Source organism: Lepidochelys kempii, chromosome 3 (genome assembly GCF_965140265.1).
Source record: "Lepidochelys kempii isolate rLepKem1 chromosome 3, rLepKem1.hap2, whole genome shotgun sequence".
NCBI classification, from domain to species: domain Eukaryota; kingdom Metazoa; phylum Chordata; order Testudines; family Cheloniidae; genus Lepidochelys; species Lepidochelys kempii.
In genome coordinates this window covers 178,631,399-178,919,756 of record NC_133258.1, presented here as the reverse complement: position 1 = coordinate 178,919,756, position 288,358 = coordinate 178,631,399, and the positions used below count along the sequence as shown (strand labels likewise).

The 288,358-nt window shown below is 42.5% G+C and overlaps 1 protein-coding gene across 5 annotated transcripts; it reads left to right on the top strand.

Annotated features, from left to right (window-relative positions):
* The first annotated feature begins 49,752 nt into the window (after positions 1-49,752).
* SPTBN1 (spectrin beta, non-erythrocytic 1) lies at positions 49,753-264,245 on the top strand. Of its 5 annotated transcripts, none has more exons than XM_073339156.1 (36): positions 49,753-49,969; positions 113,285-113,481; positions 182,516-182,667; positions 186,552-186,725; positions 188,163-188,254; positions 190,344-190,424; positions 191,320-191,435; positions 192,617-192,729; positions 193,355-193,542; positions 194,478-194,595; positions 196,364-196,522; positions 197,023-197,325; positions 198,413-198,566; positions 199,212-200,082; positions 200,198-200,335; positions 200,986-201,742; positions 201,950-202,152; positions 215,200-215,290; positions 220,600-220,746; positions 222,529-222,792; positions 224,398-224,622; positions 224,809-224,898; positions 225,241-225,519; positions 227,294-227,424; positions 229,388-229,592; positions 229,982-230,356; positions 234,158-234,402; positions 237,978-238,116; positions 240,299-240,383; positions 245,739-245,935; positions 246,494-246,603; positions 248,104-248,167; positions 255,314-255,552; positions 256,979-257,152; positions 261,551-261,593; positions 262,953-264,245. In XM_073339156.1, exons 2-36 carry the CDS (start codon positions 113,334-113,336, stop codon positions 263,166-263,168), a joined length of 7,086 nt encoding a protein of 2,361 aa, XP_073195257.1. In that variant the 5' UTR covers positions 49,753-49,969; positions 113,285-113,333; the 3' UTR covers positions 263,169-264,245. The 5 variants fall into 5 exon arrangements, with proteins under 5 accessions (XP_073195257.1, XP_073195258.1, XP_073195259.1 ...); XM_073339157.1 differs by having other exon boundaries at positions 49,753-50,030; XM_073339158.1 differs by lacking the exon at positions 49,753-49,969 and adding an exon at positions 50,610-50,690.
* The last annotated feature ends 24,113 nt before the right edge of the window (positions 264,246-288,358 follow it).

The following is a 288,358-nucleotide window of genomic DNA, read 5'->3' as shown; positions in this document are numbered from 1 at the left end:
TTGCTTTACCTGTAAAGGGTTAAAAAGTCTGACTGCATGCATAGGTAAAAGGAAGTGAGTGGGTACCTGGCCAAAAGAGCTAATCGGAAGGCTAGAACTTTTTAAAATTGAAACAAAACTCCCCTTTAGTCTGTCTGTGGTTGCTCTCTCCAGAAAGGAGACCCAGAGCAGCAGTGCTGTAAGAAACTTGTGCCAGGTATGAAAAATGATCAAATCATACCTAGAAACCACTCATTTGAAACCACAGATATGTAAGTAGATCAGGAAATGTCTAGGAAGACGCGATTAGGTTTATCTCTTTTTATTTCTTGTGGACTCCTCTGTGCTAACCCCAGGTGCTTTTGTTTTGCTTGTAACCTTTAAGCTGGAAAGTTGTTTTGATGCTTAATCCTTATGATTAAATCTTTTTTTTAAATCTAGCAATAGTCTGAGTTCTTAGATGTATTTTCTTTCTTTTTGTTTTTAATAAAATTTACATTTTTTTTTAAGAACAGGATTGGATTTTGTGTCCTAAGAGGTTTGTGCACATTGTTTAATTAACTGGTGGCAACAGCTGATTTTCTTTGTTTTCTTTCTCAGCTCTTCACCTTCGGGGAGGGAGGAAGGGGCTTGAGGTTACTCTACAGGAAGGAATTCCCAAGTGCTCTTTCCTGGGTTCTCAAAGGGGTGGGGTGGGGGTTACACTTGGGTGGTGGCAGCCACTAGCAATCCAAAGTCAGAGAAAAGCTGTATCCTTGGAAGTTTAATATGAGCCTGGAGTGGCCAGTATTAATTTTTAGAATCCTTGCAGGCCCCCATCTTCTGCACTCAAAGTGTCAGAGGAGAATCAGCCTTGACAGCATGTGTGGATAAAGCCATGGGGAAAATGGTAACTGAGAGATGGGTTTCATACTTAGAGAGAATTAGATTCAGCATGCAGAGTATGTTGAGGAGGAGCGTGATCATATTGTAAAGATAGCAATGGAAGCAAACACACACACACAAAAAGAAAACTAAGGAATTTATTATAGTAGCTTTTCTGGATATTCAAAAGCTTATGTATGATATGAAAAGAGGACTTAGGAATAAAAGGAAGAATGTATAGGTGGATAAGGGATTCCTTAAGTAAAAGAATTATGTAGGTCAGAATAAGGAAAGCCTACAACAGTGTTTATATACACTTATAAAGGGAACCCCAAAGGGAAGTGTCTTCAGTACTACCTTATTCAGGGTCATGATAAATGATTTTCCAAAGGATGATGAATGCAGGAATGGGGATCACTTTATTTGCGGATGACTGTGTCATATGGGCCAAAACACAAATGCTGAAATAGCTGCTAAAAGAGTATCATAGAAGATTAGGGTTGGAAGAGACCTCAGGAGGTCATCCAGTCCGAGCCCCTGCTCAAAGCAGGACTAACACCAACTAAATCATCCTAGCCAGGGCTTTGTCAAACTGGGCCTTAAAAACCTCTAAGGATGGAGAGTCTACCACCTCCCTAGGTAACCCATTCCAGTGCTTCACCACCCTCCTAGTGAAATAGTGTTTCCTAATATTTAACAGGTTTCAGAGTAACAGCCGTGTTAGTCTGTATTCGCAAAAAGAAAAGGAGTACTTGTGGCACCTTAGAGACTAACCAATTTATTAGAGCATAAGCTGCTCTAATAAATTGGTTAGTCTCTAAGGTGCCATAAGTACTCCTTTTCTTTTTGCTAATATTTAACCTCCCCCACTGCAACTTGAGACCATTGCTCCTTGTTCTGTTATCTGCCACCACTGAGAACAGCCTCTCTCCATCCTCTTTGGAACCCCCCTTCAGTTAGTTGAAGGCTACTATCAAATCCCCCCTCACTCTTCTCTTTTGCAGACTAAACAAGCCCAGTTCCCTCAGCCTCTCCTGGTAAGTCATGGGCCCCAGCCCCATAATCATTTTTGTTGCCCTCTGCTGGACTCGCTCCAATATGTCAATGTCCCTTCTGTAGTGGGGGGACCAAAACTGGATACAATACTCCAGGGGTGGCCTCACCTGTGCCAAATAGAGGGTAGTAATCACTTCCCTCAATCTGCTGGCAATGCTCCTACAAATACAGCCCAATATGCCGTTGGCCTTCTTGGCAACAAGGACACACTGCTGACTCATATCCAGCTTCTCATCCACTGTAATCCCCAGGTCCTTTTCTGCAGAACTGCTGCTTAGCCAGTCGGTCCCCAGCCTGTAGGAAGGGATTCTTCCTTCCTAAGTGCAGCACTCTGCAATTGTCCTTGTTGAACCTCATCAGATTTCTTTTGGCCCAGTCTTCCAATTTGTCTAAGTCACTCTGGACCTTATCCCTACCCTCCAGCGTATCTACCTCTCTCTCAATTTTAGTGTCATCTGCGAACTTGCTGAGGGTGCAATTCATCTCATCATCCAGATAATTAATAAAGATGTTGAACAAAACTGGCCCCAGGACCAACCCCTGGGGTACTCTGCTTGATACCGGCTACCAACTGACATCAAGCCATTGATCACTACCCGCTGAGCCCAACAATCTAGCCAGCTTTCTATCAACCTTATAGTCCATTCATCCATTCCATACTTCTTTAACTTTCTGGCAAGAATACTGTGAAGCTCTAAGGAGTTGTGTGTAATGAGGAAAATTAGGGGCTTTAAAGTCTCAATTGACAAAACTAAGGGAATGATGTTCACAAAAAAGAAAATTTTAAAAAAATTATAAATTGTATCCAAATGGACTGCAAATAAGTAGTTAAAAGCTTCAAATGTTTAGGTGTTTGACATTTGGAAGAATCACACTGAAAATATTAGAGAAAAGAAAAGACAGAATGAACTTACTTTAAAATGACAGGTTTCAGAGTAGCAGCCGTGTTAGTCTGTAGTCACAAAAAGAAAATGAAGGACGATGAAGTGAGCTGTAGCTCACGAAAGCTTATGCTCAAATAAATTGGTTAGTCGCTAAGGTGCCACAAGTCCTCCTTTTCTTTTTACTTTAAAAGTATTTCTAGAACTCCTTGGGGTATGGCTAAGAAAGCAGTGGTAATGCTATACAGAAGATTAACAAGACCAGTTATTGAGTATGGTGGCCAGGCTTTCAGTTGTCAATCAAAAACAAATTTGAGAAAGCTTGACTCAATCCACACACAGTTGTTGTGAATTGGATGTGATGCCTTCATCGGGGCTTTGGAGCAGAGCGTGGAGCTGGAGCGTGGAGCAGCTCTGGAGCAGTGGAGCTACAGGTTTTTGTGCGGCTCCAAAGCCCTGGCCTTCCTCGTAATACTTGCTGTGTATACTGCAGATAACTGCAGGTGAAATGCCTTTTTAGACTTAACCTTTTGGGTTAAAGACACTTGAAACAGTGAAGATGGAAATACTAAGCTAACATATAATGAATGCTGGGAATTAAGTGCTCAACATGTAGCACCAAAAACGCAAAATGCCTCATGTAAGGAGGGTTAAACATGGACAAAGGATCTTAGTGGGGAAAGAAAACCTAAGAGGTTAAAATCCATACCTTTGGAAAAATGCATCATCATTGGAAAAATATACCGTCTGAGGTAGACATGGAATTGTATAATGAAATTAAAAGAAGAAAAGGAGTATTTAAAAGTGCAAGATATAGCAAACCAATATGTTTGTGATAAGTGGGAATGCCAAATGTATACCGACAGCTCCAAAGATGTAAGAACAGGAAGAGTGGGAACATCATTTTGTGTTCCTTTGCTTGGAATCAAGAAAGGTGTAAGGCTATCAAATTCTGTAGCCATTTTGATGGCTGAATTGGCAGGGATAATGCTGGCATTTAATTGGGTCACAGATGTGCACCCAGCCGCTGTGGTCATCCTGTTTGATTCCTTATCAGGACTGCTTGCAATCAGAAATGGCACTTCAGATAGCAGACATGATATACTTAATGACATATTACCGATAACAGAATAGATGCAGCTGGTCATAATCACAGTAATAACATGGATCCCAGTGTACGTAGCAGTAATACGCAATGAGTTGGGAGATAAAGTGGCAAAAAATGCTGTGAAAGCAAGTTGATTTAGAAATCCCTTTAAGTAAACTGTAGCTTAAATTAAAAATTTAAATTAAAAATCAGTATAGAGGAATGGCAGGAACTATGGGCAAAAGAAATGAAGAGGAAAAGATTCCATGAAATTGCTGATATACTCCACACCCTCAGCGAGAGAGTGAAGTGGTTCTACTTAGAATTTTTACTGTCCATTGTGGCTTAAATAGTAATTTGTTTCTAATAAACATAAAGATGGGTTATGTGAGACACGCAAGGTCCAGGAAACAGTTGATCATTTCCTGTAGGAGTGTAAAGAGTGTTCCATTGAAAGGGGATATTTATGAAAAAAATGTAGAGGCCTTAAAGTATCAGAATTTTCACTGCAACAGCTAGTAAGAGCATCAGGACAATGGGGCACTAGGGGGAAAAAACAATATAGCAATTCTTTCAGAATACTGGGAGAGGAAAAAGGCTTAATTCTTGAATTAGCTGTGGTGTCCAGTGCTTGGTGGGCATAGACTCAGCAAGTGAGTCTGTTTCTCCAGAAAACGCAAAAAGAAGAAGAAAAGGAGTACTTGTGGCACCGCGCATCCGATGAAGTGAGCTGTAGCTCACGAAAGCTCACGCTCAAATAAATTGGTTAGTCGCTAAGGTGCCACAAGTTCTCCTTTTCTTTTTGCGAATACCGACTAACACGGCTGTTACTCTGAAACCTGTCAAAAAAGAAGAAGGCAACTCCTGTAGGGCCCCGAGTCAGCAGGGAAGAAGCTTAGAACAGGAAAGGAAGCTTCAGAGAATAGAGTGAGCAAGAGAAGCTTTCCAGGTAGGGAGGCCTGGGAGACACCCTGGCTATGCAGGGGAGGGTTGGGAGGAGAAGTTGAGGAGAGAGGTAGGAAGTGGCCTGGCCCAGGGAAAACCACAGCATAGGGAGAAGAGCAGACCTAGCTGTTCAGTACAGGGCCCTGGGCTGGAACTCAGACTAGAGGGTAGGACTGGGTTCCCCTACCAACTCCAGGGAAGGGGGATTACAAGCCCATTGTAAAGGTTGTCTAGCCCAGAAAGGGGGCAGCAGACTGAACCAAAGGCTGGCTGAGGAAGAGCCCCAGAGAGGGCGGAAGGATTTTTGTTTCTGTCAAAGACATTTTTGGACTTCTAGTTTGGGACACTGGGATTAAAGATGGTGATGCAGCCAGTGGGCTGGTTATCAAGCAGATAACTGCCACAGCACCAGAGCAGCCGTCAGCGTGGGATGTTAGCCCATCAAGAGAGCTGCGATGCCACACCTGCCCATGAGGGAGCACCAAGCAGTTAGTGAACTCACCCAGTCTTCAATAAAATTCTTTAGTACCTACAACTGTTTCATGCCTTTGGTGTAAGAAGAAAAGGAGGACTTGTGGCACCTTAGAGACTCACAAATTTATTTGAGCATAAGCTTTCGTGAGCTACAGCTCACTTCATCGGATGCATGCAGTGGAAAATACAGCAGGGGAATTTTATATACACAGAGAACATGAACCAATGGGTGAACCTTGGAGTTCACTGGACCCCAGGGATCCCACACTCTGCTCTGTATGAGGCAACACTGAGCTTCAATATAACCTTAGAAACAGAATAGTCAAAGTAAGATTGTAGTATGGAATAAACAACTTATTCCACAGTATGAGGTTTCCTGTATGCTGTCACTCCAGCAACCTTACAGTTTGGACATTCCTAATGGCTCTATAGCTATAATCCTCCAGCAGGGATGGTTCATAACAGCCCCATTAAAGCCCACGGTTTTCATTGCCATGTCATTTTAGGGTATACTACTGAAATATAAACTTAAACATGTCAGTACTTTGTACAGCATTAGCAATTTTTCATGACTTATATGTCATTATTTAGACTTACAGTTCACTTTCAATAAGTCTCTCCATACATAGTTTATGTAATAACTTAATTTTAAATATGAAATTAGCCTTCATGAATTAGGAGACCCCTCATTTGCCAATCTCTGTGTCATGAGGACTCAAATTGGGATTTTTGAAAGCATCTAAATGAGTTAGAAGCACCAATTCTATTGAAAGGCAATGGGACTTGTGCTCTTAAGTCATAGGTATTTTTGAAAAATCTTAGCCACAATCTAACACATGAAGACAGATGCTGTATTGAAAACTAGTCTGTGGTGTTTCCTTAAGTCAAACTCCAATATGATAGGCCAGATCCTCAACCCAGCTAAATTTGCTTTGTGGTTCTCCAGTGTCACAAACCAGACCTAATAGTGGAGTAAGTATCCAGCAGAGGATTTCTCCTTCAGCGGAGAGAAAAGATCTATGTCTAGGAACCCAACAATGATCTCTGCATGGCAATTCAACACTGCCACAATCAACATTATCATCATCACTGTACCCCAGAGTGTACTAGCTGCAAATAAAAATATGGGAGAGGCCGCTGCCCTATAGAATTTACAATCTGAACAAACAGCATATAACCAGAAGAGTAGGAGGAGATGGGAGGCCATGCAAGGTACATTTTTAGGCATGTCTACCAGTTTATTTTACTCTTCTTTGCTCTGCCTGTTGAGCCCACAATCACACAGCTCATTTTGATTTCCCTTACTGCTCTTGACTGCTTGTCTGGTGTGAGTGTTGCTGCAGCTTTCCTTTGCTTTTCATCTCTGGCCAAGCCATTTTGAACTCTCAGTTATTATTTCACTGGCTTTAACGTCTCATGTGTTGATTTTTTTCAATAACAAAGGAAAAGTTAAAAGTGCTGCAGTTGTGCTTAACATGGATTATTGCCAAGAATCTCATGTTCTAGTGGCCATAAGAGTCCCTTTGGGCCTTAAAATCTATGAATCTAAAAGCCCCTTTTATCAGGAAAACTGGTAGCTCTGTCCTTCCCCATCTATTTCTTTTTTAAAAGGTCAAAAGACAAGGAGCAATTGAAGGTGATTCCCTTCTGTTGTTCTAACCATGTTAAAAATGAAGTGAAAGCTTCCAAGAATCACAGCCCTTCATTAGGCCACAAAAAACAGAGCAAAGTACAGCAGGAGATACAGTAGCAGGGAGTTCATTGAGACCACATAATTAAACCCAGAGATATAGGAGATCAAAGAGGAGTTGGGTAAATTAAAGAAAACCACCACACACATGGAATGGATTCATCTCTTGACCCGCTTTCTGTGGATTAGAATGGCAGTCAGATTAAAGATGAATATGGTTTTGGGTAGCTCTGTGAAGTGGGGCACAGGGCCTCTCACCTCTGGTTTGAAGTCAGCCAATGACAATAAAGACTGAAAGTAGTTGCAATCTGACTGGTTGGTGAAATGAGTTGGTGGCTTCAATCCCATTTCTTTCCTAGGGCCTGATCCAGTGCCCATTGAAGTAAATTCACAAGGAGGCCATAGGTGCTGCCATTCATGCTGCACTTCAGCCCCCTAACTTCTAGGCACCCTGCTGCCTAGCAGAATTCACAGTGCTAAGAGTGGCACCCAGGCTCCCTGTACAATGTATGGTGAAATTTAGGTGCCCATAAATGAGATTCACAAAAGCCAGCGGGCTGAACAGGGAGCCACCTAAGCTAGCCAGTACAAAATGCTGAGGAGAGGGGTGTGACCTAAGCTCCCCCCCACCAAGGAGTTAGATGCCTAAATCCAGCCCAGAGGGAGTCACCTATCTCCACCTGGGATTCACAGCAGAGAACCCACTCCTGGAGTTAGGTGCCTAAGACCCATCAGCCCTTTACTCAGGAAAAACCAAGGAGGAGGAAGAGTCTCCCATACCCTGGGTGACTGCTCTAATTCAGGGGTCTCAAACTCAATTTATCTTAGGGCCAGGGCCAGTCCTCAAATCCTCCCAGCGGGCCAATAATGTCACTGAAGATGGTGGTCAGAAAAGAAAACGTTTATATTGTATTTTTTATTTCAAATTTCTTAGAAATAATAAAACTGTCATACAACTTTATACGATTCTTCACCTGCCAGAGAGTTTTAGTGTTTGCCAGACACCTGGCAACGCTTCAGTTCTGTCAGTTGGTTGACGTTTGGCCTCAGTGACTGAGCAGTTGAAACCTTCAGGACTGCAGCAAGGTGGGCATCAGAGAGTTGTGTTCAGTCCACTTTCCCACACTCCACGCTCCGCTGACAGCAGGACCTTGCGGGGCTGGGCCTCCTTGGGCACAAAAGCGGCTGAGGAGGAGGCCTCATGCTGCCCTGGCTGACTTTGCCTGGTGACTAGTGACACGGCTGCCATGGCTGACTCTGCCGGGCAACTAATGATGCTGCTCCATGGCTGACTCTGCCCGGTGACTAGTGATGGTATCTCTGTCCCTCTCCCGCAGCCAACGGGAGCTGTGGGGGGCGGCAACTGCAGCAGACAGAGCCGGCAGTGTGGCTGCATCTCTCCTGCCTGCTCCCCTCCTGCCCCTCCCCTTCCCCCCTCAGCTGGCAGCCACGAGGGCTGGATGAAAGGAACTTTTTAAAAAGTTTCCATGGGCTGCAGTGTGGAGTTTCTTGGGCCGCAGATGGCCCGCGGGCTGGGACTTTGAGACCCCTGCTCTAATTGCTGAGCCATTGGATATAAAGGGGATGGTGGTACCACCACCACCAGCATTTGGGCAGGGCAATCTGGTAGGCATACTGTGAGGCAGACTCTGAGCATGCCTACCAGCCCATGTCTTACAGGTGAGATAGGTGATGGAATGTATAGTTTGTGAATCCGCTGAGGCTTAGGAGGTGAGCTACGTGCTAAGCTGCTCAGCACTGTTAGGACTTAGGTGGCCAAAACTGGCCTCCTATTTAGAGTGAGATACTTTGCAAGGCATGGTGAGAGCTGGTCTCCCCCAGAGCTTACATGCCACATCTAGAAGTCTCATATTCCAATGTTTGGGGTTTCCCAAAAATGCTAATTCAGTTAGAGGCATTTCAGCAGCAGCCCTAACACATGAGGCAAATAAACAGAGTTCAGAGGAAAATGCATACTAAACTATGTTGCTGTAAATTTTTCTGCATCCTTACTCTACAATCCAAGTTGCTGAATCATCCAGATGAGTTCACAGGGTAGACGTATGTCCATAGTAATTGCATGCTTATGCTTAGCCTTGTTAAGCTCTGTGCCAGTTCAAAAGTCAGTGGCAGTAATGGAACCTGTAACAAAGTGAGATGATTATTTACTCATTTACATATCAATACCCCAAATGCCCTTCAGTTCACAGTTCTGTCATAGGCAGTGCTGATTGTGTCTGAGAACAGAGGGAAAGATCTAAACATGTATGTCTACGCACTCAGCTTTTTTTGAGCCAATTAAAAAAAATCATAGCCCCTTGAATTACCCATAGCACTTGAAAGCCACATCACCACACCTGTAGAAGCTTCAGATGCACTGAACCCTCTGAAGACCTTGCTGCCTCATCACTTTCTTCCCAGCCTCTACATACAATGTGCCCCTTTTCTTCTTTAAAGCAAGAACAGTAAAAACATAAATATGATCAACAATGGTACAAAGTGCCCTCAGCAGTATGGCTTCTGTCTCCACACAAAGCTTTTCTATGTCTCTTGATCTGAGTACAATTACTCTGTGTGTGTAAAATTCAGGAGCATGCTGCATATGAAACTATATTAGTAACTAGCAGAGACACCCATGTAAGTAATGGGAATGTTAAGAATGGGAAAATATTATGAAATTAATATAATGAGTCAATTGCAAAACATTGCAAATCTAAGGAAATTAACTTCCACATGACACTTGGCATGACCTTCAATTCCTAATGGTTTAGGAGGCCCTCCTGTCTGACCAATCATACTAACATTCAGAGCCCTCAGAATATATAGGATAGTGTTATTCAGCCTTTAAAAGCTAGACAGGCACTTCACTTCACTATTGAACAGAGTTTCAGAAATAATCATTCTGCAATGTCCTGAAACTACTTAGTAGGTCAGTGATGTAACATTGCATAAGCACTGTCATAAATATAAAGGGAAGGGTAATCACCTTTCTGTATACAATGCTATAAAATCCCTCCTAGCCAGAGGCAAAACTCTTTCACCTGTAAAGGGTTAAGAAGCTAAGGTAACCTTGCTGGCACCTGACCCAAATGACCAATGAGAGGACAAGATACTTTCAAAGCTGGAGGGGGGGAAACAAAGGGTTTGTCTGTCTGTGTGTTGCTTTTGCTGGGAACAGATCAGGAATGCAGCCTCAGAACTTCTGTTAAGTTAATAAGTAATGTAGCTAGAAATACATTAGATTTCCTTTTGTTTAATGGCTGGTAAAGTAAGCTGTGCTGGATGGAATGCATATTCCTGTTTTTGTGTCTTTTTGTAACTTAAGGTTTTGCTTAGAGGGATTATCTATGTTTTGAATCTGACTACCCTTTAAGGTATTTACCATCCTGATTTTACAGAGGTGATTCTTTTACCTTTTCTTTCATTAAAATTCTTCCTTTAAGAAACTGATTTTTCATTGCTCTTAAGATCCAAGGGTTTGGGTCTGTGTTCACCTGTACAAATTGGTGGGGATTCTTATCAAGCCTTCCCTAGGAAAGGGGGTGTAGGGCTTGGGGAGATATTTTGCGGGAAGACGTCTCCAAGTGGGCTCTTTCCCTGTTCTTTGTTTTAAAACTCTTGGTGGTAGCAGCATAGGGTTCAAGGACAAGGCAAAGTTTGTACCTTGGGGAAGTTTTTAACTTAAAATGGTAAGAATAAGCTTAGGGGGTCTTTCATGCAGGTCCCCACATCTGTACCCTAGACTTCAGAGTGGGGAAGAACCTTGACAAGCACGACTCAGTCTTCACATATTGATACAGTATCACACTGCAATAGCAGGACATTTCATTGGGATTATTTTGGAGAGCTCTACCACTTTACTGGCCACACTATCACTTCTCTTGCCTTCCTGGCTGCTTGGAGCCACTATAATCCCCCTCAGTACCTCCAGTCAGATTCCTTAGCACTTTCTGCATGGTCATGGCTATAGGGTGTGTGCTCCTGCACCACCCTAAATGTAAAGAGCCGAGACCAGACCTATGGATTCCACAAGAGCATCCATCATACAGGGCCCTGAAGAACCACATACAACTCTACATCCATAGGGAGAGGATCACTCTTAAAGGATACTCAACGTTGCCTTTGCACGCAAGACACTTCTTTTAACTTGTGAATGTACAGCCCTACTCTAAGTCTTTGGGTAATTCCTGCACTAACCATGAAACCATATATATGTCAGTTCCTAGAGAGACCATAATTATCTCAGCTGGTGATCCTGGGTTATGTCATTTTACAGTCTTTGGTTTCTGTTATAACTTAAAGAATAATTCATCCTTTCCCATTAGATAACTCTTAAATGTTAACTGCTGGTTTATTAGATTGCTTAGAATTGTTTGCACAGCTGAGCTATGTATCTCAACGGAAGTAAAATAAATACTCTTTCCCTAGGAGAAGTCAGTGACAACCTTTTAGCCCTAGTGATCGGTTTGCTTTGGTTTATATCATTTTAACACTTTCAAGGTTGTTTTCACAAAAAGGGCTAGACACTTGCTTTTTAAAAGGAAAGCTGAGGTTGTTCTTTATATTTCTAATTTATTCAATTCAAGGGTGCCAGTGCTGTCTCTTAATGCCAGGCAGAGGGAATGGGGATCAATAGAAATCAGGGGCTTCTTTTGCTTTTTTACATAAAAATTCATGATACAAAGGATGCAATAAACTAAAGCAGCTGGAAAACCTTTAATCTACAGGGAGGGCATGTTAACGAATGAGACCACGAACAGTTTCAGTTGCTAAAAAATTATATTCTAGACAGTGCAGGTAACTACACCTGTAGATAACTACACTTGCCCAGTGCTTTCCAATTATAAATCCCTCTTTTTAATTGCTCACAACATTCACAAATTTTTAACTGTTCATGCTGAAATTTCCCATGCTGGCTTGCTGTCCAAGGCTGAATTATTTTTTATTTATTCTTAAATATTTTCAGCTAAACCAGTTCAGCCAATTTTCAGAACAAACACTGTGAAAAAATAAGTTCATGTTAAAAAATCCTTACAACCATTTCATTCAGAAGCTCTAGCCTCTCTATGCTTTGGAACAGGGACTTGGAATTTTCCAGGGGGGGCTGACCTGATGTCACAGATGTAATTTTTGCCATCCCTCTGTAAATCTACCCAAATTTGGCCCTGATAAGCCTCCAAAAATTGCAGTTCAAATTTGCTCAATAGAGACTTGTTAGAGTTTGGCAACTAAATTCTCCAGAGATTCTTTGTGCCCTGAATGTGCTCCAGCCCAGGCTGCAGGGGCTGAGCAGAACCTTCCGTGCAATTACTGCCAGGGCTGCTATGGAGCCAAGCACAGGATTTCAGAGCAGGAAGACCATCTCTCCTATACTCTTAATGCTCCCTCTGCTGGCACCCAGGCAGTGAGGAGGAAAAGGAGAAAGCAGCCTGATTTGAAAGCACAGTGGTGATAAAGTGGGCCTGAGGATGGGGATAATGAAGGGAACAGGACCAGCCCTAGACCAAATTGCGTCCAGGTGAGAAGCATCTTCGGTGCCCCCTCCATTTGTTGAACTTTTGAATACCTTACTTTTTATTGCATTTGGAGCCCATTTCACTAATTTCATGCATAATTTGCATGCATGATTTATCCCTGTCATATAAAACAATAAATTTGCATGCTAGGATCTGTAAATCTGTATTTATTCATGCTATATACAAACAAATAAAAAAATATTTCCTTTAAACTTATACAAACTTTTTAATTTTAAAGATAACTGAAATGTACTAACATAAAGAAATTGAACTGTGCACCAATTTATCCGAAAAGCCCCAGAAAGTCAAATTATTTTTTGCAAGGAAGAGGGTAACTGAGATCAGACACTCAAGCATGTTCCTCCAAAGCTGGTTTCTACATTAATGATGAGCTGGTTTTCTGCACCTATGCATTTGTTCAGCTTGACCTTGGACTTGACCTCCATCCATTTGGGTAGGCAGTAAAATGGATATGTGATTTTTTTTTTTTGTTGCAGAACATCTGCTAAGTTATGCCAGTAATTGTACCCAGAAAGCACAAGCAACGATTTGGCATTCTTGTAAAATATTTTGCAACAAAAACAGAACACTTTGTTGGTTGATTTTGAGTAAACTAGCCAAAGCCAATTCAGTTTCTCACCATCCTCAAGCACTCTTTCACAGGGTGACTTTGAAAAGTGGAGCTTCTGTTCATTTACAGGAAACATCATATCCTCAATTTTGTCCAGCGAACTGAAATTTGTCTGACCAATATCGGCAGAGTTTAGGATCACCGGCCATAAAGCAAGATCTGATGTATCTATTTGTGGTGTGCAACTTTTCTCACTGCTGTTTCTGTCATCATGTGAGGCTGATTTTTCTTTATCGTTTCTCTCCTTTTCATTTGACTCACATTCTTCTTTATCATCACTCTCCTTTACAACACTTTAGCAAAGCTTTTGACACGGTCTCCCACAATATTCTTGTCAGCAAGTTAAAGAAATATGGGCTGGAGGAATGCACTATAAGGTGGGTAGAAAGTTGGCTAGATTGTCGGGCTCAACAGGTAGTGATCAATGGCTCCATGTCTAGTTGGCAGCCGGTGTCAAGTGGAGTGCCCCAGGGGTCGGTCCTGGGGCCGGTTTAGTTCAATATCTTCATAAATGATCTGGAGGATGGTGTGGATTGCACTCTCAGCAAATTTGCGGATGATACTAAACTGGGAGGAGTGGTAGATACGCTGGAGGGCAGGGATAGGATACAGAGGGACCTAGACAAATTGGAGGATTGGGCCAAAAGAAATCTGATGAGGTTCAATAAGGATAAGTGCAGGGTCCTGCACTTAGGACGGAAGAACCCAATGCACAACTACAGACTAGGGACCGAATGGCTAGGCAGCAGTTCTGCGGAAAAGGACCTAGGGGTGACAGTGGACGAGAAGCTGGATATGAGTCAGCAGCGTGCCCTTGTTGCCAAGAAGGCCAATGGCATTTTGGGATGTATAAGTAGGGGCATAGCGAGCAGATCGAGGGACGTGATCGTCCCCCTCTATTCGACATTGATGAGGCCTCATCTGGAGTACTGTGTCCAGCTTTGGGCCCCACACTACAAGAAGGATGTGGATAAATTGGAAAGAGTCCAGCGAAGGGCAACAAAAATGATTAGGGGTCTGGAACACATGAGTTATGAGGAGAGGCTGAGGGAACTGGGATTGTTTAGTCTGCAGAAGAGAAGAATGAGGGGGGATTTGATAGCTGCTTTCAACTACCTGAGAGGTGGTTCCAGAGAGGATGGTTCTAGACTATTCTCAGTGGTAGAAGAGGACAGGACAAGGAGTAATGGTCTCAAGTTGCAGTGGGGGAGGTTTAGGTTGGATATTAGGAAAAACTTTTTCACTAGGAGGGTGGTGAAACACTGGAATGCGTTGCCTAGGGAGGTGGTGGAATCTCCTTCCTTAGAAGTTTTTAAGGTCAGGCTTGACAAAGCCTGGCTGGGATGATTTAATTGGGGATTGGTCCTGCTTTTGAGCAGGGGGTTGGACTAGATGACCTCCTGAGGTCCCTTCCAACCCTGATATTCTATGATTCTATGAAAACTGGACGATTCTACATCGCTTTCCTAACGTTTCCATTCCTTATCTTCAGGTAAATCTGCTAATTCCTTAGTAATAGGATTTCCATCATTTATGTTTTGCTCCTCAATTTCTTCTGCACTGGGACAATCGCTACTGCCTAAAGCCTGGTCTGTGTATTCTGTTTCAGATAGTTTCCCATCAAATTTGCCCCTTACTGAAAACTGGATTGCTACTGAGCTTTTTGCTTCCTATTCTGAGCTCCTGAAAGCTTCTTTGGGGGCATCTTTTATTTTCTGTGGGGGAAAACAGACAGTATTAGGGAGAGGAAAAGTCTATGTGCTGCAGTTTTAGAAAGTCATCAAACATTATGTGTTAAGCATGGCAAAAGAATAAACAGTATTTCTTTTATGTTGTGTAGATAGGGGTTCAATAGATATCTCTGGTGTCTCATTAAAGATGTCCTTTATCAGTCGCTACTTACACTCTTCAGGTCTTAAAACACAAGTACACTTTCACAATTACACAATAAAACAAGGTTCACGATATCACAGCTGGGCTCTCACTTCACTTCACTTCATTCTTATAGCTCATTGACTGACTGGCAATGCGCTGCCCCTTATATACCTGTGAGGCCATGGCTGACAACATTCTAGGAGGTTTGAGGAAAATGTAGTGCTCAGAAAAAATCTGAAGGTTCCACGAGGTTCTACAATGGTCCAGAACATTCTAGGAGGTTAGTGAAAAATGAATCCACATACGTAATACCTGAAACATTTTACTTCAAACATTCTATTTTCCCTTTTGACGCTAACAATAAAAACAGCACCCCAAACCCAGCACCCCCCCAAGCCTGGCACCACAGGTGGTCGCCTGGATCGCCTGCCCCTAAATCAGCCCTGGAGGGGAAGATTGTGTCCAGAACTTGGTAGGACTGGGAGATAGGGCCGTGGAACCAAGCTGGGATGAAGGTGGGGAAATGGGATGTGGATCCAAGGGGATGCTGGGCCGTGGAGCTGAAGGGGTGTGCATGGGAGAGCCTGTGATTGGGACAAGGACCCAGTTAGGGGTGAGGGGAGAGACTGGGACAGGCTGGAGGGGCTAGGCAAAAGGGTCAGGTTTGGCTGTGGCAGGAACAGAAGGGTCTGTGAGGACTAGATACATCTCCTCAGAACCCAAAATAGAATCCAGGATTCCTGAGTTTCAACATTGATCTGCTGGCAGCAAACAACTGTGAAATCCACTGGAAAATGTGTGCCTCATCCCCCGCCCTGTCTAGTGGCTGATCCACACAGAGGATAACAGCCCATTACTGCTATGAATTACTCTATTACCACAGGTGGCCACCACTTGTATATTTCCATAAGTGCTGAGCACTCACAACTGCAAATGAAATCAACTGGAGCTATGCTTTGACCATAAAACATGCTATCAAAATGCTAAGTACTCTGAAAAATCAGGCCTTGGAATCTCAAATTGGGCACCTGAGATTAGTGGACATCTTTGACAATTTTGGCCTTAAGGGCTCTGGGCTTCAGTTCTCATCTGTAAAATGGTGATAATACCATCACCTAATCTCACAGGGTTGTTGTGAAGAGAAAGTAGTTACTGTCTGTGATGCACTCAGATACCATAAGGACAGGTTTCAGAGTAGCAGCCGTGTTAGTCTGTATTCGCAAAAAGAAAAGGAGTACTTGTGGCACCTTGGAGACCATAAACACCCAGGAGGAAATTAATATTGCTTTATTCAGTGCAGGGTTTGTATGGTATGCAATAAATAGGCCTAGGGCCACACACTGAATGAGGACAATAAAAAGAAATATTGAATAACTACCAATTCACTGAATGAGGCTGGGATCCTGAATGAAGCTGAATGAGGCTGGGGCAAAAACTAGTCCCCCTGCCCCGGCTGTTACCCAGCTCTGTCTCTTGTCCCCTCTGCATTCAAATCTCCACACTGCCTGTGCCCGATAGGGGGATCACAGAGAGCACAGCAGAAAGTAAATAAAAGCAGGCTCCTGAATTCAAATAGAAATATAACAAAAGGAGAAGCTGTAACTCATCTTAGCAAGGCAGGTGTGTGTCTGAGAGAGTGGGAGGAAAAGCTTCTAAAGTGGAGTCATGAAACAGGAGAAAATGGAGATGAAATCATTTAAAATGAGATTGGGAAAGCCCTGGAAAATATGCTGTAGGAGACAATCATGTATTGGCTGGGGGAGGGGTTGCACAACTGGACATAATAGACAAACATTTCAGCAGGCATCTCCAAATGCAGTGGCAAAATGTGTAGGTACTTCCATTTGCCTATGCTTTGTGCTTGCAAATTTAGGTTTTTGGGTGTGCAGATTGTGGCAACTGTAATTTTGTGGCAAAAATAATTTTGCAGACACATTTGCTGACCCCTACTAAAAATTTCCTGTTTGGTTCTTGTCCAGTGCTTTTCTAGCATCTGTAGGCTGCTGATGTTATTCTATAATCCTGATCAGATGCTTTCTAAAAAGGTTTATATAATTCAGAGACACATAGGTCCCAGTTCTGCTCTCAGTTACACCAGTGTAGTTAAATGTTGTTACCCCAGGTTGACAGCAGTATAAAATGAGATCAGACTCTGGCCTGAACAGTGACCAACTTCTGCTCCCATCCCCACAGACTGAGCCCCCTCCCACTGCAGTCAGGCAACAGGCGGATCGTCCTGGGATTCTAATCCAGATGGTGATCTCTAACCTGGCTCTTGATATGGCATACAGAGGAAGAACTGTTCCCTGTTTATAGAAACTGTAAATGCATTTTTCCAAAAGGAGCCCCTCCTTAGTCTCCTTTTCTCTTTTCATCTCTTTCTCAGTCAGTGCTACACCAAGACCACCTCAGTCAGGCAGAGAAACTGCTCCTGAGAAAAGAAAAGAAAAGAAAAGAAAAGAAAAGAAAAGAAGTACTTTTGGCTGTAGCTCATGAAAGCTTACACTCAAATAAATGTGTTAGTCTCTAAGGTGCCACAAGTCCTCCTTTTCTTTTTGCGGATACAAACTAACATAGCAGCTACTCAGAAACCTGAGAAAAGAAAGAATCCTCCCCTCTGCTTACAGCAGCTGCCCCCTGAATGACAAGCACTGTCTGTTCTGGAAGCTGCAAGAAGCCAGTGGCCCGGACCAGTGCACAGAGGTGCCTGGCACCTGAAAACCAAGTCCCTCCCTGTCTCCGTCTTCCTCCTTTTGGTTATGGCTTGTGCAGGGGGCAGGGAAGAGCAAGCAGGAGATGACGAAAGGTACATTTCTTCCAGTTCACATCCTCTTCAGGGATTTTAGTTCATAAAACCAGATGATGTGTTTGTTTTGGAAAGATGTCAGCTGTTTACAGCTCATCTTCCGTTCGGGGTGGAGGCCCAAAGCCCCATAGGAACTGCAGACAGACAGACAGACGATGATCTGGAGGCAGATTTGGTGTCCCCTAGTTACAATCAAGCCTACTGTATTCTAGTGTCAGAGAGCCCTGGGAAAAAGCTGTGTGCCTGCAATCACATGCAGCTGTCGTGCTCTGCTTCCTCCCTGTGCACACAAGGACCTACACACTCCTGTTTTGAAAACAGGCCTTGTAACACTTTCAGATCAATCCTGTAAGAATCTCTGTAAAAACCAGGATCTCTATTTGTTCCTTTGCCAACACAAACTGGAGTCCTTTTCTGGCCCCTAAAGTAAAATTTCAACAGGATTCTCTTCATAAAAATACATTGACTAGAACAGAGGCTTTATGATTACAAGTTAGGCTCAGAGGGTGGTGAATTTTATGAGCAGCATTAAAACAAAAAGGGCATATTAGCCACCTTTATGGGATTTTGTTCTTGAACAAATGGTTTGACACCCAAGAAACATAACCTAGGAGGGTTGGTTTGCATAGATTAGAATAAAGGTCCAATACAATTTTGTTTTGTTTTAAAAATAAAACTCTACCAGTCTAAAAAGACTAGGCGATGTCACTATTTAAACAAAAGCTGGATGGATATTCTCAATAGGCCTGAATCTCCACTGCCTTTCAAATGGGGTAGTCATGTATGGGTCTGAATCTCCACTCATGTAAATCAGCATAATTTCACTGACTTCAGTGGAGCTCTGCAAGTTTATACCAGCTGAGGATCTGGCCCTTATATATTTGCACATTGGTTGTAAATGCCATCGTTCTGATTTGGTGGTGTACTACACCCACTTTGCACTGTGCATGGATGTAAATAACTTGACAAGGAGCAGGGCAGTGGAGAATCAGGTCCACTATGTTTATATAAATAAATAACAATAATTTTCTGGACAGGCTCACAAGAGGTCAGCTAATGAAAAGTCGCTGAAAGATGGAGGGATATCACCTGAGATAATTCGTCGCCTTTTTAAGCTACTTTTGAACCCAGATCTATCAGTTATTTCTATGTATGTATGTATTCTCTTTTTCATCCCAGTAAACTCAGTGAATTTACCAAATTCCAGCTGTGTGGACTGTGTTTTCAATGTGAAGTTGTAGTTCTTTGAGGATAATTTCTATGACATAAGTCCAAAGCTAACCAAGTACACAGTTCTTTAAAAAATCTGCAATAGCAACTTTCATTAACTCCCCATGCATCATACCTAGCACTACAAAAATCACATTCCTTTTGAGTTATGGATAAGGTGTTAATATTCTTGGCTGAGTGGAAACCCAGCAAATACCTTTGACATCTACATTGGCTGAGTTTCTTGTTGGAGTTGCCAAGCATTCTTTGTATGTCAAACTCCAGGATTTATATGCTGGGAAACACACAATATTTTGAGGTTGTAGAATTAACGAGTTTTGCAAGGCAAGCTTCCCCACCCTAATGTGATACTGTGCTTCAACCCTGACATGGAGGGCTCAGCTGGAAGTTGAATGGCTAATTGGATTTTTATGTCCACTTTGCTAACAAGTGTGTCAAGCATTTGTGATGGTGGATTTCTTTGAGGTTTTTTTTCTCCATATTAGATGCTTGGTTAAAAAATGTGGTTTTCAAAAGCACTAAACTATTAAATAGCACAAGAAACTTTACATCTTAAACTAGAACACTCCCCATTTCTCTTCCCTTCAGCAACTCAAATCAAAATTCCATTTATTTTAGTAACCTAACTCAGGGGTGGGGACTTGTGACATGGTCACTTGACCACTCAGAACTATACTAAAGCCACCAGCGCAATGTTGCCAACCCCAAATGTTAAAAAATCCCCTCAAAAATGAGACTGACTTTAAAACTATGGGATTTTTAAAAATAAAATAAAATTGGGGGGAGGGGCTCTCTTTAATTGCCTTTTAGTTTTTGAGTCTCCAGAGAGCACTTGGGACACATTTTCAAGCATTGCTTTGCAACCATGAAGAACAGACCCTAAAAATAAATAAGAAAAAGCTGAGCTTCTTGCATAATCACACTTCTCCAATAGCTGGAGTTTTAAGAAAAATATTGAAAATCTCAAAACTCAGGTAGTGCTGTCCCAAAAGGATGGGTAGATGGCCTGAACTCTTACTGCCTGGAAAATGACTGAGGACTCATGCTTTATGCATGGTAGCATGTTCCCTGCTGGTGTGGAGGAAGTCAACACCAACCAGGAGTGGCAGTTGGGGTTGGTTTGTTTTTTTGGTTGATTGGTTGGGGTTTTTTTGGGGGGGGGAAGGGGTGTTACTAAAATACTTTTTAAAAATTAGACAGATGGAAAATTTAATTATGATAACATGCTCAGGAGATTATATTTTGTTGGAAAACTACAGTGCAAGGCTTGCAGATATTGATAGGGTCCCATTCATTTAAGTATAAATACCCTGTGGCAGGCTTCAGGAAACAGTCTGCATGAAAGCGAGCAGTGCAGACCCAGTTGCAGATGCTGTGGCTTGAGGAAGATGTAAGCCTTTTCCAGGAATGCCATTATTTCAGAAAACACTTTCTTCCAAGCAGTTCAGAGATTTAGAGTTTTCAAAACATTGCTCATATCAGAGGAAAAAGACAGCATTTCATTACCTGACATTCCCCAGGTGTCTTTTGTATCCCGCTGCGGTGGGGATTTCCTACAAAGTATGAAATTCATGAAAATACATATTTAGATCATGGAAAATAACACACACACAGTCCTTTATTTGTTTGGAGGGGAGCCCTTAGTTTATTGTGCTAATAGGTATATAGGCATTCTTTCAAACACTGCAGTCTTTACGCACACATAAATACTCATTTTGGAATGGGTGCTCTGTGCACAGTTACGTCTGACCCCTGTGAGAGCACACAAGTGGGGGAGGGCTCAAGAAGATTGAGCCCATTGTTCCTCCCCTTCACAAAGATAGCTCCCTGTTAGCGTAATGACACACTCCCTGGGTCATGAGCAGGGCTTTGAACCTGGGACCTTCTGCACCAAAAGCACAGGTCTCAACCAAAGGGATAGGATACAGAGGGACCTAGACAAATTAGAGGATTGGGCCAAAAGAAATCTGATGGGGTTCAACAAGGACAAGTGCAGAGTCCTGCACTTAGGAAGGAAGAATTCCATGCACTGCTACAGACTAGGGACCAAATGGCTAGGCAGCAGTTCTGCAGAAAAGGACCTAGGGGTTAGAGTGGATGAGAAGCTGGTTATGAGTCAACAGTGTGCCCTTGTTGCCAAGAAGGCTAACAGCTTCTTTTGGGCTGTATAAGTAGGAACATTGCCAGCAGATCATTCCCCTCTATTCAGCACTGGTGATGCCTCATCTGCAGTACTGTGTCCAGTTTTAGGCCCCACACTACCAGAAGGATGTGGAAAAATTGGAAAGAGTCCAGCGAAGGGCAACAAAAATGATTAGGGAGCTGGAGCACATGACTTACAAGGAGAGGCTGAGAGAAGTGGGACTGTTTAGTCTTCAGAAGAGAAGAATGAGGGGGGATTTGATAGCTGCTTTCAACTACCTGAAGGGGGGTTCCAAAGAGGATGGATCTAGACTATTCTCAGTGGTAGCAGATGACAGAACAAGGAGCAATGGTCTCAAGTTGCAGTGGGGAGGTTTAGGTTGGATATTAGGAAAAAAACTATTTCACTAGGAGGTTGGTGAGGCACTGGAATGAGTTACCTAGGGAGGTGGTAGAATCTCCATCCTTAGAGGTTTTTAAGGCCCGGCTTGACAAAGCCCTGGCTGGGATGATTTAGTTGGGGATTGGTCCTGCTTTGAGCAGGGGGTTGGATTAGATGACTTCCTGAGGTCCCTTCCAACCCTGATATTCTATGATTCTATTAAAAGAGCTAAGGGAGTAACAGCTATTAGCAGGCAGCAATGGTCTGTTGCTCTCTATGTGAACTATCTCTGAGAGGAAAATGTGACATACCTTTGTCTAGTGTGTTATACTAGTGTCCTCTGGGTATTAGCCACCCTAATACGTGGGTAGGGAATACGGGGAAAGAAAGAGGACCATGGCCTTCTCCCTGCTCTACACTGCTAGCATCCAACAGGGCGATGTGCTTTCCCTGCCATTTGGGGTGCTCCAGATGTCATTGTGCCTCCCAGAGCTCTCTGTGCCTCTAAATGTCCCCCAATATAGGCTGTGCCTTAAAAGGCATGCTGGCCCTTAACGTGCACAGGAGTTACTAATGCTGATCAACATTCATTTCATGCAGAGAACTTCTAATGAAGCCAAGGAGAATCTGGCATGAGACAGGACTGAGGAGGAATAGCATGTAAATAGCCTTAGGAAATGTTGTATTTTTTGAGTGGTTGCTATGTGACTACTTTTCAAAGCGAACTGTCTCAACTTTTTATAGTCCTCCCCCTCCCATCCAGCTAAGAACGCCATTGTGAGCTAATCTCTCATATCTGTAAGGGAAGAATATGATTCTTTTTTAATTTCTGGAAGAAACAAAATCACTGAAGATATGCCAAGATTCAGACAAGAGTGGAATTTTTTAATAGCTGTTATAAACCTCTTAAAATAGGGGTTTATTGTGGACCAGACAGACTCTTAGTGGCATTGCCAGTTATCACTAAAGTGTATGTAAGACAAAGGAGATAATTTTTCTGACCTTTTTTTTTTTTAAATGAAGAACAGCTTATTCTCTGACATCAGCTATGGAGTTGAAACGGAGGGAACCATTCTTGCCATACACTTCTCTGAATTGGGCTGAAGATCTGACTGCAGTCATTATTGAAGTGGAATTTAAAAACACAATGTACTAATACATCTCTACCTTGAAAAAACAGAATTGAAATATTAAGAGGAAAGTCTTCATTTTTAGCTGGATGTGACCCCACCCTGTATGTATCATTGTTTATTTGTAAGCTTGTTTCCTTTTTTTCTTATCGGAATCTTTCAGCTGTAAATTAAAATAAAGACCCAAGCTATGACGCAGTTACAGGGCTCTTGACTAAGTGATGTGAGGAGTTCTTCATGCAGAGCTTTGAAGCAGGTTTCATTAGATTAATAGCTGGATAATTAGTGGGGGAAACAAAAGATTGCTGTGGTTTTGTGGGATAGTTTACTCTTGGTGTAACTCCACTGAAGACAGTGGAATTAGACCAGGGATGAAGTAGGCCCAGTTTACAGTAAATAATTTTTATATATTGAATTGTTATAGCACCCTTCACGCGTTGGACTCGAAAGTGATGTACAAATGACGAACAACCCCATGCTCCCCTTGAGCAGAGATGATTCTGTACTCATGGTTTGTGGCTGGGATGGATGTAGGCATTAGGACGGCTTCCTTTCCCCTAACCCCATAGACATCCTCTTTTTGTGAATCCAGGGGGTTTAAGATGTACAGATTTGGAGGTAGCGGGGAGGGCAAAGGCTAGGGGCAGGAGGGTGCAAGCTGGGAGCTTGGCCAAGCTCTGCCAGATATCACAGCCAAGCATATGGGCCTAAGAAGGATACATTACTGAAGTCTACAGTTTGTGCCTTCTGGAGTTTGTAACTCTCCCACACCCACCAAGCTAATAAATGAGTTGAGGGGGATTCTGAGGCTAACCAGCTCTCGGGGAGCCATAATCTGTCTGGCTCCTGAAGAATCTGTGCTGTGCCGGGTAGTAAAAGTGAGTGGCTGGCTGGCAAAAGAGCTTCTACTGTGAAACCTGTCTTGCAGCTAGTCTCCTGGGATATGTATGGTTCTCGGATCTCTGTACATTTGAAGCTTGGAACCTTCAGCTTCTGTGAGTGGGATCAAACTCCTGCACCTGACAAGAGACTTTGCAGGCTACAACTCACTGAGTGCCCACTCCCCGATGTGTGTAACAGGCTAGCAGTGTTTGTCTTATACATTGCACTTCAGTAGCAGGTGTTCAAAAGGATAAATGGGTTCTGCTTACTCACTGAAGCAGTGGCCTGATTACTCCACTTGGATATATGGTAAGTGGGGTAACTTGTGGGGGTGGAGAGGATCTAGGGTGTGGGCAGTGCAATTTTGAGCAAGGTACTCTACGAGCAGCCAAGTGTGGAAGAGAAGATTACAGCTAAACATTGTTATCTTATTGTTGAATTCTTGATTAATAAAGGCAAACCCCAGCAAAGGGTCAAGTTTGTATTTATCTAGGGCAGTGGTTCCCAGACTTGTTCTGCCGCTTGTGCAGGGAAAGCCCCTGGCGGGCTGGGCCGGTTTGTTTACCTGCCGCGTCTGTAGGTTTGGCCAGTCGCAGCTCCCACTGGCTGCGGTTCGCTGTGCCCGGCCAATGGGGGCTGCAGGAAGTGGCGCAGGCCGCATTGGCTGGGCACAGCGAACCACGGCCAGTGGGAGCTGCGATCAGCCAAAGCTGCAGACGCAGCAGCTAAACAAACCAGTCCAGCCCGCCAGGGGCTTTCCCTGCACAAGTGGCGTCCCAAGTTTGGGAAACACTGATCTAGTGCACAGGAATCTGCTTACAACACAGCACAATGGAAACACAACCATGCAATCTGGTTTCAGGTGACACACTTCCTGCTGAAGCAAAAACAAAGAAGCCCAGAACAGGTCAGTTGCAAGCTGCAGCTATACAGAGGAGTAGTAAATTTTGTTACCTCATTTCTGTGCATAACTCCTGTTCATGATAAAGGATTTATCTTGACACCTGTTTGCTCATCAGTAAGATACTGCAAAGGCCATCCTCACAGAGCTCTGTGCCTCCAGACTGGCTGCCGAACACTTGCAGCCTCTTCTGGCCATCCACCAGCATAAGTCCTGCAGAAGTATCCTGCACAGGCTGTACTGCTGACTTCTCTTCATATGAGGTTAGTTGATAGCAATGACGTGATAAACTATTAATGTATCCCAAAAATTCCATGGGATTATTATGGAGGACAATGCCACAGCTGCAGAAGTGAAAGAAGCACTGCAGTCCTATGACTAAGGCTATGTCTACACTACGAAATTAGGTCGATTTTATAGAAGTCGATTTGTAGAAATCGATTTTATACAGTTGATTGTGTATGTTCCCACTAAGCACATTAAGTCAGTGGAGTGCGTCCCCACTACCGTGGCTAGCATTGACTCACGGAGCGGTGCACTGTGGGAAGCTATCACACAGTTCCCGCAGTCTCTGCTGCCCATTGGAATTATGGGTTACGCTCCCAATGCCTGATGGGGCAAAAACATTGTCGCGGGTGGTTTTGGGTACATGTCGTCTGTCTCCCCTCCTGCCCTCCCTCCATGAAAGCAATTGCAGACAATCATTTTGTGCCTGTTTTCCTGGGTTACCCGTGCAGACACCATAGCACAGCAAGCATGGAGCCTGCTCAGCTCACCGCTGCTGTTGCGAGCATTGTAAACACCTCGTGCATTATCCTGCAGTAAGTATGTGCAGAACCTGGCTAAGAGACGGCAGCACGAGGACAATTGTGAAGAGGTCATGCATACAGACGTTCCTGAAAGCACAGATGTGGCAACTGGGACATCATGACAGCATTGGGGCTGGTTGATACAGTGGAATGCCAATTCTGGGCCTGGCAAACAAGCACAGACTGGTGGGACTGCATAGTCTTGCAGGTATGGGATGATTCACAGTGGCTGCGAAACATTCGCATGCGTAAGGGCACTTTTCTTGAACTCTGTGAGTTGCCTTCCCCCGCCCTGAAGCACAGGAATACCAAGATGAGAGCTGCCCTGACAGTTGAGAAGCGAGTGGCAATAGCCATGTGGAAACTTGCAACGCCTGACTGCTACCGGTCAGTCGGGCATCAATTTGGAGTGGGCAAATCTACTGTGGGACTGCTGTGATTCAAGTAGCCAATGCAATCACTGATGTTCTGCTATCAAGAGTAGTGACTCTGGGAAATGTGCAGGTCATAGTGGATGGCTTTGCTGCAATGGGGTTCCCTAACTGTGGTGGGGCAACAGACGGGACGCATATCCCTATCTTGCCAACCAGTACATAAACCGCAAGGGGTACTTCTCAATGGTGCTGCAAGCACTGGTGGATCACAAGGGACATTTCACTGACATCAATGTGGGATGGCTGGGACAGATGCATGATGCTCGCATCTTTAGGAACTCCGAGCTGTTTGAGCAGCTGCAAGAAGGGACTTACTTCCCAGACCAGAAAATTACTGTTGGGGATGTTGCAATGCCAATAGTTATCCTTGGAGACCCAGCCTACCCCTTGCTCCCATGGCTCATGAAGCCATACAGAGGCACCGTGGACAGTAGCAGTTCAACTATAGACTGAGCAAATGCAGAATGGTGGTGAAAGTGCCTTTGGACGTTTAAAAGCTTGCTGGCGCTGTTTGTTGAATACGTTAGACCTCAGCACAACCAACATTCCCATTGTTATTGCTGCTTGCTGTGTGCTCCATAATATCTGTGAGAGTTAGGGGGAGACATCTATGGCGGGGTGGGAGGTTGAGGCAAATGGCCTGGCTGCCAATTTTGAACAGACACCAGGGCGATCAGAAGAGCACAGCTAGGTGTGCTGCGCATCAGAGAGGCTTTGAAAACCAGTTTCATGTCTGGCCACGTTACGGTGTGACTGTTGTGTGTGTTTCTCCTTGATGCAAACCCGCCCCCTTTGTTCATTTTAATTCCCTGTAAGCCAACCACTCTCCCCCCTTCGATCACAGCTGGCAAAGGAAATAAAGTCAGTATTATTTTGAAACTATGCATTCTTTCTTTATTAATTAAAAAAAAAGAGATAGATAATTGATGAGGTAGCCCGGGTGGGGTGGGGAAGGGAAGGACGGAAGGACAAGGGCACACTGCTTATTGCAGCCACACTACAAATCAAAACTGTTTGAATGACAGCCTTCTGTTGCTTTGGTCATCCTCTGGAGTGGAGTGGCTGGGTGCCCGGAGCCTCCCCCACCGCGTTCTTGGGCATTTTGGGGCAAGGAGAATATGGAACTTGGGGAGGAGGGCAGGCGGTTGTATAGTGGATGCAGCGGTGGTCTGTGCTCTTGTTGGCTTTCCTGCAGCTCCACAAGATGCCTGAGCATGTCCATTTGCTCTCCCATTAGCCTCAGCATCGCCTCCTGCCTCTGCTCTTCGCGCTCACTTAATGCTTTCCTGGACTCTGCCACTGAGTGCTTCCATGCATTCAGCTGTGCCCTATCAGTGCGGGAGGACTGCATGAGCTCTGAAAACATGTCATCGCGAGTGCGTTTTTTTCACCTTCTAATCTGAGATAAACTCAGGGACGGAGATGATATGGGGAGCATAGAAACATTTGCATCTGCAGGGGGATAAAAAGGGAGAGTAAAATTTAAGATGATACATTTCTGAGAACAAAAGGGAGACTCTTTCACAGTGAATCAAACAATTCACAGCAGACAGCACATATGCTTTAGGTACAAGGTCGCATTTTGCCTTTTATATTGAGCGCCTGCTGCTATGGTGACACATCACACACATCTACGCAAGAGAATTTGGTTTCCAGGCAGCCATGGTAAGCCAAAGGGTACACGGGGTTGACTTCTAATGCCTTCATAACATGTGGGAATGTTTTCAAACTGCAGCATCCTCCTTTCCCATAGCAAGCAACGCCGGTTGGGTTTCCCATTTAAAAGGAGGGGCTGCAGTTTTCGGGTGGATGTGCAGCACACACCTTCCCCCACCCCTCTGCATGGCTATTTGGGATGATCCCTTCACCCCTCCCCCTGCCACATAGCTATGCGATGATCCCTTTTAGCCAAGTGCAAACAGCCCAGCATGAACGGGGTCCTTTTACTGTTCCCTTACAAAAAGTCCCCTATTTCAACCAGGTGACCATGAATGATATCACTCTCCTGAGGCTAACACAGAAAGATAAAGACCGAATATTGCTTGAATGTGACCAAAACCCAGGACCATTCGCTGCCATGCTTTGTGCTGCAATGATTCCAGACTGCTTGCTACTGGCTTGGCATGGTAAAGTGTCCTACCATGGAGGACGAAATAAGGCAGCCCTCCCCAGAAACCTTCTGCAAAGGCTTTCAGAGTACCTCCAGGAAAGTTTCATGGAGATGTCCCTTGAGAATTCCCACTCCATCCCCAGACAAGTTAATAGACTTTTCCAGTAGCTGTACTGGCCATGAATGCATCCCAAGTTTTCAGGGCAAATCAAACATTTAACACTATTGCTTTTAAACCCTGTAGTGTAGTTATGAATGTGCACTCACCAGAGCTGCCTTCTCTGCCTTCAGGGTCGGGGATCCTGCCTTGGGAGGGTATTGGCTCCAGGGTGATGAAAAGGTCCTGGCTGCCAGGGAGAACGGATTCACCGCTTGCTTGCTGCGCATTCTCCTTCTCCTCCTCCTCTTCTTCATCCACAAAATCCTCCTCCGTGTTGCGTGAGACTGCCCCCCTTGCAGGTGTCCATGGACAGTGGTGGGGAGTGGTAGGGTCCCCCACTAAAATGCCATGCAGCTGATCATAGAAGCGGTGTGTATGGGGCTCTGACTCCTTTGTCTTTTGGTAGGCTTGCCTTAGCTCCTTGACTTTCACACAGCACTGCTGTGTGTCCCTGTTGTAGCCTCTGTCTATCATGCCCCGTGTGATTTTTGGCATGTATATTAGCATTTCTTCTTTTTGATCGGAGTTCTGCCTGCACAGATTCTTCTCCCCCTACAGCGATCAGATCCCGTATCTCCCTTTCGGTCCATGCTGGAGCTCGTTTGCGATTCTGGGGGGACTGCATGGTCACCTGTGCTGCTGAGCTCACCATGCTGACCAAACAGGAAATGAAATTCAAAAGTTCCCGGGGCTTTTCCTGTGTACCTGGCTAGTGCATCGGAGTTCAAAGTGCTGTCCAGAGCAGTCACATTGGAGCACTCTGGGATAGCTCCCGGAGGCCAATAACGTCGATTTGTGTCCACACTACCCCAAATTCGACCCAGCAAGGTCGATTTTAGTGCTACTCCCCTTGCTGGGGAGGAGTACAGAAGTCGATTTTAAGAGCCCTTTAGGTCGACGGAACGGGGTTGCTTGTGTAGACGCATTCATTATAAAATCGACCTAATGCGGCTAAATTTGACCTTACCCTGTAGTGTAGACCAGGGCTAAGAGAGAATCTGGTGTACCATTAGAATCATGCATCAGAGTATGTCGATATCCACACAGAGCAAAGAGGACCTCAGGTTTGAAAACATCATCCAACGATTCATGTACAGTGAACACCATGGAATTCCATCGATCTACTTGGAGAATATAAAGGGCTGAGTCACCCCGGAAAGGAAGTGAATCTATGATTCCTGGGACTCTAGACTGAGTGACCATGAAGGTCTTTCATAGATTTTAAGGTGATACGGAACCATTATGATCATCTAGTCTGGCCTCCTGCGTAACATAGGCCATACAACCTCATCCAGTAATTTCTGCATCAACTCCATAACTTCTGTTTGAGCTATAGTGTATCTTTTAGAAAGACATCCAGTCTTGATTTAAAGACTTCAGGTGATGGAGCATCTACCACATCCCTAACTAAAAAGAAAAGGAGTACTTGTGGCACCTTAGAGACTAACAAATTTCTTTGAGCATTAGTCTCTAAGATGCCACAAGTACTCCTTTTCTTTTTGCGGATACAGACTAACACGGCTGTTACTCTGATCCCTAACTAAGTTGTTCTAATGGTTAATTACCTCACTATTAAATATTTGCACCTTATTTCTAGTCTGAATTTATTTAGCTTCAGCTTCCAAACACGGGATCTCATTAGGCCTTTTTGTGATAGATTAAAGAGTTTTCTACTATCAGAAATGTCTTCCCTCTGTAGATACTTGTAGACTGGAGCAAGTCACCTCTTTATCTTCTCTTAGATAAATGAAATAGATTGATCTTCTTAAGTCTCTCACTGTAAGGCATGCTTTCCAGATCTCAAAATCATTTTTCTAAGTCTTTTCAGAGCCCTTTCCAATTTTGCAACATCCTTTTTGAAATGTGGACACCAGAACTGGACCCAGTATTCCAATGATAGTCTCATTCATGTCATATACAGAAGTAATACCATCTCCTTATACTGAAAAAGATGTGGAGAGTGAGGGACGGAACTGAACCTGATTCTTTCCTTTGTTAATTTGCAAGTGCTGACAAGGTTTGTGAAAATACTGTGATTTGTGATACATTGTGATTTTCCTACCTAAAATAATGGGGACAAATTTTCTGCTGTACAGTTCAGCACAGCTCCATTGATTCCACTGCTTATGGCAGTGATTATTTAGCCCAGGGGCAGTGTTCCCCCTAATTTTTCCCACCCATGTGCAGAATGAATTTTGTTATGTGCACCAATATGGAGGTGATATGTGACACATCACCTCCATATTGGTGCACATGATAAAATCCATGTGTGGGGGTGGAGCCGAGGGGTTCAGAGTGTGGGAGGAGGCTCAGGGCTGGGGCAGAGGGTTGGGGTGCAGGGGGGTGAGGACTCCAGCTGGAGATGTGGGCTCCGGGGTAGTGCCGGGGATGAAGAGCTCAGGGGTAGGGCAAAGGGTTTCGGTGTGTGTGTGGGGGGTGAGGGCTCTGGCTGAGGGTGCGGACTCTGGGGTGGAGCTGGGGATGAGGGGATTGGGGTGCAGTGAGGCTCCCCAGGGCTACAGTGGGGATAGAGGACTTCCCCCAGCTCTCTCTCAGTGCAGCAGCACCTGGGCTGGGGGGGGAAGGCACCTCTCCCCTGGCCGCAGTAGGTCCAGGCCGCGGTGGGTCAGGGCCAGGGGAGGGGCACCTGTCACCTTGAGGAATGGTCCCTGGGTGGCCTTTGTTATGTGGGAACATTCTGCAAATAAGGCCTCATGTACCAATAGACACAACAGGTTTTCCCCTTGTTGATTTTACACCAGTTAATACCCATCACATTTTGCACTCTCACAACTGTCTGATTTACATGCACGGATGCACGTTACCCATCGTTTGCACACCCGGACATGAACTGGATGCACCATAATTAGAGAGATCACTTTAAGACTATCACAGATTCTGAAGTTTATTCCAATTGCTTTGCAAGCACTGGTGCTCATAAAACAGTTCATTCCAATCAGAGAAGCATCTAACGTGGCTTCATAAGCCAATTTGTTCAAGACAGTGAGTATCAGACATACATGTCAGACATACGCATTGCTCACCTTTGGGAAGAACAGGCAAGCTCACTGTAGGGAGGGCACACACCGTCTGACCAAATCACAGACCATCATCTTCCCTGTGGGTAACTGAGGGATTTGAAAGGTTTATATATTATTGACATCGCTACCACTGTCATCCTATCTTCCTGACAGTAGAGCCTAGTGATGATGTGAATCACGAGCCTTGGAAAATGGCAGAAGTGAGGCACTTCTAGCTACACAAAGGAAACTTTTCTCATCCCTGCTGGATCTGGTCCTCACTATGGAATTGCTTTTCCTGGCAATCACTGGGCTAGATTGTGGCTTGGCATGCATGACCACAGGAAGGAGTTAAGTTGCCATAAAGCAACCCCTTACTCCGTTGTGCTAGCTATCCAAACTGCAGGTAGCAGTGTAGGGAGTAAAGCAGCTGCTGCATTCCCCCAATGTTCAATCGGAAAGGAGAGGACAGGATGGGGTGAGTGGGCAGAGTGCCCCGCCTCAAAAGTGTTTGCTACTGTAGTTTACTGGTGCTCCAGGGGAAGTATGCTGCACCAATACAGACCAGGTATAAACCTAGTGCAGACTTCTTCCTCCTAGAGGCAAGGGAGACCTTGAACAAGACAGACTGTGACTCCCAGAATCACAGTCTGTCTCCTGATCTGCTCCCGGTCAGTGCAACAATGTGCTGCCACTTGCTCAGGGCTCATGGCAAGACCATGACTGAGCCCATAGTGAGTGCAAAGGGATCTATTTCGAGATAGCCAGGTTGCTGTTGAAAAATATCGATTTTGAGGAGCTAACCACTGGCATGGGTTAGGTGCCGCACACTGCATTTGTTTTAGCATTTTGGCTAACCCTAAAATATACCCTTTCTAACTGGACAGAGTGTTGCAGACAGAGTTACTTCATTCAGCAGAAGCAGAGCCTTGAAAACTTGTAGCGGTAGAGTGCAAACACATGAGGCTGAAACCTGTTTTGCCTGAGTTTTGATTATAAGCCCTCATGTGTTCCATGCTGGTTTCCTCCCTCCTTTTTAAGAAATGGCAATGAGTGAATTGAATTTTGGTTAAAGATGCTGGCCTGACAGCCTTGAAGACTGAAGTTCAGAATATGCTGTGGCAGTCCAAACTTCCCCTTCTACTTCGGCAACGTGCCTCAGTCCTACTCTGAAGGGAGCACTCTAGGAGCAGAAGACTAGCTCTGTCACTGGCCTCCCTGCTCAGACTGCCTATAATGCTACTAATTAATGCCAATAGTGATGGTGCACATTGTGACATGTACACTTGGTTGCTAGGAACTGATCTGTGGCCATGAGCCTATTTCACACAACCAACCAACTAGTAACAGCTTCCATCTACTTCTCACTTAAGCCAGGTTAGGAATCTTTTTCCTAGAGGTGCAAGGCTTTGGAGCCCATTACCAATCTCCTAAGCCTTCTAATTGCTGAAACATAATAGTGATCTCAAGCAAAAGAAATACAGAATACACACTAGTACTTATCATGAGCTTATTAAAGTATATTTTTATTGTTGGCTTACACTGCACTCATAAGAGTAACAAATATAAGGCATCTGCATGCCCAAAAGCATAATGTACAGCTATGCATCAGGTAGTCACCCTTCCTATTATTCATGAATTTATTTTTCCTTTTGGGTCACATGTCTGGAATAAGATAAGGCTAGTACATTTTCAAGTGATAATAAATAAATACAGAATTATATAGAACAAAAAAGAACAACAAATCCTGAGGACAAATCCCAACAAACAACATTCTCAAGGGACTTCCCTTTGTCACCATTTTTAACATTTAGGGTCTTTTACTGTTCCATTTTATACTGTATTGCCTGTATGTATGTTTTCCCCTTGACTGTTCAGCTGTATATTCCAAAAGAGAAGTCCATACTGAATAAGATTCCTGGGATTTAACCGGAAATGCATAGATCGCTTTCCCCATGATCACTGTGGGCCTGATCCAAAGCCCAGTGAAGTCAGTGGGAATCTTCTAATAGGTTTTAGATCAGGCCCTATGTGCCATACATATTAGAATTGCGTGTGCTGGGAACATAGAAAATTCTATTCCACTATTTTCCTATTTGAAAAGGGGACACAGTCTGCACCAGGTTCCTTTTTTAAATTGTTTTTACAAAGTATATCCTAAGTACAATTTCCTCTGATGTAAACATAGCTGGTGTTTGTTTCAATATTCTTTTAACAATGTTTATAATGCTGGGGGCAGAACCATAATATGTTCCCATGAACTCTTTCTTTTACTCTCTTCAGCAATCTTTGGCCAGATTCTGATCTCAGATACTTCTGGAGTAATACCACTGAAGTGAAGTCAATAGATTTACTTCAGATTTGCATGGGTGTAACTGGGTTAAGAACTGGGCCCCTAAAGGTCACTAGTCTCCATGGAGAGGACAAGGTTGGGTATATGGGAATTTCTACATGATCTTGTATTAGACTGTTATAGGGTGTGTTTGCATACATATAAATAATTTCTTACATATAGTGCTATATATTTTTAGTCATTCCTTTAATTCTAACTGCATATTTTACATTTCCCCACATCAGGAAACATCTTTTACTTAACTCATTGTTTTGGTTTTATTCAATATTGGATCAAACCCCTAGATCTAATCACCCCCAATCTATAAGAAATGTCTATGAATGGAGACCATCACAAAAGCAATATCCATTTTAAATAATTATATGTAATCGCCAAGTGAGTTTCAGACACTTGATATACAAGTGAAATCCACAAATGCTCCCCCATCATCCCGCACACCTGATTTCCCATCTTGAAATACTGGTGTCAGATTCTTTCATCATGTACAAATGCCACTTTTCTATTCTAAGCTTCCATTTACTGGAGATAATTGAACCATTCTACTGCATTGATCTGTAAAGTGCTTTGCGGTATCTTCAGTATGACAGGAGGCAAAATCAAATTCTGGTCTATAAACTACTAAAAAGTTCATCTCTTTGGTGAGAGAATCATCATTCTCTAATCTCAGTTTTCTTGCCAGTGTCTTCCACATGGTAACACAGAGGGGCTGGAAGGATTTTTGGGACTGGAAAAATCAGCAAAGACTAAGGTGGCTGAGAACCCCCAATTGACAAGATATCTCTTTCCCTCCAATCCTATCTCCTTTTAAATATTTCCTGATAAACATCTCGATCCATTCCTGAGAGCAGATGCCTTTAAAAAAAATTCCAGGATTGTATTGATTGCAAAGTGAGGAAGGCTTCTGCGGTTTATTGTGAAACCCAAACTCTTGCGTATTGCTTTTACCACAGAGGTTTCCTGATGGATTTGGAACTGATCCTTGCAGAGGCCTAGCATTCAGCATGGTCTTAGCCAGACAAATAAGGACACAGATGCAGCTAGCTCTCCTACCAGCAGTTACTGGTTAGAGAAATTTCAAAAGAAAACATGTAACATATGTCATGTAGGTGAGATGTCAGAATCTGGTTTGCTAGATCAATGGAGGATTTTCCATTGGCCATTGTTATTATGGACTCTGAGACACAAGGCCCGATTCACTGCTTCATTACACAATTTTTACACAAGTAAGACACCATGGATTTCAATGGGTATAACGCAAGGGTGGGCAAACTATGGCCTGGGGGCCACATCCGGCCCTTCAGTTGTTTTAATTCAGCCCTCAAGCTCCTGCCAGGAAGTGGGGTCCATGGCTTGCTCCGCTCTGGCGCTCCAGCCAGGGAGCAGGGTCGGGGTCTTGCCCCACTCTGCACGGCTCCCAGAAGCAGCAGCATGTCCTCCCTACAGCTTCTAAGCATAGGGGCAGCCAGGGGGCTCTGCACGCTGCCCCTGCCCCAAGTGCCGCCCCCGCAGTCCCATTGGCCGGGAACCACAGCCAATGGGAGCTGAAGGGGTGGCGCCTGCAGACAGGGTAGTGCGGATGTAAGCAGTGTCAGGATGAGCTCCACCCTGACATCTGGTGGTGAGGTGTGGCAAGTTGTGGAAAAGAACTTCAGGGGCCGATCTCATTTGCATAGGCACACCCACCACGCCTAGAATGAGACCATAGCTGCCCAAATGGTCACTTTGGCTGCTGTGGGATCCCCAGTGTCTCTGTTATTGGGGCAGGAAGAATAAATTGTTATTACCCTGATTATGGGAACTGTGCTTGGAACTGTAGGTGGCCTTTTGTTATGATGGAGGGATTCACCATCAACTAAGTAGCACTCGCTAGGCAAGGGTCATGGGTTCCAAAACTGTGTGAATGGAGAGAGGCTGGGGACAAGTAGTAATACTTGATGGCATGGGCCCCTTGGTGAGGGCCTTACATGCTAATTGCACTTCCTCCTCTCTCCACTGTGGAATATCAGAGCTAATTTTGATTTCATTAGAAGTCTAGTTATAGGCTGCTGAGCTCACTTTGGGCTGACAGTGCACCAGCACTGGGGCTCCCCTACTACAAGCTGAATTCACCTAAGAGCTGAAATCACTGAGTGTTGTGTTAAGTAGTGGGGGAGCCTGAAGATATATTGTGGAGCAGTTTGTGGGACGGCTGGTGAAGCAGTTCGATGCGGAGCAGTGTGTGGATGGCAGGAGCTGCTTGTGGGCTGTGGAGCTGAGCGAAGGAGTTCGTGGGGCGGCTGGCGGAGCGCAGCTGAGCGAAGGAGTTCGTGGGGTGGCTGGCGGAGCGGAGCGCAGCTGAGCGAAGGAGTTTGTGGGGCGGCTGGCGGAGCGGAGCGCCGCTATGGAGCTATGGGGCGGTCAGCTTCAGATCATGTAAGGTGCCTCTTACCCCCATCCCATTTCCACCCAGGTTGGGAGGTAAAGCTCTGCAGATAAACTTTCGAACTCTGGGGCTGCCCTGACCAGGGACAGAGACTTTTGGGGCATTGGACTTTTGGGACTTTGGGTGATTTGGGGTTGCTGGACTCAAGAACCAAAGGGAAAAGGGCATGCCCCAATTTGCCTGGGGTGGGTTTTTTTTGCTCATGGGTTGTGTTATGAATCCTGTTGGTGGTGTTTCCCCAACATAATGCCACATTGCTTCTCTCTGTTATTAAAAGGCTTTTGCTACACTCAGACTATGTGCTTGCGAGAGGGGAAGTATTGCCTCTTGGAGGCGCCCAGCGGGGGTGGTATATATTGGTCCCAGGTCACTGGGTGGGGGCTCGAGCCGGTTTGCATTGTGTTATTGGAATGGAACCCCTAGATATTGAACCCGGCCCTTGTTGCTGCCAACTCTGGCAGGCAGAAGGGTTACACGCAGAACTGCCTGGCTGCACCTCTGGGTAGGAGCTGGAGGGAGGACATGCAGCTGTTTCTGGGAGTTGCTTGAGGTAAGTGCTGCCTGGAGCCTGCCCCCCCAACTCTTCTCACGCCCCGGCCCTGATCCCCCTCCCACCCTCCAAACTCCTCAGTCCCAACCCCGAGCACCCTCCTGAACCCCCAACCCCTCATCCCCAGCCCCACCCCAGAGCCTGCCCCCCTCCACAGCTGGACCCCTCCCGCCCCCCCAACCTCCAATTTCATGAGCATTCATGGCCCGCCATACAATTTGTATACTCATATGTGGCCCTTGGGCCAAAAAGTTTGTCCACCCCAGGTATAAAAGAATGGTGAACCAGGCCTATAGCCTTCAAAACGGAAAGGAATCCTCCAGGCATTCTGTATAAAGCAGCCTTCCAGCAAGTGATTATCTACTGTGTGTTTCTTGCTTGGTTGTTGATGCTTTTCCTTTTTCAGAGGACAAGTGTATTGGGCTAGAGAGTTCTGAATTGAGCTAGACTGTGGAGGGGCAGATCCCCAGCCACATCAGGAAGGCGTTAAAGGAGAACGATCAGCCCCAGCCCAGCACACCTATGAGGCCTGTTGAACTTGGAGGTGGGCAGGTTCTTAGGAGGAAGGATCCCTGCTCAGTGCAGGGTAGCACTCTGAAGAAGCAGACTGCAACTGAGAGCTCTCTAGTTCCCAGCTCCTGGAAGGTGTTGTTGACTGACGAAACAGCTTGAGAGCCTTGTCTGCCCAGGCCTTCTCAGAAAGAAGGAGGGCTGGTATTTTTTTTTCTTTCTTGTGTGGCTTCCTGAAGGCCCAGCATTCTGCTGTTTATGAGTAGTGGCAGCATATTGATGCTGTCAACCCCAAGACAAGAGCAGTGCCTACCCTCTCCTCAAGAGGGTGCTAGAAAGGTATATTATAGGAGGTTTTTGTAAAGCCATATGTTCCCAAAGGTAGGAATAGAGCACTGTGGCCTGGTACTGTCATTTTGAAAGGTAAGTGTTTGGAGCAGTATCTGCAGAAATTAACCCCACAATTAAGACTTAATTATGCAATACAACATCTCACTTAATCTTGTAATGATGCTATGTTGTGATGAAAGAGTTCCTAACAGATGGCTTCAATTCTCCAAGCTCTGATGCATTGTTAATTTCAGAATGCTACAGGAATTTAAAAGCAAATGTCTCCCTACCTTGGCAAGTCTGATAAAGCAGTAGCAATCTGTCCTCAAACTATGGCAGGCAGGATTTGTGACAAATCAATTTGTGTATTCCCATGCAAACATGCCCACGCACAAAGTGCTGCCAAATGCACAAAGGACTAAAGTGTGACTTGGACTTTACCCCCATGCCAGGGAGTAAGAACTGTTTACCCCTGCTTGGGATACCCAGACCTGGGATCCAGACACACAGGAGTAAATTGGGCTATTGCCCACTTATGCCTTTCCCTGGAACAGGTGGATGGAGAGGATCAGCAAATGAGTGGACTGTATATTTGACAGTGTCTCTTTTAAGTACCATAAGAGAAATGCATGTTGAAGTGAGGCAATTTTGGAGATAAAATGAGAAAAAATAAAAAAAGGAAAAACACTCAAAAGGGACCAAAGGGTATATTTTTAAAATCCCTTGTCCCCCTGACACCTTATTTGAGTTGCCTTAAGCTTTGCAGAAAAATTCTACCCTATGATGAGCTGGGACATCTGGATTTTCAGATCCACTAGTGTATGTGTCGGGGTTGGCGCTTCAAAATGCATAATGGGATGTTAGGGCTTATCTACAAGGGGACATCCAGGAAAATTAATCTGAATTAACTAAGGGAGTGAATTTGAACCAGATTAGTTAAACCACATTAAATTCCTGTGTGAACACCCGCATTCAGAATTAACATGGCCTTAATCGGGTTTATTTTAAAATCAAGGCTATGTTCATTCTGAATGAGGGTGTGCAGATTGGGATTTAATATGGTTTAACTAATCAGGTTCAAATTCACACCTTTAGTCAATTTGGATTAATTTTCCTGGATGGCCCCTGGCATGATGTTTGTTTCAAGCTTCATTTATGGAAGGATTAGCTTCTCTCCTTTATGCCAGAGTTTCTGAAACTGTGGTCCATGTGATGATATGTGGAGCACTTGCTGGTGGTTTGCAAAAAACTAGCTGGACACATGGTCCTGGCTCGCCCCCTTTTTCCTGGTTGCTGAACTGTATTCCAAGGAAGCTAAAAACAAATTGTGTACACTGGTAACATTTTTTCATGTTAGCAAATACTGTATGTACAACAGTGATATTGGGTAAAACTTTCAAAAGTGTCAGTGACTTATGAACCCAAGTCCCATTTTCAAAAGTGACTTAGGAATCAAAGTCCCATTCACTTGTATGTTGACCTAAGTGCTTAAGTCACTTTTGGAAATGGATTCCTAAGCCACATAAGCACCTTTCTGAAAACTGTACTTGTTATGGGATTGCAAATGGGAGGGGAGGTTGGTCACTAGACAATCTTTGTATTAAAATATGGCTCTGTGGTGTATTGAAAACTATTAAAGCTACCAGTTTAAGGGCCATGCTGTAGAGAAGCATGTGATTTGCATCTTCAGCAGTCAGTCTGTAAACTCTGTAGCAAGATGGAGTGAGTTGTGCCTTCGGTAGAAGACTACTCTCTCTCTCTCTATTTGGCGATTGTGTGTTAGAGTTCTGGATTCTTAGAAATAAAGCAGTTTACCTTACAGCCTTTCGGGAAGCGTGTTTTGTTTTGTTTGTAACTCTGTGTGTCTGCCATGAACATAACAGGTTCAACTATTTCATAAAAGCTTGTGAGGGATCTCTGCTACCTGAGGAGATAGGAATCTTCATAAAGCCTCCCTCAGACTTTAAGGCTTTGATCTTGCAAACACCTAAGTATGTGAGTAATTTTACTCATATGAGAAGTCCCACTGAAGTACATAAGTATCTTCAGGAGAAGGGTCTTAATATGTTGATATTAGTGATAATGAGGCGCATGCATGTTGCATCTCAAGTGAAAGCTCTGAAAACCAGAGCAGCTCTTTTTTGCATGCAAATATATGTGTGTGGGTGTTTTAAAAATCACTTGAATAATCCTTACCTGTGTGACTAATAAACAACACTCAGTGGGCCCTGACTCTGCAATTGGTTCCATGCATGCGCTCAAGGGTCAATACACAGAGCTCCACTGAAGTCAAGTGGGGCCCTGTACAGGTAAAAGCATCCAGCTGTGTGGAGAGCTGCACAAAAAGAATCACATGGACTTCACAGGGTGTCAGCCAAGTGCTCGTGTTTTGTTAACTTACCTCACCATTTTCTATTTGGAGCATATGAGAGAAAACCTTGCTACAGTGGTATTTCCCTGTGTCACTTTATCTTCCATAATGTGGGGTCTGATCCAACCAAAGTTGCGCAAGGAAGGATGTTTTGAAGGATGAACATAATAAGATATCTGGCCAGAAGCATTTCTCATGAAATACATAAAATGTTAGACCCATTCATGGAAGTCTAAGACAGGCTTCCTTACCACTTGGGGCCTATATAACACCCAGGTGGTGGGACCAGGAACTCTTGCATTACCTTTTTATTTACAATCTTGAAAACAAGATAATGCAATGACTGCACGGGATTTTCAGTTAGATTCCCCATATGTTTGTTCCAGCTCCAACTAAAGTCTCTCTCATCCACTCAGCAGGGCTGCAGGAACTTCTCCTGCCACAGAGAACACAAAGACTCTGCACCCTCAGTGCTCCCCCAATGACTGCCTACCTGTATGGTGCTGGAGGGAGAGAGCAGGAAGAAGACGACAGAGTGCCTCTGGGTCTCCTTGCTGAAAGGGGGAGACAGGCTGAGATGGAGAAAACAGGCTCCCTTGAGCCCTTGTCCCACAGGCATGTTCCCCAGAGTCCCTGTTCCCTTGTCTGGACTCACAGGCCTCTGACAAATGTCAGTCCAAGGCACTCTTTCTAGATAATCTCTATGCACAGAAACAAGCCCATCCATTTCACTGGAACAGGCCAAGGGAAAGGCTGTTATAACTTTTTTCAGAGTAACAGAAGTGAGCTGTAGCTCATGAAAGCTTATGCTCAAATAAATTTGTTAGTCTCTAAGGTGCCACAAGTCCTCCTTTTCTTTTTGTTATAACCGTGTATACTTTAGTAGTCTAGTCATTCACCAGTAGCTGATGTACTTGAACACTACCTCTAGCACATAGGCTGGTGGGTCCTTAGCTCAGTGGGGCCTTACTGTAGTAAGTTTGAAAACCACTGCACTAAGAGGCTGATTCCACTGTGTTCATTAGACCAGCCTACATGAGGCACAAAGCTGGTGATAAAGTCCAGGGTAAGGGCTATCTTAGGGAAAAGAATGAGATTGATGATCCTTCCCTACGGGAAGGCAGGGTGTCCGTTTCAGATGAACAAGCTGCTGTTAGGTCTGTGTGTGACAGTTTGTGACCTTATATTCACCAGTTTTACAAGACTATTATAAATGTTACACAAAGTATGCCTGGTGAGGTATCACTTAAACTCATAATCTGCTGAACATTATTTTCCTGGTAAAATGTGCAAGATGCACATTTCTGGAGAGAAGTCTGGGACTACAAATCTGCTGGTGTTACTTTGCAATATAATTCAGGAGTGGCTGACCTTGAGCACACCTATAACTCAACTGGGAGTAATTTACATGCTAGAGGGTGTGTGAACAGGCCAGCCGTGGTAGCTCTCACAGCAAAGCAGTGTAAAAGGCACCCCAAGTTGGAGAATTGAGGGAACACAGCAGTCAATCAATCCAGATTGTACCCTGGTAATGTCACAGTCTGTGGTCAAGAAATGCTCTCCTGACATTGTCTACCACTTTGCCTCTAATTCATCCATTTCAGATATGATAATAGACAATGGTAGCAAGGCAGCTCCGGCATGATCTGGAATCTTTGCGTTTCTGGCCTGGAGCTAAATTGGAGACAGTTTGTGTGGTTGTTTATCTCCTAGCAATAGACACAGACAGATATTATTGTTTGATTTTTGCATTTGCCGGTAGCCTTTGATATCACTGACTGCAAAATTTTGGTGAGTTGACCCTGAAAGCCCCTCCGCCCAGCCCAGCCAGGAGCCTCTCCCCTGGCCCCAAGCTGCTGTGGCGAGAGAGGGCGGGGGAGTCCTCTCTCCCACCACAGCCCGAGGGCAGCCTGCATCCCAAACCCCTTATTCCGGGCCCCACCCCAGGGCCTGCACCCCCGTGACCCCAACCCTCTGCCCCAGCCCTGAGCCCCCTCTCGCACCCTGAACCCCTTGGCCCCACCCCCACCACATGAATTTTGGTATGTGCACCAATATAAAGGTGATGTGTCACACATCACCGCCATATTGGTGCACATAACAAAATTTATTCTGCCGATGGATGTAAAAAATTAGAGGGAACACTGCTCCAGGCCGTGATTTATTGGGCAGTTTGGAGTAGAGTGCTTGATCCCTCTAAGAAAGATATCTGAGCATCTGGGGGTAGGGGAGTTCTCCAGGGAGGAAGTGCCTTTCGAGTAAGAACAGGCCTGTAATGGAAAAAGGTGGCTCTCAGGGCAGAGTAGCCAACTGAGAGACAACTCTGAAAAAGAGACTGGTAACCCTAGTTTGGACACGGGACAAAAGCTGGGCTTAGAAGGCAAAGGACTTGGGGCTGCTTTTGAGAGAAGAACAAGCGTTCAGAAAGAATGGACTACAGACTAAGAATAGCTCTAAAAATAAGATTTTACTTATATTAATTTCCATTACCAGTAAAGGGAGCCCCTAAGTCGAAGGTTTTTTTAAATGGTAAAGGTAAAAGCTTGTTTGGACTAATTTATGCAGGGTGAAAGAGAAACTGAGGCATGATCCAAGGATGGGCTCTTGGACAGGTAGGGACATAACCAGGGCTGTCTCAGGGTATGTCTACATTGCTATCTACTCATGTTGCTGAAACCTATGTTGCTGCATTTTCAGTGCTATCTGTAGTCATGCTAGCTCAGGTAAAGCTAGTGCAGGTATGCCTACCCAAACTGTAATCACACTAAATTATGCTGGGGGATGCTCCAGCCCCCAAAGCAGCCCCAGGAGGGGGCAAGTGTGGCACAAAGCCAACATAGGCATGGCTTCCCCTGGTCTGAGGTTTTTTTCAATAGCACCCTCTGAGCCTAAAATGCTCCCCTACTTGACAGGGGTACTGGATGGATTAATTAATTAATTCATACTGGATTATCAGATGCTATGGTGTGGGGGCTATGTAAGTACATAGAGGGAGATTCACATTGTAGGGGTATTCCTGGATCCTTGATTGATCCTGCAGTCCCAGGTGGCATCAGTGGCTAGAAGTGTCCTTTTTCATTTGATTCCTGCTCAAAGACTGTAACTACTTCTCTTTTATATGGACCTTGCCTGTGTCATTCAGGCCAACTAGATTAGATTACTGAAATGTACTCTACGGGGAGCTATGCTGGAACAACACATATTAGGTGATGCTGAATGCAGTGGTTTGTCAGCTTAATGGCCTTGCTTTAGGCAGATTGTTACACCAAAGACTGCACTGGTTCTTATTCACTTCTGGGTGTAATTTAATTCAAAAGTTTAAAAAACAATTTGTAAACAATGAGTGGGGAACTCATTGCCACAAGATATTATAGCAGGCATGAGTTTAATAAGTTTCAAAAAAAAGATTAGACATATATAAGAACATCTGCAATTACAAATTAGACAGGATAAAATATTTGAGAGATATAAACCCTTATGCTTGAAGGCATAAGTCAATCACTAACTGATGAGTTTTAGGAAGAAATTTCTTCTTTGGGCAGACTATTCCACAATTGTCCAGAATGGATTTTACTCTGAAGCACTGGGTACAAGCCACCACTGGAGACAGGGTACCAGCCTAGATGGATTGCAGGTCTGATTTCTAAGGTCACAGCACCATGAACCGTTACCACAACACATGGGAGTCATTGGCCAGCAATCTTCCTCCATGTCTTGCAGTCTTTGCACAGCCTTGAGTTGTGTGCCATGCCACATCCCATCCAGTCAGCCACATTATCAAACCACACTTGTTGTGGGCACACCCTGCTGCTGGCCCCTGTCCCTACAAAACTAGCTTCAGCAACTTTCCTCTGCTCTTCCAGCCCACATCTCCCACAAACTCAAGTTTTCTTTCTTTTGGTGATATTGGCTATCACTCCAGTTATGCTGTAAATTCAAGTATTACCCATTTGTTAGTCATGTGAAAGGTATAGCTAATGCTCAGCAAGTGCCTGTAGCATTTCGATTCAAGGGCAGAAAGCCTCTTAATGTCCTGTTTCCTTAGTGTCCATGTCTTACTTGCCTATAGCAAAATGCTGAAGACAAGAGAGTGCATCAGTTTCATTTTACACTTCATAGTAATACCTTTGCTTCTCCAAATTTGGCTGACTGTTGCTAGAGTAGCAGTCATGAGTCCAATTCTATGTCAGATTTCTAAGGGTTGTTTAGTGTCACTTGTAGTGATGCCACCCACATATCTGGAGTGCTCAATGCACTTCAGTGTCTCTTCAGATTTGGGTAGGTATACCTTTGCCATTTCAACAGAAGTAGATGTCACCACCGTATTTGTGGTTTTGTGTGATATCTTTAGAACTAACTTCTCTGCTTCCGCTGCTACTCTTTGTAGCAATTTTTGTACTTCTTGCAATAGTCCAATCAGGTCAATATCAAAAGCACAGATGAATAATTTTTCATTCACCAATGGGAACACTCTCCTGTAAGTTTCCATCAGTGGCTGTTCTTAAGATTTCTTCAAGATAACAGTTGAAGAGTCAGTGATAGCATGCATCTCTGTCTGACTCTGATCCTCAGATCAAACCAATTATTCTGCTCACAAACACTGAAGCTGTCATGCTTCTGTAGAGATTTTGTCTCAGCCTTATTACATTTTCACCTGCTCCGACCAGCCATAGGATTGCCTAGATAGATTTGTGCCATATGCTGTCAGATGCCTTCACAAAATCCACAAAGACATGCACCACCTTCCCATCATTCTCCAGCACTTTCTCACATAGCGCATGCAGATTGAATATTTGCTCCACCCATAGTTGAGCTATGTGGATTGAGAGACACAGAATCTTGAAATATGCTGGATGCTCTTGCCCAGTCTCTTTCAAAGATTGCACACTTTTTTTTTGCACTGTCTACTTGCTCGGGAGCTATTAATAGTTGGTTATTAACATTTTAATCTCTTATCCTTTAAACAGGAACAAGCATTATTACATCCCTCTATTCGGCTTGTGATGTTTTATCACACAAATACTACTAACAACTTCCTGGCTAAAATCTATGCTTTATGAATTACTGAACAAAATCCAACTAATTGAGTTCACACTGATGCCTGGCAAAAGGATATTAATAAGCCCAATAACTTGTATAAATAGAGTAAAAGTGAAAAATCACAGGCTCTTGCTCCAGGATTGTATACGATGTTTATCATTATAACCCATACATTGTGTATAAAATGGGCAGTAACCTAATGCAGAGGTTCTCAATCTTTTTCTTTCTGACCCCCCCCCCCAACATGCTATAAAAACTCCACGGCTCACCTGTGTCACAATAACGGGTTTTCTGCATATAAAAGCCAGGGTCTGCGTTAGGGGGTAACAAGCAGGGCAATTGCCTGGGCCTTATGCCACAGAAGCCCCCACAAAGCTACATTGCTCAGACTTCAGCATCAGCCCGGGTGGTGGGGCTCAGGGGCCAGGCTTTAATTCCATGCAGCAAGGCTTTGGCTTTCTGCCCTGGGCCCCAGTGAGTCTAATACTGGCCCTGCTTGGCGGCCTCCCCAAAACCTGCTCACAGTTCCCCAGGGGGCTCGGACCCCTGGTTGAGCGCCACTGACCTAACCGACTGTGTCCCTGATCCTCAACGGTATTTAGGCTTCTAACATTAATTTAAATCAATGGAAGTTTGAGGATCTGGGCCTGTGAGGTGGAGGAACTGTAGTCAGGCTGGTAATATGATGCATAGATCCTGGAACTGCCCCAAAATTAAAAGATTTTGGCTTGTTGTAGAAAGGCAATGCAATTGAATTATAAACTAATCTTGAGAAATCTCCCATGTTAACACAACTAGTGGGCAAAATACTAATCTTTTTGGTGATTAGCTCTTTGAATTATTATTCCTGATGACTGCAGTAAAAGCAATGCTTCAGAGTCTGGACCAAAATTTGGGAAGCTTTAACCACGTAAAACAAATCAACAGCCTAAAATGGGATGCACGCAACAAGTACTTGAACATGTGGTTAGCCATCATTATTTAGGGTCAGATTCTTCAGACCTTAATGGCGCAAAACTCCCATTAAGCTGATGGGGAGTTTTGCTTTGTCAAACATTGTAAAATTTAGGAGGGCTGACAAGCAATTAAAAAAATTAATCTTGATTAATTGCGTGATTAATCGCACTATTAAACAATAATACAATACCATTTACTTAAATATTTTGGGATGTTTTCTACATTTTCAAATATATTGATTTCAATTACAACATAGAATACAAAGTGTACAAAATGCATCCGATGAAAAGAGCTGTAGCTCACGAAAGCTTATGATCAAATAAATTGGTTAATCTCTAAGGTGCCACAAGTACTCCTTTTCTTTTTGCAAAGTGTACAGTGCTCACTTTATATTTTTTTGATTACAAGTATTTGCACTGTAAAAAAACCAAAAGAAATAGTATTTTTCAATTCACCTAATACAAGTACTGTAGTGCAATCTCTTTATCATGGAAGTTGAACTTATAAATGTACAAAAAACCTGCATTCAAAAATAAAACAAGGTAAACTTTTAGCGCCTGCAAGTCCACTCAGTAATCATTCTTGTTCAGCCAATCGCGCAGACAAACAAGTTTGTTTACATTTTCAGGAGATAATGTTGCCCACTTCTTGTTTACAATGTCACCTGAAAATGAGAACAGGCATTCTCATGGCACTGTTGTAGTCGGTGTCGCAAGATATTTAAGTGCCAGATGTGCTGAAGATTCATATATCCCTTCATGCTTCAACCATCATTCTAGGGGACATGCGTCCATGCTGATGATGGGTTCTGCCTGATAACGATCCAAAGCAGGGCGGATCAACGCATGTTCATTTTCATTATCGGAGTCAGACGCCATTAGCAGAAGGTTGATTTTCTTTTTTGGTGGTTCGGTTTCTGTACTTTCCACATAGGAGAGTTGCTCTTTTAAGACTTCTGAAAACACCTCGTCCTTCTCAGATTTTGGAAGGCACTTCAGATTCTTAAACCTTGGGTCGGGTGCTGTAGCTATCTTTAGAAATCTCACATTCGTATCTTCTTTGCGTTTTGTGAAATCTGCAGCGAAAGTGTTCTTAAAATGACAGGTTTCAGAATAACAGTCGTCTTAGTCTGTATTTGCAAAAAGAAAAGGAGTACTTGTGGCACCTTAGAGACTAACCAATTTATTTGAGCATAAGCTTTTGTGTGCCTTAGAGACTAACCAATTTATTTGAGCATAAGCTTTCGTGAGCTACAGCTCACTCCAAACTGAGCTGTAGCTCACGAAAGCTTATGCTCAAATAAATTGGTTAGTCTCTAAGGCGCCACAAGTACTCCTTTTCTTTTTGTTCTTAAAACGAACAACATGTGGTGGGTCACCATCTAAGACTGCTATAACACATGGAATAGTGGCCGAAGCAAGAAGGGGCAAATGATGTTTAGCATATCTGGCATATAAATAAATACCTTGCAATGCCAGCTACAAAAGTGCCATGCAAATACCGGTTCTCACTTTCTGGTGACACTGTAAACAAGAAGAGGGCAGTATTATCCCCAGTAAATGTAAACAAACTTGTTTGTCTTAGTGACTGGCTGAGCAAGAGGTAGGACTGAGTGGACTTGTAGGCTCTGAAGTTTTACACTGTTTTCATTTTGAGTGCAGTTATGTAACAAAACAAAATGTACATTTGTAAGTTGCCCTTTCACAACAAAGATTGCACTATAGTACTTGTATAATGTGAATTGAAAAATACTATTTTTTTGTTTAACATTTTTACAGTGCAAATATTTGTAATAAAAATATATACTTTGGTTTCAATTACAACACAGAATACAATATACATGAAAATATAGAAAAACATCCAAAATATTTAATAAATTTCAATTGGTATTCTATTAACAGTGCAATTAAAATTGCGAGTAATCCCAATTAATTTTTTTAATCGCGATTACTTTTTTTTTTAGTTAATCGCGTGAGTTAACGGATTAATTGACATCCCTAAATTTTAGTCCTTATATTGAAGGAAATATGGATTGGGAAACTCTCTCTTCTGTAGAACTTTTTACATTGAGTCAGATTTTGTTAACCTTACTCAGGTTGACTAGCATTTTACTCTGCAGGTACGCCATCTGATTTCAGTGGGACTATGTAGGGGATGAGGTTCTATTTGGCATGCAGAAAGGTGGCAAAACTCAGCTCTTAAACTGTACAGTTTATTTCCTTTCACTATATATGTAAACTTCTAAAATGCTCTTTGTTCCATGTGACCTATTCTTTTTCATAATGGTCAGGCGGTTGTGAGCTATGATTCCTGCTTTTTCGGCAAAATAGGATCATTTTATTGTTACCTCATCTTCCCCTTTGCCTATTTTATACATCTGTTGTGTCTTGTCACACAATTGGCTTGTCAAATCTCTGGGACGGGGTGGTCTTTTCACTATGTGTTTGTACACTTCATATCATAACAAGGCTCTAGGGTTGCCAACTTTCTGATTGCACAAAACCAAACACCCCTGCCCAGTGCCTTCTCTGAGTCCCTGCCCCTTCTCAGAAGGGGTTCCTGGCCAATGGGAGCTGCGCAGCCGGCGCTTGGGGCGGTGCCTGTGCTGCGGGCAGAGGCAGCGCACGAAGCCCCCCTGGCTGCACCGGCACTGAGGAGCTGGAGGGACACGCCAGCCTCTTCCAAGGAACGGCCTCTTCCAAGGAACCGGCTGCTGTGGCCAGACTTTCAGCAGCCCACTCAGCAGTGCTAACCAGAGCCACCAGGGTCCCTTTTCGACCGAGCGTTCCAGTAAAAAAACAGATGCCTGGCAACCCTATCAGGCTCTCACCCCGATGTGCTACTGTGCTGTAAATAAAAATACTTTGTTCTTATACAGTACTCTAGCTGTTGTTTTAAATTATTCCCATCTCACCAGAGTTCCTTCCCCACGTTGTCTGTGGGGCAGGACCCAGCGCTCCCCCTGCTCTGTGGGGATGGTCAGGTATTTTTCCCCACTCCACTTCCACCCCTAAGAGGCTCAGCCATCCAGCTGGGCCTGGACAGTCCACTCTTCTGGGGTTGGAAGTGAACAGAACAAAAGAAGAATTAACACAAGTGAATCATCCCCAAACTGGGTAAAAGAAGCTCTTGTCCGTCACCGGGTGTTCAGCAGGCTGCAGCCCTAAGCTGAGTTCACAAATAAATAGCAGGGTATAGTCCCGCCCCAGGGAGAGTCAGTCTCAGGTCTCCCTTCCTTCTGGAAGGGGCCATTGGGCAGTGGCTATTCGAGACGCTCCTGCCTTCAGCTGGCCCCTCTCCAGGCACTGAGAACTGAATTCAGCTCTCCTTTCAAGTCTGCCTGAGCCCAGAACCCTTTTAAGTTCCTTCCTCCATTTGTGACCTCTCTCTCAGGTGTGATGGGGCCAGGGCCAGCTGAGCCCCCAGTGGCTTGTTAACCCCATGGGGTTTGCATACCCCCTCACACACCTTTCAAGGAAAATGATGGCCACCTTGTCCCATGCCGGGGGGGCGGGGTAGTGGTTTAAGATCAATGTAATTTCTGTTTGGTTCACACAATTAAACTCCTTCCAACTGTGGCAGAATTGGTGAACCCCCATCTCCGGAGATACCAGCTACTGCACAGAGCCACTGTGCCCCCAGGTCCTCCACTAATCACTGGGTCAATTCAAAACCAACTGCCCACAGGCTGATCCTCTGGCGGCAGGTAAGGGAAGTCACCACCACCATGCCGGCAGCACAAACCCCGGGTAAGGGTGCGTACCTACCACCCAGCAGTGAGGTTTGCAAAATTGCAGGTCTCCTCGCCTGGGCCCACAGCGTGTAAGCCCTACATGCCAAAGCGCCTCACTGAACATCAGTGTCCCCTCTTGCAATGGCGCTAATTAAATTACCTTTACTGTCCCGGTGGCCTCAGCCATTGCTAGGGAGGCCAGTGCACACCCTGGGCCTCGGAGCAGCAGCCCCGCGCCTTCCCGCTCCGCCTCCATGTCGGGCGGGTTGGAAAGTCTGTTCGGGTGCCCTGGTCTGCTTGCACCACATCGCGGCTCCCAAGGAAGGGGAGGGAGGCCCGGCCACCCGGGTGCGTGTAGCTCCGCCGGCGCTGCCGCGGCAGCAGCGGGGCTTGCGGTGCCGCTTGGCCGGCTGCCGGGCGCTGGGGAGGGGCGGCGAGGGCGGAGGGCGCCTGCGCTGCCACCCCCTTGACCGCCCGCCGGCGCGGGGCGCGGGGGGTGTGCGCGCGCTCTCCCCGCCCCCTGGCTCCCGGCGCGGCGCAGCTGTCGCTGTGCAGGCGGAGGGGGCAGGCGGGCTGCGGATTCCTCCAGTCACTCCCTTGCGCTGCCGCCGCTGCCCGGAGCGGCGTCGCCCCCCACTCGCCGCTGCGGAGCGGAGCCCTCAGCTTGCCGCGACGGGAGCGGCTCCCCAGCCCGGCGAGGTAGGGGCTCTCGGTGCATGCGGACAACAGGGCACAGCCATGATCGGACCCCCCCGCCCCCGTAAGAGTCCTACCGCGGGGAGGCATGGCAGAGGCAGGAGGCCGGGGGGATGTCCCCTCCCCATGGGGAAGAGCACACGCAGGGGACAGTAAGGCTGGGAAGCGGGAAGTGTGTGTATCTGATGGGGCGGGGGGTGCAGAGAAAGGAGGCGCGGGCCTGTGATGCGCCCGGCTGAGTCTCCCTCTGCAGAGGGAGAGGGGGAGAGAAAGGCTTCCCCCCTGCCGCGGCGCGGGGGACGGGGCCGTGGGCTTGCCAGCCCGGCGGGAGCTGGTGGGAGTGGGTGCGGGCTGCGCGCACCCAGCGCTATAGCCGGCTCCATCCCTCTGTGGCAGTGGGGTTATTGTGCCCCCTCCGCGGTCTGGTTTGTGCGTGGACAAGGCGATGAGTGGTCCAGCCGCAAAACCGGGCAACGACGGGGGAGCGAATGACAGCAGGGAGCTTCAACCCCCCCCCCCCCACCCCGGACCGTGGGAGCCTGGCATAGGTGGCTGCCTGTAACGGTACATGGGATGCAAACAGGCGTGGTCGGGAGCTAGCTGCGCTGCTGCCGCCGCCGCCGCCTCTTCCTCCCCCCCATCTTTCTGGACTGGGCGCACACCAGCTCTGGGGGAGACCGGTCAGTTTCCCCTCTCTCCTTCCCTCCCCCCAGGACTTCAACAGGTTCGTGTTTTAGGGCTGGATGTGGATCTGCCAGGGTTCCCTCTGTTGGTATAATCGGCATCTTCGTTACGTATTGGTTGGATTGCGGTAATAGTGCCTTTCCAGACCATAAAGCCTAATCAGACTTGAATTTATCTGTGTGGAATGATAAGGACGTTTCGCCTCCCTGTTCGCTCTGTTGCAGTATTTATATTTGGGAAGCATGTGTGTGCAAATCATGCCTGTGTTGTATATTGTTATGGTTTTCCCTTTCCTTTATGCCTGAGGAGAAATGATGCAGCACAATGCAGTGATCTGACAACGTTTATTCGGGTCTTTCCGGCTACATTTTGCATGATTCCCTTATGCACTGTCAAAACCCCACCCAACAGGAAATCGAGATTGTTTTTTTCCCGGGAACAAACGCAATCACCGCCCTATCATTCTACCCGCTTGCCTTTTATGTTGGTGGTTTGTGACTCTGATCAGTGTGTCGTGGAGGTGCAGATGGCAATTGTGCGTTTAGGGTGTGTGTGTGTGTGTGTGTTTTTGCTTGCTCTTGGTTTCTGTAATGGAGGGGGAGTTATGCGATTGCAGTTCTGCAGCTCTAATGCGGTCTGATGGAGTCCAGCCTGCAGCTGTGGAACATTAATCTGATACTACAAAAGTAGCAGCATTAGGGAGGGGTTACAGGAAGAATGCTATTGTAAATGAGAGGAAACGGTGTACATTTATATTGTACCAGATAGGCACCTACTGTTCTTGCACCATTTAAACGCAGACTGTATGTAAATCAGGTGGATATAGTCAGGCTGGTTCTGGATATTAAGTGCCCTTTCACATTATGCAGGAGAGCATGTTAGACCACCTGGTATTTCTTTACTTTATACATGAAAGGTATTTGTGCTGTCATCACCATTAAATCTTTAAATTCTCATACTGTACATTTAGGAATCTAAAATGTTTTTTTGCAATTTCATTAGTCTCCTTTCAGATTGTTACACAATACTGTTGCTTATATTTACAGAAGAAACATTTGTTTTATTTGGAGTGTTTGACTTCCTGACTTCTAAATGATTAGCCATATAAAGTTCAAACTTATTGGTTATGAGGCTTTGGCTTAAATTTTTAATAGTCTGAAAGTTTTATGGACCTGAAATGCCTGTATTACTGAGGTGAACACATAATTAAAAAGGCATAATGCATGGACTTAAATTAATTTGTATCTTCCAGATCAACAGAGTAGTTTGATGTCTACAGGCCTGTTTTAACCAAAAAAACCCAAAAAAACCCAAAAAACCAAAAAAAACCCCAAAAACCAAAAACTCCACCAAAAAGCAGAGTTCTGCCAAATATTGCAAGACTGCAGTATCTCTGAAAAATCCGTCTTTCATAGCAGTGTAAAGTGACATTTTAAAATCAAGATGACTTAAAAATAATAATTTAAACATAGATCCTTTGATTTTGAAGTATATGAAACATTTAATCTATTACAAGACTTAACTTTTACGCAAAAATCGAGTAAGCAATTGAATATAACATAAATTCCATTCCAGTCCTCCAGTTCTGAGGAAATTTGCATCCTTACAGTCAGAAGAGTGGGGTGGTGGGAGAGAAGAGAGATTGCTTTCTAGATAATGTCTACATAAGATTTTGTGCTTTCATCATGAGATTGTCCATAGACCTAGATTTTGAATTATCAATATAAAAAGTAAAATTCCTGTAAATGGAAAATAAAACTACCAAGGTTTGAGATTTCTTGAAACATTATATACAAAGGTTTGTTGATAGAATTGTGGATATTATGAGCTAGGTGACTGATTTTTGATTATTTCTGGCCTGTCCTGAAGATTATCTAGGCAGTTGGTGTTTATTACTTTATTAAAGAAATCTTAGCAGTGTGGAAGCGTCACAGGAAACTTATCCATTTTGACTTGTTAGCCAATGTGCAAAACTCCCAACCAGAAAAAGGACTTGAATGTACGATGAAGCCTCTAGAGTAGTCGTATTTACCACTGTGGGCTGCATTTACACAATATATATACTACCTGTATGGCCCTGAGGATGTCACATGGGCTGCAGCTATGTGCCGATTTGGCCAAAGGCGGCCCGTGGGCTGAGAATCACTGCTCTAGAGTGAAAGATGTACGTTTATGATGGTAATGGTGACAAAAAGCAGTAGGTGGCCAAAGAATTAGTTGCTTTTACCAAATTCACTTCTACTGTTTAACAGTCTAGTTGTCAAGATGGTTGACTTTTCTGAAGAAAACTTGCAAAAATGGTTGTTGTGATTCCAGTGTGACACAGCAATTCTTGGTGATTAGTGCTGGCTAGTTAATGTGTCGCAACTGATACTAGGAAGACGCTAAATAAAATGAATAAACCATAGTATTTTTGCAATATTAAACCATACAGTTTATTCTTTGCATACTGTAACAAAGTTGGTACTAAATCTGGTAGTAGAGTAGTAGCATTGCTGTAGAACAAGTTCAATGAAGTAAATTGTATGTGGTAAAAGGTAAAGCTTGTGATGGAACATAAATGAGTAGTTGTGTCAGAAAGTGTTGCAGAACCCTATTTCAGCTTTAGTGTGGGATGAATCCAGAAACCCTTGGGATTAATCTGTACGTGCTCCCAAGGATGGAACAGACTGATGGTGAAACGTTTGTGCTCACGCTGGTCATGTTGTACACAAACCAAAGCACTACTGCATGATCTAATTTAAGGCCTACCTGCCTTTAAATTGGACATATACCTTCAAAAGAAATGTGATGAAAGCCCTTTTTTCATATAAAGATTTCTTGAACTACCTCTCCTTTATCAAGGGCCCCCACAGTGATCATTGACATTACATAGGCTTGGAGAAGTATTTTATATGGGTCAGTGTGACATGAGTCCTACCAAATTCATGGTCCATTTTTGTAAATTTCACAGTGGTAGCATTTAAAAAAATCTTGAATTTCGTGGTTTCAGTTATTTATATCTTAAATGTCATGGTGTTGTAACAAAACATGAATATGTATTTTAAAAAAGGCAAAATATAAACATGTAAACCCCTTAAAACTATTTCTCAAACTGGGGGTCCGGACCCAAAAAAATGGGCCACAAGGCGATTGTAGCGGGGGTCACCGTATGGCCCAGTAGAGCTGGGTGCCCAGCTCTGAAGGCAGCACCACCACCAGTAGCAGCATGGGAGTAAGGGTGGCAATACTTTAATCCTCCCCACAATAGCTTTGTGACCCTCTTTTGGGTTGGGACTTCTAGATTGAGAAATGCTGTGTAGTTTTGTATATTTTTTACCCTGTAGTATAGGGTACTTTTATAGTATATAGTAAAAATACACAAAAGACCAGATTTCACAGCGGAGACAAGATTTCATGGTCCATGACTCGTTTTTCATGGCCATGAATTTGGTCGGGCCCCAGACATGAGACATTCACCTCTTTTGTGAGTGCCTCCTGTTGGGTGGGTGTGGTGCTGCAGTCTTTTTTTCTCCTGGCACCCCCTATAGGTTGTCAGCCTCATTAGGCAGGTCTTCAGTGGCTCAGTTCTCCAGCCAAGTCACACAGCTGATATGGTTGAACCCTTTCCAGAGTAGGGAAAGTCCAGCAAAACTATTTGTCCTCACCAGGGTCTTCCGCCCTGTCTCTAGGCGCTTTACATCCCAACTTTCACCCAGGCTTCTAAGCTAGCCTTGTCCTCTTTTTGGGGCCTTAGGCTGCTTTCCCAGGGGCTTGTGTGGGTGCAGAAAAGGATCTGGGGATTACAGGGGATGAGAAGCTGGATATGAGTCAGCAGTGTGCCCTTGTTGCCAAGAAGGCTAACGGCATATTGGGCTGTATTAGTAGGAGCATTGCCAGCTGATCGAGGGAAGTGATTATTCCCCTCTGTTTGGCACTGGTGAGGCCACATCTGGAGTATTGTATCCAGTTTTGGGCCCCCCACCCACAAAGGATGTGGACAAATTGGAGAGAGTCCAGCAGAGGGCAACGAAAATGATTAGGGGGCTGGGGCACATGACTTATGAGGAGAGGCTGAGAAAACTGGGCTTGTTTAGTCTGCAGAAGAGAAGAGTGAGGGGGGATTTGATAGCAGCCTTCAACTACCTGAAGGGGTGTTCCAAAGAGGATGGAGCTAGGCTGTTCTCAGTGGTGGCAGATGACAGAACAAGAAGCAATGGTCTCAAGTTGCAAAGAGGGAGGTCTAGGTTGGATATTAGGAAACACTATTTCACTGGGAGGGTGATGAAGCACTGGAATGGGTTGCCTAGAGAAGTGGTGGAATCTCCATCCTTAGAGGTTTTTAAGGACCGGCTTGACAAAGTTCTGGCTGGGATGATTTACTTGGAGTTGGTCCTGCTTTGAGCAGACAGTTGGACTAGATGACCTCCAACCCTAATCTTCTATGATTCTACTTTGGTCCTTCTACTACTCCAAGTACCGATCCAGGGACCCTATAAACAGCAGCCACATATCACTGCCTTCAGTTTGCTGCTGCTATTCCCTGGGCCTTTTTCCACATAGCCCCTTTTTCTTCACCCGTTACCTTAGGAGTCCAGTTCTCCAGTCTAGTAAATGCAGCTCATTGAACTCCTTTGGCCAGCACAGAGCACCCATCATTGACTCTCTGGTCCCATCCAGGAACTGACCTGTTCAGGCCTTGCAGCTCCTTTTAGCTGAGCCTGTTGGGCTCTGATAGGCTGCACATATACAGCCATTCTAGGCAGGCCTGGAGGACATATCTTTGCTGCTTCTTTCCTGGGGCGGGGAGGGGTAGGACCATGGGGCCTTCAGCAGGAGGCCTCAGAGGGCCATGGACACCCTGTCACTGTCAAGTTACATGAATATACATGTATGCAGTTTGACCGTTTGTACAAAGTATTGTAATTCATTTGTGAGGAGCCTGTGCTACACAGCTCAAATGAGACAATTTATTTATTCAGATTTGTGGGTACTACATACAAATTAAAAGCCTGTACAGTGGTTTACCAATAGCCCAAACATCTTCCAAATCTAAGTCCCAAGCAGTCACTGGCCCCCAAACCCTCCACTCCATAATTGTGGGAAAACCTTTGCAAAAAGCTGTATTTTGGGCTCAGTTGGACCAAAGCGAGGAGCCAATTCTGGAGCTGATGTATTGCCCCAGATAGTGCCCTATACCCATCCCACTCCCATTTAAACCAGAGAGCTGCACACGAGAGCAACACAGATAATCACAACTGCTGCAATAATTCCTGTGGCGAAAGACAACCTTTTAGGGCCTGATCTCCACTGTGCAGTCAATAGGAGTTTTCCCTACAGTACCCATGACTCAAATGATAAGGGATTTTTTTTAAAGTCAAAACCAACCCATAGGTCTCCTCGTGTTCCTAAATAACAGCAATGAGAGCTTTGCCTCTGACATAGATAGGAGCATTACTCAGATGTGTAGCTCTGTCTAGGCCCAGCTTGACTAGATTTGACGTCAACAGTTAAACCAGGACTGACTTTGGCCCATTGGTTTTAAAGTTTATTTGACAATCTAATGCCATCTTCTTGTTTTTATTGTAGGTTTATATCTTCACTTTAAAAATCCTCTTCTGGGTGTTTGTAATCCCTATATAACAATCAACGGTTGCCTCATGAGGAGAGTGTGAGAGGGTGGAGTATATGTACTATCTAATGTTACACAGGTAGAATCAACTTTCTGCAGGTATGCTGCACCAAAGATGACCTTATCCTGTGTTTAATTTTGTTTCACATATGATTTTCATTTGTCAGATTTTATTATAACTCTTAAAATGATCTGCTGTAAATTTATTTTTTTAATGAACATGAGTACTGTGGAGCAGCAATTACTTCTGGACCTAACAAAGGTTTACTTTTCTTTAATGAAAAGTAGCGTTACAGAGATTTCACACATGCAAAATTTTTATTATGTATAGCTATATCCCATCTGATTTACATAACATCATTCTTGTTGCTGTTTAACTCATCCTATGAATTTAAGCAGTCTAATCTTTTTAACAATTTTGTTGAGCTTTGGCTATTTTTAATTTGTAGTTAAGTGCTAGAACGAATTGCTCCTGTCAAATCCCCATAGAAAATGCATACTTTTGCTGCAGAAAATCCTCTGTACAATTAAGAAATGCTTGAGTTTATAGCAAAAATTTTCAGGTTTCTTTACCACAGCTTGAGAAGGTGGATTTTTGATGTGTGTTTATCTGAAAGAGAGTGATTTCTGTATGGCTTTTAATATATGCTACAGGAAAAAGATCTACAATCATATGTAATCTTTGCAATCTGTTGGTGTCTATCTTACTGTGCCCAATGACAGATTAAAGCTGAAGAGTAATTTGAGCTGTGTTCTTTTAGCACCATTGACTGTTTTTCTCTGACCATTCCCCCTTATTAGTGATTTTTTTATTGTGCTGGTGTCATTTCAGATGTTTCTGCTTTTATGTATCTTTTGTTTTCCTTCCGTAATTTTTTCTTCTGCACAAATTAAGCTTTTCCTTAAGCTCACTCTATTTTTTTAATTGTACACAGGACTTCTTTTAACTTGTAACAATTGTCACTAGACTAGAATGCCTTATGCTAGTTTATAGTCACTTTTTTCATTAACTCCTTTGGAAATGTGCCAAGCATTGGAACTTTTATTTAAAACATATATTAGTTTGACTTGTTCAGCAACCTTGGCACATCAAGAAAACAGCATGAACTGAACAAAAGGGCCACTCTGTGTGAAAAATTTAGGCCAACAAATGCTAATTCACACCTGTCAGCTACCACGAATAGACTAGTGGCTAATACCAATTATGCCATTGAACCAGAAGAGGTGTGCCATTAATCTGCTGTTCAGAGACACTCACTGCACTGCAATCAATCTGTTCACAGGTAAATTTTCCAAAATTAAGTGGATTTTCCATTTACTAGGGCCCTAGTAGATTTTACTACATGCAGCTCTTTTGTCTGAAAAAACTCCCTGAGTGCAAGGTTTATCTGGTCAGATCCTGGAGCTACACCTGTTTATACCAGCTGAGGATCTAGCTTTCCATCCACAAAGCATAATCACCATTTGTTCTGTTGAAGATATTAAACTCTGGTAATGGGGGATTTGCCTCCTGTTCTGCCCCATATAGCTCAAAGCTCTGGGCAAGAATGTTGTCATCTCTTGTCTTTGTTTTATACAGTGTTTTTTTTTTTTTTTCCAGTTGTAACCTGAAAGAGGAAATGCTAACCCCAGTCCATGGAGAGGGTTTCTTCTTCACCCTCAGTACGGAAAGAGATGGATAAAGAAAAGTTAGAAAAATAAAAATGAATAGAGGCTGATTCAGCTGTCACATTATGCCAGTTTTAACATGATATAACTCCGTTAACTTCAATAGTGCTAATAGTGATTTATGCTGATATAAGAGGGTAAGAATGAGTCCCACTCAGGGATTTTCAGTCAGAGATCTACTGGGTAGCTAAACTAGTTTATTTCAGGTTATATGCAGCATATTCATATTTTAAAGTAGAATATGCAGTTCTGGAAGAACAGTTTTTGACCATGATGAATCAGTGGAAAGGATGATCAAAAGTGGAAACACTTATTGGAATTAAAAAAAAAAAAATGTCTCCCTGCGTCTCTCCATATTCCAGACAAACTAAATAACAGACAGATTAATGACAGGTTTCAGAGTAGCAGCCATGTTAGTGTGTATCCACAAAAAGAAAAGGAGTACTTGTGGCACCTTAGAGACTAACCAATTTATTTGAGCATAAGCTTGCGTGAGCTACAGCTCACTTCATCAGATGCATTCAGTGGAAAATACAGTGGGGAGATTTATATACATAGAGAACATGAAACAATGGGTGTTACCATACACACTGTAACCAGAGTGATCACTTAAGCTGACAGGTTTCAGAGTAGCAGCCGTGTTAGTCTGTATTCGCAAAAAGAAAAGGAGTACTTGTGACACCTTAGAGACTAACCAATTTATTTGAGCATAAGCTTTCGTGAGCTACAGCTCACTTCATCGGATGCAACTGATGCCCAGAGCCTATAACTTAATGTTAAAACATTTGTTGGGATCTATTTTAATTATGGTCTTTATAACTTGGACTTTTGGAGGAGCTTGTTCCAAATGTTTTTCTCATTTGCAGGCTAAGATTGTGCAAAGTGACCTCATGCTAGTAAAGGGTGGGTCAGTTATAATGTGGAAAAATCTCAGTCAATGTGTCTTAGAGATAAGTGGGACTGAATCCCAACTAGGGCTGTGCATTAAGTACTGGAATGTGTTGGAGACCTGCCAGCAGATTGGAAGCAGGACACTGCGACAAGTACTAATGCAGTCGCACTATACCTTAAAATAGTACCCTGGATAACAAAAGATCGGAAAAGTTGTCACTTTACCTCATTTTAGCACAAATTTGTTCCTTAAAATAGATTAGAGAATGAGTATATATTTTTTCTGATTTATGCTCTGTTTGCTTTTTATAACTTACAGGTCCTCAAAAACCTTTAACACAGGGCAGAATTGCATTGCAGGAAAGAAGGAAAATAATGATAACTTTAACACTGGGGCACAAGTCCTTGATTAGGCAAGACTATCCATTACCTACTCCGATACCTGAGTAAGGACTGAATAAGAATCTATACCTTTGCTTGGAACTCGTGTAGTTTTTTCTCAAATTTGTCTTCATCTGTAAGCAAGTATTGAGGTAGAGATAAGCCAGTCACACTGGCACAGAGTTACATGAAGGCAGGATTTGGACTTAAGATTCTGGATGTGAGCAAGCAATATTTGAATATTTAAAATGAATATTGGTTTACCATCAAATACTGAAGTAGGCTTTGTTCAATGGTAAAAATAAGTTTATAGAATTTTCAGCTCCATGTCAAATTTGTCAACAGAACAATTTGACCCTGCATTTTATTCCTTTTGCATAAACGTTTTAAAAACTTAAAACCTGTGATACCTAAAGTAGTTTGTTATGGAAAGAGGATGAGTGTGCTTCTAAATGGGCACTACGGAGAAAACAAAGGGTATGGGCTGCTCTTTTGGAACAGCTTGTGCTATTGAGCCAGTATGTGGTTCTGGTCAGCATTGGTGAGAATCAGCTATAGAAAAGCCTGGAATGAACCAACCATTCTCTTAACACATATTTGTGTTGCTGTGGGGACCAGAACAAGAAACACTGTAATAGGAAGAGGAGAGTGGAAATAAAATGGAACAGTGAGGATACAGAATGAAAAATACATATGTAAATCATGACCTTTGGATTTGTGCAGGTCTCAGGACTAAAAATCTGAGTTGCATTTTTTTAAAATGACACAACTTACTTCATTTGGGGAAAATATACAGCACTTTTGATCTCATTTCATATTTGGAATCAAGGCGACAGCAGTAATTTAGCTCTGGCTGAAAAGGAGGGGCTTGCTCCTTCATTTTGTTCACCCGCATTGAAATCCTGGTCCCAGGACAAAGGTCCTTTTGAGCTGGGCTCAGGGCAGGACTCAAGTGTTGGGAAGAGGCACAAATGGCTTTACGCCCCCCTTGTGCTCCTCCAGTGGTGGTGCTTTCTCAGGGTGGGGGTTTCATTCAGCATGTAGCGTACCTTACAGAACCCTCAGGGCTGCTTTAAGTAATGCTAGCTGGTAATAACCCCCGGAAGGTCATTTCAGCAGCCGGGCATAGGGTGGAGCACAGTGGCACTATGACCGTGCCTTCTCACTTCCAATGCTGGTTCTTGGAGGGGGCGTAGTGTACCAGCTACACCAGTTCTGCACTACCTGGGGATTCCCCAATCCCAGCTGGCCAGCAAAAATAGCTTTAAGGATTTGTATTGTTGGAGTGTTGCTAAGCATCATTGTTACGTTTGTTACTAGTACTGTATAGTGGAATTGAGAATCAAATTCAAAAATTTCCATCTGAGTTTCACTGAACTTTCCATTTTCCCAGTCTTGTGGTCTTTCAGATTTTCTGCATGTATTAGGTTTATTCATTTCCAGAAATTACATTATTTAAAAAGCTATTTGAGTCATGACTAATAAAATATTAGGTGGCACTGAGTTAAAGGAGCAAGTAAATGATGGCAGTGGATTATTTTCAGAGAGATACTTCAAAGGTATGCTTAGATAAACAAGGATAACATAAATTCTGGATAAATAAAACATACACTAAAGAGGATTAAACATATTTGACCCAGACAGGTATTTAAATAACACCAATACAATAAAGAATATCTGCTAGTTATTAATTAAAGTCTCAACTGGATTCTTAAATTTATTCAGTCATGGAAGAAAAGAACGATGTTCATAGGTAGCCTAGTTGCAGTGGAGTGATTTTCTTTTCCTGCTGTGCTTAATCCATATCATCATCATATGGACAAGCATGGCGAAGGATGGCCAGAGCAAGAGAAGATCGGAAGACATGTTGTGATCGGCTCAGTCTCAACCGATGAAGGACCGACAGTCTACGCAGTCTGTGCTGTGCTTAAAAAATGAATTGGCCAGATCTTCTGCTAGGATTAATCTACATTGCTCCACTGAAGTCAGTGAAGCAATACTGATTTCACCAGCTAAGCATCTGGCCTGAGATTTTGAATTCTCTTGGTATAAAAAAATGCAAATGACTTTATTTGGGATGCACATCGATCAGTTAAATTTTTAACCAGTGTAAATAATCTGAATCGGGAGAGGAAAGATTTATTAACAAAAGTGTCCATAAATCACTCTTGTAGATGATGATACCCTCTGTATAGAGAGGTTTGAGTGACACAGCTCTTATCGTATCTGTGTTTTGAGTCTAAGACAAATAATCCGAATGTGTAGTAAATCCTGTGTTGGATTATGCTACCGAAGCCTGTGAAACAAAGATCAGCACTGATAATTCTAAGAGAAGGAATAGATTCTCAAGATGCTTGCTTAAGTAATACTTTATGGTGACAGGGCAATGTAAAACTAGCAGTTTAAATTGCTTTGACCACCATTTTCTTTTAAACAAGCAGATAAGACATTATGGAAATCTAGGGAGCTGCTCACTAAAATGGAACTGACAGGTGAGGACCACATGGACATACCAACAGTAGGTGGAGCAGTGAGTTGGTGCATGATACGCCAGCCATTTTAGAGATGTTTCTACAGCTGTTTTCAACTAGCGGAAAATAATGTGAATCACTTGGGATTGCTGTAGCTGGGCTTGTTGAGAGAGTTCAAAGAGTCACAGAGTTCCTTAGATTCCTGGCATGGTTCTGTCACTTTAAGGGCAGTTTGCAAAGTCACATGTTTAAGAGCATCTTTAACAGTAGTTGATATAGTACAGCAGTTTTCATTTTTAACCTCTGGGTGTCATAAGCAATGGCAGAAGGCCAAGGAGCCATTGAAGGGATTTGGGACTGAAATTAGTTTTAGCCAAGCTGGATTATAGTGGCATCTACTAGCACTCTTTTATAGTTAAAAGTTTTTGCATATTTCTTTGTAAAACACCAGTCCTTTGTAGAGCTTAGTAATTTGCCTATTAAATTACTCTGTGCTATAATTTGGAATATTAGGAAATACAGACATGAAACAAATACTTTTGATTGTTTACAATAAGTAGAAAAATGTATCTCAAAAAGTTTTTAAAATATAACTTACATGTTTTGGGTTTAAAATATTATTAGCACATGTTCAGTCTGTAAAAGATTAATGTATCAAATGACTAAGATATTAATTTTGGAAAGTGGCTGTTTTGCTGGCCGTCTTATTATTTTATTAGAAGGATGTTTACAAATTGTGTTACAAACATGTTATTTACAGAATTAAAGTGATCAGGGATTCACCCTTGGTCTAACTCCACTGAAATCATGTTTATGTTTATGATCGTTGCAGCTCATCAGTTCTATACATTTAAAGACATCATTTCTTATCGCAATAACAAAACAATTTTGAGAATCAGGCAAAAGAAAAAATAACAGAATCAAGCCCTGATCTGGCAAATTATTCTGGATAGCCGTGGGACACAACTTGCAAGATTGGAGCCTTAAAAGTGAAACTCTCTTCTTCGGCTTTGTGCCTCAGGATTGTAGTGCCTATAAAACAGCCCACAGTGTCACATGCTGTTCTGAAGCATTTGTAACATCAAATTAAGAACTCTCATAGCAAGATGTGTGTTTGTATTAAATTCTTGTGCCCCCTCCGTTGTGTTCACACATTAAGCTGATGTCCAACGGTCTGATTCTGCAAAGTACTGAACACCTCATGTGGTGAGAGCTGGGAGCAATCCGCACCAGTCAGACGATACTCATTATCTCGCAGGCTTGGGCCCCAAGAGCTCTGAATGTATCTGGAGACAGTGTGACTTCACAGTACAAAATGCTAACTGCTTATAATAATTAGTTACGTTATTGTAACAAGTGGCCAAATTCCAGCCCTGGTAATTTTGCAGGTTGAACTAATAATCTTCATCTGCAATCGGGTTCTCCTGTCTACCCATATTACTGTAACAGGAGTGGGCTGATGGTGGAAGTTGGTCCTTATTTTTCTGGCTCTTATCAACATAAATAACTCTTACTTTTGTTTCAGTGCAATGAGGACAATCTAGAAACTATTACACGTGAGTAGTCATTGGTGACTTCAGTGGGATTACTCCTGTAAGGGTTTGTAGTATCTGCCCCAGTATTACAGTTTACGGCATTGCTTCACCAAATAGAAAACACCTTAGACTTGAATACCAAAACCAAGTTTTGTTTTCATAGCTGAACATATTATAGGTTGGAGACTCGAACATTCAAGGTGATACATATAGGAGGGACACTCCCTAATTTTTAGAATTTTTTTTAAAGGTCATTTTATTAATTCCACCCTTCCAAATTGTGGAGGTGATATATATATATATATATGTGTGTGTGTGTGTGTGAAATTGCAGAGTCATGAAAATTTATTATTTTAATCTTAAACACTCTATTATTATGTTCTCTGCCTGCCAACCATCTCCTCCAGGATTTACTCCAGCACTCCCACCCCCTGAATTGCTTCATAGAGTTGCCACCCAAAAAGAATATTTCAGGGGCAGCCTGATTTTTCATTTCTTGTTCCTCCCAAAATGTGGAATTACTCCAAAAATTACCCAGGAGTGAGGCCCAGGAGTTGGGCAAGATTTGGTTTTGGGTTAGTAATGGCCTTTGTAGACATCAAAATTGTTACAATTTTGAAGTTTTATCTCATGACCCTTCAGGAGTTTGATGCCATTTGGAAGGGTGGACAGATCTGAAATATTCTACTTTGAAGTCATGACTTTTTATCTATAGAAGAGTTGTATTATGTCTTTTTTTATTGTTTCTTCTGAAACCACTGCGATTGGACTTACAGAGCCTGATCTTGCAGCACTGAAGTCCATTCCGGTGGGAGCTGGTTTATAGCAACCAAGGTACCTGACATTTGAGGCAGAGGGATATGATTGTTCCAGGAAAAAAAACCCTTAGAATTCTTTAAAATATTCCTGAAATTGTGTGTGTGTTTTTGGCAACATATGTGACACATACAGGTAGTACAGGGGTTGTATTAAGGTTTTATTTGAATGTATTTGGGGTGGCATGCTAGGTGTAAATCAGGCTTCCCAAATTCATACTGAGAACAGTGAGTGATGTTACATAAACATACTGATGTTTATGTAACATCACTCTATCGTGTATCATGTATATTTATATATGAATGAGAGGAAGGGAGAGAGCATATTTGTTGTCTCTTGTATTCACTCTTTAGGAGATTTTCAAATGTTTGTTTAGTTTAATTTTTTACACCTTAAATCTTACTATTAAAATCACCCCACTCTCTTTTGAAGTGGCTGTGGATAGGGAAATTATTACATTTATCTGACCAGAGAGGCTCGCTCTTGTGTATATTTTAATATTTCCTTTTGTCCGATTTAGTTTCCATAAAAGGAAAATTTCTTTAAGATATATGGTAAACAAGCAGTGAAACTGACATATTGTTTGACAAGCAGCAGATAAAAACACTTTATTACAAATATTATTCCCCCCTCCCCCCAAGTATTTGATTTAAATAAAGGGTCAGCTCACCAGGGAATTTTATCATTGGTGGTCTCATACACATGTAGCATACTTAAATGTGGAAGCTTTTATTTAGATTACTGTATACACTGCTTATGCCCAGTAAGACTTTGGAATAGTTCCCTTCCTCTTTTAATAGTATAATGATAACCTTTAGGTTTCACTGGTGAAAGTTCTTGAAAATACACTAAAAAGCAAAATTTTCAAGTGGGCTTTAAATAAAAAACAAACAAAAAACCAATCGCTGCTTTATTAACAAATTTTACATTTGGCTAATCAAATTAGTGGATTGCTGAATCATGATGTTCTATCTTGTACAGATTACTCATAATGCATATAATGGTTTTTTCTCCAAATTGATCTTAATGTATGGGAGTAGACCTCAGCACTTTCTACACTGGTTCATAGCATTACAAGTAGCTTCCCGTTTTTTTTATTGTCATTGGGAGTGATGAATTCTTGTTCTCTTTTGCAAAGCTGTCCTTCCTGTTTTTGACTTTCATTAGCTGGTGCCTGGAAAATACTGGTATTTCTTTTCAGCTGCACTGGAACTCCATAAACATTTAACCTGAAGGGCACAGTATACCTTTGGGAAATGCTGATTGGAAGATTAGAGCATGCTGAAACTGGAATGTCCACAGCTTTAGCACTGTCCAGATCTGATGTCTACAAAAATAAGAGCCAGGAAAAAACTGCACCATTTCATTAAGACACTGGATAAAATACTGATTTTCAAGTCAACAGATTTCATGTGTTCATAAAAGCGGGCAACTAGAACTAGTACCATCTGATGACACTGTCTATATATAGTACAGCATCTAACAGCTGATGTTCTCAAAATTATTTAGAAAATTCCTTATCGCTCCCCTCTCAGATACGTAAGTAGAATCATCCCCATTTTACAAATGGAATCACAGATAGGTGAAATGACTTGTCCAAGGTCACACAATGTGATTATGGTAGAGCTGAGGTTACAACCCAGAATATCTGACTCCTAGTCCTGTGCTCTAATCCCTAGACAATACTCTATGTTAAGTATAACTAATAGTGCTTGTATTTTTAGTAGTTAAAATGCTGATTTAGTGATGGTTTTCAAAGATTTGATCTTAGAAGTCAAAACCAGGTTGTCTAATCTTTTGAATAATAAAAAAAAAATGTTGACAATCTGTTTATTGCTCTTAAGTGCTGATGTTATATTAGTGGAATAACTGAGAAAACAGTGATTGCAATGCTGTTTGCCGAGAAGCAGGGATTTGGGGTTACTGATGTATAGATGGATGCAGCAGCTTCCAGAAAAATGACATGTTCATGGAAATGATGTAGTTGTTCATGTTTCGGAGATTAGCACTGAACTGCTTTGAGTGTTGATTGTTGAGAGGGGTTCCTGGCCCCTTTGATAACAAAGTGTTATCCTTAGCTCTTAGCAAGCAAGAGATTCCACCTCACAGTTTGAACCAGAGTTTCTGTTCATGATAGTGTGGTGGAGATAAAAAGAAAAGGAGTACTTGTGGCACCTTAGAGACTAACCAATTTATTTGAGCATAAGCTGGTTCTCATGGGTGACTTCAATTTTCCTGATATCTGCTGGGAGAGCAATACAGTGGTGCATAGACAATCAAGGAAGTTTTTGGAAAGTGTAGGGGACAATTTCCTGGTGCAAGTGCTAGAGGAGCCAACTGGGGGGGAGCTTTTCTTGACCTGCTGCTCACAAACCAGGAAGAATTAGTGGGGGAAGCAAAAGTGGATGGGAATCTGGGAGGCAGTGACCATGAGTTGGTTGAGGTCAGGATCCTGACACAGGGAAGAAAGGTAAGCAGCAGGATACGGACCTTGGACTTCAGGAAAGCAGAATTCGACTCCCTCAGGGAACAGATGGGTAGGATCCCCTGGGGGACTAACATGAAGGGGAAAGGAGTCCAGGAGAGCTGGCTGTATTTCAAGGAATCCCTGTTGAGGTTACAGGGACAAACCATCCCGATGTGTCGAAAGAATAGTAAATATGGCAGGTGACCAGCTTGGCTTAACGGTGAAATCCTAGCGGATCTTAAACATAAAAAAGAAGCTTACAAGAAGTGGAAGGTTGGACATATGACCAGGGAAGAGTATAAAAATATTGCTCGGGCATGTAGGAATGAAATCAGGAGGGCCAAATCGCACCTGGAGCTGCAGCTAGCGAGAGATATCAAGAGTAACAAGAAGGGTTTCTTCAGGTATGTTGGCAACAAGAAGAAAGCCAAGGAAAGTGTGGGCCCCTTACTGAATGAGGGAGGCAACCTAGTGACAGAGGATGTGGAAAAAGCTAATGTACTCAATGCTTTTTTTGCCTCTGTCTTCACGAACAAGGTCAGCTCCCAGACTGCTGCGCTGGGCATCACAACATGGGGAATAGATGGCCAGCCCTCTGTGGAGAAAGAGGTGGTTCAGGACTATTTAGAAAAGCTGGACGTGCACAAGTCCATGGAGCCGGACGAGTTGCATCCGAGAGTGCTAAAGGAATTGGCGGCTGTGATTGCAGAGCCATTGGCCATTATCTTTGAAAACTCGTGGCGAATGGGGGAAGTCGCGGATGACTGGAAAAAGGCTAATGTAGTGCCAATCTTTAAAAAAGGGAAGAAGGAGGATCCTGGGAACTCCAGGCTAGTCAGCCTCACCTCAGTCCCTGGAAAAATCATGGAGAAGGTCCTCAAAGAATCAATCCTGAAGCACTTACATGAGAGGAAAGTGATCAGGAACAGTCAGCATGGATTCACCAAGGGAAGGTCATGCCTGACTAATCTAATCGCCTTCTATGAGGAGATTACTGGTTCTGTGGATGAAGGGAAAGCAGTGGATGTATTGTTTCTTGACTTTAGCAAAGCTTTTGACACGGTCTCCCACAGTATTCTTGTCAGCAAGTTAAAGAAGTATGGGCTGGATGAATGCACTCTAAGGTGGGTAGAAAGTTGGCTAGATTGTCGGGCTCAACGGGTAGTGATCAATGGCTCCATGTCTAGTTGGCAGCTGGTGTCAAGTGGAGTGCCCCAGGGGTCGGTCCTGGGGCCAGTTTTGTTCAATATCTTCATAAATGATCTGAGGATGGTGTGGATTGCACTCTCAGCCAATTTGCGGATGATACTAAACTGGGAGGAGTGGTAGATATGCTGGAGGGCAGGGATAGGATACAGAGGGACCTAGACAAATTGGAGGATTGGGCCAAAAGAAATCTGATGAGGTTCAATAAGGATAAGTGCAGGGTCCTGCACTTAGGACAGAAGAACCCAATGCACAGCTACAGACTAGGGACCGAATGGCTAGGCAGCAGTTCTGCAGAAAAGGACTTAGGGGTGACAGTGGACAAGAAGCTGGATATGAGTCAGCAGCGTGCCCTTGTTGCCAAGAAGGCCAATGGCATTTTGGGATGTATAAGTAGGGGCATAGCGAGCAGATCGAGGGACGTGATTTTCCCCCTCTATTCGACATTGGTGAGGCCTCATCTGGAGTACTGTGTCCAGTTTTGGGCCCCACACTACAAGAAGGATGTGGATAGAGTCCAGCGAAGGGCAACAAAAATGATTAGGGGTCTGGAACACATGACTTATGAGGAGAGGCTGAGGGAACTGGGATTGTTTAGTCTGCAAAAGAGAAGAATGAGGGGGGATTTGATAGCTGCTTTCAACTACCTGAGAGGTGGTTCCAGAGAGGATGGTTCTAGACTATTCTCAGTGGTAGAAGAGGACAGGACAAGGAGTAATGGTCTCAAGTTGCAGTGGGGGAGGTTTAGGTTGGATATTAGGAAAAACTTTTTCACTAGGAGGGTGGTGAAACACTGGAATGCGTTACCTAGGGAGGTGGTAGAATCTCCTTCCTTAGAAGTTTTTAAGGTCAGGCTTGACAAAGCCCTGGCTGGGATGATTTAATTGGGGATTGGTCCTGCTTTGAGCAGGGGGTTGGCCTAGATGACCTCCTGAGGTCCCTTCCAACCCTGATATTGTATGATTCTATGATAAGCTTTTGTGAGCTACAGCTCACTTCATCGGATGCATACTGTGGAAAATAAGGAAAATGTTTTTATACACACAGACCATGAAAAAATGGGTGTTTATCACTACAAAAGGTTTTCTCTCTCCCTACCCCACTCTCCTGCTGGCAATAGCCCATCCAAAGTGATCACTCTACCTACAATGTGCATGACAATCAAGGTGGGCCACCTCCAGCACAAATCCAGGCCCTCTCCCCATCCCTCGTAAAACCCACTACCCCGTTGGCAATAGCCCATCCAAAGTGATCACTCTCCTCACAATGTGCACGACAATCAAGGTGGGCCACCTCCAGCACAAACCCAAGGTTCAGCAAGAACGTCCGAGGAATGGTGGGGGGGAAGGAACAAACAAGGGGAAATAGGCCACTCTCTACAATGAATCAACCATTCCCAGTCTCCACCCAAGCCCAAGTCAACTGCATCCAATCCGCAAATCAACTCCAACTCAGCAGTCTCTTGCCGGAGTCTGCCCTCGAAGCCTTCCCGTTGAAGGACAGTCACCCCGAGACCAGAAACTGAGTGACCAGAGAGACCGAAGTGCTCTCCGACCGGTCCACAAATGCCACAGTTCTTGACATCTGATCTGTGTCCAATGGGGGAGTGGGTTTTGGGGGGTGGGGTGGAGAGAGGGCCTGGATTTGTGCTGGAGGTGGCCCACCTTGATTGTCGTGCACATTGTAGGGAGAGTGATCACTTTGGATGGGCTATTGCCAGCAGGAGAGTGGGGTGGGGGGAGAAAACCTTTTGTAGTGATAAACACCCATTTTTTCATGGTCTGTGTGTATAAAAACATCTTTATTTTCCACAGTATGCATCCGATGAAGTGAGCTGTAGCTCACGAAAGCTCATGCTCAAATAAATTGGTGAGTCTCTAAGGTGCCACAAGTACTCCTTTTCTTTTTGCGAATACAGACTAACACGGCTGCTACTCTGAAACCTGTGGTGGAGATGTAACTTCTCTTTGTGAGACTGTAGGAAAGGTAATAGGTTTGATTTGCATGGTCAGTGGTGTAACTGGCTTAATTAGTATTAGCATTGTGCTTAGCAGCATATTGTTTAAAGCTGTAGCTTCCTATTAGAAAAAAAGTAAACTTTGATGGCTTATTCCTGAGTTTCTGGCTTCAGAACGGAGGCTACAGGCCATCTGTAAGATGTCAACTAAAAAGGGGAGATGGGCTTGTAACTTGAGAACCCTAGCTCCTCTCCCCCCAAAAAATGCAGGGGAGGGGCAGATGAGAGGAATAATTGTGTCTGCTAGTAATTAGCATTTGCTATTTTTCCTAAATTTATGAATGGATGTTTAGTGCTCACAAGTGAGAAACCAAGAGGCTTAGCTAGAGACAGGCATGTTGCAAGTTTCCACCATCCAGTTCTACTGCTGTACCTCAGTGTTGACCTACAATACCTCTGCTACTCTAATTCAAGGTTTTTCAAATGCAGCCACCGGGAGATTTTCTTATGGCCACAGCCTCCTGGGTGTGATGGGGGAAGCAGTGGCCCCTCCCCTGGAGCCGCCAGCAGTGGTTTGGCCCTGTCCCCCTCTGGAGCTGCAAATGCCAGAGGAGCAGGCAGCCGGGTAAGTTCCCCACCTTCCCAGGAAAGGTGGGGCTTGGTCTTCCAGCTTCAGCCCTGGGAGGCGAGCTGCAGGCTACGGCTGTGTGGCATCGGGCTCTGTCCCCCACCTGTGGTGGGGCTTTGGGCTCTGGCACTGGGGTCACCACCTCTCGATTGCTTCTGGCCCCCACTGTGTCCTCCAGCTCCGGACCCTGGCTACAGGGCTTTGGGCCCCCACCACCTCCCCCCGTACCCTCCAAATTCCCTTACCATCTGTCACGGAGTCCCTGGGCGATGCTCTGGAACTGCTCCCTATGAAGCCAGTCAGGACTTTGGTGAGGTCTCCTCTCTGTGAGCAGACTGTCTGCAGGGCAAAAAGCTTGCACGGCTTCCACCTTCCTGGGTCTGACCTTGGAGCATTCAGCATCCTCTGCCCCTCCATGCGTTTCCCACAGCAAGTCTGCTCAGGCGGGGTCCTGTGGAAGCCAGAGGGTCCTGCACCCCAACTTCGCAGTCAGACGTGACTCTCAGCCAGCCAGTAAAACAGAGGTTTATTAGATGACAGGAACACGGTCTAAAACAGAGTTTGTAGGTACAGAGAACAGGACCCTTCAGCCGGTTCCATTCTGGGGGGCAGTGAGCCAGACAACTATGTCTGCGCTTCATTCCTCCTCTCCAGCCAGTCCCAAACTGACTCCCCTTCCAGCCCCTCCTCCTCTGGGCTTTGTCCCTTTCCCAGGCCAGGAGGTCACCTGATTCCTTTGTTCTCCAACCCTTTCGCTATCACCTTACGGGGGGGGGGGGCGCCCAGGCCATCAGTTGCCAGGAGATAGAGTGTCGGCCATTTATGTACACTGGCCCTTTGCTCTGCAACAATTACACCCCCTTATCCCACCACCTAGAGACTTAAGAAATGCATAGGGGAAACTGAGGCACCCCTACAGTATTCAGAGGAAACATTACGAACAGTCCCACTTCATCACGCCATCCCCCCTGTTCCCTACCGCCTCCCCATCCAGGGCTTAATTTGTCTCCCAGCTTGCCAGGGCTGAGTAAGTTTGCTGTGAAAAGTGGTATTTGTATGTTTGTTTGTTAATATCACTTTTCACTGCCTCCCAACTAGCTAGCAAGTGTTCTGCTGTGAAACGTGGTATTAACAAATATCGCTTTTCACAGAAGCAGACTTACTAGCTAGCAAGTCACCAAAAAAACAAACAAACAGAAAAACCAGCAACCAAAAGGCAAAATAAATAACAAAAAAGTCAAGAACATCAAAGCACCTTATTTGTGTTTCTATTCTGTTTAGATCCAGTAAAGAAGAGAGACAAATGTACATTATATTTATTATTGAAGCCTGCAAAAAAACCCCAAACCCATACATAAATAAATTACTATGATTTCTACATGTATATGTGAATATTTATTTGTTTTTCCTAAAGTTAATTAAGTATTTTAGGAAAAATTATCAGAGCGGCCAGCAGCAAGAGTTGGCCACACTCTGAGGCCACTAAAAATATTGCTGTGAGAACCTTGGATCTCTGGAGCAGAGAGACTGCCAGTAGTGACTGACTAATGCTTTTGCTGTGTTACGGCCTCTTAGTGAGACTAGACTATTTCTCCCAAACTTCATTTCCACGTGTAATCCAAAATGGGATAAAAACAACAAGGAGTCCTTGTGGCTCCTTAGAGATTAACAAATTTATTTGGGCATAAACTTTCGTGGGCTAAAACCCACTTCATCAGATGCATGGAGTGAAAAATACAGTAAGTAGTGTGTGTGTGTGTGTATATATATATATATATAAAAAGATGGGAGTTGCCTTACCAAGTGTGGGGGGCAGTGCTAACGAGGCCAATTCAATTAAAGTGGAAATGGCCTATTCTCAACAGTTGATTACTTTTGTAGTGCTAACGAGGCCAATGCAATCAAGGTGGACATCACCCATTTCCAACAGTTGACAAGAAGGTCTGACACCTTCTTGTCAACTGTTGGAAATGGGCGACGTCCACCTTGGGTCGTGATTTGTATTGTGTTGCTTTGTGCAGATGGAGCTCAGGCAGAACAATGAGAATCAGAGTAGCAGGCAGTGGAGCTATTAAGAGGCCACCTGTTGGGGTGGGTGTGAACTGGCTGGGCAGCTGCATTTGGGAAGAAGGTCAAGAACTTGTAAAATGTGAATGTAAATGAGGAGCCCTGACGAATGATGTCCTCAGCCTATGTACTGTGGGATTGAGCAATCCAACCAAAATGTGGATTATTTTTTAAGAAATGTTCTTGTAGATTAGCTAAAGGAAAGGTTTTAATAATAAAAATGCAGTTTCGGGAAAAGATTTCTCTAAACTTGCTGTGGATAAACCGATGCTGGAAATAAGAATTGCATCTGAGATGAAATAGAGAAAAGAAAGTAATACAAACAAAAATGACCAATTTGTATTTAATGAAAGAAAAAACATTTTGCTTTCCCTGTGATTCAAAGGACTTAGTGTCATCGGTGAGAGGAGGGAGGAAACCACCCAATGCACAACTTTCATCAGTGCAGTGGAGTTCAGAAAGGCTTTCAACAAATGCTGTGCAGCCAAAATGATTTGTCATCTGCTGCTCAAGGAAATCTAATTTTCCTTCTGATTATGTTGGACCAAGTGAATGATGATGGTGCTCTTGTTTTTAATTGTCATTGAATTTCAAAGTGAAAACGGATCCTTTTTTCTGTCCCTTTTTCAAGTTTAACTTTTGTGGGTAAGGATGAGACTAGCAATATTTTTTTTATTGACTTAGTTTTAAAAACAAAACAATAGCATTTGAAATCAGATCAATGTTCAGCTTAGTTGACTTGCATATTTAGCTGTAGTCCACTTAAAAAGTAAAAAACAGAGGAGAGAATTTCTTAGCAGTTCGCCCTCCCCCCCCAGTTGTTTAACTGCAAAGAGTACATGAACATTGCAGGAAACTGTAGTAACAATGCCTTGCATAGTGACAGGTTTCAGAGTAGCAGCCTTGTCAGTCTGTATTCACAAAAAGGAAAGGAGTACTTGTGGCACCTTAGAGACTAACCAATTTATTTGAGCATAAGCTTTCGTGAGCTGTAGCTCATGAAAGCTTATGCTCAAATAAATTGGTTAGTCTCTAAGGTGCCACAAGTACTCCTTTTCTTTTTGTAGTAACAATAATACCCAGCCCTTACATAACACTTTTCATCTGCCTCTTTCAAAGCACTTTACCAAGGTGGGGAAGCCTTATTGGCCCCATATTCAAAATGATGCTGAGGCACGGTGTGGCGAAGTGACCTGCCACGGCTACACAGTGAGTTAGTGATAGAGCTGGGCTCCAAACCTGGTGCCCTGTCCACTGGGCATGTGGACTCCTCATTGATAAGTGTTTGACCCTGCAGCTGAAACAGTGTCTGGTGTACCTGACACATTCAGAGATGGGCACGCTCTGGTTAGTGACTGCTGGTAATGTGCCAAATTTGATCCTGAGAACAAAAGTCTTTTAAAAAGGGGATGAATTCTGCTGTCTGTTACACTAGTGTAAATCCAGAGACTCCTCTCTTGTCAGTGGAGTGACTCCAGATTTGCACCAATGGAAACTCATATACCTTTTCAGATGGGATTATGTGCACCTTTGTATTGGCCTCCAGCTGCTTGCAAAGGGGCACAGTAGGACTATTGCTACATCTCCAGCCAGCCCAACGACATTCTGTTGGGAAACGGAGCATCTTTGGTAGTGCTGGTCTGGTCTGTCCCCTCTGCCCTTTACCATAAGAGCGCACAAGCACTGGCATTTGGGTTGCTTTGTGTATAAGGTGCAGAGGGAAGGAAGGGAAGTCCTCTCCGAGTTCCCAAACTCAGGCCAGGTCTACGTTGCAAATTTATATTGGTATAACAACATCGCTCAGGGGTCTGAGAAGTCCACCCCCCTGAGCGATTTAGTTCTATCGATCTAACCCCTGATGTAGACAGTGCTGTTGATGGGATTGCTTCTCCTGTTGACAGAGCTACTGCCTCTAGGAGAGGTGGATTAATTGTGCCGATGCCCTCCTATTGGCGTAGTAGCGTCTTCACTAACGCGCTGCTACAGTGACTCAGCTGCGTAGCACTGCTGAAGCACTGTGCCTGAAGACAAGCTCTTACATTTCATATCAGCTGAGGAGTAGCAACATTTCTGACCTCTTAGTTTACAACTGTGTCTATCAAAACAACAAACCAAAACCCAACAACAACAAAAGGTGGTAGCAGCAGTGGAGCAGGGTCCTGACTGTAGAGTGAAAACCAGCCGGAATGGTGTCATTCTTTGTGTTAGTACGGAACCTAGAGAGTGGGGCCCTAACCCAGATTAGGGCCTCTAGGTGCTACCATAACATAAATAATAAGTTCTTCTGTACTTTACCAATCAGTTTATCTAAGTAATGGCAATATCATTTATTTTCCATTCCACTTGGTATAAACAGGTACAGCTTCAATTAATTACACCCCCTGTGGATCTGCCTCCCACCCCGTGTCCAAATACTTTTGGCCAAATTCATCCCAAGGGTAGCCCTCTGTGCTTCCATGGAGTAACACCAGGGATAGATTTCGGCCACTAGATATCCCACCTTTCATGTTACCAATGAACAATGTGGAATTTACTTCTCTAGTAGCCTGCCTTTGGAAGGGAGTACTCAAAACAATAGCTGGTTGATTTTTAAATAAAGTTGATTGTGTAGATGGAATAAAAATCAATATTTCATCACCAATACATCATGCTAAACAAAGGACCAGTCCTGCAAACTGTTAGCAGCACTGCAGACATCTTTATTCCCTCCCACATTTAGTTATATGGACTATGTTTTGTGATTGTTTGACCTATTAAATGCAAAATTAGCAACTTAAAAATTAAGAACTGTTTTTAATTTTTTATTAATGAAGTGCCTCATTGTATTTTAATAATAATTTGAAAACATTAATGTTCCTGCCACTGTAGTACTTACCCAGGCAAAATTCCCATTGGGTTATGACTACAGGTTTGGATTCCCAAAGAGATTTTTTTTTTAGTATTTTTATTTTTCTTGTATGGTTGATGTTTTATGTACCATGAAGAAGAAGATGGTTGAACAGGCTTGGCTTTGGATAATACAGAATTGTGGCTTATTCATTTTCATGAATATTTGATGAAACTGTCCAGTTTCATCATAATATGTCTTCAGATAACGCATCCCATGTGTGTAGCAGCTGCACCACTTTCTCCGTTTGACATCTACAGTATTTTCTTTTGTCTGGCTCATGTGAACATTGGTTGTGTTTTGGTGGGATGTGGGAGGGAATGAGGTGAAAAAGCCTGGGACATCCGGGATGATCCTGAAGCCCATGAAACTGGACAGCTAGCAGTGTGTATAGAATACTCTTACAGGTTTGCTTGGACAGCTACCTCAAAAAAAGGATGATCCTGGGAAAACTGGACAGTTGGCAACCCTAAATGAGTATGTCTAAGGAGGTTGTATGGAGGAAAATATTAACAGGAACATGTTAAAAGAAAAGATTTTAATAGTTTTATTCAGTTTTACTTTCATATCTGAATGTTACTTTGAAAACTATCTGGTTTTGTACAATGGTTTTGTACAAATACGGTGGTCGTCATGAAAATGTCATCATTTACTCATGTAACCACAGTGGTATCTGAATATTGCAGTTTTTCCAATTCTAAGAACAGGAAAAAAATGCATCATCTCAGATCCCACAGGGTGGAATTTGATCTTAAATGCTTGGTTTTCATTGGCAACCACTGTAATTCTGTTAGAAACATTAATAAGATTTTTTTTGTCCTGAGAATGAGTCTCAATTTCTCCTCTCCTCAACAATAATTCAATAACAGAAAAACAGTGAAAAGAAATAATCAGATAAGTATTACCTATATTACCTAAAGTTTAAACAGTAGTTTCATTCTCCTGACAAGTTTAAGCCGCAGGCTGCAAAGACTTATGCACTTGCTTAACTTAAAACTTTGAACTCATCAGGACTATTCACATGGTTAAAGTAAGCATGTCTGTAGGTCCTTGTAGGATCCAAGCTTTATTTGTGATTGACTGACTGAATCCTGGGTTCTAATTTATTTTTCCTGAATTTCTTTTTTTAAAAAAATGACTAATTTTTCTTTGATGGAAGCAATGTCTGTGATTACCTTGAACCCTGCTTGTGAAGGACATGTTGCTGGTGCATTCAGTGGTTTTAAAATAGCCTTATTAGTTACCTAAAGGTACAAGTACAAAAGTAAAAATATCAGTTTACCTCAATGTAGCTCAAACACTGAGCTGGATTGATACTTGACAGAGAAACTCAAACAGGTGTTGTGAGGGTTGGAACAAAAATCTCCTTTTCACATATCTGACCTTTTCAACTAGTATAAAACCAAAACCAGTTTCATGAAGGTGACTGAAAAATGGAAAATATGATAAAATAGAACAGATTTTCTTATTGTAATTTAAGATCCAGGTTTGTGCTTTTTTCCAGGGCCAACTCATGGGTTCCCTACACATTGCTTCCTCAGACAGCTCTCTGGCTGAAGTCAGTGAGAGTTTTGCTTGAGGAAGGACTGAGAGCCAGATTGGACCTTATGTAGGGAAACCTGCACAAGGGCCAGGAAACCCCACGTTTTAGCTCATAAAATTTCTGACTCATAATTGAGGCATCAGACTAGATTTGGCCACTCAGAGGGCCGGATAGTTCCTGGCTTGAGTATTAGGAGGTAGGAGAGTGCAAGCAGCCTTCTCCAGTCCTTTGCACACCTCATGGAAGAGGAGGGATAGTCACAGTCCTGATGCTTAGGAGCCACAGAGACTCGTTCCCTGCTAGTGCCTGAGGGGTGGGGGTGCACAAGTAGCTCTGTGTGGGATGGGGAGGAAGTAGACGATGACCATCCGCCCCAGTATCTGGTGGAGCTGGCCATGTACACCAGGGGGAGCAGGCTGCACTATCCTAAGGTCCTCCCGTTTGCACTAGGGAGCTGAGGAACAATCTTTCCTGAGCGCTCCCTGGAGCGACTCTGCACTGTCCCCTACCCAGGGCTGTGGCTCATACCAGTCTGGCCCAGAGTGAGGAGGGGCAAGACCAGCCTCACACATGGATCCTGTGAGCCATAGAGAAAATCCATAGAAGCTGGATATTTACTTGTAGACTCAATGCCAGTCAGTTACTCCTTGGGCACCTCTCCCTCATGAGCTACTGCACAGTGGCCTTGCTGCTGTTTAAGAAGCTCTCCCCTGGTGGAATGGGAGGTACTATGTAGAGGGGGGACAGTGAGGAATAGAAGTTTGGTAGGTTTAGCATTATCTTTTGTGAAGAATCTCTGTGTTAGGTAGTGTTAGGTAGACTAATACTGCAGAGAACAGCCATTTCCTGGCCTCTTAATCCCTCACAGAAGAGCCTTGATCCTGAGGGCTTGAAGCACAGAAGGCTTCTGCAGGATCAGAGGGGAAGGGAAGTGCATGCTACAGAGACAATGTTTCCCCTTTCCCAACCTGAAACCATCCCTACCTCCAAGGTAGTTTCTGCCAGGTTAGGCTGACCCACTCAACTTAGTGAAAGGAAGCATAGAGAGAGCAAATTTTGCCTACCGGGCTTGATCCTCAGAGGTACTGAGCATCCACAATTAAGTTCAAGTAAATGGTAGCTGATGATGACTGGTACCTCCTGAAATCCAAGTCCCTAGAATCTGGCTGTGGGCAAAAAAGCTACTCAGTGTTCAAATGCTGGTGTCTTCTAATTTATTTCCAGTTTCCTTGAGACAAAATTAAAAAATTGTGGCTTTATTTAAACCTGGATGGATTTAAAAAAAAAAATGTTTTTGGTGTTTTTAGCCACCACTCCAGTACTGAAAATATAATAATCGTCATGATTTGTAACCAGTTAAATGAAGTGGTTGCTGGTTTTGTTGTGCTTTCTGCTCTTGCACAACCACACAGTAGCTCTGCAGTCTGGTTAAGAGAGTATTCCCAGACACTGTTCCATATACTCCTGCTGACTTTGATTATGCAATTTTTAACAGGTTTTCATTATTATTATTTAATCATTTCATTTAAAGAAAATATAGAGGTAAGGAAAAATGTTCATGGCTGTGTTTGTTTGTTTCTTTTCTCCAACAATCTCCTGAGAGTCTGATTCTGATGTAACTCATTCTGGCTTTTTACACCAGTGTAACTTTATTTTCTGTAGTGGAGTTACTTTTGATTAACATCTGTTTAGACAAGATTGGACCCTTGATCTAAAGTAATTAATTTAAATAGGAGGTAATGTCATTGTGCATTTTTGGGAATACGAGAGTCTGTTAATAAGGACTGATTTTTGTCTTATGAAACGTCAAACCCTGTTATCCGTTTTGATTTGTTTGGGAGATAAGGCTATAGCTGGCAACTATTAATTTATAAAGAATTCTTATGAATGTTGGAGCCTCTCTGTATTTTCCTCCCACTCCTGGATTCCCTTTCCTTTGTGTAACCCGCACCCACTTGTTTGTTCTGGTTTCAGTCAGTTCAGAGTAATGCATCACTGTGCTGCATCTAGCAATATACAGCTTTCCTTAATATCTCAAATTCATCCTAGATGTAACTCTGTTGAAGTCCATGGAGTTACACCAAAGTTTAATTGGCTCATTGTGTTTGTAGTAAGTTACAGAAATACTTATCCTAAGGTGTAATAAGCTTCAGGATCACAGGCCTGGTTTAAATCAAAGGCCATATTCAGTGTTTTTGTTACTTTCATGTGTATCTGTTCCCAGAATTATCTCAGGATTGGATATTCCCCCCAAATGTGATAGTAATTGTCTAGTTCTTTCCCCACCCATATGCACTGCAATCACTTCTTTTAGTCTTGTGCTTCACAGGGTTATGAAATAATCTGATAGTAGCTACCAATGAAGTGAACAAGAAAGGCACAAAGAACTTTTGTGCTACATGCCTTCTGTCATGTGTTTTGGGACATTCAGCAGCTTTCAAGAATGTGGAACCTTTATTTTAAATTAGTATTTCGGTTCCTCTTTAAATGAGTACTTTGTCCTTCCTGGATAAAGTCAGATAGTATCTGATAATTTACACTGGAAGAATCTAGCACCAGGATTAATATTCTTAACCTCTTTTGTGTTTGGGATGAGGTGCATAGAAATTTATTGTGGTAGGTGCCTAGTGGTACCCAACAGAATTAATTTTGAAAGGCAGTTTCCATTTTGATATTCAGAAAAGATGTTCCTGCTGCTGGTTCATGCTATAAAGTTCATTTGAGCCTATGCAACTCAAGTAATTCAGCCATGCCAAATTTGGCTTTCTACTACACCATACAATTCACCTAATGTATCCCTATTGAATATGGTTTATTTGGTTCTGTTCTTTCTCTGTTTTGGGTGGATTGCATTAAAATTTTTGGTCACTCATAATTCTTCTCTTGATATTTATATCTTGCATATGAGCCACGAGAATGAGTAAAGGATTAGAAAACATGCCTCATAGTGATAGTCTCAAAGAGCTCCATATATGTAGCATAACAACGAGAAGGTTAAAAGGGAGACTTAATATTCATCACAGTCTATAAGTAGCTACGTAGGGAACAACTATTTAATAATGGGCTCTTCAGTCTAGCAGAGAAAGATATAACATGATTGAATGGCGGGAAGTTGAAGCTAGACAAATTCAGACTGGAAATAAGGTGTAACTTTTTGACAGTGAGGATAATTAACCATTGAAACAATTTACCAGGGGCTGTGGTGGATTCTCCATCACTGACAATTTATAATTAAGAGTGGATGTTTTTCTGAAAGATATGCTGTAGGAATTATTCTGGGGAAGCTCTATGGCCTGTGATATATAGGAAGTCAGACTAGATGATCACAGTGGTCCCTTCTGGCCTTGGAATCTACGAATCTAGTTTGTGTATTTGTTTTACCATAGCACAGTGTCAATGTCTATATCTGTCTCCACTTCATATACATAGATTTGGCTATCTCACCATATAGGTCCCCAGTGAGAATTACTGAACTGACAAATCCTGCTCCTCCTCACACCCCTGTGAGCATTAGCTGCCTGAAAGGTGGTGGGATGGGGATAGGATCATGCCTCTTCTCCTTGCACCAGACATCACAGCTGACCAGGCAAGATAGGAGCATGTTGCACCTTCCCCAAGAGTGGTGTAGCTGTCGTGCTTGTGTGTACTGTCTGGCAGTCCACAGGAAGAATTCTGGTGTAAGTCCATCAGAATTGCTCCGGGGGGCTCTGTCTGCAACATGGCAGCTTGCGCCCCCTCTAGTGTCCCTGAGCACACCATGGCATGAGAGAGATTTGTCTGCAAACATAGTTCTGCTGCTGCTGTAGGCACCAACTCCATGGTGCCTACATCACCAGGGCTGGAGCTAAGCACCCACCAGCAGCTCCCCCCAGTGCCTCCCGCCCTCCGGCGGGCCCTGTGGATCAGCGCCTCCACCTCCCTCCCTGCGCCTCCCACCTGCCACGGATCAGCTGTTTTGCAGTGTTTAGGAGACTCTGGGGGGAGGAGGGAGGACACGGTGTGCTCGGGGGAGGGGGTGGAACTGGGTGGGAAGAGGTGGGGCTGGGGTAGGGTTTTGAGGGGAGGGGTGAAGTGGGGGCAGGGCCTGGGGCAGAACCATGGGTCGAGCACCCCCGGCACTTTGGAAAGTCAGCGCCTGTGCTTGTGATGTCTTCTCTTTTTATTTATTTTTTTTTTCAAATGTTCTGGTGTAGTATCATAAGTCACAGGTGAGCAAGAACAGTAGCATCCATCCCAGTGATAGGCTATAAAATTCAACACACTACTGTTTTGTCTCCCTTTCCCTCCACCTTTTTTAAGGTCTCCCTACTTTAGCAGCTATGTGCTTTAGGCCGAGCCATTCTAGTTCCTAGATCAGAGAGGTACTGCTGAATCTGCTGTCCATTATCCTACTCAAGAGACCAAGGAGACTAGCTAATTCTGGCTGAATCCTTAAAATGGCTGAATCCTTTTGTGTCTAGGTGTTACTTCAAGATGGAGTCAGCCAAACTGGTCATTCTGGCAATCAGTCTTGGCAATTTTGCTAGCATTGCTGAATTTACAGGGCATCTGTTTATTTATTCCACTTGCCTGACGTCAGCACCACGAGCAAATATTTAACATAAGACCCTTTTACCTTCAAAACTGCACACTCCGTGCCACTCTGGCTTGCCAAAATATCAACAGTATTTATCCAGATAAAGATTGTAATAGAATCAGGCTTCGAAAAAGGAGGGACCAAGCCGTGATCTTGTATCTCTTTAATTTTAACCCGTTGGTATTCTCACTGTGCATGGATTTTTAATGGAGAGGTGCAATTATGAAAAAACGAACATAACATAATCGCAGGGTTTATACTAAAGCTTCTTAGAGCATTTTGTGCATTTCAAAGTACTCAATTTATTTACTTTGGAAGAAGATGCACAGATCCAGATGTTCCTAGTATATGCTGGTACAACTTAGTACCTCAAAAAAGGTTGCTTTAATTGCTGTTGACCTGATTAAATATGATTCCATTTAAAGTATTGATTGCCACACACTGATAATGTTTCTGTTTCATTTATTTAACTGTTACCCTCATTGAAATCATCCTCAAAACTTATTTCTTTTTTTCTGATGCCCAGAGGAAGGGAGCTTTAATGTATTTATTGGGAGGGAAAGGACTCTAGATTATCCCGTCTGGAAGGTTTCACAGTTGTCCTGTTTTCTCTGTGTCTGCCAGTCTTCTAGGTTATAAACTCTTTGTGAAAGGGGCTATCTTTATTTTTTGGTATTGTACAACACCAATCTCTTTGTCATTACTAACTGAATACATCGTTGAGTTATTGTATATCTCTGTATTTGCTACATAATATTATAGTGGAGTGTTTGAGTTACTGGAAGTTTAAATGAGCTGTCTTTTCAAAATGTTTTAAAGTTCCAAATCAATTATAGACTATATGGGATGATGTAAAATTTACAAATGGATACATTTGCAATCCAACCATGTCAAAACTAGCCCTTGGTTTACCTGTCACTGTGTGAGTTTGGGGTTCCGTTTCTCCTGAAGCAATATATAGACCGGCGCTATATGGATTCTATAGCACATAAGGCTCTACTCGTTGTCCATGTCTATCTACCACTTGCCATAATCATGCATGAGCATGGTTAGATGTTCATGAAGCCATCAACAGTTGCAAAAGTAGTACAGCACCCCGGTCTTGTATCTTAGCAGTTAAAATACCTTTATTCAGTTTTTCATGCTGTTTCCAGTATTGTTTTGTTTTATAGTGCATTCTGCTGTTGCCTGGGAAACAGTCACTGGTCTTGCTTCCTGGGTCAGCAGGAAATTACTTTCAAGTCAGCACACTGCTCCAGATGTTAGTCTCTAAGGTGCCACAAGTCCTCCTTTTCTTTTTGCGGATAGAGACTAACACGGCTGCTACTCTGAAACCTGCTTCAGATGGGTGGCAGTACCACATAGGGGAGTGTTAGCTGTGATCTAGCAGACACCAAAGGGCCTTGATAACATTGCAGTTAGCAAAGCCAGATCAATTTCTGTGGTTCTTGGCGGTGCATCACCTTTCATACTCATTGCATGAACTCAAACTGTGACACAGCATTTTTTGTTTGTTGTTTTTCTTTTTTGAATGTATGCAAGTAACATTTTCACTGTGAGATTAGAGCTGGTTGAGTAACAGAAATAATGGGAACATTTGTTCACAAATTGTTCACTTTAAAAAAAAAAAGCCAACTTTTGTAGTGACTATTTTTTGCAACAAATGGTTGTGCCAGCTCTATGAGAAACAATAAAACTTACTTCTACTAGAGGCCTCAGAGATTTGAGACTAGTTCTGCAGCTTTTAAAGCTGTAAAATGATGGCCATCTTGGATGACCTCACAAAGGAAATATTCTGTCTTGTCCCTTTCTTGCCCCTTAGTTGCACTGACATTTTAAAACTTTAAACATTTAATTTTTGCAAGAAAAATAAATTAATGTTCATAATTTGCTCAGAGAAATGAAGCTTTGAGAGCTTAAAAAGGCCGTGAATAAAACATTCTCTTTTTGAGGTGTGTCCTCATCCAAGGTGGCCATCTGAAGTGATGTGTAGGAGGAAGAGAAGTAGGGTAGGTCTGGAGAATGGCCAGATGTTTGAAAGGACAGTGCAGTTAAATGGTCATTAGCAAAACAATGATCAGTTTTTACACTTCTGAGTTTTTAGTGTTGCCAGTTTGTGCCATTTTATTGTAAGTGTCATGATATTTGGACTTTTTCTTAAAGCTTGGCTTTCATTTAAAAAAATAAACATTTCTAATCCTCAAGGTTGCGAAGTAAAGCTTGTAAACTTATACTCTAGTGTACCCTAAAAGCTCCAAAACATGAAGGCAAATAGAAAACACCCAAAATGTTAAAAATCTCATAATTTTAAAGTCAATCTCTTGGTATTTTGGGTCCTGACTCTTGAGTTTTGAACACATGAAATTGGCAATAGTAATAATTACAGGGCAATTCTGAATTGTGCACTTGCTTGTAGCAAAATCTATATTCAGATGTATCTTGTATGGCAAAGTGAGGTATTGCATGGATCATCCCAGCCAGATAGATTTTTCTCAAATATGGATACTTGTTTGAGCCCTAATAAAATCCTACATGGTTACTAGAGCACAGTGGTCTGTACTCTGAAAACATTTCAGCTACTGTAGCCATGTGGGATAAAACTTTTACATGATCAGAGTTTTAGTAAAGTGACTAGTCAGCTGCTGATGTTATTGGGATCCTTCTCAGCGTTAGCACTGAATACAACCTATGGTATTCATTTTTTTTTTCTGTTCATGTTAATCCTGAAATCTGGTTGCTGGTTATCCTGCTTTGTTGCCTACAATCAGGCAGGACAAAAGCAATTGCCAGCAAGTGTTTTGGCATTCCTTCCTTATTCCTCAGTCTTGTACCTACATCTCAAGCCAGAGTTACACTTTGTTTATCTTGGCCAAGCAGATAAAGCTGGGACATATACAAGAAAGTTCTAAGAATGGGTGGCTTTGGGTAAGAAAATGGTACTACTGTTCAGCTCCTAGCTATCCAGGCATATTCTCATCATATTTCACCTTGTACTTATTATACATATGGTCTAGAGATATTTCGGGTTCCATCCTGACTAATAGAGATGACCAGTAACAAATGGAGGGTATCTCTTTCTGTTGCTTTCCATCATGATATAATTCCTTTCAGGTATTCCAGGAACCCAAAACAACTGAAGGCCACCCAGTTCTTCTGAAATCCAGAGAGGGCCTTGAATCACAGCACTAGAAGGTTCTTTTGCCCAGTAAGGGACATAAGGCTTTTCATGAGCCTTATTCTTATACTCTGACTGGAACCACAAAAGTGGAGACTAAGGCACAAGCCAGACTCTGTATCATTGGTTCTGATCTACTTCCTTATGAGCTGTCTGGACCGAGCTAATATTTCGGAATGAAAGCTAAAATGTGGATTGTGCGCTATTTTTGTGCACTTGAAACATGGAAATTAGTCCTAGTTGGGATTTATAATTCTGGTTAATAGATTCAATCCAATCTAATATCTTTCTGTTCTTAGTCCTGTTCTGATTCATGTTTGTTTTGTACTTTGAATTTTTAAAGTACATCTTAATTGCTTTGTATAAAAGGTGCTTTTATTCTTACCTTGTAGTGGCTTGCATTATATAAGGGTATGACTGACAAACATAGTGTACAAAGACAAAGTTAAAACAGACAGTGACACTGGGAATCAATTCAAGTAATTAAGGAGTCTAGTGAACAAACCCAAACAAGTTTGTGGACGATACGAGGCAGGGATATTTGCAAGTGCTTTGGGGGACTGGATTAGAATTCAAAATGATCTTCACAAACTGGAGAAACTGTCTGAAATAAAAAAGGATGAAAGACTATAAGGACAAATGCAAAGTACTGCACTTAGGAAGCAATAATCAATTGCACAAATGCAAAATGGGAAGTGATTGCCTAGGAAGGAGTACTGCAGAAAAGTATCTGGGGGTTATAGTGGATCACAAACTAAATATAAGTCAACATTGTAATGCCGTTGCAAAAAAGTGAACATCATTCTGAGATGTATTAACCAAAGTGTTGTAATCAAGATACAAGAAGTGATTCTTCCACTCTAATCAGCACTGATAAGGCCTCAGCGGGAGTACTATGTCCAGTTTTGGATTCCACACTTTGATAAAGATGTGGACAAATTGGAGAAAGTGTAGAGGACAGCAACAATGATTAAAAATAGGGGAAAAAAAGTGGGTTTCTTTAGTCTGGAGAAGAGAAGACTGGGGGAGGGAGGAGACACATAACAGTCTTCAAGTATGTAAATGTTTGTTATAAAGAAGACAGTGGAGATTTTTAAGAAAAGGTAAGACTAGGCTTACCAGGTGTCCAGTTAAAGGGAACTCATCAGGGTCCCATCAGCACTGCTGACCAGATACTGAAAGTCCAGTTGCCTGCAGTAACTGGCCTCTGCCACCAGGGGGTGGGAAGAGCAGCAGCTGTTGGTGGAGCCTGGAGGAGCACTCAGGGACTGCTTCGGTGGAGGGAGGTATCGGCGTCTCCCCTGTCCTGCACCGAGCACGGCTCTCCCTGCCTCACTCACCCATCTCCCCACCCCCGGAGTGCGGCTTTCTCTTCCCTGCCATGTCCCAATTACTCACCCCTAGAGCCCGGCTCTCTCTCCAGCGTCCTGCCCGTCACCTGTAGAGCCCTGCTCCGCTGGCAGGGGGAAGGTGGTGGAGAGAGCAAGCAATGGGGGTGGGGAGAGGAACAGGGGCAGGGCCTTGAGGGAAAGAGATGAAGCAAGGTGCAGGGCCTCGGGAGAAGAGGCAGAGCAGGGGATGGGAGAGGTTCAAGCGCTCCGTGTCCAGTTTTCACAGATGAGAAAGTTTGTACCAGAGTATCAGCAAGCCTATCGGGGCTGAGGCACATGACTTACAAGGAGAGGCTGAGGGAGCTGGACTTGTTTAGTCTTCAGAAGAGAAGAATGAGGGGGGATTTGATAGCGGTCTTCAACTACCTGAAGGGGGGTTCCAGAGAGGATGGAGCTAGGCTGTTCTCAGTGATGGCAGAAGACAGAACAAGAAGCAATGGTCTCAAGTTGCGGTGGGAGAGGTCTAGGTTGGATATTAGGAAACACTATTTCACTGGGAGGGTGATGAAGCACTGGAATGGGTTACCTAGGGCGGTGGTGGAATCTCCATCCTTAGAGGTTTTTAAGGCCCGTCTTGACAAAACCCTGGCTGGGATGATTTAGTTGGTGTTGGTCCTGCGTTGAGCAGGGGCTTGGACTTTATGACCTTCTGAAGCAGGGGTGGGCAAACTACGGCCCGCGGGCCAGATCCGACCTATCAGGGCTTTGAATCCGGCCTGCAGGATTGCCACCACCATGGCACCGCGGGCCCCGCACCACTGCTGGAAGTGGCTGGCATCATGTCCCTGCAGCCCCTGGAGGACGGGAGGCAGAGAGCTCTGTGCACTGCCCTCGCCTCCAGGCACCGCCCCCCACAGCTCCCATTGGCTGGGAATGGGGAACTGCGGCCAATGGGGTTTTCGGGGTAGGTACCCGCAGGGGAGGGCAGCGCACGGAACCCTCTGCCCCCCCTGCCCCAGGGGCCACAGGGACATGGTGCCGGCTGCTTCCGGAAGTGGCGGGGCCAGGGCAGGCAGGGAGCCCTGGCCCCGGTGCGCGAAGCTGTTGCCCCAGAGCCACTCGACGTGAGCAGTGCCGGGCTGGAGCTCGCACCTCAACGCCCTGCCCTGAACCCCCTTGTACATCCTGCACCCCTCCTGCTCCCCAATCCCCTGCCCTGAGCCCCCTGCCGCACCCCTCCTGCGCCCCAAACCCCTGCCCTGGGCCCCCTCGTACACTCCGCACCCCTCCTGCACTGTGCTCCTGCTGCACCCGCTCCTGCACCCCAACTCCCTGCCCTGAGCCCCCTCATATGCCCCACATCCCTCCTGTGCCCCAACCTTCTGCCCTGAGCCCCTTCCTGCACACTACACCCCCTCCCACACCGTGCACTCCCTCCCGCACCCCAAACCCCTGCCCCAGCCCTACATTCATGGCCCTGCATGCAATTTCTCCACCCAGATGTGACCCTTGGGCCAAAAAGTTTGCCCACTCCTGTCCTGAGGTTTCTTCCAACCCTAATATTCTATGATTCTATTACTAACCCATGAATGCCATGCTAGTTCTCTTACCATTCTGCATTGTTTTAGTCTTGGAGGGGGATGATTTGTCTTTCTCAGAGTTGATGGGAGAAGTTAAGTAAGTCAGCCTGGGCATTTTAGTGTGATTTCCTGCTAAATTAAGAAATAGAAATTTCTCTGATTTATCTTTTCAGTAAATACCTTCAACAAAATCCCTTTAACCATCAAGATACAAAAGGAAGAAAGTTTTACCAATATACTTGGCATTTGAACAGATAATTATCTGAAGTGGGGTGTCCCTAATGCTATTTTTTTCCTTCCTATGTTATTTCTTGGTCTTCATAACTTTTATGAGGCTAAAGGATTCATGGTGTATGCCAGTGAAAATTGTTAATTCAGCAGTGTCATCCTAAGCTGAATATACCTTCCTTAGTTGTGGTCACTCTCAAAGATATCCTTAGTATAGCATGTGTGTAAAATGAAAGCCACAACTGACTATGCAGTTCTCATGGTACATTCATATTTTGACTGGATGAAAGAGAGACATCCAGCTTCAGATACTACACAGAGAAACTTGACTTGTGTTCTGACATGGCAAGTAGCATTTATAAATGTTATCATTCCACAGCCACTAGGCCACCTGGAAACCCTGGAGTTTTGGAAGGGCAGTGTTATCTGGACTCAGGGACAAAGTTCTTGGCTTTGCTCCAATAAACATCTTTTTGGGGAGGTAGACAGGCGTGAATGGCTTAGTAGACAACCAGTCTTGTCTGCTTCACTTTTCTTTTAATTGGCTTGAAGTTGGAAGGGAAGAGTTGAGGTTAATATCCACAACAAAACCTATTATGCATATTGGCTTCCATGCACAGCTGTATTTGGAGATAGTGGCCAAATTCAGACCTAATGTATATAAATTTGAGTCCGTTAAGGTCAGTGAACTTGCACCTGCATATATCAGGTCTGCACTTTGCTTCAGTGCATCTTAACGAGCATTCAGGAATAGCTAAGTAGCACCTGTGGTCCTTAGTTTCAGAATCAGGGGTTAAAGTCACAATTAAAGTCGTACACTTGAGAAGAATGAAAAATCAAATTGAACTTAATGAGGAGGACAGGCAATTAGCCTATGGGTTGGAAACAGCAGAGGAAGCATACCAGGAACTATACAAGGAATAGAGCCAGCAAGTAGTGAGCATGATACATGAAGAAACTGGAGAGGGTGTGCAGTCATTTTTCAGAAGCTAAGAACATTTGCATCAGCTTTTCACCATGTAAAATGGAACTTTTCACTGGTCCTTTTAATTTTTCACCTTGTTTAAATCTGTAGTGTTGTCCTGTCTCCTCAATGTCTCCTTCCAAACCTTTAGCATAGTATTACCTTACCATAAATGGCGTCTAACTTTAGAGAAGTAGGGTAACTTCCAGGGCTGTCTTTCTGGTCTTTGTTTGTACAGCACCTAGCACAATGGAGTCCTGTTCCATGACTCGGGTTTCTTGGGTGCTATCATAGTACAAGTAATAAATAATAATAATAATTAATAATTTTGTGATTCAAAAGGACAGGGGCATCCTTGACTGATGAAATCTGTAGCACAGCTGTGGGAAGAGTGGGCTATTCCAGGTCTCCACTAATTCTCTTTGCTGGACCTCCAGATTTAACAGAACTGCCTTTTTAGATGGGAATTGAATTCATAACTCCCATAGGCCCCTTTGAAAATCCCAGCCTTTAGAGAATTTGAGCTGTGTGAGTACTTCATAGGAAAGGATGAAATAGTTTTTCAGGAAGAGTTTATTGACATGCTGTGGACTGTGGGAAAGATTAAAGAAAACGTCAGGCTCTCCAGCAGAGTCACAAACTGTTCCTGGGGTGATGAGGGAGGGGTTAGATTGGGTACTGTGTGACTGGCTGTGCTACAGCAAATGACTGTGTTCCCACAAATAGTTCGTAGAGACATTATCCTGCATTGTATATTACTGTGTTTGATTTTCTTCTATAAATGCCTGCTGTGGGTGTTCGGTTGGATTTTTTTGTGAAATATCTTCAGCCTATTTTATACATTTCCTTGCCATTGTATGTTTGTGTAAAGAATTGAAAATATAATTTGAAATGTACAGGGTCCTTGCCACTAGTTATGCAAAGCGCCAGCAGACTCTCTTTATATTTTCAGCTTACTATTATTTACTGTGAATTTTGTTACACTGAACATTTCAGAATTCCTTTTGGAAAATAAGTTTCATAAGCAAAGTAAAAGATTAGGTTTTAGAAATCTCATAAAAACTGGATTATTAAAGTAGGCAGATTAGTCTTCTTGATGGAAATCCAGGTTAAAGTTCAGATATGTATCTATATGACTACTAGAGAAATGAGATTCACAAAATACACTGAACAAATACAGTTCATATTTCAATAGAGAAATTGAAATAAACTTTGTTTTATGCACTATGTTGTTTTGCATACCATGCAGGGTCACTGTAAATCTGTTAAGTGAGTCCGGGGGCGGGGAGGAGAAACCCTGAATTATGCAACTAGATGAGCATAGTATGTCAGCACATAGTAGTTTACTACGCACCCCCTCCTGGCTAGGGTCACTTTGCAGGCACTCTGCCTCTTTTAGCCCCTCCTACATGCCCCGTAAGAACAGAAACTATTCTTAACAATCCCAGGGTCCCAAAATAAAGTCCACACTAAGTCCAGCACCACACAACAAGTCCATACTAAGCTCTGGTGTCTTCTCTCACAGCTGAAACTCTTCTTTTGTTGCAATCTGTTCTCACAGCGCACCGTTCCAGCTGGAACTTAGCCTTCTGGTGCTGGCCTCTAGGCCCAAACTCCGCCCAGGTTTCACCACAGGAGCCGCCTTCCCCTCGTGTTCCTCTCTGTCACAGCTCACTTAGTCTCAGGGTCTCCCCTGCAGTCTCTCTACACTTTCTCTATGCTTCCCCACTTCATTGCAGTCACCTTCCGCTCTTCATAGGGCAGCCACCCTGATCTGTCCCCTTGTGGCTCATTCTGTAATCAAGAATAGCTAGCCCTAGCCCTGCAACCTGTAAGGGGCCAGCTGCTCTCTTACAGAGCACATACCAATAAAGTCCATGTAAAGTCTGTGCTATTTAAATGGCATGATTTTTGTTTTCAATTCACTGCCTTTGGTGATTTTGATTAGCTGTTTTATCAGAAATTCTAAATGGATTTCCTTTTGAAATGTGATAGGTTTAGTGTTTGGGAAATTAAATAAAAAGGAAGTAGTGAGGCACTGATTTCTTTCAGAACCTGCCAGATACTGAAAACAAAAGTCGAGTTCTTATTTAAATATGGCATTAATAATAAATGATATACACACTAACCCATAAACAAAGCTTGTTACTGAGAGAAAACAAGTGGAGTTCAAAAGTTATTTATTTTTGAATGAGAAATTCTAGACTGTTCTTCAAGCATAGCATGCATAGTTAACTTATTAAAAAGTCAGAAAGTAAACAGGTTATAGAAACAATATGTGAGATACTGTCCAGTGGGTAAAGCTTCATAAATCTTAACATCTGTACTCAATTATGAAGCCTCTATGGATGTATTTTTTCCTTAGTCCACATTTCTCACTATGAACTAATAGTACATAATAATAAAATCTTGGCTATCTGCCAGCACAAATAGAGTTTTGGCTAACTTCTAGAGTGTTTGTGGAAGTAGAAAAGCAATGCAGCTGTCGGGTTGGGTACCTTCCAGCTGAGAATACATTTTCCAGACCAAAAAAACCTCAAATCAGAATGGAGTAATACTCGGATATTTTGTGGATCTTGGCTTTCTGTTTCTTTTCAGTTTATCCTGCTTTAAATGTTATGGCTCTGTAGGGTTTGTAATCAAGGTATTTTGCTGTGCTCCTTACAGCTGAGGAAACTAGAAAAAAACTATAAGTGATTTGTTTGTTTTTTCCATGAGTATTTTGGGGCGGGGGGGACAAACTAAGTGTATTTTGACATCTCCTTCTGTCTTTTTAAGTTTATAGCTTAAGCCTTGGTATCTGTGTAAAATAGTCTAGGTTCTAAATATAGCACCAGTGTTTTTCTTTGTGTGTTCGCTGCAAGGAGCCATAAAACTCAAAAATAATAAACATGGAGTATGTTGGATGAAATAATGCATTAACCTTTTTTTTCCCTAGCCTCAAACTGAGTTCCACTTAATCTGTGTACTCACTGTATGTCAATGAAGCACTATTCACTTGTAGCTAGTAGCTGTTTACAGTAAAGCACCATGAAATTCCCAACTATAACAGATAGATATTTAGACCGAGCTTAATTTATTTTATTTATTTGCCTGTTTTGTTCAGTTGTTTTAGATACCTGTGAAGGAAGTTGTCAAGGTTCCTTCCCCACTCTGAACTCTAGGGTACAGATGTGAGGGCCTGCATGAAAGACTCCCTAAGCTTATTCTTACCAGCTTAGGTTAAAAACTTCCCCAAGGTTCAGACTTTGCCTTGTCCTTGAACAGCATGCTGCCACCACCAAGTGTTTTAAACAAAAAACAGGGAAAGAGCCTACTTGGAGATGTCTTCCCCCAAAATATCCCCCCCCCACAAGCCCTACACCCCCTTTCCTGGGGAAGGCTTGATAAGAATCCTCACCAATTGGTACAGGTGAACAGAGACCCAAACCCTTGGATCTTAAGAACAATGAAAAATCAATCATTCTTAAAATGATTCTTAAAAGAAGAATTTTAATGAAAGAAAAGGTAAAAGAATCACCTCTGTAAAATCAGGATGGTAAATACCGTACAGGGTAATCAGATTCAAAACATAGAGAATCCCTCTAAGCAAAACCTTAAGTTACAAAAAGACACAAAAACAGGAATATGCATTCCATCCAGCACAGCTCATTTTACCAGCTATTAAACAAAAGGAAATCTAATGCATTTTCTAGCTAGATTACTTACGAACTTAACAGGAGTTGGAAGGCTGCATTCCTGATCTGTTCCCAGCAAAAGCATCACACAGGCAGACCAAACCCTTTGTCTGTCACCCCCCTCCAGCTTTGAAAGTATCTTGTTCCCTCATTGGTCATTTTGGGTCAGGTGCCAGCGAGGTTACCTTAGCTTCTTAACCCTTTACAGGTAAAAGGGTTTTGCCTCTGGCCAGGAGGGATTTTATAGCACTGTGTACAGAAAGGTGGTTACCCTTCCCTTTATATTTATGACAGAAGTGAAAGAAGATAACTAGTCAACCATAGCGGTTTTCTTTTAAATATAACCTAGGTTATGGTAACTAGCCATGAGCTTTTGAGAGAACCTGAGTCCCTAACAGAAGCAAGTAAGAAGTCTGTCACTGTGCTGTCTGGTGTTCTACTAATGGAAATGGTGACCTGGAAGAGATGTTTTCATGCACAACAAACTAGCAAGGCAACTCCCAGGTCAGCATGGGTTTGAAGCACTACTTTAGCTCATGTGGGGAGCAGGGAGTGCCTTGTTTCACCCTATAGTCACTCTCTGACTATTTCAGAAGACCAAGTATTGCACTCCTCAGAGGGATGGATGGCTCTTGCAACATCATGACAGTGAAGAGGCTGGAAATTAAAAATGGAGAATGGGACTTGGAGAACCGTCCAGGCTGACTTGGGAAAAGCTAGGGGAAAATGTCCAAGGCACCGTCTTTCATGTCAAATAAAACTTTGTGGTTTAGATTACTTATGGCCTCGTCACTTTTAAAAATGCATGTATTAGCCTTGCATTGTGCACTTTACAGGGCAACACGAAGCATTTGTGGAAACATATTGTGGTGGCCTTTAAAGACTGGTCATTTGTCTTAGATACCTAAATACATTATAAGTGTTCAAGGTACTTCCAATAGTAAGTGTTGGGGAGTACAAAGGAATGTTATGGATACTGAGATCTGTGTCTATTTAGTTTTGGTAAGACAGGCACATTTTTAAGAACCAGTGCAGTATCATATAAAAAGAGATAAATGCCCACATTTCAGATTAAACAGCTGAGGAGAATAGGTGCAAAAATACCCACAAAAGACCTTGACTACTGTTAAAACACCAGAGAACTACAAGATTTACCCAAATTATTTAAGATGTAGCTTTTCTGAACCATCTCCTTCACCCTGTCTCCCAGGGTGTTGAAGTGCAGTGTGTGTGTTTTTTCTCTTCAGGCTGCCCATCAAACTGTTCACTCATAATGCACTGAAAAACAATTTGACTTAATCTAGATGACATTAAATCCTCTAACCCATCCCAAAGGTCATTGGAGACCTATAGGCATGCATCTAAAATTAAGATATATATTTCTTTTTCTTGACCGAAGATGCCTAACTGTTTTATCTGTACACCAGATAGAAGTTTAGGGGGAAAGATTTCTGTCAGTCTTGTCAGGAGTTGGCTAAAAAATGTGAGGAATGTAGAAAGGAATCAGCAGCTGGTGTCCATTAAAAGCGTCAGTATGGCCGAGTATAGCCAGTAAGTTTAGTTTTACCTGACATCTTTCTCTGTGAAGAATTAGTTTAGAGAGGCCAAGAAGGGCAGGATGATATGCGCTGCTTTCCTTTTGGGACAATGAAACAGAATTAATATTCTTTTTGAGGAAACATTGGGCCAAACCCTGCTTGCCTGTTGACTTCAGTGAGGCTGCTCAAGCATGGTTTGACGTGGTGTTTTATTATTATTATTGTTATTCCTGGATGCTTCTCTTTCTTATCTGAGGGTTCATTTTTCATAAGGTTCTCTATCTTGCTTCCATCTTTGCATACACACAAACATAACCCCATGCTTTGCAGGTGGCACGTATTTAAGAATTTAAAAATTCTAACAACTGGGCAAGCATTTTCTCTAGTGCAGCAGTTGCATACACAAGTGTCAGTTCACATCCGTAGGCTTAGTGAGCACAGACTGACACTTGTGCATGTAAGTGTTGCTCCAGTGAAAATGTTATACCTGCAAAGTGCAGACCCACATGCAGAGGCTAGAATCCGACATTTTACTTCCTTGTCTAAGGTATTTCTTGGGCCCCCATCATCTCAGTATGTAGGTGCCAGCAGTATCCTGTAGGCTCTTTGGAGAGAGAGAGAGAGAGAGAGAGAAATTTGTGTTCCTGAAAAGCTAAAGAGAAATTGCTAGTGTAAAAGGCACAGGTTAAACACTAAACTAAATGCTGCTTAAGAGAGGTTCTTTCAAGTTATTGCACATAAAGGTGATGTGGACACTGAAGATGAATATACTAAAGATTGTGCAGCACTCAGATATGGATGTAATCTTGATGTGAACTTGAAACAGATGTTCGTGACCTAATTCTCCAAGATGCTGAGCACTTACAGTTCTCATTTTTGTTTAATTTTTCAGTGGCGGGTCTGTAACAACTAGGGCTCTCAAGCAGTTAAAAAACTTTAATTGTGATTAATCGCACTGTTGAACAAACAATAGAATAACATTTATTTCAATATTTTTGGATGTTTTCCACATTTTCAAATATATTGATTTCAATTATAACACTAAATACAAAGTGTACAGGGCTCACTTTTTATTTTTATTACAAATACTTGCACTGTAAAAAACAAAAGAAATAGTATTTTTCAATTCACTTAATACAAGTACTATAATGCAATCTCTTTATCATGAAAGTTGAATTTACATATGTAGAATTATGTACAAAAAATAACTGCATTCAAAAATAAAACAATGTAAAACTTTAGAGCCTACAAGTCCACTCAGTCCTATTTCTTGTTCAGCCAATTGCCCAGAGAAACAAGTTTGTTTACATTTGCAGGAGATAATGCTGCCAGCTTCTTGTTCACAATGTCACCTGAAAGCGAGAACAGGTGTTCGGATGGCACTGTTGTAGCTGGTGTCACAATATTTATTTACATGCCAGATGCACTAAAGATTCATATGTCCCTTCATGCTTCAACCACCATTCCAGAGGATATGCAGCCATGCTGGTAACGGGTTCTGTTAGATAAGAATCCAAAGCAGCGCGAACCAACACATGTTCATTTTAATCATCTGAGTCAAATGCCACCAGCAGAAGGTTGGCTTTCTTTTTTGGTGGTTTGGGTTCTGTAGTTTCTGCATTGGAGTGTAGCTCTTTTAAGACTTCTGAAAGCAAGCTCCATACCTCATCCCTCTCAGATTTTGGAAGGCACTTCAGATTCATAAACCTTGGGTCAAGTGCTGTAGCTATCCTTAGAAATCTCACATTGGTACCTTCTTTGCATTTTGTCAAATCTGCAGCGAAAGTGTTCTTTAAATGCTGAGTCATCATCTGAGATTACTATAACATGAAATATATGGCAGAATGTGGGTAAGACAGAGCCAGAGACATACCGTTCTCCCCCCAGTAGTTCAGTCACAAATTTAATTAATGCATTCTTTTTTTAACGAGCATCATTAGCATGGAAGCATGTCCTTTGGAATGGTGGCTGAAGCATGAATGGGCAACGAATGTTTAACACATCTGGCACACATATCTCGCAGTGCTGGCTACAAAAGTCCCATGCAAATTCCTGTTCTCAGTTTCTGATGACATTGTAAATAAGAAGTGGGCAGCATTATCTCCCGTAAATGTTAACAAACTTGTTTGTCTTAAATATTGGCTGAATGAGAAGTAGGCCTGAATGGACTTGTAGGCTCTAAAATTTTGCATTGTTTTGTTTTTGAGTGCAGTTATGTAAAAAAAAATCTACATTTGTAAGTTGCACTTTCACAACAAAGAGATTGCACTACAATACTTGTATGAGGTGAATTGAAAAATACTGTTTCCTTTGTCATTTTTACAGTGCAAATATTTGTAATAAAAATTATCTAAAGTGAGCAGTGTACACTTTGTATTCTGCGTTGTAATTGAAATCAATATATTTGAAAATGTAGAAAAACATCCCAAAATAATTAATACATTTTGATTGGTATTCTATTGTTTAACAATGTGATTAAAACCGTAATTAATTGCAATTAATTTTTTAAATTGTGATTAATTTTTTTGAGTTAATTGCATGCGTTAACTGTGATTAATCTACAGCCTTAATAATAACATGAAAATTAAGATTTTCTGATAAATGCAGAAATTATAAGAATAGTTTTTTTTTAACATGTATCTGTGCAAAGGAACCATTTTTAATTAGACTGTCTGGTCCTTTTCTTCATCTTACTTTGCAAAGTGCTTGAATATAGAGAGAAACTATACTTCCCATTGGTGTTTTCTAGAAAATAATTGTCTAATCAGCCTTTTTGAAGTAAACTTGATGAGTCAAAAATTATACGTCTGTCAGTAACTCTATTTCTTTGATAAGTTAGTAACTAAAAATTGTACAGTCCTTGAAGCAGGCTGTGACCCTGAGCCAGTTTCAGCCAATGGGCAGTGAGGCTCCTCTGTTTTGGGGCTACCACTTGGGGTCAAACACCTAGAGGGAAATTTTAAATCTGGAACTGTCTCTGGTGAGCCTTCTCTGAGTTCTGTCCAGGACAGCTTTCTTTACTAGGTCATACCTTGGGCAGTTGTTCATATGAGACCAGATAAGTTAGGACCTGAAAATGACCTTCAAGTCTAATGAGCTCAGGACTGGGGCTTGCAGTAGGGGCATCAGGTGCACTCAGCTCAACAGTAGGGACATATCTAGTCAGATGCTTGAAGAGGTGCTCTTGAAACTGCTACCGGGCCTGTAGTTACTCCTTCATAAATTGCTGTTGGACCTCTTGGGCTGCAGCCTGGGCCTGCTGCTGCTCAGCTGCCTATGGTTGTTGCTGCACTAGGGTTGCCAATTTTGGTGGGATGGATTCCTGGAGGTTTCATCACATGACATAATCTTTAATTAACGATTAATCTTTAATTCCTGGAGACTCCAGGCCAATCCTGGAGGGTTGGGAACCCTATGCTGCACTTAGATATTTTAGTATCTCCTCCATTTACCCTTTTTTAAAAGGGAGTTCGCCAACCAAAATCTTGCCAACTATGGATATAACTGGTTGCGACCCTGAGCTGACATCTCTCAACTGGCCCTTTTAAATTACTTCCACCAGCTCTGCCTAGAGTGGTTGCAAAGTCTCTCAAATACACCAAACTTGAAACAAAAACCTTCACAAATTATCCTTTTCTCCCCACATGCCTCTGCTGGGTGGGATTTCCCACTGCTCCCCCCACAATTTGAAGGCAGAATCAAAACAGTTCAGGTTCATTCTCCCTGGCCTGGGAGATGTTAGCAGGCAGTTCCTCTCTTATGAGGAAAGAGGCAGATTTTATGCTACCCTCCTTTTCACTACTTGTTCGTATTGGCTGCGAGAGAGGGGAGCCCTGCCCTGTCCTGCCCTACACTATAAAGCTTCTGGGTTCTTAAATAAACAGGCTGGGTTTTTCCTGACATCAAATGTTATCCTGGGCCCACTTCCTTTCTCCGAGTGTCTGTACCCATCATCCTCTGGGTCTCTGCCCCAGAACTCCTGGAACAGGGAAGCCTGGCTCCCAAGACTTCTCTTTCTGGCCAGTATACTCTTATAGTCCTCTTTTTCACAACGATAACAGAATGTCACAGACCAAGAGGGCACCAGGAACAGACAATTAATGATCAATTCTACATACCTATCAGACTAGGCCTGTCTCCTAAACATGGCAGAAATCCATTTGATGGCTGACTGTAACACTACAGCAGACCTAGTGTCAGGAGAAACAGATGGAGTTGACGCTCGCAATGTGTGGTGGGGTGGTGGCAATTTGTAGGATTGTGGCCTGGATGGATGGGAAAGTTTAGGTTGTTTTTTTTTAAGTAACAATTGAAAGTGAGTTATGTCCTTCAGTAAAAGAGCCATCCACAGTGCTGCAATCCCCTTTTCAGTCTGGAAGTGGGACACAGGCAGACTCAGGCAGGGAATCAAGGGGGCATTAGTATAACTGCTATTAGGCTAGGCTTTTGCCTTCAATTCTGAAGAATTGGGGCTGTTTATCAAAAATGTGTCTGTGTTTAAAACTGAAATTAAAACTTCTGATTATATGAGTCAAATACTAATTCTTTACAAAAATTATTCTTTTATATCCCAGATTCTGCACTCTGAAGATTATCTGCCTAATGGTCCATTAATCAGTCCATGGCATTGTCCTTAGCTCACTCAGTCACACAGCAGGTTATCCATTTTCTTAATAATCAAAGAAAGTTGGAAGAAAAACTTGTAACACAATTAGGTTGGGGAAGGGTGAGAATTCAAGAGTGGGAGTATAAATGCTAAAACTACAGCAATTCCTGAGCTAGCAGAATCCTCAGGCTTGTTTATTTGGCAGTGTTCATATTGCAAGGAGGTAAGAGTTATCAGATTTCAGATTCCAAGGAATATGACCAGACTACAGGGAATTACACTCTCTAGCTTTAATTCAGATGATCCCATGTTTAAAACTCCCTCTTACCAGAGCCAGTTTTTCATTAGGCTTCTACCAGAGCTCACTGGAAAGGCAGGTCTGTTTATCCTCCTCCTTTGGCAAAAGTTATAATAGACGCTGCCGCAGAACAGCTCTCCCACTTTGCTAGATTTTCTTTTTAGCTACAGAGATGGGACAAAGATCTCTCAGGAACGCTCTCATGCCTGCATTTCATTTCATGAAGCATACTTCAACCTCCTCTCCATTCTCCCCTCCTCCCCCAGTTTTCCTTCTCCCCTCAGTGATTTTTCTTTAACAAGAGAATAAAATAGTGGTTTAAACACATACCTGCTAATCATAGGAGTATTTTCATTAATACCATGACAGTGGTCACACTACTGAATGGCTGGAATATTTTGTCATTGGAGCGAAGCTCTTTGTCTTTAATTTCTTCTAAGGAATGACTCTTCTTAGGTTTTGTGCCTGACACTGTAATCTGCATTGCAGTCTAACTGTTGGGTAGAAACATGGTCCTTAGTGAGACTGTTGATGCCCTCCATGGACTGCTGCTGAGAAAAGTTCACAAATCTGATCAAGATTTTCTGGCTCTTCCATTCTTCTCCATCTACTCACAGATTTATGCCTTTGCCCATAGAAGAGCGAAAATACTGGCAGCTGTTACTGAAGTCAGTGGGAGTGCAAATGTTCAGCCCCAATCATGGTCAGTCCTGTAGCAACTCAAGGCCAGTTTTCAAAAAAGCAAGTTAGATGTTCTCTTATTCATAAGCTGGGCTATAACAGAATAGTAGTCAGAAAAATGGATCTCTCTTCCAAGGTCAACTGTATTTTATTGAAACCCAGAAGATCCATGAGCTAATGTAGTATATTGAAAGGGTTTTTAATTATACTGAAGGATAAAGGTTTGTACTACTGTGAAATATTGCCCCATATTCTGAACTTCTTTTGGAAAAGCCTAGCTGAGGGACTGGCTCCTAAAACAATGAAGGATTAAATGTTGGCATTTAGAGCACTGAGGAGCAGATATCAGGTTTCTCAACCTTTTCCCTCATCAGTTTTCATCATAAGCAGCTAGTTTACCATTTTACAATGTACTTCATTGGTTCTCCACTTGTAAGGTAACTCCCTTCTCTTCGTGTGCCAATATATGTTTATGCCTGTATCTGTAATTTTCACTCATGTATCTGAAGAAGTGGGTTTCTTACCCACGAAAGCTTATGCCCAAATAAATCTGTAAGTCTTTAAGGTGCCACCGGACTCATTGTTTTTGAGCATTCATGTTCAGGGTAGAAAGATCTAGGTTTAGAGATTCAGGCTGTCCTACAGGGGTTCAGACTATCCTGATAGAACTGTGTGAATGTGTGCCAATAACTCATTAATATAGGAGTTCTTTATCCATGCTGTGAATGTGTCCTGAATTTTCACAGCAAATTTGGCCATAGACCCTACTTCTGCGCTCATGGAATAGTTTGTGCTGCTACCCTATTAGGACCCAGTCCCCTTCCATTGACTTGTATTGGGCCCTTGGTAAGGAGGTATAAACTCTTTGAAATGGACTTCTTTCTTTCTCTCGCTCTCTTCCTCTCCTCCCTCCCCAACCCCCCGCCCCCATACCCTCAGGTATACACAGTATCCACCATTTTTTTCTGTCTTGTGCTGGTCTGTTCAGAAATAAATGGTGGAAACTGGTGGATGCCGTGTACACCTGAGGGTGCGGAAAGATGACGCTTCTTTCTCTAATCTGTGCAATATTTCTCTAGATCAGGGATTCTCAACCTTTTTCTTTCTTGTCCCCTCCCTCCCCCACATGCTCTAAAATTTCCATGACCTAGCTGTGCCCCACAACAACTGTTTTTTTGCATATAAAAGGCAGGACCACCTTTGGGCAATTGCCCGGGGCCCCGCGCTACAGAGGGCCCTGTGAAGCTAAGTTGCTCAGGCTTCGGCTTCAGCCCTGGGTGGTGAGGCTTGGAAACCCAGGCTTCAGCTCCATGCAGTGGAGCTTTGGCTTTCTGCCCTGGGCCACAGCAAGTCTAATGCTGGCCGTGCTTGGCGGACCCCCTGAAACTTGCTTGGGGCCCCACAGTGGACCCCGGCCCCCTGATTGAGAACCACTGCTCTAGATCACCCTCTTCTTTTCTTTCCAGGTGGTGTTCATATTATCACTTGCTGTGAGATTTCTGTTGGTAGCATCCTTAAAGCATGTCCTAAGTATGCCCATCATCATCATCATCTTACCATGTTTGGTGCTTCAGGTGATTTGGTCTACTTAGAATTTCTGTTTTTGCAAGAAACTCTTTCCAGTGAATTCCGAAGATTTGCAGGCATTTACTTTGGAATGAGCTGATCATCTTATCAGTTTCTGTTGTAGATATCCACAGTTGCTCCATAAAGGAGGACAGACATTATGCTGGTGGTAAAAATTCATATTTTTGTGTTAGTGCCAATCATGCCACTTTTCATAAACTTGAAAAGATTTGGAAAGTTGTTTGCTGATTTTGATATTCATTGTGTGACATCAAGCATGTTATCACCATTATTGCTTATCTCATTCCATAGCTAGGTAAAATGATTTACTTCTAGTGTTTCTCCATCTACTCTGATGGTTGCTTTGGGGACCTTGACAGCCATATATTGTGCCTTTCCAGTTTTCACCTTCCAGCATCCAGACAAGAAAACCACAGCAACAGAGCATTTTGAGGCACTCAGGATTACAAGACAGGCAGTGACACAACCCCTCACCAGTCTGGATTGCACCCCAGAACGTGACAATGAGGTTAACAGCCCCATATACAACCTTAGGTCTGTGGCTCCATATTGATTATTTGGGGCTGTCCACATGTGGATGCCCCCCCATCCTACATTTGGTGGTTGGGCTTGGTAGCTTTGGATGCCCCCACACTGACAGTGACTATTTAAAAAAACCATAACAGATAAATGTTGGAAAAGATGTTGCATATTCTGAATTTTGCTTAAAAACCATAATAAGGACTTAATATTGTTCCAGCCCTACTCAAGTGAGAGCATTATGAAATGGCCTTAATTACATATTTCTTGTGCAGTCTATGTGCATTCATGCATATGTCAGCATTTGGTGCAAACTGTACAGCTGAGAAATGAAGCCTTTGCTGTGATCCCTGTAGATGTTCATTTTCTGTGCAGAGATGGAGGAACATGGCTCACTAGAAATGCATTAAATGGCTGACTTCCACAGCTTTCTGTATCTTGCTGCAGCGAGCAGTTAGGCAAACAGTATTTTACTTTTAAATTATTTTACTTTATTTTTTAAAAATGTGGTTAATGTTTTGGGGCTGTGTAGAACCATGCTTAGGTTCTGAGCCTGATTTTGTCCTCAACCCTGATTAACTTCCTCTCTCCTTCCCTCCCACTCCCCCCCCCCCCAAAAAAAAGGCTACTTTTCACCTAAAATTTCTCCCTACTGGTTTTCCTAGCTTGAGAGGATTTCTTAAAAGGTGAAGTTACTTGGAGAAGTTGTCTTGTAGATATGAGAGTTTAAAAACTGATAAGCTTCTGTTGTTGGAAAAATCTTCATGCATTCTTTAGAATATAATTGGCCAGCTACTCATCTCAGTGGAGCTATGCCAATTCACACCACTTGAGAATGTGGCTCCATATCTCAAATGGCTTGTTCTAGAACCTCCAGGACAAAATCCTGAAGTTGTTACTCAACTTCTTCCAGTTACATGCAGCTCACTGAAGTCAGTAGGACTTTTGGCTGAGTGATGGATGACTAACCCAGGGACAACTGGGTGAAATTCTACAGCCTGTGTTATACAGGAGGTCAAACTAGATGATCTAATGGTCCCTTCTGGCCTTAAAATCCATGAATCTGTGAAAAACTGAGTAGTCTCCAGATTTGTTTTATGACGTTGTCCTCAATGACGACTAGAGCCTCTGTGCTCTAAGTTTGGAAGGTTGTATGATTAGTTTTAAGTATTTGCTATGAAACTTGGAACCTTTGCCTCATGCGCAGCACAAATTGACTATAGATGTCTCAGTGCTAAAAAAACCTGAAACTGATGGGCTAAAGTACCTAATGTACTATGATCATTTCCTGCGGATACAGAACAAAGTGAAGATTTTCTGATGAGCCGTGACTCGAATTACCTGGCTTTCAGATGTTTCTGTTTTGAGCCCTGGAATGCAGATTACTTATATGGGAACATATGTTTGTAATTTTATGGCCCATACACACCCTTCCTGCATGTAACGGGAAGAAAGGGATTTCAGTCCTATTTTGCAAACGTGTACATTAGTTAAGTGTTTGTGGTGCATAGTTTGATATCTGGTCTGTACCTAAATCATGTGGTTTCTGATAATGCTAGAAAGGTAAATGGAGTAGAGTGGAGTATCCATCTCATGGAGGGTAGTGAATAAAGACGGGGTCTTGTATATGAAGGATATAATGTGGACCATAAGTGGAGGTAGGTATTTGAGATGTGGTGGTATCCAGACTGCACCATCGGGCAGTAAGGATTCTTATCTCCAGTTAAGAATGCATTCACAGTTTACAGGTCACTATTAATTTTTTTTCTGGACGGGATAAGTGGACAGGACTGTTACTGGTCCGTTCAAAATTAAATGTTGCATTTGTCAGAGTAAGGAAATCAAGTTAAAGATGATGTTGGAAATGTAACTGAATCTTTTCAGATTTTTTAGGCTTGGTTTTTAAGGTCTCCAGTTTTTCAGGCGCATATGTTAGCGTGTAGTTATCTTACTGCCAGGTTGTGGCCCTACATGTTCATTTTTTTTAAATTAACTGTAGCAATTTTAATAATAATTTTTTAAAATTAATGTAGATCTTTTACAGCCTCAACTTTCTCCTAAGGTGTTTCTAAATCATTTGGGATCAGTCAGCTTATATGTATCTTGCAGAAGTAGAGGCCAGTCTGTGAGAGTGCCAAGTTGTAGAAACAAATCCAACATATGTTTTGTTGTTCTTGGATGAAGGGAGCTGAATATTACTCAGTATAAATATAAAGTCTAATTGCTATTCAGCTATTCTTTAAAAAAAATTAAAAATGGTAAAGTGAATTTATTGTTAAGAACCAGACTGACAATCACCGAGGCTGACTTCCTGTGTTTATCAACACAAGAGGAACAGCATGGGCAAGATAAGTGCAAGCTTCTTCCTGCCATCCTAGATGGACATCCCATAAGGATGAGAGGATAGTTCAGTCTCTACGCATATTCAGCCTTGGCCTGTCTGGGGAGGCTGCCAGTAAGAATACCATTTGTGATATTGGTTGCTGTGACATATACATCTGACATTTAGGAAATGGATGGAGACCACCAGATGTATAATAAATTTTTGGTCACGGTCAACTTTGGCCAGATTTATTCTAGTAACCTAGAGGTGGAAGTTTTTGTATCTCATTTCCAGCCCTCTGAGCCATCCAATCCTACATAGTTTAGTGTAAGAATGTCAGGCAAATAAAATAGGGTGAGCAGTGTGTTAATCAGAGAATAGATAATTTACATAAGTAATGAAATCATTTGAGATGGTTCTTCAAAAGATAACTAGTTAAATCCAAATCTATTGATAATCCTTGGGGAATAAGAGTAAGTTGAAACTGACTATATAGTTTATGACATTTTACATAGGAATAATAACTCTTCAAAGTAAAGTTAAAATAAAGTAAAATTTATTTAGTCATAATAAATTCAAGTATTAGGAAGTAAATCCGGATGTGGTTATGACAGAATTATTATAACTGTAATCTTATCCTATTAAACACAATAGTGTAATTCACAGTGAGTAATCAATGAGTTTCTTTTAAAATTAATTCTTTCTTCAAATGATCTGAATAAAATTGTTTATTTTTTGTTATCTGATAAATAAATGCATCAGAATCCAGTATATTTATGGGAGTAAATACAAAGGTTCTGCCCCTTGCAATTTGCCTTTGAAAGCTGTGTGAGAGAAATGCTGTCTGGTAGTTGATTCTCTTTTATAAACCACTTAATCTTTTTGCAGATAATGTCAAGAAAAGACAAACTCTTTTTATACAACGTCTTTTAAAGAATGCTTTGAAATTAAAGGGCTTAATCTGGTAATTATGTGAATGCTGGACTAGACACCACAGTGTTACATTGGATCATCAACTAAGGCTTTAGCTGATGAATATACAAAACTATTGGTTGCAAGTCACGAGCAGGACTCCATATTTAAGGCCTCCACTGTGTATTCTGGGTACTGTTACCAGGTCTGTGACATTTACTTATTAACCATCATGTTGATTTTAGTTATGGAGTCAGACATTTGTAGAGACACCATTTTCCTTTGTATCTGTGGTGCAGTCGGGTCTTGCTTTGGTGTAAGAAATACAGTATACATGTGTGTGAATGTTTAAATGCACAGTAGAGTATACATTTTATAAATGAAATTAGTTTATCATTTAAATAAAACTTGATTTCATTCTCCAACTCTCATGTGTAAATGTTTTTTCTTGTAATTTTAATATGGGGCAAATGAAAATGTCTGGTTTTGTTAATTCTTCTTAATTGATACATTTCATCATCAGCTAAGATACTAGCGAATACATGCACCATTAGTTTTCATTACTGAAGACTGGGAAGGACTTCTCGTTTAAAACGTGTCCCCAAAATTCCTGCAGAAGGCTGAACTGAAAATCCTTTATGTATACTGCACATACAGTTACGATTCCAGTTTGGCCATTGTGGATCAATAAGTTGCTAATGGTAACAGCTAAAAGGCATGAGATTGAATACTTGCGGTGAAATCCTTACCCCACTGAAGGAAATGACAATACAGTAACTCCTCACTTAACGTTGTAGTGATGTTCCTGAAAAACACGACTTTAAGCGAAACGATGTGAAGTGAATCCAATTTCCCCATAAGAATTAATGTAAATGGGGGTGGGGGGATTAGGTTCCAGGGAAATTGCCTGCAGCAATCAGCTGGTTTGCAGCATTCAGGCGGCTGGGGGGAGGAGCAAGGATGTGGCGCGCAGTCTCCCTACTCCCTCCCCTGCCTCCTGACCACCACAAGACTGCTGATTGCGTGGAAAGGAGGTGGGGGGGAGCAGGGGGAAGGCGCTGATCCACAGGGTATGCCAGCGAGTAGGAGGCACTGGTGGGGGGCGCGTAGGGGGGATGCCAGCCATGGACAAAGCAGGCTGCCAAATGGCATTATAGCAGGGCATTGCACAGCTTTAAACGAGCATGTTCTGTAATGGAGCAGGGACGTAACATCGAAACAACGTTAAGCGAGAGGACGGTAAGTGGGGAGTTACTGTACTCCACTGGTTTTAGTGGGGCTAGGATTTCATCCTTGGTTCTCCTACTTTGTCTCTAAAGCTTTTGTGTGCAAGGCCTCGACATGGGAATATGGAACGCACAAGGAGGGGTAAAAAAGCCTTCCATTTCCTAAACCTTTGTGTGGGCCAGGTACAGTCTGCCTCTAAGTTATTTACTTTCCAATGTACACACGGCAAATAGCATAAGTGTGAAAAGAAATTCTGAAATTCCATAGCAAAGAAACATAGATCTAGGATCTTTAAGTCTTGTTTTCAAAGTACGTACTTCTATCATGTTTTGTTAGTGTGGAAGCACTATACCTTAGAATTCTGTGTATTTGGCTACTCACAGTGTATGACAGCTAAACTTGATTTTCTATTCAATACATAAAGTCTGTTGCATTGTTAAATTGGTATTTCAGCTTAAAGACAGGATATTTTAAGTCAAGTAAGTTGCATTTTTGAGCTAAATCTTCCCTCTGTCAAAAATACTTTTTAGTATGTGCCATATATTACATAGTGTATTTCTTGCAAGTGTTTTACCAGGCACTTTACACATGACTGGAAAATGCAACAGTAAGCTAATGATAAACAAAACGAGTGTCTCCTGCTTTGTGCTGACTATATAGTTCAGTAGAGCAACTCTGCACTCACAAAGATCTTGCTGAAATCATCAAGCAGCGGATAACTGAGCAAATACAATTATTGAGCAGAACTTCAGTGAAAGTAACATGCTGTCACTGAAAGACATATTTAAGTCTTTTCAACATGCATCTGTGATGTGTTTGGAGAATATTATTGACAATAGATCATGCTTTAAGTAATTAATGGTGATCACAGATACTTTTATTTGGGTATAAGCTTTCGTGGGTAAAAAAAAAAGCACTTCTCCGTGCATCTGAAGAAGTGGGTTTTTTACCCACGAAAGCTTATGCCCAATAAATCTGTTAGTCTTTAAGGTGCCACCAGACTTCTCGTTGTTTTTGTGGATACAGCTAACATGGTTACCCCTCTGATCCATAACAGATACTTTTGCAACTGTAAAAGTATTATCAAACTTTTTTTCCCCATGTTATATTTATTTGGCTTACAGATACTTTGTGTCCAGTTTTTGAATAGGGACACGCATAATTTAGGAACACGACTTAAGATTTTAGCTCAGGAGAGCTACAGGGATTCCTTTTCTAGAATAGGAAACCTGAAAACTTCACCTGACTCTCATATTGACCTTCCTTTTGCTCCCCCAAAGCCCCTAGTGCAGTGTTTTTCAAACTGTGGGTCACGACCCACTACTGGGTCACGGCTTGTAAGGCACTGGGTCGCCTTGCTCTGGTCAGCACTGCCGACTGGGACGTTAAAAGTCCTCTCAGTGGTGCTGCCCAGCTAAGGTAGGCTAGTGCCTACCTGTTCGGAAACCGCGCTGTGCCCTGGAAGTGGCCAGCAGTGGGTCTAGCTTCTAGGCAGGGGGGCCACGTGGCTCCGCGCGCTGCCCCGAGCACTGGCTCCAATGGGAACTGCGGGGGGGGGGGCAGTGCCTCAGGCGAGAGTCGCGTAGAGACAGATACCTGAGCTGGATGCCGTGGGGCAGGCACCGCTGGTCAGTAGAGCCTTGCGCGGTTGTATCTGCAGCCAATCTGCTATCCGCAAGAATGGTCTGCAGATAGCCACGGATTTTCTTGGCTCTAGGGAAGGGCCAAATCTCAAATAAGCAATTGAATCAACTGGGAAAAAAATATGAGAGTTCTAAAAGTGAGGCTTAATTTTACTAAGAAATCCTGTCAACCACCCCGGTTGTGGCCGAGGCTCCAACTCTCAGCTCCAGGCGGCGACTCCCCTGCCAGCCTGGGATTTAGGAGCACCCCCACCAGTCCTGGGGGGGCTGAAGAATCCTTAGGAGCAGAGGTGAGGCTGGGGGCTGCAGGGAGGCAGAAGTGAGAAGGATGAGACCTGGTGGGGGGCGGGGCTGTATTGATGGTGGGTTCTGAGCAAACGGGGTGAGTGCTGGGAGGGTCAACTGATGACAGTGGGGGTTGATGGGGTAGGGGGGCTGAACTGATGGGGTGGTGATGATGGGGACTGAACTAAGGGGGGGTTGGGTGGGGACAGAACTGATGCAGGGGACTGGGAGACAGGATTAATTGCTGGGCCAGAAATGGGCACAGGAGGGGGTGAGAGCTCCTACAGCAGGGGCCAAAATCACCTTATCCAGTTAGGTTGCCAGGTGTTTGGTTTTCGACCAGAATGCCCACTTGAAAAGGGACCCGGGGAAGGAGTTGAAATATTGGCAGGGAGGGGACAGAGTTGGGGTGGGGACTTTGCGGAAGGGGTTGGAATGGGAATGGGGGTGGGGAAGGGGTGGAAAGAGGTGCGGCAGGGGGTGGGGCCTCATGGAAGGAGTGGAGTGGGAGTGGGCCTGGGGTCAGAGGGGGGTCGAGCACCCACGGGAAAAAGGGGAAGTCGGCGCCTATGGCTCCCGGAAGCGGCCGGCATGTCCCTGAGGCCCCTAGGCACAAGGGTGGCCAGGTGGCTCCGCGTGCTGCCCCCACCCACGGGCTCCGCTTCCGCAGCTCCCATTGGCCAGGAATGCTGCCAGTGGGAGCTGCAGGGGCAGCACCTATGGGTGGGAGTGTCGCGTGGAGCCACCTGGCTGCCCCTGCTCCTAGGGGCCTCAGCCCCGGAGCACCCACAGAGTCGGTGCCTATGCTGGGAGCCACCTGAGGTAAGCACTGCCTGGAGCCTGCACCCCTTGCCCCATCCCGCACTCCAACCCCCTGCCCGAACCCTGAGCACCCTGAGCAACCTCTTTCACCCCAAACCCTCATCCCCGGCCCCACTCAGAGCCCTCGCCCCGAGCCAGAGCCCTCACACCCCGCGCATCCCAACACCCTGGCCCAGCCTGGAGCCCCCTCCCGAACCCTGAACTCCTCATTTCTGGCCCCACCCTGGAGCCTGCACCCCCAGCTGCAGCCCTCACCCCCCTCCACTCCAACCCCCTGCCCCAGCTCGGAGCCCCCCCACATCCCAAACTCCTCATCCCTGGCCCCACCCCAGAGCCCGCACCCCCAGCCAGAGCCCTCACCTCTCCCGCACCCCAACCTCCTGCCCCAGCCTGATGAAAATGAGCGAGTGAGTGAGCGATGAAAGGAGGGCGATGGAATGAGTGGTGGCGGGGCCTCAAAGAAGGGGCGGGGTAGGGTGGGCCTTGGGGAAGGGGCAAGGCAAGGGTGTTTGGTTTTTGGCAATCAGAAAGTTGGCAAATCTATATCCAGTAGTTGTGTGAGAGTGGGCAATACTAATTGTCTCATGCACACACCCTGGGGATGGACGGGGGAGTTAAAAAATCAAGAAACTGATCAAAAAAACATAATGTACTCTTTTTTTAAAAAAGGTCATCATTTTGGGGCCAATTTCATGATTTTTTGGAGTCTGACTCATAATTTTTGATCTCTTGAAGTTGGCAATACTGTTTAGGTAGGTTCTGTATTTTTTTCTGAAGGATTTTTGTGGATTTGTTTAGAGTGGATATCCTGAAAAATATACAGAAATTCTCCAGAAAGAACTGTGGAAACTTCTAGCTGCGGCTTTGATCTCTACAATGTCTGTTTCCCTGGGTGTCTGGCTGCACCTCTGACCTTCCTGTCTTGATACATATGATTAGGCTGACAATATGGCCGCCTTCTGCTTCATTATTTCATATTTTAAAACTTCAGTGCAAGGCATTTAAAAGAAATAATTACAATTTATTCATGGCTTATGTCAGAGCAAATGAGGGAAATGATTTCATATTGCACTGAAATTTTCCTTTAAAATTGTCTTCACTATAGTACCAGAGTGCTCTCCTGCAAGCAGTTCTTCTTTTCTCTGCAGTCTCTCTCCTCTACCAGCTGGTCTGCCTTTCCTAGGTATTCAAGCAGGTACTCAGTCTACATTCCAGACATAAGCACTTCTTTTAGAAATGCCTATTTTCTATAACAATCTTCTTGGAGCAGCAGGAAAATGCAGATTGTCCAGTTAATCAGGTTTGAACTAATGGACCAAGTGCATCTTTACCAGGGATGGATTGGGCCCACAGAATTAGAAAGGAGAATAAGGGAATAGGAGAGTCACAGCTGTTTGGAAAACACATCTGTAGATATAGATGATATAGAAATAGATGAATTCAGTGGCCTATGGAACCTATGGGAAATTATTCCGTAACCGGGTTTTGTCCTTAAGGTTCACTAATTTTATTTTTCCATTCTGAATTGCTTCCTTTCAAAAAGTACATTTGAAACTTCAGGGGAAAGAAAAGGAGTACTTGTGGAAAGAGTCATTTTAGTGGATCAGATGGAATGCTGTAAGTTGCCCTACACATTTCATATCAGACATCTGTGATTTTGCAGTTAAGACTGGTCTAATTTGATGCTGTGTAAAAGATATGGAGCCTGATTCTGGTCACAGTTATGCTTGTTTTACACACGTGTAATTCCATTGACTTCAGTGGAGTTATTCCTGATTTATGCCAGTGTACAGGCCTGATCAAAAGCATGTGGAAGTCAGTGGGAGTCTTTCTGTAAACTTAAAGCCTGATCCAGAGCCTACCTAAGTGAGATCAGAATCCGTCCCCTAATGCTACTGCAGAAATGTTCCTACCATGTAGTGTGAGGCCTAATCAGGCTTTTTTCACTCTTTTTCTGCGTCTGTTTATTGACGTGGGCAGAAACAGCTTTAAGTTTCTCAGGCTGAAAACGATCTATTTTCAGAGTTTTCTACTAGAAAACTGTCATCCGCAAAAGGTAAAATGCCATAAATGAGGGAGCATAATTTTTTTAAAGGCCTTCCCAGAACAGCTTGTTTCATATTCTTTCATCTGTTGGCATCTTAAAATAACAGAACTGATTCCTTCCCACCTTTTGTAAAGGTCCCATAGCTCACAAAAGTTCCAGTAACGGTATCTTATATAACCACTAGCTATCTCTGTGTAAAATAAGGGGATTGTTGCAATCCCCTTTGGTGGAAATCTCCAGGGGTTGGTGTGGGGAAATTAACCACACTTTTTATTCTAGGATATTTGGCTGGAAAGCAAGCACATCTCATTCAGAGAACAGTAAAGTTCAATTTGTGTTTCTATGAGATGGATTTTTTTTGTCAGCTGCAACGTGTAAAATGCTGATGGAATGAACCTGGACTCAGTAAAACCATTCATATATCCTTTAAAATATATATAGCAATAGGTTTTGTAACATGAACTCAAGGCAGGGTAATAAGAGTGCTTTGCTGTGGTTGCTGTGCCATTGTATTCCATTTTCATTTGTCAGTAGGTGGCACCAGATAGCTAGGCCAAATCCAGAGACCCTGTCTGGAGTTGCTTCTGATTCCCTATTAGATTGCTCAAGGAGTTTTTGTTTGCTGTACTGGCCATTGGCTGTAGGTGTTAAGTACTTCATTAATGACCACTATGCTGTTTGGGACCCTTTATTGTGTGATAATGATTTAGCAATAATGACAGTCAAACTCTACTTTGTCATATTTCTCTGTAGAGCTAAATCATCATATAAACATCCAGATGCCTAATGTTGCTTTTGTTATGGCATGATAAGCTTTAAAAAATGTAAGATATGTAACTACTGTATGTCATAGTCAGGTCTTGGGTGTTAAAATATTGGGCCTGATCCTGCTGTCCTTACTAAAGCCTACTGAAGTTAATATGCAATGCCTGAGAAAGGACTGCAGGCCTCAGTCCAAAATCAGTTTGCTATGTAATTCTGTATTGTTGTAATGACCTGTCTTGTATTATAGAATTTGTGGAGGGGAGGGGAATCATATATATCAATTAAATTTGATTTTTTAAAAATGTGTTGACATTTTCTATTCCTGTGTAGTACATATTGGATTTCCCCATGCCCTGACCCTCTTTTTCATATTTTTAGGAGTATAATTTCTATCAGTGTCGTTCCTTTATGAAAGGAAATGGTGCACTGGATTTTATATTTACTTTTCATCTTTTACATAGTTATTTAAAGATTTACAGCAAATATTTTTTTGGGCCCAGTTCCTTAGAAATATTCAGTCCACATATGCACAGTTTGTTTGTAATTGATATACTTTTCTCTAGCAAAGTACAGTACTTTTCTGATCAAAAGCAGATGTTACACCCGCATCTCTGCGGAGGTGCAAGGCAGCACATCCACAGAGGGGCATAAATGAGAAGTAAGAACCTGTTTATATCCCTGCAGAGTCTCCCTGGGCCTTAGGTTTGGGTGTGCAGGGGTAAACCATTCTTGCACGCTCAGGACTCTAGCCCATGCAGGTGGGCAGGGGAGCGAATAGAGCCTGGGCTCGATCCACCCAACACTCTGGCCACTGGCAAAAGGTGGGTAATAAATATGCTGTTGGTATAGGACCAGTAGAAAATGGGGATCCCCCCACCCTTGTGCCTCTGGAGGGCTGATTCCTTCCTTACACTGTTCCTGTGATGGCATCAGTGAGCTTTTGTGTTAAAAGTATACTGCAATCCTTAGTCGTGCTTGTAAAATGCTTTAAGATCCGTGGATGGAAGACAGCATAGATGTGCTAGATACCATCCTGCTGATTGCAGGAAAACAGCCTACTGTATTATTTATAGTACCTAATGCTGGTATGCTACCATTTTGTTGCTGAAATAAGTACAAGGAAATGGTGGTTAGTATTGTATGTCACTGGACAAGATTCCAGGTAAATTCTCTGTGATAGTTATTTGATCAGACTTTACATATGCAGAAAGAAACGTTTCTTCATCTTCATATTAAATGTTCCTGCTTGTCAAAACACTCATCTAATGAGTTTACATGAGTTTGGTTTTTAATTTTTGACATGTAGTCTGCACCTTTTTGGAAATGTGTCTAGGTCTTTTTTTGCACATTAGGTTTTTTGTACCTAACACATCTGGAGTTCATGTTTTACAGTCATGTTTCACAGGTGTAAAATGCAAACAAATTCCCTTTGAAAATAAAAACTATGAAAATGTCTTATTGTGCCATTTAGCATGTTCCATTCCCTTGGTTGAGAGTCATGATGACCTTATTTATTTTTTACTGGGAGTAAATATTATTCAGTGGATTTCAGTAAGGATGGTAGGCTGTTAAGACTTCTGAATTATATTGGAGCTGTTTCTTCAGTTTACCAAGTGGAACCCAAAGAGTTTGAAGCTGAAAGTCCTGAGTTTGAATCTTATTGCGACTTTTTAATGTATGTGTATAGTTTTAAGCGATCACATTATTTTTTCCTTTCTACAGAGCTGTTTAAGGAGAAGCTGATGCCAAGGATAGGTTAAGAAGGTTCAAGATGACAACAACAGTAGCGACAGACTATGACAATATTGAAATCCAACAGCAATACAGTGATGTGAATAACCGCTGGGATGTTGATGACTGGGACAATGAAAATAGTTCTGCACGACTGTTTGAGCGATCCCGTATTAAGGCTCTAGCTGGTAAGCATTCAAGTGATGAGAACTCAGTGCAAGTAGGTAACAAAAAAAGATTTCCATTCAGTAGAAATCTGATGTGATACAAGTGAATTATTGCTTGATGTGACACTCCAATGTGTTTAAAATATTCCTCCTTGAGTTTTGCATGTATTTGCCCCTGTTAAAAACATTACATTGTCTGCCTGAAAGTACCGGTGCCCAAGACTCAAAGCACTAATATAACTGAGTAGAAGACCTTATTTATTTCATATGTAGTGTCTTGGGAGGAGACTACTACCAGTGTAGGGCCTTTGTGACATGCCCTTAGCAGTGGCTCCCACTTGGACTACAGTCCTTCCTTACCATGTATGAACCAGGTTCAGTGCTTAATTTTGTAATGAAAGAGGTGCCGGGGCTCAAGCAATTTTTTTACATTCATAACTGATGCAGCAAACCCGGATGTGGCGGTTCTATGAACTGCCAAGCTTGGAGGTGCTGGGGCTCAGCCCTGGGACAAATTAAGCACTGACCAGGCCCATTTCAGAACAGTTTCCTCTCCAAATCAGCCCATAAAGGTTGCCATGGAAGCAATACCCCTCTCCAGCCTCCTGCTAGCCTGAGAAGTAGGAGATTGAGATTCAGACTGAATAACTGACATACTGAGGGCCAAATTCTCTGCTCATTTTACACCCATTTAAGCTGCTTGATTTCAGTGGTGTTGCATGGAAGTAGTTGTAGACAGGTTTTGGCCCTTTATTTACCAGCTTAGACTTCAAAGTGGTAGATGATAGAATCATAGAAGATTAGGATTGGAAGAGACCTCAGGAGGTCATCTAGTCCAACCCCCTGCTCAAAGCAGGACCAACCTCAACTAAATCATCCCAGCCAGGGCGTTATCACCCCGGGCCTTAAAAACCTCTAAGGATGGAGATTCCACCACCTTCCTAGGTAACCCATTCCAGTGCTTCACCACCCTCCTAGTGAAATAGTTATTCCTAATATCCAGCCTAGACCTCCCACACTGCAACTTGAGACCATTGCTCCTTGTTTTATCATCTGCCACCATTGAGAACAGCCTAGCTCCATCCTGTTTGGAACCCCCCTTCAGGTAATTGAAGGCTGCTATCAAATTCCCCCTCATTCTTCTCTTCTGCAGGCTAAATAAGCCCAGTTCCCTCAACCTTACCTCGTAAATCATGTGCCCCAGCCCCCTAATCATTTTTGTTGCCCTCCGCTGGACTCTCTCCAATTTTTCCACATCCTTTCTGTAGTGGGGGGCCCAAAACTGGACACAATACTCCAGATGTGGCCTCACCACCTCATCATGTGGCCGAATAGAGGGGAATAATCACTTCCCTCGATCTGCTGGCAATGCTCCTACTAATGCAGCCCAATATGTCGTTAGCCTTCTTGGCAACAAGGGCACACTGTTTACTCATATCCAGTTTCTCGTTCACTGTAATCCCAAGATCTTTTCTGCAGAACTGCCGCTTAGCCAGTCGGTCCCCAGCCTGTAGCAGTGCATAGGATTCTTCTGTCCTAAGCATAGGTGCTGACTCTGTGGGTGCTCTGGGGCTGGAGCGCCCACGGGGAAAAATTAGTGCGTGCTCTGCACCCACCGGCAGCCATGCTCCCCGCCCCACCTCACTTCCTTCTCTGCCTCCACCTCCTCCCTTGAGCACGATGCATCCCAGCTCCTCCGCCTACCTCCAAGCGCTTGCCACTGCCAAACAGCTGTAGCAAGCTCCAGGAGGGAGGGGGGAAGAGTGGGAACGTGGCACGCTCAGGGGAGGACGCGGGGTCAGGGCGGGGATTTAGGGAAAGAGTCAAATGGGGCGGGGGGGCGGAGTTGGGGCGGGGACTTTGGGGAAGGGGTTAGAATGAGGGGGTGGAGTTGGGGTGGGTCACCCACTGACACCATTAGAAGTCGGTGCCTATGGTCCTAAGTGCAGGACTTGCACTTGTTCTTGTTGAGCCTCATCAGATTTCTTTTGGCCAATCCTCCAATTTGCCTAAATTGCCCTTTAGCCCTACCCTCTAGTGTATCTACCTCTCCCTTCAGCTTAGTGTCATCTGCGAACTTGCTGAGAGTCCCATTATCCATCCCATCATCCAGATTATTAATAAAGATGTTGAACATAACCGGCCCCAGGACCGACCCCTGGGGCACTCCACTTGATACCGGCTGCCATCTAGATATCGAGCCATTGATCACTATCCCTTGAGCCCAACGATCTAGTCAGCTTTCTATTCACCTTGATACCAAACCTGGCTTTATATTATGTACTTTTGGTCACTGATGATAAAAGAAAATAATATTTTGATGATTTCCCCATTTCCTCAATCTTGATGGCCTAATTGGGATAAATTTAGTATTCTACTAAATTTGAAGAGCTCATATACTGTACTGTCCTTGGAATAAGCTAGAGAAGTTGGTCTGCTATAAATCTGAATCTATATGGCAGGCTGTGAGTAGCTTCTCTTCTGGTCCATTCTGGCCTATTTTCTACCTTATCATGTCCACACAAAGAGTGTAAAGGAAGAGGCTCCTTAATGCACCTTAACAATATCAACTGCCTCATTCATTGCCCACTGTAGTCAATGGACGTGCCCAAATACCTTGCTCTGGTTTAACTTTCCTTTTCCAGAGCCTGAAAGTGAAAATTCTCAGGCAGTCTGAGTCAGTTCCCCTAAATGATTTGAATTCTTTGAAAAGGAGGGACTTAACCAGTGTGATTATTTGGCTAGATTATTCTGTCTGCTGAATGTTATAAGTATACTTTAAAATGTAACATTTCTAATCATTGTCTTGGAAATACATATAGATGCTTAATATTTTTAAACAGTTTTTCACACATAGCATTGTTGAAACAGAAGGTTTGTACCCGTTCTTCACAGAATACTTTAATGGGTGTATAAACTTGTCCTGCAACTCAAAATAAGTTCCTATCTCCATGTACAGAAGACACACATTATATTTTTGGGAAATATGGACTTATTGCTTAAAAAACAAGACAACAGAAGGCCAAATTCTTTTGTCAGTTACACCAGTATTAAACAAGAGTAACTCCAGTGAAATAGTGGAGTTATTCCAGATTTACATGGGAGTAACTGATAACAGTGTTAATCAGTTTGTTTATCCAAATGCACACAGTCAGAATCCAGAGTGCAGTAGTACCTGTCTTATTCTCACATTAACTTTCTTATTGTCTTTCTGAATAAACTGTTATGAAATGTCACTCTTAGCCACTTTGATTTACATTTTTTACAAGGTAGGTGGTCTCTGGTGGATCATGCACATGCCCTTCTCGGCTAGAATATAACTTCTGATTAAATTTAAAGCAGTGTTTTGACTAGTCTGCTATGGAAGCAAGTCTAGAAATCAAAACTACTTCAGTTACATACATCAGATGGAAACCTTCACATTTTTTAAAATTTTGGCTCCATATTCAAATTATTTTGATTCATGGTCCCATAATGTATAACACAGCCAGCAACATTAATTTCTAGATCCTAAAGGAATCTGAAGGACAGTATAACTTTCACAGTTTCACAATCTCTTCTGTGAGCAAGGTTTAAAATGCTCAAGCTGTCCTTAAATGGAGAAATGCTATATTTTAAGGCTTTTGCTATCAATAGTAAGTTTTGACAAAGATATACAATTATTTAAATTAATAAAGTTTCTAAAATTCATGCAGTTTCCTTTCTAACTACATTCTGATCATCATGCAAGTTGTATTTGACTTTATTTTTTTTTTGTTTAAAGGCATGTGATTATTGCATATTAAAGTTTGCACATTAACCAAGTATATTTGAGTAGCAAAGATATTATGTCATGCCCTCTTAGCTCTGAGGCACTGTACTGCAAAGACATTTTTATGCACTCTGTAAATGATTTCTTGAATCCCATGGTAGCATGTCCACATTCCTGACCTCTGAACAAAATGCCTCAGTAGTGTGGGACATACTGTGAGCAGGAAAAAATGGCTCAAAATGTGCTGAGGTTCCTGGTCATTGGAATTTTGATTAGAAGAACAATTACAAATACAACAATTGCTAATGTCTGAAAATATTTTATTTATAAAATTTATTTTAGCAAGGTATAGATACTATCTGCTTTTATTCATTAGGAGCAAACTCTGGGACGAATCCTGAAAGGTGCTGAGCACCTTCAGTCCACCTATTGACGTTAGTGGGAGTTGAGGGCTCATATCACCTTGATGTTTCTAAGGATCATACAGTATCAGGCTTAGAGCTGGGTGACAGGAATATGAAATGGTCCATGCAGCTAAATAAAGGCCAGCTCTTGCAGCTCTTACTCTTGTGATTAGCCTGTTGACTTCAGAGGAACTACTTATGAAAGGGATGAGGCACTGGGTCTTAATCCTAAACTTTGTTACTTTCAGAAGACCTGTATTTTTTATTGACACTCTCAGATTACATCTGCCCAGTGTGAATTTGAAGTTATAGGGTAAATGTCTGCCCTGAAATGGTGAGATTTTTTTTAACTAATTTTTTTTTTAAAATTAGGGCCTGATTCTTGATCTAAGCGACAGTGACTCAAATAGCAGTGACTCCAGTGTGAGATCAGAATCAGGCCCTGTGACCTTTAAAGTTTGATATTACATAAGAAACAAATGGCATTTTACTACTACCAAGATACAATATTCTGCGTTTTACTTTTATCCAGTAGATTTGATGGTATTTTTCTTACAAATATTACTAGCAGGAATTAGGCACCTGATATAGCTCCCATTGAAGTCAGTTGTTTCAGTGAGTTCCATGGCAGCTAGATCACACCCTATCTGAGTAATAAATAATAAGCATGAAACAATCACTTAAAGGAGATATAAGTAGGTACTTAAATAATTCAGATAATCTAAAAGAGACACCAGTTTCAAAGCAGAGCAGATTTGATATGCAGCTATATTTAAACATACTCACTTCTCTAGTAGGGGAATTGATTAGGGTTTTATGGGCATTACTCACCATTATTAGAATTTTTATACACTTTTGCCTCTTTGACTTTGCATTTTATTGTTGGCATTGTGAGCACCTTGTGACACAGATGCTATGGCTACACTAGAGAGTTTACAGCAGTACAGCTACACTGATGCTGTCTGTGTAGCCGCCTTAAGCCGATGGGAGAGAGCTCTTCTGTTGAGTTAATCTACCCTTAATGAATGGCAGCAGCTGTGTTGGTGGGAGAAGCTCTCCCGCCAACATAGCACTGTCCACAGCAGCACTTAAGTCAACGTAAGTTATGTTGGTCAGGTGATTGGCTAATTCACACCCCTGAGCAACATAACTTATGTCAACTTAAGCTGTAGTGTAATCATAGCCAGAGACTTGGCTTGTTCCTTCCACTGGTGCAGCACTGCTTGAAATACTGGCATCACAGAGCTTTATTTCAGATCAAAGGTTCTAGTTATAGTCTGAACCAATACTGCAGGCACCACTTCAAATACATTTTCTGCTTCTCTGCCTGATGGATGACCTTTCTTCCAGTCTCACCAGGCAGACATGCAGTTTCAAATTTTTAACAGGGGGTGAGGGTAGTTAACCATTAGAGTAGACAAATAAGGAATGTGAGGTCTTTAAACCATCACTCGAGGTCTTTAAACGAAGACTAGTTCTTTTTCTGAAAGATATGCACTAGTTCAGTCATAAGTTATTGGACTAGATGCAGGAATTGCTGGGTAAAATACTATGGCTCTGTTGTGCAGCTGGTCAGACTAGATAATCATTGTGGTTCCTTCTGGGCTTGCAATCCATGCATCTATAAAATTATTAGTATTGACACTACCATCTCAGAAATATTTAACTCCTTTTCATCTCTAGTCTCTGTTGGCAGATGTGTTTTTGCATCATTGACAATGTACGTATTTACTTATTTGGCTGAGCCAGTCATCACCGTCATTGCAGGATGTGATAGAGAGAAGGGAAGGACCTCAGCTGCTCCCATAACAGCTCATCTTTATGACTAAGCATACAGTAATGTGAACCGTTATTGTTGTTGCCAACAAGACCCCACACTCTTGAAAGAAAATACTTATACATAATTTTACTTCTTTTGATGCAGCAGAATTCACTGTTACCAACAGACAACACTTTGGCCAGAAATTAATCCTCCATCAGACTAGGACTGTGTATCCTCACTGTTCTCTTATTAATCTGGGTAGTATATGGGATGGTTTTGTTGACCTGTTCCTCTTCCATTAAGCCTAAAGCTTGAACTGCTAATTATCCACCCAATCTTAGCTATCTCCAGTGATGCGTATATGGAGGGGATGGTGGGGAGAATTCTAGGCCTTTGTTATGATAGAAGTTAAAGATAAGTAAAATATATTCAAATCATCCATTCTCTCCCCACATCAGTTCAGAACCTTTAAATGAACTCTACAAGGTTCAGAGGTGTTCCTAGAAAACAAGAGCAGAGGTATTCTAGGACCCGATCAAATGCCCGTTGAAGTCAGTGCAAGTGTTTCCACTGATTTCATTGGGCTTTGGTACACAGCTTCACCAGAGAAAGAGTTCTTCTGTTCCCTTTTGTGTTTTTTAATCAAATCATCTATCTCCGAAAATATTTTACCCACCTGCTAGCTCCTCACCCTCTGCTAGCAAATTGAATTTAGATGAACACTGGCTCTTTCTGGATGTTCCGGATCAAAGAAGTTCACCAGATTATAGAGCAGGGTCCTTTTTCAATATGGCCATCTCCTGATGGCAACTATTTCTTTCCTGAAGTGATACGTGAATGATAGGTTTCAGCGTGGTAGCCGTGTTGGTCTGTATCAGCAAAAACAACGAGGAATCCTTCTGGCACCTTAGAGACTAACGAATTTATTTCGGCATAAGCTTTTGTGGGCTAGAACCCACTTCATCAGATGCATGGAGTAGAAAACACAGTAGTAGATATAAATTAACAGCACATGAAAAGATGGGAGTTGCCTTACCAAGTGGGAGGTCAGTCTAATAAGATAATTCAGTTAACAGTAGGCTACCAAGGGAGGAAAAATTATTTTTGTAGTGGTAATGAGAATGGCCCATTTCAGACAGTTGACAAAAAGGTGTGAGTAACAGGAGGGGGAAATTCGTGTGGGGAAAATTAGGTTTTGTAATGACCCAACCATTCCCAGACTTTATTCAGGCCTAATTTGATGGTGTCCAGTTTGCAAATTAATTCCAGTTCTGCAGTTTCACGTTGGAGTCTGTTTTTGAACTTTTTTTGTTGAAGAATTGCCACTTTTAGGTCTATTATTGAGTGACCGGAGAGACTGAAGTGTTCTCCTACTGGTTTTTGAATGTTGTAATTCCTGATGTCAGATTTATCTTTGAAAACTCATGGCGATCGGGGGAAGTCCCGGACGACTGGAAAAAGGCTAATGTAGTGCCCATCTTTAAAAAAGGGAAGAAGGAGGATCCTGGGAATTACAGCCTCACCTCAGTCCCTGGAAAAATCATGGAGCAGGTCCTCAAGGAATCAATTCTGAAGCACTTAGACGAGAGGAAAGTGATCAGGAACAGTCAGCATGGATTCACCAAGGGCAAGTCATGCCTGACTAATCTAATTGCCTTCTATGACAAGATGACTGGTTCTGTGGATGAAGGGAAAGCAGTGGACATGTTGTTCCTTGACTTTAGCAAAGCTTTTGACACTGTCTCCCACAGTATTCTTGCCAGCAAGTTAAAGAAGTATGGGCTGGATGAATGGACTATAAGGTGGATAGAAAGCTGGCTAGATTGTCAGGCTCAATGGGTAGTGATCAATGGCTCCATGTCTAGTTGGCAGCCGGTATCAAGTGGAGTGCCCCAAGGGTCGGTCCTGGGGCCGGTTTTGTTCAATATCTTCATAAATGATCTGGAGGATGGTGTGGATCAGCAAGTTTGCAGATGACGCTAAACTGGGAGGAGAGGTAGATATGCTGGAGGGTAGGGATAGGATCCAGAGGGACCTAGACAAATTGGAGGATTGGGCCAAAAGAAATCTGATGAGGTTCAACAAGGACAAGTGCAGAGTCCTGCACTTAGGACGGAAGAATCCAATGTACCGCTACAGACTAGGGACCGAATAGCTCGGCAGCAGTTCTGCAGAAAAGGACCTAGGGGTTACAGTGGACGAGAAGCTGGATATGAGTCAACAGTATGCCCTTGTTGCCAAGAAGACCAATGGCATTTTGGGCTGTATAAGTAGGGGCATTGCCAGCAGATCGAGGGACGTAATCGTTCCCCTCTATTTGACACTGGTGAGGCCTCATCTGGAGTACTGTGTCCAGTTTTGGGCCCCACACTACAAGAAGAATGTGGAAGAATTGGAAAGAGTCCAGCGGAGGGCAGCAAAAATGATTAGGGGACTGGAACTCATGAGTTATGAGGAGTGGATGAGGGAACTGGGGGTGTTTAGTCTACGGAAGAGAAGAATGAGGGGGATTTGATAGCTGCTTTCAACTACCTGAAAGGGGGTTCCAAAGAGGATGGCTCTAGACTGTTCTCAGTGGTAGCAGATGACAGAACAAGGAGTAATGGTCTCAAGTTGCAGTGTGGGAGATTTAGGTTGGATATTAGGAAAAACTTTTTCACTAGGAGAGTGGTGAAACACTGGACTGCATTACCTAGGGAGGTGGTGGAATCTCCTTCCTTAGAAGTTTTTAAGGTCAGACTTGACAAAGCCCTGGCTGGGATGATTGGCCCTGTTTTGAGCAGGGGGTTGGACTAGATGACCTCCTGAGGTCCCTTCCAACCCTGATATTCTATGATTCTATGATTTGTGTCCATTTATTCTTTTGCATAGAGACTGTCTGGTTTGGCCAATGTACATGGCAGAGGGGCATTGCTGGCACATACTAATTTCCCCCTACTCTTACTCACACCTTCTTGTCAACTGTTTGAAATGGGCTACTCTCATTACCACTACAAAAGTGATTTTTCCTCCCTTGGTAGCCTACTCTTAATTGAATTGTCTCATTAGACTGACCTCCCACTTGGTAAGGCAACTCCCATCTTTTCATGTGCTGTGTATTTATACTTGCTACTGTATTTTCCATTCCATGCATCTGACGAAGTGGGTTCTAGCCCACGAAAGCTTATGCCAAAATAAGGACTCCTCATTTTTACATGAATGACAGGAGCCCTAGATAACTACAGCTAAAGATCACCCAGGAACATTTAGCTTTTTCAAGACATCTCCGTTTCTTCGAAGTGACAGGATAATTAGAAGATATATTTGACTAAGATTTGTACCTTGACACCTTCGTACACAAGGCATGCACTAGTAGGCTGTCATTGCCAGTCAAATGTTTATTAACTTTAGTTCTTCTGATCCTTATGATAGCATGTTGGCACCTTGATCCCTCTTTGGATGGACAAAATTGTATTCGCTCTAGCAGAACTGACTAGTCTTCCAAGTGGTATAGCGCTAGATTCCAACAAAATTAACATAGGGTCTTGTAACCAATGATATTTCCCATTATTAAATCTTAGGAAAGAAATTGTTTTCCAAACATGCTTATAGCGCTATGATTTAAGGACTGTAGGCTTTTTAGAAATGCATTAGATTAAACTTTGGAAGAGATTTCTTGCTTCAAAATTTCAGATGAAATTAAACATCAGATTAGTGAGAATCTATAGTCTCTCAACGTACCCTACATATAGAAGTGTCAGTCAGGTAAAAACTTAAAAATCACAAGCACCATATACCAGCCTTTCAGGATAGGGCCGATAACACAAAGATCCTTGAAAAGGGTAGTTTTATTTAGTTTTCCATAAATGGACAATGTCTTTAATTTCCCTTTTAGAGAAATGGAGCGCTTTGCTCAGTTTTGCTGTTAAGAATGGCTTTTCTTCTAAAATGATTAAACAGCTCTGGTTGTTACAACCATTTGAATACAGATACAGTGAGATTCATCATTAAGTCTGTGGAATTTTCTCCTGTCAATGTACTGCTCTTTGTAAAATGCATATCTCCATGTTCCTGTTATCCTACCCTATCACAAAACAGTCTGATGTGCATCACAAATCCAGCATTAGTCTTACAAAACAGACCGTGATTCTTTGTGCACCCCTGTAAGTAATGGTAGTAAAGCATGGCACTGCTGCAGGCATTAGAGACTGCACAACCCATGCTTCTGTAGTCAGTGTGTATAATCCTACTGGTTCAAATGCCATCTGCCGCCTAGCACATTCTTGGGAAGCAATGTTAGAAAAAGTATGCCACCTCCAAAATATTCCATTTCTCAACTAGATGTTAATAAAGAATTAGCCCAAATTTCGCCTAACTCCACATTTTAAATGTTAATCTTTGTCCCTCAGGTTTACCTGAGAAAGTAGGAGTTAGGATACTGAGGCCACAAAGCATTCATGTCTAGGGAGTGTTAACAGCCTCATCTGACCTTAAATGTCATGGTTGTGCGTGGGGACAGAAGTGGTCTTTTAGATAGACAAGACCTAAGCCATGCATAGCTCATCGTTTATTGTCAACAGCTTGAGTTGCTTCCATAAGCAAATTGTAGGAAATAAAGTCTTTAAAGAATTTATCCTGTTCATGTATTTTTGTTGTTGTTGTTAAGAAGGGTAATAGGTGGGTTTTTCGGCTGAGGACAGAAAAATTCATACAGGAGATATGCTGGGCAGCTACAAAGTGAGTCTGTCCTATGTGGGTAGATACACTGTAGCCCTTGGCCATAATACTTCAGCCTGAATTTGGACTACCCCCATTTGTTCTCTAGGCCCCCAGAGAACCTCTGCATTGTGGTAGACATTTATTTTATTTTATTTTTTTACCCAAGAGTATTTAGTCATTTGGATAAAACACAAATAAACAGCTCCAGATCAAAAAAGGGAAAGGCTGAAATTGTCTTAAGTTACTGTTTATATTACTTTTTAGGCATACATTTGTTTGCCTTTGCTATCTGTCTAACATATCCCTATTACCAAAGTTTCTGCTTCTTCAGTTTATGAAGTATCCAGTAAAAATATACAAGTCAAAATAAAGCATTGAGTCCAAAATCAGTAACAAAGGAATATAAAGCAATGATGTAAATTTTGCACCCTTATCAAAGCTAAAAAGGCTCATTCGTACATTTAAAAGATACTACTGAGAATAATCTTTTCCAGAATCTCTTTCATGAACCTCTGTCAGGTAAGATGTCTGGGACCTTAATAAAAAAAAGTACATTGATTTTAAAAAGAAGCATTTAAGGGGAGTGTAGTCTGGATGGATACTTCTAAATAATAAAGAAGCGTTCCGGGCCTCACAGACAATTGGAGGTTGTATAAAGGACATCTGAAGGATTCACTTGATACAAAAGAGAAACATAAAACCCATACTGCTGAATTAGCAGATGCACCTCTTTCACTGTGTATTTAGTCAGCTGGAATTCTTAGCGCTGCTCAAGTACTGAAGATAACCTGAATAAAAAGTACATTTTCATGGTAATATGCAGATGTGTAGCTATTTTAAATGCTTAAACCAGCCTACATTTTTAAGGACTAGATCTTGCTATCATCACTCACATATAGTTCCATTATTTCAGTAGTACCTAAAACTACTGCAGTGTTATAACCCAGTTAAAACAATGGGTCTAATCCCATGAGAGAGGATGATTTGCAGCAAAAGGGTTGCAAAATTGGAATCTAGAGGACACTCCTCTTGGTCCTTCAGAACAGATTGATCACTCTTAAAGTGACAAATTTCAGCGTAGCAGCCGTGTTAGTCTTTATTCGCAAAAAGAATACAGGTGCATCGGATGAAGTGAGCTGTAGCTCACGGAAGCTTATGCTCAAATAAATTGGTTAGTCTCTAAGGTGCCACAAGTACTCCTTTTCTTAAAGTGACAAATGTAAGTCTTTCTGATTTAGTTACTGTAGCAATGCATAACCCAGCCAGGAAAATGGAAAAGAAGGGAATGCATATGATCCATTTCTGATTGCTGAGATCACCACAAGCCTCCTTAAAGTCCTGTTCTGTTTCTTTTTCCTTCATTTTTTTCCTGACCCCTTTTCTTTTCTAGCTGACAGCATTATAACAGCGCTAAATCTAGCCTAAATTTTCAAAAGTGCATTAATTTTTGGTGCCCAGCTTCAGACACCTGAGGTTTGATATTTTAGAGGTATTGATCATTCATTGCACCCATTGATTCATTTAGTGGTGTGGGTTATGCCTGATTTGAAGAGAAGGGACCGCGGTGATTTTCCATCAGGTGTGTGTTAGCACCGTGCTGTATCAGCAGTCTAGCAATTTACAGTTCTTTGCGAGTAATCTGATATTTCGCCCAGTAGTCCTATATTCTGGCAACAAAGTGCAATTAAAACTAATTTAGGAATTTCTAAATTTTATTATACCAGGCCGAGGAAATGATTATTTCACTTACACTTCAAGGGAAGGAGAGAGAGAGGGGAGAAAATAGTAGCAGTTGCTCGATTTAGGTGAACAGCTTCGTGGCCAGTTACTAAGGCCAAGTCTACACTAAAAACTTTTTCTGGTCTAGTAGTGTCACTTACGGGTATGATTTCCCTCTTTCCCCCAAATTTCCATATTGGCAAAAGCTCTAGTGTAGATTCAGTTATACCAGCGTATACTTTTACCGGTATAGCTTATTTTGCTTGGGGAACCAGAGCAAAAGCACCCCCCCCCTTTTTTTTTTTTTTTGCCATTTATAAACTGTGTCTACATTAGGAGGGTTTGTTGATATAGGTGTATCAGTACAGAGATACTGGGAGATCTTTTTTACTGTAAACCTCGCATGACACAGTTAGGGCTCTGCTTCTGGAATGGCTTCTTAAGCTGTAGTCTTGGAACTATTGCCTACTGGAACCAACATAGAACTAAGTGAGCTGGAGGGAAAATGAGTGATATGTTCTAGTCCCAGAAATCAGGGATATAATATTAGCATCTAATGTGGCAGTGTGGGAGGGAGTGTGGCAGAAGAGATACTGTTAAATTTTTGTACATTACCTGCCATACTCATATAGATCAATGGTGAGCACTATGCTGTCATGATAATATCTAAAGCTTAACCCCATCTGTCACTAGTAAATAATTTATTTGATTTTAAGGTTGTTGGGAGAATTAAAAAAAACCAACAGATGAGCAAGTAAGTAGCAAAATTGTTTATTTTTGGCTTATTTCATTCCTTCCCCTTCCCCCCACACTTTAAAAAGTCTTGACAGGTTGGTGCAGAGGAAAATTATGTACATGGTGTGACGGAATCCCTGGGATACAGTCTGAAACTGGGATACCGCAGTGCCCACTTAACTCTCCAGCCTGGACTGTCTTTCACTGTGCTTTGCCAGTGACAAGCAGTGAACCCCTCCAGGTGCTGTTATCCCTCAACACAAACAGCATGTGGAGCCCCACACCCAGCCAGGTTGTATGAATGCAACCTAAGCCATTCACGAATCACACAGAGAAAGGCACCAGCCAGTTCCCGCCAGTCTTGCACCCCAGAACTGTACCATCTTGCCCTGGTCAGAAGCCTGACCAGTGTACATTTGTTACCCAGTGTGCCCCTCCCTCAATGTGGAGAAGGTCAGAGATAGTTATCAAAGAAAATAAAAGATAAGCATACAGTCTACATCTTAAACCTTATTACACTAGGCAGTAGTTGGATCAAGCAGTTTTCTCACCCCACTGGATGTTATAGTTCTTAATACACAGGCTTCCCCTTTTAAGCCTGGGACCAGTCTACTTAGTTGAAGTCTTTGTCTTCCCAGAATTCTTGTTGCTTCCAGCATAGGTGGGGGAGGAGAGAGGCACAATGCCACTGTCCCTTATTTTATATCCTCAGTCCATGTGCCTGGAAAACACTAGCCCAGACATGTCCTGCTGGGCTTTGCTGAGTCATGGAGTTGAGCAATCCCCCATTGTGTGATGCTTGTGCAATCCTCTTACAGTATTGTAAATCCCTTGTTTATAACTTCCCAGCTGATCAGTGGTCATTTATTACCCTTGTTGTCACTGTGGAACTTGCAGTGGAGACTCTCAGACTTACAACATATTTCGGAACAACCATACAGCAAAATCTCTTAACTTCATACACACTAATGATATACATATTTGGTCAGAACAATGGGTTTCAGCAAATCATGACCTTTCATATGATATCTTACATGACATGCTTTGTATGAAATATATCATAATTATATGACACGGGTGAATATGGGGGTTCCAGGGTGCTGCTTTGAAGTACAGAGTGCCACACATGGATCTATCTATCTATCTATCTATCTATCTATCTATCTATCTATCTATCTATCTATCTATCTATCTATCTATCTATCTATCTATCTATCTATCTATCTATCTATCTATCGTACATACAGCAGTAGATATACAAGTAAATGGTACAAATGATACTATTTTTGGAACAATATCATTATACATAGTTTAGGGCACAGGCAATTGGTACAGCATTGTTACAACTCAGAAGAAAAGCATGGTTTTGGTATGGCATAAACACAGGTGTTCATTATGGCCCTGTTATCTCTCAGTCGGTGCAGGAGTAGATGTTGTAGGAATACATGTTTTAAATATGGCTAGTATGCAAAGAGCCCAGATACATAAATCAGTTGCTTTCCTGCTTTGATTAAATATCAGATCCATGATCCTATATAATTCTCTGATTATAAAACCAGTTCAAACCAAACTGAAAAAAGGACAAATGCTATATTTTTATTACCAGTTTGTTTAAATGATACACCATGGTTTGTTTTAAAGGTAGTAATTAAAATTATCAATGATATGATGAGTTGGTTAAGGGAACTGATTGCTTGATGGCAAGTTAATAGCTGTGTGAAACAGCATACAAATTGCCCAGGTATGACAAGTGTAACTGTCAGAATAGACTTTGATCTTAGTTAAGTGTTTTGGGAATGGTAAAGAATGTGGGCAGTTGCTGGCAGCATGTGCTGAAAACTCTGAAAATCATGGTCATTTTATGCCTCCAGTTAAGCTCTATTGGGGCAGTCAATAGCTTGTAAGAAGTGGATAAGGGAGAACCCAGCATCTTGCTGTTAATTCCTGTATATTGAGCTCTGGGACTGGAGTGCAGGCACTATATTTCCCCCACTTAATCTCACAGAAAGAGTTCCAGGCATGCATCGGTCTTCATGCACAAAGAGGGATGAACTTCATGCTTTTGTGATTCTGCTGAAGATGGAGTAATCTGTAAAATTTGGTAGTTTAGCCAAATGGAAACTTTTCAAAAGTAAGTGTAGAGCATCTAAGAAAGTAAAGGAAGTGACAAAAGCTCATTAGTTGTGTAACAGAGAGCCATCTTTGCACAGTGGAAAGGAGGCTGGAAACTGCTGGAAACTCAGTATAAATGTAGATGATCGTTATTTTTATTTTTTTTGCATGTGAAATTCCCATGAGGTAATGGAAGTCAGTAAGCCTATGGACCTGTTTCTGTTCTCTTACACAGTTGTTCTCAGGTTAATGGCATTGCAAGTGCAAGTGATTCTTGATTTACATTCGTGTACGTGAGAAGAGAATAATGTCATAGGATTGATTCCCTGATTGGTGCAGTACAGTTCTATCCTGTCTATCTTTGTTTTCATCACCCGCTCATCACTATGGTATTTGAAGAGAGTGGAGCACTGTAGAGATGTGCTTTTGGCTGTCTGTGTTGCTGAGTTAAGTGGACTGTAGCTTTCTGCATCAATTGGAGCAGGACAGGCTCTTAAAAGCAATAAAGAGAAGGCAGGATATTATTTATGAGGAGAACTAAAATACTTCTGGGAGCCAACATGCACAGAGAAGAAAGGAAAAGTGCTCATGATAGATAAGAAATCTTTCATGGAGGACAACCTGAATGCTAGTGCATAGGTGCTGGAACTAGGGGTTCTGCCACACCCCCTGGCTTGAAGGGGATTCCATTTTATATATAGGGTTTACAGTATGGTTCACTGGTTCTCAGCACCCCCACTCTAAAAATTGTTCCAGCGTCCCTGCGCTAGTGAGATGCCCAGGTGAATATTGGTTGTATCAGATCAAATCACGCTAAACTACATGTTTCTGGAGGAGAGCTATCAGTCTAGAATGGAAAAGACCAGAACCTCGGCTGGTGTAAATTGCCATAACTCCAGTGACTTCAGTGGAGCTGTGCTGATTTATACCAGCTGAGCAGCTGTTGCAGAATGAGAATCCAGAAGATTTAAAAGGGTAAAATCTACTGCTTTTGTTGTGATCATCATCAACATTTTACGTATATTTAACAATTAGCCCAGGCTCTTTTCGGTGCTAGGTACTGCTTATAGCCTTAATTTAGTAAAATACTTAAGCATGTGCTTCATTTTAAGCATGTACTTAAATGTTTTGCTGAATCATGACTTTAAAAAATAAATTTCTTGTTGACAGTTGTCTACACACCAGTAATGGCAGATTTTTAAGAAAAGGCTTATGACTTCCACCAGCAATGAATTTGGCCCATAGTGTTAAGCGCATTTCAAAATCTTGCCATGAGCCAATAATTGAAGAGAAAACTGTCTGCAAACTCTTAGTATGAAGAAGAAAATGTTCTCATGTCTGTCTTTAAGCTTCTAACTAGCCAGGCTTCTGTATTTGTGGAGCCAAAACTCAGTGTTCTTTGAGTTTCTCCTTTTTGTTGCTTGGATACCTCTGTAGTATAAATACTGTCTAGCAAAGCTTATTTCAAAGTAAAATTCAATACAGGGTTTTTTTAAATGTTCCTTAATTTCTAATAACTTCAGAGATATTCCATAGGGGAAAGATTAGTGACCAAAGCATCCCCTGAGACCACAGATTTGACTCAGCCTTCACTCTTCAGCAGGAAACTTACTCTGTGTTGGTCTTTCTGATGGGGGTTCAGAGAAGAGCTACAACAATGGTTTAGAAAATACACCTCGCAATCAGACACAAGAGACTATTCGGAGGCAGCTTGATCATGGCCTTTAAGTCCTAACACAAGCCAAAGATATCTGATCTTAATGCGAGATGGTAAATGATATATAAGATATCAGGCCTCAATTTAGTGCACAAAAGCATAACAAGATCCAATGGCTGGAAACTGAAGTTTAAAAAAAAATTAAATGAGGAATACATTTTTGACAGTGAGGGTAATTGACCATGGGGACAGCTTACCAAAGGAAGTGTTAAATTCATCATCACTTGTAGTCTTGAAATCAAGACTGAATGTCTTTCTAAAAGATAATCTGTAGTTCAATCGTAAGTAATTGAACTTGATCATGTTCACTTCCCTGTAGGGATGAGTAATTCTCTCAACTGGAGGAATCACTGGGTGAAATTCTTTACCCCATGTTATGCAGAAGGTCATTCTAGAATGATGATCACAATGTGGTCCCTTCTGGTGTTAAAATCTATTAACTATGTTTCTGTCAGCTCTGCATGGACTTCAGAGACCTCATGGCACTTCCAGTTTGCCTTTGTCCTTAGCAGAAATATCCTCTTTACCACATTGTTGGGTGGGAAAGAACACTGTACATCTATACTATTCAGTTTGTTTGAAGTGTTTGGAATCCTTCAGGATGGGAGGCACTACATAAATATGAAATTTCAGGGCAAGTCAAGGTATTTACTGTGCTATTACTGAGCTGGTTGAGTGCTGAATGAGTTTTTCACCAGTTGCTTCACACCAAAAGCTATGAATGCTGCAGGGCTGATGCACTTGCCAATGTTGTTGAGCACCTTCTGCCGGGAAGGAACACTGCTTGTCTCTTCCTGTCTATATTTGCTTCTGCAGCGTTCATGCATTTTCTCTCTACCAGTTAGAAGGACAAGTGAGGCAACAGTGAATCTGGAAATGTGAAAGAATTGCTCATATAGCTCACTGGCCATAGCCAAGAGGGGTAGAAGGGGCTCGGAGGATTTTCTGTGAGGGAGGAACCTGGGAAAGTATAAGTCTGAGGTGCCCTACATGAGAGCTTGAGGAGAGGAAATTGATGGTGAGGAGGTAGAAAGACGGAGGGGGGGAATGAGAAGAGATAAGAACAGGAGAAATACAGAAGATGATGACAATCCATTTGCAACAAGGTCACAGTCCCTATGACTCTCTATAGCAATGCAGGGCTCCTCTGTTGGGCAAGCCTAAATGCAGGTGCTAGAACCATAAAAATGCAGGGTAATCACAGCTGGCTCATATTGGCAGGGGATGTTAGCTCCAATCAGGAAGTAAGAAGGATTGGAGTGTTTTTTAAGGGCAGTGGGAACTAAGGGCTGGGCAAGGCCATGTGAGAAAATCCTAGGAATAGTCAAGCTTGATGTGAAACTTAGGTTGTGGTTTATGTTTGGTTTTTGTATTTAATTACCAGTAAAGCCTTGCAGGTGGATAAGTTTGGGCTATATAATGTGTGTATGCACTCTTTGCAGCAGGGTGATAACTCCACCAACTTATACACTGTGGCCTTGTCTACACTACGAAATTAGGTTGAATTTATAGAAATCAGTTTTGTAGAAAGCGTTTTTATACAGTTGATTGTGTGTGTCCCCATACAAATGCTCTAAGTGCATGTAGTCGGTGGAGTGCGTCCACAGTACCGAGGTAATGATCGACTTCTGGAGCGTTGCACTGTGGGTAGCTATTCCACAGTTCCCGCAGTCTCCACTGCCCATTTGAATTCTGGGTAGAAATCCCAATGCCTGATGGGGCTAAAACATTGTTGCGTGAGGTTCTGGGTACATATCGTCAGGCCCCCGTTCCCTCCCTCCCTCCGTGAAAGCAACGGCAGACAATTTTTTCGCGCCTTTTTTCCTGGGTTACGCGTGCAGACGCCATACCACGGCAAGAATGGAGCCCACTCAGCTAACCGTCACCGTATGTCTCCTGGGTGCTGGCATATGCGGTACTGCATTGCTACACCTCAGCAGCTTATTGCCTTTTGGCAGCAGACAGTGCAGTATGACTGGTAGCCGTCGTCGACGTAGTCCAGGGTGCTCTTTTAACCGACCTCGATGAGGTCAGGGACGCCTGGGCAAACATGGGAGTGACTCAGCCAGGTCATTACCCTTTTAAGTTTTGTCTCCTGGCGATTCAATCGTGCTGGCAGTCCTGCTGCACAGTCTTTTAATGAGCAGCCAGGAGACGACGATGGCCAGCAGTCATACTGCACCATCTTCTGCCGAGCACCCAGGATATGACGATGGCTAACGGTCGTACTGCACAGTCTGCTGCCAGCAAGGTGTATAAAGATAGATGAAGTGGATCAAAACAAGAAATAGACCAGATTTGTTTTGTATTCATTTTCTCATCCCTTCCTCCGTGAAATCAACGGCCTGCTAAACCCAGTTTTGAGTTCTATCCTTGAGGGGGCCATTCTGTTTCTCGTAAAGCCACCCCCTTTGTTGATTTTAATTCCCTGTAAACCAACCCTGTAAGCCATGTTGTCTGTTGCCCCTCCCTCCATCAGAGCAACGGCAAAGTAATCGTTTCGCTCCCTTTTCCCTGGATTGTTCGAGCAGGAGCAGACACCATAGCATAGCAAGCATGGAGCCCGTTCAGCTCACTGCGACAGTTATGACCATTGTAAACACCTCGCGCATTATCATGCCTGTCAAGGTTCCTTCCCCACTCTGAACTCTAGGGTACAGATGTGGGGACCTGCATGAAAACCTCCTAAGCTTACTTTTTCCAGCTTAGGTTAAAACTTCCCCAAGGTACAAACTATTTTACCCTTTGGCCTTGGACTTTCGCTGCCACCACCAAATGTCTAACCGGGTTTATTATTGGGAAAGAGTCGTTCGGAAACGTCTTTCCCCCCAAAATCCTCACCAAAACCTTGCACCCCCTTCCTGGGGAAGGTTTGATAAAAATCCTCACCAATTTGCATAGGTGACCACAGACCCAAGCCCTTGGATCTTAAGAACAATGAAAAAAGCATTCAGTTTCTTACAAGAAAAATTTTAATAGAAGAAAAAGTAAAAAGAATCACCTCTGTAAAATCAGGATGGTAAATACCTTACAGGGTAATTAGATTCAAAACATAGAGAATCCCTCTAGGCAAAACCTTAAGTTACAAAAAGACACCCAGACAGGAATATCCATTCCATTCAGCACAGCTTATTTTCTCAGCCATTTAAAGAAATCATAATCTAATGCATATCTAGGTAGATTACTTTACTAAGTTCTAAGACTCCGTTCCTGTTCTGTCCCTGGCAAAAGCATCACACAGACAGATCCAGACCCTTTGTTTCTCCCCCCCTCCAGCTTTGAAAGTATCTTATCTCCTCATTGATCATTTTGGTCAGGTGCCAGTGAGGTTATCCTAGCTTCTTAACCCGTTTTACAGGTGAAAGGATTTTTCTTCTGACCAGGAGGGATTTTAAAGGTGTTTACCCTTCCCTTTATATTTATGCTTCTGCATAAACTGCATTGTCAGCACCTGAAAAACCAGGTGAGGAGGCGACGGAAGCACGGTGGTGAGGACATGAACACGCTTTTCTCTAAAACCGCATTCCCCCACAATTTGGAGATCATGATATTAATGGGGCAGGCTTATGCCGTGGAACGCCAATTCTGGGCCCGGGAAACAAGCACAGACTGGTGGGACTGCATAGTGTTGCAGGTCTGGGATGATCCCCAGTGGCTCCGAAACTTTCGTATGCATAGGGCCACTTTCATGGAACTTTGTGACTTACTGTCCCCTGCCCTGAAGCGTAAAGACACCAAAATGAGAGCAGCCCTCACAGTTGAGAAGTGAGTGGCCATAGCCCTGTGGAAACCTGCAACGCCCTACAGCTACTGGTAAGTCGTGAATCAATTTGGAGTGGGCAAATCTACTGTGGGGACTACTGTGCTGCAAGTAGCCAACGCAATCATTGACTAGCTGCTATCAAGGGTAGTGACTCTGGGAAATGTGCAAATCATAGTGGATGGCTTTGCTGCAGTGGGGTTCCCTAACTGTGGCGGGGCGATAGACGGAACGCATATCCCTATTTGGGCCCCGGCACACCGGGGTAGCCAGTACGTAAACCACAAGGGGTACTTTTCAATGGTGCTGCAAGCACTGGTGGATCACAAGGGACGTTTCACCAACATCAACGTGGGATGGCCGGGAAAGGTGCATGACGCTCGCATCTTCAGGAACTCTGGTCTGTTTGAACAGCTGCAGGAAGGGACTTACTTCCCAGACCAGAAAATTACTGTTGCGGATATTGAAATGCCGATAATTATCCTCGGGGACCCAGCCTACCCCTTAATGCCGTGGCTCATGAAGCCGTACACAGGCAGCCTGGACAGTAGTGAGGAGCTGTTCAACTAAAGGCTGAGCAAGTGCAGAATAGCGGTAGAGTGTGCATTTGGACGTTTAAAGAGTCGCTGGCACAGTTCACTGACTCGATCAGACCTCAGCGAAACCAACATTCCCATTGTTATTTCTGCTTGCTGTGTGCTCCACAATCTCTGTGAGAGTAAGGGGGAGATGTTTATGGCGGCGTGGGAGGTTGATGCAAATCGCCTGGCCGCTGAATACGTGCAGCCAGACACCAGGGCGGTTAGAAGAGCACAGCAGGCTGCGCTGCGCATCAGAGAAGCTTGAAAACCAGTTTCATGACTGGCCAGGGTACCGTGTGACACTTCTGTTTGTTTCTCCTGGACGATAACCCGCCCCCTTGGTTGCCTCTAAATTCCTTGTAAGCCACCCACCCTCCCCCCTTTGATCACAGCTTGCTTGCAAAGGAAATAAAGTCACTATCGTTTATAAAACATGTGTTCTTTATTAATTGATTATAAAAATAGAGATATAACTCACAAGGTAGGCCGGGTGGGGTGTGGGAGGAGGGTAGGAGGGAAGGAAAAGGCCACTTCAGAACTCGTTGAATACAGCCTTCTGTTGCTTGGGCTATCCACTGGAGTGGAGTGGTTGGGTGCCCGGAGCCTCCCCCACAGGTTCTTGGGTGTCTGGGTGAGGGGGCTATGGAACTTGGGGAGGGGGGAGAGCAGTTAAGCAGGGGCTGCAGCGGCAGTCTGTGATCCTGCTGCCATTCATGAACCTCCACCAGACGCGAGAGCATGTCCGTTTGATCCCACGGTAGCCCCAGCGTTGCCTCATGCCTCCTCTGATCTTCCTGCCACCACCTCTCCTCACGTTCATCAGCCACTGTCCTGTACTCTGCTATTGTGTCCCTCCACACACTCTGCTGAGCTCTGTCAGTACCAGATGACTGCAAGAGTTCAGAGAACATTTCATTGCGCGTGCCTTTTTTTCGCCGCCTTATCTGAGAGAGCCGTTGAGATGGAGGAGGGAGGCTTGAAACATTTGCAGCTGCTGGAGGAAAAAAAGGGGAGTGAAGTATTTAAAAAGATACATTTTACAGAACAATGGCTATATCTTTCATGGTGAACAACACTATTCACATTACGTAGCACATGTGATTTTGGTACAAGGTCGCATTTTGCATCTTCTATTGAGTGCCTGAGGCTTTGGTGTTAGAGATCACACACGCAGTGCCGGGCAACAGAATTCGGCTTGCGGGAGGCCATGGTAAGCCATAGTCTTTCGGCTTCTGCAACCTTCATAACAGCAGCGCCCTCCTTTCCCGTACCAAGCAAAGCCTGTTGAGTTGGCCATTTAGTGCTGCGGTTTTCCTGTTAAAGTTCAGCAGCAGAAACCAAACTAACCCCCTCCCCCCATCCAGTTCTCCGGGATGATCACTTTACCCCTCCCCCCACTGCCTGGCTGGTATCAGGGAAGATCCCTGCTAGTGAAACATGAACAGCTCAGCAACAATGCCCTCCCCCGCCCCCCCCACTGCGTGGCTAACTGTGGGGATGATTTCTTTTCAGCCACAGGCAAACAGCCCAGTAGGAATGGGCACCTCTGAATGTCCCCTTAATTAAATTCCCCTATTTCAACCAGGTTACCTTGAATGACATCACTCTCCTGAGGATAATGCAGAGAGATAAAGAATGGATGTTGCTTGAATGCCAGCAAACACCAGGACCATATGCTGCCAGGCTTTGTCATGCAATGTTACCAGATTACTTGCTACTAGCATGGCGTGGTAAAGTGTCCTACCATGTTTCAGAGGAACAGCCGTGTTAGTCTGTATTCGCAAAAAGAAAAGGAGTACTTGTGGCACCTTAGAGACTAACCAATTTATTTGAGCATGAGCTTTCGTGAAGTGAGCTGTAGCTCACGAAAGCTCATGCTCAAATAAATTGGTTAGTCTCTAAGGTGCCACAAGTACTCCTTTTCTTTTTGTCCTACCATGGAGGACAGAATAAGGCTGCTCTTCCCAGAAACCTCCTGCAAAGGCTTTTAGAGTACCTCCAGGAGAGCTTCATGGAGATGTCCCTGGAGGATTTCCGCTCCATCACCAGACACGTTAACAGACTTTTCCAGTAGCAGTACTGGCCACGAATGCATCTCAAATGCATCAAAGCTACTTAATCATTAAAAAACGCTTGCTTTTATAACATGTATTATATTTAAAAAGGTACACTCACCAGAGGTCCCTTCTCCGGCTTCGTTGGGTTGGGAGGGTATTTCAGTCAGGGTGATAAGAAGATCCTGGCTGTCGGGGAGAACGGTGTGCTGTGTGCTCTCCCCAAGATCATCCTCCTCCTCATCATCTTCCCCATCTGCAAAATCATCAGGCATGGCGGAGAGTACCCCATCATCGGAGTCCACAGGGGTAGGGTAGTGGTGGTGGCCCCCCCCTAGAATTCCATGCAGCTCAGGGTAGAAGCGGCATGTCTGGGACTCTGTCCCGGAGCGCCCGTTTGATTCTTTGGTTTTCTGGTACGTTTGTCTGAGCTCCTTAAGTTTCACGTGGCACTGTGTTGCGTCCCTGATGTAGCCACTGTCCCTCATGGCCTCGGACATTTTTTGAAATGTTTTGGCATTTCATCTTTTGGAACGTAGTTCTGATAGCATGGATTCCTCTCCCCATACAGCGATCAGATCCAGTACCTCCTGTTCGGTCCATGCTGGAGCTCTTTTTTAATTCTGGGACTGCATGGTTACCTGTGCTGATGATCTCTGCATGGTCACCTGTGCTGATGAGCTCGCCTGGCCAAACAGGAAGTGAGATTCAAAAGTTCCCGGGGCTTTTCCTGTACACCTGGCCAGTGCATCTGAGTTGAGAGTGCTGTACAGAGCGGTCACAATGGTGCACTGTGGGTTAGCTCCCAGAGGCCAAATACCTTCCAATTGTGTCCATACTAACCCTAATTCGAAATGGCGATGTCGATTTCAGCGCTAATCCCCTTATTGGGGAGGAGTACAGAAATCAGTTTTAGAGCCCTTTATGTTGAAAAAATGGCTTTGTTTTGTGGACGGGTGCAGGGTTAATTTGGATTTAACGCTGCAAAATCCAACATAAACTCGTATTGTAGACCAGGCCTGTGACAAAGCTCCTCCTCTGCCTTGGTGGGTCCTGCGCTTATTGGTGGATTTTATCGCCTCAGAGGTTCACGACAGCCCTCAGCTTGGCCACTTTCGTGGCTCAAATCTGCCGTTCACTCAGTTAGCCTCATCACTGGCCAGCATGGGGAAAGGAAGAAGAACAATCCCCGCAGTCTCTGCTGATCCACCTAGTGGATTGGGGAACAGGCCAGAGACCTCCCCCTCTGGTGGAACCCACAGTCCAGTTTAACTCCTCCGGTATCAAGTAGGGAGTTGGGAGGATGGAGGGAACCCAGGCCCACCCTCCACTCCGGGTTCCAGCCCAGGGCCCTGTGGATTGCAGCTGTCTACAGTGGCTCCTGTAACAGCTTCATGACAGGTACAACCCCCATGGCTATTTCCTAATGGCCTCCCCCTGGGCTACTTCCTAATGGCCTCCTCCCAACACCTTCTTTATTCTCACCACAGGACCTTCCTCCTGATGTCTGATAATGCTTGTACTTCTCAGTCTTCCAGTAGTACGCCATCTCACTCTCAGCTTCTTGCGCCTCTTGCTCCTAGCTCCTCACACGCCCTACAAACTGAAGCGAGCTCCTTTTTAAACCCAGATCCCTGATTAGCCTGCCTTAATTGATTCTGGCGGCTTCTTGATTGGCTGCAGGTGTTCTAATCAGCTTGTCTGCCTTAATTGTTTACGGAAAGTTCCTGATTATTCTGGAACCTTCCCTGTTACCTTATCCAGGGAAAAGGGACCTACTTAACCTGGGGCTAATATATCTGCCTTCGATCACGCTCCTGTAGCAACCTGGCCTGACCCTGTCACAACACATAGCACTTCTTGTCAGGCATGAGGCATTATTGGAGTGATAGACAATTCCCAAATCCCCCAAGTCCACCCGCACACTTTCACTGTATGTGAATGAGCTTTTAGAAAATAAGGAAAAGGATAGTTCATTTATTTTGGCATTAAAATAAGTTTTCCAGGGTGAGGACTGCACATTTGGGATAAAAAAAACTCCAACAATATTAGGAATGGGTCATAGGGCAGTTTCAAAACTTCTCCAACTTTTATAAGTTACTGATCAGTAAACAGAAAATATAAAACACTGTTATGTAGCCACTCACTAATCACTTTTCACAAGTTGAGGAAATTTTGAAAAATTACTGAGTGTGGGAGTCCTGGATCTTCCTTGCCTCATCAAATATCTGAAGAAACTGAGGGTCTGCATTTTCTCCCTGGCCCCCATCATTCCTTCCCTGGATCCAGGAGACTGGTACGTCGCCCTCGACTTAGAGATGTGGAAATAAGTGTCCTTTATCTTCCACGGTCACAGAAGATTTCTCAGGTTTGTAGTGGATCAACGCCACTGACAATTCACCGATCTTCCCTGCGGCCTATCGGCAGGCCTACAGTTCTTCATGAAGTGTATGGTGGTGGGAGCAGCCTTCCTTAGGCATCGAGGCGTGCAATGACTACCCGTACCTCAATGACTGGCTGATCAAAGGTCAGTTGCAAGCTCAGGTGCAGCACAGCATCAGTACAGTATGGGCCAACTTCCAGGCACTGGATCTCTTGATAAACGAGCAGAAGTCAACCCTGGTCCTGGTTCAGAGAATAGAGTTCATCGGGACAGTGCTCGATTTGACCCAGGCCAAAGCCTCCCTACTGGAAGCCCAATTCCAAGCTATGTCAGACCTGATTTTCAAGGTCACGATTCACCCAATAACGACTGCTCGGGTCTGCCTCAAACTACTGGGATACATGTTGGCATGTGCCTACATGGTGCAGTACACAAGTCTATGCCTCAGACCGCTCCAGATGTAGCTGGCAGCTCCCTGGGCAACTGGTAATCTGTGAAAACCTGTTTTACATAATTGACAAATGTGAGAAGTAAAAAATAGCACATGTTCACAAAAATCAAAGCCTTGTGTCTCTTCAAAAACAGCTTTTGATTTTAGAAGATGTATTTTTCTTAAATTTTAGAATAGTATCAGTAATACGTGTGCAGCAGGACTTTTCAAATGTAGCAGTATTCAACAGTTACATTTGATGCTGTAGACTTTCAAATCTCTTCCTGGCTAATACAGAAGAAAATTAGCTTAAGTTTTACATGAAGAGTAGAAAGCTTGATCCTGCCAAGGCAAAGGCAAAATTTATATCCACTTGAATGGTACAGGATCAGACACAAAGAGTTTAAAAAAAACAAACCAAACCAAGCAAAAAAAAAAAAAAATCTTCAAAGCTCTATAGGAAACAAACCCTGTTTAAGGGTAGTTGGCTGGAGAATGGGCCTGTATTAACTAGCACTTAAATTCCACTGAAATAAATGGAAATAAATGGAAATTGCATGATCAAATGTGTCAGTATATTTATTTTGTTTTCTTCTGATACCTCTGACTAGGAGTTAAGGAATTGTGGAAAAATGTGTGAAAATGACATGCTTGTTTATATATTGGTTCCAATATATTACCACTAATAACTGCAGAAGATGAGAGATAATTGAGGTTAGTGCATAGTTTTTATGATATTGTGTGTTTGATTCTTCCTTCCCTGATCCAGTGTATTAGATAAAAATTGGAGGGGAAACGGGTAACTCTGGAGAGTTAGTTTTAATGTTACATATAGAGTTAAATGTAACACATATCGTTATTTTTGAGATATTGCACTCCAAGTTTCATTATCTGTGGCAAAAGCAGCTGCTTTCTTATTGTCTGAGGGTATGTCTACACTACGGAATAAGGTCGAATTTATAGAAGTCGGTTTTTTAGAAATCGGTTTTATATATTCGAGTGTGTGTGTCCCCACAGAAAATGCTCTAAGTGCATTAAGCGCATTAACTCGGCGGAGCGCTTCCACGGTACCGAGGCAAGTGTCGACCTCCGGGGTGTTGCACTGTGGGTAGCTATCCCACAGTTCCCGCAGTCTCTGCTGCCCATTGGAATTCTGGGTTGAGATCCCAATGCCTGATGGGGCTAAAACATTGACGCGGGTGGTTCTGGGTACATATCGTCAGGCCCCCGTTCCCTCCCTCCCTCCATGAAAGCAAGGGCAGACAATCATTTCGCGCCTTTTTTCCTGAGTTACCTGTGCAGACGCCATACCACGGCAAGCATGGAGCCCGCTCAGGTAACCGTCACCCTATGTCTCCTGGGTGCTGGCAGACGCGGTACTGCATTGCTACACAGTATCAGCAACCCATTGCCTTCTGGCAGCAGATGGTGCAATATGACTGGTAGCCGTCATCGTCCTGTCAGAGGTGCTCCTGGCCGCATTGGCCAGGAGCGCCTGGGCAGACATGGGCGCAGGGACTAAATTTGGAGTGACTTGACCAGGTCATTCTCTTTAGTCCTGCAGTCAGTCCTATTGAACCGTCTTATGGTGAGCAGGCAGGCGATACGGATTGCTAGCAGTCGTACTGTACCATCTTCTGCTGGGCAGGCAAGAGATGAGGATGGCTAGCAGTCGTATTGCACCATCTTTTGCCGAGCAGCCATGAGATGTGGATGGCATGCAGTCCTTCTGCACCGTCTGCTGCCAGCCAAAGATGTAAAAGATAGATGGAGTGGATCAAAACAAGAAATAGACCAGATTTGTTTTGTACTCATTTGCTTCCCCCCCCCCCGTCTAGGGGACTCATTCCTCTAGGTCACAGTGCAGTCACTCACAGAGAAGGTGCAGTGAGGTAAATCTAGCCATGTATCAATCAGAGGCCAGACTAACCTCCTTGTTCCAATAAGAACAATAATTTAGGTGCACCATTTCTTATTGGAACCCTCCGTGAAGTCCTGCCTGAAATACTCCTTGATGTAAAGCCACCCCCTTTGTTGATTTTAGCTCCCTGAAGCCAACCCTGGAAGCCATGTCGTCAGTCGTCCCTCCCTCCGTCAGAGCAACGGCAGACAAATCATTCTGCGCCTTTTTTCTGTGCAGACGCCATACCAAGGCAAGCATGGAGGCCGCTCAGCTCACTTTGGCAATTAGGAGCACATTAAACACCACACGCATTATCCAGCACTGTATGCAGCACCAGAACCTGAGAGAGTGATACCGGGCGAGGAGGCGACGTCAGCGCGGTCACGTGAGTGATCAGGACATGGATACAGATTTCTCTGAAAGCATGGGCCCTGCCAATGCATGCATCATGGTGCTAATGGGGCAGGTTCATGCTGTGGAACGCCGATTCTGGGCTCGGGAAACAAGCACAGACTGGTGGAACCGCATAGTATTGCAGGCCTGGGACAATTCCCAGTGGCTGTGAAACTTTCGCATGCGTAAGGGCACTTTAATGGAACTTTGTGACTTGCTTTCCCCTGCCCTGAAGCGCATGAATACCAAGATGAGAGCAGCGCTCACAGTTGAGAAGCGAGTGGCAATAGCCCTGTGGAAGCTTGCAACGCCAGACAGCTACAGGTCAGTTGGGAATCAATTTGGAGTGAATTGAATCCTGCCTCCTCTCATCACGCTGCCGCCACATTTGAGCTTCAGCCCTCTCTTCAGCCCGCCACTTACTCTCTTCAGCCCGCCACCTCTCCTCCCGGTTATTTTGTGCTTTCCTGCACTCTGACATTATTTGCCTCCACACATTCGTCTGTGCTCTGTCAGTGTGGGAGGTCAGCATGAGCTCAGAGAACATTTCATCACGAGTGCGTTTTTTTTCTTTCTAATCTTCACTAGCCTCTGGGAAGGAGAAGATCCTGTGATCATTGAAACACATGCAGCTGGTGGAGAAAAAAAAAGGGACAGCAGTATTTAAAAAGATACATTTTATAAAACAGTGGCTACAGTCTTTCAGGGTAAACCTTGCTGTTAACATTACATACATAGCACATGTGCTTTCTTTACAAGGTCACATTTTGCCTCCCCCAATCGCGTGGCTACCCCCCTCAACCCTCCCCCCTCCCCGTGGCTAACAGCGGGGAACATTTCTGTTCAGCCGCAGGCAAACAGCTCAGCAGGAACGGGCTCCTCTGAATGTCCCCTGAAGAAAAGCACCCTATTTCAACCAGGAGACCATGAATGATATCTCACTCTCCTGAGGATAACACAGAGAGATAAAGAACGGATGTTGTTTGAACGCCAGCAAACATACACTGCAATGCTTTCTTGTACAATGATTCCCGAGTACGTGTTACTGGCCTGGAGTGGTAAAGTGTCCTACCATGAAGGAGCAATAAGGCTGCCCTCCCCAGAAACCTTTTGGAAAGGCTGTGGGAGTACATCCAGGAGAGCCACGAATGCCAGGGCAAATTAATCCTTTCACATGCTTGCTTTTAAACCATGTATAGTATTTTAAAAGGTACACTCACTGGAGGTCCCTTCTCCGCCTGCCGCGTCCAGGAGGCAGCCTTGGGTGGGTTCGGGGGGTACTGGCTCCAGGTCCAGGGTGAGAAACAGTTCCTGGCTGTCGGGAAAACCGGTTTCTCCGCTTGCTTGCTGTGAGCTATCTACAACCTCATCATCCTCATCTTTTTCATCCCCAAAACCTGCTTCCGTGTTGCCTCCATCTCCATTGAAGGAGTCAAACAACACGGCTGGGGTAGTGGTGGCTGAACCCCCTAAAATGGCATGCAGTTCATCATAAAAGCGGCATGTTTGGGGCTCTGACCCGGAGCGGCTGTTCGCCCCTCTGGTTTTCTGGTAGGCTTGCCTCAGCTCTTTAAGTTTCACGTGGCACTGCTTCGGATCCCTGTTATGGCCTCTGTCCTTCATGCCCTGGGAGATTTTGACAAAGGTTTTGATATTTCGAAAACTGGAATGGAGTTCTGATAGCACGGATTCCTCTCCCCATACAGCGATCAGATCCCGTACCTCCCGTTCAGTCCATGCTGGAGCTCTTTTGCGATTCTGGGACTCCATCATGGTCACCTGTGCTGATGAGCTCTGCATAGTCACCTGCAGCTTGCCACGCTGGCCAAACAGGAAATGAGATTCAAAAGTTCGCAGTTCTTTTCCTGTCTACCTGGCCAGTGCATCTGAGTTGAGAGTGCTGTCCAGAGCGGTCACAATAGAGCACTCTGGGATAGCTCCCGGAGGCCAACACCGTTGAATTGTGTCCACAGTACCCCAAATTCGACCCGGCAAGGCCGATTTAAGCGCTAATCCACTTGTCAGGGGTGGAGTACGGAAATCAATTTTAAGACCCCTTTAAGTCGAACTAAAGGGCTTCATCGTGTGGACAGGTGCAGGTTTACATTGATTTAACGCTGCTAAATTCAACCTAAAGTCCTAGTGTAGACCAGGGCTGAGTAACTATTGTGTACACAGGGCCAGATTCTGCTCTCATTTACTCTGGTTTAAACCTGGAGTAACTTGAGTAAAGTCAGTGGAGTTACTCTGGGTTTACATCAGTTTTAATGAGAGCAAAATCTGTCCTATAATCTTTAGTTCTTGCAGTTGCACTAAATAGGTGTGTTCAACCTTTACCCTTTTTTGGGGAATAGCAACTGTTATGTGACTTGCATGGCATTTTAGATTAATAAATCATCCTTTCTTACCTTTCAGTTTTTCTCTAGTTAGTTACCTACAAGAGAATTTACAAGAGCAAACATGAGTAAAAAGGAAAGACCGTGATGATGATTAACTAGAAAGTCTGCAATAATTGTAAGCCGTAGCTTGCACACTGCTTCCGTCTACAGAGATTAATGCCTTTCACAGAGTTATAGTTTCACTGCTTTGTTTCAGAACACAACAGTGTAAAGAATGCATTTATTTTATAATTTTAAAATAGCTAGGGATACCTTGTGTATTGTCTCTCTGGCTTTAAACGTAGGGTGACAGAAAATAAATAAATGTCTTTGATGAATAACTCAAAACGAAAACATTTTTTCCTAAAGCCCTTTGCCCCTTAACCATCTGTCACACAAGTTAACTTCGTAAGTGTCCACAGAAAAAAATAATGTATTTGAATCCTAATGATTGTGTATGATTGTTTATGATTGTTTTAGGGTTCAGAGTTTCTGGTTGTTCCCAAGCTGGCACTAAAAAGGCAAACTTAAGGGTTTTTTGTTTTGTTTTGGGTTTTTTTTGGTAATATTAACTGTACATGCAGCCTTTTGAATACTTTTTGGAGGAGAGTTATAAAGTGGAACCTTAACTTGGAATTTCCAGGTTTGTTAATTTTATGTTTTTTGAGAAAATGACAGAATTTTCTCAAGGGTTTTTTGGCTGAAGAAAGTGATATATTTGTTCAACTGTAACTCATTTTTTGAATAGGAATGTCCTGAGGTGTTTTTTAAACCTGTGACAGCAGTCTGTGAAGACCGTACAAGCTGCTTGGAGAGATTGGCAGATCTTGAAATCCATGCAGGGGTAGATCCTATTCTGTCCCAAATAGTCTCTTGCCTCCAGATGTTGTTTCACCCCTCTCATTATTACCATACCAGACCCTTTTGTCTCCCATGAGGCTTTAGTCATAAAGCTCCAGTCAGGCCATTTGCAATTTACAAAGCATGACTCCAACTGAGGCATGCATCTAATGCATGTTTTGTAATGTGTACGTATATTGTTAATGGATATTCATCTCTGTGGGTTGTTTGTGATAGCTATTATTTAAATGAAGTTACATGAAACTCCAAAGCTACGTGTTAAATACAATGGTGGAAGAGTAATTGGAAATGTGTAGGTAAATCTGTTTCAGAGAGACACTGAGCCACAAGAGTGCTAGGAAAATCTGTTTCTTTTTTTAAAAAAAGACATCATTTAAAAAACCTGACATATCTGAAACTCAGGATGTGATTTGCCCCACACTTTACAAAAATTTCTAACCAGTGATGAGATATGATGTGAAATTTCATGTCAATTTGATTTGGTTTTGTTAAAGGTGGGCCTGTACTCAGACATTACCTTTAACCTTAATTATGATGGCATTAGTGCCCCTCCACAATACATCACATAATTAATATTTGTTAAGGTTTCTTGGTCAATTAAAATGAATAATTGAGGAGAAGTCTAAACATGAAAAATATCCCAAGGGCTTGGTGCACATGAGAACCTTGTGATAAATTCAGAGCATTGCCACATAGCAGTAAACTAAATACTAGGTTGACAGTTTTGGAGTCAATAGCAAATAAGCATATTAGGATTTTATGTTACTAGAGCAAAAATAGGAACTGTCAGGATTCCCATTTGTGAGAAATCTTGATACATCTGGTATAGAGCTTCAGAAATACAGACAGAACCTATTTGCTTTGCTCTTTCCATTGCATTATCAACAAAGTGTAAAGTGGAGCCTTTAAAAATGTATAGAGTGGGCCCAGCAAAGCAGCTGAGTCAGCATCACCTGATGATCAATGCCATTCAAAGTAGCTGATGTGATCATTATGGAAAACTGTCATATCGATCACTAAAAGATCAGTCAGGCTGTCCACATGGCAAGCAAACTGGATGGCAACTACAGCGGGGGCAAAATTCACAGAAAACAAGCTACAAGAAGTCTTAGTGTGTACCACTGCTTTTTTTTCACAACGCACAGAAAGCCCGAGCAGATAAACTGTCCAAACACAGAGCTTCTTCCCATCCTCAGCATGCCCCTACGTGGGGTGGTGCAGTGGTATAGAGCCTGCACTGCTCCAGCATGCCCCTACGTGGGGTGGTGCAGTGGTATAGAGCCTGCACTGCTCCAGCATGCCCCTACGTGGGGTGGTGCAGTGGCATAGAGCCTGCATTACTCTATACCTGCTGTAGTTGCTCCCTGTTCAGGGCAGTGTTGCCCCACATTGTGATGGATAGGCCAGAATTTGGCCCCAGATTCATAATGGGAAGCTGACTTCAACCTTAACTATGGAGTGGCTACTGCCATTCTACAGTACTGCTTGGTATTTTGTGCCAGATTTTGAGATACCTTGGAATAGTGAAAAGAAAAGGAGGACTTGTGGCACCTTAGAGACTAACACATTTATCTGAGCATAAGCTTTCGTGAGCTACAGCTCACTTCATCAGTCTGCATCCGATGAAGTGAGCTGTAGCTCACGAAAGCTCATGCTCAAATAAATTGGTTAGTCTCTAAGGTGCCACAAGTCCTCCTTTTCTTTTTGCGAATACAGACTAACATGGCTGCTACTCTGAAACTTGGAATAGTGGTGAAGGGTATTATATAAAACCAAATTAAATTGGAATTCACACTAATATTTGGTCTGGAAAACAAATGGTTAATTTGAGCCTTTTATTTATTTCATTAAAAAATACAAAAAACCAAACACCATCTCCAAGAAATAGAAACAATGCAGCATGTGAGACATTTGCATTATCATAACAGTCATTATTACCAACATCAGAATAAATACAAGACATGAGGGCTTGTCACAGAAAATTATTTAGCATTCCATCTGGTGTATTGCAGACATTTTCCTATTTTAAACACTAACCAGTACAGATGAGAGAGAATCTCCCTTTCAGTGCAATTTGAGGTGTAGTCCAAGGACTTAAGAAATTCATAAACTCAAATTTATCAAATTCAATATTCAGACACACAGGGGACTATCCAGAGTTTAAAAGTTCACGTTTTGTTTTTAGTGGTTTATTGTCTTAGTGATATTATTCAGATAATTTTTTTCATTTTTAAGCATATCTCTGCTCTATTATCAGTCATGTCTACGGTAGTGTTACAGTCTAGACTTGCATAGCAACACTTTGCTAAGGGTGTGGCTGCTGTAAGTGAGTTGATATGCCCGCAGGTATGTGCACTGCTTACCTATTGTTGCAGGAAAAAGCTTTCTTATCAGTATAACATAGTTCAGACTTCAGAGCCAGAAGGTTAACCATTGTAGGAGGAAAATTACAAAAAAGAATTCTGCAAGATAGAGATGGACCTGTACTGGCACACCAGATCCAAACCCCCTTAACCTTTGGGAAAGCTCAGATCCATATCTGAACATCATAGCCCAGCCCAATTTGATTCCAAACATTATTCTCATTAATTTTGGCCCTGCTGTGGAATTTGTATGGTTGGTGCGCTTCCTCTCCCCCTCCTGGAGATCAGGGGGCTGCAAATGCACTATGTGGATTTCATGGTGCTTTCTGTGCATTTCGGAGACAGCTGATTGTACAAAGATTATCAGGAAAAGGTTTTAGTAAGAACATGGATTTGCCCTACTGGGATTAGAGCTGTGTTCTATCAAGTAGAGTATCCTGCCTCCAGCAGTGATCAATACCTGTTGCTTTAGAAGAAGATAGACTTCCCTGAGCCCTTTCTGTCCCCACTGAATTTATACATACACCCACATGTGTACACACAGTTACACCCAGCCATTGTGCAACACTGCAAATGAGGTGAAAAATCTTACCTGACCCCTGCTGACAACTCCCTAAAGCATGAGATTTGGTTGCACTTCTATTAGTTTATGTAGCTATTATTTAGTTAGTTACTAATGTTGAGTAAAAAGAAAAGGAGTACTTGTGGCACCTTAGAGACTAACAAATTTATTTGACAGGTTTCAGAGTAAGCTCATTCTTAATCTTTCCCTGTTTGCTGTAGAGGATGTTGATTAGGTTCTGCAGTTTCTTTGAGAGCATGTGGCTCAAGCTGTCAGCATAGTCTGTGTGGTATGTAGTATGTAATGTGGTATGTAATGGATTTTTTACCTTCAGTCCTTTCGGTATGATGTCCATCTGTTTGCATTTGGAAAGGAAGATGATGTCTGTCTGTATCTGTACGAGTTTTTTCATGAAGTTGATAGATTTCCACTCCATACGGCTAAATTCAGTGCCTTCCATAATGACAGGTTTCAGACTGGCAGCCCTGTTAGTCTGTATTCGCAAAAAGAAAAGGAGTACTTGTGGCACTTTAGAGACTAATAAATTTAAATAAATTACAGCTCACTTCATCAAAAGCTGATGCTCAAATAAATTTGTTAGTCTCTAAAGTGTGACAAGTCCTCCTTTTCTTTGTGCGAATACAGACTAACAGGGCTGCCAGTCTGAAACCTAATGTTGAGTAGTCCCTTTCAAATCTAGTGTTAGTGCCACAAGCACATATGGTGTTCTGAAGACTGCGGGTGGGACTTTCAGAGGCACCTAAGTGATTAAGGGCTGGTCTACACTGGCACTTTAAAGGGCTGCAACTTTCTCGCTCAGGGGTGTGAAAAAACACCCCCCTGAGCACAGCAAGTGTCAGCGCTATAAAGCACCCGTGTAGACAGTACACTAGCGCTGGTAGCTACGATTCTCATGGAGGCGCTTTAGCGTTGCCAGTGTAGACTAGCCCTTACTTAGAATATTTTACAGGCATGACTATGTCAGCAAGGGGGTGTGTGTGTTTTTTCTTACAGGTATGACTGCCTAGTAAAAGCCCTAGTATAGACACAGCTCTACTGGTATGAGGCACTTTACCAGGGTTAGCTCTATTTTGCTTTGCCGAACCCAGATAGTCACATAGGTATGAACGTTTTTAAATTTTTATATATATATATATATGAACGCTGTTTTATCTGTGCCTGAATACTTAAAAAGCAGCAAAACTTTGAAGTGTAGTCAAGGGCTTAGGTGCATGAGTGCTTTTAACTATCAATGGGATTTTGGTCCTATATGGCTTTTGGAAGTCCTACGTTGAGTTTCTCCTGGGAGGTGCTGAATCCTCTCACGCTTCTTGATATCAATGACTGTACAACACCATCCAGATCAGACCCTTTGTGCATTTGTTCACAGGTACCTCTCATAGGACTGCTTGAATTTGCACATAACTAGGAGTAGGAGTAGGGCTGCGGCAGTCAGTGGGGTCGACTGTGGTTCTTCTACAGAAATTGTCTTTACAAGTAGTGTCTGACTAAAAGCTGGTGAAACTGCAGTGACAAACAAAGACAACATTTTGAAATAGTAACTGAGGGATTGGAGTGGGCGGGGAAGGGAGAATTGACTCAGATGGAAAGGAATTTGGAAATGTGAGAAATAGGGGGAAAATGCTTGTGTGAACATTATCAGCATTTTTTAAAAAAAACAGGCAAACAAGAGCCTGTAGTGAGCACATGAAACTGGAATTGAGCTCTGTGGATTTATATTATTGAAAGGTGAGGGCTGGGGAGAAGAATGCTTCTGAAGAAAAACTGAAGCACAGTGTCTAATGTAATTGAAGATCATTTGAGTTTTGATAATTCTCATGCTGCTGCTGTTCATTTATATTACAGAAGTGTTAAAAGGCTCCATTCAGGGTCAGGCCCATAGAAGAACAAGACATCTTCATTTACATTAACACCCCCACCCCCACCCTGTATTCTCCGAGTGCCTCCCATGGAAAATCATTAGTCTCACAGTAATACCCACCATACATATAACTGAGCAGGCAGAAAAACACACTCAAGAGATATCAAAATGTTTAGCAGCTGCAATTAAACCTAAATTAAATAGAAAGGAATTGCTGTTTAAACAGCATTTTTGCAACGGCATTTGTCCCTAGCACAGTCCATATTTTTAAATGCAGCCTTTGTGCTAAATACTGAATGAGTGCTGCTTGTACATCAGCGTTACTTTTTTAAGTGAACAGTCTTGAAGATAAATGAAGAAAAGTGTTCTCCTTTTCAAGTGATAGTAATCTGAGACTTTTCCGTTACATGAGGCTCTTAACAAAAGATTGTAATTCCACCAGCTTTGTTTAGGAAGGTTCCATTGTCTCTAGAGTATGCCTAGATGTTAAAAAAGTCCAGGAGGAGAGTCATGCTTTCAGCTTTTCACTTAAGGGCTTGGAATGTATACATTCCATTGAGTGCTTTGGATTGTAAAAGCTGGCTGAATGTTTCAAGATCCTTTTAGCCCTTCCCCTGCACCCCCACCGCCTTACCCTTGGTACAGCCTTCCTTGCCTCTACAATGCTTTATGCTAATCAAGTGACATCACCACTAAGTACACAGCGAGTGGCTACTGATTATATTACAAACCAGCAGAAAGATCTGACTGAGGTGTGTGGTGCTGCTCCTGGAAGCTTTGCGAAGGAGGGCAGTGGATGGCTCTGTGCTTCTTTTACTTTGGGTTGAATCTGAAACTTACTTTTATTTTATAGTTTAATTGCATTAGGGTTAGGTTTGTAACTGAAACCATCTTGGAGCACTGAGGGTTCCATGTAGTAGAGAGAAAAATAAACCATGGGGGTTTAAGTTTGAATGTGCTACTGGCAACTTACCATCAAGCTACACTACTGGATTTTGAACCGAAGCTGTTATTTACTTAAAGTGCAGCCAGAGCATTTTCACTGGTGAGGGGGGCCAACCTTCTGAGGAAGTTGGGATTTGCTTGGATGTATGGTGGATTAACCTGTGGGGTTTTTATGCTGCAGTTCGACATATCACTGAGTTGTAAATGGAATTACAAAAACCAACCGGTATGCCAGGGCCATTGTCCTCAGGTTATGCAACTCAGGTGCCATATAACTATAATCAGTTAGAAGGAAGATTCAAGCAGTTACAAGGTAAGCCGGTGCCTATGCCTTTTTCTTAAGTGTTGCTATGATATGATGCCTGTAAACATATTAGCATGAGCTGGTTCTGATGCTACTGTAACACGCAGAGGCCAAGAGTGCTGCTGTGATAAAAAGCTTTGCATTCTTTTAAAAAATACTGTAAATCCTCTGTTCCTCTGGGAATGCCTTGGTCTTACACAGTATGGGGGACACCTTCAGCTTTATAGGTGACAAGAGGACTACATCAGATCCAGTCATTTAGAACAATAGGAAAGTGGGGGAACAGTGTGGGAGTGGTCTTTTTGTTTGAAACTCCTCAGCAAATTACACTTGTGAATATGGTATTTAATCATGGAATCTTAATTTAGTTAGCAGTGCAGGAGCTACTTCTGATTCCTTACAGCACTTCCTTGTAAAATGTAACCTGGTGTTTCAAATCAAGAATGATCGCTTTTCTTCCAGACATATTAGTTTGCTTAAATGGCGAATCTTCAGAATCTGTAGTACAAGGAAACGGTCACATATTTTAACAATCCCATTCTCTCTGCAATTTATTTAGTTCAATTTAATTTAAAAAAAAACCTAGATAAGTTCATGGAGGATAGGTCCATCAATGGCTATTAGCCAGAATGGGCAGGGATGGTGTCCCTAGCCTCTGTTTGTCAGAAGCTGGGACTGGGCGATGGGATGGGTCACTTGATGATTACCTGTTCTGTTCACTCCCTCTGGGGCACCTGACATTGTGTCTGAAGACAGGATACTAAGCTAGATGGGACCTTTGGTCTGACCCAGTATTGCAGTTCTTATGTCCTTTTGGAGGGAGAGGAGTGGTATTTTTTATTGTCTGTTATTTTAATTTCTGCTTTGTGTGAGTGCATGGAAAGTGACATTTGTTTCTAGAAATATTCTTGTGTCCTACAGAAAGTAATGCAGGGTCTGATCTGTGGTGAAATCCAGAGCATCATCAGGGTAAAGAAATAGAAACAGGCCCAGCATCTCTTTTTTTAATATGGCAGTACAAGTTCTGATGTTCCTCTGAGTCTGGCATGTCTCAGGGATCAAGGAAACTCAGATATTGTCGTTTGAAAATCAAAAAGAAATCATAATCGAAACCAAAATTCTCTTCACTTTGCAAATCCATGTGACTCAGTAAATATTCCCAGAGCAATCCAAGTGCAATGAAGTTTAACCCCACTGTACACATTTCTTATTTTACTCTCATCTGTACCACAAGTGTGGTCCTGTGGTTCCTGTCAGAGAGGGAGGAAGAACCGAGGTTAGCACAAAGAATGTTTTTATTTGTTGGCTTAAAGAGAAAAAAAAGTTCATTCATAGTAGTTTTATTTTGTAAGTTAGCTCACAGTAATGATTGCACACTGGATCCGAAGAGATAAAATGACAACATTTTAAACGTTGGTAAACTAGTCATTCCTTAGGCACAGCACGAAAAAATCAAGGCTCCAAATTTACAAGAGCGCATATGTTAAAATCTTTAGCTTACACATCTGTCAGATCATATACTGCAATAGTTACTTTAAAAAAGAGCCAGCTGAATTTGTGGCAGAGAGAAAAATATACGAACTCATGTCTCTTGCTTTGCTGGTAAGTTAAATGTCCTAACAAAATAGGTTTTGTCATTTTAAGTTACAGCACTTCAGGAATTCAAGTCAGTTTACATCCCCTTGAAATAGGCAAGCAGACAGCTTGTGGTGTAAGCACAGAAAGTGTGTTTTTCCCTTAAAAGAGTATTTCTGTGCTGACTTCAGAAATCAAGTCACTGTAACAGTCTCTTTACTGCAGTTTCCTCTGAAGAATGGACAGTTAAAAACCAGGGAGTTTTTCACAAGGTATAGGGTGGGAGGGGCTTTGTAGCAGACTGCCCATAACAAAAGGCTGTTTATTCGCAGTGCAGAGGTGGGAGTCTTGCTTGAAAAAACTGTGCTGACAGTGATCTTGTTCAGGGTGGAACTTAACTACAGGAAATGTCTTAAACCATGCACTAAATAGTCCATGAAGTGCCAAACAATAACACCAAATACTGAGTGTTGCAAAGGGGGGGTGGGGAGCAGTTTAGTACTGCTGACCCTGGCGATCTTACCTCAGACTTGAAGGCTCTTCATTTGGAACACGTTTAAAAGTCTTAATTTTTGCAGTTGGTATAAAATTCGAAAGCGACTGTTGTCCTCTAAGCTGGCTATAATATACTCAGTTCAAAATATTGTGGGTTCTGTGCACTGGAAGTTGCTTAGTGTGGCCATGCTCATGCTTCTGGGCTAATCCAGGACCAGCAATGATGAGCTGAAGAAGTACAATATTTTTAAATTACACTTTCATGGCATTTGTTCTTTCCCATCACAAAGGGTGAATCAGCAAAAAAAAACTCGATGACCTTGGTTGCACCCTGCACGTCTTGCAGGCTCTGTGGAACAGCACCACTGTTTTGTTTTATTTCGGGTTTTATTCTGGGTTTCCCACATTTATACCTGTTCTCTAAGTTGTGACTCGCTGCCCTGGTGAGAGAAGCGACACTACTTTAGAGATCTCATAATAAATACAGAACGGAATAACATTCATTGACCTCTCTACCACCCTGAACCTGTCCCCCTATTTTTCATAACCCTAAAAGTTTTTGGTTTTGGCCCTGGATCTGCACCTCTGTACTAGGCCCTGGCAAGGCTCTGTTCAAATTTAGTGCATTCTAGGCTTCCCCTGTAAGAAACTCTCGAGTAGATTAAACAGAAGAGTATCTAGGCTCAGCCCAAAGCTGCATATACATTTAGAGATGAGGATGGCTCTTTCTTTGACCTTGCCTCACAAAAAGGAGGCAAGTGTGGCTGGAGCTGGAAGTGTCACATCACAGGAGAAGAGAAAAGGAGCCAGGAGGCAGCTTGAACCTACACAGCATCCTAAGAACCCAAATTACACCTGCATTCCTCTGTAATCCACCTCTTTCAAATGCAAAAAAGTGGCTCTGATGAGTAGTAAGAGATGCAGCTGATAAACTTGGTGATGAGGCTGAAGAGATTTAAAACATGCCCCCCCACATGTCTCATTAGTCGTTTGAAATCTTATATTCTTTGGGGTAGTATTTTTAGATATAGAAAGCAGTGGTATTCAGTCTGTGTGGCAACACCCACCCTCCAAATGTTTCTCAGCTCTGACTTTCACACACTAGTCACCACACCCCTGCAAGCCATTTCCACCAGTAGGCAAAATCAAGCAGGAGCTAGTGGGGCATGCCACAGTGAACTGAGAGCAACTAACCCTATCCCTTGTTTATGAAAGGATGCCAAACCAGAAGAGAAACTGTATTAAACTGGTGCTAAAGGTACAGATGGCATTACACGTCAAAAGAAGGTGCATAATGTATGCAGTGTAGTTACAGCCAGGTCCGACCCAGGATATTAGAGACATACGGTTGGTGAGCTAATATCTTTTATTGTACAACTTCTGTTGGTCAGAGAGACAAGCTTTCGAGCCACACAGAGCTCTTCTTCAACTCTCGGTACTGGTGCATAAGGATGGCTAGGTAATCTGCTGTAGATTTAGAGTTACTTAGTCATCATGGTCATTGTGTGGGTGAGAATCTTAATGCAGGTTAAGAAGCTGAGGGGATTCTTGTGCAAGTTCTGTTCACTTTAATAAACCTCACATGAGTTAATTTTTTTATGGTCAGGTCACGCAGTCCTTACTTATCACTTAAGGGATAGCATTATCGGCTGCCATAGTCATAAATCTACATATAGGTGGTCCATTCTTTATGGCCATTTGTACAGTAAATAAAGGCTGCCTTTTAGGGATAGAGCAGCTGGCCGCGAATGAAGACAGTCCTCAGAAAGTGGCCCACAGAAAACCTGTTTCCCGTTAACCTGCCCAAGGAACTGCTGGAGAGAGCTCATCCAATTTAGTTGAGAAATTAAATGAAAAGAAAACACAAAATGTTAATGTGACACTGAGAGGTATTTTGAAGTAGATTCTTGCATCTCTATTAAGATCCACAATGAACACCTAGTAATTTCAGTGCTGTGGGAAGGCAATCCTTGATGAGAGAGGAGGCAGCCATCATCACCACAGTGCAGTGGTTTTCAAACTTTTTTTCTGGTGACCCAGTTGATGCCTACGACCCAACGGAGCTGGGGGATGAGGGTTTTGGGCTGTGAGAGGGGCTCGGGGTTGGGGCAGAGGGTTGGAGTGCAGGGGTGAGGGCTGCGGGGTGGGGCTGGGAATGAGGGGTTCAGGGTGTGGCAGGGGGTTGGGGCTCTGGGCTGGGGTGCAGGCTCTGAGATGGGACCAGGGATGAGGGCTTTGGGTTGCGGAGGAGCTCAGGGCTGGGGTAGGGGGTTGGGGTGCGGGATTGGGGTGTGGGCTCAGGCAGCTCCCGGTCAGCAGCTCAGTGGGGGTGCAAAGGCAGGCTTCCTGCCTGTCCTGGCACTGCTGACTGAGCTGCACCTCAGAAGCGGCCAGCAGCAGGTCCAGTTCCTAGGCAGAGGCGCGCGGCACTCACCTGTAGGCACCGGTCCCCCCGTCAGCTCCCATTGGCCGATGCTTGGGGTGGGGACAGCGCGTGGAGCCCTGTGGCCTCCCCATCTAGGAGCCGGACCTGCTGCTGGCTGCTTCCAGGGTGCAGCGAGATGTCGGAACAGGTAGGGACTAGCCTGCCTTAGCCAGGCAGCATCGCTGATGGGACTTTTAATGACCCAGTCAGTGGGGCTGACCAGAGCTGCCGCGACCCAGTGCCTTACATTCCATGACCCAGTACTGGATCACAACCCACAGTTTGAAAACCACTGCCACACTGCTTCCTTAAATTCATTCCCATGTAATCAACAGAACTGAGTAGCATTTATTAAAATTTCTGGAATTTATAGCACTGTGCCTTTATCAATTTCTGCAGTGTAATTACGGGGTTCATTCCAAGCTGTAAGATTGTACCATAGGTGTGAAATTGCCTACAATCATTATAGTTTTAGAATTCCTGGAGAGGAAGTCAGCTTGATTTGTACTGAGGATGAATCCCCAGAAGAAAGCTTGCCCTTGAAAGGAGCTGTATGAAGTCCCAAGCTTGGTGGTAGATGTTATTTTTGTTTTTAACAACTTAGGTTTGTGCATTTTTAATGAGAGCCAAATTCTCTCTGTTGCACTCTCCATCAGATTATTATGGAGGTTTCCTTTATGGTTGTTAATTACTGTATTTTCTCAAGTTCTTTAAAAAATATCTTGCTTTTAGAGATTTAAGGCCTGATCTAACACTCACTGATGTAAATGAAAAGATACCCCTCCCCGCCATCGACTTCCTCAGACTTTAAGATCAGTCCTTAACTCTGCTTGGTAGCTAGATGTAGTGACTTGACTCTCTAAAGTTTTCCTTTAATGAAATGTTGAGACTGCTAGGAGATGTGTGTGATAAGACCCCTTCTTATTAAAAGCTGTCTGATAGGTTTCAAAATGTAATTTGTAAGAGAGAAATCAGCATCAAGCAGATGTGTTTCTAATGAAGTATCAAAGGGATTGGTTCTTGGCCCTCTGCTATTTAACATTATCATGAACAAAAGAAAACATAATATCACTGATAAAGTTTGCTTATGACACAAATTGGGAGAGTGGTAAATACTGAGGACAGGTCACTGTACTGAGGAATCTGGATCATTCTGCAAGCTGGGTGCAAGCAAACAATATGAATTTTAGTTTCACTAGATGTAAAGGTATACACCTAGGAAAAAGAATGTGGCCCACATTTACAGGGTGGGAAACTCTATTCTAGAAAGCAGTGACTCTGAAAAAGATTTGGGAATCACAGTGGGTAATCAGCTGAACATGAGCTGCCAGTGTGATGCTGCGGCCAAAAGGGCTAATGCAATCCTTGGATGCATAAACGGAGGTCTTGAGTTGGCACACTGAGGTTATTGGTGTAACCGCTGCTGAAATGTAGTGTCCATTTCTGGTGCCCACAATTCAAGAAGGATGTTGATAAACTGGAGAGGCTTCAGAGAATGAGTAAAGGATTAGAAAACTTGCCTAATAGTGTTAGACTCAGGGAGTTCACTCTATTTACCTTAAGAAAGAGAAGGTTAAAGGGTGACTTGATTCCACTGTGTAAGTAAAAATATGCTCTCAGAATTATTTGGCAGGGGGGAGGCTATTGCCTGTGTTACACAGGAGGTCAGACTAGATGATCGCAATGGTTCCTTCTGGCATTGGAGTCAATTAATCTATTCTCACATTTGGGCACCCATGATCTGGGACACAGCACAACACATTCACTAGCCCTGTGGTGGGCCTGCAGCGTGCTGGTCGCTGCTTCCCGCAGCTCCCATTGGCCTGGAACTGCAAACTGCGGACACTGGGCACTACCTGCGGACAGTCAATGTAAACAAACTGTCTCGCAGCCCGCCAGCGGATTACCCTGACTGGTCGCAGGTTGCCCACCACTGCACTAGCCCATCGTGAAGTGGATTGCTGTTCAAAATAGCAATGTGGAACACAATAGTTTTCATTTTGGGCTGAGCCTTTCAGTAGATTTCCTATAGTGAAGATGATCGAGAATCGTTCATGGAGAAATATAGTGAACTTTAGTCCAAGACTAAATCTATAACTTTTTGTAAAAAATTGATTTCACTGAGGAAAAAGTCAAAGTGAGAAAATACACTTTATGTGAGCAGGGGTACAAGCAAACATGGTAGGGTCAGTTTAGTCCTCTTTACGAAATATTTCACTGGAAAAGCAAACTTGACTACATTGCACTATAAAAGTGAACTATGATCATTTGACTGTGATGTGTTCCGTGCAACAACGCTTATCCTGACAGCAGTATCCTTCAACATAATATCTACTTTTGATGTGAATCTTACACCTGCAGGAAGCCAGAGTAGCTAGGTTTGGTGTGGGGGGTTCACAGTTGGTAGGAAGGAAGACAGAAATATTGTTTCTAATTTTAAAAAATTGAAGGCACTCAGATAATATAATGATGGGGCCATTATACAGATAAATAGATTTAATTCCATTGAGGCCATGGTACAGCAGCAAAGCTTCTCCAAGGTCTGTACGCTTTCTCTCCTGGCCCCTCTATATGAGAGCAGTTGGCCGATGGATCAGCGTACTTGTTGATACGCTGGCTTCATCTCCAAATCGCTCTCCATGTCCACACCAGGAAGCCTCATGGAGCTGAGCAAACTGCTCCATGTTTAGGGAAGCCTTGTGTGAGATTTTAAAATTCTGCCTTACTCCTGGGCAGTGCAATGACAGCATTCTGCTACAACCAGGACCCTCTGAAGATGTGGGAGAAACCCTAAGGGGCTAGGTTTCAGAGTAGCAGCTGTCTGTATTCGCAAAAAGAAAAGGAGTACTTGTGGCACCTTAGAGACGAACCAATTTATTTGAGTAAAAGCTTTCGTGAGCTACAGCTCACTTCATCGGCTAGCTAACCCTGCACTATGTCTGCACTGTAATAAAAGATACATGGCTGGCCCAGGTCAGCTGACTCAGTCTTGTGGGGCTCAGGCTGTGGGGCTATAAAATTGAAGTGTAGATGTTCAGGCATGGGCTGGAGCCTGGGTTCTGAGACCCCGCAGGTCCCTGAGCCTGGACTCCAGCCCAAGCATGAACATCTGTACTGCAGTTATATAGTCCCACAACCCAAGCCCAAGACGGCTGACCCGGGGCAGCCGTGGCTGTGTTGTGGGTCTTTTATTGCAGTATGGACATACCTTAGACAAATATAATTGAGAGAATTCTCTCTTCTACTGCATGTATTCAGTTTTAAATCATTATACAGTAATTCAGTAGCAATGGTCTGCATAGCTAGAGCCAGTGATTACTAATGTACCCCTACTGTATGTAGACTAACCTAGCTACCAGCCATTATTGTCATGCTAATTGTTATTAGAGGTGAGGCAAAAGGGTGGGAGGGTGTATTTAATTTCAAATAAAATGTCACTCAATTTTAATGTAGTTATTTAGGCCCAGTTTAACTTGCAAGTATATTCATGCTCTATGGGCAAAATTCTGCCCATATCTCCATCCTCTGCAACCCACCGATGTCTATGTGAGAGGGCAGTTTGGTCCTTGGTCTTCAGTGGACATGCTAACACAAGTTGTACAGCTAGATGGATGGAAATGGTTTGCAGATTCCTAAATGCTAATTTAATCTGCTCTAATTATGTGGTTTCAGTGTTTATTTCTATGAGAATCTTGATTCTATTCCTCCCATTAAAAAATAATTCTGCAAACATGTGAACACTAAACTTGTTCTGGTGTGGTTGTTTCAGAAGACTCAGAAGCTGGTAATAGAATACTGTTGAAAGTCTCCTATGTTTAGAAATTCATTGGAAATATTTATGTATGTGCAATCGTTGAAAGAAGAGGCTTTAAAAAACAAACCTGTTAGCTGAGTGTCTAATTTGGGGATTTAATGCAAAGGAAATGATGTGCTATGGGCTGTAATTAGAGCATCCAAGTTCTTCATTAAAGCTGACTTCCCAGCAAAACACCTGCTGGGATTTGTGCTGGATTCTTGTCCGTTCTTAAAATTAGCTGGCGAAATTTAAACCATTCGTGCATTCTCGTGCCTCCTTTTATCAGTTTTGTACCAAGGTGTGATGTAAAACTGATGCAGAGAAGCTTACAATGATGCAAAGTGGCTCATAATTGCCTTACAAGTTATTGGCTGTTTCCAGAAATGAAAGCCTTCAGTTGCAGTTACATTATAGAAGTTGTAGAGTAGCTCATAGACAAGGCTCTGTTTACTTGCTTTCTTAAAGTAAAGGATCTGGATTCTGAGGCACTCCATTGCTGCAGGCTGGAACTAATGTGGCAGCTTCATGTAAATTAAGAAGTGGAAGTTTTTAATGAATTCAATATGAAAGTGAACACTATCAATGCAGTATTCCTTATGGTATTTAATTTTATATTAAACTGAATTAACCCTGACCACACATTTTTAATTTTCAGTGTACCACAAGGGTTTTTAGAGGATATGTGTATCTCCATTAGAGAAGTCATCAAGAGAAGGCTGGAGGCTTTGGGAGCTGGGTGGAGAATAATTGTGGTTTTAGGCACCTGAGAAGATGTGTGAAGCAGTAAGACTGTAATATATACACTAGGGCTGTTGATTAAACACAGTTAACTCACGTGATTAACTAAAAAAATTAATCGGGATAAAAAAATTAATCACGATTAATTGCAGTTTTAATTGCACTGTTAAATAATGATTACCAATTGAAATTTATTAAATATTTTGGATGTTTTTCTACATTTTCATATATATTGTATTCTGTGTTGTAATTGAAATCAAAGTATATATTTTTATTACAAATATTTGCACTGTAAAAATGTTTAAAAATAGTATTTTTCAATTCACCTCATACAAGTACTGTAGTGTAATCTCTTTGTTGTGAAAGTGCAATTTACAAATGTAGATTTTTGTTGTTATTACATGACTGCACTCAAAAAGAAAACAATGTAAAACTTCAGAGCCTACAAGTCCACTCAGTCCCACTTCTTGTTCAGGCAATCACTAAGACAAGCAAGTTTGTTTACATTTAAGGGAGATAATGCTGCCCTCTTCTTATTTATAAAGTCACCAGAAAGTGAGAACGGACATTTGCATGGCACTTTTGTGCCAGATAGGCTAAACATTCGTATGCCCTTTCATGGTTCGGCCACCATTTCAGAGGACATGCTTCCATGCTGATGACGCTCATTAAAAAAATTAATGCATTAATTAAATTTCTGACTGAACTCCTTGGAGCAGATCTATATGTCCCTTGCTCTGTTTTACCTGCATTCTGCCATATATTTCCTGTTATAGCCATCTCAGACGATGACCCAGCACACGTTGTTCATTTTAAGCACACTTTCACTAGAGATTTGACAAAACACAAAGAAGGTACCAAAGTGAGATTTCTAAAGATAGCCTTCCAAAATCTGAGAGGGATGAGGTATGGAGCTTGCTTTCAGAAGTCTTAAAAGAGCAACACTCCGATGTGGAAACTACAGAACCCAAACCACCAAAAAAGAAAATCAACCTTCTGCTGATGGCATCTGACTCAGATAATGAAAATGAATATGCATCGGTCCGCACGGCTTTGGATTGTTATCAAGCAGAACCTGTCATTAGCATGGACTCATGTCTTCTGGAATGGTGGTTGAAGCATGAAGGGACATGTGAATCTTTAGCGCATCTGGCACATAAATATTTTGCGATGCCAGCTACAACACTGCCATGAGAACGCCTCTTCTTACTTTCAGGTGACATTGTAAACAAGAAGTGGGTAGCATTGTCTCCTGCAAATGTAAACAAACTTTTACTTGTCTGAGTGATTGGCTGAACAAGAAGTAGAACTGAGTGGACTTGCAGGCTCTAAAATTTCACATTGTTTTATTTCTGAATGCAGGTTTTTTTGGTACATAATTCTACATTTGTAAGTTCAACTTTCAAGATAAAGAGCTTGCATTACAGTACTTGTATTAGGTGAATTGAAAAATACTATTTCTTTACAAGTATTTGCACTGTAAATACACAAAAAAAATAAAGTGAGAACTGTACACTTGGTATTCTGTGTTGTAATTGAAATCAATATATTTGAAAATGTAGAAAACATCCAAAATATTTAAATAAATGGTATTTTGTTATTGTTTAACAGTGCAATTAATCATGATTAATTTTTTAAATCGTGGGATTAATCACAATTTTTTTAATCGCTTGACAGTCCTAATATACATATAAGTGGGATATTTCTGCTCAAATGTTTGACTGTAGAGTAGTTTAAAATGCTGATATTATATTGTCTTTAAATTCCAGAGTCAACACAATGTTGAAGTAACTGGGAGAATTCACAACACTTGGAGCTGTCATTTCAGGCTTTTGGCAGATCGTTCTCTTCAGTTTGTATTTAGTTAATGTTTGGAATATTTGCTTTTAACTGTCAGGGCTAGAAACCTAATATTTTATAAAAACAATAGCTCAGGCTGTGGAGCATTATGTTGCTGAAAGGCCATTCTGGGTCAGATTTGGTGGTCCTGCAGTTGTGGAGTAAATGGGTCTCTGAAAACCAGAACTGTTGCATATATAACCATCTGCCAGTCTTTGAGCAGGGTGGGTTTGAGCCAGTGGCATTGAACGGAATTTCCATTGATTTAGATGGGTTAGGGCAAGGCCCTCCTGTTCCATAGGTTAAAAGAGAAACGAAAATGTGTACAGCGTCTTTAGCTGGGATCAATCTGCACAGCTCAATGGAATGCTATTGATTGACAGCAGCTGAGGGTCTGGCCCTTCATGTAGGAGACGGATAATTTAAATTAACTAAATTTGATGGAGAATCCAAAAGTCAGCTAGCCGCTTTAAACTAAATAGTACTAAATATCTGTATTTAGGAAGGTGGTTAATGTCCCAAACAGGTTTTTATCTCAGGGCTGTATCCTGTTTCCACTCAAGACAATTTGCACTTTTGCCATTGACTTCAGTGGAAGCAGGAGTGAACTCTAAGTAAACCACATAGAGGTGATGCTATTGGTAGAGAGAGGCAAAACCGTAATGCGTTTTCTCTTCTGATTTCTTTCTGAAATCTATTTTATGCTCTTTCTTCTTTTTCCTCCAGCCCTTACTTGACCATTAAACTTGTACCCTAAACAATGAAAATCTATCTAAAGTAAGGATCCAGAGAGTGTTGAGGGGAGAAGAAATTACAGATTTGCAGCATGATTCACGGGAGCCATGTTTCCTGTACTGAACTGCTTTTCTCTTATATTTTAGTACAGAACATAGTATTATGTTTAATAAGATGTTCCACAGATGTTCAGAAACTGAATTTAGCAAGTGAGGATGCAGTATCTTTTCCTGCTGCTGGTCCAAGCCAAGGCAGTGCATGATTGTTCAATAACTAGCCCTCTGAACTGTTTTGTTCCTTTTTAAGTTGAATTGAAAAGTACTAAATATCTTGTTATTCAACAGTGCATGGTATTGACACATTTTCCCATATGAAAATGAACGGACCCTGTGTACTGAATAAGCAGCTTTAAGGAAGTTATTCAACAAAACAGTAGGATCAGCTTCTCTAAGGTTAGAAGCGGTTGTAAGGGAGATGTTCAAGGGAAGAAAAGAACTGAAGAGGGTGGCTCAGAATCTGCTTTGTACTTCAAGCAAGGTGGAGCAGAAATGTTGTTTGGGATTTAACCTAAGGGGCTGCCAGGTAACAATCCATTCCAGAGCATCTGTTGTTCCAGCTAACTGCCTTGTTGACTCTAAAGCAGGGGTGGGCAAACTTTTTGGGCCGAGGGCCACATCTGGATGGGGAAATTGTATGCAGGGCCAGGGCAGGGGGTTGGGGTGCAGGAGGGAGTGCGAAGTGTGGGAGGGGGTGCAGTGTGCAGAAATGGGCTCAGGGCAAGGAATTGGGGCAAAGGGGGTGTGTGGGGTGCAGGAGGGGGCTCAGGGAAGGGGGGGTGCAGGGAGCAGGAGGGGGCTCAGGGCAGGAAGTTGGGGTGCACTGGGGTGCGGGGTGCAGCAGGGCTCAGGGCAGGGAGTTGGGGTGCAGGAGGGGTGCGAGGTGCAGGCAGGGAGTTGGGGGGTGGGGTGCAGGAGGGGTTTGGGCTCCAGCCCAGTGCCACTTACCTAAAGCTGCTCCGGGGTGGCAGCGCCGTGCACACCATGGGGCCTGTGCCACCATGGGGGGCAATCCCGCGGGCCAGATCCAAAGCCCTGAGGGGCCGGATCCAGCCCACGGGCCATAGTTTGCCCGCCCCTGCTCTAAAGTGACAAGGTTATTAAATGGGTCTGAGGTGAAAGCTCTGAAGTTGGTTAGTCCTTTTCAAGGTGAGGGTTAAAGGCCATTAATGGACCGAATTAGAAACCTGTGGATTACTCTGCTTTACAACTAATCCCGTATTGTTAACAAGTTCTAAATTCATTACAGCAAGAAAGAAACCATGAAATAGCATGTAAAAACACAGAGAGCCCTCTGTCTCCTGTCCACTTGTATGAGAGTGCAGGTATTTGGGGAATCTTATATTTTCTCCAATTTGACTGTATTGTTAACAATACATGTGAGATCATATAGTGAATGTAGTTAGCATCAGTGCTGTATTATTTCCCCTTCATACATCCTTGCATCCCCCAAACCCATACTAAGTGTCATTAAAAATGACATTCCAGGACTATGTTCAGGGCTGCTGAAGACTTGCATACCAGAACTCTTCTGTTTCTCTCTGCTGAGAGAATACAAGATGGATAATGATCACTCATGCTTGTGACTTTTGATGTAGAATCTAAGGTCAGGATGGCAGTGAGAATTCTCATTAACACAAAGGACCTTGTACAGTTGCTGCTGGAACTAGGGTATCCCGAGCTGAGAGCTTCCTTTGTAGAAGAAAACCACTGTAGCCAAACTAATATTAACCAGTCTCCATAGATATGCTGAATGCCCCACTGTGTTCCTCTTCGAAAAAAACAAAACTAAAAGGCCCTTCAGTTTAAGGGGAACAGTACAGTTAAACAGGCACACAGTAATCGTTGCACAGTCTACTCTAGAGGCTGCATTAATGGTTTTTAAAAGGTCTTGTGAAAGTTGCCTTTTAATCCTAAAATGATGTGACTGGAAATCCAGATAATTCAGTGTTCCCTGACATTTGTTTTATTCATAGAAAATATGAGGAGGAAATCCTCATAGAACCCAGACATAGCAGATAATACAAGGCTAACTTACATTTCACAGACTTTATTATGTAGTTGTTATTTGGCTGAATAAAATATGTTTTTACTAAAGAATGGTGCAGGATAGTGTAGTAGGCTGTAAGTGTGTGTGTGTGTGTCCCCAAACATGATCAGTCAGTTATCTGTTCTGCATATGCCCTTTAGCTGGAAACACAAAAAATACAATGCTATGGTATTCCGCAAGGATTGTGTTAATCATTCTCTAACCAGAAAGATCCCAAACACCTTCCTCAGAAAGGTATATCTGGGTCACATGCACCTGTAAAAATGGCAGGGCAAAGGTTTCTAATGAATTTGGTTTTTACTAGAGTGAAAATGAGAACACTTCAGGGGTCAGTTAGGAGGAGGAATAGATAAAAGTTCAGCTGCAAGGAGGATTATATACAAATGAGATGCTGTAAAAATGTAAAAAAATCAGCTGCACAGATTTTTACAGGAAAGTGCCTTGTTATAGAAATATATTTAAGTAGAATAAATCGTAATATTATTGCAAGGAGATTGTTAGGAGTCAGATGATACAAGAGCTGAAAAGCTGGTGTGTAAATTGTGGCAGCTCCTTAATGGAGCTGCACCAATGTATGGAGCTGAGGATCTGGCCCACAGTTTATCTCTGCGATTCAGGCCTAGCTGTCTACTCTGCTCAGACGACTACCTCTCTTTGGTTGCAACTTCCTTGCATTGATATCGCATGTTGGGTTCTTTTCCCCTAATGTACAGCAGCCTTCTTTGTATCCCTTTTGTGCTGGTAACACTATCAACTGTTGAGTTTGATTTGAGCATGATTCAGTTCCAGAAAGGAGAAAAAAAAAAGGGAAGAGACAACATGTCCATGGTTTTTCTTATTTTTTGGCTGCACATAGGAGTCCTCTTATCTGCAGTAACCTCTGCTCATAGCTGTGAGAATAGTTGTTTTTGTCTAAGTGAATATCTTTCAGCAACAGTGATAATTTCCAGGGAAGGTGGAGTATTCTGTTAATGAGGAGGCCATTATTTTTCCGGGTATGTACATCTTTCAGCTTTTTAGATTGTCTGCCATTGTAACAAAAGTGATTACATTGTTACATATGACTGCCCTTTGCAGTTTAATATATGAGTAGTGCTCATTATGATATGGCAATTAAATCAAACTATGAGTAAGTAGGGGAGGTGTCTCAAGAATTCCAGATGTTAGTTTTTCATGTTGAACTTTTTACCTTTAAACTATAATTACTCATCAGAGAAACAGATAATGTTGGCTTAGGCTACTTCTGGTTTTAAATATCTCAAGTTCTTTTGAACCAAGGAAATTCATCTTGAGCATGTGTGCCTGCATGAGTAGCCTGGTGAGGCTCCCTAGTCTAGAGTAAGCCACCAGCAGAGTGGCTGTGAAGAAGTGGTCTCCATGCCAGTCCCACAAGCACCTGTGCAGAATGTGGTGAGAGGGGCATGAGCCAGAAGGGCCATGGGATCGTTGTTTAAATGAATCTAGTAGCTACTATTCCAGCCGTGGTCGTGGGGACTGCACGCCACTCTGTGGGATGAATTTCATCCCATCGGCCCCCACGTGTGCTTCATTTACTTGGGATTTGTGTGGCTGATGCAAATTGCTCTCTGTGCACATTGCCTCATCCGAAAGAGAGAGGTTTATGTTGCTTTTAACACAAAAGGAAAAAAGTTCTCTTTGAGCAGCTGTAGCACCGTCTCCAACCAGATCCCTGGTTATTACCCACATCTCTTTTTGGAATCTTGCCATTTTCACAGGTGTGGTGATAATCCAGTCATACCGTATTATGTTTTAGATGAATCTGGATGTGATTGACCACAGCTTTTGCTTATGTTATTGTTCTAAGAGTTCACGTTGTGAGATGTGAACTGTGAAATGGAAATGGTGGCGTGTTTCTCCCTTCAACCAGTTGTAACTTCTCTATTGCTGAAGTCTCTTTTTTATATATATAGTGGTGCCTGATGGGACTTCCATAACATTTCTGTTACATAAATCCTTATCTGTGCGGGTTTGTAACTAGGCTAAAAAAGTTGCTCCAGTGTGGGAGAGTTTTTGAAATTACTCTCAAAAGAATATGGGTATCCATGTAATTAAAAATAACATATGGAACCCAGCTACATTGTGTTGAGTCAAAATCTATGCAATTTTATTCTAGTGGTGTTGCACAGGGTATAAATCAAGCTCGAATTTGGCCCTGTAGGCTCAGTAGTAACATGTTGGACCTGATTCAGTTATGCATGTTTTATATTGATGTACGTGTACTGACTTCAGTGGAGGGATTCCTGATTTGCACTTGGGTGCGTGAGGGAAGAATTGGGTTTATGGGGCCTGATTCTCAATTGTCCTGTGGTTTGTGTAATTATTTACACCTGTACAAAGTTGTTGTTTTATCAATGAAAAATGCGGGTACTCAGTTCTTCTGAAAATCAGGCCACTAGGATTTAGCACATGGATTTTGAAAATAATCTTTAAAAGACCATTTAAAAGTGTTTGTCTTAACATGTCCCTTCTTGCCCTTCCAAGAATGACTTTGTTTTCTCTTTTTCTTTCAGATTTTAAGGCAGAAAATATCTTAACAATAAAAAGCCACATTTGTTGATTTTTGAAAATGGAGGGGTGAGGGAGGAAAGGGGGGGGGGGGATAAAACCATGACTTAAAAAAAATGTGGATTTTTTTTTAAATAGACAATTTTTCTTAAATCTTACTAGAAAAAAGGCCATCACCCCCCTCCCAAAATCTTTTCATTCAAAAAGGTTTGGCCAGCTTTGGTTAAAAGTGGAATTTTGTCCTTATCTGCCTTGTGCTGACATCTGGTGGCAAATCCTTGACTCTGGCTGACAAGTGTGCAACCCACCTCAAGGGTGGTACACCACCACAGCCTATGCACTCCTGCTATCCAGGGTCAGTTGTGCGTTACATTTCTCGAGCTCCACTCTAAATAACTCCAGCAGCCAATGGCCCCAGAAGGCTCATGGCAATTACTGGGGTATAAGGAAGTTTTGGCCATGTCCTGTTTCCCCAGGCTATGTCCCCCAGCAGGGATGGAACGTAGTGTGTTGCGGATTCTCTCCAAACTAGCTATGCTGGCTTTAAGACCAGAATCTACCAGTGGTGAAATATCACGGGGTAGCTGTGTTACCCACAAAAACAACAAGGAGTCTGGTGGCGCTTTAAAGACTAACAGATGAAGAAGTGGTGTTTTACCCACAAAAGCTTATGCCCAAATAAATTTGTTAACCTTTAAGGTGCCATCAGACTCCTTGTTGTTTCAGTAGTGAAATGCCATTTCCACACTACAGAATTTGAGCCAAGGTGAGTTTAAATTAAGACTACTGGATGATGCCTGCAATGGCAGGAACTATGGGTTGGGTAAAGGGCTGCCTTTCATCCTTGTCTCTTCTGAATTCCATGGATGTGCTTGACTATAAACATTTGTTAGCATAGTTTTAGTTTTAGTATGTCTTTGTACGAATTACTTAATACCAAAATGAAAAGGAGTACTTGTGGCACCTTAGAGACTAACAAATTTATTTGAGCATAAGCATAAGCTTTCGTGAGCTACAGCTTATGCTCAAATAAATTGGTTAGTCTCTAAGGTGCCACAAGTACTCCTTTTTTTTTTGCGAATACAGACTAACACGGCTGCTACTCTGAAACCTGTTAATACCAAAATAGCTTTTGTTCTCTGATTTACATAAACAAACCCTCATTTCTGGTTTAGCTGCTGTTGCCAAGTTTGAATTATACTTTCCAGCAGCTGTTGCAAGTCACTATGGACCAGTTTTTGAAAAGTGTATACACAGAGCATTTTTCACACCCCTGAGCTACACATGTGCTTGAGTCAGGCTTACATGAGCTCAATAGGTATGTGCTCATGAAAATCCCTGATTTGTGGGTGTGTATCAGATGTTGAGCACACACAGAACACACATATGCACTTTTGAAAACATATGCCTGTAAGTGCTCCTTCAGAGCTTAGGAAGTGTATCAGCCTATTTCATTTTTAATTTTTCAGCTACTATATTGACTGAATTTTCTTTTTACTCTGAGTGTCTGTATGCATGTCTATGTATATATGTGAATTATGGATTCAGTTCAGCAAGGTATTTAAGTACATTCCTGACTTTAGTCCCATGAGTTCAATGGGACTGTTCACTTACTTATGTAGATGTGTGCGTAAGTACAATACCGTGCTGAAATGGGGTTAAATGATTTATATATGTTATATACCATGAATGCACCATTAATAATGAGTGATCAAACACCCAACTTTTGAATTTCCTGAGTTTTTATGATTGCACCAAGAACATTAATTAAGCTGCATTGTATATCTTATGGTTTATATTTATAACAAAATAATACGCTAAGGTTTATATTTGAAAACAGATCTAGAATATGCTACATATATGCCACATGGCCAAGGCAGCTTTGTTGGAACAACCCTCCCTTTGGGAATTTCCTGAGTTTTGAGTTTTCTTTATTCTCTTCATATTGTATTAATATTAGGTTTTGGCATTTAATTTCCCTGCTTTTTTTTAAAAAAAATACATAAAGAAAAGGGGAATGAAAAAAGAAATCTGAAGGTATATGTGAGTTGGTGAGCTTGGTAGACAATTTGAACTGGAGCTATCATTCTCACTAATTCTGCTTTCCATATGTAAGCTCCTTGATGGAGATTTTCAACCTGTGAAGTTTATAAACTCCGTCACCAGACTACAGTATCCTTAATCAGAGCCCCCTTAACAATTCATTTTACAAAGGTTAGAAAAGTTTAAGTATGCATGCATGAAACTACCTACAGGTATTTTAAATCTTTGAAACTTTATAATTATTGAAACCAATTTCCTTCAAATTTGCTTTGCCTTTTATATCTCAATGAGATCTATAGAACAAGTCAAGTTTGGATACTAGAAATTTCAGCCTCTCTCTTCAGCCACTTCAGAGTTAATTATCTGAGCAAAGACATTTCTTACCGGAAAAGGATATTCTCCTCCCCCCGGTGCATAACTCTAAAGGTTGAAGTGAATTTGCTTAAAGGTTCCCACTCATCCTGCCAAAAACCAAACAAACACAGATAGATAAATAAAATTGCATTTGGTCTGGGACCAAGCACGGAAATTTTAACACCGAAAGGAAAATTCTGAAGTGAGAGATTAGAATGAAAGTTGAAACTCAACCTTAATTATACCCTGGAGAGCTTCTAGAGAAGATTCGAGGAGGTGATATCTTTGAAATGAAGAAATTGTACAATAAATTTTGATTAGCTGCATCCTTTTTTATGGTTGAATTTTTGTGTACATTCTGACTGACTGATAGAGACGTTGATAGTGGGGTGTAATGTTCAGTGGGGTGTAATTTTTTAATGCAGGTTTTTCTGGAGCATTTCTTAAACACACTTACAGATTAAAGGGCTCAGTTCTGCAAGACTTGAGCTATGTGAATATTGGGACTAATGGGAGCTCTCTGTATGGCAGACTTGCAGAGCTGGGCTCGTGGAGAAGACAGTTTTTCCTTTTAATGCTTCTTGTTAGTAATCTTTTTAGAAATAGCCTTATGTTCTAAATTATCCGTAGATTCCTTCAGTTAGTACAAGTAATCTTTGCTGTAACGTAGACATTTTTTATTGCCAATATTCATTCTGCTTTAATCAAGGGAGAGCTTAGAGGCCATTTTAACTCCAAACCATAGCACATGCTGATATCCAGCATTATTATCTGATTTGTTACTGCTTTTATTTGGCAATCTCACTGTACAGAACAGTATATTGCCATATACAATATACCTTGTAATTATCAGAGGTAAATTATTCTGTGACAATGGAAGCAGAATGAAACGAACAAATCATGAGCAAGGGTATTAAATCAGCCTATTAAACTGAAAATATTATTAATCCCCAACTGATGCAGTGGTTATTTAAATATATGGTTGTCAATTTAAAATATTTAATCTAATAGTACAAATATATAATTTAACTGCAAATCATTATAAATTTAACTCCCAGATTTTATATTTCCAAAAGATTAAATGCATTCATGATTGAGTGTTAGCTTCTGTCTACCATGGCAGTGTGTGCCCACTTCCCTGCCTTAATGGTGAACATGGGGCTGCACTGAGTCAAAACACTCCTGTCTCCTTTTCTCTATTCTAAATTATAATCCCAGTGGACAGTTGTATACTTCATATTCCAGAGCGTCTCGACATGTATGAGCTTGGAGCTCCAGAATGTGGAGCACTCCAGGTTACCCTATGCACCAGTATGCACACACAGCTGAATCATAGAAATGGGCAGTTAGTTGCATCTAGGCCCAGTCACAGACATGTCTGAGCCCTGAGTTCATCATTAAGGTAAGGAGGGAGTGGGGAACCGGAACCAACAGTACTGCATCTGAGGGGGAAATGGAGAAGACTGAAGGAAAAGAAGTGGCACGGAGAGGAGGTCATAAATAATCTCCCCTACCCTCCAAAATTCAAAACTTCTTATCTTCCCTTCTCCAAACAACAAAGAGAAGTAGGTTTATTGTAAAAATACATTCGCTCTATTTGGTTTGCTGGACAGGAGGGAAATAACAGGTGGTAGAGGTATGGGTATCAGCTGCCTACCTAGGCTGTTCAGAGAACTAGCACTAGTCCCCAATGTCAGCCTTTAACCATATAGTGTACGGGGAACGATTTTTGTGAAAACCTTTTGGCCCGTTCCTGCACTGTGCCAGTAAAGAATATTTTTGGAGGAAGCTACAAAGGCCACACAAGACTATGTGTAGTTCAGAACACTGCTGTGATCTTGATCATTTTCATTGTTCCTTTGTGGGAGTTTCGTAGACAATATCTTGGGACAAGTCAGTTCTTTTCCGAGATCCCATTTAAGAAGGCGATGTCTCTGACTCGATCACATTTACAATTTTTTTCCCCAAGAGACTTAAACGCTCGGGACCAAATTGGTTGTGCTGAATTTGTGTATTTTAACAGCACTAGGATATTTTTATTCTATTAGTACATGCAGATTTGTCTGAGCTATACACCGGACAGTAGCTCCTTTATTATTCTACTCAGGCTATTTGTCTGTTCTGTAAGGCTGTTCACTATAGGCGCCGATTTCCTGTGGGGTGCTCAACCCCTGCTCCCGTCCCAGCCCCCGCCCCTATTCCATCCCTTCCCCCAAGGCCTCACCCCGGCCCCCCCTCTTCCCACCCCATTCTGCCCCTCCCCCGCCTCTTCCTGCCCCTGCTCCTCCCCCAGTGCCTCCCGCATGCTGCTGAACAGCTAATCGTGGTGTGCTGAAGGCACAAGGGGAGGGGAGGAGAAGGAGCTGATCGGCAGCTCTGCCAGCGGCGAGAGGTGCAGAAGGGAGGTAGTGGGGCGGTCGGGGGGGGGGGGGGAGGCTGCTAGTGGGTGCTGAGCACCCACTTTCTTTTTCCCTTGGGTGCTCCAGTCTCAGTGCTGTTCATTTATATGTCCCTGTAGTATTTTTCTCAGGATATAATTTCTGGAGCTAGGGAAAAATGTGACAAGGCCGTGTGCCTGTGCTTAACTTCAGTCATGTGAGCAGTCTCACTGAAGTCAATGGGACAGCTTCTGTGCTTAAAGCTAAACACCGGCATACAGATTTGCAGGCGTGTCACCTAAGGTGTTAAATGGTTTTAATTCTCCATTATGGCAGTTGCATTTCAATGGCTAGTCTTCAGTTTGTAAAAATAATTTAACTATGATTTCCCATAATGCAGAAGTCGGGTTGAATATCTGATTCGCATAGTTTAAATCAATCTAGTGAGGATAGGTCAAAGCATCTTCCTTTCTGTAAACCTGCTATGTGATTTGTCCTCTTTAGAATAAAGATTTTCTCTTTGTTTGGTCTTTTAACCCCAGATGGCTTTTATGTTACATTTATTGGAATGTGAGACCTCCCAGTGATTGTCACATATAGACCCAGTCATTCTAGTATGCTGCCTTTCTTAACCTTCTGGTGACATCTTTTGATATTATAGCACCAAACAGCTATCAACCGTATGCAAAAATAACGACTATGAAAATACCTGTCCTCCCAAACACTGTACTACTTGGCTGACTACTCAACATGGTTTTATACAAAATTTTATTTTCTGGGCAAGGTTTAGCGACATCAGAGAGAAAATATCAGAACGGTTTTTATGGTGATAGCCTTGTGCAGCTGTTTTCCTTTTCTCATTTTAAGATATTTTAGGCAATCAAACCATATATATGAAATATTGTTTATAACGTGTGTTGTGATATAGGACTTAAACTCCCTCTGGTGCTTCCCAGTAAATGAGGAGGAATTGTGAAATACACAGCCTTGTTTTGAAGTTTGGGAATGTTAAGCCATTGTGGTAGAGTAGGGGAGGCTCTAGAGACTTGATCCTGCTCCAAATGGAAGTCAGTGGCCAAACACAATGTGAGCAGAATAATTTCTTACCTTTTTAATCTTTAATGGGTGAAGTTCAAACACATGTAGGTAAAACCCTGGTTATAACACCCTTTTCTTCAGTGGAGTTAATCCAGCGCAACAAATTCACGTGTAGTCTGTTTTGTGTAATAAAATAACCCTCTTGAGTGCACTAGTTTTACATTGAAAACATCGGTTGGAGCCACTTTGCTGTGTTAAACTACCTGAGAGATTGAAGTAAAAATAAAGCAGATGGCCGTTATTTTAGAAGTTCATCCAGCGTTATTAAATATGGCACATATATGAAATAATGTTCTCAGCTTTGGAATGCTCACTTTGACTTTATTGGGGATTTTGGCTTCCAGGTTAAATACCTTTCTTTATGCTTTTATCAGTCCATATTTTCAGTACTAGCATCTTGTCAGCAGATGGAAAACCATCACAATGCTAGAAGACAAGAAACGTTGCTGTTCAGTTTTATTTGCCTTGTTCTTAAAGGGAAATATGGATACAGTTTTAGAATGCAGTAACGTTAGGAGGAGCTGTGTTTTTTGTGTTCATAATAGTGACCTTTTTCTAACAGTGTCTAGTAATCTTTGTTCCCACTTGATGACATTTTTTCTCTTCTTTTGGTGGATTTTAAACATTTTAAATTAGAGTCTTCATTAGCATAACAGACTTGCTTTTAGTTTGAGTTAGTTTTATGTTTTAGAGCAAGTGATATGAGTTCATGAGTTTTATTCTCTCTGTGCTTGTAATAACAATAATCATATTTATCTGTATAGCAGTGTCATGTGCTAGGAGCTTAGCAGGCGTGTAAAAAGACAGTGTCAGCCTGGAGGAGCTTACAGTCCAGGGCTCCTGATTGTCCCTGGCCCTTGTGTAAGTGTATGAGTATAACAACACAAGGAGTCTCTACCACCACCTTGTACGTTGCACACTAGGGCCTTGCTAACGCTGGCCTTGGTCTTGCAACCACCCTGGGAGTTGCAACCCCCAGGTTGAGAAACACTGATCTAGATGAGTTGAATATCCCCTAGAAGACCTCTGTGTACCCCAGGGGTACACGTACCCTTGATTGAGAACCCACTGGCCTAAAGGACACACTTTTGTTCCACCTTAGAATGATTGTACAGCACCTGCTGCTGCTGTTAAAGATACTGGGTGAGAGCCTCACCCCTACTCTGGCCCCCTGGTGGCCTCATAAAGGCACCCTAAAAGCCCCAGTTCTAGCTGTAGGAAGATTACAAAGGAACTCTAGAAGTCAGGCATAAGACTGCCCACGAAGATCCCTTCACAGGTCCTGGTGTAGATGGTATGTTGTGGGGCAGGCCCAGAGCTGTGTAAGTTGTGCAGAGGGCCCCAGACCAGACCAGGATAGGGAAGTGCAAAAGTGGCTGAAAGCTGCATTATCTACCCTTCACCTGGGTTGCAAATTTTGGGCTGCTCCACTTAGAGATGCAGCACAGAATTTCACCCATTATATTTAACTGGCTCTTACAGTTACAAAGCAGTGAAAGCTGTAGATTGTCACAGTGAATATGTTTGTGTTTCTTCACAGTAAAATCTGCACAGATCATAACAGAGTTGTCCAGATAACCAATCATAGTTTTCTCAGGCATCCTCCTTAATAGGAAGACCTTCAGGAATGGTTGGAATTTTTGAAATCATCTGTTATTGGCAGCTGAATTCTATATCTATGCATCTGTGTAAACACATTAGACCAGCGTAGTGTCCTGTATCCTGAAAAGCCGAGAATAGAGTGACCATTGGCCTGAGAAAGAAAGTTCTGTTTTCCTCTCTGCGCTGTTGACCTGAATTCTTATGATTCTAAGAGTTCTGGGAAACTGTTGATGTTGAATATCTACGCAAAAGCCAGGAGCCTAAATTTGATCATTAAGACAGTGTATTTAACAGAGTTTGATGGGAAGAGCATACTGTCTATATTTCTTTACTGTACAGGAAAAAAATATTTTTACGCTTTAGAAATTATATTCAACTTGTAAAAAAAATATTTAATATAAAGAAGCTGTTGCATTTGCAATTAGGAAGGAAAAAAGGTCCTGCATTTACCCTGGTTGAAGTATTGCCCAGGTCTACAACTGACTGTGTATAACATATACAATACGCTGCTTATTACCTGGGCACAGCAGGTAAGACTTGAGATGAAGCTTCAGCCCTGTCTCTAAACATTATGTTCCGACAATACTGCTAGTCTAGATTGTAGGTTAAACACCCTGTAGCTAGTATTAGTCAGACACTTAATTCTTCTTTCATGGTTTCTTTTTCTGGTTTAATTAATTTCCTTGTCTTTTTTCCTATGTCATTTGTGCTAATTTTAGAACCCTCCCTTTGCAGTTTATCAGATTGAGCACAGCATCTGTGTCCAGCTAAGTGGTGGTTATTACCTTTTAGGCATCAACTGTCAATGTGATTTTGACTCCTAAATGCCTAAATCTCTTTTGAAAGTGAGCTTTATGATCCTAAGTCTGTTAGGTGCTGCAACATTGAGTGCAGCAGCGTCTAAATACCTTTAAAAAGCTGGGCTTAAAGTTCTTCTGCTTGTGTTGGGCTGGGTACAGTGCTTGCTGAACAGATTTAAAACCCAATTTTAAATGGGTTTGGGCTCAATCTGTTTAAACCAAGCTTTGGTCAATGTGGAAGAGGGCAAACAATCTTTAAACTGAGTTCAGAAACAATCTTCCAGTTCAGGTAGCCTTTGCAGCCACAACATTTGATTGCCTTTGTGGTAAAGGAACGGTGCTGATTAGGGATGTAAATAGCTGTTAAAAAGAGTAACCATGTAACCGACTAAAAATTTATAGGTTACACGTTTAACTGGGGAACTAGGGGTGTGGAGGGTGCTGCAGCACACCCATGTTTTACACGGGCCCCCAGCTGCCAGCCCCTGCACCCGGGGATCCCCACTACCGGTCCCTGCTGCTGGTGTCCCAGCTGCCGGCTGCGCACCCGGGGTCCCTCCTGGCTGCCACCCGCAGTGCGGAGGAGTTTCACTGTTAACTGAAATAGATAAGTCTGCTTATCTGTTAATCGGTTAACCAGTTAAACTTTTACATCACTAGTGCTGATATCAGTGTTCTGCGCACTGTGGGGAGGACTGTGTATGTTTGTGTTTGTTGGCTGGATTTTCGTACTTCCCACTTCATATCCGGAGCCAAATTCTCCATTATACTGGTGCAAGCGCACTGAGTTAATTGAATTCAATAGGATGGCACTGGTGTAATCGACAGCAGAATATGGTTCATGGATTTTTATCCAGAATCCTACAGTCCCTTTAATTTTAATGAGTATTGGGCATCCAGATTCCTTTATCAGCTTTGAAAATCCCACCCTTAATATTTTAGAATGTTGCTAAAATTATAAAGGAAGAGTGTTCGTTAAGGAAAGTTTATTACCTAACTCCTGTTTACTTACTAAACAACTAAACCAAGTCAGCCACAGTAAATCACAAGCACTAAGCATGAGCTGCAAGTCCACCTGCTAATCGTATTTGTCAGAGGGGTTTCCGTCCAAAGGAAATTTCCTTCCTAATGTTGCCTCAAGATAAGTTGGAGTCTGTATTATCAATACAGCTGTTAAGAGCTACTTCCTTTTTCCTGCTGTGCATGTTTTGCATGATGCTCGTTTGTCTTTACCCCTGGGAAACAAATGTTTTCACAAGCTAAAAGACATTGGCAGCTCCACCCATATCCTCTGGTTTCAATTAGATTGTTCAAAATCTAAAAATAACTCTTTAAAGATATGAAGGATATTTGTCAAAAGTGTCACATTTGTTAATGTAAACTTAAAAGGCATGAGTGACTATAAATGGTGCTTCCTTTCCCACTATTGATATTAAATACCCATAATTAATTATTAATGTATATTAATATATATACATGTATATTTTATTTTTGTGTAATAGTATATACATGAATATAGCATCAATTAGTTATTTTCTGTGCTTTGTTGCATTTTCTAAGCTGCAGGTGCAATTCCTGGGTTAAAATAGATATGCAAATAAAATTGATGGTCTTTGTTTAATTCTGTGCGTCTTTTAACTTAAAAGACCTGAATAAAAAATGTACTTGCAGTTTATCAGTTTGAAGGTGATGGTGAAATCAGTTGCAAAAATCTGCCATCGTTGTGAAATGCCAAGCAGAAATAGTCCGTAGAGGTTTTAAGACTACATGCCACACCCCATTCAAATAAACTTATCAACCATTTTAATCTTGTTTTCTAGTTCCATATATAGAAACCTGTATAAAGTATATATATTATATGCAGTACTACAGGGGGTATACATGACGTGGTGGTAAAAACGCCTGCATTCTGTCTACTCTGGTGGTTGCACTGTTGCTACTATCAGTGGAGAATTACAGAGCTGAATTTTTCCAGGCTAGCTGCACCCAGTGAGAGAGACAGAGTGCTCTGGAGTGGGTAAGGAAAGTGTGAGTCCAGAAAGGGCTGCAGAGCTGCATTCCTGGATATCTTTTATTGTCTATTTGCCAGCTCTTCTGAAGAGCTGGCAGTCAGTGGCATGCCACAAGGCTGTGTGGGAGCTTGGCTATTTACTATCAAGCAGGGCTTTCTCAGTGCAGGCAAGTGGATGCATTCGGCCAGTCAGTAATTTGACTTTCCCAATGGCAAGTTTGTTTTTCCATCCTTACTGCTCAATCACAGTGGGCAGTAAGAAAGACAGAAACACCCCCTCCCTCAGCCCACAAACCTAGATGTGGATTATAACAAATAACTGGAATGTACAGGGATTGGAGAGACATAAGATTTAGAGCATGAAAATTAGAGAGACCGAGATTTCATGTCTGAAAACATCACAGGTGCAGTAACTAGAATTTTTATTGCCTCCATTTCTATCTTTAGGTTTGTGTAAACAGTGGGGAGAGAAGGAAGGAACCACCAGGGGTGGGTGGAAAAGGGGTGAAAACAAGACAAAGGAGGGTGGAGAAACAAAAAATCAGAAACAACCCATGCCAATGCAAAGGAAATAATGGAAATCACAAAAGACAAGACAGAGAGAGTGAATAGGTAAAAGGAGGGGATCAGCAACTGTACTGGGACACGACTGGAAGGGGGACACAATGTGAGAGGAGTAGCCAGCTACTGATCTGTCAGAGGGGTGGTAGGGCCTCCATGTGAAAAGGATGGAAGTCACTGCTTAAGGAAACAGAGCTGGCTTCCTGGGGATGGATTAACTGAAATACATTGTTGTTTGACCCACACAGCTGTTTTCCTTCCTCAGACAATGGGCCAGATCATCAGCAGCTGTAAATTACTAGAGCTCGGTTGAAGTTAACACAGGTTTATGCTAGCTGAGTATCTGGCCCAATATATCACCATATTTTTTCATATAATGTCCATATTCTGTTTTACCTTTCCCTGATTAGTCCATATGTCTGGCCCCTCAGTTGCCACCTGCTAAAACAACATGGTATCCGCTGGTTTGCTTTCACCACCCATTATGTTTAATCTGCACCCCAAGGAGGACTGGAGAATGGCTGATAATCACAGTAGTGATCACAGAATATCAGGGTTGGAAGGGACCTCAGGAGGTCATCTAGTCCAACCCCCTGCTCAAAGCAGGACCAATCCCCAATTTTTGCCCCAGATCCCTAAATGGCCCCCTCAAGGATTGAACTCATAACCCTAGGTTTAGCAGGGCAATGCTCAACCCACTGAGCTGTCCCTCCCCCTAATCATGTGTTTATTTTAATAGGTTCCATTACAGATAACTTAGTAACTAGATTTCACAGCTTTCTTGAAGCTATAATGCTTTGAACATCCAAACTATAAGTCTGTACCTGTATCTAGACATCTCTTAATGTTGCATTGCTATATAGACATTACAGTAGTTAAATAAATATACATTATGTAGTGTTCTTGGACACATCTGGGTCACAATGAGTTTTTATGTAAACTTTATGGGGAAGGGAGAAGTGGTAATTGTTGGAAAATTTTTAATAGATGTAAAGCATTGCTAGTTCTTTAACTGTTTTCTGTGACTCACTAGTTAAAGGAATCATTCTTGACTTGACGCATGAATTAGCAGACATGCAACTGTGCAGATAAAGCATTCTAAGGAATTCACTACAAATAGTTCTGAACAGAATGTTTAAGGTTACTAGAGAGTATATTTAAATTATTATTTGGATAGACTAGTATTTCCACTAGCCAGATATGATGGGTTTTTTCCTTTGGTGAAGAATTGAGCAAACTGTGCTATTATGCTGCTGGAAATGAGGAGCAGCTTGAGTATGGGAGGCTGTATCTTTTGACTCTATTTTTGGTTTTGTAGTATTGCTTTGCTAGAAAGGAGTCTGTGCTTTCTAATGAAGTGGCCCACATCCTGTTCACACCGCTTATTAACAATATATATCTTGGCTTTGTATTGCTGACGTTGTGATGTTGTAATAATAATTAGAAGGTATGCATCCGATGAAGTGAGCTGTAGCTGATGAAAGCTTATGCTCAAATAAATGTTAGTCTCTAAGGTGCCACAAGTACTCCTTTTCTTTTTGCGGATACAGACTAACATGCCTGCTACTCTGAAACCTGTCAGAATGAAATATGTGGTCACAAAGCATTGAGCATTTTGTGGGGAAAAGTTACAACACAATCGGGAGTAGATAGCTCAGTGGGGCAAAGGTCTGCAGCATGTAATAAACTAGGGTTGGTTACTATCAGGGTATCAGAAAGCAAGCCTCAGTTACTGCGAACTTGCTGTTGTGTTGCCATGTCATTGTAACACTGTACTTCACAAAGAGAGGACCATTGCAAACTGTACCATGGGCTGTCAGGCTGTTGAAAACGTATTGGTGTAATATAAACACCTTTGAGGGTCAGTTCCAATGCATTAGCCCTCTCACGAGGTACTGCAAGAATAAATTCAGAAATACACGGGAGGCACTGAGATATTGTAGTGACAGGGGTCATATAAGTAAACAAATACCTACAGTCATTTAGTGACTGATAGTGCGCCCTCTCCTTTTCAGATTCCTTCTTCCTGTTTCCTTCCCTTACCACCACCCCCTTGTCGCTATTGCTATTTATTTCTTTACTTTCTGTGTTCTTACCCCCTAGGCTTCAGTTTTCTTCTCCTCTTTCCTCCTATCCCATGTTGCCACAATCAGTCCCTGTACTCCAGCAGAATATAGTAAAACTAGCTATGAATGTGCCAGATTTATGCACCTGTCCATGCTAGAGAAGCACTGTCTGTAGGAAAGCAGGCACATTGCACCTCCTGGGAAATTCCAAAAGGCCAGGGAGCATGGGAGACATCAGACAGATTCAGTTCTGCGTGAAAATGTAACCCTCCTACATTCCAAAAACATTTCATATATCTAAAATAATGTGTTCAGAGTTTTTTGGGTGCCTAAAATTAGGTGTCTAAGTCAAAGTGGCCTGATTTCCAAAAGCGCTGAGTTCCCACAAATCCCAATGAAGTCAATAAGAGTTTCAGATGGTCAGTGCCTTTGAAATCAGGCCTCTTATTTAGGTGCCTAAATGTGAGGCCTGATAAATAAGGTCCTGATCCAAAGTCCACTGAAGTCAGTTAAGAGCCTGAGTGACCAAACGATGCACCTTTTTCCGGCTAAAAGTCGGATACTCAGCAGACAACTTCTTAAGAGTTTCTGAATTAACGTAGGTCTATAGGGAGCATACACATTAAATGAACTATGACTTTTGCCAACGGTTATCTGAACAAACAGTTAGGAAAGTGTGTGGTATGTGTATGTTGAAAAAATCTGTTTTTCTGTGGCTTTATGTAAATCCAGGCCAACTTCACTCTTGCAGTTCTGGAACAGTTCATCCGGCTTTTACATAAATATTTGTTTAAATCTTTGAATCCTAAAATAAATGCTATTATGAGGGGGAAGGACTAAAATAAGTGAGAAGCATTGGACCAAATTCAGCTCTCACACGAAGGTTAATCCTGAGTAACTCCATGGATTTCAACGAAGTTGCTCTGAATTTACACCAATATAATCAAGAGCAGAAGTTGGACGGTTATCTTAAAAGCTGCAAGATAACCAAGATTAACAAAGGACAGGGAAGTTTGGTAATTCACAGACACACTTTAGGTCAGAGGCGGGCAAACTTTTTGGCCTGAGGGCCACATCCGGTTTCCGAAATTGTATGGAGGGCCACTTAGGGGAGGCTGTGCCTCCCCAAACAGCCAGGTGTGGCCTGACCCCTGCCCCCTATCTGACCCCCCCCCCGCTTCTCGCCCCCTGACGGCCCCCCCGCGGGACTCCTGCCCCATCCAAACTCCCTGTTCCCTGACGCCCCCTGCCCCATCCATCCCCACCCGTACCCTGACCACCCCCAGACCCCCCTGACCCTGACTGCCCCCCGCTGCCCCATCCAACCCCTCCTCTCATTCCGGACTGCCCCCCCCGCCCCATCTAACCACCCCTTCTCCCTGACCGCCCCCGGAACCCCTGCCCCTGGCTGCCGCATCCAACACCCCCCTCCTTCCTGACGTTTCCCTCTCGCCCTCCCCCAGGACCCCTGCTCCCATTTAACCCCATCCTCTGACCGCCCCGACCCCTTTCCACATCCCCCGTTCCAGACCACCACCCAGAACTCTCCTGCCCTCTATCCAAACCCCCTGCCCCCTTACTACGCTGCCTGGAGCACCGGTGGCTGGCGACGCTATAGCCGTGCCGCCCAGAGCACCAGGACAGGCAACTGTGCGGCCCGGCTGGAGCTAGCCACGCCACCGGGTCAAGCTGCGGCTCTGCAGCTGCTCTGCCTCACAAGAGCTCAGAGCCCCACCACCCAGAGCATTGTGCCGGCTGTGCAGTGAGCTGAGGCTGCGGGGAAGGGGGAACAGCAGGGGAGGGGCCGGGGACTAGCCTCCTGGGCCAGGAACTCAGGGGCCAGGCAGGAGGGTCCCCCAGGCCGTAGTTTGCCCACCTCTGCTTTAGGTTATTCTTTTACTAGTCACCTATTCATGTCTTAAGAAACAGGTTCTGCTGCCAAATCCTGAAGTCCATGCTCCAGATTTACTTCTCAAACATTGCTGAGGCAAAATTCCCAGTGAAATCAGTTCTCCTGACTTCATCAGAAAATACTATAAAATAAGAAAGTTGGATTTTCTGTGAAATGTCCTGATTAAATAACTCCTCTGGAGACACTAGCAAGCCTCTTTATTTGAATATATTGAAACATGGGTTTGAATATCATCATTTTATGTCTGTGCATAAGCTTTGGTTTGTTTAGAATAATCCTTTATTATTTCTTTGCCTAGATGAACGAGAGGCAGTTCAGAAGAAGACTTTCACAAAGTGGGTTAATTCACATTTGGCACGTGTATCATGTAGAATTACAGATTTATACACTGATCTTCGTGATGGACGGATGCTTATCAAACTGCTGGAAGTTCTTTCAGGAGAAAGACTTGTAAGTGTCTATATCTTTATATTCTTTTTGTCATCTCTTCATGAAAACCATGGGTGAAATCCTGGTTTCATTGAAGTCAGTGGCAAAATTCCCATTAATGTCAATGGGGCCAGGATTTCACCCCATATTTTTAAGAAACCTCTTCCTATCAATTTTTAAAAATTGTATTTAACACAAGTAAGGGCTTGATTTAGTTCTCATTGAAGTGTCTTTCTATTGTCTTCAGTAGGAGTTAGAACCTTTAGAGCCTCATCTATCATGTAAGGTGCTGAGCACTACCAGGAAGTACTGAGCAACCTCAACTCCCATTGGAATCAATGAAGGCTCTGAAAGGTGCTCAGCACCTTGCAGGCTGTGGCTGTCTTTGATTAGGGGGGTATGCCACATGAACTAGAATCCTCTGGGTGACACTTTTTCCACAGGTATGTGAGCAGTTCTCATTCTCATCAACGGGAAATGAGTGTCAGTATCTGAGGGAAGATATTCATCCTGTGGACTGGGTGTAATAAAACTCCAGTGGTAAGAAGTGGTGCTGTATGACTATTGGAAGTGTATTTTAGGGAATGGTGGGGTACTAGTTTTCCCCCACACAGATCATTTAATGATGTCCCTGCTCTTAAAACAACCTTATCAAAGGAATACTGTCTTCAGCTGTGATCCAAGGCTACATGAGGTTGCAACTGTGTAATCAAGTGTCTTCAGCTGGTCTTATTAATGGAAGCCATATGGGTTAAGACCCTGCATAGTAAATTGGGGTTAAGACCCTGCATAGTAAATTGGACATATGCCCCACAGTGCTGTGTTAGTACAGCAAAACTTGATATAGGGATTTCCAAATATTGTTTTGATTTGTTCATCAGTGAAGTGGGTTCTAGCCCATGAAAGCTTATGCCCTGAACGATGAAGTGGGTTCTAGCCCACAAAAGCTTATGCCCTGAACGAGATCACTGCAAACAGTGCTTATTCCGATACTGTATTCACTTACATTGGTGTAGCTGAGATCAGAGTTGGTCTTTATTGTAAAATTTAGACTATTTCAGGTATTAAGTCTGCAAACCCTTCAACACAGTTTCACCGCTTAATTTCAGTTTAATTATTTGCTCTGAAGTCAGTTTTGATGTCACATATTACTTTATCTACGGGGAAACTCAGACCAGCCATGCAACTTCCTCCATGTGATTTTTTTTTTTTTCTCACCAAGGTTTGAAAAATGGATCTTTTATTCAAATAGAACATATGTAGTTATATTGGGAGTAATGGTGCCAAGCCAGCAGCATTCTCCTAGTGAGAATGTTACATCTGTGGTTACATCACCATTAAAATACCATAGTAGTGGTTTGCAACACTACTACAATTTCTTATTTTAGTATTGTTATCTCAGCTTTAGAATGTGAGTACAGCAACCTTTGTTTAAACAGCACATTCTAGCATTCCTTCCACTGCAAACATGGATATAGATAAGGTAATTCACAAAACCTTGAGACAGTTACGCACAATGAAGAGTATATTATTTTGATCATCTTATGTGGCTTACTTGCTGAAATTCTGTTGCTCTTTGTAATTACCTTTATTTTTTATTTGTTATTCACTGGCACAATGTGTTTAGTGCTACATAAGACACAGATATCAAGACAATCTCTGCTCAAAAAAACTTACCATTTAGAGAGCAAACCTAGAAAGTTAGGACAACTGGGATAACTAGAGACAGAAGCTATCTTATATATGTTATTTTTAAATTGTAAATGCAGTTAATATATTCATTCAATAAAATATATAATAACCTTACACTTGTGTTACAAATTCTTACCCTCATCCTGCAACACGGAAGAATAGTCCAGTGGAAAAACAGTCCAGTTGCTAGGACACTATCCTGGGATGCTGAAGAGCAGAGTTCAGTTCAGTGCCCTGTCAAAGACTTCCTGTTTTCCCTTGGGCAAGTCACTGAGGCCTAAATTTTCAAAAAGGTGTGGTGATTTGGAATGCCCCAATCTTCAGGTGCCCAAATTTGTACATCACTAAAGGGCCTGAATTTTCCAAAGGTGCTGCTAACAATCCATCCTCTGAAAACCTTTGAGGTGTCTCAAGTTGGGAACCACAAAATTAAGGCACCCAAAATAACTTCACTTATAACTACTCTTTAATAATCATTGCATCCGTTTACCTGAAGGTCAGACTCACTGGTCTATAATTCCTGGGATCACCCTAGTATCTTTTCTGAAATGTGAGGTCTTGTGTACACTAAAGCCTGTTTGCCCTGCTCTGACAGTGTGTGGAAACCTCAGAGTGGAAATGTAATTTATGTCCGTTTTGAGGGCCTGTTACATAGCCAGGGTGGTGTAAAGTAGCCATCATGTAAGTGAGAATCAGGTTCCTGGAAACTTACGCCCTGGATCAGAATTAATGCTGACTTAGGCCATGCTGCTCCCAAAAGAGAACTTGTGGTCACAGAAATTTGAAGTGAAACCAGTGACTACTGACACTTTGGTGTCCTTAAGAATATTTTTTTAGCAAAGCGTTTCATGTTTATTACTGATGTTGTTCAAGCCAGTGTTCCTAGGATACATAACAGAGCTCTGGCTGAGACCTTCTGTCTCCTGAGTACAGTCTGAAGAAAGGACTTTGCCTGAGCTATTTCAGTGGCCAGTTAATTACATTCACTGAATAAAACAAAGAAAACAGTGTGGATTAGTGTTTTGGCTGAATACCCTCAAAGATATGTCAGTGAGCACTGAACAGCATATTCAGCTGTAATGCTTGTCTACAGAACAAAGTTTTTTTTATTTTATACCTGACTGTTTCTGTTTTATACCTGACTTTCAAGTGATGTTATTGCGTTCATGGTTTTGCCGGGTTACACTGGGTCTTGATCAAAAATGTTACTTTCACGGTGCTGGCTTCCTTTTTTTTCTTTTAAGGAAATCAGTTGGAATAAATGTATTCTGCTATTTTGATAAAATCTGCCTGTCTTTAAGGGTCAAAGAAGTTTTGAAATTTCCTTTTCATGGTGCCTCATCAGTTTGTTTAAGGGCCAAATCTGAGCTGCCTTTAAAAGAGTTAAATGTTGGCAGGAGATGTCCTCTGGAGTTAATTGTTTATCTTTATTGTGTTCATGCATTGGTGAGCTTGCTTATTTAATATATTTCCCAATGCAGCAAATGTTACTTTAAAAACAAATCTTGGCTGTCTGGCACAGAAAGGGGTGTGTCAGTAAAACATGCCATTATCACCCAGCAAAATCACTAGTCTTGCAGATAGCAAATGAAGGTAGTGAATTGAAAAGGAAGATGATGGCAGCATATTTTGACTGGGAGGTGGAATTAAATTGCCTTCACTTCTGCTTCAGAGACTTGATCACGTTCTCAGTGAAGGTGTTCACTTTCACTCCTTATATCGGCCAAATTATCCTCTCTCACCTCTGGGTGTGGTAACCACGGGCACGTTATCTGGTTCCATAAACGGACGTTATTGGTTGATTGGGGATGCACTGGTCCTCTGACTGGTTTGGACACATGTTTCAGCCAGAGATGACCACGCAGCAACATTATCCTTTTAAAAATGAGTTTTAAAAGGAAAACAATTTAAATAAATAAATAAATAAACCTATTCTCTCAAGGAAGAAATGCTTACCTCATATTGAAAGGGGTTAATCTGGGTCAAAGCCTGAGATGAGACTGTGTCCCTAAAATGATGTGTGACCACAGATCATGAATTGTGTTTTTAATTTTGTCATCAGCGTTAAATCCCATCTGGAGAGAAAATACATACTATTGCCAGACTGAGAATGGAAATTGTAGATGACTGCACCTGTTTAGATTGAATGGTTGAGAAACATTTTTTGCAGTTTCAGTAATATCTTTTTTCCCGGTCTGTGTTTTGCCTTGTAGCCCAAACCAACCAAGGGAAGGATGCGCATCCATTGTTTGGAGAATGTTGATAAAGCCCTCCAGTTTCTGAAAGAACAAAGAGTGCATCTAGAAAACATGGGATCCCATGATATTGTGGATGGGAATCACAGGCTGACTCTTGGCCTTATTTGGACCATTATTCTGAGATTCCAGGTAAACAAATTACTTTTGAGTTCTACATGTTCGTTCTCAGTGGACCTGATCCTCCAAGTTACTGGGGACCTTCTGAGAAGTGCTAAGTGCCCCTGAGTCGCACTGACTTCAAGGGGAGCTGAGGGTACTTAGTACTCAGCAGGACTTCTCAGGAGCTTACAGAAATGGACAGCGGCTTGCATGATTGATGCCTAAGTTGCGCTACTGATCCATAGCAGGAAGCAAACGAGAACTGTCAGCCTAGGTTTTCTGTCTATAATTCAGGTACTGTTTTTAAAAACATAGGTAAATACAAGGCGCAGAGAACAAAATAAACTATCTTATTTTCATTATCAGGGTGTTTAAATATATGACATATAAACACTTAAAATCACTGAAAGTGATTTGTAGAGATTTCACAGTTTAGTCATAACCAATAGTATAAATGTATAAACCTTATTTCTCTTATCTTTCTACTCTTGACAGCCACGAAGTTGTTTAAAATCTTAATATTTTTGCCTTTTATGGCTTTACTTAAAACCATGCAAACAATGAGTGGGAGTATTTTTGGTTCTTTGAATATGTATGAAATACAGGAGAAAAGTTCCCATCTCAGTGGAGTAGAATGTAATTTTGAAAAGTAAATGTCTCTTTAGCTTTTAAACTGGTCTGAACTAACAGCTAACGTATAGTTAACTTTTATGACAGTCACAGTGCTATTCCCTTTCGTTCCTTATATGTAAGGAAAAGATTTATTGTAAAATTTCTGTGTGTTCTACAGCTATCCTGATACAAAGTCAGTGTAAAATATAGCAGTGCAATATATCCAGAAAGTCTGACATTTTTGAAGTAAAATCTTTTCAGTTTACTTTGTCTTTGAGGATAAAATGGTCAACATGCCCATAGGTTACCATCTTTATTTTAAAGTGAATAAAATAGTAGACTTCAACATACTAGACTGTGTTGCTTCTAAAGCCACTGGTTCCACTGAACTCAGTGACAAAACCACGTTGCCTTCGAAGGAACTGGGATCTGTCCCTCAGGTTTCCGTCTCACAAGATGCTGAGCATCCTCAACTTCTACTGAAATGAGTTAAGAGTACTCAGAACTTTGCAGGAAGCACAGAAAACCTGGCAAGATTAGGCTATAGCTTTGTATAAAACAGGTTTTGTTTTGACAATTTGAATTGGACGTTTCTGGTGAATTTTAAATTGTTTGTCCGTGGACTTTTAAAAATATCTTCTGGTAAGTTAAAGGCAAAAGAAACTGTTCATCTTATTTTTCTTCTAAGTGAGTGAACATAAATGACTTCTGCGCTGCTGCTCTTTTGCTTTCCTGTTCCTTGGTTTTCTGTGTTGCTTTTGCTCTGGTATTAATTTATTTTATTTCTTTGGAAATGTGCAGAATTAGCTCAGAAATGGTAAATTGATTTCATTAAAACTGATTTGTGAATCTTAGATCCAAGATATCAGTGTCGAAACGGAAGACAACAAAGAGAAGAAATCTGCTAAGGATGCTTTGCTCCTGTGGTGCCAGATGAAGACAGCTGGGTGAGTGTAGATAAAAAGGTTATCTGAAATATTCTTCTTACAGCATTCCGAGGTTTCAATGAAATTGTTTTAAATGTATAAACACGTATCTTCCCTTAAGTGGATTGAACTAAGATAAGGCAATCAACAGAAATAGTAAAATTAATCTTAAAAGCTGATATTTACTAGTCAGTGAAATCTGGCTTACTTATGTTTCTTTCATGTGTTCTACGTGCTAAATATCAGAATCTGAGAATTCAGGAAAGACTACTAGCTCAACACCCCCTTTCCATTCCTGTTATGAGATTGTGATGACACTGAGGCATGTTTACTACCAGATTTTTTCCCTTAATTTTTTTGTGAGGTCATAGATATATACAATAACTAGCATTTTAACTGTTTCAGAAGCTTTGCCCCAAGTCTTCTCTGTGTTTTCAGTGGAATTTTGGGTCATTCTAAACAATGGTGTTCTGCTTGTGGATCATTAGATTATTATTGTGAGATTGACAAGACTCTGTGGTATATAATCCTGAGCTGCTGGTCCTTCACGTTTTGTTTTAGAAAATATACTAGGAACCGAGAGCTGTTTCCATGAAAGTCCGTGTCAATTTCCCTTTGACTTCAGTGGGAGCAGGCCAAAACATAGATAGCTGAAAATTGATGCAGTCCTTTTGAGTTTGTGTGTTTGTTGACTAGGATGTTCCATATCTTTTCCTAGAATATCATTGGAACACAAAAGTATTTATCTGAATCCTGCTCTCCTTTCAAGGCAGAATCTCAGAAGACTCTAACATCAAAATAATATAATTTTCTCTCTTTCTGGTTGTGGGGTTGCATTTTGGGACGGAGAAGTTGGGCGTTGTTTTTGTGGATGGCGTAGGCTGGGCAAAAGGACTTAATGAAACAAAGATGTTCATTGTAGTCTCAGGAGTGGTATAATTCTGAGGACTACAATTCTAGTCTTCTGAAAGTCCTAACCTGCAGAAATAGTGTGTCGCTTTTTATAGGAATTCAGTATTATGCAATGGAATTCACCCTAGATAATGAAAAGAGTTTTAAACGTCAAAGGACTGTAGCTTGTCTTGATTAAATCTTGTTCTTTACGCTTGATTTCGGTGGATTTGGCCCACAGAATATCTTTTGAGGGCTGCAAGGAAAAAGAATATCAATGGGAAGACTGTTGCTGCTTCTCTGAAACAGACTCCTTGGTGTCCTGCTGCCTTTGAGGTAGCCACACACATTATTTAGTGCAGGTTTGAATTTGTTAGGCAATTAAAGTTTTGATTTCTTTCACATTTAGAAAGAGGGCTTACATAAACAGAAGTGCTTCCAAAATGCCTTTCACAAATAGTAGCCTTCTTGCTATTAACTGGCTATCCATTATTTATAGAAATCCACTGTTTCTTTCCTTCATGAAACTTGAATGGACGTATAGCAAATTGAGCGCAGTTAAGTAATTCTAGCGAAACTTAGGCCTCTCTTTCAGAGAGTTCACCTGAACTGGGGTTTGCAAACAACCTGAACATTTTTCGGAAACTTTGAAAGTCCCTGAACCACTGATCAAATTAATCTTGAATCTGCTCAATCCATTAGGCACAAATTTGACCATCACACTCAAAATCTTGAACTCTCGGTTAAAAGCATTTGTGGGGAAAGGTCATTCCTCTGAAACTTTCCGTTCTGCTTCTCCAGCAGTTCCTATCCCTCTCCAATATTTAATATTTCAAGTACCTGAAAATAATAATTTTCAGCTGTTGAGTCAAGAAGTGACTTCAGACTTGAAGACATCGGAACAATACGGACTGCAGACTGGGCACCACAGAGTAAAATTACTTTTCTAGCTTTTTAAAAAAAGTTGGTTATTATCACACGCGTAGAATGTATAACCTTTCTTTAAGCGTTACAAGGAAAACTGAGATGTTCTTGCCTCTTGCTATTGACATGAATAGACAACAGTCATTATGATTGTGAAACTTTAGTAGCTGGTTGATAACATCCCTCCCTTATGTTATAATTGTCACTCCTACCACCAGCTTCCACTGACATAACATGCAAAGCCAGAGCAGGAATGCTATATTGATTATGCTCTTTCTGGTTTTTGTTGTGTCAGTTACCCCAACGTCAACATTCACAACTTTACCACTAGCTGGAGGGATGGGATGGCTTTCAACGCACTAATCCATAAACACAGGTATGTCCTTGGAATATTCGCTATAGATTTAGAAAGATGAAAGTGTACTCACAATTTTGTAGTATAGTAGTTCGCTGTTTGATTTTTAAATCTGTGGGAGTTGAAGATAGGTTGCAAGAACATTGCAGAGTCCCATGGGCAAAAGATGCAGCAAAATAATCAGACTGTTGTAGCTCTTCACATCATTGCCAGTTCACCCAAGTGGTAGTTAGTGTCTGGCATTGCACATCAAAATGGCTACATTTGTATTCAGGAGAATAAATCATACATATGTGATTGTATCACTTTGTGATTGACTACTTTCCTCGCAATGTCAATTCGGTACCTAAATAGACAGCTACTCTTTTCCACATGTGCTACCCTTACTTACCCTGACTAGCACCATTGAATTCAATGGACTACTTGTGAAGTATGGTGATACTCCGTGTTAGTAAGGTGGCATAATTTGGCCCTAGGTTAAATGTTCATTAGGAGCTAAACTATACCACTTGTACTCACATTGGTGACTACTTGCACAAGAAAGTGCTCACAAATGTGAGTTAAGGCTGCACAACCCTGGCAGTAGATTATTTGTTTTTTCTTATTCATTTAGGTCACATTCATTCTTGGTAAATTATCCCCATTTTTGTCATGGGCCAGATTGTGCCACCCTGGCACATGCTGTGCAGTACCTTACTCCTTCAGTGTCCTACTGAAAGGGGTACGACTACTTGAGAAGTAAAGTACTGGATAATACAAGTAAAGGTGTCAGAATCTGGTCCAAATTCATCCCTGGTGAACTTAGCTCCATAGGTCACCACTGCTATTTTGGGTGTCTCGGATTTATTTTTATTCATTCATTTTAAAGCAACATGCTTGTGTGTTGGGGAAATCAAGGATTTTTCTTATTTTTTAGGCCTGATCTGATTGATTTTGACAAGCTGAAGAAATCAAATGCACACTACAATCTGCAGAATGCTTTTAACCTGGCAGAGCAACACCTTGGTCTCACTAAGCTTCTGGACCCAGAGGGTAAGAGTTCCTACCCTTACAGCATTGACTGGCTGTATGTGGAGGAATATCATTCCTTTTTTACAACCCTCCATGCCCCAAGGTGATGTTTTGTGGCAGATTTTTGTGCGGAAGGCAACTGGATGCAGCTCTCTTTCCTATCAGTACCACTCCCTGCATTTTCCTGAGGAGGAGTAGGTAGGACATCAGAGAGATGCTCGAGATGTTCCCTTCTGCAAGGGACCTTCAATCCCAGTTCCCTTCAGTCCCAGTCAAGGATCCGAGGACTCTCATTCTCTCATGTGGCAGTGTTTTGCTGTAACTAGACCACCATACTGGCCTTGTATATAAAACATAAGAACATCCCAGTGAAGAGGCATCTCTATCATCTGTACATAAAACTTTTTCTTTAAGCTAAAATATAGATGACACATACTTCATAGAATTGTCAGCAGCATTTTTTCAGCCAACAAATGAATATTAGTGTTCATGTGCGGCATGTAGTTTCAAGTCAAAGTAACATTAGAATAGGGAGCTTTATTGTCACAGGACAGGTAAAGATCATGTCGTCACTGGGAAAGTTTCTTCTCACTGACTTTCCAATACATCAACATTTCTGCAAGGATTGGAAATAATTTACTCTCCATCTGCACTCGTTAAGGATTCTCCTGAACAAATATCCAGCTGGGTTTGCTTGCCTTTGTGAATTCTAAATATGACTGTGGGTGACAGTCTATAACTCCTTGGTGCTGGTGGTTGGAATTTCCTCTCTGTAATACTCTTAATACTATCATAACATCAGCCTTCTAAGTGTTTGACAAAAATTGTGCCTCACAACATCCCTGTGAAGATAGGTAAATATCAGCCTCAGACAGCAGAAATTGGAATAGAACCAAAAGGTCATGACTCCCCGTCCTTTACTTCAATGACAGTTTGCATTCTCTAAGCCTAACACAAAATATAGCACTTAGTAGTCATGGAGTTCTGTAGCTGCCACTACCAAAGAATATGACACTAACTCAGAACCACTGAACGTATTTTAGTTTAGGCACGTAAGGCTAGACTTCAGATAAAATCTGGGAAGCTGAAAGGCCACTGAACCCACATATCTGAGTCTTACATAGTGGATTGTCAGCACTGTACGCATTGTTTCAAACCACATATCCCACAGTATACTAAAGTAACTCTTATTTGGTTTTCAGATATCAGTGTTGACCATCCTGATGAAAAGTCAATTATCACCTATGTGGTGACATATTACCACTACTTTTCTAAGATGAAAGCTTTAGCTGTTGAAGGAAAACGTATTGGAAAGGTTTGCAAGCTAAGATTTTATTTGTGATGCAGCAAACTAACTATTCATTTCTAGTGAGCGCTTCAGCCCATTGTATATGTTAGCTTTTAATTATGGACGTGAACACTATATATTCCTATAAAATATAGGAAGTGCTTAATCTTTCCTGATATTTCCATCCATATCTTAACAAAAACCATTTAGCTGATATTTTATTTTGCTTGTTAACTTTACATAGACGTGGCTTTCTCCTGCCCAATAACTGCTTCCCACCCCCAAGAGTTTCTCTCTCCCCTTCTTTGCAGCCTTGAGGAGTCCCTTGTTTAAAAAAGCACACATGCTTTCTCTCCCACTTTGCACAGCAGCCACCATCCTTGCCCTTGAGACAGACTGAACGGGAATTCTTTCTCAGTCGATCAATCACCACATCCTGCCCCCTCAGTTTGCCTGGGATCATGGGAATTCACTGCAGAGCAGTGCAGGGTCCCCACTCCTCAGTTATCCTATCCCCTGTTGTACTCAGGAATTAGCCATTGATCTGTAAGCTAAGTTCCCCTGCACGGTCTCTTTAACGTAGATGTAGGATTGAAATGCGTTTGAACTGGTCTGGCCTTGTTCCTCAGTTGTTTTGTGCTGCTTGTTACAGGTGCTTGACAATGCTATTGAAACAGAGAAAATGATTGAAAAATATGAATCGCTGGCTTCTGACCTTCTTGAGTGGATTGAACAAACGATTATCATCCTGAACAATCGCAAATTTGCCAACTCACTGGTTGGTGTGCAACAGCAGCTACAGGCATTCAACACTTACCGCACAGTGGAGAAACCACCTAAGTAAACTCAATCACTCTGCTTTTGTTTTTTTATTAATCTCATCTTAAGAAAATAGCTTAAAAACCTCTGGTATCTTATTTCTACTTAGTCCTGATCTTTCACTCTTTCACTCACCCACACACACAGTAGAACAAGAAAAACACTGTGCCATTTGCAAGATACCAGCAGATACTGCCTCGCAGCAGCCACTCATAACTACTCATAGTAAAGTACTGCAAGGAGCAATAGAGTATCATTATCAGACAATAATGCCACCATTTATGCATGTCAGCACTGTATAATACATGTACACAGCTAATAATAGTATTTCATTGTTTATCCCAGATCAAGAGCAAGTGTCTCTGGTCTTACAAAACATAACTTTGAATGCTAAAAACTGATGTAACAAGAAACTAAGTCTCTTTAGTTCTGTAAGCTGCCTTGTAATGTTATGACCCTGTAAATATGTATAATCAATTAATGCAGTTTTCATTAATAATAATCACCGTCCAGATGCATTACAATTGCGGTTGGTTTCATAGTGCCTATAAAATGAGTGTATTTTCTAGGAAGTGCTCTAAAGGCCTGATTCAAAAGAAAGAGTCTCATTGACTTCAATGAACTTTGAATCTAGCCTTAAATTCTGTGTCAGTAGATTAACTAGGTCAGTTCATGAAATAAAAAAACTGCCTCCCCCCTCCCCGAGGGATTTCAATATATAAAAACAAATCGGCTGACTTTGTGCAATCATTGTGACATTTGAACCAGTTGGTTCTCGTGGGCACTACTCCTGTCCTTCCTGCTTTCACCCGCAATGAAACAGAAAAAAAAGACTAATAATAATTGTATTACTGAGCTATGAACAACGTCAGTCCTTCAAGAAAGCACTCTTTAGTTCATTAGAAGTGATGAAATATTCATTTTAACCCTGTTTTCTTTTGGGAATTTGTGTCTAGATTTACAGAAAAAGGAAACTTAGAAGTACTGCTTTTCACCATCCAAAGCAAAATGAGGGCTAACAATCAGAAAGTATACATGCCACGGGAGGGCAAACTCATCTCGGACATTAACAAGGTGAAAGCATAAACTCTGTTTTCTCAGCTCCTTATGTGCATGTCAAATGTTTCTTTTCTTTTAATCTTACTTCCAGCTCGCTAGGGAGAAAACTGTCCCCCGCACCAACCCCAGGACCCCTGGATTGATGCAGGGGATCCTAAAGGATTGAGGGGGTAGAATGACTTTTCCTGCAGGCCACACTGGATAACCACTAATGTAGCCTCAAGGCTGCAGCAGCATCTGCAGCACTTGCATATGCTCCCTCTGCTGGGGGAAATGGTGACTGGTGTTTTGTAGCTGTAGATCCACTGGCCTTGCCCTGCTTCTCATTAGTCCCGACTCACTGGGTATATCTACGGAGCAGCTGTGATTGTGCTTCCCAGTGCGGGTAGACAGACACGCAGTAGCTTGGCTCAAGCTAGCATGCTAAAAATAGTAGTATGGCCCTGGCAGTTGGGGCTCGCCACCTGCGTACAGGGGGTTAGGTGGGATTGTACTTGGGTGGCTAGCACCCTCCCAGTTGCTGTGTAGGCAGGCCCTCTGACAGAAAAGAGAAACAACATTTAGTGATCTCCCTTCCCCCCATACCCCATTTTCCAATGCGCTCTACCTGCCATCAAAGCCCCCTGGCAGCTAAAGCAGAACAGAGTTCCACAGTGAATCAAGGGTCTTCCTTGGCCACAGAACAGGGGGCAGAATTTGCCCCATAAGTGTCTCTGTCCTAATGTCCACTATGCGAGAGAGTTAGGGAAGGAGAAGGTTTGTGTGAAGCCACTGGGAACAATCTTGTTGGTTCCCAGTCAGAGTTTATACAACTAGCTGTTACTCAGCTACAGCTGACTGAACAGCAACAGGTCTGACAAGATCTCTTGGGGATAACAAATGGCTTCAAACTGTGAGCCTTCCTAATTTGCTTTTTATCATGCTTGGAATTCCCAGAGCAGCTGTTACTGGTGTCTGTGCTTCACTCTGCATCCGGGAGAGCAATAAACTGCACAACTCCCCTGTTTATGTTATGCTCCTGCTCCTGTGCCTGTGAATGCCTAAAATACTTGGTTTCAGGCAAAGTCACATCTGTTAGGATTTAGAGGAATCTAGGATAGTGTCTGATTAACTGGGGATATTTTTGTTTTTGATGAGAAGGATCTGTAATGCTGATTAGCTTGATTTTAATATGTAATTTTTATGGCAATAGCTTAATGTACGTGAACAGCTTTTTACTTTTTAAAAAATGTCTCATGCAACAAAAGAAATAGAACCCAGTGTTCTGCTCTTTTTCTAAAAGTCAGACCTTAAAGATCTATGTGGAGAATGATTTAGGAGAGAGAACAGGTGAATCATATTTTCTCTCCCTAAAAGGGAAAGATTTTAGCTCTTTTGAGGAAAGATTAAACACACTTGGATGTACAAATTCAAACCAATTGTTTTGTTTAAAGAAAACAGATTTAAAACAAATAAAGAAAGATCCTCACAACATTCCTGTGAGGTAGGCACATTTGATACCCAGTTCATAGGCAGGTAAATTGAGGAACTGAAAGTGTAAGTAGTTCTGTCTTGGCCACGCATTGGCAGAGGTGGGTATAAAGCCTGACAGTCCTGTGCTCTTTCACTAAACAACATGGGCCAAATTCGTCCCTTATGTAACTGCTTTGGCCACAGTGAATTTACATCAGGAATTAATTTTAGTCCACAGTATTGATTTCATGCAAAGTTGGTGTGATTTCTCAAAGTTCTTTAAAAAAGTGAATCTAAAGAATATGATGATTCATTTTTTTCATCTCTTCAGGCCTGGGAAAGACTGGAAAAAGCTGAACATGAAAGAGAACTGGCACTGCGAAATGAGCTCATAAGACAAGAGAAACTGGAACAACTTGCACGGAGATTTGATCGCAAGGCAGCTATGAGAGAAACTTGGCTGAGTGAAAATCAACGTCTGGTTTCTCAGGTGGTGCTTTCAGAACTATTTGTATGACTAAACTTATCACCGTGAGTAATTATGGGATACAGTTTCTGCGCGCAATGCGTGTTCCCTACTTCATGCTAGTTTGTGCTGTGTGTGTTAGACTCCCTCTGAACTAATTCGGCAAGTCTAGACTCAGTAGAAAACTATGCAGGAATGTCTCCCCAATATTCATTATTTCCATGAAATGGAAGGACCAAGTAAATGGCTAGTGAATTCAGTGGAATTACACCAGGAATGAACTTGATTCATTGACATTAGAGACAGAAAATGCCTGTGAGGTCCCCTTGCCATAAGGCCAATTCATGATTTTCCCAGTAATATATCTGCTGTTTTTATCAATGGATGTATTTTCAGAGTATTTTGAAGCCACCGTTGTTAGCAAATTTGTTTTGAATAATCAAAAGTAACATTACGCAGCTTTGTTTGAGCAATAGCATTTTTGATGCACAAGCATTACTAAAATGAATTCTGTGCATTTACAGGATAACTTTGGTTTTGACCTTCCAGCCGTGGAGGCTGCCACTAAAAAACACGAGGCCATTGAAACAGACATTGCTGCATATGAAGAACGAGTCCAGGCGGTGGTTGCTGTTGCAAAGGAACTTGAGACTGAGAATTACCATGATATCAAACGCATCACTGCAAGAAAAGACAATGTTATACGCCTGTGGGAGTACCTGCTGGAGCTACTCAGGGCACGTAGACAAAGACTGGAGATGAACCTTGGTCTGCAAAAGATATTCCAGGAAATGCTTTACATTATGGACTGGATGGATGAAATGAAGGTAAATGTCACCAAGATAAGATGATGGCAGGAAACTGCTGCTGTTACAGATTATGTGTGTCCTTTATCTGTTTGAATTATGTTTGTTTTAAACATAATGTCAGGAACCAAATGTTCAAAAGCAGGAGCTCTCCATTCACGTACATCAGTTCACTTCTTGATACACAATGCTGGACTTTTTTTAAAATATAAAATGAAAACAGCTACAAAAAACCCCCAAGTACTTCTCTCACCTTCTAAACAAAGTAATATTTTATTTTTGCTTGTCTCTGTTTGGGGAAGGCAGATTTACATTCAATGCAGTACTCATTCTGGGCCAGACCCTTTATGCAATGCACATGTGGGTGGAAGGAGATAAGGACCTCTCTTCCTCAGCTGTGCAGCTCTCATGAGGGCCAAGAAGACTTGCAGCTGCTGTGCTCAAGAGAACATGCAAACTGTTTCCCACCTGTCTTTGAGCTGGGGAGAGGGGCAGGGCCATGGCTCCATCCATTCTTCCTTACCTGTCAGCCAGCAGAGCTGACTGGCTGTGCAGAGGAATGACACTGCACCCCCATAAGGGCTGCAGTAGCTGCGTGCAGTGCCCAGGAGCTAAGGGAGGCAGAACGTCTCCCAGTGCTCCCCTAGGCAATACAGTTCTACACCCTCCCCAACACAAGACTGTTTCAGTGGCACAACGAAGCCCTTTTTGCGTAATAGAGTTTTGAAAATATAGAGAAAATATTGGCCGAAATATATTGTCACCAGTGTAAATCTGTAATGGCTCTATGTAAATTACTGGTATCACTCCAGATTTAAACCAGAGTACTGAGAGCAGAACTTGGCCCATCATATGTAAATATTGCTCATTCTATGCTTATAGGTGGCATAAAAGTGCTCTATTGGCTAAAAAAGAATTAAAAAAAAATAAAAACGCAGTCATGAAAATGCTACTTGATGCCTGGGGTCTTATATCTGTAAAGGAGACTTTTACCGTGTGGCCGGTTGCACTGCGGTGAGAATCTCTAGTTCTGTGCTTTGGGAGGTGCATGAAGTAGATTGTTTTAATAGTGACTAACTCAGACTTTTAACTTGCTTTCTTTGAGCAGGTGCTTCTGCTATCTCAAGACTATGGCAAGCATTTGTTAGGGGTAGAAGACCTGTTACAGAAGCATGCGCTGGTGGAGGCAGACATTGCCATTCAGGCTGAAAGAGTGCGGGGAGTCAATGCATCTGCTCAGAAATTTGCCACAGATGGAGAAGGTAAGTTGTAGTTTTACTTATGTGTTAGGTTTGAAGAGACAATAATTTTGGTTACATATTTATTGAGCTTCATTAGCCGTATAATACACATTGGGCTAAATTCACCAGCGTAAGTGGGCCCATCTCCATTGATTCAAGTTGGATTTACTTATGCCAGAGGTAAATTTGGCCAGTTACCTTCTCAGAATTCATCATGGCACTGTATTTTGCATGGCATTTCACACTAGTAGCTAGCAGATTTTGTAACTTTTTACCAGTCATTCCTTTTGCCTTACAATTTCCCATTTCACCTCTTTCTAATGGTTACAGTTCAAGTTATTGGATCTGACTCTGATCTCGTACACAGTAATGTAAATCAAGAGGAATTTCACTAAATTACACTAGAGTAAAACTTCCCCGTTTTTGTACTGCCATTTTGCTCTTGAGTTCAGTAGGGTAAATCGAAAGTAATTTATCTGAATTCGCTGAGAATACTCAGGACTTACACACAAATAACTTAGAGTGAGGTTTGACTGGTACTCTAGTCTTTTAGTGCACTCAGCTACTCTGTGATGGCTACTCTGCAAGCATTAAGAGTCCTAGGTGCTCTAGTTTTACAGGTAAAAATAAGTAAGATTGAACTCTAATACATTTCTGTCTGATCAGGTTACAAACCGTGTGATCCACAAGTTATCAGAGATCGTGTAGCTCATATGGAGTTTTGTTACCAAGAGCTATGCCAGTTAGCAGCCGAACGCCAAGCTCGCTTGGAAGAATCCAGGCGTCTGTGGAAATTCTTCTGGGAAATGGCAGAAGAAGAGGGCTGGATCAGAGAAAAGGAGCAGATCTTGTCATCTGATGACTATGGGAAGGACCTAACTAGCATTGTCCGTCTCTTGAGCAAGCATAAGGCATTTGAAGATGAAATGAGTGGCCGTAGTGGCAACTTCCAGCAGGCAATAAAAGAAGGTGAAGATATGATTGCTGAGGAGCACTTTGGGTCTGAAAAAATTAGAGAGAGAATTAAGGATATGCGAGAGCAATGGGCTAACCTGGAGCAGCTGTCTGCCATTAGGAAGAAACGCCTGGAGGAAGCCTCTCTTCTTCATCAGTTCCAAGCTGATGCTGATGATATTGATGCATGGATGTTGGACATCCTCAAAATTGTCTCCAGCAATGATGTTGGTCACGATGAGTATTCTACTCAGTCCTTGGTCAAGAAACACAAAGATGTTGCTGAAGAGATTGCAAACTATAGGCCAACCATTGACTCACTGCATGAGCAAGCAAAAGCTCTGCCTCAGGAACACGCCGAATCTCCAGATGTTCAAGGCAGGTTGTCTGGAATAGAGGAAAGATACAAAGAGGTCGCTGAACTGACACGGCTCCGTAAACAAGCTCTACAAGATACCCTTGCTCTGTATAAGATGTTCAGTGAAGCAGATGCTTGTGAACTTTGGATTGATGAAAAGGAGCAGTGGCTCAACAATATGGAGATTCCAGAGAAGCTTGAAGACCTGGAAGTGATCCAACACAGGTGAGAATAGAATTGTGAGGAGGTCCTGTTGTATATCAGCTACCTGTGTGCCTCACTCTAGTCTTATCTTGTCTGTGACTGAGGGTTCCCAATGCCTTTATGATCTTTTTTTCAGATTTGAAAGCTTAGAACCAGAAATGAACAATCAGGCATCCCGTGTTGCAGTGGTAAATCAAATTGCTAGACAGCTGATGCACAGTGGTCATCCAAGTGAAAAGGAGATCAAGGCTCAGCAAGACAAACTCAATACAAGGTGGGTTAATGACAGATGACATGTGGAAACTTGAGATTAGAGGACATGGTTAGCGTTGTTTCTTTTGTGTTTCTGTGTATTTTATATATATGTTTTTGAAATGGGCAGGGTCTGGTTTTCACCTAGTGAAAACTGGCATAGTTCTGTTTTTTTTTAAAAATTCTGCCTCTCTCTTAGGGCCTGATTCAAAGCCAGAGTTGTTCCATTGACATCAATGGACTCTGAATTAGGCCCTTACTACTGTAGCTATAAATCTGTGATAATATGAAGACTTAATGTGCTAAATATTTTGTTGTAAAAATCAACTGGTACAGCATATTTTACAAACCTGCTCTTAGAGTCTTAGTTTTAGTCTTCATGTGCATTCACGCTATGCGGAAAATCCAGAGAGTTAGAGTGTAACCTGCAGAAAATATTTGACCCTGCAAAAAGTGAAAATGTTGAAATCCAGTCCATTGCTATCTGGTGTTTTCTAGTATACACTGTAGCTCACTGTGGGGGGGAGAACAAAAAAAACCAAAAAGAGGTTATTTAAAAGTTCAACAGGCTTACTTCAGCCATTTTCCTCATTCAGAAATGTTGACATTAGACTTTACCATTATTGTATATTACCCTCAGTTTCTCTGCTTTTCTCTCCTCCCCATTTTTAGATGGAGCCAGTTCAGGGAACTGGTAGACAGAAAGAAAGATGCTCTTATCTCTGCTCTGAGTATCCAGAATTACCATCTTGAGTGTAATGAAACCAAATCCTGGATCAGGGAAAAGACCAAAGTAATTGAATCCACACAAGATCTGGGCAATGATCTGACTGGAGTAATGGCCCTTCAGAGAAAGTTGACGGGTATGGAACGTGATTTGGTAGCCATTGAGGCTAAGCTAAGTGACCTGCAAAAAGAGGCTGAAAAGTTGGAATCTGAACATCCTGACCAAGCTCAGGCCATCCTGTCGAGGCTTGCAGAAATCAGCGATGTGTGGGAAGAAATGAAAACTACCCTCAAGAACCGGGAAGAGTCCCTTGGAGAGGCAAGCAAACTACAGCAGTTTTTGCGTGACCTGGACGACTTCCAGTCCTGGCTATCCAGAACCCAGACTGCGATTGCCTCAGAAGACATGCCAAACACACTGACTGAGGCTGAGAAGCTGCTCACTCAGCATGAGAATATTAAGAATGAAATCAACAATTATGAGGAAGACTACCAGAAAATGAGAGACATGGGCGAGATGGTAACCCAAGGACAAACCGATGCACAGTATATGTTCTTACGCCAGCGCCTGCAGGCTTTGGACACTGGGTGGAATGAGCTTCACAAAATGTGGGAGAATAGGCAAAACCTCCTTTCACAGTCTCACGCCTACCAGCTGTTTCTCAGAGACACTAAGCAAGCTGAAGCATTTCTTAATAACCAGGTAAGTGGACAGTAATTTAGTTCCTTGCATTAATCTCTGACAAATTGACACCACTTATTGCAATTGCCTAGCTAAAGATAGCAAGTTTTTTTTCTCACAAAGATGAGAAACACTCTAGTTCACGGTATGGGGAGCCTCTCTCTGTCAAGCAGATAGCAATTAACACATCTTACGCTTTTTTGTCTGATATATTTTTCTTAATAAAAGGAATATGTTTTGGCCCATACTGAAATGCCCACTACCTTGGAAGGAGCAGAAGCTGCTATTAGAAAACAGGAGGATTTCATGACCACAATGGATGCCAATGAGGAAAAGCTCAATGCAGTTGTCGAAACTGGCAGGAGGCTCTTTAGCGATGGGAACATTAACTCTGACAAGATCCAAGAGAAAGTGGACTCTATTGATGACAGGTAAGGTTTGCTTAGAGTTTTAGTGACTGTTGTACATCAAACTTTCCAGCTCACCCAGAACTTAATTTCTTTTCTGAATTTGCCTTTATCCTTTGGATTGTGGAGATTTCCTAGCATGAAGCACTGATACCAGTTGGATTGGTACTGAGATGTAGAAAACCCCAGCTCCTGGGAGCAAGGCATTAAGCTGAAGTATACTGAAAAGTGGGTTTGCTTCTCTCTCTTACATCAGTGTAAACAGGGAAAAACTCTACTGGAATCAGTAGAGTTACAGCAGTGCAAAGCTGACCCTAAGTGACCTGAGACTCAATCCCTGTATGTTTTAATCCAGTTTTCTCGTAGATGGATTAAGGCAAAGGGACGTATTAGAAAATCCTAATATGGTATGTTTTCGTTGTGTTATAAAAACATTAGGAACCAGCATGCTTCAAAATGAGATGGGCTAATTGTAATCAAATATGAGCTCTGCCTCCTTCTGGAGACATTTGAAATAGTGAGCTAATAGTAGGATTTGGCTGTGAGACGGTTGCTATATCATTGTATCAGAGCATTCATAGACTGTTTATGCTATGAATTGAGGGAGCTGGTCTTCCCTGGTTCCACAAGTCTAAAGTTTCTCTGCTATCACCTGGCTAATTTAATTATATTAATGTATTCCTGTCCTTCTCCAAAGAAGGAAGTTGGCTCCTCTGGAGTACAAGTGAAATTGTACTTGACCTACCCACTTGGCTTTGATCACGATTCCCAAGGTGTAACAGAGGTTCCCTGCCTCTTTTTGTGAAATTAGATTAGAAAACATTGGTAAAAAGAAAAGGAGTACTTGTGGCACCTTAGAGACTAACACATTTATTTGAGCATAAGCTTTCGTGAGCTACAGCTCACTTCATCGGATGCATCGGATGGCTTCTACTCTGAGACCATTGGTAAAAATGTCTCTCATCCTAAAATAGGCTATTTCTTTGTCCTTATTGCTGGGACATGGCAGCTGTAGATTTTAAGCACTTCTTCTTTTCTAAATTCAGGATGTTTAATTTTGATGGGAATGAACCTAATGCCTTGGATGCACTTTTATCCTTAGATCACAAAGCACAACTATAATAATAATAATAAACTTACGTAGAACCTTTATGCCAAATAATACTTTTGATCCTTATACCAGATACTCATCTTACCCTAATTACGTAAGTTTCTCCTTCAGAGAAGCTCAGCGATAGCCAATTGCTCTTCTCTCCAAGGATGAACCTAAGTGAAATACTGTAGGATATTCCATTTAGTCATTTGCCTTTCTTCTCTGTCCGGGTAAAGCAAAGACCTCTAACCTGTATGCATTCTGCCTCCATTATGGCCCACCAAGACGCCCTCACAAAGAAAGGCAGAATATTTCTGTTACCAGTGATTCCTGGGGATCTCTTGAGAAGGATTTCCTTATGCCCTACACATTTCAGTGATCCTCTATCTGACCAGGATGGAGTGGATATGGCTCCCTTTAGAGCTCAGCAATGATGCCCCAAGTGCCAGAAAGATGGGATCTCTTGAAAGTGACCCAAGGCTCAATTCATTCCAGTGCCCAAGTGTGCTGACTCTGCAGAGCTTCCCACTCCTCCAGCAAAGAACCTGAACTGAGATAAACAGCACAGTGGCCACTACAATGGGACTGCCCGTGTGTCCTCATTGTTCAAATAGAAGTCTCTACTCTATGAAGGACTATTCAACTTCTCTTAGAAGACTTTGTTAATAATTAGGGAAGGCAATAAAGGTACTTAATATCACACTGCTGCCAAATTACCTTTTAATCAACACCAGGACACAGTGTAAACCCAGTCAGCACCGGCACTGATTTCACTCTGTCCCTCTAAGCCTGAGCAGTTACAACTATACAGTCTCTAGCAGTGTAGGGATCTTGCTTCCATAGTCTGTTTATTTCTGGCACCATACATATTAGAGGAGAAGCAGAGGATGTATTGGTGGCATGGCACATTGGGTACCAGCATTACCACAGAATTTTACATGTTCCAGGCTTTCAGCAACCCTCAAATGTCACTCTCCTCGGGTGATGACTAGTTTTCATGAATACCTGCTTCTCATTCATGGCTCCTCCAGTAAGAAAAGTGGAAAATAAAAACCAGTATTTGGCAACACAGAACAAGGGACTTTTCTCTTCATAAATAAGGCAATCTCTCAAGCTTCCCAACCTGCCTGTGATAGCATCTTCTGACTTGATTCTGACTTAGATTTTGCAATGTAAGATTTTGTTTCTTAGACAGAAAAATAACATCTTTACACCATTTTTATTATACTGCTTGAAAGGCCAGCACTAAATATATTAGCATGGGGATAAAAGTTCTTTCCTCCCACTCATCCGAAGTAAACAAAGCAGGTAACCCCAAACTTTCCTTCCCCATCTTCTCTGATTTTCTCTCTCCTTCACCGTAGCTTTTTCCTCCCACTTGCTAAGGCAGGGAACTTGTCTTCTGGTCAGCCAGACTTTTCCTACAGCCTCTGTCATTAAGGGTGGATCCAGGAACACAGTATCTTCTGGTCAGCTTCTCCCTGAAGCCCAGTAATAGGCAGCTGAAGTGTGGGGATATTCTAGGCCTGACTAGACCACCTTCCATTTCCTATGCTTCAAAGAGGTGCTCTCAAAACTCAGGGGTCTTGTTGTCAAGTGACTCTTTGCTGCAGTGAAAACCTCCTTGCTACCCCTAGATGGCTGCCTTGCAGACCTTAATTTCATGACATGGGCTTTACGTGTTCCTGCTTTGAATGCAAGGCAAATCCTAGACACTGTTTTTGATTCCATTTTACATCAACACATTTCCAAAGCTGTTTATGTGGAACACCGCAAAAACCACCCAGTGTTACACTATTAAGGAAATACGTGCAATTGCGGTTGAGTTTCTAGGAGTATAATGCCTCAAAAACAAAGTGTAAGGGTTTGTCTTCACTACCGGGGAGATTGCTGCTGCTACATATGATGCACTGGGTGTCGATTTAGCGGGTCTAGTGAAGACCCGCTAAATCGATGACAGAGTGCTCTCCGGTCGACTCCAGTACTCTAGCTCCCCGAGAAGAGTAAGGTAAATCGACTAGAAAGCGTATCCCATCAACACAGCGCAGTGAAGACACCGGGGTAAGTCAACCCAAGGTACGTTGACTCCAGCTATGTTATTCGCATATTTATGTTATTCAGTTTACCCCGGTAGTGAAAATAAGCCCTAACTTTTGAGTGTTGTGAGAATGGGTTTAAAGGAGGCCTCTTGGTTTAACAGAAAGTATGTCTCCCACTCAGGCTCCATCTGGGTGTACAACGAAGAAATAGGGCTGTTGATTAGTCGCAGTTAACTCAAGTGATTAACGCCAAAAAATTAACTGAGATTAAAAAAATTAATCGCAATTAATCTCACTGTTAAACTTATTGAAATTTATTAAATATTTTGGATGTTTTTCTACATTTTCAAATATATTGATTTCTATTTCAACACAGAATACAAAGTGTACAGTGCTCATGTCATAAATATAAAGGGAAGGGTAAACCCCTTTAAAATCCCTCCTGGCCAGAGAAAAAAAATCCTCTCACCTGTAAAGGGTTAAGAAGCTAGGATAACCTCGCTGGCACCTGACCAAAATGACCAATGAGGAGACAAGATACTTTCAAAAGCTGGGAGGAGGGAGAAAAACAAAGGGTCTGTGTCTGTCTGTGTGGTGCTTTTGCCGGGGACAGAACAGGAATGGAGTCTTAGAACTTAGTAAGTAATCCAGCTAGATATGTGTTAGATTTTGATTTCTTTAAATGGCTGAGAAATTAAGTTGTGCTGAATAGAATGGATATTCATGTCTGTGTGTCTTTTTGTAACTTAAGGTTTTGCCTAGAGGGATTCTCTATGTTTGGAATCTGATTACCCTGTAAGGTATTTACCATCCTCATTTTACAGAGGTGCTTCTTTTTATTGTTACTTCTATTAAAATTCTTCTTTTTGGGAACTGAATGCTTTTTTTCATTGTTCTTAAGATCCAAGGGATTGGGTCTGTGGTCACCTATGCAAATTGGTGAGGATTTTTATCAAACCTTCCCCAGAAAGTGGGGTGCAAGGGATGGGAGGATTTTGGGGGGGGGAAGATGTTTCCAAACAACGCTTTCCTAATAAAAATAAACCCAGATAAACGTTTGGTGGTGGCAGTGGAAGTCCAAGGGCAAAGGGTAAAATAGTTTGTACCTTGGGGAAGTTTTAACCTAAGCTGGTAAAAGTAAGCTTAGGAGGTTTTCATGCAGGTCCCCACATCTGTACCCTAGAGTTCAGAGTGGGGAAGGAACCTTGACAGCTCACTTTATATTATTATTTCTGGTTACAAATATTTGCACTGTAAAAATGATAAAAGAAATAGTATTTTTCAGTTCATATCATACAAGTACTGTAGTGCAATCTCTTTATCATGAAAGTGTAACTTACAAATGTAATTTTTTTTGTTACATAACACCACTCAAAAACAAAACAATGTAAACGTTTAGAGCCTTCAAGTCCACTCAGTCCTACTTCTTGTTCAGCCAGTTGCTAAGACAAATAAGTTTGTTTACATTTACAGGAGATACTGCTGATTGCTTCTTATTTTCTTCTTATCTGTGAGAACAGGCATTGGCATGGCACTTTTGTAGCCAGCGTTTCAAGGTATTTACATGTCAGGTATGCTAAACATTCATATGCCTCTTCATGCTTCATCCACCATTCCAGAGGACATGCTAATGATGCTAATTAAAAAATAATGCGTTAATTAAATTTGCGATTGAACTCCTTGGGGGAGAATTGTATGTCTCCTGTTCTGTTTTACCTGCATTCTGCCATATATTTCACGTTTATAGCAGTCTTGGATGATGACCCAGCACATGTTTATTTTAAGAACACTTTCGCAGAGAACACCACTTGCCACCATTCCAGAGGACATGCTAATGATGCTCATTAAAAAATAATGCGTTAATTAAATTTGTGATTGAACTCCGTGGGGGAGAATTGTATGTCTCCTGTTCTGTTTTACCTGCATTCTGCCATATGTTTCACGTTTATAGCAGTCTTGGATGATGACCCAGCACATGTTTATTTTAAGAACACTTTCGCAGAGAACACCACTTGCGCCTCAAACTCCTTTATCCTTCTTCCCAGAGCCACTCAGTCTGCATTGATCCGCTCAAGGTCATTCTTGGCAGTATCAGTGGTGCCCACATGGAGAAGTAGGAAGGGCTAGTGGTCTGAGGTCTTGATCAGTCTCTGCGAACACTCAGTCACATCCTGGATTCTAGCTCCAGGCAAGCAGCACACTTCTCGAGTCTCCTGGTCTTGTCAGCATATGGATGACTCCGTCCCCCTTAGGAGGGAGTCCCCGACCACCACCACCCGTCTCCTCCTCTTGGGAGTGATGGTCATGGAACCCCCATCCCTAGGATAATGCATCCCATGCCTTCTGGCTGATGGGGTCTCCTTCTGGTACCTTCCCTCAGAGGGCTTTTCCAAATCCTTCTCTGCAATAGTACCTGTGGAAAGAGCCTCAAAATGGTTTCACACCTCTATCTGCATTGGGGGTACATAGGTTCTCCTCTTTCTTCTTCTGGAGGTCACCTGTTGCCAATATTCTTCCCCGTTCTGCAGTGCACTCACTGATTCCTCAGCATGTTTTGCTTCCAGAACCAAACACTGACTTCTATCCAGAAAATCTTCATTTTCTCTGATGCAACGCAGGGTTGATACCTGGTTCTCTAATCTTCTAACCTTCTCTTCCAATATGCAGACCAGCTTGCACTTCGTACAGGCAAAGTTGCTTCTTGTCCTCTGGGAGAAAGACAAACATGGCACATTTTGAGCAGGTCACAACAGCTGATCACTCACTATCCACGTTTTCCTTCTAAGAGGCTCCTCAGATGTTGTGTGTACTGCTCACAGGAGCCTGAAAGGCAGAAACACTCAGTGCGAACTCCCCTCGGGTGAACTCCCAGGCAAACTCCCTCTGTTTGCCTGGGACATATGAATCTTTAGCACACCTGGCACGTAAATATCTTGCGATGCTGGCTACAACAGTTGTATGTGAAGGCCTGTTCTCACTTCCAGGTGACATTGTAAACAAGAAGCGGGCAGCATTTTCTCCTGCAAATTGTAACCAAACTTGTTTGTCTGAGCGATTGGCTGAAGTAGGACTGAGTGGACTTGTCGGTTCTAAAGTTTTACATTGTTTTATTTTTGAATGCAGTTATTTTTTGTACATAATTCTACATTTGAAAGTTCAACTTTCATGATAAAGAGATTGCACTACAGTATTTGTTTTAGGTGAATTGAAATATACTATTTCTTTTGTTTTTTACAGTGTAAATATTTGTAATAAAAAATAAATATAAAGTGAGCACTGTACACTTTGTATTCTGTGTTGTAATTGAAATCAATATATTTGAAAATGTAGAAAACATCCAAAAATATTTAAATAAATGGTATTCTATTATTGTTTAACAGTACGATTAATTGCACAATTAATCACAATTAATTTTTTTAATCACTTGACAGCCCTACGAAGAGCCCAAACAAACAAGTCCAAATCAATGACGTTGCTCAGTGCTTGGCAAACATAAGAAGCTGAATTCTTTATAGTAAAAACTTTTGACATTGGCTATATTCTATTGAGGGGAGGTAGAGGACCTCATATAAAATCACCCTACTGTATTTTCCACTGTATGCATCCGAAGAAGTGAGCTGTAGCTCACAAAAGCTTATGCTCAAATAAATTGGTTAGTCTCTAAGGTGCCACAGGTACTCCTTTTCTTTTTGCAGATACAGACTAACATGGCTGCTACTCTGTAATCTGGTTATGTGGCTGATGAGCCCCTTATTTCTGAAAATAAGTTCTGATTTTAAAACACCAGCATGACTGACCCAGGTCACAATGGAACTGTTTTTGCCAAGTTTTTTTACACTCACAAAAATCCTATAGGCAAAGTGGCTGTAAGTAACTTGTTCTACGATTGTTGTTGTTAATTCAGGGAAGAGAGTTTCTTGACTCTTTCAGTGGAAAAGTTGCACCTCCATGAGAAAAAAATTGAAAGGCATAAGCTTTGCTGAAACAAACAGGAATTTTAGAGCCAAACTAGTAGATATCTCTCAGCAGGCAGTTACTTCCACATGTGTTTAACAGTCTTGCTTTACAGATGTCTCAGTTTCTATTCCTGTTTAGGCTCAGTGAAACCTACAGATTAACAGTTGTGCTACCATGGCTTTGTTTATCCATTTTTCTGACTCATTAGAGTTCTTAGGTGCCTTCATATAGAGCAAGTATCAGTAACACTGTAGAAACCTTTTAGCACTCTCCTTCTGGGTAATTTCCTTCAGATATGTAGTAGTGATTAACATCTCTACCATTCCTATTTCACATCCTTCATAATTCTCCTACAAAGAAGAGACTAAGCTCTTGGGGTCATTATATGAGTGTACACTACAGAATACAGTGGGGCCCATTTTTGATGGGACCTCTACACACTATTGCAATACAAGTCATAAATATGAATACATTTATGAACAAATCTATTGGGCATATACACAAGTGTTTTAAAGAATTGAAGGCTGAAGGGGAAACTCTTTCAAATGTGTAAATGTTGGATCCCCTTCAGACAATGATTTTAGCATGTTAATTTTACCACTCTGAGTAGCAAACATGTATTGACTTGAGCCTAGTGGAGGTAGAAGGTTTTGGTTGTTCTTGTTGTTACAAGCATCATTAATGTTACTAGAAAACCATGTGTTATGGTTACGGGGCTAGATGAACCTCTGTCCTCTTTCTGGTGTCTCTGAGTGCACCCCCTCAGGCTTCATTCATTTACCTATCTTATCACAAAATGTCAGAGTTCTCCCACTCTTAGGGCCCGGGGTTACGGTACCATGTATCAACCATTCTTACTCCAGGTGACTGAGTTCAGGAGCCTGTGGTTCTTCCCTTTGTGTATCTGTGACCACTGGTGTATAGTGACTAGAGCAGGGTGGGCAAACTTTTTGGCCCGAGGGCCACATCTGGCAATAGAAATGGAATGGCAGGCCATGAATGCTCACAAAATTGGGGTGGGGGTCAGGGCTCTGGTTGGGGGTGCGGGCTCCGGGTGGGGCCAGAAATGAGGAGTTCATGGTGCGGGCTGGGGCGGAGGAGTGGAGTGCGGGGTAGGGGTGTGTGAGGGCTCTGGCTGGGTCTGCGGGCTCGGGGGTGGGGCTGGTGATGAGGAGTTTGGGGTGTAGGAGGGTGCGCCGGGCTGGAACCAAGGGGTTTGGAGGGAGGGAGGGGGATCAGGACTGAGGCAGGGAGTTGGGGTGTGGGAAGGGGTGTAGGCTCCGGCTGGGGATGTGGGCTCTGGGGTGGGGCTGGGGATGAGGGGTTTGGGGTGCAGGAGGGTGCTTTGGGCTGGGATTGAGGCGTTCGGAGGGCAGGTGGGGGATCAGGGATGGAGCAGAGGGATGGGGCACGGGGAGAGGCTCAGGGGTGCATGCTCCAGGTGGCGCTTACCTCAAGCGGCTCCTGAAAGAAGTGGCATGTCCCTTCTCCGGGTCCTACACGGGGGCGCGGCCAGGCGGCTCTGCACGCTGCCCTGTGCACAGGCACTGCCCCTGCAGCTCCCATTGGCTGCAGTTCCTGGCCCATGGGAACTGCAGGTGCAGTGCTTGGGGCGGGGACAGCGTACAGAGCGGAAGCCCCTGGCTGCCCCTACGCTGGAGCGCCGGAGTGGGGCCATGCAGCTGCTTCCGAGAGCCGCATGAAGCAGCCCCCGACCCCGCTCCCAGTGGGAGCTCAAGAGCTGGATTAAAACAGCTGGCGGGCCGGATGTGGCCCGCGGGCCATAGTTTGTCCACCCCTGAAACTTCTTAAAACAAAGTATTGTTTGTTTTAGCAGCAGGAACAAAGCTTTTAGAGAAAAAAGAATTTGAAAACCACCATTTACACACATCTATCTTACCTAAATCCCTAACATCCTGTGATGGTGATCTAAGCATGGGGACCTTCTCCAGACACTCCCAGCAGTCGTGTCTCATTCTGGTTTCCCTGAACAGCTACCTTCCTCCCTTGAGAGAATGTCCCTTTAAACCCTGCTTTGTATTTTTTTTTATCTTCTCTGTTCCCAGGCTTTGGTCATAGAATCATAGAATATCAGAGTTGGAAGGGACCTCTGGAGGTCATCTAGTCCAACCCCCTACCCAGAGCAGGACCAATCCCAACTAAATCATCCCAGCCAGGGCTTTGTCAAGCCTGACCTTAAAAACCTCTAAGGAAGGGGATTCCACCACCTCCCTAGGTAACGCATTCCAGTGTTTCACCACCCTCCTAGTTAAAAAGTTTTTCCTAATATCCAACCTAAACCTCCCCCACTGCAACTTGAGACCATTACTCCTCGTTCTGTCATCTGCTATCACTGAGAATAGTCTAGATTCATCCTCTTTGGATCCACCTTTCAGGTAGTTAAAAGCAGCTATCAAATCCCCCCTTGTTCTTCTCTTCCGTAGACTAAACAATCCCATTTCCCTCAGCCTCTCCTCATAAGTCTTGTGTTCCAGACCCCTAATCATTTTTGTTGCCCTTTGCTGGACTCTCTCCAATTTCTCCACATCCTTCTTGTAGTGTGGGGCCCCAAACTGGACACAGTACTCCAGATGAGGCCTCACCAATGTCGAATAGAGGGGAACGATTACGTCCCTCGATCTGCTGGCAATGCCCCTACTTATACAAACCAAAATGCCATTGACCTTCTTGGCAACAAGGGCACACTTTTGCCTCATATCCAGCTTCTCGTCCACTGTTACCCCTAGGTCCTTCTCTGCAGAACTGCTTCCTAGCCATTCGGTCCCTAGTCTGTAGCGGTGCATTGGATTCTTCCGTCCTAAGTGCAGGACTCTGCACTTGTCCTTGTTGAACCTCATCAGATTTCTTTTGGCCCAATCCTCCAATTTGTCTAGGTCCCTCTGGATCCTATCCCTACCCTCCAGTGTGTCTACCACTCCTCCCAGTTTAGTGTCATCTGCAAACTTGCTGAGAGTGCAAGCCACACTATCCTCCAGATCATTAATGAAGATTTTGAACAAAACCGGCCCCAGGACCGACCCTTGGGGCACTCCGCTAGATACCGGCTGCCAACTAGACATGGAGCCATTGATCACTACCCGTTGAGCCCAACAATCTAGCCAACTTTCTACCCACCTTGTAGTGCATTCATCCAGCCCATACTTCTTTAACTTGGTCCTTCTGGCCAAACCAGTCCTGAAGACTCAGCAGAAGACTGAGACAGAGTTTTCAGAGCGAGTGGTTCTGGCGTTGTCCTGTAACAATTCTCAAGTGTTTGCTAGGGGAGGCTTGTTTTGAGCCACTCTTTCTCCCTCCCGCCTATTTTTTCAGGCAGACGTCTAATGAGTTAACCCACTATATTCATGCAATATATATCTCAGTAATCAGGCCAATATACAGTACTCATAAATTGTTATGGAACAGCTCCAACTCCATTTTGCCATGGCAGAGAAGAGTCTTGCATTTTGTCATGAAGTGAGTCAGGATTGCAGTCATGCTCAGCACTTTTGGAAGGGGGTTCAGAGCCGGGGTCAGCTATTGAGAAAGGTATGACTCCAGCTCCCACCCTAAATACCTCAAAAAGTGATCCAGTCTTCACTCCTGGATTATTTGGGCCCAACTCTCTTCCCAGTTTCACCTTCGCAACACTGTTACCTTCAGTGGAATCACACTGGTATAAATGAGAGAAATTGACCCTTTATCTAGATTTTTCCCTCCACAGATTGTAAACTGAAGCACAAAGAGTTAATAGAGTATCCGCCTTTCTTACCAGATAAAGTAAGTTATCTCACCTCCCCCTTTTAAGGGCCCCAAACAGCAAAGTGCAGAGTGCATATTGAAAGGTTCAGAGCACCTGTAACTCTGTAGGAATTGAAGGTACTCGGTGTCAGGAATCAGTGCAGTTGAGCCAGTTTTCAGGCAACCTAACAAGTGCACCTGGCTTGTAGTAGGCTACCTGCTTGGCTACACTGCCTGATTGGTTGGAAGAATCAGAAAACCGAATCTTAAGCTCAGCCACAGTTCAGCAGTTGCTTGAAACATCTGTGTATGGCTGTAATAGCTCCTCCTTGTTCTAGGACCGTCTCCTGCTTTGTTCTATCCTTGGCCCCAACCCTGCTCTGCCTTGCCTTGCTCCTGGTAATCCAGTCCGTACCCTCAGCTTTGATTCCTGACTTTGGCTTTGACCCTTGGCTCTGGCGTCTGGCCTCTGACACTGGTTTAGACTCCTAATTACTAACTAGACATGATTCCTGCTCCAACCACTAGCCATGACCACCCAGGTCCACCGCAGTCACTCATATTCAGCATCTTTGCACTTTCTGGCTCTTGGATGTCATTGCAGAAATGAGCCCCCTATGCAATGAGAATCCGTGCTTCAGGTTTTGTTAACTATACCAAGGTCTTGCAAAGCATTCCAGGTCTCCTATCCATTGGACAGCCATTATTTATAGAATTCATGTTTCTTTCTTTGAATTAGTCTTTCATTCACTGTTTAATCTGAGAATAAAACTGGATCTTCCTGATCTACTTTTTTTCTTTAATGAAAATTCAAAGACCCTAATCCTTTCTTCTCACTCCAGATAATCTCAGACTATCAAGTGACCTTTGGGAATTAAGCTAATAGCCTGAGCTCCAAAGGTTATGTTTATTATGATGATGAGAAAAATAATTACACCATCATCTGCTTGAATATCCGTATATGCATTCCCCTCAAAGGCCCTGACGTTAGTGGCTCTGTCACTCTCGTTTTGTTTAACCCCAGATTCCCCTGCCCTAAGATCTCTGCACATTTAACTCGGTTCAAGTTAATATCTTGTAAATTCTCTTTTTAATTTAAAATTTATTTCACTATTGGCAACAGGTCACTTTTATCGAGTAGGATCACCCTGCAAATCCATTTCCTGATTTCTTCCTTTTTGTTTTGACTTCTTAAAAATGTGTGCCTATCCTGTCACCCTAGGAGCTTACACAGTAAAACATGAACAGCTACACAATACATAACTAACATATTCTCTCAACTTCTGCCTGTCAGATTTAATAGATATCATTCCCATTTTACCCATCTCCTTCTCAAAAGAGAGTGGGGGGAAAGAGAGGTCTCAGAAAACAAACCCAACTGAAGTGCTGTGAGACAGAAAATCTTCTGAAATTCTATCTGAAATGCCTTGGGAATTAATTCAAAAGCTTATGTGACCATTTGCAGACAAGCAGTTGTGAGTCGCTGAGAATAGGGTCTTTCTCTGAGAACCTTATTCATGGCCAGATCATCTACCGAAGTCTTTCAGGCCTCCACCCCAACCCAGAGGAAGTCAACCCAATCCTTCTGTGGGCAAATGCAATTATGAGGCAGAAAATGGAGTTTCCTGAAAAACCTTCTTTTCTTCTAAACCAAGTTTGATCTTAAATATTTTCTCAAATAAATAATGTTTCTGGAGATATAAAGCTTCTGTTTGCAAGACTGTATAAGTGTGGTCACACATAAATTTGTTCTTAAACACAGCATTTTGAGGATTATTGAAACCACTGCAGCATGATTCAGTAGGAGCAGGCCTAATGGTGCTGAGTCGTAGTGAAAAATACATTAAAGCTCGTTAGAGCATGTGTATGCTTTGAATTAGTTAAGTAATATGTGATTGAATCAAGGCTTTTTAAGGTTTTTGTCAAAGTCTCAAATTTTATGTGGTCTCAAAACTAGTAGGCCAAATTCTGTACTCAGTGACAACCATAAAATCTGACTGAGTACAGAATTTGGCCTTGTGTCTCAAAGCTAATCCAGAGTAGGTCACAAAATGCATAGGTCACAAATAAGCACATTCGGTAACAAGCCTTAATAATGTCTTCCATTTGAAAGGCAATAAAGTGAGTCTGCCACCACACGCACATTCATAACAGATATTCCATAAAGGCTGCAAAAAATGATAAAATCATAGCTTTACTTAAAAGGGCCTATCTAAGTGCGTGTTGTTTTTGTGTCTTAAATAGACATAGGAAGAATCGTGAGGCCGCCAGTGAGCTTCTGATGAGGTTGAAAGACAACAGAGATCTTCAAAAGTTTCTTCAGGACTGCCAGGAGGTAGGTTATGTCACTTGGCTGTAATCTTTAAAAACCTCAACCTGTAGCATTATGAGCATCTCAACTTGCATTCAGTGGGAGCTGAGGGCTCTCAGAATCTCACAGGATCAGGCCTTAAATGCACATCTGATATGTATCAAATGATCCCGACATCTAAGAGTGAAGCAAATGCTTTCTGCTCTGTTGTTATTGGGGGCTCCATCATGGTCTCGGTTTCCTCTCCATCATATTAAGTTAAGGAGAGGAAAAAAGGTTGCTAAAAGAAGCACAAGCTTGAAGCTATGGTTATGGAATCTGGAAGGCATTAGCACTGGGTTTCTGTATTAAGAATTGTTTCACTGTGTGTTGTGTGTTCTGAAATATGGCTTATCCACATGGCTTCTACAAGACATTAGTAAAAGGAACACAAGGCAATAAACATGGGCTGAGTAGGAATAAATTGGATAGTTTCTAATGTGGTGTTTATCTGATGGTTTGTTTTATTTCTTAAAACGTTTTCTGTCCAGATCTCCTATCATTGGACATGTGCCTTTTGCACTGCAGGCAATATTTAAAATTGGAAATAATCTTTCTCTTAACATGTGGAATTAGTCTAGTGATTATCGGGTTATTTCATGCATCACTGACAACACACATTAAAATTAGCTGTGCAAACCTGAGACCCTCAATGAGGTGGTTGGGAAATAGCTGTTTTAAATTTTAAATTTCGGTTTATCAGCCATACCTCTCAACCACATAATGCAGAACACAAGCCACAAAGATGATTTTGTACAATAGTTGGAAATAATTGCTAATTCCATAGGAGAAACATACAAAATATCATTCATAACCTGAACAAATGATGTTTACTGACGGCAGTGCAGTTGCATTCGTGCAAGTCCACAGCTGAGTGGCATTTGCTTGTATAGCCATGAATCTGGCCCAAATTGTATTACCGCATTAATAAAAACATTACAAATTAATAAAAAATTTGCTGGTATTGGCAGTTTGTTCTTCCCTCCTATGGAGTACTAATAATAACAAAGAACCATCTGGTTCTCTGGACTTTGGCCTTGGTGTGAATGTTGATGTGCTCTCCAGATTCTAAGCCAACAGGAATTTGGATTTTACATTAGTGTTAATACAAAATCTCTCTTTAGGTCTAGTTCAGCCTGTTAGAATGTGAGTAGTGAAGGTATGCAAGGAGCCATTCACAGCTGCAAGCTCTGTGCTCTCTGGGACTCAATGATCACTCTGTCTTAGCTCCCTTAGAACACAAACCATCCTGAAGGGTTGGAGAGGAGACAGAGCTATTCCTCACCCTCACCCTGCACTCCCTTCATCAACTAATGGAGTTTATCAGGGACAGAGAGGTGAACACAGTGAAGGGATAGTTCAGCATGTACACCCCTCATCCCATGCTCTCCAGTGCTCCTGGAGGCTGTGTGTCTTCCTGAAATACACTGCCTCACAGAGCTGCCCCTGAAGTGATGCTGCTCCGTGTTGTTCCCAACATGGGGCTAAGAATGGGTTAGAAGACCTGATCTGATCCTCAGGCCTCTGCTTCTGTATTCCAATATCCCCAATTGATCCCTTACCTTCCCTACATATTCCTGGTTACAGATGTATCCCATTTCATCACTGTCAACAGTAACCTAAGAAAGGTTTTTTTAAGGGGTCAGTTCCTTTCACAGTACTATCAGTCTCACGATTAGCCACCCAATCTAGCTGTGGCTCCGTGCTGAGAACACCCCATGGCACACAGTTCTTCCTTTCTGTGGCTAGGTGGAGCACAGGAAGAAAACAGGATAATGCTCATACGGACAGCTCAGTTATAAGAACTAAAGACATATCTTTTCTCCAGCCCATAGGGAGTGGACAAGGCAACAGGTTTACTTTTTTAGCCATCAGGTATACTGCTGCGTTGTTAATAACTGGGCATCATTCTTTATGTCTCTCTCTCCCATTCATAAACATGGATGTATCAAATAAATCTACTGAATGAACAAAATTAAAGTATGACACCAGTGAAATCCTAGCAGATAATGGTAGAATTCCTGAATTTTGCGCCTTGAAAGCTTAATTTTGCCATTTCATTTCCTTTATATCCTCGTCTCTAGGTAGCCTACCACTGAAGAGATTTGTAAAGCTGAATTTCCACTATTAATGCTTAGAAATCCCAGCACTTTCTGGTCTGATTTCTCTTGAGAAGTCAGTAAAAGAAGGTTTTGGCTGAATTCCACATGTCAGACCTGCTCCATCTGTTCATTTAGTGCCAGCAGGTTTGGTCATAAGTTTTAGACGTTTATGAACTTTGCACTTCCAGATAAGCTTTGGCAATCTGCTTATTTACAGTGTCTAGGAAGAGTAAGGAAAATGATTTCATTTCCCAAGAGTCAGTGGTGGAATCTGTGCTATGAGACACAGGTCCAATAAGTGGGAGAATATCTAGTATCCAGCTCCCTTTGGCATTAAGGACCAAATCCTAGTTTCATTGAAGCCAATGGCAAAACTCCCATTGATCTCAGTAGGACAAAGATTTAGCCTTACTAGAGAATACATGCATCTGTTTTTTCCAAGGCAGTATTTCTGGGAATGAACTGCTACTGAAACACCATTCTGTCTATATCAGTACAGAAAATGCTGGCTTTCAGCTACCAATACCTGTCTCTGCTGGTTTCAAAGACAAGCTTTTAATGTGGATGCCTAAAAATCGTTGCTTGGAACTCCTTTGTGAGCCAGAAGAGGTAAACAGGGAACTGGGAGTCAGAAATCTGGGTTTTATGCCTTATTGCCACTGGCTGTATGACATTTCTCTTTGATGTGCCTCAGTTTATCTCATCTGTAAAGCAGGGAAAGTGATACATTCCTTTGTGAAGCACATCAGGATCCCCAGTTGGGGTAATGTTGCCATTGAGAGAAAACAGACAAATGGGAGGCAAGCACGTAATTACTAGAGTGTAACACCTGTCTCTTTTCTGGAAAGTTAAGTGTACAATTACTGATTTAGAGCTATATAATAATGTATTTCTTAATATGGACTCTGACTGTTAAACCTTCAGAGTCCATATGTTCCCTGCCAATATGCCTATTACAACTGTAACCCCCTGAGACCTATAATAGCTGTGTTAAGATGGGCATTGTTTTTTAGTTAGATTCAGTAAAAAGATCAGATGACTATTTTTCTGACTCTGTTTATATGTTTTCTATTTTTACGGAGATTAACCATGCTCTTTAATGATCTTTTAAAAATTTTCATGAATTGTAAATGGAGTTTGTTGTCCAAGAACTCTGACTGAGTAGTGGTGATCTGGCAAATTTTACTGATCTGTTCCATTACTCTAGCCCACATAGTGTTTTATTTATAGGATGGTGCATAATGCAGAATTGGCCTGGTTAGTAACAAAGCTTAGGTTTTGTTTACATATTTTCCTCTTGGATGGTGACTCTAAAGATGCAGAATGTGCATCTTCTCATGAGTTTTTGTAAGTGTTCTGTGCTGCATTTCTTCATAATTAAAAAAAAAAAACAGCTAGGAATGATTGAGACCACTCAGATGTGAGCTTCAACAGAGGAAAGTTGTGGGTTTTTTTAGTGTTAGTAGCGAGCATTGTTTTTGCTTTTTCTCACTACCTCTGCTATTGGCCAAAAAGATATTTTTAAAATTTTACTTGTTTCTTCAGTTTTGGTATGAAAATTCTCATTGTTGATATATTTTAGGACAATCAAGGCAAAAAGGAATGAACTGTATTCATATAAAGGGGAATGGAATTCAGGTTTTGTTTGAATTACAGGAGTATGTTTAATGAATATTTGGAAACAGCATTTAAAAAAAGAAAGAAATAGTCCTTGAATATTGAAGAACCTAGTGAAAATTAGACAAAGAAATTGATCTCATTTAGTACATGTACATGAATTGTGTGTGTATATTCATATAATGAGAGTGACATAGACATAATGTGAAGTTCCTACAAAAACTTCTTTGTAAGACGCTGTTTTGATATAGGTGTAGGGATAGAACTTCTGATTCAATGCAGATTTACTAACGTAGATCTCTGCACTTGTGTAAAGTCACACTGACATCAGTGGAAGTCCACGCAGGTGAGGGGTCCACACTACAGTATCTTAATATGGGGTTAGGGTTCTAAGTAGGACATTTCTGAGAGAATCTTTAAGACTGTGTTAGTAACATGTGGGTCAGACTTCTGCCTACAGAGAAATAGAGGAAACATACTGTTGATGATACCAATAACTAGAACACTTGCACCTGACCCAGCTCCCATTGGACTTAGTGGGAGCTTTGTAGTTGACTTCAGTGGAGATAGGGTTGGGCCCTTTATCACTGCACCGAGGGATGGCCTCTGTAGTAATGTCAATAACACATTTGATGGAATAGTCTCTTTTAATAGCCTGTGTTAAAATGTTAGAGATGGTGAGTCTTCACGACAGGGGCATGGTGAGAGAATGTAAACTGGCAGGGAAGATGGTGAGGCTCTCCCATGGAGGACATTTTGAAGGGGCCAAAAATTAATCTTCTGTTCCACCCTCTCAGTTATTTGTCTTTCGGTGGATGGAGCTCTCTATGTACATGCAAGGAAGGGTAGCAGCCATGCAAGTTTTCCTACACTACCCTGAAAATGTATTTCTGTCTCTTCTGTGTGGTGCCTATATGGTGCTAATAAACATAATAGAGGTGTCAAACACATTATTAAGATAAGCACAAAGCTGAACTTCCACCCTGGCCCAGAAGTATCTCTTCCTGATATTGAATTGAATGTGTGGCCTTGTTACTGACACTGCCAAAAGGCAAGCCAGCAAATAGCTAAGGGCCAAATTAAAGCCAGGCCATGTAAGCATTATACAATATTTGGTAATCAGCGTAACCAACGGAGGCCTTGATCAATGTTGTATATAATTGTGTATCTGCCACAGTTTTTCCAAGTGTCAATCAAGTACACTGTAAAGGAGACAGGTGTTTTGATCTACTGCAAGTATTAAACATGTAGGGCCCCAGCCAAAGCTCACTGGAATCAATGGGAGTCTCTCCAGTTTCTTCATTAGGCTTTGGATTAGGCCCATACCGTAAAATACAAATGTTGGTTATTTGTATATTGTAGATGTTGTTTACATTTAATAGAGAGAGCCCCAGACAAGAATCCTGGCTTCAAACAGCTCCCAGATCTGATCCAAACTTCTTGCCTCTATCTTTGGAATGTGCCAGCCTAAACCCTACTTCTGAATACCCTCAAACTTTCTACCCACCTCTGATTCCATACTACAGACAGTTTAAAAAATCTTAAACAGTCATATTCTTTTCCACATTTTTTCAGCTGTCACTCTGGATCAATGAGAAGATGCTCACAGCCCAGGATATGTCTTATGATGAAGCAAGGAATCTGCACAGTAAATGGCTAAAACACCAGGCATTTATGGCAGAACTTGCATCCAACAAAGAATGGCTGGAGAAAATTGAAAAGGTAAATAAAGAACATTTTATAAACTTCCTCTCTTTTTAAATCATGGTTGTATTCAGAGAAATGACTGTAAAAATGTCTTCTCTTTACTCAACAGATGAAACCCCTATTGTCTTTGAGTCATCTATTCAATTTAGACCAAAAAAGTTTTTATCATTGCTGACCAAATACAGTTATGAAAAGCAAGTCTGTTCAGTTTCTCTGTGGCTATTTCCCAGTTTGTTTCATCCTCTGTGTAATCCAATCCATTCTGTTCTATTTCTCATCAATCTAATCTTTGTGATATTTTCTGTCAGTTTAAGATATCCAGGTTTTTGTAGTGCATGCACTAGCCAGTTTGCCAATTCCGTCGAATTGCCAAGTCGTCCTTACTTGTAATGATGTAAGGAGGAAAACACAAGTTATTTTCAGGTGCCAGGGTTGGAAAGTACAAAAACCATCATTTTGATTTATAAACTGTACACAGTAACTATGCGGATCATGGAAAGAAAATAACTATATAACCCCATGGTGCCATTCTGACTGTCACTGTTTTTGCAGTATAATCACAATACTAATCAGAAAACAAATGTCATGTGAGAAGTTAAAGCTCAGCCTGTTTTGTGAACAAATAACATCGCCATTGAGCTAGATCCAGTGATTTTAATGGCTTTAATGTGCTGTACTATTTTTTCTGCTTCCTTGTTTGAAAGAAAGAACACTGGAACATTAAGAAATTCTCATCTTTAGCTCTGACAGTGGGTTTCTGTTCACTGTAAGTTAGCATAATTGCTCATTTCCTTCCCAGTTTGGCACTCTTTGTATCCCATTAGTGGTTTTTCTGTGTTTTGCAAACACTAATAGTTTTCATCGGTGTAACTGAAACGCTGCTCTCACCAACTGCAGTACCTTTTCAGTGCTAGTGCGTTCCCATCTTCTGTCCCGGAAAAGTCAGATTGCAACAAAGGATAAAATACCTGCACCAAAGTTGTATGTTGAACCACAATTGTAAAACATTGTATTCTTATCGGGATTGGTTTTGTATTAAATGTGCGGTGTTGTGTACAGAGGTCACCATTACAAAGCTTGTTCCGTATTGAGAGAGATTACCAGTTCTAGGGGTATAAGCATAAATAGAGGATATGTCTCTCAAACTGGAGAAAATCTTTCAAAATGAAGAAATATTTTAAAGTCCAAGCACTCTGTTGGTGTTTTCCTTAAATATAGGGCTCCTGCTTCCCTATATGTTGTTGTTCCCATTGGAAGGAGAACTAACATACAAAAGAAGCTAGGGGTTCAGCACCATAAAGCTGGTGACTTTGGGAGGGAGCCAGTGGGGGTAATGTATAGTTACAGAGTCTCATCCTCTACCGCAGCATCCTGATAGCAAAGTCATACTGCACTGTACTCCCTCTGCCATCATTACCCTTGGTCTCCCTATTCCCCAAATGTTCCACAGTATTGTGAAGATCCTGCACAAGTTACAGCAGGTTTGTTTTTCAGTAACTTGCTCCACTTTGTCCCACATGTTTGTGGGTGAGCACATCCCACCCCCACAAAAACAGATCTGGATCCCTGCAGAACCCAAAATGAGAAGGGACTTTCACAGGATCTAAATGAAGGAGGGGAGCAAGGTATGCAGCCCACGCTCTCCACCCTTCCAGGTCCTCCCAGACCTTGGGAACAGGAACCTTGTGGAAGTGGTGGGACCGTGGAGCCTTTGTTTTGGAAAGAATAATTGAGATGTAATTTTCAGAGACCTTTAGTGCTCTTGCCTAATGTCATTGTTTGCTATGTGCTTTGCAGGAAGGGATGCAGCTCATTGCGGAGAAACCAGAGACTGAAACCGTAGTGAAGGAAAAACTGACAGGCCTGCATCAAATGTGGGAGGAGCTCGAATCTACTACCCAAACCAAGGCTCAGCGACTCTTTGATGCGAATAAAGCTGAGCTTTTCACCCAGAGTTGTGCTGATTTGGATAAATGGCTGAACAGCTTGGAGAGTCAGATACAGTCCGATGACTATGGAAAAGATCTCACCAGTGTCAACATCCTGTTGAAAAAACAACAGGTAAACAGACGGAGCAGCGAGTCTAGAATAGAATAGATGGAAGGGCAATTGTAAGTGGGTTGCCAACCCTCCTGGTTTGGGCGGGAGTCTCCAGGAATTGGGATCGATCTCCTGGAGGCTCCTGAAGCCAATCCGAGAGATTTTAGGCATCTAAAAGTCCAGCGGCGCAGCAGGGCTAAGGCAGGCTCCCTACCTGCCCTGGCTCCATGCCGCTCCCAGAAGCAGCTGGCATGTGCCAGTGGAGTCTCTGTGTGCTGCCCGAGCACCAACTCTGCAGCTCCCATTGGCCAAGAACGGGAAACCGCAACCAATGGGAGGTGTGGGGGCAGTGCTTGCAGGAAGGGGCAGAGCCATCCATGAGCCTAGGAGCCACTGCCAGACATGCCGCCGCTTCCAGGAGCCGCCTGAGGTAAATGCTGCGCAGCGGGAGCCTGCACCCTAAACCCCCTCCCACACCTCTGCCCCAGCCCCCTCCTGCACCCAAACTTCCTCCCAGAGCCCACACACCAAACCTCCTGCCCCAGGACGGAACGCCCTCCCGCACTCTAACCCTGAACCCTCTCCCACACCCAAACTGCCTCCCAGAGCCTGCACCACGAACCCTCTCCTTCACTGCGGCCCTGAGCCCACACCCAGACTCCCTCCCAGAGGCCGCACCACGAACCCACTCCTTCACCCCAAGCCCTTGCCCCAGGCTCAGCCTGGAGCCCCCTCCCACACATTAAACCCCTTGGCCCCAGCCCAGGGCCCGCACCTCAACCCTCTGCCCCAGCCTGGTAAAAGTGAATGAGGGAGGAGGAGAGTGAGCGACGGAGGGAGGGGGGGCAGGGCCTTGGGAAAGGAGCGGGGCAAGGGTGTTTGGATTTGTGCGATTAGACATTTGGCAACCCTAGTTGTAAGCATACCAAGGAACAGATAAAGGACCCTTTCAGTTTAGATTAAGATTTAATTTGCTCTTCTTTCTTCCTGTTTGTTTCTTCTTCTTTTAAGGGAAAGCAGCAGCCATTAGATACCCCATCCCCACATCTCTCAGTGCAATCTGTCCTCTTCCTCCCCAGTTCTTCCTGTTGAGAATTTCTTTCCCTGGGGGGATCCTCCAGTAATTGGCTGCCCTCCCCACCCCACCTGTGAGTGGCTCTCTGATTCCCAGTAATTACAACAGTGGGTAAAGTGACTGAATCTGCTGTTACACTGAACAGTTTTGAAGTAGAGTTAAGCTGTGAGCACTAGTAAAAGACTAAGAACTGGGGACCAAATGCACTACTTTTGGAAGCAGGCACAACTCCTTTGACTTCAGTGATGCTGAGTCCAGCAATTCAGCAGTGAATCTGGTCTTAATCCTGCTTCCATGCACCACCTTCCCTAGGTCAAAAGAGGAGAAATGCACTGGCACTCCCTACCAGGAAATGGATCCAGTCTACTTCGTATGCTGTCGCTGTAAAACATGTCGCAGTCATTATTAATATGGTGAATTCCTAGCTATTGTGATTCAGCCTTTGTTCTTGCCCAGGATTATGAAGCTAATGATATTTTTTTAATCTTACAAATTGCATATATATGAATGCCCAGTTTTTCAAGCTCTCTTGGCACTTTCCCCCTACGTAGATGCTTGAAAACCAAATGGATGTTCGTAAGAAGGAGGTAGAGGAGCTGCAAAGCCAGGCCCAGGCTTTGAGTCAGGAGGGCAAGAGTACTGATGAGGTAGATGGCAAACGCCTTATTGTACAGAAGAAATTTTTGGAGCTACTGGAACCCTTGACTGAAAGGAAAACGAACCTGCTGGCCTCCAAAGAGGTCCACCAGTTCAACCGAGATGTTGAGGATGAAATTGTGAGTACAAATCACATGCCCCAAATGCTAGAAAATGCTCAGCCCCAACAAGGGGACTTGTCTGAATGAATCTCTCACTAGCACATTAGACTATTGCATTTCCCAAGGCATCTCTCACAGCCTCCGGCTCCTCTCCCATCAATATCATGGATGTTTCATGGGGCTTTTCTGTAATTTCTCTTTCAGCTGTGGGTCGGAGAGAGGATGCCTATAGCAACATCTACCGATCATGGACATAACCTCCAGACCGTGCAGCTACTGATAAAGAAAAATCAGGTAAGTAGCTGCTGTTAGAGTTGTTTATGTCCCTGTTAATTCATGTACCCAGTATCTGCAGGGGAAAATGTTTCAGGAGGCTCTATTTGGAATGAGTCTGTTTGCTGTAAAAGCCTAGGGCTGAATTATGGATGCTTCAGTGCATATGCGAGAACTCAGGGAGCCCTTTCCTGCAGTGTACTCATGCAGGAGGCAGCCGTAACTTGTCCACACAAACTGTTATGGTGTGTATTGCTGTGCCCACTACCCTTCTGCCTTAGGTGACAGCCCTGCCTGGCATCCTCATTTTGTAAGAGTTTGTTCAGCTGCTGTTTCTAATTAATATGTTGCTTTCCCATGTAGACACTTCAGAAGGAAATCCAAGGACATCAGCCTCGTATCGATGACATTTTTGAGAGGAGCCAAAACGTTATTACAGACAGCAGCCTTAATGCTGAAGCGCTTCAGCAGAGACTTGCAGACTTGCAACAGCTGTGGAATCTGCTAATTGAGGAGACAGAGAAACGCCACAAGCGCCTGGAGGAGTCTCACAAAGCACAGCAGTATTACTTTGATGCTGCAGAGGCTGAGGCGTGGATGAGCGAGCAGGAACTCTATATGATGTCGGAAGAAAAAGCCAAGGTGAGTAGCTTTATAGTGAAATAAGTTTGCAAGCAGTTTGGAGGACCGGATTAGAATTCAAAATGGCCTTGACAAATTGGAGAATTGGTCTGAAATCAACAAGATGAAATTCAGTAAAGACAAGTGCAAAATACTTCACTTAGGAAGAAAAAATTAAATGCACAACTACAAAATGGGGAATGACTGGCTTGTGTAGTACTGCTGAAAAGGATCTGGGGATTGTAGTGGATCACAGACTGAGTGAGTCAATAGTGTTATGCAATTGTGAAAAAAGCCCAATATTTTGAGGAGATATATTAACAGGAGTGTTGGATGTCAGATGTGGGAGATAATTGTCCCCTCTAGATAATTGTCCCCGCTGGTGAGGCCTCAGCTGGGTACTGTGTCCAGTTCTGGGTGCTGCACTTTAAGAAAGATGTAGACAAATTGGAGAGAGTCCAGAGAAAAGCAATAAAAATGATATAAGGTTTGGAAAACCTGACCAGTGAGGAAAGATTTAAAAAACTGGGCATGTTTAGTCCTGAGAAAAGAAGACTGATAAGTTTTCAAATATGTTAAGGGCTGTTATAAAGATGGTGGTGATCAATTGTTCTTCATGTCCACTGAAGGTAAATCAAGAAATAATGGGCTTAATCTGAAGCAAAAGAGATTTAGTTTAGATAATAGGAGAAACTTTTTAACTCCTAGTATAGTTAAGCCCTGGAATAGGCTTCCAAGGGAGGTTGTGGAGTCCCATCATTGGAGGTTTTTAAGAACAGGTTAGACAAACACCTGTCAGGGATGGTCAAGGTATATTTGGTCCTGCCACAGCGCAGGTGGCTGGACTAGGTGACCTCTCAAGGTCCCTTTCAGTCCGATGTTTCTCTGATTCGGTAATTGAATATGTCACAAATACAATGGGGACAAAAATGAACTGGATTCACTCTTGAGATCCCAAGTCAGTTCACAAGAGATCTCTGTTTGGGTAGTGCTACCCACAAGTTACTGTTTTCCTATGGAACACTGGTCTTGCAGTATCAGGAGTATATTATATAGGTTTTTTATTATTTTTTTTAAATGATCCAGGACAATAAATAACCATTTCACACCCATGTAACAGATTCCAGGGGCATTCAGTGCTCAGCTAACAAGTGTTTTGCTTTACTTTGTTTCCCAAGCATAATAAATAAAAGAAATCTTAAAAATGAAACCACCAGAATGTTTAAGGGAGAAACACGTATAGGTGATTTCAAGTTACATAGTCAGCCATACTTTATTTTACTTAATTTTAGCTGCATATTGCAAGTGTTGATATAAGCCATTGCAGGCATTTTTGGGGAGCCTTTCCCAGGCTCCTTAGAATCCCTTATCTTTGAACAAGGGTGTAATTGCAAAGCCTGACCAGTGATATGTTGAAAATCTTTTCTGTTGTCATGGGCTCAACACATCACCAGTTTTCTATGAACGCACAAAGCTCTTCACAGTCAAGGAAATTCAGCATGCTTGATGCACAGCTGATTTAATCTTGCTCTGGATCCCAGAGGGGTCATTGTATTCACCCTTTCACTTGTTTTGTCACTGTGTATGGACACCATTTACCATAGATTTAACTAATATTTATATACCATAGTCCGAACAAGTTTTCTTCAAGTTGCACTTGAGAGCAATCCTTCGTAAATCTTTTACACTGCTGTCAAGTTGATTGCTCTTATTTCACCCAACCTGGTGAGGTTGCTATTGCTGAGTATTTCTCCAAAGGGGAGGACCTGACTGTATTGTTCTGTCCCTGTTAAAGGATGAACAGAGTGCAGTGTCCATGCTGAAGAAACACCAGATTTTGGAACAGGCAGTAGAAGACTATGCCGAGACAGTGCACCAGCTTTCCAAGACTAGCAGAACTTTGGTTGCAGACAATCACCCGGAAAGGTTAGTATTCCCTTACAGTTGGATTTTTAGCTGCCTTTGGCAATTAGAGTACTTCATTGATGCACCATGAAAGATAAAGAGTATGACAAATTGTAAGTAACTCAGGAAAATATGTCCAAAGTGGGGCCAAGTTCTGTCCTAGTAAGACAATAGAGGTATGTCTTGGTGCATCCTTGTCAGGGTAGAATTTCACAGGGACAACCAGTGTACCAAACTGCAAGGTGAAGTTTGCTGATGCTCTGATCAGGATCAGTGTACACAACTACTGATTAGTACTGGACATGTTGCTAAACCCCTTGGGGACATTGCATGGGCTGGTGCATTAACCATAACACCTCCACGTACATTCCTGTGGAAAAAAGGAATCCAATCATGCTGCTTGTATAGGGGAGGAGTATCCAGATACTCTTTCTTCCCTCCCATTGCACATCAGCGGGGAGCACTAGGCCAGTGAATCAGAATCACCCAAGCCCATTCACTTTTGAATGTCAGGGGCAGTGCCCCCTGAAGGAGATGCTACCGCCCGGCCTTGGGGTTTCTAGTGAGGAAGGGCAGCTTTACTTTCTAAGGATGATAGAGACTTGTCCCTGGAGACTGCTGAGGGTTGCACAGAATCAGTGCATCTCCTGTGTGTACTAGCCATCCCCTCTCCATAGCTAGAGCCTCCCACTTTATGGGCATGGCTTGCTTCTACAAATACATCCCTACATCTCCCATGTTGACTCGCTATACAATGTATCTATGCTTACACATCCAGCTTTTCACTCTTAAGACACATGGGAAAGCACCATGTTCATAAAGCTAGTGTTGGGATACTCTGGTGTCTTGGTGTTTGTAATAGGCCCTGTGGCACAGGAGACTTCCAACTCCTCCACCTTTGGTCTGTCTCAGAAGGAGGGAAGCCTTGTTCATGAAGACAGAAGGTTAATAAATGAAGAAATATGGCCCTTGGAATGAAGAAAATAGGAGATTCTTAGGCTATTCCAAAGATGGCTCCAAGTGGCTAAATGCACATGGTTCAATGGAATGAGAATGGAAGGGACACTACCAGAAAAAAATTAGTTAAATCTAGAGTTACATACTATAGGAGAAGCCAATTTAGTTATGACCTTTCCCAGAGATTGATTTCAGGCTATGTATCCCTAAGAGAGCTTAAAAAAGTAACTTTGCCATGGTAGTTATAGCCACGGGGACTAAATTCTCCATTTGGCAATATGTTGGCTATATGGCAAATTTATTTAACCTACCCCTAGTCTGGCTGGAGCTGGGAAGTCTTGGAGATGACTGTCTCCATCTCTGTTGGAAGGGTGTGTGCTGCATAATTCAAAAGCACTCACTTGTGGTCAGTTTAGAGCTCTTATGGCTCAACTGATTTGAATACTGCAATAACATAGTAACCTGTGTATATGGCAGAGAAAAGGCAACTTTAAAGGGGTTATGCAGCTCACAGGAAATAAATCCAAGAGATCTGGTAAATCTAAATGATATTTGTTTCCTTTGGATTATTGAGCCTTAGACTGAAGAAAGCTGTTAGTGCTGTTGACCATCAATTTAGCATTAATTTAGCATAAATTCTGACTGCCAGAACCGAGGGAGAAATAACCCAGGTCCTTTCTCTCAGTCCTAGGACAAGTCCATTGTGCGATCTTAACCTCAGCAAATTGGGATCTTTGTTCACATTTACATTTTCCACAGTCAATGGGTGTGGTCTATATTCGCATGGTGGGCCAGGTCCTTGGCTGGCATAATTGGCATCGCTCCATTGACTTTAATGGAGCTATGCCAGCTAAGGATCTGATCCGAATGTTTACAGGCAAAGTTTTAGTCACTTCAGAGATACGTGTTCTATGGGCTATATATTCTAAGAGTGATTTTTCTTAGATATTTTGACCCCTGATGTTTGTTTGTTTGTTTTTTAAAAAATCCATGGTGGCTCAGTGTTCTTCTTGGGGATTTTTTTCAGCGAGCGCATCAGTATGCGCCAGTCCAAGGTGGATAAGCTGTATGCAGGCCTGAAGGATCTAGCTGAAGAGAGGAGGGGCAAACTAGATGAGAGACACAGGCTATTTCAGCTCAATCGTGAGGTGGATGACTTGGAGCAGTGGATTGCTGAAAGGGAGGTGGTGGCAGGATCCCACGAGCTGGGACAGGATTATGAACATGTTACAGTAAGTTACTTGGCTATAGCTGCAGAGAAATCTGATTTTCCTGGGAATTGCACACACTGGCTGGGTAATATAAAGCAGTGGCAAGTTTTGCTTATTTGATATGCACTATAGTTTTGAGGCTGTTGGGTCATTTGCATGTTCTTTGGCTCTTGGCTACAACAATAGCGATACATTGTGGGATTCCTACTGTGGTCATAAACTACTTCAGGTTCCTGCATGTGAATTATGTTGCATGTAAGACACTCCAATAGAACATTCCTGGTGATCTTACACAATTCATTTCAAAAAGTCAGGTGCTACCCGTCACATTTGCAGTCCCACATGTTAAACGTAGGTAAAAAAGTACAGCTTGGGCATTGCTGACTTACAGCTGTTTGTTCACATTTCAGATGTTACAAGAGCGATTCCGTGAATTTGCCCGGGACACTGGAAACATTGGACAGGAGCGTGTTGATACTGTTAACCACATGGCAGATGAGCTCATCAATTCTGGACACTCCGATGCAGCCACCATTGCAGAGTGGAAGGATGGTCTCAATGAGGCATGGGCTGACCTCTTGGAGCTCATTGACACAAGAACACAGATTCTAGCAGCCTCTTATGAACTACATAAATTTTACCATGATGCCAAGGAGATCTTTGGACGTATTCAAGATAAACACAAGAAACTGCCCGAGGAACTTGGTAGAGACCAAAACACAGTGGAAGCACTACAGAGGATGCACACAACATTTGAACATGATATTCAGGCTTTAGGCACCCAGGTGTGTATTACGCGAGCAACTTTTTTGTGTGTCTGGATTTAGGCATCTGGGATGACATCAGACATCTGCCACCAAGTGGCTGAGAGACAAGATTGTGGATTGCTATTCAAAAACCTTCCTATGTGAATAACATCACGTGGCTTATTTTACTACTTGTATTTGTAATTTGCTTCTCTAATTATATACTGTAGCTCTGTTGTTGTCTAAAGTGTTAGAAGTCACTCTAGAAGTCCACAGCCTTCTATATATATGGATAATTGTTTACTGAAAATTTGTCATCTGCTGTGCTTGATTAGAAAAGAAATCATAAAGTCAAAGGGCTTGTATATTGCTTATGATGACAGGCAATGAAGGTAAGATTTGCAACCCCAGCTAAAGGCTTTTGTCATACATTCCCCATTAGTACTGGGGCGCTGCATACCAATATAAAAACATGGATGGATGGGAGGATGGTTGGATAGGTAGGTAGCTCAATCTGCACCGTTACAGACTAAGGACCAAATGGCTAGGCAGCAGTTCTGCAGAAAAGGACCTAGGGGTTACAGTGGACAAGAAGCTGGATATAAGTCAACAGTGTGCCCTTGTTGCCAAGAAAGCCAATGGCATTTTGGGGTGTATAAGTAGGGGCATTGCCAGCAGATCGAGGGACATGATCGTTCCCCTCTATTCGACATTGGTGAGGCCTCATCTGGAGTACTGTGTCCAGTTTTGGGCCCCACACTACAAGAAGGATGTGGAAAAATTGGAAAGCGTCCAGCGGAGAGCAACAAAAATGATTAGGGGGCTGGGGCATATGATTTATGAGGAGAGACTGAGGGAACTGGGATTGTTTAGTTTGCAGAAAAGAAGAATGAGGGGGGTTTGATAGCTGCTTTCAACTACCGGAAAGAGGGTTCCAAAGAGGATGGATCTAGAGTGTTCTCAGTGGTAGCAGATGACAGAACGAGGAGTAATGGTCTCAAGTTGCAGTGGGGGAGGTTTAGGTTGGATATTAGGAAAAACTTTTTCGCTATGAGGGTGGTGAAGCACTGGAATGCGTTACCTAGGGAGGTGGTGGAATCTCCTTCCTTTGAGGTTTTTAAGGTCAGGCTTTACAAAGCTCTGGCTGGGATGATTTAGTTGGGGATTGAATCATAGAATATCAGAGTTGGAAGAGACTTCAGGAGGTCATCTAGTCCAACCCCTTGCTCAAAGCAGGACCAATCCCCAATTTTTGCCCCAGATCCCTAAATGGCCCCCTCAAGGATTGAACTCACAACCCTGGATTTAGCAGGCCAATGCTCAAACCACTGAGGTCTCACTCCCCCCACTGAGCGATCCCCGATTGGTCCTGCTTTGAGCAGGGGGTTGGACTAGATGACCTCCTGAGGTCCCTTCCAACCCTGTTATTCTATGATTCTATGACTTCCCAGAGGATCTGTTTCAGATAGGCATATATAGTAGTGCCAGCATTATGCTGTCTGGTTTATGCAGTTGGAAGATAAATTAGGAACAAAAAAGGTTAACTTGCATAAAATAGAACACCTATTAAAGCAGTTTCAGTGAGGCATTGAGCTGGTATTAAATCTATCAAGTTTTTTTTTTTTTGTATATCAGTACTAATATAAAAACACAGATTTAGCTTTTTCTGTGCTCTTAACACAATCTTGGGAAGGTAGGTAGTAATTATGCCAAAAAGTCACCACTGAAATTTTCAATGCCTCAGTGCCCATATTTGTTCCTTTTGTGAACATTGCACAAAATAAGCTGTCCAGTGGAAGGACAGACGTTCCAAATGGTATGGGGTGGGGGAAGCAAAAATTAAAGGAAATTCCTTAATCCTCTCCAGATTTTCTCATGTTTGGTTTCTTGTTTGTAGTGGCTGATAAAGACCATAGATATTTAAGTGCAGTTAGTCTGCCAAATAGCTATTTTTGTTATGCATTTGGATACTTTAACTTCAATAGTGCTTCTTGTGTTAGTTTCTGGAAATAGTAAATTAGGACATTTAAAATGGTAGAACTCCTGTTGATTTCTATGGGAGCAGAGTTAGTCCAAGCCCAAGTGCTTTTGAACATTTCACCCCTAAAATTCAGAAACTGTTCAGATGATGGACACAGTGAGCTCATTCTGATTTGATTTTATTCCACGTTCTGTACTTATGCATGCACAATATAAAGATTAGTAGAGTTCAGAATGCAGTAAGTGTCAGAGTGTTTAATTTATTAAACATTTAAACAATCTGAAATGTCAAAACTACAATTAAAAAAATGTATTTTCTTAAGACAGGTATATTGTATAGACAAAAAAGAGAATAGTTATTAATATATCATACTAGGAATTATAATCCCCACTAAGGCATACAGCTATTTTAAAAATGAATATTTCAAATGGGAGAAATGCCAGTCAACTCGGTTGCTATGAACTGGTATTTTTCTGCATTGTTTGGAGTGTCTGGGCCAATTCACAATGACCCTGCAACTTTGTAGTCATTTACACTAGTGCAAAGGAAGTGCAAAGTGGATACAACACACTATCATCATGTGCTGATAGTATTTGGTACCTAGAATCTAGGTCACTTATACAGGACAGCAGATTATATCCTGGAAAAGACTGTCTCTGAAATGATTTGAAAGTCATGGTGGATGACTAACTGAACATGAGATCCCAGTGTAATGCTGTGGCTAAGAGGTTTAACATAGTTCTTGGAAGCATACACAAGGGAATATCAACTAGGAGTAGGGAGATATGTTACCTTTATATACTGCATTAGGGAGACCATTACTGGAATACAGTGCATAGTTCTTCCAAAAGGATGTTGAAAAAATTGGAAAGGATTTAGAACCGAGCCACAAGAATGATTTGATATCTGGAAAATATAGACTTATATATTTAAAATATACTTAAAATATAGTAGAGACTTGGGAAGGTCAGTCAGTTTAGTTTATCCAAGAGAATGTGATCAAGTCACTTTTTAACAATCTACAAAGTCCTATATGGGGAAGAGGGAGGGATAGCTCTGTGGTTTGAGCATTGGCCTGCTAAACCCTGGGTTGTGAGTTCAATCCGTGAGGGTGGCCATTTAGGGATCGGGGCAAAAATTGGGGATTGGTCCTGCTTTGAGCAGGGGTTTGGACTAGATGACCTCCTGAGGTCTCTTCCAACCCTGATATTCTATGGTTCTAAGAGATTTTTGATAGTAGTAGGCTCTTTAGTCCAGCATACAAAGGGATGACAAGATCCAGTGACTGAAAGATGAAAATAGACAGGTTCAGACTTTTAAAGTGAGGGTAACTAACTGTTGGAACAATTTACCTAGGGATGTGATGAGTTTCCCATCACTTGAAGTCTTTTAATCAAGACTGGCTGTCTTTCTAAAAGATATGGTCTATTTCAACCAGAAGCTCTGGGCTTGATGCAGGAATTACTGATGAAATTCTATGACCTGTTATGCAGGAGGTCAGACTTGATGATCATAATGATCCCTTCTGGTCTTAAAATCTGTGAATCATTTTGCATGGGTGTAAATGATCACGCAAGATGCAGGCAACAGTGAATTGATGTGTGTTTCTTCTGTTAACCAGAAGTCTCTACTTCTCTAGGTATGAGAAGTTCTAAAATGAAAGGCTGACAGGACACCATGAGTGAGGTTTTCACAGTGCAAAGTTCCAACTTTGAAAACTTGCAACTTACAAAAGACTTTAAGGAGAAACTCAAAACATAAATTAGTATCTGAAATTTCCTTAAGCTGTGGATTGTTTTGACTAAAAAGCATACACGAGCTGAGGTGCGGTTTTGTTGTTTGTTTTTTCAATACATTAGGTGAGACAGCTGCAAGAGGACGCTGCACGCCTTCAGGCTGCCTATGCTGGGGACAAGGCTGATGACATCCAGAAGCGGGAGAACGAGGTCCTGGAAGCATGGAAAGCATTGCTGGATGCCTGCGAGGGACGCAGGGTTAGACTGGTGGATACAGGAGATAAATTTCGTTTCTTCAGCATGGTTCGTGATCTCATGCTCTGGATGGAAGATGTTATCCGGCAGATCGAAGCCCAAGAGAAGCCAAGGTAATGTGAACATCTGCAATGAAATATTGTAATATTATTATGGTAAGGCTGGTACTTTTGCTGAGAAATATAGCCGCCTGTTTAAAGGACTGAGCCAAGACAGCGGGACCAAGGTTTATCTAGATAATTTAGATCCCTCCAACCAGGTGAAATAAAATGGCTGTCTAATCAACCTTTCCATATAGACAGAGGAAAAGCAGGCATTCTGGCCACCCAGACCACAATTAGGAATGGCAGCTATGCTGACTGGCAGATGGAAGGAGCTGCAGAGCTGGCTGGAGAGAACTAGTAAAAAAGAAAGATTTCAGTACTCTGGGAGGGTGGCCGCACCGCACATTAAGTGGTATGAACTATTGTCCGGCTCGTAGGAAAAGGAGAGTGCCCCTGTTAAGGGCTAGATAGGCAGAGAATGACTTGCTATGGCAGCTTCAGAGCAGATCAGCTTGGGGATTCAGACCCTCCCTCCCCCTCCTCCCCCCAGGTGACTGGAAGGTGGGGGGGACTACTCATGTCCACACTGGTGCAGGAAAAGCCCTCTTTTCCCCGAACCAGGCAAAGCCACCCCCACCCTCCGTGGGATTTGTTCAAAACCAGATCTCCTCATGATCCACTGTGGGCATTACACTGGTCAATCCTTTCTTGGGGGGCTGGAAAGGAATTTTTTCCCTCACTGCCAGATTGGCCAAAGTGAGGTGGCGTAGGGTTTGCCTTCCCCACAGTAGGTTGGGGACTTAGTTGGGGCAGACATGAAATGGCGGGGAGGCTATGATGTCACAACTCATTATGTAATCATGGGCTGGATGTCCAGCGCCGGTACTCCATAGGGGAAGGAATATGGTGATCAGATAAAATGGATTGGCAAAGACTTAAAGGCAATATTATTTAAAGGAGTGGAAATGGGGGGGGGATTCAGGACCCCTGTGACTGGTACAGAAGGGAGCCTAGGCCCCCCCCCTTAATTCTCATTTGAGGGGGCAGGTGGGGTCACAGCAGCAAGTTGGCTGTAGAGCAGGGTGGATAAAGGAAGGGAGGTTGACAACTGCAACTCCCCCCGCCTCCCACCGTCAATATAGTAATGCTTATGGAATTACCTGCACTGTACACTTTTATCTGCCAGGTATTACCTGACATTTAGGAATACAGTTTCGGCCTGTTTAAACCACATTCAGTGTCTCCTGTGCAATGTTCCATCTAATCTTTTTCCATCCATCTGCAGAATAAATTTTGTTATGTATTTGCAGATGTGCTCCACCAGTAGAAACAAAATTTTTTGATATAATATATATTTTTAAAAAGTGACCATAGGGATAATTACTCCAGCCAGGTCAGGTTAGGCATTTTAGAACTCACTACTCAAAGAATTAAATTTAAGTGTAAGAGAAATAAAAATTATGAAATGCATAGACTGGTCAAAACACAAAAATAACACACTTTGAAAGAATAAAATTACAGAGAATATATGTGCATTGCAGGAAGTACCAAGAAATAACAACTACGATACAAGTATGTGTTGGGAGGTGAGTGTGAAAGAGACACGGTGTATGTGTGCGCGACACTGTGTGTGACACAGACAGTGTGTGTGCTGGCTGCTGGGGACATTTCTGAGAGACACCGGGCGTGCGCTGTCTCTTTAAGACACTCAGTGAAAGCTCTCCTGCTCTGTCCTGAGCCCTGTTATCTTCCCTCCCCTGCTCTGTGGAGATGGGTACATGGGGAGTGGGGGCAGAGAGAGAGAGACTGTGTGAGCTGACTGCTGGGGAAATCTCAGAAACAGTGTGCACTGTCTCTTTAAGAAAGGCACTCAGTCACTCACCATTCATGCAGAGTCCTAGCCAGGCTGCGTCCCCCCTGCTCTGCGGGGATGGGGTACAGGGGCAGAAGGGAGGGGGACACCCTGACATCAGCAGCCTCCTCTTCCCCTCTTCCTCCCCCTCCCTGCTCTGCACAGCCGGCAGGAGGGTGCTGGGAGGGGAGCAGCTGCAGGATGTAGCAAGGTGGGGGAGGTGCACCTGAACACATATTACTAGCTGTGTGTTCTCTGTTAATCAGCTGGGCACCATTTGAACCTCTCCTGGGCAGCCAGTGGCCGCCCAAGCGCACAGCTTACAGGGAACACAGCTCCTGTTCTTTCGGCAGAGCCGGACAATTACAACTCTTTCTCATACAGCCTCTAGAGCAGGGGTGGCCAACCTGAGCCTAAGAAAGAGCCAGAATTTACCAACGTACATTGCCAAAGAGCCACAGTAATAGGTCAGCAGCCCCCCATCAGTCGTTCCCCCTGCCCCCCCCCCAGCTCCTTCCGCCCACTGGCAGCTCCCCTGATCAGCACCTCCCACTCCCTTCCTCCCCGCACCTCCCCATCGTGACCTGCAGGAGGCTCTGGGGGGAGGGGGAGGAGCGAGGTCGTGGCAGGCTCAGGGGAGGGTGCGGGAAGGGGTGGAGTGGGGACAGGGCCTGTGGCAGAGCCAGGGTTTGAGTTCCTGGAGTCGGTGCCTATACAAGGAGCCGCATATTAACTTCTGAAGAGCCGCATGTGGCTCCGGAACCATACGTTAGCCACCCCTGCTCTAGAGTATAGCATAGGATTAAGGAGTTAATGTCACAGCCCTTTGCTCACTTCATGTCTGTTCAGATCAAAATTGTTCCATCTTAATGAAGTTATTGCTTTTTTGTTTAAAGAAAATAAATAGGTGAATAGCTTAAAAAATCCCTCTAGCCATATCAATTCATCATCAATCCCTTTTACCACTTAGAATCATAGAATATCAGGGTTGGAAGGGACCCCAGAAGGTCATCTAGTCCAACCCCCTGCTCAAAGCAGGACCAATTCCCAGTTAAATCATCCCAGCCAGGGCTTTGTCAAGCCTGACCTTAAAAACCTCTAAGGAAGGAGATTCTACCACCTCCCTAGGTAACGCATTCCAGTGTTTCACCACCCTCTTAGTGAAAAAGTTTTTCCTAATATCCAATCTAAACCTCCCCCACTGCAACTTCTCTTTTATAATGAGCCTTTCAGCCTGTTGATTTAAAGAAGACAAATCATACTCTTGTGTATGGTTGCTTCATTGAATATCTACTGAATGATAATTCTTGGCTCGCTCTTGTTAGATTTAAGGGCTGTTAGATGCATTTAGATTCCTTGTACCTATAAGGCACAGCCACAGTGCGAGCTCCAGGAGCCACTGTTGACCTGGTGCTTCACAGTAGCATGACCATTGTGCCACATTTGGAGAGGAAACCGTGTCTAGTTCCAGTGCAGAGGGGGAGTGGGCCTGCCTCTCCTCTCCCATTTTGCAGAGGCAAGCACTAGTAGCAACACCAATTTCACATAGTACTTACTGTTAGTACTGACCACGACATAGGTGTGTAAGGGGGATGCTCCTTGTAGCCTGTCTCCAGTCATGCACATCACGCAGAGGCTGGGTACAATCTTGCCTCTTGTGTAGAATTACAAACCAGGAATTAATAAATTCTAGATTGTGCATTTCTGTTGTAACTTATTTGCTTAAAAGAACAACTATGTGGTACCATTAATTTTGGAGTATACATTTCTAAACCACAATTTGTCATTGTAGGGATGTTTCATCTGTTGAATTACTAATGAACAATCACCAGGGTATCAAAGCAGAAATTGACGCCCGTAACGACAGCTTTACTACGTGCATTGAGCTTGGCAAATCTCTTCTGGCAAGGAAACACTATGCATCAGAAGAGGTACTCTGCTTGCTGACTATACAAGAGCTGCAGTGCAGCTGAACTGTGAATTTTGTTTCGGTCAGAGAAGGCTTGCATTGTGTAATCTGCTGATTAATGAGGTGTTCATTTATAATGACTGCATTACTTAAGGGTCCATTGCACTTGCATTGATGAGATTACTGTATTATTTCTAATCTAGGGTCAGTTCAGCGGTACAACTTTGTGTATCCATGTGGGGGATCAGTATTAGAGTCCCCAGTTTCTCACCTAAACTTTCCTTTTGGTCCAGGTAACATGCAGAAGTGACACTCTCAGTTCTGATGTGGAGGAGGGATGTGTACTGTTGGGATGATAAAAGAAAAGGAGTACTTGTGGCACCTTAGAGACTAACCAATTTATTTGAGCATAAGCTTTCGTGAGCTACAGCTCACTTCATCGGAGTGAGCTGTAGCTCACGAAAGCTTATGCTCAAATAAATTGGTTAGTCTCTAAGGTGCCACAAGTCCTCCTTTTCTTTTTGCGAATACGGACTAACATGCCTTCTACTCTGAAACCTGTTGGGACGATGAAACCTATGAGCAAAAAGGGCAACCTTCGGTCTTGTCAAAACCAAGGGGAGTGGTGTATTACAGAGCCTACTTGAAGAAGGAATAGGAGTGGTTTTGTGCCTCGCTACGCAAGAACAGTCTCTAGCTTGTGGGTGGTGAAATATTAAGGGGGAAAGTGTCCTGTTCTGAAGTCATAAGGGAGAAATCTCTGACTCCCTGGTACTTAAACCCTGGATTTTATTCCTAATTTATCCTGGTCACTTTGGGACCCTGTTAGGGATGCCGTAAGCCTAAGGAAAGACCCACAACCCTCATTTCTTCACTGCCACCTTTGGGGGAAAGGCCTTATTTTATAGCAAAGTTACTGTCTATCCCGGGAACTGATGATTTCTTTGTCAGCATTACAGATAAACACAGTGCGGCCTCCTCAAAGAGGCGTTTAGTGGGCAACTGGAGAGGCTTTTCCAACCAGTTTTCTTGTTGAGAACAATGTAGGTTCATGTAGGTGTGTCAGTGGATTTGACTGTTGTCAACATAGATTGCTACTGACATGTAGTAGCACCCATGGATTAAGTAATGTGGATTATCTGATAGTGTACATCCTCCACTTTTTTCTATGGTTGCATCAGTCAGATTGGATTGGAAAAAATAAGCCATGTCCAATTTATATTTCTTACTAATTAATCTGTATGTTGTATTTTTAAAGTTAAAGTTGTTATATCAAGTCATGCAAATGCTGAATTTTAACTGCAATATTGTACTTACAATCAGGATTCAGAACATCAGTGTGTCCTCACCAAGGATTACTGCTGACAGAAAGCAACTGCACCCACTTCCATTAAGTTTAATTTTAAATTCCCCACTGACAGTTTTGCACAGTGTATCCTGTTTCTGAAAGTCAGCGCCTTTTGTTTGTGGTAACAGCTTATACCAGGGGTGGGCAAACTGCAGCCCAGGGGCCACATCCAGCCCTCCAGGCGTTTTAATCCAGCCCTCAAGCTCCTGCTGGGAACTGAGGTCTGGGGCTTGCCCTGCTCTGGCACTCTAGCCAGGGAGTGGGGTCAAGGTCTTGCTCCAGTCCGCACGGCTCCCAGAAGCAGTGGCATGTCCCCACTACAGCTCCTATGCATAGGGGCAGCCAGAGGGCTCTGCGCGCTGCCCCTGCAGCTCCCATTGGCCAGGAACCACAGCCAATGGGAGCTGCAGGGGCGGCTCCTGTGGACAGGACGCGCAGAGCCGCCTGGACACAACTCTGGGTAGGAGCCGGAGAGGGGACATGCCGCTCTTTCTGGGAGCTGCTTGAGGTAAGCGCCGCCTGGAGCCTGCCCCCATGACCCCTTCCCACGCCCCAACCCCCTGCCCTAGCCCTGATCCCCCTCCTGCCCTCCGAACCCCTCAGTCCGAGCCTGGAGCACCCTCCTGAACCCCCAACCCCTCATCTCCAGCCTCGCTCCAAAACCTGCACCCCCAGCCGAAGCCCTCCCGCAACCCAACCCACAGTTCCGTGAGCATTCATGGCCCGCCATACAATTTCCACACCCATATGTGCCCCTCAGGCCAAAAAGTTTGCCCACCCCTGGCTTATACAGTGTGGTTGGTGGTGGTGAGTTATTTGATGTTTATGTAACGTTGGTCCATTGTCTTAAATTCAGATCAAGGAAAAGTTATTGCAGTTGACAGAGAAGAGAAAAGAAATGATTGACAAATGGGAAGACAGATGGGAATGGCTGAGACTGAGTAAGGATGCATTTAAATTGCTTATTAGCAGAGTGAGTTGTAACTGTTTCTGCATTGATATCTTTGGCTACTGCAAGAACACACAAGTACTTATCTGTTCACTATTGCTGATTGGAGTTGAGTTCACATTGGAATCATAACAGTAGCATTTGCTACTGCCAGTGGTACAGCAACTGGGTAATGGCTGCATCGAGGGCCCAATCCTGCAGCATCAAAGATTAAATGGGCATTTTGCCATTGACTTCAGTGAGGGCAGAATTGGAAGTCTAACTAGCTAGATACACAATGCCTTATGGATGTAATTATTTTCATTTTCTTTTTTACAGTTTATTTTTATTGGGTTTCCGCAGTAACAATAAGGCATTTGAAAGGGCATTTCAAGCATGCTACACATATGTGCAGTATGTACCTGTGTTATCTGATATGACAGAGTCTACGTGTTTGGAAGTGCATTGGTTCATAAACTGTGTATTTTTAAACCTGTAAACCCATGAGGTTTCTTATACCAAAGACAAACAGTCGATAAGCAGAATATCTAGGGCTGTTGATTAATTGCAGTTAACTCATGTGATTAACTCAAAACTGTTAACTGCTATTAAAAAAATTAATCACGACTAATCACACTGTTAAACAATAGAATAACCAATTGAAATTTATAAATATTTTTGGACGTTTTTCTGCATTTTCAAATATTGATTTCTATTACAACACAGAATACAAAGTGTACAGTGTTCACTTTATATTATTACTTTTTATTACAAATATTTGCACTGTAAAAATGATAAGCAAAAGAAATAGTATTCTTCAGTTCACCTCACACAAGTTCTGTAGTGCAATCTCTTTATCGTGAAAGTGTAACTCGCAAATGTAAGATTTTGCAATGTAAGATTTTGTTTCTTAGGCAGAAATATAACATGATCTTTACACCATTTTTATTATACTGCTTGAAAGGCCAGCACTAAATATATTAGCATGAGGATAAAAGTTCTTTCCTCCCACTCATCCGAAGTAAACAAACAGGTAACTCCAAACTTTCCCTCCCCGTCTTCTTTGATTTTCTCTCTCCTTCACCGTAGCTTTTTCCTCGCACTTGCTAAGGCAGGGAACTTGTCTTCTGGTCAGCCAGCCTTTTTCTACAGCCTCTGTCATTAAGGGTGGATCCAGGAACACAGTATCTTCTGGTCAGCTTCTCCCTGAAGCCCGTGCTGTGGTAATAGGTAGCTGAAGTATGGGGATATTCTAGGCTTGACTAGACAACTTTCCATTTCAAAGAGGTACTCCCAAAACTCAGAGGTCTTGTTATCAAGTGACTCTTTGCTGCAGTGGAAACCTTGTTACCTCTATCGTTTTATGGTACCCTAGATGGCTGCCTGGCAGACCTTAATTGCATGACATAGGCTGTACGAGTTCCTGCTTTGAATGCAAGGAAAATCCTAGGCACTGTTTTTTATTCCATTTTACATCAACACATTTCCTCATTTCCAAAGCTATTTATGTGGAACACTGCAAAAACCACCCAGTGTTATACTATTAAGGATATATGTGCAATTGCGGTTAAGAAGCTTCTAGGAGTGTAAAGCCTCAAAAACACAGCGTAAGGGCTTGTCTTCACTACAGGGGAGATTGCTGCTGCTACAATCGATGTAGCAGGTGTCGATTTAGCAGGTCTAGTAAAGATCTGCTAAATCAATGACAGAGTGCTCTCCAGTCGACTCCAGTTCCCCAAGAAGAGTAAGGTAAGTCGACTGGAGAGCGTCTCCCATTGATGCAGCTCAGTGAAGAGACTGGGGTAAGTCAACCTAAGCTATGTCAACTCCAGCTAGGTTATTCACATAGCTGGAGTAGTGTAACTTAGGTCAGCTTACCCCGGTAGTGAAGAAAAGCCCTAACTTTTGAGTGTTGTGAGAATGGGTTTAAAGGAGGCCCCTGGGTTTAACAGAAAGTATATCTCCCAGTCAGGCTCCATCTGGGTGTACAACAAAGAACTAGGGCTGTTGATTAATTGCAGTTAACTCAAGTGATTAATTAAAAAAAATTAAGTGCGATTAAAAAAATTAATCAAACTGTTAAACCATAGAATACCAATTGAATTTTATTTTATTTTTTTAAATTTTATTAAATATTTTTGAATGCTTTTCTACATTTTCAAATATATTGATTTCTATTACAACACAGAATACAAAGTGTACAGTGCTCACTTTATATTATTTTTGCTTACAAATATTTGCATTGTAAAAATGATAAACAAAAGAAATAGTATTTTTCAGTTCACCTCATACAAGTACTGTAGTGCAGTCTCTTTATCGTGAAAGTGTAACTTACAAATGTAGATTTTTTTTTTGTTACATGACTGCTCTCAAAACAAAGCAATGTAAAACTTTAGAGCCTACAAGTCCTTTCAGTCCTACTTCTTGTTCAGCCAATCGCTAAGACAAACAAGTTTGTTTACATTTACAGGCGATACTGATTGCTTCTTATTTAAAATGTCACCTGAAAGTGAAAACAGGCATTCTCTTTTGTAGCCAGCGTTGCAAGGTATTTACGTGCCAGATATGCTAAACATTCATATGCCCATTCATGCTTCGGCCACCATTCCAAAGGACATGCTTCCATGCTGATGAGGCTCGTTAAAAAAATAATGTGTTAATTAAATTTGTGATTGAACTCCTTGGGGGAGAATTGTACATCTCCTGTTCTGTTTTACCTGCATTCTGCCATATATTTCATGTTATCTCAGTCTCAGATGATTACCCAGCACATGTTCGTTTTAAGAACACTTTCACTACAGATTTGACAAAATGCAAAGAAGGTACCAATGTGAGATTTCTCAGGATAGATACAGCACTCAACCCAAGGTTTAAGAATCTGAAGTGCCTTCCAAAATCTGAGAGGGACAAGGTGTGGAGAATGCTTTCAGATAGCTTAAAAGCAGGGTGGATTTGATTTAAATCAAATTGAAATAAATAATGATTTAAATCACTAGTCAGAAAGACTCGATTTAATCATGGTTTTCTACATAAAAGTGCATTCTTGTTGGTTGTTATAACCTTAATACATATTGTTCACAACTCAGAGATAGATGTAGGTTTCATTTTTAGAAGGTACATGCTATACATTTTTAAACAGTGACTTGTTTTGAAAACTTTTCAGATTAGTTTTACAGCTATATCAGAAAATGATTGTTTGGTTATTTCATTTACCAAAGGTAATTGAAGCAGATATTTATGAAGTCATTCGGAAGTGAACTATCTCCAGTTCAACAGGTTAATCATTAATATTTGGAGGATTTTCTTGCCATGCTGTATTAGGAGGAGAACATCACCAGACAGACATTTAAATGGTTTTATTTAACTAAAACAACAATGTTAAATATTCTGGATTTTTTTCTTCAAGAGCAAACATATGTCCCTCGCTTCTCACATTTATCTCCAGACTTCTTCTCCTTGTCCAGATCTATTCCGCCCCCAACAATCTTCTATTCATTGAACTTTTTGAAACTTTTCACTTTTAGAGAGAGGTAAGGGATTGACTCTGTGTACACAAATTTGCAGAGGGACGATAGAGTTGAGGTCTGTTATTTCTCACCTCTGTATATTTATTTATTTATTTATTTTAAAATATTTTTGCTGTTAACAAGCATGTTACCTTTGGAGACACAAATCTATAGTCTGAGAACAGTAAAACTAAGCATCTCTGATGGTGTCTTCTAGACTGAGCACTGAGTCCCATTGGGTAGATAGAAAGATTAGCCTAAATAATCAGAAGCCTGTGGAACCCCATAAGATTGGGTCCCTAATCCATGAACTATTGGAACTCATTAACAAAACTTTTCTTAAACGTTACATGAATATATTGTCTCATACAATAGAATTAGAATTTATAATCCCTATTCCAGGATGAGATACATTATAGTTCAAAGATATCTTAATTAAAACTCTCTTTAGATAGGTTTTTTCCTCAAAAAGCATTTTATCAAAAAAATCCAATTTAAATTAAAAAAAAAATCCGATTTTTTTTATTTATTTTTCTTTAAAAATCATTTTTATCCACCCTGCTTAAAAGAGCAACACTCCAATGTGGAAACTACAGAACCCAAACCACCAAAAAAGAAAATCAACCTTCTGCTGGCGGCATCTGACTTAGATGATGAAAATGAACATGCATCGGTCCACTCTGCTTTGAATCGTTATCGAGCAGAACCTGTCATCAGCATGGACACATGTCCTCTGGAATGGTGGTTAAAGCAAGAAGGGACATATGACTCTTTAGCACATCGGGCACATAAATATCTTGCTATGCCGGCTACAACAGTGCCATGCAAAGGCCTGTTCTCACTTTCAGGTGACATTATAAACAAGACGTGGGCAGAATTATCTCCTGCAAACTGTAACCAAACTTATTTGTCTGAGCGATTGGCTAAAGTAGGACTGAGTGGACTTGTAGGTTCTAAAGTTTTACATTGTTTTATTTTTGAATGCAGTTATATTTTGTACATAATTCTACATTTGTAAGTTCAACTTTCATTATTAAGAGATTGCACTACATTACTTGTTTTAGGTGAATTGAAATATACTATTTCTTCTGTTTTTTAGAGTGCAAATATTTGCAATCAAAAATAAATATAAAGTGAGCACTGTACACTTTGTATTCTGTGTTGTAATTGAAATCAATATATTTGAAAATGTAGAAAACATCCAAAAATATTTAAATAAATGGTATTCTATTATTGTTTAACAGTGTGATTAATCGCAATACTTTTTTTAATTGTGCAATTAATCTTTTTAATCGCTTGACAGCCCTAAAATATCGTAACATCACAATACTCAGTGACAGACGACAGGTCACGTCATAAAATCTTAAATACGTCCATTGTAAGGCCCGGCCAACAATCCATTATCTTATTATTAATGTATGGTGAATGCATTACTTGCACCAAAGACACATGCTTTGCATAGTTCTACCACTGTATTGGTTCCTGAGACACCAGCTGTACTCCTGACAGTGCTACTGGAGTAGAACCCAATTCAACTTCCACTGAACTCAGCAGATGTCTCTTCCTTCACTTCTGCAGGAACTGGGCAAGCCCATAGTTGGGAGTTTAAGTGTTGATTAATGTGCCTTTTGCAGCTTGATATGAGCATTGCTCAAACTACCTCAGCAAAACTAGAACGTCAAAATTACTGTCTAGTATAAGTCCATTCAATTCAGTTGACTTAGTTCAGAGACAAATTCAGCCAAAGACACTTAAATCCCTCCCTGCCTCCCACCCTTCTAAAAACAAGAACTAAAGGTACCTGACTACATTGTGCCACTTTTGATGTCACTAAGCACTGACTGCCTTATATTTTTGCTCAGTTCTGGAAGTACATCAGTTCTCAAGGGATGCTAGTGTGGCTGAGGCCTGGCTGCTGGGACAGGAGCCATACCTATCCAGTCGTGAGATAGGTCAAAGTGTGGATGAAGTGGAAAAGTTAATTAAGCGGCATGAAGCGTTTGAAAAATCTGCAGCTACTTGGGATGAAAGATTTTCAGCACTGGAAAGACTGACTACAGTGAGTACTCTTTAAGTCCCCAAAGGGCTGCTTTCTTGGCTACTTTCTTATGTTTTGTTCACTGTAATATTTACACTTTCCCTTCAGTTTATTAAATCAAATTGACCCTGTCACTCAGACACTAACATGTCTCTCCCACTAATGCTAATACCTTCCCCAGCTCCAGAGGTGAAAGTAAGGCGGTCTAGACCGGCAAGAGCCGGTACGCTGTGCAGGACCAGACCGGCTTCCCCAGGCCAGCGATTTAAAGGGTCCGGGGCTCCCTGTAGCAGCCGGAGCCCTGGGCCCTTTAAATCACCACCTGAGCCCTGCTGCTGGAGCCCTGGGGTAGCAGCAGCAAGTCTCTGGTGGTGATTTAAAGGGCCAGGGGCTCCGGCCACTGCTAACGCAACGGAACCCCAGTCCCTTTAGATCTTGATTTAAAGGCCCTGCCTCTTCTGGGTGAGGCCATGCACCCTGCTCAGCAAAAGCCCTGAGTTATAGGCATCTTCTAGAAATGCTTCTTGAAAACGACTGAGGTGTGAGTCATTACCATTCTCCAATATTTTCCCTCCCTAGCTGGAATTACTGGAAGTACGTCGACAGCAAGAGGAAGAGGAAAGAAAGAGGCAGCCTCCTTCCCCAGAGCCAAGCCCAAAGGTTCCAGAAGATGCAGATTCACAACAATGGTAAGCTCAGACCAAAGAAGGCAAACTGCATATGAATTACTCCCCCCTTGGGCCCCACAAGTAATAATAAACTTACCTTCAGACAAAACTCTCAGGTGTGCTGATGTGTTTGAAGTGAGGGACCCAGGGTTAATGTTTCTGGGTGGTACATGCGTGTGCATGCCCTAAATTGAAGTCTACTGAATGCTGTGTTCCAGATTATTGAGGATCGTGACAGGATGGTAGATGCTAGCACCCTGCACAAAGAAGCCCTGCTTCTCTGTTGAGCCATAACTCTGCATAACGATACAGGATATTTACGAATGAGTCAAAGTGAAAAGTGCATTTTGTTAACTGTTACCAGGATACAAGAGGGGCAGGATTGTCATTCTGAGGCAGAGGGAACTATGGGTTAGGAACAGAGAACCCCAGGAACAACCAAGTTTAGGGAGAGCTTATGTTCTGTTGTAGTTTGAGTTGCCAGTAAAGCCAAATGCAAGGAATGGGATAAGTGTGCACTAGTACAGTGTGTCTGTATTTTGCATGGAGCAAGATTGGAACTCCATCTGTCTGATAAAATGAAAACAGTTGTCCTCAATCACCTGCTCAAACAATCTTCGATTCAGAACTAAAGAATGAGGGGGAATTCTGAGTGTAGAGGAGAAGGCCCCCAAATAAGATATTTGATGCTGACAACAGCCCAGTTTCATTTAATTAGTCACTGGAAATCTCCATGAGCCTGCAGGGAGCTTGGCTCACCTCCTTAGGCTAATACATTGAGGGCCAAACCCATTGAAGCATGGGCTTGCCCCCGGCCTGGCCTGCCCCCTTCCCCCACCAGAGCGCTCCCCCCTATATCCCCAAGGTTGCTGGCAGCCTGCCCCAGCCCAGGGCCACCCAAATGCCTCCAGTCCCAGAGCACTGGGAGTCCCTGGCCACAGGCTGGCCCCCACTAATCCCAGCCCGGGGCCCCGGCCACGGGGAAAGAGCACCAGTGAGAAGCAGGAGTGGTCCTGGGGGTTGAGTGTGGGCTGGGCCATACAGGGCTGTTTGGGGAGCCTCAGCCTCCCCTGTCCTGTGATAACTGCCACCCATGCATTGAAGTCAATGGACAGATTGATTTCATTCTCAGCATAAGGACGTATGGGTAAAACTTTCTAGGTCTGCACAACATTTGAAGAAGTTGCTCAGTGTGCACCAGCTACAGTTACAATTTAAGTCGCACACAAATTCCAGTTATTTTCTATGTGATGAAGACAGAATCCTAGTTAGGTTATTATGATATAAAAGACTCAGGGCCTGATTCTGCCCTCACATTATTCCATATCAGGAGTAACCCACAGAACTCAATGTACTTACACTTTTAAAACTGATGTAAATCGCAGGAGATTCAGGCATTTGTATAACAATTGCTTCTATTTCTACAGTGCACAAAATACAGTAGGAAAGTTTTGTTTTTTGAGAGGAAGGTTTTGTGACTTTCTAGAATTTCATGCAATTTTTTTTTCTGTCTCCCAACAGGGATGGTACAAAAGGAGAACAGGTTTCCCAAAATGGTTTACCTTCAGACCAGGAGTCTCCACGGGTTAGTTACCGCTCCCAAACCTACCAAAACTACAAAAACTTTAATAGCAGATGGACAGCCAATGACCGACCATGGTCTGGACTGTGACATACAAAATCAATTGCAGCGAAAACCGTCTTTATTCAGTATTTTATTGGTTTTAATCTTTTGGCTTCAAATCCCCTGCTGCTTTTCTTTTTTCCCTTCCAGTCGACTTTTATTTAATTAGTAGCCCTCTTGGATATATATTTGATTCACTTTAATCCTTGTTTATTTGAATCTCTTCACTGACACTCAGTTAAGTTAAAGTGACACTTTTATTTCCTGTTACTTATTGTGAGTTTTTTATGTCATTAATAGCATTAAGTTTTTACAGCTAAATCATCCTTTAGATGAGTAATTAAGATTTAATGAGATTCCATCATAATGAAGAAGAAAACTAAAATCTGACAGGTATGACGCATTCAGTTATACTAGAGATTTCAGCGCGGCAACATTATTAAGTTAGCTGCATTAGCAAATGAGTTATTTATGAGGCTGAAGATAATATATGCAAATGAGCTTGACAATACAGGCTGTGGGGGAGAAAAGAGTTATAACTACCAAAAATAAAGGCCTAAAGGTTAGTTGTATAACATTCCATGCAGAATGAACTTTTTAACTGAAGAGAAAAACAAACAGAGAACCTAGCATGCTAAAAATTAGCAACTGGATTTTTTGATATTCAGTCCTTATAAAGTGTTTTAGTCTTACCGCATAACCATTTAGGTCCAGGTTCTCCCCTGATTTCTTCTTAGTTTACACCATAGAAACTCCATTGAGTAAAATAGAGAGACCCTCGATATGGTGGTATAACTGAGAGCAGATACCAACTCTGAAAAAGGAGCTGCAATGCTTTCTTTAAAAAAAAAAATGCACCCCAAATTTTTAACTGAATATAGGCTAATTCTTGCCTTATTCATGTGAGTAATCCTTACCAATAAGAGATGTCCAAGTGAAGTCAGTGGGAGTGTGCATAAGAATAAGGCAAGCAGGAGTTAGCCTTATATGTGCAAACTTAAAAATTACCAATAAATACATTTATTTATAACAACAGAATAGCAGAAAATTGTTTTGTCTCTGATATCATTCCTGCCAAGGCCTGAAATCAGGGGCTGTTTCCCCTGCTACTTGAATTTCTCTAACACTCAGAGTTCTGTAAAGCATGCTGCTGCTCCTTGTTATGTCTTTGGACCTGATCGGGTATGGTACTTACAGTCACCTTAAATAACCTAAATGAGGGGCCCTGGGCTATTAGAGTTATCATTTTTGCAGTGGAAATGCAAAGCCCTGTGTGATGGGTTGTCACCCCCAGGGTGCCATCTGGGAGCCGTGGAAACCTCTTTTCCCCCAAACCATACAGCTTGACTGGTCCTCCTCACACTGCTCTGCTGATGATTCAGCCAGCCTCTTCAGGCCCTGTTATCACCCAACACAGCAGCAGGTGGCACCACACACCCAACTGAGCTACCTGAGTGCTTTACCTAAGCCACTCAAGAACAAACAGCCAATTTCCCAGCTCCCCAGCCTTGCTCCCTAGCGTTTAAACCCAGAATTATGCCATCTTGCTCCACAGGGTTCTGTACAATGCAAGCTCTTTAATATATTTGCTTCCCCCTCGATGTGGGAAAGATATGCAACAGCCTTTGTTTACAGAGCTGAGATTTTCCCAGACACTTCACTCAAAACACGCTGGTTAAGATAAAACAAGCTTATTAACTACAGAAAGGTACATTTGAAGTGATTATAAGTGATAGGAAACAGATCAAAGCAGATTATCTAGCAAATAAACAAAAAACCACAAAGTAAGCCGAACATACTAGATAGGATTTGAATTAGCTGTTTCTCACCCTGACTGATGCAAGCAGTCCACCAAGTTTCCATACACAGGCTAGAAATCTCTTTAGCCTGCGGCTAGCACTTCCCCCAGTTCAATCTTTGTTCCTCAGGTATTTCCAGGTGTTCTTGTGTGGGGAGTGACACCTTCAGATGATGTCACTCCCCACCTTATATAGTTTTTTCCATATGGCGGGAAGTGGGAACTCTTTGTTCCAAGCTAAGTTCCCAGCCCAGTTTGTGGTAAAGTACAGGTACCAAAATGGAGTTCAATGTCATGTGGTCTGGCCACGTGCCATGACATGCCTTGCTGAGTCATAGCAGCTGTTACTTATAGGCTGGCTGAAACAAGGCTAAGCTCTTCCGTGGTCCATTGTCTTTGTTGATGAGCCATTAGCACTGTCTAGCTTCTTCATTGTTGTATCTGAAAGGCTAGTTGTGGGCTTTACCCAGAGTAAGCACATTTGAAATGCAGATACATAGTCAATATTCATAACTTCACATACAAAAAGGATACATACACACAAATAGGATAATCATATTTGGCAAATCATAACTTTTCCAATGAGACCTTACATGACCCATCTTGTACACAATGCATAATAATTATGCCATAATCATATCACTATGATGAATATGAGGTGCAGTGAAACATCCTGAACTCAGATTTTGGCAGGAAATGCATTTCAGCAGTTCACCTCTCAAATACCTATCCCTATTGCTTTTTGGGTCTGCACATATATTCTGTAAACATTCTGGGGTGTCAGACAGTTTTTCCATGTTCCTTTTTCCAATAAAGCATTTCAGTTAACCTTTAATATTAGAATGATGAAAAATAGATTGTTTTAAATGCCAGAGCTTTGCAAAAGTGATGCCATAAGTAAATGTGTCGAGGAATTTGAGAGTGGGCCTGCAGTAGCATCACAAAATTTTTGCATACAGCAAACCTTCTTGGTTGTTACCATAACCTAATTCAACTTTTCTTTTGTTTTTGTTTTATGGAATCTTTTTATAGCACATCTTCATATTAATCTTCACCATCTGCATGTTGATCTCTTAATGAGAGTTTTCATCTCCTATAGTTTAATGAACCACATGTTGCAATACATCAGACATACACCAGTTTTGCTGTTTGTAACAGAGTTGATATAAGCTGCTGTTGATGATCAAAGTTTCGATTTCAAAAGAGTATCTTAGTCAACGTGACTGATGGACTGTTCTCCAACAATTGTACTTTTATAATAACTTATCTTTCCACTTCATGATGCATGTCTTTTTTTTTTTCTCTTTTGTCAGGATAACAACATATAGCTTCTTAATCCTTTTTAAATTTCTGTATACAAATATACACAAATGTTCTGGTGGATTCCATGCACCAGTATTGGGTCTCTGTGCCTTTAAAAGTATTACAGTACTCATAAAGCATAGCTGCGTCTTCAGACTTGCCAGACCAGGAAGCCTTTACATGTATTCTGGCTAACAATAAGCCATTTAGGTAGATAATAATTTTTAGTTTATATTATTAGGATTAAGTATACAAATTTTGTTTTACTGTCAAGAAAAAAGAGTAAAATCATAATGCCAGACACTAAGGGAGTATAATATTTTTACCTGTTAATTATGACTAAGATTTCAAAATTATATCTTTGACAGAACAGTTTATTGGCTGTAATTTATTTGTATTTGAAGAAGACAAGTATGTCTCTTTATTCTTTGAGTTGTGGTGCAGAGACTCAAGTTGATGAACTGAATGTAATATTGCTTCATGCACTTTGAAAATCAAAGGGATGTTTCTAATCCTGTCACTAGCTGTCATGTTGCATGTCACAGTTGTGATTTAAATACCTCATGAATAGTAGCTAGCCACTAAAGTACTTTCAACTAACTTCCCATAAACAGTCACAATGAAGAAAAATGTATTCATGTGTGTTAACTGTTTTGTTATTGTAACAGTACAGTTTGCTATTAATGTTTGTCCTCTGTTGTGTTGTTTTTTGCATGCTCAAAGCATGTTTCCATTAAAGTTTATTTAGCTCCTCTTTTTTCTTTTTCTTTTTTTTCTTATTTTCATGGCACATACTTGGTATAAATATTTGTGGTCCACGTGCAGATTTATTTTGCTTGTCTTCTGTTCATTGTGAATAACATATAAAAAAGAAAATTATGCTACAAAAATTTCCATTAAAGAGCATCCAGTGAGCTTTTCATAGTCCTAGCATAACTGTAGTGTTTTAGTTTGCATATGCATTTTTGTTTTTATTTCAATCCAGTAATTAAAATCAATAGCTAAATTGTAAGTGGAAGTAGAAGTTCAGGGACTGATTATGTAATTACAGTTGGCAGCTATCATTTAAAACGACAGGTTTGCAAATCGCAGCAGGGAGTGATTTTTTTCTCTCTTCCATAAAAACATTTTAACTAGCTAGGCAGTGGCTGTACTGAAAAACTTCCCTGCTTTACCTACAATGAGTAGATATAGGTACCTCCATATTTGTGATATTCTCATATCCTTCCTATACTTACTATGGGAAATATGTTGAATCCTGCAAATACTGAGGTTAGCTAATAGGTAGTTTTACATAATTATATAAGGCTATTGGCAAGTATTTAAGTTACCATCATCCACTGTAATGTACAGTTTACACACATGCCCAGTAATTAATTCTTGCTGTTCATTTAAACTTCATACAATCTCACTGTATAGGTCTGTCAATTTAGAAATAAGAATTTGTTTCAAGAACAGTAATTAAGCTGTCACTAGCCAATTTGCTTAGGGCTCCCCCCCCCCCGCCTTTTTTTTTTTTTTTTTAAATGCTGAACCAGGATATTAGCTTGCTTTATTATAACATCCATTTCCTGGTAACCATGCTGGCAACATTAGGATAATCGTCCACCAGTCTTTCTTCCTGTAGCATGTTTTGTTTTATTTTGATATCTGGTTAAAAGTGGCAGATGTTAATGGTCCAAATTTCACACAGTTTGCAGAATAAACTCTGCCACTGCTTTACGAAGGCCACGTCTACTCTACAGACTAGGGGTGTGATTCCCAGCTTGCGTACACATACTTATGCTAGTTCAGTGTAGAAATAGTAGCGTAGCCACGGTAGCACAGTCAGCAGCCACATAGCTTAGCTCTGCTGAGTACACACTGGTCTGAAATGCGTGGGTACATATTCAGTACGGTTTAGCCCTGCTACCCCTGCCCATGCACTGTGGCTACGCTACTACGTATACTCATGCTAGTTTTCATTGAGCTAGCATGTGTATGCGAGCGGCAACCTTACCCTTGGCTCATAGTGTAGACGTAGCCTAAAGATGTAAAATACTGACAGGAAATAGAACCATAATCCAGGATGGACATTTTCAAGGGGCACTTGTTTTCCAATAACCTAGATCAGCGGCTCTCAAACTGTGGGTCGGGACCCCAAAGTGGATCGCGACCTCATTTTAATGGGGCTGCCAGGGCTAGCTCAGACTTGGTGGGGCCCGGGGCCAAAGCCCGAGCTCCACGACCTGGGACCAAAGCTGAAGCCTGAGTCACGCCGCCCAGGGCTGAAGCCAAAGCCCAAGGGCTTCAGCCCTGGGTAGCGGGGCTCAGGTTACAGGCCCCCTACCTGGGGCTGAAGCCCTGAGGCTTCAGCTTTGGCCCCCCATCCGGGATGGTGGGGCTCAGGCTTTGGTCCCCTCTACTGAGGTCGTGTAATGATTTTTGTTGTCAGAAGGGGGGACTCAGTGCAATAAAGTTTGAGAAAGTCTGAACTAGATTGTACATCTTTGGAGGCATAGTCCCATTAATTGAATATGCCTGAAATTTAATCCGAGTTGTGATTCTTTCCCCGTTTCAGTGATGTAATGTATATACTCTGAAAATTTAGTTTGTTTAAAGGCAGTTAACCAGTCCTTCCCAATTCATATCCCATACTTGAATTTTTCTAGGGTTTAGGATATGACATTCAATGATGAAAGATACAATAATTCACAGTTGACAGGCATGAAAAGTTCTAGCAAAGGGAGGTGTAATTTGTAGTTCATTGCCTAATAATTTTGCTGCTTTTGACTTGTTCAGACCCTGTGCAACAGTGGGAATGTCTTTAATTATTGTGCCATTTGAAAATACTTGCTTGCATAAAAATGGTACAGAATGTTTGTAATCTACTAGAGCATTAGCAGCAGTGAGCTTTAGTAACTTGCTAATAACAATACCAGACACTCATCGTGTAACCTGTGGGCTGCTACCAAAGGCTCTACACGTCAAAGTAATGGTACAGGAAAAAATAAAACTGGAACCAAGCTGCATTGCAAAAGCACACTAGCCATTAGGATTCCAATTTAAATGATTTTTGGATGAATGGCTCCTGAAGACGTCGACAGCTTGACCAGTCAGAGCTGCTCTCTAGGCTATCTCGAACACAGTGCAGCAGGCAACGCGATCAACAAAGCAAGTGATGGGCAAGGCCTTGGTTCTGTCTTTGTTTGGGGGTAAATAGCTGTGTGATGTTGAGTGACTGTGGTGGTTTCCAGTTCCTTTAACATAAATCCTATCCACCTAATAATGAAGTCTGTAACAGACTTTGATAAATTGACATTTGACCTCTCACAATTTCCCTGTCTTTAAGATCCAAATCCTAACTGGGATGATGGACATGAAATGCATGGTGTAATCTTCCTAATTTCTGCATGTTTTGATTATATTGTGCTATCTGGGGCATGGGGAGAAAGAGCATTTACAGAAACCAAGCAATTTTGCAACATACATTAAAGTTGTGTTTTTGTGAATGCTCCTGGACAGTTCTGATTGTATTTTCTGTTTACTTGTAATTTAATACATGTTTATAATTTATATTAAACTTAAAGCAGTAAAATTATAAATATATGTAAGGTGGCTGATGTCTATAACTTTAATTATTCCTCTAATGTTTACAGAAGTGTGATTGTTACTGTTGCAAGTATTTGAGTACTTAGCAATGGGATGAAATGCTCTCATTTTAGGATTGACAATATATAAAATGATATGGATTGATTAACAGAACAAAGTGCAGTAAAACTCACACTGATGTTTAGCTCTTATTTTTCCTGGATTTTTTTCATCTGTAAAATGGGTACTAATCCATTCATATGTCTAATTTCCTTGGCCTTCTGTGTCTCCATGGGGGTGTGAAAGTGATTTTACTGGACTGTCTTACTCTATAGACAAAGTGTACACTCAGCCACATTGTGCAAGATAGAAAATTAACTCTAAGATGTTGTAGCTTTGTGTGGCCTCTAGCTGAATGTTTTTTCCACTGTTCCTAGATGGCGGAAACTGTGGAAGCAAATGAAATGGTCAATGGAGCTGCAGAACAGAGGACAAGTTCCAAAGAGTCTAGTCCTGTTCCTTCCCCAACTGCAGACCGCAAAGCCAAGACTGCCATTCAGGCTCAGACTGCGGCTACCCTACCAGCCAAAACACAAGAGACTCCTTCAGCTCAGATGGAGGGCTTTTTGCATCGTAAACATGAATGGGAGACGCATAACAAGAAAGCCTCAAACAGGTAAAGTAGCCAGCATTTAATGCAAATAAGTTTTACATCCAAATATACTCTAAAAACTACTAAACATCATGATTTGTACTACATAGCCCCTAGAAGCCCCAGTCAACATTAAGGCCCCACTGTGCTCGGTGATGCACAAACACATGGTAAAAGATAGTTTCTACTTGTAAGAGCTTACAGCTAAATAGACAGAGAAAACAAAGGATAGAGAAAGGAATTTTATTGTGTTCTCTTATAGATGGGGAATTGAGGTACAGGGAAATTAAGTGACTTGCCCAAGGCCACACAAGAAGTCTGTGGCAGAGCTGGGAATTGAGTCCAGATCTCCTGAGTCCCAGTGTAGTGCTTCAATCACAAGCACAGGAAAAGAAAAATGTGCAAGTGTGGTACTAGAAGCATCCATGCTTTTAGTTGTTTGTACATTAACACCCTCCATCTACACTGCAATCTGTCAAAGTGTGGGTTGAAGTTAGATTTGTATGTACTGGTTGATTTAATTTCTAAGAGCCTTATTCTGCAGTCCCCATACAAGGAACACTCCCACTAAAAGTTTTGTCTTTGTGAGGAAGCAGAATCTGGTCCTATATGACCATTTGAGGGGGAGCACTGGGAAAGCCATAACTATAATTTTCTTGGAAAATAAAGTATTGTCTGAATTCTGGATTAGCTCATCGCTCCCTACTTCTATGAATGGAGTGAACTGTTGGGTAGCAGCCAAGGGGCAAAGATTTGAATTACAGTAAAATGTTTGTCTTTGTCCTCTTTATCTAGAGTCCCACATCACATGCGAAAACTATATTTGTGCTGTGACTGCTATTGAGGAAAAAGTTTTTTTTCCACAGAGTTGAGATTCTACAGGAATATGTCAAACTATAAAACTTTATGTAGATAGTTACAGGTCCTAGGTATTAATATTCAAGGAGACCTGCTTCTAGTACTCCTTTCTTTTTACAACCGTGTTACAGGTTGGTATTACAGGAGGTAATAATTACTGCTACAGAGTGTGTACAAGAGTCAAGAATTTTATGTTCAATTCATCCATAATCTTATAACACCGTGAAAAATCCCTCTACAAGAACAAGTGCTCATTAAAAGGTCAAGCACTTTCTCTCTCAAGTACGTAAACTGCCTATCTTCCAAACAATACTCCCACTCTTAGGGTATCCTAATGTGGTATAAGATAGAGCTCTAGAAATCTCTCTTACTTTTGGCACAAGATCAGTACTTTTGTCTTGAAACAGCACTTGCATGAGAGAATTCTCAGCCTGCAGTTAAGAGGGCGATACATGTTTTGCTACCTCCCCAGACTGAGTTGGTGTTCATTTTATAATTGTATAAAGATAATTGTATTTGTTTCAGTCAGATTCATGGTTCATTGAAGAGAATTAGACTTACACATGCTTTGACTACTTTCCCTTTCTTGAAGATCTTGGCACAATGTGTACTGTGTTATAAACAACCAAGAGATGGGCTTCTACAAAGATTCCAAGGCTGCTGCTTCTGGCATTCCCTACCACAGTGAGATCCCCATCAGCTTGAAAGAAGCAGTCTGTGAAATAGCGGTTGATTACAAAAAGAAGAAACACGTGTTCAAGCTAAGGTAAGATTGTTGGAGCACCATTCTGGGAAAGGAAAGGTTTTATTGCAGAGCATGTCAGGGGGGAGGGATAGCTCAGTGGTTTGAGCATTGGCCTGCTAACCCCAGGGTTGTGCGTTCAATCCTTGAGGGGGCCGTTTAGGGATCTGGGGGGAAAAAATTAGGGATTGGTCCTGCTTTGAGTGGGGGGTTGGACTAGAAGACCCCCTGAGGTCCCTTCCAATCCTGATATTCTATGATGCTATGTTCTCTTCCTGACAAACAGTTCCCAGTCCTGTTCTCTCCCTGACAAACAGTTCACAATCCTACAAGGTGCTGACTGCCCTCATCTTCCATTAAAGACAAAGGGATCTGAGGGCATCAGCCACCAATCCGCAGTCTCGAAAATGGCCCTTTAACATGTAGAACAAGTTTTTTTTTTTTTTTTTAGTTCCTTAATAGGCAGAGAAGCTAAGTTCAGATTCACCGATAGTTTAGTTCATTATTTTGCATGAGATTCTGCCACCCTTACTCATATGAGCATTTACTAAAGTTCTACTCAGGTGAGTCAGTGCTCCCAATGTAGAATAGCTGGGCACCTCTTTATTTAAGTTAAACTGAACTATGTGACCGTGCAAGCTACTTTCTTACATGGTCCCAGTCTCATCAAGATATTTTAGCATGTGCACAACTTTAAGCAGGTGTCCACTTTATAGCATTTAATAAAGGTGTTAACTAATGTTCACATTGCTGCCCTGAAGATCTCTGCAGTGGAAGCACAAGCTCTTTCCGCCCATGATGCCACCACAGATCTCATCGTGGTTCCATGATGACATCTGGAGCAGGAGAACCCGATACCATGTATGCCTCTATGATGCATAGCTTGATCCATCTAACTAGTGATAGCTTGAGTACCCTAAGCCCTTGGCACTTCAGATGAAGGTAGACAAACAAGGAGCCCGATCCTCTGTTGATTCGGTGTGCTTGATATAGATCTTCAGTGCTCTTTGAACATCGAAAGTGTGTGACAACTTTTCTGTTGGGTGCTGTGGGTTTGGACAGAATGAAGGAAGGATGATTTTCTGTGAGGCATGGAAAGATGAAATCACTTTAAGCAAGAATGATGCTTGGATTCTTAGCACTGTCTTGTCATCGAGGAACACACAGTGGGGTTCCTGCCTGGATAAAGCTGCCAGTTCAGAAATTCATCTAGCAGACATTATGGTGACCAGAAAACAGGTTTTGATGGATAGATAGAATGAAGATATTGATGTCAGTAACTCAAAAGGGTGTGTGGTTAGGGCTTTTAATACAGTGGTAGGTTCTACTTAGGAACGATTGGTCTGATCACAAGTTTAACCGGTCTGACTGCTCTGACAAAATCTGGATATGTTGTTTTTGTCAAGGAACCAGAGAATCTTGTGACCAGGATACTACTTATAGCTGACACCTGGTGTGCTGGGCTGAATCTCTTGTCTGTGCCTTCCTGAAGAAAATCCAGGATAACTGGGATAGCAGGATCCTTGGGATTTTTGTTGTGCTCTTGCCACCACAAGCTAACCCTCATCCAGATGGAGGAGTGGGCCTTTTGTGTTGAAGCTAAGCTGGAGGATTGTAGAGTTCTAGTCACTTTGGAGGATAGTCATAGTCAGTTAATGTTTCCCTCTCATTAACTAGGCAGTCAACTATAGACGTTCTGGGTCTGGATGGAGGAATGGGCCTTAGTAAAGGATGTCTAGGCCCACTGAGAACTGGTGGTGCCAGTTTCAGTTCTGTCAGATTGGAGAACCATGGTCTGCTTAACCAGTGCAGAATGAGGACTATCACCTTTGCTTCTTCTCGCCTTATCTTCTGGATGACCTTTCCTAGAAGTGGAAAGGGCATGAATGCATGCAGCACTAAACTGGGAGGAGTGGTAGATACGCTGGAGGGCAGGGATAGGATACAGAGGGCCCTAGACAAATTAGAGGACTGGGCCAAAAGAAATCTGATGAGGTTCAACAAGGACAAATGCAGAGTCCTGCACTTAGGTCAGAAGAATCCCATGCATGGCTACAGACTAGGGACCGAATGGCTAGGCAGCAGTTCTGCAGAAAAGGACCTAGGGGTGACAGTGGACGAGAAGCTGGATATGAGCCAGCAGTGTGCCCTTGTTGCCAAGAAGGCCAATGGCATTTTGGGATGTATAAGTAGGAACATTGCCAGCAGCTGGAGGGATGTGATCGTTCCCCTCTATTCGACATTAGTGAGGCTTCATCTGGAGTACTGTGTCCAGTTTTGGGCCCCACACTACAAGAAGAATGTGGAAAAACTGGAAAACGTCCAGCGGAGGGCTACAAAAATGATTAGGGGACTGGAACACATGACTTATGAGGAGAGGCTGAGGGAACTGGGATTTTTTAGTCTGCGGAGGAGAAGAATGAGGGGGGATTTGATAGCTGCTTTCAACTTTTTCAAGAGGGTTCCAAAGAGGATGGATCTAGACTGTTCTCAGTGGTAGCAGATGACAGAACGAGGAGTAATGGTCTCAAGTTGCAGTGGAGGAGGTTTAGGTTGGATATTAGGGAAAACTTTTTCACTAGGAGTTTGGTGAAACACTGGAATGCATTACCTAGGGAGGTGGTGGAATCTCCTTCCTTAGAAGTTTTTAAGGTCAGGTTTGACAAAGCCCTGGCTGGGATGATTTAGTTGGGGATTGGTCCTGCTTTGAGCAGGGGGTTGGCCTAGATGACCTCCTGAGGTCCCTTCCAACCCTGATATTCTATGACTCTTTGATTCTATGATCAGGCCTTGAGAAGGAGCTTCTGTCCCCATTTGGGTCTGCTTCCCTGGTGAAATACTTCAGTATCATTTTGTTTTTGTGACTGGCGAACAGGTCAACTGCCAGAAGGCCAAACTTGTGCAAACTTAGAGTGAAGGCGTTCTATTTGACACCATTCTGAGCTGTTGACTGTGCATCTGCTGGGTCAGTCTGTCTTTTGGTTCAGCTCTCTTTTTACATGTATTGCTTTTATGGAATGGAGAATTCTCTATGCCCATTCCATTGTTTCCATTGCTTCTGAATGTAGGGTTATACTCTTGATTGTTAATGTACACCACAGTGGTCATGTTGTCTGGCTGGACCAGAACACGTTCATCCTCTAGGTAGTTCTGGAATCTCAGTGGGACTAGCTTGACAGCTCTGAGCTCCAACAGGTTGATGTTTTGGATCCTTTCCTGAGGTTCCTGACGCCTGCACTGCTATGTGCCTGTTATGCACTCCCCATCACACCAGGCTGACATCAGTTGTGAGTACCTGAGGATCTGTTAGACAACTAGGAAGACCCTTGCAGACATTCTGCGGCATTGTTGACCACCTGATTTGGAACCAGGACCAGATCTTGGATGCGTTGTGGTGAATGGCTCCATTTATTCAGGAGAGAGGCCTAGAGGCACTTGATATGGGACTTTGTCCATGGGTGGTTCCTATCCATGAAACCAGAAGGGGACATGGCTAGCATAGGCTGTGCTTTACCTTTGAAATGCCTCCAGAAACTGCAGACAGGAAGGGAATAACCTATACATATCAGAATTGTGGGAGATGCTAAGCTGCAGAAAACTATAATAAACAAACAGTTTATGCATTTAAGTCTTCATCGCCTGCAAAATGTCTCAGCCCTTTGAAAACAGCTGCAGCCCATTTACACCAGCAGAGAGGCAGAGAATACATCACAAGGCTTAACTGTTTGAGATGGCCGCATTATTTATTTATTTTTATTTATTCTTGCACATTATAAAACTGCAAACAGTCATGCAGGTCATCACAAATGTGTGCCAGTAGAACCTTTATATAACAGGACAGTTCCACATATTCTGTACAGAAAAATACCTTAGAAATGTTTTTGAGTTTTATAAAATTCTGTTGGGACTGTTTTTGGTATCCCTTTAATTCCCATTAGTCCCAACTGTAGAAACATTTCAGTATAGATAAATAAAATATTACATGTTTAAACCTCAGTCTAAACTATACCTAGGATAGGTTTTTTATATGTAAAATAAAACAAAGTTCAATATCTCTTGGCATAGAGTGCCCGTTTATAACCCCAGTAGATCATGAGACACTGAACCTTAAACCTGTCACTAGCCCTGGATTGAATATTGCCCATCCTGCACTTCAGGGGAGGTTGTTTTTGTTGTTAAATGACAGCTTCTCAAAATTAAAAATGTTGGTAATGACCACAAGGAACATGGATTAGTGGGTAGAGTGCAGGCCAGGTGATTACAGATGCATGGGAAATACAGCTTATTACAATGTTGTGTTATTTATCACTCTGTCATGTAGTCCCATTTACCACAATGGGATTGCTTGCTTGAGAAAATGAAGCAGGATTTGGACCCGTGTATTATTAGGCTAATATATGTGGTGGTTGTTTTTAATTGCAGATTAACTGATGGCAATGAGTACCTCTTCCAAGCCAAAGATGATGTAAGTTTCCATCAGTTTGTTTGTTTGTTTGCTGATTTTAATGGTATTGCTGTCACATTCTCGTATACTGACATATGCTAAGAAAAGAGAAATGGTTTAGATCGTAAGATCAGTTGTGCATACATGTCCATGTACTTGCAGATCCACAAGTGGTGTTGGAATTTGCTCCTTCAAAACCCATCAGAGGGACTTTCAAGGTGCAAATTCTAATACTGGTATCCATGCAGAGGTTAGGTTGGTTTTTTTTGTTTTTTGTTTTTGTTTTTTAAAGCACACATGCACATTTTTGCATCTGCAAAGAGCAAGTGCATGGCACATGAGTGGCAGCTGAGTAAAGGCCTGGTTGAAAAATTGATGCTAAATTATGACTTGGGATCATGTTCTCTTTAATTTTCTACTTCTGTATCAATTACCTTTTTGAAACGTTGTTTGAATGATAGAAAACAGTATGAGCTGAGGAGTGGTAGATACGCTGGAGGGGAGGGATAGGATACAGAAGGACCTAGACAAATTGGAGGATTGGGCCAAAAGAAATCTGATGAGGTTCAATAAGGATAAGTGCAGGGTCCTGCACTTAGGACGGAAGAACCCAATGCACAGCTACAGACTAGGGACCGAATGGCTAGGCAGCAGTTCTGCGGAAAAGGACCTAGGGGTGACAGTGGACGAGAAGCTGGATATGAGTCAGCAGTGTGCCCTTGTTGCCAAGAAGGCCAATGGCATTTTGGGATGTATAAGTAGGGGCATAGCGAGCAGATCGAGGGACGTGATCGTTCCCCTCTATTTGACATTGGTGAGGCCTCATCTGGAGTACTGTGTCCAGTTTTGGGCCCCACACTTCAAGAAGGATGTGGATAAATTGGAAAGAGTCCAGCGAAGGGCAACAAAAATGATTAGGGGACTGGAACACATGAGTTATGAGGAGAGGCTGAGGGAGCTGGGATTGTTTAGCCTGCAGAAGAGAAGAATGAGGGGGGATTTGATAGCTGCTTTCAACTACCTGAAAGGGGGTTCCAAAGAGGATGGCTCTAGACTGTTCTCAATGGTAGCAGATGACAGAACGAGGAGTAATGGTCTCAAGTTGCAGTGGGGGAGGTTTAGATTGGATATTAGGAAAAACTTTTTCACTAAGAGGGTGGTGAAACACTGGAATGCGTTACCTAGGGAGGTAGTAGAATCTCCTTCCTTAGAGGTTTTTAAGGTCAGGCTTGACAAAGCCCTGGCTGGGATGATTTAACTGGGAATTGGTCCTGCTTCGAGCAGGGTGTTGGACTAGATGACCTTCTGGGGTCCCTTCCAACCCTGATATTCTATGATTCTATGTTGATTCCTACATTTTAATTTTGCTGTTTGTTGAAGGAGGAAATGAACACATGGATTCAGGCCATCACATCAGCTATCTCCTCTGACAAAATTGAAGTGTCTCCAAGCACACAAAGCACTCCAGCTTCTAGTCGTGCCCAAACCCTGCCAGCCAGTGTTACAATAACCAGCGAATCTAGTCCTGGCAAGCGGGAGAAAGACAAAGAGAAAGACAAAGAAAAGAGATTCAGCCTTTTTGGCAAAAAGAAGTGAATTCCATCTCCACACGCTGCACTTCTGACCTTTCCAGTGGAATTCCAGCATGCAAGCTCAGAACCAATACATTACTCTCTGTGCCTAATGTTCCTCAATATGATTTAATTTTTATTATTTATAGAGCATTAAAAAACCCATTACAAATGTATGAGGTGCATTGGGCAGCTTCTGTATGAGAGGGAGGACCAGGTTTTGTTTTGTTTTTTTAATGGAATTAATGTAGATTAGATCTTAATATTTAAACTGTTCCTCAATTTTGTGAGGCTGTCTTGGAAAAGAACCCATATCCTGTGCTATTGATATGCAAGGCAGCGGTGCTTACAAATTTACTGTGCGCATCAAAGACAAATGTACAAATTTTCAAACGTGTTCACTTCCATTTAAGATGGTTATGCTGAGTCTTGACTAACAGAACCTCCCATTACAAGTCTAACCTTTATTAAAATAATAGTGTATTATCTTTGCTGTAACAGAGTGCAGATATGCATTAACTTACGGACAAACCATTTGTATCCTGGCATCAGTTATTAACACAATGTGACGCTTTTCTGGATCAAGTACAACAGTTAAGAATGTTGGAATACAAGAAGGATTTAGCATACTGATACAGTTTTAAATAACCTGAAATTTCAATTTTTTTTGCTGAAATACATTATATTGTATGTTTCAGATAATTCTAGTACAAAGTATAATAAGACTAGATGTATAATAAACCCTTTAAAATCATTGATAAGTGTAAAAGTGAAACTGAAGCATTTACTGGAAAAAAAAAGTAATGTTACTCAAATGGTTACTTGCTTGTCAGCTACAGCACTGTGTGTTATAATTTTGCTACATTACCTTGCTATCTGATACATAGTGTGCATTTCTCTGTCACTGTAACTATTGTAATGAAAAAAATTTCATCTTACTGCACAATCAAAAATTACATTTAATAGGAATGAACTTTCAATGACTGGGCCTGTAGTCAGAGTAGTCCTGGAACTGGCTTTCAGTTGTATGGATCTGTACCTCTAAGACTTTTACCCTGTCTGTTAAATACATGCTATGTCATTAAATGCTTTTAAAACTAAACATCTTGGTAGTTTTTTATTTCATTTCCGATCCTGTCAGATAGTAATTCTGAGATATGAGCAAAAGTAAAAGTAATTCAAAATGCAATTTTTCTTTTGTAGTGAAGTTAATGTGCTTTTTAAAATAAATATTTGATTTCTGTTGTGTGTGTGAAATTCCATATAGAATAATTCTCATGGAAGTGCAACAAACAACAACAACAAAGAGATCAGAGGGAAAGGTGCGGAGGAAGGGAAGCATAAAGAATAGCCCTCTTATAAAATCCTGCACAATTTGTTTCATTTATTAAAGTAGACCCATCAGAATCAATGTGACTATGCTTAGTAAAACAGGCTGTAATTTAACTGCTATAATTCATTATTACATCCATTCAATTTAATTTCATGTTCCTTAATGTCAGATCTTTTTCTAAATATAGATTCTCTTGAGATAAGGTCATAATTAAATTTAAAAGTCCTTTTAAGGCTCTGTGTTTAACACAGTACATCAAACAAAACAAAAAAATTGTCTAAAATGTGTTAAATATCGATATTATACTTCTAATGCAATTGATTCTGGATCCAAAGCTAGGTATTTCTATGGATTTATCATCTGTATATATACAATGTGGCATTAGCTTTCTCGGTCTTCTTTTCTGGTGAGAGAGACTGATACTAGGGGAGAATCCTCCTGAGTTATTAAGGATATTCATGAAGTTGGAGGCCATTCAGAGCAGCCAGCTAATTCCAGCAGATACTAGGGGAGAATTTTTAAGAGCTCTGTTAAAAACAAGGAATCAATTTTTAAATCTTCAGGATTAATAAAATGCATTCTGAATGTAATTTTAGACAGTGAACAGATTTATTGTAAAACACCCAGCAAGGTGTTTTCAAACCTAAATCTCCTTAACATGAAGGTAATATAATGTCAGTGTCTTAATCGCTTTCATTGAAAACTAGTGTACCATGTTTATCTATTTTTCTTTTGTTTTTTCATTTCTGCATTACATTAAATTTTGAGACTTATGCTCACGAGGTTTTACTGGTATAATATTGCACTGTTTTAGTTTGAAATTAGTGACACGTGGATAGGAGCTAACACCAGCAGTCATGTATATGTAAAACTGAATACAAAAAAAGCAAAGGTTTACTGTGTCAGAATAAAATATGAAATATTATTCTTGGTTGATTAAAACATACCTGAATGTTGATGACTATCATATTTGTCACTTCTTTATTCAAGTTATGACTGCCAGAAACTCAACACTGTTGTGGGAATGTATGTTGTATGTGATAGTGGTGTGGTTTGTGGGTTTGTAATGGGGTGTGTGATTTGACTTCAGTGGGGGTAATGTTGGAATTATACTGATGTAATCAGCCCAAACCCTCAGGATTTGGTGCCTTGTTAGTATATCATTTCTGGCTACCTATATTGAAGAATTTAGGGTATTATTTGTGGTTTCTTAACACTGTATTTATTTTATTCTGTATTCTTGTGTTAGTAGACATGTAGAGTATCCTGTCTTTATGCTATTTATGTCTCCTAAGACACTTGTAAAAGTAACACTTCCCTCCTTGAACTTTGGAAAGACAATGATTTAAAAACCAAAAACTTTTTAGCTAAAATATTTTAGCTGTTAGGAAGAAGAGTGAGATTCTTTCTGCTATTCAAAGAATAGTTTGGATCCATCTTTCCTCCAGATGGGAGCCCCAAACCCAGTTCAAGAATATAAAAGAAATGGGGCCTCAAGTGGATCTGCTACTTTCTGATGAAGTTTGGATTAAGAACAATGAGAAAATGTGCTTTAACCATTGGGATTAATGATCTCATGGGTGGGACTAACTTCCTTTCAGACTGATACAAAAAATCTTTCAATCCAATGCATCTCTGCTCAATGTGGGGAAGCAGAATTTATGATACATTCACAGAAATACGATGCTTATGATTAATGTTCTTGCATCACAATGTTCTAGTAAGTTTTCTTCTTCCTTGTGTTCCCTTTCAAGCATTTATTTACATTTGATGATTTTGCTGCTAATGGTCTTAAAGTGTGGAAGGCCCTTTAATATACTTTTTGTAATAAACTGTTTGCAGGCATGATTTCATGCTGTCTTTTGTTTATGAAACTTTTAGTTTTCAAGCTTGGCTAACAAGGTGGTGGTTGAGTATAAATAGAAACTTAAATTACATGGGATTGGAACAAATTTTTATTGGCATTAATTCCAAAGGGAGCTATGGGTGTTCAGCACCTCTGAAAATCACTGTAAGTGACTTGCTGAACGTGAAACAGTGAATCATTGAGAAAGCAGAATATGAACTCAGATCTCCTGACTCCCACTCTGGTGGCCTGTCTACTGAATTGAACAGTCTCCTTACTGGAGACTGGAATGAACTGGAGAACTCAGCAGAGATGGGTAGCATCACCAGGTTTGGTTTAGTTTGGTATTCTGTCTTCATTTATAAATAAGAAGATATAGTACAGTCTGTCCTGGGTGATATATAGAACCAAGAAAAGCCTGACTGTCAGGTAAGAAATTATCCTTAATCCAACACAACATTAACATCTGGGGCCAAGTTTTGATCCCAGCTAGACTCATAAAACTTCTTTGGTTTCAGTGTGGCTGCTCAGGTGCAGCTGAAATCAGAATTTGGCTCAGTCACTCTAATGCCCTGATCCTTCAATGAACTCCATGTGGGCAGACCTCTGTCTCCACACACAGTCCCAGCATGTTCCATCATGCTCCACATTGGTCTATAGGCAAACCAAATGGATTTTGGGATACAAGGGTAAAGTCAGCAGTAAAAACTTAGGTGCAGAAAGGATGTGATATCCATGAGAGACACCTTATGTACATGAATAATGGAAGTGCAGCCTTTTGCAGTGTAATAATTTATTTAAGGATTAAAGTGAAGTTTATTTGACTTGAATCATAGACTATCAGGGTTGGAAGGGACCTCAGGAGGTCATCTAGTCCAACCCCCTGCTCAAAGCAGGATCAACACCAACTAAATCACCCCAGCCAGGGCTTTGTCAAGGACTTGCACTTATGGTAGCCAGGCAGAAGATGGCTGACGATGCCTAACATCTGACAGTTGAATCAGGGTCACTGTAGTTTTCACACTAAGTTGCTATTCATTGCCCATATTGAAATCTGTATTCCTATTTAGAGTGATTTTTTTTTCATACTTACCTGAGGTTTTCAGACTCTATTAACCTTGCCAGTTCTTGCTGATTTTGAATGTGGCTGTGATTTGTTTCATTAATGTTAGTAACATGAGTGGATCTGGTTGAGTCCTGATAATGTGGTCCCTCTTAACCACTGCTCACTGGCAGTTACTTGAAGCCTATTTCTGATAGTGCTTTCTATCAGCTTTTTGGATGCTTCTCACTCTCCCACCCCCACCCCAGTTATTTTATTTGGAAGTTGTGTTGTTACAAAATAAGTAACTGTGACTGTTAACATTACATATTGGTGACCATTGGGCTATAAAGAGAAACCCAAGAGAGCAGGGGCAACATCTCTACACCATCCCCATGCCATCCCCATTGTAGAGATATGCTGGGGGAGTGGAAAGGGACATGCTAAGGGCATAAGAAAGGCCATACTGGGTCAGACCAAAGACCCATCTAGCCCAGTATCCTGTCTTCTGACAGCAGCCAAGGCCAGGTGCCCCAGAGGGAATTAACAGAACATGTAATCAAGGGATCCATCCTCTGTCGCCCATTCCCAGCTTCTGGCAGAAGGGATAGTTACCAGAGCACAGAATTGTGGGCTGCAGGGCAGTCCATTGGCAGTTGTGGAAAATCTAAATAAATTAAAGCTGCCATGGGGTCATATTATCCCCAAGAATTTGAGAAGTATAAAGGTGTGAGACACAGTACAGAAACTGGCCCATTGTCTCTATCAGAGATTTCTCAAAAGGAAAGTGAAAGAACACAACACTCAAATTATATTGTTTTACGTTCATTTAGTCGTTAATATGCACAAGTCTTTTTTTCATCTTTGGTGCTGTCCCCTTTTTATTCATTGCCTCTAACAAAGCAATTTTAACCTTCACCAAGGAGAGAAAAAAGGCTGGTGGAAACTACCATTTTAATAAGACAACTAAGGTAAACCACATAATTGTTAGTGTTACTTGCAATAACAAATGTGAGTCACATCTCCCCAGGTGTGCTGCAGCTGTCCATCCCCTCCACTGGAATTCCCTGCCAGTGCTCTTCAGAGACAATGGGTAAAATAGGAGCAGAGTTCTCAAAACAATTTGAGAAGTGAGCTGAAATCATTAAAAGCTCTTCAGAAAACACTCTAACATTTATCTAAACACTAGGTTTTCGTGTTTATTTGCCAAGTTATATATATATATATATATATATTCCTTGCTCTTTAATGTAAATAATCTCTTCTGTTGCAAAACTGAACCATATGGTGGCTTAAAACTTGTTTTGAAATTTGTCCATGTTTAAATCTGCAAAGAGTGTTGTATATTTACTGTAATATTGAGACTTAGATTGAATGAAATGTTGACACTGTTGCTCATTTAAGTTTAATGTTTTACAGGGACGCTGCCAACTTCAATTTTTTAAAATTTCTAATATTTAAAAATTCCAATTTCTGGTGACTTTTACATATTATGTCCTGAAGTGTAAATATATATATAAAGGTTTTTCTGCTCCCCTGTTGATGTTCATAAGGATCTATTCAGCAAGGGAGAAACTAAGGCTTTGATCCTTCAGGCACTTACTCACAACTTTACTTGCATGAGCAGTGCCACCGAAATGCTCCAGTCTTGAAGTCCTGCAAGCAATCAAATGTGTAGCTGTATTCATGAGTGTAGTCTCATTCGCTTCAGTGAGGCAGCTCCCATGAATAAAATTATGCATGTGTTTAAGTATTTGCAGTTGAAGCCCTAGTTGACTTATACAGAAGAGAAACTAATGCAGTAAGTAAATTGGAAAAATAACAGGAAATACCTGGTTTAGGATTGTCAGTGACAATAATCTTAGGCGTGACTTGAAACAAGAGCAGGAACAACATTTTTGGGCAGACAAACAGAAAAGTTGAGTTCCAAGTTAAGGAAAGACATTTTATGTCCTTACATGCCTAGTCCCAATTATTTTTAATGGGAGTCAATGGCTGTGGGTATGGGATCGGTCCATGAATGCTGGGACACAGTTATTCTGGTAAGTAAAATGAACTGTTCCCCTGTTTAAATAGCCGCATAAGTCTATAGGTACCACACCTGTGTTCCTACCTGTAAACATCAGGTGTCAAATCCTGGTCGTTTTTCTGCCTCCATGTAACTTAAACTATGGGACAGGCAGTGCTAACAAACCTTTCTTACATAAATATTTCTAGTATAACCTGGCAGTTATTTATTCTGGTAGACCTAAGAAACTGACACTTTTACAAAGCTGCCTCAGGACATTTCAATGTCTTTGAAAATCTTCAAGAATTTCATTTGTAGGGCCTGATGATGCTCCCATTGACAGAACTGCAGTGTCATTGACCACTGCCCCACCCCCCATTTACTTCAATGGTCGCATGCCTGGACCTACAGGCCCCACTCCTGCACACAGCTCCATGCTAGTGGATGCCTACCCCCACATACAGCCTAACTGAAATGAGAGAAGACACACATCCACAGGGAGCGTCTCAGCACATTCGGCCAGCATTGAAGGTCATTTGCTCTCTGGTGTATTTGCACATTTATTTCAATACACTAAAGCTACTAGAATTAAAAGGAGTCTACATTATTAGCCAGCTATGCAGTAAGCCATCTATGCATTAAGCATATGTAAGGGAATGATATAATTAATCTGTGAGTTTGTTGTTAGGGGTGAGATTAATGCTGCATGCAGCTCTGTGAGCTACCTGCAATACCTAGCCAATACAGCAACCACAGGAGGTTGCTAATTTTACATGATATCATCACAATTAACACAAAGCAGACAAGAGGGAGCAATAAATATTGAATTGTTTAAATTAATGGACTAGATTTCAAGCTGATGCTGTCCTTTTAAAAATTATGTTCTATTTCATTTAAATAGGTAACCACCATGGTCCAGAAAACATTCTGTTAGAGAATGTCCACTTTTTTAACCTGTATTAGACCCTTCACTTCAGCAGGTGGGTATTGTAGTTGTAAGAACGCTTGAAAGAGATCTTGTAGGTGTTTGTCTGAGGGGTTGGAGCAAATGCGGTTGTATTGTAGAGCTTGGCTGTAGACGATGGATCATGTGGTGTGGTCTGGGTGAAAGCTGGAGGCATGTAGGTAGGAATAAGAAAAAAAGTACTTGTGGCACCTTAGAGACTAACCAATTTATTTGAGCATAAGCTTTCGTGAGCTACAGCTCACTTCATTGGATGCATACTGTGGAAAGTACATAAGATCTTTTTATACACACAAACCATGAAAAAATGGGTGTTTACCACTACAAAAGGTTTTCTCTCCCCCCACCCCACTCTCCTGTTGGTAATAGCTTATCTAAAGTGATCACTCTCCTTACAATGTGTATGGTACACTTTAGATAAGCTATTACCAACAGGAGAGTGGGTTTGGGGGAAGGGGGGGAGAAAACCTGGATTTGTGCTGGAAATGGCCCAACTTGATTATCATACACATTGTAAGGAGAGTGATCACTTTAGATAAGCTATTACCAACAGGAGAGTGGGGTGGGGGGAGAGAAAACCTTTTGTAGTGGTAAACACCCATTTTTTCATGATTTGTGTGTATAAAAAGATCTTATGTACTTTCCACAGTATGCATCCGATGAAGTGAGCTGTAGCTCACGAAAGCTTATGCTCAAATAAATTGGTTAGTCTCTAAGGTGTCACAAGTACTCCTTTTCTTTTTGCGAATACAGACTAAACACGGCTGCTACTCTGAAACCTGTCCTTAGGTAGGAATAGTGGTCAGTAGGTTTCCAGTATAGAAACAAATTGTAGTTCTAATAATTTCAGTGGAGCTATGCCAAATAAAACAGCTGTGAATCTGACCCTGATTTTTGGAGGATTTTCAAGTAAATCAATAATTAGCTTATAAGTTAAAATTACATTTTAAATTGTTTTTGTCTTTTGTCTCATTTTTCTGGGTCCCTCTAGTTAATAAATGGCTTGTTTCTAGCCCTTCAAAGTGTCAATATTGTTAAAACTCCTTGAAATCTCTGGGAATAGGCACATTTGATGTATATTACTGTTTATCTTTAATAAATGTCTGGCATTTAGTTAGTTGGCGAGATCGTGCCCACCCCTGCCCAGTTGTGCAAAGGAGAGGCAAAGGAGTAAGAAAACTTTGCTCCCTACACAGGTGCAAGCCAACCAGCCAGAGTCCTTTTGTTCAGGAAGACCAAAGATTGCGAAATGCAGGACTGACTCTTCAAAATGGGCGGGGAAAAGGCTTATCCCCCTCCAGAACAGCAGAGCAGCTTTCCGGGGGGAGGGGGCTGAGAGCACACATTACACGCTCTGTCAAAAGGTGTCACAACAGCTGTGCTCCCGCTGCATGCTTGGAGGCGCTTTGAGATGTTTTATAATTAGTGCTATTGAAGCAAATTTTGATTAGTTACATGTATGATCACCTGACATCTGAGTCATTAAGTGTCCTAATAATCCAAGTGTGCAGCTTCAGTAGGATCATGTGGTCACATCTGCAGTGTGTCATAATGCAGGCATACAGTGTGCATCCAAGAAGAAGAGTATTAAGACAGGAGGAATGGATATTACACACTCCTAAATGGCAGAGAATCTTAAGTATATTCCTCAGCTTAGCTCTTAGAAGATTAGTAGTAATGTGTTTGTGGTAAAATATCTGTTTTATTCTGCAAGGTGGAAATGCAAGATGTTATGTACAATTTATAATTCATAGTAAGTCCTCCTTGGTTTCTATCTATGCATGTAAATTAGCCTGGTTATAGTGAGCAACAAGTCTAAGATACAATTGTAACAGCTCTGGTTGTTCTTTAAGCTTATACAAGTATAATTGTATGTCTATTAAAATCATACATTTTACAGAATAAAATAATTCATTGAGATCATCTCATGCTTTTTATATTACAGATGAAGAATTTTTCAGTATCTTATTTCAGTTGCATAAGTACAGTCTTATGAATACTACAATTATAATTTGGTTGCTTGGTTTAGAAAGTTCACAGAGAACAAGCATTACCCAACAGAGGTCACCCTTATCGGTGCTGTCCTCAACTATACCATATTCACTACACTTAGTAATATCACCTGAAAAAGAAAATGCAGACATTTTTGTGGGCTTGCCTATTTGTCTGGAATGTAAAGAGACTTTTAATGTCTAACAAGGTCTTATAACATTTTGTTCTCTTGCAAGTTATGGATACATAAATTGATGGATGGATGAAATATGTAATATGATTATTCATGTCAATAATTTATTTTGTTTTAAAGCAACTATTTAACATAGTTGAGTAAATAGAAGGAAATTACATTTCAAAAAAGTAAAAGCAGATGAAATGTCAACAAATGGTTCAAAATAAATTCTTACTTTACATTTCACCTTGTCTTTGATGCTCCTCCAGAATTAAATCAACACATTATACTGGAATCAAAAGCAGGGCAGGTAAAGGAACTTGAGAAAAATAATAAATGTAGCTTCTGTTTTCTTATTGTCCTTTAACAACAAAAACCAGCCATTGTGGGAGGAAGTATGAATTCCAGTGTGAATGATCAGTCCACAACTTGGAGCAGATTCAAAGCCAGGGAAGTAAATGAAAAGACTCCCATTACTTTCAGTGTACTTTGGATCAGGCCCTTTGTGTGAAATGCAAGCTACTTGGCTTCACAGTGCCAAAGTTACATTTGTAATGCAGACAACTGATCTAGCACAGTGAGAGGGCCATTCTGGTATGATCAATGCTTTAAATTAATTCAAGGAAGCAAATTAAGTTCTTGTTGCTGCAGAAAATATTTGTATTTATTCCTGTTGCAACTGAGAGCAGTGCAATAAAAGCCAGGCACTAAACATCATCTGACCTAGGATGTAAGAGCTATGTAAGGTAGAATTTGGCTTTTTTGTAACTTGAAGCACTGACAACAAAAGCAGGCTTCCTCTGTTGTCAGTTGGAGCATGACATTGGTGAGACAGGTAGAAGCCACAGAACCTTTTAAGTAAAATATACTACATGCAAATTCCAATTCGATGTCCCATCAGTCATGGTGAGGCTTCCATGAGGAGAGTCAGAGGACAAGAAAACTGGAAACACAAAGCTGCTGCTCTTGCTCATTTATTGAAAAGGTGGGGAATTGTGCCCCACCTCCTTCACATGCGAGTTTTCTCCCTTCGACATGGAAATCAGCCACCTCTACAACAACACCTCCTATGGCCCAAGACCATGGGCCCTCCACTGATCTGGGGATCTATGCAGGGTTGAATGAGGACTGGATAGACAAACCAAGGGTAATGCATATTATCCTCTCTCTGGTCCCACAGAGATTACCAAGGAAATATAATACTGGTCCAGCCTGTATTCTCTTCTTTGTGGCTGTGCCATGGGAGGGTTCTTCCCTTCAAAGTCCCAGCCACTCGCTCCATCCCTTCATGGTAAAAGAAAAAGAAAAAAAAAAGAGCCAAGAAGATGATCTCAGCAGCAATGTTTGGAATAGTCCCGAGGGGTCAAGGCTGTAGTTAACAAGACACAAACTAGTGAGACACTGAATGAGAATTCTGGTGCTTTGGATTGGCTATGCTAGATTTTAGCAATGTTATGTAGGATGATGTGGCAATATTTAAACACAGCCTGAATGTGGGTATATCGGGAAGGCTGAGTCAAAGATGGTGCCCATGTTACAGGCCTGAGTGACTGGGAGGATGGTGAAGTTGTCCACAGAGACTGAAAATGGAGAGGGAGGAAAAGGCTTTGTGGGACAGATTAGGAACTCTGTTTTGACCAGGTGGAATTTAAATTGATGGCTGGACGCAGGGCTGTCTTACCCATATGCAAAGTACTCAGCTGCGTAGGGACCAGGAAATTTGGAGGCCCTGCTGTCATAAATATAAAGGGAAGGGTAAACTCCTTTAAAATCCCTCCTGACCAGAGGAAAAACCCTTTCACCTGTAAAGGGTTAAGAAGCTAGGATAACATCGCTGGCACCTGACCAAAATGATCAATGAGGAGACAAGATACTTTCAAAGCAGGAGAGGGGGAGAAACAAAGGGTCGCTCTGTCTGTGTGATGCTTTTGCTGGGAACAGAAAAGGAATGGAGTCTTAGAACTTAGTAAGTAATTGAGCTAGATATGCATTAGATTCTGTTTTGTTTAAATGGCTGATAAAATAAGCTGTGCTGAATTGAATGGATATTCCTGTTTTTGTGTCTTTTTGTAACTTAAGGTTTTGCCTAGAGGGATTCTCTATGTTTTTGATCTGATTGCCCTGTAAGGTATTTACCATCCTGATTTTACAGAGGTGATTCTTTTTACTTTTTCTTCAATTAAAATTCTTCTTTTAAGAACCTGATTGCTTTTTCATTGTTCTTAAGATCCAAGGCTTTGGGTCTGTGTTCACCTACGCAAATTGGTGAGGAGTTTTATCAAGCCTTCCCCAAGAAAGGAGGTGTCGGGTTTGGGGAGGATTTTGGGAGGAAAGATGTTTCCAAGCAGGCTCTTTCCCTGTTATATATTTATTAGACGCTTGGTGGTGGCAGCAATAAAGTCCAAGGGCAAAAGGTAAAATAGTTTGTACCTTGGGGAAGTTTTAACCCAAGCTGGTAAAAGTAAGCTTAGGGGGTTTTTCATGCAGGTCCCCACATCTGTACCCTAGTGTTCAGAGTGGGGAAAGAACCTTGATACCTGCGCAGCTGCGTGCTGCTCCAGCCCCTGCTCTGCCCCTTCCCATGGTCTCCGCCCCTGGTCTGCTCCACCCACCTCTTCCCACCCCTGCTCTGCCCCCACTCCCCTGAGGAGTGTAGCAGGGCTGCTCACCGGCAGCGGGAAGTGCAGTGACCTGGCCCCAGCTGCGCTGCTGGTGAGTGCTGGGTGGTGGTTCCCCAAGCCAACCTCATGCCCCCCTCCACGGAGGTCTGCCCCCCCATTGGGGGGGGCTGCATAGGGCCCTAGAATAGCTAGGGACCACTGGCTGGACATACATGAAATGATGACAGAAAGCTAGGTTCATATGTGGGATTGGATAAAGGAGTCAGTTACAGAGTTTAACCGTAATAGGTTGTAGGGGCAAGGTTACAGAAGATTGGCGAGGAGCTAAGTGGTGGACTGAGTATGTGACTGGATGTAAGCGGAGGATGTAGGCAGTTTCAATTAACTTTTTCTGACAGACCGTGCCAAAAGATATTGTAGCAGAGCTCAGCATATTTTTGCCTGTAAACGAGTCAATTTATGTAATAAGCATAAATCGTACATATAAGAATGTAGCCAGCTGTTGACCCCATGTAACCCCGAGATAAGCGTGGAGAACATAGTGCCGCAGAGGACCCCTGCCCCTGTGGAGTCCTGCCTGGTCAGCTGTCCTGAACAGCCAGAGTCCCCTGCAGCCCCTCCACGTGTCCTAGGGGCTCCCTGCATAGATTGGAGCATAAGTTCTTCCTTCCTTCAATAAAACATAGTTTACTATTCTTAGGCCTGAGTGTCCTCCTTTCACTGGTATCTCTCTCCCCTCCCCCCAGCCCTTGCAGGCACAATTGGCGTCACGAACAAGATACTAACGGAGGGATGCCTCTTTGGGGAAGGAAGGATAAGGGGGAGGGAGAGAGCCGCATCCCCGGGTGGCCCTCCACGGGACAGTGGGCACTGATGGCTTGCAAGCTGGTGCGGTTGGTTGCCCCCGCCACATGGCTGGAGCTAGAGCAGGAACTGGGGGTTACCCCAGTTAGGCTGGAGGAACTGATATCCAAGCTCCGGCTGGACAAAGTAGGACCCGCAGAGCGAAAAGCAGTGGGGGACCTGGGATGGGTCTTCCTGACCGCGCTCCACGCAGTGGACGAGGCGCTGCTGGTTCAGCACCAGAGGATGGGAAGATTAGAGGCTGATTTGCAGCAAGCAAACAAGGCCTGTTCACTAACCCAAGAAGTCATTACTAGTATGGGCGAATGGGCCGATCAGTTAGAGCACCGCTGCGCAGTTATGGGGGCTTGCATTGCACACTACTGGCAGCGAAAGGGAGGACGGCAAGATGTGCGTCCCCTTGCCGTACACATGCTGGTACGCAAAAGTGACTGGGATCCAGAGACCTGGGATCGGGACATTTGGGAGATGAGCGAGGATAAGTCCCCCAGGGAGGGGGATGGCAAGAAGGCGGGACTGTACCTAAAACTGCAGCCTGTTATCGAGACACGATACAAGGGACCACACTGGGAAAATGACCAAATAGTAGAAAGGGATTTTATCCGGGAATATAAATCCTCCAAGATACAGGATTTCGTGGCTCGCTCACCACAGACACCCTCCTTCGTAGGAGTCTCAAGATAGGGGCCAAATTGGAGGCGAATTATGCGAATCCCTCCCTCATGGCATAGTTGACCATGGCTGTCAAAACCATCTGGAGCTCACCTGCAGACATGGATGATGGGTTGAAACAGTGGGCCTCCATCCCAGAGGGGGTTAGTCAGCTCCGGCAGCTGGGCGTGCTCACTGGCATCTTTGCTGAGCATTTTGAAGGGCCTGATGTCATGGAGCTGACCCGTACCATCCGCACCTGGCTTCTGCGGAACGCTCCGCCCCCCCACCTCAAGGCAATGATCCTGCCAATGGTTGGGGGGGCCGTAGGGTCATTGGGGGATGAGGTGCAGTTCATGATGTATAAGTTGGGATGTATAAGTAGGGGCATAGCGAGCAGATCGAGGGACGTGATCGTTCCCCTCTATTCGACATTGGTGAGGCCTCATCTGGAGTACTGTGTCCAGTTTTGGGCCCCACACTACAAGAAGGATGTGGATAAATTGGAGAGAGTCCAGCGAAGGGCAACAAAAATGATTAGGGGTCTGGAACACATGACTTATGAGGAGAGGCTGAGGGAGCTGGGATTGTTTAGCCTGCAGAAGAGAAGAATGAGGGGGGATTTGAAAGCTGCTTTCAACTACCTGAAAGGGGGTTCCAAAGAGGATGGCTCTAGACTGTTCTCAATGGTAGCAGATGACAGAACGAGGAGTAATGGTCTCAAGTTGCAGTGGGGGAGGTTTAGATTGGATATTAGGAAAAACTTTTTCACTAAGAGGGTGGTGAAACACTGGAATGCGTTACCTAGGGAGGTGGTAGAATCTCCTTCCTTAGAGGTTTTTAAGGTCAGGCTTGACAAAGCCCTGGCTGGGATGATTTAACTGGGAATTGGTCCTGCTTCGAGCAGGGGGTTGGACTAGATGACCTTCGGGGTCCCTTCCAACCCTGATATTCTATGATTCTATGATTCTATGATGCAATTAATGGAAATTGACAGTATGATGAAAACCACAAAGCCGCAGCAAATGAATGTGAAGCAAAAGAAGCGGGTTAGCCACAATACTATGTTTAAAGACCTTCCGAAAGCAGGGATTCCCCTGGGGGAAGTGGATGGGAAAACCAATGCTGAGCTGTTAAAACGCTGATTACAGCTTAAGCCGGAACAGCATACCAAGGAGAAGGTGGGGGCCCCAACGACAGGGGGCCCCAAAACAAGGTAGATGGCACCTCCGCAGTGAACCCAACCATCTGCCCCACCAGCAGACTATGTTGAATGGAAGCTGCCCGCCCAGTATTGATGGGGTGGTGGGTCCCCCCCGCCCTGGAGGTAAGGTGCTATGTAGTGGGGGACCACCGCCCTTATGTCCCAGTAGAGATCTACTGGCCTAGCGCAGTGTGACAACAAGTAATGGCCCCTGTGGACACAGGAGCAGAGGTGACTGTATTGCATGGCACCCCGCCCCATCGGGCCGGTCGGTAACGGTGAGCGGCCTCGGAGGGGTGGATGTTCAGGCCGCGCCGATGCAGTTATGGCTGGCCATCGGGAAGGCCCCCCCATACAAGTCACCATTTTAATCACTCCCATTCATGAATATATATTGGGTATAGACCTCCTCCAAGGGCAGACCATAGGTACCCAATGGGGATCCTTTTCCTTTGGGCGTCTGCTGTATGTCTGAGCGGTTGTAACCATGCTGCGGGGGCATCCTCGGTGGGACCCGAGGATAGCCAAGCTTTCTAGCATAGCCAAGCTTTCAACCCCCACCACAGTGGCCAACACCAAATAGTATTGGATACCTGGTGAGCATGAGGAAATAACCGCTACCGTTAAAGATCTGCTCCAGGAGGACATCATTTGCCCTGCCATGAGCGCATTTAACAGCCCAATTTGGCCAGTCTGTAAAAAGGACAGAACCTGGCGCATGACAGTAGACTACCGCAACCTGAATAGGGTCACCCCAATCCTGACAGCGGCAGTTCCCGACATGGTCTCCGTCATGGAGCGTCTCACGATGCGGGTAGGGCAGTGGCATGTCGTGGTGGACTTAGCAAATGCCTTCTTCTCCATTGCCATTGTCCCACAGAGCCAGGATCAATTTGCCTTTACATGGGAGGATCGGCAGGACACGTTCACTGTGCTGCCTCAGGGCTACAAGCATAGCCCTACCATCTGCCACCAGTTGGTTAGTTGAGACCTGGAGCAGGTGACTCTTCCAGAGGGAGTGGTACTAGAGCACTATATTGATGATGTCCTGCTGAGCGGGCCCCATGAGGCAGCACTCTCCGAGGCCACGAACAATGTGTTGCAGATTCTGGCAGCCAGGGGATGGGCTGTCAACCCTAGTAAAATCCAAGGGCCCAGCCAGGAGGTGATCTTCTTGGAAATACTCTGGTCGGGGCCTCAACGTGAGATCCCACAAAACAATTACCCACTTCCCAGAGCCCACTAACGTAAGCCAAGTCCAAACTTTCCTGGGCCTCCTTGAGTATTGGTGCACATTTATTCCCCTTCTAGGGTACATCTTGCAGCCCATACAAGCAGTAGTCCGGAAGAAAGCCACATTTAGTTGGGGGGGCCAAGCAGCATGCTGCATTCCATCAGGCTAAAGAGGCGCTCAGCCAACACGCAGTGCTGAGCCCAGGCAGACGAGACACCCCCTTCAAACTCGAGGTAACGGTGGTTGACCACATGGCCTCGTGGGGGCTATGGCAGCAAACTTCATCTCAAAAGGAGCCCATAGGGTATTGGTCGCGATCTCTGCGAGGCTCAGCTGAGCGTTATACACCCCTTGAACAGCAGCTGCTGGCAGTAGTGTGGGCCCTGCAGCAAACTGAGCCCATAACAGGCGCGGAGCCTGTAAAGGTGCGTACCCCGCTTCCGATTTTGGGTTGAGTCCGGGACAAAATCCCGCTCACACAGACTGGGGTAGCCCAGACTCAGACCTTATGGAAGTGGAAACACTACCAGCAGCTGCGTATGCAAATGACCCAGGCAAGCATTACCGATGCACACGCGTGGCTTTTGGGCACTGTCACCTTCAAGGAACTGCCCTCCGGGGGCCAGCACACTTATGCCCCCCAGTTGAGGTGCCTCAACCCACCTGTACAGAGGCCCCTTCCTATGCCTCCTTAACTGAACAACAACGAGAGGTTGCATGGTTTACTGATGGATCAGCCTCATACAGGGGGGCAGAATGATGGTGGTGAGTGGCTGTTGGGCATATAAAACCCTACACAACCAATGGTGTGGACAGTGCACATTGGGACAGCTCCTCCCCTATATGTACGGAATGCAAACCATGCATGCTCATGCAGTGCATAATTACATATTGGTGGCACGTCCACAACAGAGCCCAAATCCCATTGTGCAGAGACCCACGGGCTTCCATCAGTTTGTCCGCGCTTTCCTCCCCTGGCTAGGAGTGGCCAAACTGGAGCGGGCTATTGTAAATATTTCAGCAACATTAGAGATTATAGAGAATAATACCACAGATGCAATCCAAGCCCTGCAATTAGAAGTAGCTTCTTTGTCGCAAGTTGTATTACAGAATCTCATGGAGTTAGACTACTTATTAGCCACTCAAGTTGGGATTTTGGCCTTGATTAATGGAAGTTGTGTTTACTCAAATCAGGATAAGCGCATCGAGACTGATGTTTATAATATGATGGACCACTTGAAGGTGTTACATGACATAGGCTCTGAGGCTTCTGTATGGGATGACCCTTGGCGGTGGCTAACCACCTGGCTTCTGGATCTTGGCGCCTGGGCGAGACGCATCGGGCTCTTGCTATTGATTGGACTACTGGGCTTTGTATGTGTGTTTGTCATTCTTCAATGCTGCGTAAATTGCTCCTCTGCCCTCCTGGCCTGACTGGCAACCCCAAAACCAGTGTGTACGCTCGAAGTGCGCTGGTGGCAGTAACTAATACACCTCAGTCTGCCAAGGGGTGGAGTGTAGGGGCAAGGTTGTGGAAGATTGGCGAGGAGCTAAGTGGTGGACTGAGTATGTGACTGGATGTAAGCGGAGGATGCAGGCAGTTTCAATTAACTTTGTCAGACAGACCCTGCCAAAAGATATTGTAGCATAGCTCAGCATATTTTTGCCTGTAAACGAGTCAGTTTATGTAATAAGCATAAATCGTACATATAAGAATGTAGCCAGCTGTTGACCCCATCTAACCCTGAGATAATATAGCACAGCGAATATAACGCTGCAGAGGACTCCCCCATGGCAGAGTCCTGCCTGGTCAGCTGTCCTGAACGGCCAGAGTCCCCTGCAGACCCTCCGTGCATCCTAGGGGCTCCCCGCGCAGATTGGAGTGTAAGTTGTTCCGTCCTTCGATAAAACATAGTTTACTATTCTTAGGCCTGAGTGTCCTCCTTCACTGGTATCTCCCCCCCCCCAGCCCTTGCAGACACATAGGTCATCTACAAATTAAACAATTGTTGGGGAGAAAAAGCTGTTCTTCTAGTGATGGTCCCTATTTTATTCTACTGCGGGTTACACATGTGTACCTTGCACTCAACGTTGGAGAATTTGAAAGTAGGGTAAGCAATGAGTTATATTGTCTTACCAGAGCACAATCCACAGCAGGAGAGCATTTTATGTCAATAATTATAGGTGTGTCAACCTGACATCAATCTCAGGCAAGATAAGGAAGCCTCTGAGGTGGGACTCAATTCATAAAGAATTAAAGGAGGGTAATGTAAATCAACATGGGTTTATGGAAAATGGATTCTGTCAAACTAACTTGATATATTTTTTTTACACATTTTTGGTCAATAAAGGTAATAGTGTTAGACTTCTGTAAAGCATTTGACTTGGTACCACCTGACATTTTGATTAAAAAAATAGAAGACTATAAAATTAACATAGCCACACATGAAATGGGTTAAATACTAGCTGATAGGTCTCAAAATATAATTGTAAACGGAGAATCCTCGCTGAGCAGATGTGTTTCTTGGCCCTATGCTATTTAACATATTTATCAACGACCTGATAAAGTTTGCAGATGACAGAAAAATTGGAGGAGTGATAAATAATGACGAGGAGAGGTCACTGATATAGAGTTATTTGTATCACTTGGTAAGCTGGGCACAAGCAAACAAAATGCATTTTAATACATCTACGAACAAAGAATGTAGGCCATACTTACACGATGGGGGACTCTATCCTGGGAAGCAGTGATTCTGAAAAAGATTTTGGGGTTGTGGTGAGTAATCAGTTGAACATGATGTTGTGTGACACTGGGGCCAAACGAGCTAATGTGAAACTGAGATACATAAATGGGAATCTTGAGTAGGAATAAAGGGGTTATTTTACCTTTATGTGTGGTATTGTTGTAACTGTTGCGTGGAATTCTGTGTCCAGTTCTGGTGCCCACAATTTCAAGAAGGATGTAGATAAATGGGAATGGGTTCAGAGAAGAGCCATGACAATGATCAAAGGATGAGAAAACATGTCTCATAGTGATAGACTCAAGGAGCTCAATCTATTTATCTTAACAAAGAGAAGATTAAGGGGTTACTTGATTAGTTGATACGTATCTACATATAGAACAAAAATGTAATAATAGGCTCATCAATCTATCAGAGAAAGGTATAACACATTGCAGTGGCTGGAATTTGAAGATAAACAAATTCACACTGGAAATAAGGTACAAATTTTAATGATAAGAGTAATTAACTGTTCAAACAATTTGTCAAAGGTCAAAGTGAATTCCCCATCACTGAACATTTTTAAATCAAGATTGGTTGTTTTTCTAAAAGACATGCTCTAGGAATTATTCTGGGTAAATTGTATGGCCTGTGTTACACAGGAGGTTAGACTAGATGATCAAAATGGTCCCTTCTGGCCTTGGAATGTGTGAATCAGCTGAGTGGTTCTTGGGGAACTATCATGATGACTTTCAGTCTGTGGCTTCTGACTAGAGGAGATGATGGTCAGACTAGGAAATAGCCAATGGCTCACCACCTCTGGTCAGACCTACTAGTCTCTCAGACTTGGATTGTATTTATACATCTAGCAAAGCAAGTAGGCCCAGAGATGGTATCATAAATATAAAGGAAAGTATAACCACCTTTCTGTAAGCAGTGCTATAAAATCCCTCCTGGCCAGAGGCAAAATCCTTTCAACTGTAAAGGGTTAACAAGCTAAGGTAACCTCGCTGGCACCTGACCCAAAATGACCAATGAGAGGACAAGATACTTTCAAATCTGGAGGGGTGGACAAAGGGTTTTTTCTTTCTGTGTGATACCTTTGCTGGGAACAGATCAAGGATGCAAGCTTTCTAACTCCTGTAAAGTTAGTAAGTAATCTAGCTAGAAAAGGCGTGAGATTTTCTTTTGTTTTTTGGCTTCTGAAATTTGCTGTGCTGGAGGGAATGTGTATTCCTGCTTTTGTGTCTTTTTGTAACTTAAGGTTTTGCCTAGAGGGATTCTCTATGTTTTGAATCTGATTACCCTGTAAAGTATGTACCATCCTGATTTTACAGAGGTGATTCTTTTACCTTTTCTTTAAATAAAATTCTTCTTTTAAGAACCTGATTGCTTTTTCATTGTTCTTAAGATGCAAGGGTTTGGGTCTGTGTTCACTTATACCAATTGGTGAGGATATTATTATCAAGCCTCCCCCAGGAAAGGGGGTGTAGGGATTGGGGGGATATTTTGGGGGGGGAAGATGTCGCCAAGTGGTCTCTTTCCCTGTTCTTTGTTTAAATCGCATGGTGGTGGCAGCATATCAGGTTTTTTAACCTAAGTTAGTTCCCAAGGCAAGAAAGAAATCTGTGCCTTGGGGAAGTTTTAACCTAACCTGGTAAGAATAAGCTTAGGGGGTCTTTCATGCTGGTCCCCACAACTGTTCTGTAGAGTTCAGAATGGGGAAGGAATCTTGACAGATGGTCTAAGCTAGGTTTACTTGGTCTTGCCTCAGCAAAGGGAGCTGGACTGGACATGATGACCTTTTGAGGTATCTTCCAGACCTACATTTCTATGGTTCTCAAACTGTGGGTCGGGACCCCAAAGTGGTCAGGACCCCATTTTAATGGGGTTGCCAGGGCTGGCTTAGACTTGCTGGGGCCCGGGGCCAAAACCAAAGCCTGAGGCCAACCGCCTGGGTGGTGGAGGTCAGGTTACAGGCCCCATGCCTGAGGCTGAAGCTGGCCATGGGAGCTGAGGATCCATCATTTGGGGAGGAGGCAGTGGAGCCAGGTAGGGAACCTGCTAGCCCAGCAACTGCGGTGCCCCTGGGCCACCCTCCTTCCCAAGATTTAGTCAGGGGTATATAGTAGAAGTCATGGACAGGTCACGGGCCATGAATTTTTGTTTACTGACTGTGACCTGTCCATGACTTTTACTAAAAATACCGGTGACTAAAACTTAGCCTTTACCTTTTGTTCAACTAAGAACTCTGTGCTGCCCAGAAACAGTATAAAAGATTCTTGGGACCTAATCTTTTCATCTCAAATTTGCTTATGCTTTATCAGGGAAAGTACTGAGCTGCAAGATTGAGGTCTCCAATTCAATTTGGATCACCTTGGTATGGAACATTGGACTGAAACTATGGACTAATTCTAAGAACTCTTTGCAACTCCAAAGCTCACAATCTCTACTGTGAAACAGATCTCATGTCTGTATGTATAATGATATTTTAACCAATACACTTTTTCTTTTCTTTCTTACTAAATTTTATTTTAGTTAATAAGAATTGGCCATAAGCATGTAGTTGAGTAAGAAATGTTCATTAACCTGGGAGGTAAAGTGTCCAAGCCTTTGGGACGGGTAGAACTTTCATATCTGACTTGGTTCTCTGGGAGGCAGACCAAAGGCTGGGGTTGCTTTTAAGGGAACTGTGTTTTGGCTTCTGTGTAACCAGTAAGGTTTTGCGCTGGCTTGGTAAATCTAAGTATCGGAATATCTACCAGATTTGGGGATTGTCTGTCCCATCCTTTGCAGTTTGCCCTAATTGAGCAACCTCAGTGTGGCCCCTATCTGGGACCTCGGTCACAAGGATTTTGCAGACTTTATAGTGGAGGAGAAGCTGGATCTTTTTGCCTCTCTCCACCTCTACCTAGGATACTGAACACTGTATTAGTCTGTCTTTAATGTCATGGAGTTCCATGGCAGAGGTGGCTGCATTTTAGTGAAGATTGCAGTGATGCCTAATAGCTACAGACTTTACTCTACATAGGCTGTTGTGGGGCTTACATGACATTTGCATATTGCTCCGCAATCCTTGAAGGAAACGTGCTTTAGAAGTGCAAAATATTCTTTATTTTTCCTAAAATACATACAGATATCTAAATAAAATAATAAAAATATTAACCACATTTTTCTTCCAGTTGTGTAATTTTGAAAGCATTGAATGCATTCAGGTTGTTGCTTTCGGACACTATTGCTTTTCTTTTACTGAGGTCCAGATTCTTTCTACAACAGAACTATATAAACATGTCAATCATCTATATTAAGTGTAAATCTGAGTTACACCTCATGTATGGGAGGGCAGAGAAAAACCCAGAAGAAATACTTTAAGGGCAGAGGATCTGAATGAATTAATGGGGTTAAAAATAATAGTTGACATTATAAAATAAAGTATCATGCTGTCAGGCCTCTATTTCAAGTGTAAAGTTTGGTTATAATACTAATGCTGAAGTAAAAACATGAGAGCATACTCCATGTTGTACTGATAATCAACTGTAGGGTGCAGTGTTTATGTAGATATATTCTGCAACATGTCTAGTCGAGAAGGAAACTGAATACCTTTCTAAAAAAACCCTCAGTAGTGGCAAGATTAATATTTACTCCTCAAAATAAGCTACAGAAAACCCCCATGTGCACTGATCACTGAAAAGTAGAGGGGATTCTACTAGCAGAACCAGTTGAGGGTTTTTTTTTTTGTGTCATTTGGGGTCCTGGTCCATGACTAGGGCTCATAAGTGCATGATAAAAAATAATAAATAAAAATAAATTGCAACAACTAACTGCTTAAAATTGCAAGCGCTCACTTTCTCTCAAAATTATGATTTGACTACTAAATAGCCATGACAACTGCTTCTGATCGTGTTCTACTTACAAAGAATTTCTACTGTTTTTTGCAATCCAATGGTCAATGTATGTATTATTAATGCTCAATGCATGCTAAACTCATTATTATGCAATAATCAAAGAGCAAACTTATTTCTCTAATCAGTCTCTAAGTGTCTGAATTATTTTAGAGCAAGGATTCTCCCAACAAAATTTTTGGTGGCCTCAGAGTGCGGCCACCAATTCTTGCTCTTGGCCACGCTGACAATTTTTCCTAAAACACTTAATACATGTTCAAATCATTGTAATTTATTTATATAGGGTTTTTTTCAGACTCAGTAATAAACATAATGTACAGTGGTGTCTGTTCTTTATTGGACCTGAACAGAACAGAAACACAAATTAGGTGCTTTGCCTGTTCTTGTCTTTTTGTTGTTGTTTCTTTTGCTTTTTTGGTTGCTTTTTAAAAAACTTGCTAGATAGTAAGTCTGCTGCTCTGAAAAGTGATAGTTGTATGTTTGTTAATATCACTTTTCACTGCAGACTTATACAGCCTCGGCAAGCACTGGGACAAATTAAGCCCTGGAGTGGGAAGTGGGCAGGGAGGCCACGGGGCCCAGGGATGATAGCATGAGTGGCGAGCCTGGGACCAGAGCCTGCTACCGCGTACATGTAGCCCGAAGCCCTGAGGTCGAAGCCTCCTCCCTCTCCCCCGCCCCCAGGAAAATGGAGCATTCAGCAGCTGCCTGCACCTCCAGCATTTGTATCTCCAGAGGGAGACAGGGCCCAACCCCCGCTGGTGGTCCTGGAAGAGGGGCCACTGCTTCCCCCCAGAATCACAGCCCAGGAGGCTGTGGCCACAATAAAAGTCCCTGGTGGCCGCATGTGGCCATGGTGGCTGCATTTGAGAAATGCTGTTTTAGAGGGTGCTGCTGAAATTCCTTGTAAAGAAGTAAATACAAATTGCAGAGTAATAATCCTTTCCTTAAACACAGTTAATTCTTTACAAAGCTACAGTATACACAGCACATATTGACTTTGCAGATACATGGAAAAATTTTTACTATTATAATATTTTAAAACTCTGACTATAGAAGTTTCTAAGGGAGAACACATTAGTAATAAGGCAAGGGTAAATCCCCACTTATCATAGAATTGCATATCTTCCATGAGAAGAAGGCTGAGTATATGAGAATGAGTTCCCACCATTTACTCCCACTTTGTAGCAGACAATTATAGAATAACCTGGCCATAGGGCAAGTTTTTTCTCGTCCTCAGTCAGTTAGTGATTGTTTCATGCTCTAAAGCATGAGAGTTCATTAAAAAAAATTATCCTTTCAATTGTTCTAGTTCTCATTATCCATACAACAAATGTCTATTTTTTTCTTTTAATTCTACTATTCTTTTATCACTGGTGACAATCTTGTGACAATGAGTTCCACTGATTAATTATATGTATTTTTTAAAATACTATTTTGATACTTGTTGCCATTTATTGTCATTGAATGTCCCCTTCATTGCAGCTGGAGTGTGAACCCATGTTTTCAATAAGTTGTTAGCATGAAGCCCGGGTCTTTTTCCTGAGCGTTTACAGTTAATTAAAAAAACCCAGCAGTGTATATGAATAGCTCAAATTATTCTTTCCTAGGTACACTACATTGCATTTGTTAACATTTAATTTCATCTGCCATTCCACTGCCTATTATTCTAGGTTTGGTAGGTCTCACTGGAGCTCTTCATTCTGCTCTAGTCTTGGCTATACTGTATTATTTTTATGTCACATGCATTTTTTGGCACCTTTTCCAAGTCCCTCAGCCGGCGCCGCTTCCAGCAGCTCCTGTTGGCCTGGAGCAGCGAACCACAGCCACTGGGAGACACGATTGGCTGAACCTGCGGACGCGGCAGGTAAACAAACTGGCCCGGCCCGCCAGGGGCTTTCCCTGCACAAGCAGCGGAACAAGTCTGCGAACCACTGCACTAATGAATACATTAAAAACAACAAATGTGTTAGTGTGAAACCTTTGGGCACCATACTATTAACCTTTTGCCAGGTATAAAATGAACCATTTACTCTTGCTCTTTGTTTTCTGTCCGTTAACCAATTTCTAGTCCATGACAGAACTCTCACAGCACAACTATTTAGTTTTCTTAATAGATTTTTGTGAGGGACTTTGAAAGAAGACTTTTAGTCATAATCATTGTTACTGGCATTTCAGTGATAATTGTATGTTTTTTCATTATATGTATTAAATATCACAAATATATTGACTAATTATCACAAATGTATTTTCAGAGCCCATGCATCTGAAGAAGTGGAGTTTTTACCCACAAAAGCTTATGTCCAAATAAATCTGTTAGTCTTTAAGGTGCCACCGGACTCCTCGTTGTTTTCACAAATGTTTTACTATCTCAGTCTAGATTTTATATCAAAATTGTATATATATAAACTTTTATAGTTATAAAACAAGTGTTTATAGTATGCAAGAAGAAACCTGGGTTCAGCGCTGGCCAAAGTACAGTTGATGATGGAGCAGAAAGTGTTTTAACGAAGGAGATGGAGACTAGCTGAAAATCACAGAAGTGCTCAGGTAAATTGGACAGATGCTGAAACAGTCAAATCTGCTGTTTAAAATTTGAAGACTGAAGACAGTTTTCACGTGTTTTTTTAAAAGGAAATTACCACACCAAAAATGTCAC

Bases quoted from the DNA above. Each gene is read 5' to 3' on its own strand.
- SPTBN1 (XM_073339156.1), top strand. From the start codon at position 113,334: ATGACAACAACAGTAGCGACAGACTATGACAATATTGAAATCCAACAG. The intron at 194,596-196,363 runs GTGAAAGCATAA...TCATCTCTTCAG, and splicing joins TCATCTCGGACATTAACAAG to GCCTGGGAAAGACTGGAAAA. The intron at 227,425-229,387 runs GTTAGTATTCCC...GATTTTTTTCAG, and splicing joins GCAGACAATCACCCGGAAAG to CGAGCGCATCAGTATGCGCC.